This window comes from Meleagris gallopavo, chromosome 25 (assembly GCF_905368555.1).
Source record: "Meleagris gallopavo chromosome 25, MGAL_WU_HG_1.1, whole genome shotgun sequence".
NCBI classification, from domain to species: Eukaryota; Metazoa; Chordata; class Aves; order Galliformes; family Phasianidae; genus Meleagris; species Meleagris gallopavo.
The window spans coordinates 1965875-2219595 of record NC_139428.1 but is presented as its reverse complement, the minus strand read 5'-3'; the positions used below and the strand labels follow the sequence as shown (position 1 = coordinate 2219595).

Here is a 253721-nt window from a genome sequence, read left to right as displayed (position 1 = left end):
GGACCCCCATGTGGGGCTGCATTGGGGTGGGTTGGGTGGCATACTGGGCCCCTTTGGGTCCAGCTCCAGCCCCCCTGTGGCACTGGGGAGCCCGAAAAGGGTGGAGGATGGGGAATGGGGGGGGGGGGGAGCAATAAAACAGCCCAGGGGATGCAGCTGGGAGGTGGGAAGGCTGCAGCAGGGTCAGGCTCAGGGTGGGCATCTTGGAGGGGAAGCGGGACCCCGGGGGCTCCGGTTGGCCTTGGGGGCTGCCGTGAGAACAGTGGCCAGGGCTGGGGGGGGGACGGACCGTGCAGGAAGCGGCTGTGGGGGGGGGGCTGCTCCCGGCTCCCCCAGATGTGCCCGTGAGATAGGGAGGCAGGAAGCAGCTGTGGGGAATCCCGGTGCTGGGAACGGCTGCTGAGGCCCTGCAGGGCTGTGAGAACCCCCCCCAGAGAACCACCCTCCCCCCCCAGCCTGGTGTGATGCCGGGGGGGTTGGATGGATAAGGCTGTCTCATGCACCCCCCCCCCCCCTCCTCTTGCCCCAGGAGAGCCTGCACTCCTCTCCCTGCTCATAAAGGTGATGCATCTCTGTGTTCACTCTGAACCCTAATGATGGCTCGGTGCTGCGTGCTCCAGCTTGGACTTTCCTTGGGGAGGAGAGCCCCCATCTTGAGGCACCGTTGTCCCAAGGAAATGGGGGTGGAGGAGCTCCCCCAACCCCATCCCTGTGGTTTTCCCTCCTGGCTCGTGCCTCAGTTTCCCCCGAGCTGGGGAGAGATGGGGTGGATCCCTCCTGTGCTGCAGGAAAACTTCCACCCCTCCAAAATAATGGGGTGTTCCAGCATAGGAATAACACAGAGAGAGGAAACTGAGGCACAGCATGGAGAGGAAGAGGGTTTTGGTGCTGGAAGAGGTGGATTTGACCCCTATGTGTTCACAGTGCTGAGCTCAGGTCGCTGCTCTGGGCTGAGCCTCTCCCAGGTGAGGTCAGAAAGGTTCACTTTGGGATTTGGGGCTGCTCAGTGGGAAAGCACGTGGGTGCTGCATGGGATCCCAATGTCCTGGGGGAACCCAACTCCCAACCTGGGAACCCCCATGGCCTCCATAAGCAGCCCCCCCCCCCCCCCCCCCTCCAGCAGCACCACAGCTCACTATGGAGGAGGTCGGGGAAACGGGGGGGCCGGGCTCTGGCTGGCTGTGGGAGGGAATGCTCCAACACATGGGGTCAAGGTGGGGGCTGGGGGGTAATCCCTGCACAAATTGTGCTCCCAGCGATGGGGTCGGGGGACTCGCTGCTCATTTTAGGGTGCTGGGGAGCCCAGCCCCAATGGGAACACTCAGGAATTGGGGCATTTGGAACCCAGTGCCCCAGGGAGGAGCGCGGTTACCAAACCTCACTGGCGTGGCACTGGGTTGGGTCCAGCCCTCGGGACAAGGTGGGTCGGAGATTACGGATGTTAAGAAGTAAAAATCCCTTTTTCCCCTTTAGCATCCATCTGCATTTCTCCTCCGACTTTCTTCTGGTTGCAGCAATCCGGGGTGAGGGACGCGAGCTCAGATTTGCTCAAAGCATCCCCAAAATTCAATGGATGGATGGACAGACGGATGGATGGGTGGAGGGATAGGGGGATGGAGGGGGGATGGATGGTTGGAGGGAGGGAGTGAGGGAGGGGTGAGTGGACGGATGAATGGATGGAGGGGTAGATGGATGGACAGATGGAAGGATGGACAGATGGATGGAGAGATGGAGAGATGGAGAGATGGATGGGTGGGTGGGTGGGTGGATGGATGGATGGATGGATGGATGGATGGATGGATGGATGGATGGATGGATGGATTGATTGAAGGAGGGAGGGAGGGAAGAAGGAAGGGAGGGAGGGAGGGAGGGAGGGAGGGAGGGACAGACTGAGGGATGGCTGGTTGGAGGGAGGGAGTGAGGGAGGGTTAGGTGGATGGATGGATGGATGGATGGACGGATGGATGGATGGATGGATGGATGGATGGAGCAATGGATGGAGCAATGGATGGATGGACGGACGGACAGCTGGATGGGTGGATGTTGTTACTTTGGGTGCTGCTGATTGTGTCCCCTCCAGCTCCTACTCATGAATTTAGGGCTGGTTAAAAAGGCCCTCCAAAGATCACAGGGAGATGGGATTTACGCCCCGTCCTCGTCCTGAAAGTGAATCCAGATGACCACTGGGGAAGAGCTGCTCTTCCCTTTGTAGCTCACTTGGGTTTTTGCCACGTCTCTGTCCCTCCCCTCTCCCATCCAAATCACTTCCCTGGATGGATGCAGCACTTCCAGGCAGTTCTGCCCTCCAGAACTCCAGAAATTCCCCCAAAAGAGCCAGCGTTGCCCTCAGGTTTGGGAACACAAGGGTTCCCCCCCCACACCCCTCCCACACCCCCACCCCATATCCCTCCATTTCCACCCCGCTCTGCATCCTCTGCCTCCTGCCACCTGCGTGGGCTTCTGTAGGGAGAAATCACCTCCATCAGTGTCCTAAAGAACAGCAGCAGGAGGGGATGGCTGGGCTGTGGGGAGGGGGTTGTGGGCGTCCCCCATGAAACTCCCACAGCACCCTACAGCTGCGGGGCCCAAACTGTATGGGATTAACGAGATGTCCTGTGCTGGGAATGGGAACGAGGGGGAAAGGTGCTGTAGGGGGGGGGGAGAAGGGGGGGATACATGGGTGCCCCCCAGCTCTGCATTGGGCCCACGCTGGGGGGGGGGAGTTTGAACCCCTCTCCCTCCCACGCTCTGCGCTTCCAACTCTATTTTTTCCCCCCTTTTGGTTTTTTTTTCTTTTAATAAAACACACAGTGTGGGCCCTTTTCAACATGAAATCATTGCACTCTGGAGCATTCCCTCTCCCTTCCCCCCCCCCTTACACACACACACACACACACACACACACACACTTTTCCCTCCTCCGAGCCAAGAATTCCTCCTCCCATCCAAAGGAGGGCAGGGCTGGGGGTCAGAGAGGGGGAGGACACATCGATAACCCCCCCCCACCACCACCAAAAAAAAAAAAAAAAAAAAAAAATCCATCCCCCCCCCCCCCCCTCCTTCCAGACCTCCCCCGCTATTTGGGGGGCCCATCGGACGACGGAAACGTCCCCGCGCTGCCGGCTGGGCTCGCACGCTCCGTGGCCATGGCGCGGGGAGGTTGCCTTGGCCACGCATCCCTGTGTGAATGCATGACGTGCACAGGGCTGGCGCCAGGCTGTCTGGGGCCGGGAGTTAGATCAACACAGCTGGAGGGCCCGAGCCACAGCTGGGCAAAGGCAGCGGGTCCCGCCGCCCCGTTCGGGCCTGTGGGAACGGCCGCCAACAAAACCCCCTGCAAACAAAAGCACCCCCCCCCCCGCCCCCCCCCCTCATCCTCTGGTTCTGCACTTTCAGCCTGGTGGGAAATAGGGGTGTCACCCCCCCCCCCCACTATCCCCCATCATCATCATCATCATCACACCATGTCTATGGGAACAGAGTGGGGACCCCACATTTGCGCCCCCCCCCCCTCATCCCCCATCATCATCATCACGCCCCGGGGATGGGAGCAGAACCCCACAACTACCCCCGCCCCCCCCCCACCCCCCCCATCATCGTCATCATCATCATCATCACACCATGTCTATGGGAACAGAGTGGGGACCCCACATTTGCGCCCCCCCCCCCCCTCATCCCCCATCATCATCATCACGCCCCGGGGATGGGAGCAGAACCCCACAACTACCCCCTCCCCATCTCCCCCCCCCCATCATCATCATCATCATCATCACACCCTGGGGATGGAAATAGAGTGGGGACCCCACATTTGCGCCCCTCCCCATCCCCCATCATCATCATCACACCCCAGGGATGGGAATAGAACCCCACATCTGTCCCCCCTCCCCCCTGGGGATGGGGGGATCCCCATCATCATCATCATCATCATCATCAACGCACCCTGCCTATGGGAACACAGTGGGGACCCCATATTTTCCACCCCCCCCCCATCATCATCATCACACCCCAGCTACGGGAACACAGTGGGGACCCCACATCTGCCCCCAACCTCCCCCCCCCTCATCCCCCCACCCCCGGAAAATGGTTTGGGGTATCTCTGCTATTTGATTCTGTTCTGTTTTATTCTGCTTTGATTTTGTTGTTTCGATGGGGTGGTTCCTACGTGACCCCCCCCCCCACCTTCACCCCAAGCACATTCAATAGGGGTTTAGGGAGCTGGGGGGGCTGCTTGCCCCTATGCTGCACACTGAGGTGATTTCCCAGGGAATTTGTAACGAGGGTGAGATGGGGAAGAAGAAAAATAGAAAAATGTGTCGTCCCCCCCCCTCTCTCCATTCCCCCCCCCCAGCACTGCTCTGAGGGGTTGGAAGGAGGGAAACAAAACCCTGCACTGCTGTCCTGGGACAGGGGCAGCTCCGGAACAAATCCCTGTTGCCTGGGGGGGGGTTGGGGGAGGCAATGATTTGCTCCAGGTGCTGCTGCCCCCCCCCTCCCTCCCCCCCCACCGCATTATCTGGTCCCAGCTCCCTTCTCAAGCAACCAAAGCCTACCAAAGTTCCCCCAAACGCCCCATGGATGCATAGGGGGGGGCACTGCCCATTGCTTTCAATGTGTGTGTGTGGGGGGGGGGAAATCACCCCTCACATCCATTCACAATGCGGCTCTCACGGGAGCTTTGCCCCCCCTTCCCCAAGTGCCACCCACTGTGGGCACACACGTGGGGTCCGCCCCCCCCCCATGGCCATACACCTTCGGATTTCAAGGTTCGGGGGGGTCCTCCTGCTGAAATCAGCCCCGCGCCCATAAATCTCACCCCCCCGTCCGTCCCCCCCCCCCGAAATCCCTCCCGCCCGCTCGCAGGAGCGCCGTCGCTGACCTAAATCTGGTTTCTCCATCGTAACCTCAGCTTTACCGCAATTAATTTTTTTCTTCTGGTCACAAGATAATTCCTGACGCCAGAAAGTCTGGAGGTCATATGAGAAGCGAATTGAGGAACAGGGCGGCACTAATTTCCTACGAGATCGCCCGGCAGAAAGTTGATGGGGGGGGGGGGGAAACGCATCGCCCTCCCCAAAAGCGGGGGGCAAACCGTTCCGAGATGGGGGGCACAGCCTGGGGGGGGAAGGGGGTCTAATGGAGGGGGGAGAGGGGCCTGCAGTGGTGGGGTGGGGGCAGTGGGGTGACGCTGTGATGGGGGGGGTTTGGGGTGATGCTGTGGGGTGGGATGGGATCAGCGCGGCTGTGTCCCCTTGTCCCCATGGGGCCACCAAGGGTCATCGGGGGGGGGGGAAGAGGGGGGAGCGGAGTTCCTTTTGCTTCATTTACATGAATGGGTGGGGTTTGGTGTTTTATTTGCATAAAAGGGGGAGTGGTTGGGGTTATTTGCATACAATGGGGGCGTGGTTAACGGGCTGCCCATATAGACGGCAGCGGCGGGCCGTCCCATCCCCAGTGCGCCAGCGAGGTTCGGGTGCTCGGAGCAGGAGGGGTGGGAGGAACCGGGAACGAAAGAACCGGGAGCGAGGATCCGAGGGGTGAAGAAATTCTCGGTGGTCCCACGCTCAGCCTCATCAGACTCGACATCCCCCCACCCCGACCACCCCCCACCATGAAAGCCATCAGCCCGGTGCGGTCGGTCAGGAGCTGTTACGAGGCCGTTTGCTGCCTCTCGGAGCAAAGTTTGGCCATCGCTCGCAGCAGCAACAACAAGAGCCCGGCGTTGGAGGAACCCATGAATCTGCTGTACGATATGAACGACTGCTACTCCAAATTGAGGGAGTTGGTGCCGGGCATCCCGCAGGGCACCAAGCTGAGCCAGGTGGAAATCCTCCAGCACGTCATCGATTATATCTTCGACCTGCAGATCGTGCTGGAGGAGGGGGCCAAGGGGCGAGACCACTCCTCGGAGGCCACCCTGCTGTCCCTGAAGGTATGGGGGTGTTTTTTCTTATTGGGGAGTGGGTTGAGGGGGGGCTCGGATAGGAAGGGGCTGTCTGGGTGCTGCCACAGCCCTGACCCTGTGCCCGCTTTCTGCAGGCAGCCGAGCTGGCCTCCGAGCTGTGCTCCAAAGACGAGAGAAGTTTGTGTCACTAACGCCTCCTCCATCAGGTGAGTGCCACCCCATCCTGGGAACCCCAAAACCCTCAGCACGACACCGCCGTACCCCAAAACTACCCGCACACCTCTTCCCCCTTTGGTACCCCTGTACCCCAAACCCTTCCCGTACCGCTTCTCCCTCCTCTCCCCCCATCCTTTGGCACCGCCGTACCCCAAACCCGCACCTCTTTCCCCCTCCCCCCCCCCTCCTCAATTGCCGAATTCTCTCTATAATCGCTCTTTTCTTCTTTCCCAGTGCCAATTAACAAACACGCACCGACCGTCGGTTCCCGATTCGTTATCAGCCGGAGGTAACGAGCCGCTTCCTGCACGGCGCCGGGCGGCTGCGGCCCCCCCTCCCCCCCCCGGCCCCCCGCTTCGTGCTGTGCTATGGGGCTGCGGACCCCCCCGTGCTGTGCTATGGGGCTGCACCCACTTCCCTTCACCTCGGGGGTGCCGATACCCGACAATATCCAGAAATCGGGAGAGATGCGGCTGCTGAACCCCAACCGGAGCGACTTTTTGGAGCGGCGCTCCCCAGATCCCGGCTTTCTTTTAGGACTTTTTTTTTTTTTTTCCCTTTTTCTTTAGGACTTTTATTATTATTTTTTTTTTTTTCCAACCCGCTGATAAAAACGAGACACTTTCTTCGATAGACTGGTGAAGATGCTGTTGTCTGTATATTTTTGGATTATAGTGAGCGAGTCCTTTGTAAAAGTGTTTAATAGGGGAGGGGGTGGGGGTGGGGTGAGGATGAATGGGGAGGGGGGGGGGGGGGTTGAGGGCGGTGTTTGTGGGGAGGGGTCCTCAGATGCGAACCAAACTCTGGGGCCACGGCCTCGTGTATTGTGGAGCTCTATACTAGAGTATAACGTTTGTACCTTTTGTGCAGGAAGGTGAATTTCTGCGGACATGCCTTGTACTTGCTTTATAAACTTTTTATAAAAGTTACCGTTTTTATGTAATAAACCTTGTCTCAGTGCCTGTGCTTTTACCCCCCCCCCCCCCTCCTTGGCCAAACCCCGCTGCCACAGGATCGTAACTTCTAGGGTTACGTTAGGAATCTCATTAATTGTTTAATAGCTTTGAAATGTCAGCTCAGGTATGGGAGGAATTAACCCCCGGCTGCTGTCTCCCAGCAGAGGTGTCTGCCAGCTATTTTGGGTGCTGCTCTCCTTATCTGATATGGAAGCTGTGGAGGTTTCCCCCCCAGCATTGCTGAGCAGTGGGGGGGGTTCTGGGTCTTTTGCCTCAACTCGGAGCAGTGCTGCTGCATCTCCCTGCTGAGCAATTCTGGGGTGGGGGGGCTATGTGACATTAACCCCCAAAGGAAGGGATGCTCATGGGATGCAGCTGCTTCTGATTAGAGCTGCTCAGAGCTGTGCCATTCATTGGGGGGGGGAAGGGGGGAAGCTGGAGATGCCCCACATCTGTCCTGGTCCCTCAGGAGGTGATGGGGGATGCTTGGAGCTGAAATGCCTCCACTCCCTGGATTAATTCCCTCCAGCCTTCTCTCCCCCCCCCCTGAAGCAGATGTGACCCAAGCCTGGGGCTGGCTCAGCTGTGGGGCGGCTGCAGCACAGCTGGGCTCAATCCTAAATCCTGCTCTCTGGGGAGGGCTCGGGCTCTGCTGCCCAAATATCCCCCCACCCCCCTCTGTCATCCTCTGCTCCTGGGAACAGTGCTGGCATTCTCTTGGTGGCACCTGGGTGTCCTCGTGGCTGGTGGCCTCCAGGTGAGCTGGAGTGAGGAAGAGGAGGAGGAAGGCGCAGGGGTTGGGGGAGGCACAGAGCTCTTCCCACGAGCTTTAATGTCCCCCAGCAGCATCTTGCCGGCGGCAGCTATGGGTGGGGTGATGCAGGGTGACACGGGGTGACAGAGCTGCGGGTGTCCCACTGAAAACCGCTGCTGGGAACTGGGCTGGCCTCGTGCTGACGGCTAAATATAGGCTCCAACCATCCCTGCTCACTTTGGGCTGGGAGGAAAAGCCGAGTGGGGGTGAGGGGGGAATGTCCCTGTGTTTCCCCCCCTCCCCTCCCTCATCTCTTGGCACTGGGGCTGGAAAGGTTGGGCTGGGTGGGAGAAGGACGCTGGAAACGGGATGTGGATGAGTGTCACACACACAGCTCCTGAGAGGTATTGGTGTCCCCAGAGCTCTGGGTGCACTGGAGTGTTGGGAGGGGGTTGGGGACACCCCTATGCTACTGTAGCTGGAGGCACAGCGGGCCCTCATTTCTGATCGTGCAGCTGGAAAACGGCAATGAGCAATTAGCAATGAGTGCGGAGGGAGAGAAACACCCCCCCCCTCCGTCCAGTTCTGAGCCCTGGACACAGAGGGACGGCGGTGAAGGAGAGGGGCCGGATCGCAGCCCCCCCCCCACCAAGTAGAGGGGACAGACGCTGTGCCGGGTCCCCAGCCACACACCGGGCTTTCCATGGAAAAGCATCATGATTTTTATTTTTTTTCAATTTTTAAAAATAAAATGCTAAAAATAGCCCTTCGCCCCCACCCCCCCATCCCCAACTCCCCCCTTTCCCCTAACCGGGGGGCTGGGACGGACCGGAGGAGCGCATTTCTGGCCAACCCCATCAACTCGCGGGTGCTGCGATGCGCTCCGCTTTCATCTCGGGGATGGGAACGGAGCAAGAAAATATATGAAAAAAAGGGGGGGATGGGGGTGGGGTGGGGGTGAGGGGGGGCTTCTGGGAACGCGGCCCCGAGCGGTGCCGTGGCCGGGCCGGCTCCTGGCAGCCTGCAGTCTGATGCAATCGGCGGCGTGACGGGGCCGCTCCGGCGGTTCCCCACCTGTATTTGCCATTGTGTGCCCGGAGCTGTTTGCAGGTGTTTGCTGGCGCCGCGCTGTCTGAGCCGCACTTCCCTCCTCCTCCTCCCTCTGCCGGCCCGGCCAAGGCCTCCCGGCCCGCAGCCAGCCAGCCCAGCAGGGCTGGGAAGCGGCACACGCGTGGCCTCGTGAACGGCTGCACGGCTGGGGGTGCAACGCGCGTGGGTTTGCACGAGGGGGTTGGGGTTGCGGGGGTGCTGCGTGTGTGCGTGTGTGTGTGTGTGTGCCTTTAATGCAGTCGTGTTTTGATATGTGCACTTTTTTTCCCGTGCAAATGCATGCTGCAGCAGGGCGGCAGCCACCAGCGTGCTCTGCTGGCACACACGTGTGCGTGCACATACGTGCACAAATGCACTGCAGCTGCAGGACAGCACGTGTATGTGCACACCCCATGAATAGGGGCACAAACACCACACGCGTGTGCACACCCCCCTAATAGGGGCTCACACACCCCACAAGTGTGCGTCCCTCCACGTGCACCCCTCCCCACGCATGCAGCCCTATGCATTCATGCACATATGCATACATACGTGTGCACACACACACACGTGTGCAGACACACATGCATCCAGCAGGGGCAGCTACACTCCCATAAGCATTTGTGGCCACTGCTCCAGCTCTGCCCCAAAGCTGCCCCTTCCCCTCAGCCCCTTCACCCCAAGATCAAATGGACCCCACGTGCAGCCTCAACATTTGCAGAGGTAACAGGGAAGCAAAGGTTGGAACAGAGAAAGGAAGGTTCGTTACTGCTAATTAATGGGGTTAATTGCACATGGAGCTTTGTGGTGGGCTCAAGCCTCCTCGGTCACACAGGGTAACCCAAACTGCCCCCCCTCCATGATCATCTCGGGGGTGGGAACCCTGCGGGGCCCTGTTGGACATGGGGATGGGGAGCACTCAGGATGGGGGGATGTGGGGCATGTAGGCCCTGTGGTGGGGCTGGGGGTGGCCACAAAGGGCTTTGTGTCCCTGAGCTCCCCCGTGCCTCAGTTTCCCCATCTGCAGCTTCAGGAAGCAGACTGGGACAGGGGAGGGATGCTGCTGGGATAGCTGGGAATGCTCCTGGTGACACTGGAGCAGCACGGCTCTAGGAGTGCTGGCACGTCCCCTGTCCTTTTCCACCAGCGTCCCTCTGGCTCCACACTGGAGCCTGACCAGTTTGGGACTCCACATTAACCCCTTCACCTCCGTGATGCCGCTCTGCCTCTTCCAACTCTCACCCCTCCTCCTGTCCCTGCTGCAGCCACCACTCATGGGATTGAGTGTGGGGCCACATCTGCAGCCCATTGGATGTGGGGACACTCCCAGGCTTCCTGCTGTGTCCCCCCTCCAGGACCCCTGGGACAACTGGGAATACATCTCCAAGATAAGCCTGGACTGTTTCCTTAACCACCCCAGCATCAAGTTCACCATGTCTGTGCTCATCACCATCCACATGGGAATGATCCTGATCAATACCTCGAAGCCCATGGAGGTGGTGACCCCCACCACTCTTTCCCTCACCTTCACTTTTTCCCCATCTCTTTTGGGGCTGTAAAACCCCACGGCTCCATTTGCAGGAGTAGCATTGCCCCAGTGAGCACCACATTCCCATCTGAGCAAGGAGGCTGTGCATATCAGCTGCTGGAGAACCCACCAGGTGTTCTGGCTTGCACTCTTGGGGACCCTGTTGGTGCCCTGGGGTGGTGGCCACGTGTCCCTCGGTCCTACCCTGTGCTCCACTGGCACAGAGGTTTCTGGTTGTACTGGAAGGTGAGGGCTGTGATGAGCCAGGCAGGAAGGAGGCCTTCAGCATCTCTCCATTCCCGTGTCCCTCCATCCTTCCATGTTTGCCCTCCCTGTCCCTGCCCTCTCCGACTGCCTGCTTGTGTCTCTGCATTTACAAGTCCCTGAGTCCCTTAGTCCCCCCATCCCTCTATGTGTCCCTCCATCCCTGTGTCCCTTTTCCTCCCATCCCTGTGTCACCACATCTTTGTGTCCCTCGGTCCTTCCATCTCTCCTTCCTTCCATCCCTCTATTATTGTGCCTCTGTGTCCCTGCATCCCTGAATCCCTCTGTCCTTCCATCCCTGTGCCCCTGCATCCCTATGTCTCTCCATCCCTCTGTCCTTCCATCTCCATGTCCTGAATCTTTATGTCCCTTTGTCCTTCCATCTCTCTGTCCTTCCATCTCTCTATCATTGCATCCCTGCATCCCTTTGTCCCCAGGTCCCTCTGTCCTTCCATCTCTATGTCCCTCCATCCCTCCATCCTTCTGTCCCTCCATCCCCGCATCTGTGTGTCCCTCCATCCCTCTGTCCTTCCATCTCTCTGTCCTTCCATCCTTCTGTTCTTGTGTCTCTCCATCCCTGTGTCCCTTCATCCCTCTGTACTTCCATCTCTATGTCCTTCTGTCCCTCTCTTCTTCTGTCCCTCCATCCATGCGTCCTTCTGTCCCTCTGTCCCTCCGTCCTTCCTTCGCTGTCTCCCTCCATCCCTCCGTCCTTCTGTCCTTCCGTGTCTGTGTCCCTGTATGTCTCCATCCTTCCGTCCCTCTCTCTGTCCATCCCTATGTCCTTCTGTCCATCCGTCCCTTCCCGCTCCCCCGCCGTTCCGAAGCGGTTCTCAGCCCTCTGCTGCCGTCTCCAGGGCAGAGAGGGAAGAGCCGCTCTCAGACACGGTTTAGATTTTGGATGGTGCTGCGTGTGGATCCAGGAGCTGCACCGAGCGATCCCTGTGGCTCCCACTCGGGATATTCTGTGGTTCCTTGGTGAGCCTCACCTGGGGTGGCACTCAGCCCCCTCCTCACCCCACAGCACTGCTGGAACATCTTCCACTTCTTCCTGCTGGCCTTCCTTGTGCTGATCCTTCTCTGCGTCATCTTTATGGCAGGGATGGGATCGACATTTATCACCTTGCTGTTGTCCATGATGATGCATTTCCTAAACGAACAACTGAAGGTGAGATGGAGCAGGAACCAAGGCTGGAGGGGTTCCTTTGTTGAGTACAGGGGTGGGGGCACAGCCTGCCAGCTCCAGTCCTTTCCACACCCCCCATCCCCATCCCAAGGGCTGACATCTCCCCAAACGGCCCCGATTTGGCTGAAGTTGGCAGCGGTTGCCATCTCCCCATGGTGGGACGGTGGAGGTCTGGCTGAGCTGAGCTGCCAAGCCGTGCCGTGCTGCTGGCAGAGGGACGTGGTGTCCTGCAGCGCTGGCAGCTTGGTGGCTTTGTGTGCTGTCCCAAAGTCCCAGGGCTGCTGTAAACAAATGTCTGCTCCAGGTTGGAGGATCAGGACAAGATGTTGGGTGTCTCCCTAAGCTTGGTCCCCTGTCTGTAGCAGGGGCTGTGGTGCTGGTAGGTGCTGGTGTCCGTGTGTTGGGTTTATTTGCAAGAAAGATCTTCAGTGGACGTGAATGATACCAGCCAAAGGCTGGGCTTCCCCAGCATGAGTGGGGTGCAGCAATGAAAAGGATGAGGAGGGAAAGGAGGAGGAAAAAGAGAAGGAGGAGGAAGAAGAGGATGATGAAGAGAATGTTTTTCATGGAAGGAATCTAGCTGTTGAGTAGCCTCAGGATTAAACCGTGGGTCAATTTTGGGTAAAACTACTGAGATTTGGGATCGTGGGGTCAGATCTGATGCTGAGTCCCCCCCTCAGGCTCCTGTTCGGCACAGAGCATCGGCTCCCCCCAATCCCTGCGCTGCGTTTGGGGCGGGGGGGGGTGCGCAGCCCCTGGGTAGGAACTCACCGGAGTTCGGGGTGGGGAGCGAGCCTTAAAACAAAGAAAAAAAAGATAATTCAGTCGCGGTTCCGATCCGATCCCTTTCGCGGACCCCGAGCAGGCGGTGCTAATGAAGCCCCGCCCCCTGATTTGCATACGACGTGTCCCTGCCCCTCCCTCTCTGCGCGGCCCCTTTAAGGCACCTCCGCGTCGGGCGCCGCGGGCTGCCGGGAGGCGGGGCTCCGGCAGCGGCAGCCAATCGGCGCGCGGCATTTTCCGCGGGAAATCCGAATTTCGCGGCACGGCGTTTGGCGCTTAAAGGGAGGAAGGAAAAAAAAAAAAAAAAAAAAAAGCGAAGGAAAAGGACAAGGAAGGAGGGGACCGGGAAGGGGGGGGGGGGCCGAACCGCGCCTCCCCCGGGCCGCTCCCGTTGCTCTGGGCCCTACCGGCCTCATCCGGGCCGAGCGCGGGCGATTTTGGGGCAGAACGCGCCTTTTCCGTCCGGTTCTGCCGCCGGCCCCCCCGCCCCGCCTCTCTCCCTTTTGACTTTCCGGGCTGCTCTTTCTCCGCGCCCAGCTGCCCCCCCAGCCCCAAAATGCAGCCGAGGAGGTTGTGACCCCCACCCCCCAGCAGTGCTTTGTCGTCCGTCCCCCCCCCACCCCGGGGGCCGGGCTCTCGGCACGCACCTCGGCCATGCTGCGGCTGCCCCGGGGGCTGTCACCCGCGGCGGGGGGGGGCACGGCCGTCCTGCCCCCCGCTCTCCACCACCGCCCTCCGAAGAAAACGGCGATGGGATCGGCGGAGCCGGGGGGGGCTGCGGTTTTGGGCAGCCCCCAGGTGCCCAACGCTTGCTGCAGCCGCCCGTACCCCCCCCGGCCCTACGCCACCCCTCAGGGACCCCCCCAGCTCAGGACGCTCCGATCGGCCTCTGCAGGACGGCTGCCGGTAAGGTGCCCCCCCCCCCCAGCCTCCATGCCCTCATTCCCTCTTTCAGCTTTAGAGGGGTATTGGGAAGGGTCTATGGGGCTGTGCATGCAGGGGAGTATGGGGGGGAGAGCGGGCCGTGCAGCCCCCCCAGATGGGGTGTGCTTTGGGTTGTGAACCCCCCGGGGGTCCCCTCGCAGTGCTGGGTGGGGGTGGGCGCGGCTGGAAATCAGAAGTGGCCGCGAAATGGTGCGGGTGTTGCTCAACTTCCCCCCCCCCCCCCCCTCCCCTCCGCCTCGTCCCGGCTTCCTCTTTGCGCCTTTATCTGTCCTTTTCTCTCTCTTGCTGTGCCCCCAAACCCCTCCGAGCCCCCCACGTGCTAAGGGATATCAGGATATCACCCCCTTGGGTGCACCCTCCCCCCCCCCACCCCCAATGAGATGAGGGACCGTGAATGCTGGGAGGGGGGAGCTGAGCTGGCTGGAGGCATAGGGGCTTTCTGGGGCGGGGGATGCTGGTGACAGCTGTGTCACCACGTCCCCGAGCTCCGGGCTGTGCTGTCAGCCCTGTGCCCCATATCGGGGTGGGTTCTCTCGGGGGCCCCGCTGGCAGCTGGGGTTGGCATTTAATCCCGTCGGTCCCCGGGCGTTCGTCCAGCCTTCTCTGTGCGCCTCTGTTCTCCTGGAGCCGTCCCAGGCCCCGCTGCTGCCGTCGGGTTTGCAGGGCTTGGGGTCGGTATTCATCCCCCTCCTGCGGCCGCTGCTGCTCGGTGCCAGCTGGGGACGAAGGGAGGGGGGGTTTCTTCCCGCTGTGCTGTGCGTGGCCCCATCCCGGGGGGGGGCTGTGGGGCCACACGTCCCCTCCCCTCCCAGCACTTGGTTGCCTTTGTTTGCAAACAGCATGGGATGTTGAGAGACACACGGTGCTCCCCCCTCCCCAAAAACACCCCCAAGCGCAATGCACCCATTTCCGTGTGCTGCTGCAGAGCTTGGTTTGGGTCATGTCCTACCAGCCACACCATGTCCCATAGGCAGGAGATGCTCAGGGTGCTCCTGTCCCCTGCATGGGGGTTTGGGTGACATTTGGGGACCCTGATGCAGTGGCTGGTGGCTGTGGTGACACGGCTCCTGGGTGCAACCTTTGTGTGCAGAGCTGGGGCAATTGGATAAGGAGCTTTTTCACCCTATTCCCCAGTGGGGCCGTTGCAGCCTCTCCCACCTCCTTATGGGGTTGGTTCCACGTCCATGGGGACACTTGGGCTGGTTGGGGTAGGAGCCCACCCTGGGCTGTCCCACCCCCATGTCCTTCTAGGGGAGACCAGGGCAGTGTCTCATGATGTCTGATTTGGAGACCCTGGGGTGGGTAAACGCATCTCCCCCCATGAACGCATTTATTCCAGAGCCATTCAAGCTGTTGCCAATCCCATCTGCAGTATTTGCCATATGGGATCACTATAGGGTCTCTATAGGAGAGAGTGGCTCTCCTCTGCGGGGGGGTCCTGGCCTCCCCTCCCCCTCTGTGCTGGGAAAAGGGGGTTCAGAGTCCATTGAAGTTTCGGTGCCGCCCGTGCAAAGAGCAAATAGGGGTGGGGGGGAAGGCAGCCCTGGGGCCCTTTCCTCGCTGGGGGGGTGGGGAGTGCCCGGCTTTGTGCTGGGAGCAGCTGGGGGACCCAGCCCCACTGAGAGATCCTGGGAATGGCTTTTCCCACTGGGGTCTTTGTGGTTTGTGGGGCTTTCAGAAGGGACCCCAAATACGCCTGTAGCTGGGGTGTGTGTGACTCCAGTGTCACCCCAGCACTGCATTCCTGGCATGTGCAGAAAGGCTGCGACCCAGCACGGTGCCAGGACCCCGGGGTACAGCCCCCAAACCCCCACCAGCATCACGTTCCCACGCCCCCGGGAGCATCAGGGGTCGGTGGGGCTGGGCTGGGCGGGGGGGAGGTACCGGGTTGGCGGTGCCGGGCAGGGCCCGGGCAAGCCCGGGGAAGGCAGGAGGTGTTGGAACGCAGCACGGGCAGGAGGAGCACCCACAGCCCCCGGGGGGGTTGCTGTGATGTTGGGCTGGGCGCTGGGTGCAGCTCTGGCAGGAGGAGCTGGCGGGGGGCCCGACCCCCTCCCCGACATCTCGCCCCCACGTCAGGCTCCGGATGGAGAACCTTTTCCCACCCCTAGCATCGGGGTGTAGGATATAACCCCCCCCCTCCCCTCCCCAGGTAGCAGTGGGTGATGTGGGGGGCCGTTCTGCCTCAGAGGGGGGTGGGTGCAGGGTTTTGTTGGCTGCTTCGCTTCATCCTGTCCCCCTCGCTCCCCTCCCCACTGTGCCCAGCTCAGCTGTCGTGTGCTTAATCCTGCCCGGCCAGGAGGGAGCAGCTGGGATGCAGGAGGGACCCCCTTGTCCATTGTCCTTCATGGTCGTGTCCCTTGTAGACAAGAGGAGCAGCGAGTCCCCATTGCCCCCCACCCCATAGCCCCCCAGGTTGTCCCTCTTTGTTTGAGAGGGAATGGAGAGCCCTGGGTGGCTTTGTGCCTCAGTTTCCCCATTACTTAGGGAGATGGTGACACTGACACACGGATGGCCCCATCTGGGACTGTACGGAGAAGGGTGGCCCAGGATATACCCCTCCCCCCCCCCCCCCAAATCTCTGGCAGATGCTTGAGGTCTGATATGGGGCAGGTGTTTCCCATGCACCCAGCTTTAACCGTTGGGGGGCAGAGCTTTGGTGGGGTGCTGGGGAAAACCTGCTGGGGGGAAGGACGGAGGGAAAGAGGGAGGGAGGGAGGGAGTGCATTCCCACAGGAGCTCGGGATCAACCTGGCTCCCTGGGGGGGCTGAAAAACAGCCCCCGGCGTTCTCCCACCAGCCCCCTCGGGTGGGCAAGGTGCCGAGCAGCCCAACCCCTCCCTGCAATGCTGGGTGAGCTCTGAGCAGGAGCTGTGCCGAGCTGCTGCGGGACCCCACTGCCATGAGGGACGTGCTGGGGGGGGCCCTGTGGGACAGGGAACAGGTATTGATTGGGGGGGTGTGACAGGGTGAGGGGGTGGTGCCGGGGGGCTGCTTTGTGCTGTTGGGATAAATGACTCCCCTCCCCCCAACAAATGGTCTCCCTTGTGTTTAGGAATTGGGGGGGGGCACCATTGTGCGGTGGGGGGTGATTTGCTGACACCCCCAGCTGCTCTCTGCATCTTTCTGCTGTGCCCCCTTCCCCCAGTTCTGGGGGTCTCTCATCCACAAATGATGCTGGGGGTGGTATTTCAAGGAGCTGCTTGGTGAGGTGTCCCCTCTCCAATGACCTCCATGGTGGGGTGAGGGAAGGGGATGAACAACCCCGGGGACCCAGTGGGGCTATGAGGAGGGAGAGGGGGGCAGGGATCCGGCCTTGCTGTCCCATCTTGGGAATCCCCCATTCCCACAGCTCAGCCCCACAGAGCTGCCCCAGCAGCTGGAGGTGAGGGGAAATCCCTTCTGCTTCCCCATGTGGGCTCTGGGGCTGGAACAGTGGGCAGGAAGCAGTTGTGGGGCTGGGATCTCCCCATTTCCCCTTCAGTCTACCCCATCACAAGCACGGTGGTGTCACTGTGGGAACCCTTCCCAATAAAACCCCAAAAGTGGTTTTGCAGGCGAGTGAGCATCTCTCAGCCCGTGGTCTGGGACCACGCAGTGCCCCTTTTGGGGGAGGGGGGGATGGCTGGGGCTTGTCCCCACATGGGGTATTCTCTTTTTCTCCAGGCCAAGCGCAAACTGGACCTGGAGGGTCCTGAGCTCCACACACCGAAGGGGAAGGGCAGGACTCTGGTACAGATCCCCAGCCCCAGGAGTAAGTTTGGGGCTTTGGAGGGCAATAGGAGGGGTGTGGGGTGGGGGGGGCAAAGCTCGTTATCCAGAGCTGCACTGTGTCCCTCCAGCACTGCCTGAGGTGACCCCCAGGAGCAGCGCTCATTGCAGCTCTGTGTGCTGTTTCAATTCACTGCATGGGCGCAGAGCTCCCGGGCAGGCAGGGTATGTCTGGGGTATTTCTCCACCAGCTGAGGGATTACGCTGGGTTTAATGGGCCCAGCATCCCACGTTAAGGAGGCATTTTGGTGGTGGGGGGGGTCCTCTCCTTGCAGCCCCCAAGTCCCCGGGTGAGAAGACACGCTATGACACCTCGCTGGGGCTGCTCACCAAGAAGTTCACCCTCCTGCTGAGCGAGTCGCCCGATGGGGTGCTGGACCTCAACCGCGCCGCTGAGCTCCTGGAGGTGCAGAAACGCCGCATCTACGACATCACCAACGTCCTGGAGGGCATCCAGCTCATCCGCAAGAAGTCCAAGAACCACATCCAGTGGATGTAGGCAGCGTCGGGGAGCAGGGGGAAGGGATGATGGGGTGATGGAGGGGGTGCGGGGTGCTCAGGGGACCCTCTCTGCTTGCAGGGGGACGGGGATCTTTGAGGATGCGGCGGTGGCAGCCAGGCAGCAGGTGCTGCTTGGGGAGCTGGCTGAACTGGGCAGAGCAGAGAGGGCTCTGGACCAGGTCCTGCAGGAGTGCAGCCTGCATCTGCGGCAGCTGACGGATGATGGAGCCAACCAGAGATATCCTTTTGCTGTGGGAGATGGGGCTGGAGGGCTTGGGTACCTCCTCTGAGTTCCTCTCCATCCCTTTGGCTTCCCTGGGTGGGGGTCTGTGTGTCACTGAGGTTGATGTTTGGGTGGGGAGTTCACAGAGTCACAGAATGGCCAGGGTTGGAAGGGACCTCAAGGATCACGAATCTCCAACCCACTGCCACATGCAGGAACACCAACCTCCACATTTAATCCCAGCCCAGGCTGCCCAGGGCCCCATCCAATTGAGCTGTCCTGCTCGTGGCCTTGCTTTTTCCTATGCCTCGTCCCACGCTGGCGTACGTCACCTACCAGGACCTCCGTGCCATCAGCAGCTTCCAGGAGCAGACAGTGATTGCTGTGAAAGCCCCCCCGGAGACGCAGCTGGAAGTGCCTGACCTCAGCGAGGTGTGCATGGGGTCAGGAAATGGGGTTGGTGCTGGGATGCTGCCATTCTGTCCCAACCCTGGGTCCCATGGGTGCTGCCGTATCGCCCTGAGCAGTGTTGGGGTTTCTCCGTGGGTTTTGGGGTTGGGTGGTGCTGCGTGGGGCCAGGGGATGGACTTGGTGATCCATGTGAGTCCTTTCCAAGTGGGGACGTTCTGTGGTACTGTGATAGTTTAGGGATGTGGGGTGGGCTCTGGGCACCCGCTGAGCCCCCGCTCTGCCCACCCAGGACAACCTGCAGCTGCACCTGAAAAGCACCAATGGTCCCATTGAGGTCTACCTGTGCCCAGAGGAGATCCCGGAGGACAGCCCTACCAAGGACCATGATGTCCCCTCCAGTCCTGTGCTGCGGGACAGCAGCACCCACCCCTCCCTTCAGAACAGCCCAGAGCCCCCCGTATCCCTACAGCCGCCCAACAGCCACCGTGCCCCATCCTTATCCCCATCCCCTCCCCTCTCCAGCCCTGCAGAGCCCCACTCTCTGCTGGAGGTGGGCACAGGGCTGCTGGACTCCCCCCATCACCTCTTGCAGCAGACAGAGGACCAGCTGCCCTGCGCCCCTTCCTACCTGGACTCGGTGCCCTTCATCCCCTTCTCACCCCCCCTGGAGCAGGATGAATACCTCTGGGGACTGGAGGGTGGCGAGGGGATCAGTGACCTCTTTGAGGCATATGACCTGAGTGAGCTGCTGAAGGACTGAGTCTCCTCCGTTCCCCACTGCTCCATCCCTGTCCCCACAGCTGGGGAAGGGGGCACAGTGCCCTGGATGGCTTTGCTGGGGGGAATTGGGGGTCTCCACCCCGACTGCTCCATGGGCTGCTGGCAGACCTTTGGGTGCTTGGGTACCCCAGGCCTTTGGGTATGGGGTTGGGGGCACCCGCCTAGCAGTAATGGGGCCCCTGCCAGAAGGAGCTGTGTTGGGGAGTGGGGAGGGGGTCACGTTTTGGGGGCACTCCAGTTGCTCCCCAGTTAGAGTGGTGCTTTGGGGTGGTGGATGCTTGTTTGGAACCCTGCGGGGCACCTCCAACTGTGTGGGTTGGAGCTGATGGTCAAGAGGCACTGAGCAGGCACTCCCTCTGCTATCACTGAAATATCAATAAGGAATAATGAGCCGAGATGAAGGCAGCTTTTCTTCAAGAGGAGGATGCTCAACTTGGGGATGGGGGCACTTCGCCTGCAGCCTCTTAAAACAGAGCCATGGGCAAATAGGGCGTCCATGTGCCGTGATGGTGCTTGGGGGGATGGACACTGGGGCTTAATGGGGCAGAGAGGTGGCAGTTGGTACCTGTGGGGGGGATCGGGAGCAGTGTGGGACAGATCAGCTTTTCCCAAACTGCATCACTTTCCCCTCCTCACTGCGGAGGCTTTAGCATTGCAGAGGTTTTCCCCTGGATGGCATCGGGCTGGGAATGGCCATGCGGGTTTTCTCCATCCTGGTGATGTGGGGTCAGGGTGGCCCCACCAGCACAAAGGAGACATCCCAGGGAAGTCCTCCCCATGGAAAAACGTGTGTTAATTATTGCACTGTATTTATACAGGACCCACCTCTGACACAGCGCTGTTGGGGGTTCAGGATTCAGTTTTTGAGTGTATTTAAGTTGTCCTTTTTGGGTTTGCTCTGCTGCAGTTTGGTTGGGATGCGGTGTGGGTGAGAAATGTGTGGCATGTGGTGTTCTCTGCCTGGGAGGGGATGAAAGATGAAATAAAACTTATGAGTTGTCAGCAAAATACCGGTTGTTCATGGTGTGTTGTGGATGTTCGATGTCTGCTGGTACCCAGTGATGTTGGGTGGTACCCAGTGATGCCTGTTGATGTCTGGTTGGTAACCTTTTATGTCCAGTGGTACCCAGTGATGTCCAAAAATACTCTGTCTGCTAGCACCCTGTGGTACCCTATGATGTTGAGTGGTACCCAGTGATGTCCAGTGATACTCAATGTCTGATGATACCCAGAGATGTCTGGTGATGTCCAGTGGTACCCAGTGATGTCTGATGGTACCCTGTGGTGTCCAGTGATACTCAACATCTGGTGATGCCCAAAGATGTTGAGTGGTATCCCGTAATGCCCAGTGATACTCAGTGTCTGATGATACCCGGTGATGTTGGGTGGTACCCAGAGATGTCTGGTGATGTCCAGTGGTATCCAATGGTACCCAGTGATGTCCGGTGATATTCAACATCTGCTGATGCCCAATGATGTCGAGTGGTACCCAGTGGTGCTCAGTGTCTGATGATACCCAGCGATGCCCAGTGATGTCGGGTGGTACCCAGTGATGTCCAGTAATACTCAGTGTCTGGTGACATGCACTGACGTCCAGTGATGATATCCAGTGGCACCCAGTGACGCCCGCTGCTATCTGGAGCCACAGCACGCACTGGGGTTGCATTGCTCATCCAGAGGAGGAAGACAAAGAAGAGGAGGTGAGCCGGCTGAGTGGCACAGAGCGCTGTGCCCACGACCCCGTCCCCGTATCCCGTAGCTGCCGATGCTGGGCAGTCCCCGCACCGGCCGGGAGGTGGCGGGGCCACCCCAGGATAGGGACGCTGTGCTCGGGGTCCGGCCTCCCTCCACGCCCTGAAGATGCCCTGTTTGGTGGGGGGGATTCCCAGCCAGGACCCACCAGCAGCTCCCACATTTCTTCCAACGCGGCAGCCCCGCTGGACCCAAAACCTTTTAACCCTGTGCCTGCCAGATCCTTACCGAGGGAAACGTTATCCAGTGAGCTGCTGGGAGCAGTCCTGCCAGTGCCAAAATCTGCAGCAGAACCGGTCTGAATGTTTGTTTGCGGGACCGGATGTTTGCAGGACGCTGCAGGTGCAAGAAATAAAAGGAAGGGAGGGTTGTAGGCGGGTTTAGGGGCTGCATGGGTTTGGGGCACTGAATGGGGCCCAGGGTAACTTGGAGAGAAGGGATAAAGGCAGATGGAGGTTTGATGCCCTCCCCCCCCCAACCTGCCCTAGGGGAAGGGGCTCCACAGAGCAGCCTCATGTTCTCGAGCCCCCCCCGTTCCTGGAAACCCAAAGAGATTGGGGGCTTTTGCCCTCTGCGGTGTATTGCCAGGAGAAGTGAAACCCAACTCAGAAACAGAGCAGTGGAGGACTTGGGGAAAATACCCCTTAGTGTGTCCCCCGTGCCTCCTGCCTCCTTCTTCTCCTTTTCCTTATTTCCCAGCAGATTCTCCTTTCTGTTCCTCCCCACCCCCCCGCAGTAGTAATTCCCACTCTTCCTCAGCTCTCACTTCCCTGCGGGGATTTTTTTTTTGGAGCGAAGCCACAGGGGCAGCACTGTAAACACAGGGCAGGGTTCAGCCCTCGGGGGGGCGGTTGCACAACGTGCCCCCTGCTCCAAGTCCGAGCTGGGGAGGGCAGGATGGGGACAACGCCGTGCTCGGGGAGCGGGGCTGGGATTTAATATGGATTGAACCCCAAAGCGCTGGGGCTGATCTACGGGGGAAACTTTGCCCTCCAGGTGGGCAGTGACCGCTGCAGCCCCCACCGCGTCCCGAACCCACGCTGTCCACGAGTGGGGGGGGTGCCGTACCTCCCCCCTACCCCCCCCTTTCTCTTCCAGGATGAACTTTCCACACTTCGGCCCCCCGCTGTGTGCGGTGCAGAGCGCGGAACCCCCGATACTCTGAGTTACATCGGGGCCGGGACGGAGGGGAAAGGGAAGGGGGTGAGGAGGGGGGCGAACAGCGGAGCGCTTCGCCTTTAACCAACGCGGGGAGGGGGGGGGGGAACAGGCGGCACCGCCCCCACGATGGCGGCAGGGAAGGAACGAGCGAGCGGGCGGGCAGAGGGAGAACCTCCCCGGTGCAACCCGACCGGTGTGCGGGGCGTGGGGTGCTGAGCCGGGGTCCGGGACCCCCGGTCCCCACCCGTCCCCACCGGCACCGGGGCGCTCCGTAGGCTCCAGGCGCTTTCCCGGCTCAGCCCCCGCTGCTCTCCCGGTGCGCTCCCGTCTCAGCCCCGCAGCCAACACCTCCCCCCCCTCCCCCCCCCATCATCGCACCATGCCCGAGCAGCTCAGCGTGGCCGAGTTTTTGGCCGTGACCGGCGAGGATCTGAGCTCCCCTGCAGCCGCCGCCTTCGCATCCAAGCTGCAGAAATGCCGGGGTGCCGTGGGGGCTCTGGAGGAGGTGAGTGGGGTTGGGTTGGGGGGTGGGTTGGACTGCGCTCCTCTCTGAGTGCACTCTTTGATTCTTTATCCCGAGAGCTGCTGGATGCCGCTGTGGGAAAGCAGAACTGAAGGAATTTGGGGATGGGGGGCTTCTGTTTGTGTTGCTCCGAGCGCTCGGGGACCCCCACCCCCCCCTCAGAGCTGCTCTGGGACCCTTGAGCTGTTGGCATCCTTCAGCCCACTGGGTGATATCTTGAGGCCAAGGGCTGCGGTTTGGGGCCAAACCTCCCCGTTTTACAGCCCAACTGGTCCTCCAGCTCTGGGCGCTGCCCGGGGGCTGGCTCTGCCCCCAGCATCGTGGCTCAGGGCTGAGAGCTGCTACACCCCGATGGGCTGCAGGGCCTCACTGCTCTCAGAGCCAGGGGAGGTTTTTTAGGTCCCTCTCTCTCCCTCCCAAAAGCCCCATCAGTATTGGTGGAGCTCAGGCGGGGTGCATTCATCCCCCTCTCCCCACTCCTGCCTCCAACAGAGGCTGTTCCCAGCTGGTCCCGCATCCTCTGCCAACTTCTCTTAGCAAAGGAATGGCTTTGAAGGGCAGCCAGGGCTTACAGCCCCCTCCTCCCCCTGCAGCCCCCAGGCTGGGAACCCAGGGCTGGATGGTGGGATGGTGTGGGGCATCCCAAATTCTGCCAGCATGTGCTCTTGGCTGGCAAGGGGGAGGCAGCTTCGGGCAGGAGGAAGCAGCAGGAATTTCACTTGGCTGCTCAGCTTCCCCGGGGAGGCTGTGATTTAGGGGAAGGGGGTTTGTTTGGGGGACTGAGTGCTGGCACTGGTGACAGTGGCTCTGGGGTCTTTGGGGAGAGAGGCTGCAGGGAAGGATGTGTCCAGCTGAACTCTGATCCACCCCATCAGCACCTCATATTATTGCTGGTGCTTTGGGATGCAGGAGGGAGTGAGGATGCCCGCTATGGTGCTGCCAGGTCTGATCCCAAGATGTCCCATTGGAAGGGGACAGCGTGTCCCTCCAGCACCCCAATGCTCTGAGAGCAAGAGGTCTGAGGGGCTGCTGAGGTCCCCCCCTTCTGCTTGGTTGTCTGGAGCTGTGCTGTGCCTCAGTTTTTTTTCCCTCATGGGCTTACAGTGGGCTTTCCTGTCCCCTCCTGAGTGTCTCATGTGTGGTTTTGGGGTAACGGGGGCAGAAGCTGCATCCCATGGGGGATTGGACTTGGAGGGAAGAGTGGATGCAATGCATGGAGGTCTGGAGGCCAGGTCTCTGTAGGGTGGCTGTGACCATAGAGCTGGTGGCTGCATCCTGCAGTGCCCCACTCTGCCCCTCACAGCTGGGGGGGGGGGATGCACCCAGCCCCCAGCACTGCTCCTTCTCCGGGCGGCACGGAGAGGGGGGGGGACCAAAGAATGACCCCATTGAGCAGTGTGTGCAGGGTGAGGGTGGCTGCGCTGCAGGTGCGGGTCCGTCCCTCCCTCCATCCCCATAGGAAATCCCTTGTCACCAATGTGGCTCCATTCCCTTCCCCACACCGTCCCTGGTTCTTGCTCTGTGCCACCCTATGTGCCCCATGGCGGGGGGTTGCCCCCATCCCAAAGCACTGGAGAGGTTGTGCACCCCCAGATACGCAGTGCCTGTGTGCACCCCCAGCCTCCGGTGCTGCCTCAGTTTCTCCTCCCTGAGGCCGTGCTGGGATGCTGTGTGGTTGAGGGCAGAGCTGTGCCTGAGGACTCACAGGCATGACTGATGGTGTCACCCTCCCCAAACCAGGGGCTGCTCTGCACTATTCCATGGTACAATAATGAGGAGCACGGAGGCAGCACGGGGCTGCCAGCTTCCCCCCCATGGTGTCCCCATGAGAGCTCTGGGGGGCTTCTGCCTTTTGCTTCTCCCTGCAACCCCCTCCCCATCCTTGCAGCTTTCCCCTCAAGGAGGGGCCTCTGTGCTTCCCAGGAGTGGAGCCAGGCTGACCCCGCTGTCAGGAAACGGACCTTGACATCAGCCCCAAAACCTTCGCAGAGAGCAAGAAAGGGAGAGAGAGCTCTTTATTGCAATTCCTCCGCGGTTTCATCCCTCGCCCTTCTTGCTGTTCACGCCCTCCAAATATTTCCAGCCTGTTATCATGCCTCTGCTACCTGCAGCGCAGCCAAGCCACCCTTAACCCCTTCCTGCTGGCTGGAGCTGTTTGCACGGCTCTGCCTCCCTCTGAGCAGCGCTGTGGGGCTGGGGTTGGTGCTGGGTTTTTTTTTGTAACAAGGTATGGGGCTGGGGGAGGTGAGGGAGGGGATGCATCTGAAGCCTTGCACGAGGGGATGGCAGAAAGCTGCATCCCTGGCTGTGGGATCTGCGTTGCTTCTGTCCATCAGCAGGATGTGGGGCTGGGGTTTGGCTCTGCCCCGGGTCCCCGCATGGAGCTGGGGGCCTTGGTGTGCTCCTTACGCCGTGCCTTGTGCCATGGGTATGTGTGCTGGCGTGGCAGGGACAGCCTGATGCAGCCGTGCTCCGTGTGGGATACCTTCATTTTCCCCTTGATTGGAGTGAGCCCCTGTGGGAGCTATGGAGGTATTTTCACAGCTGCTGGGAGCTTGGATCCAAACAAATTGGAGTTGCAGCATCCTTAGCACCGATCCTGCCTTGCTGGGTGCCTCCTGTCCCTGTACTGCGCCCACCCCGCTTGGCAGCACCCCCAGACTGACAGGGTTTGGTACTTTGCTTTCTCAGAGCCTGGATGGGGACCAAGCCATACTGCAGAGGATCAGGAAATATGTGAAAGCCATCCACGTCTCCGGGCTCAGTAAGTGGTGCTTTGAGGGATGTTGGGCATCCCTGCTGTGGGACAATGCCATCCTCCAGCCATGCCACAGATGGTGGCCCTGGGGACGTGGGGACTTGTCCCATGCAGCCTGGCCTTGTGCTGGGTTGCCCTGTTTGTCTGAGAAGGGTTTAGCAAAGGAAATCTTGGGACAGTGGTTCAAGGGAGCACCGCTGCCATCCTCTGCTCCAAATCGCAGCTCTGCTGGAATGGATGGGGATGCGGTGATGGTGCTGGTGGCACCTCGCAGCGTGGTCCCCCTGGGGCCAACCCATGGCCATCCCAGCCTCACTGTGTCCCCTACCCCCAACCCTGGCGCAGCCCATGTGGAGAACGAGGAGCAGTACAGTGAAGCCCTGGAGAACTTTGGCAACAATCACCTCTCACAGAACAACCACGAGCTCTCCACTGGCTTCCTCAACCTGGCCGTCTTCACCCGTGAGGTCACCGCGCTCTTCAAGAACCTGGTGAGCACAAGAGGGGGAACCATCCATCCCACCATGGCCCTCCCCATCCCACCATGGTGAGGTGACCCCATCCATCCCACCGTGGCCCTCCCCATCCCACCATGGCCCTCCCCATCCCACCATGGTGAGGTGACCCCATCCATCCCACCATGGCCCTCCCCATCCCACCATGGCCCTCCCCATCCCATCCTACACTCAGGGTCACACTTACAGGACGCCCCATTCCCCCTTTGCTGCGTTTTCCATCTCTGTCTCAGGGCACCAATGCTGTGCTTTGCCATGCAGTTGGAACTGGGTTTTTTTGTGTTTTTTTTTTCCCCCTTTTCTTTCTGTTTTTATTTTTTTCACATCTCTGATCTCGCTTGCCAAGAAATAAATCAAAGCCACGCCGAGCCGCGCAGTGGGGCCGTGGGGAGCAGCAGAGGCAGCTGGAGGGGGCTGTGCTCTGCCTGGCGTCTCTTTGCTCCGAACCAACTTCTTATTTCCCTTTTCCCCAGCACTATGAGCTCAAGATCTGGGATCCTGTTTTTGTGCTGGGTGGGATCTGGAGGGAGCTGGCTCTGTGTGTACCCAGCACGCTTGGGGCACCCCATGCTGCTTTCCTGCTGCTCTCCTCTCCAACTGCTTTTCTGAACCCCCCCCCTAAAATGGGGTCTGTAGCCTTTGGCTCTGCTTAAGGAACAGACTTGTTGTTGCTGCCCTTCCCCCAGCAGGAATTTCAGATTTCGGCATCCCAGTTACCCCAGCATGGGCCTCTCTGCTCCTCTCCTTCTCCATCCCATCCCATCCCATCCAATCCATCCCAGCCGGAGCCCCGCGATCCATGGGCTCCATGGGGAACCCATTCAGGGAAGGAGCTGAACCGGTTCCCTGGCTGAGGGCAGTGCAGCATCACACCCCACGTGCTGCAGCCGTGGGAACAGCTGCCCTCAGCCCCAACCCCTCCTGGGGCTGCGGGGTCCATATCCCTGCACACCTGGAAGGTTGCACCCCATTTCCCATCCTTCAGGGACAGATCCTGCCCCCAGAGCTGGGCTTCTCTTGTGAGCAAAACCCCACTGGGAACCCTTTATAAGGGCAAGCAGGATTGTTTTGTGGCATTGGAGCTTCCTATCTGATGCCACCGCTGTGCAAAAGGACGTCAGCATTGCACTAAGCCCCGCTGGGTCACCCCGAGCTGCTCTAACAGCCCCCAATTGGTGCAGCCCCGTGAGCTCGAAGTCAGAGATGGGCACTGAGACAGCCCTGTCCCCCTGCCCAAAGAGGGGATACCTTGGGAAGCCATCAGGAGGGCTCTGGGACCAGTGGCACTGCGGGATGCGGGGGGACGGGGCGGTGATGGGGGGGAGCAGCTCTGGTTCTGGCAGCCGCAGCGCTGATGTGGTTTGTGGGAAGGGCTGCACGTCAGACATCTTGCAGCCAGCTCCAGCAAGCCCCAGCCTGCTCCGCCAGCAGCTCCCAGCCTGCTTAACCCTTCCTGGGGCAGCCGCTGAGCTGGGAGGGTCCCAGCTAGAAAGGACCCTGCAGTCTGGTGTGGGGACACTTTGGGGTAACCCTGTGCACGTCTCTCTCCTTTCCAGGTGCAGAACCTGAACAACATCGTCTCCTTCCCCCTGGACAGCCTGCTGAAGGGCCAGCTGAAGGACAGCCGCATGGTGGGTCCCCATTGCATCCTCCTTGGTGTGGGGAAGGCACAGGCTTTGGGGATCTTTTGGGAGACACAGTGATGCAAAGCAAAGTGTCCACACCTGGGGCACTGCTTGGGTGCCACCGGGTCACTGCCTGTCCCTTCGTCACCTCTAAGGGCTGCCGTCCCCTCTCTCCTTTTGCCACAGGACTCCAAGAAGCAGATTGAAAAGGCCTGGAAGGATTACGAGACCAAAGTGTAAGCGACCCACTTCCTCCAGCAAAATCCACCTAATCCCCCTCTGCACAAAGGTGTTCTGTCCCTTACGGGTTCTGCTCCAGCCTTGCCCAGCTGGAGAGGCTGGGGATGCTTTTGGTCTATCCCTGCCCCATCCCAACCCCTCTGCAGCTCTGGAGGGATCCCCGTGGTGCAGGGCCATCCCCAAGGTCCCCTCTGGTGCAGGGCTGCCCCCAGCCCAGCTTCGTGTCACCCTGCAGGGGGAAGATGGAGAAGGAGAAGGAACGTGCCCGCTTGGCGGGGGTCATCCAGGCTGAGCCGTCGGCAGCAGAGGTGGCAGAGGACACACAGAAGGAGCGGAGGCTCTTCCAGCTCCACATGTGTGAGGTGGGGGCTGCGCAGGGGGGGTCGGGGAGCGCTGTGGTCAGAGCGGTGTAGGGAAGCTGGAGTCGTTTCCTATCCCCACCATGGAAGCAGTCCCGTGTAGACACGGTGCAGGATGCTCATCTGTCCCCATCCATAATGTTTCCTTACAGGGTCCTGGCTCAGGGACCCTCCTGTCCCTTCCTTGGGGATGTGGGTCCAAATGTCACCGTTGAGTCAACCAGTAGCAAACTCCTGGTCACTGCCCCCACCTCCCCTGGGTCCCGCTCCCACCCCCTCCCATGCAAAGCCACAGGCTGGCGTTTGGGGCAAAAAGTGATCCTTATTGTTAAACCCCTCCAAAAGAAGCACTTTAACTTTGCTGTTTGCACCGTTTGCCCAAGCAGGGAGGCTCACGAGTGTCCCCAGGTACCCCAGGTAGCACAGACTCAGTGCCACCCACCCTTCCCAGCACTGTCCCCTCCCCTCAGGGAGCACAGGGCAGGGTACACGGGGAGGAGGCTGCACCCGCTCCAGGGTCGGGGCTGCTGCTGGGGCTGGGCCTGATGAGTCACTGCTTTGAATAGCACCACTGTGAAATAAATAACAGCACATGGAAACACGGCCCGGCTGGGGAGGGGCTGCTTGCAGAGAGAGTGGCTGCGTGGAAGTGGGGTGCAGCTCCACTGGGGGCTGGTGTGTGGGTGCTGTGCTTGTATGTGGGGTTTGCTGCAGCTGGGAGTGGGGTGCATCTCTCCACGCTGCAGCTGGGAGCATCCTCGTGTGGGTCTCAGCCTGCTGTCCCCATCAACTTGGGACATGGGGAGATCCCCACAAGGTCGCTGTCACCCATGTGCTTCCCCAGCCATGGGGAATTGTCACATGGGGTGTCCCCAAGGGGCTCCAAACCACTGCTGTTCCCCCGTGGAAACCCCCACAGCTGGTGCTGGCTGCCTTCTCCTCCGCTCACCTCTGAAATCACAGCACAGGGAGTGGGGGGAGTCCGGCCCCGCAGCTGTGTGGGGCTGCAGCCCAGCTCACAGCAGGAAAGCTCTGCTTTTGGGGCTCGTGTGCCCCATTGGCTCGGGGTCTTTCTGCCTGCAGGTGATGGCAGGGTTCGATGCACAAAAACATCACTTTTTTTTTTTTTTTTCTTTTCTTGTCTTTTTTTCCTCCTTGAACCAAGTTGTGTTTGGGTTATTTATTAACTCCAGGAGCAATAAGCAGTGAGAGCAGCGTGCTCAGCTGCAAGCATCGGGGCTCGCCTCACTCCTTCAGCTTCCCAGGGCTTGGAGGCTTTCCAAAGCCAGGTTTCTGGGGGTGGTCCCTGCCTGCAAACCCACCTCGGAGCTCTGCTCCTTGAAGCCCAGCCAGCAATCTAACCCTCCTGCCCGCAGGGTGAGGGCTGGTCCTCATCCCATTGCCTTCTGCCCCCCCAGTACCTGCTGAAAGCCAGCGAGAGCCAGATGAAGCAAGGGCCAGATTTCCTGCAGAGCCTCATCAAGTTTTTCCATGCTCAGCACAAGTAGGTGCTCATCCCTGGGAGCATTTGTGGGGCTCTGGGGATGGTCCTGTCCCCATTGTGGGGACTGAGCGACCCCACAGAGCTGTGGGGAGGATTCTGGGCAGTGTTCCTTGCTGTCTGGTTGGGATTGTTGGCTCGGGAAGCTGCAGATGTGCCTGTGAGGGCTGGGGGAAGGGGCTTGGCTGGGGATGTATCCGATGATTTGGTTTCTGGATGGGTTTCCAGGGATGAGTTCAGCTCCGCTGTTAGCTCAGAGCTCGCAGCATTTGGGGCACAGGAATGTCCTCTTTTTTTTCCTGGGGCTGGGGCTGTTGGTGCCATGTCGACTTCTCCAGGGGGGAAACTGAGGCAGAGAAGGAGCAGTGGCAGTGCCCTCAGCTGGGCTGCCAGGCCAAGGATCTGAACTCTAGCAGAGAGAGATCAGCTTGAGGCCAATGCTGTCCCAAACACTCCAGCTATTTGGGGTACCTGACCTCCACAGGCTGGATTTGGCCTTCAGCAGCATCTCTCCATCTCCCATTCGTAGAGGAGCTGCAAACAAGAGCAGCTTCCCCAGGCGGCTGCAGCCATCCCTGCCACGTCCTCACTAAATAACCTCTTTTTCTCCATTCTCCCCATTTGCATCTTAATTGCATGAAATAAATGCCCAGTTTCTTCCAAGACGGCTGGAAGGCTGCCCAGAACCTCTACCCCTTCATTGAGAAGCTGGCTGTGTCCCTCCACTCGGTGAGTCCCCCCACCTCCCATCCGTAGGGGACGTGTCCCTGAGCTGCCACCACCCCCCTCAGTGACAGCAGCCACCTCCCATTCCAGCTCCACCAAGCACAAGAGGAGGAGGTGAAGCAGCTGACGCAGACCCGTGATGCACTCCGCAGCATCCTGCAGCTGGAGAGCAAGGAGGTGAGAGCCAGCTGGTGGGGCCATGAGGGGCTGGGTGCTAAATGAGTGCCCTTATCTCGAGGACAGGGAAATGAGAGTTGGGGGACATCCTTGGAGGAGCGGAGCAGGAGGGAGACATCTGTGGGAGGAGAATATCCACAGGAGAATGTCATTAGGGAGGAGGATGTCCATGGGAACAGAGCAGAAGGGATGCTTGGAGGAGAGTATCTGTGGGAGGATATCCACAGGGAAGGATGACATCCTTAGGAAGATATCACTGGGGAGAGCATCCATGGGTGCAGAGCTGGAGGGATGCTTGGAGGAGGGTGTCCATGGGAAGACCTCCCCAGTGAGGTGGGCACCCAGGAGAGGAGAGCATCCATGGGAACAGAGCAAGAGGGATGCTTGGATGAGGACACTGATAGGGAAGAGGATGTCCTTGGGAGCAGAGCAGAAGGGATGCTTGGAGGAGGACGTACATGAGAAGGCATCCAAGGGAGGACATCCATGGTCCTCCTGAGTAGCAGGAAGTATGTGTGGAGAACATGGAAGGGCATCCATGGGGAGGAAGGCATCTATAGGAAGACATTGTTGGGAGTAGGCTATTCACGGGAGCAGTGCAGGAGGGATGCTTGGAGGGGATGGGGATCTCTGCCCACGTGAGCTGTGCCCTCCAGAATGAGATTCCCCAGGAGTTTGGCCACCTCTACCTCTCTCACAGTGCTTCTTAAATGAGTCTTTTTACCTTTTTTTTTTTTTTTTTTTCCTGATGAGCTCAGGAAAACCTGAGCAGGAAGAACTCTGGCAGTGGCTACAGCATCCACCAGCACCAAGGGAACAAGCAGTATGGGACAGAGAAGTCAGGATTCCTGTACAAGAAGAGTGATGGGTGAGGATGAGTGTTATTTACCCTGGCTGTTCTCATGGGAGGCCCCAGACCTAGAAGACCCCAAGGTGGACTCATTTGGATGAGGGTTTCAGTGTTTCCAGACCCTCGGGAGCAGTTGGTCCTGTCTGGTCTGAAGCTGTGTGCTCTGTAAGGTACAAGAGGCACATCCCCCGATCCAGAAAGCCATCAAACCTCTACTGGGGGGCTGCTGCAAGTGGTGTGGGGGCAGATGGATGTGGTTGGGGTTGCGTGATGAGTCCTCACTCCTCCTCCTCTGCCTCAGGATCCGCAAAGTGTGGCAGAAGAGGAAATGCGGCGTGAAGTACGGCTGTCTGACCATCTCCCACAGCACAGTGAGCATCCAGCCCCATGTAAACCATAGGGGAAATCTGGGGTGCTGTCAGCAGACACAGGCCCCGGGGTGATGCGTGGTGGTACACTGTGCATCCCAAGAGAGCCCAGTTTGCACCATCTTGTGCTGAGTACTGGTGGGAGTTGTGCAGCGTGGGGCTGGAGGATGCCCAAAAGCCACGCAGCACTCGCTGCCCTTTGGGAACGTGACTCCAGATCTAGGGCTCTTCTCCATTTAGTCCAAATGTCCCGTTTGCACCCCATGTGTCCCGGCAGCCAGTCGAGCCACCAGCCTGTGCTGCACGTTAGTGCAGGTTGGGGGAAGGAAGAATGGCGTTCTCCATGGGGGCAGCGAGGTGGGCGTTGAGGGTCCAGAGGGGCCCAAAGGATCTGGGGTGATTTTGGGAGCGTGCTGCCCTCTGGCGGTGGAGGCTGCGAACTGCAGCAGGGACGGGGATTCCGTGTCCCATTGACACGTTCCCATCGCCCGTCCTACGAAGGGAGAGGGACCGAGCCTCTGCTTGTCCCAAGAGGGACCACCGGGGATGGTTGCGTGTGATTGGTGACACACATCACGTCCCTCATCAGCTTCCTTCCCCCCCATCTTTAACCCGCTTCTGTCCTGGTGCCTGGCAGATAAACCGTCCCCCTGTAAAGCTGAACCTGCTCACCTGCCAGGTGCGGCCCCACGCCGAGGAGAAGAAGTGCTTCGACCTGGTGACACGTGAGTGCCACCACTCCATCCCTGTGTGTGCCCACTTGTGGGTCCCTGCAGCAAACCCGGGCCAGATGGTCCTGGGGACACAAGGGCACGTGAATGGTTGTGAACTGGAGACAGAGAGAGGTTGGGTGGCGGTGATGGGAGAGGGACATGCAGTGGTTTTTCTAAAGCAGCCCTTTGCAGTCCCTTCTTGCAATTTTGTCCTTTCCTAAATGCCCCGCGCCCCTCTTTCCCCATCCCTGCAGACAACAGGACGTACCACTTCCAAGCAGAGGATGAGCAGGAGTGCGTTGTGTAAGTACTGCAAGCATGCGAGAGCATTGCAGGGCTGCAGCCTTTGCTCCGAGCAGTGCCCTCCTGCATCCCTGCTCTGCTCCTCTTGCTCAGGTGGGTCTCAGTGCTGCAGAACAGCAAAGATGAAGCCTTGAGCAATGCTTTCAAGGGTGAACCAAACGGCGGGGCGGCCTCAGCAGGCAGTGGGGCAGATGGCAGCGTGCAGGAGCTGACCAAGCTGGTCATCAGCGAGGTGAAGAACATGCCAGGCAACAAGCAGTGCTGTGACTGCGGGGCGCCGGGTAGGTTGGGGCTCTGGGATGCAGGGAGGGGTTGGGGGTCGGGAGGTGATGCTGAGCACCCCCACCCCACAGACCCCACGTGGCTCTCCACCAACCTGGGCATCCTGACGTGCATTGAGTGCTCTGGCATCCACCGGGAGCTGGGTGTGCACTACTCCCGTATCCAGTCCCTCACCCTGGACGTCCTCAGCACCTCTGAGCTGCTGGTAAGGGGCTCCCTGCACTCGAGGGGGCCTTGCATCTGCTGGGTATCATCCTCTGCTTGGGGTCTGGGTGCAGATTTCGACCTTCCTCTTTCCTCTGCTCTGCACCTGCTGCTCACAGCTGCCCTCATTTTGCCCAGCTGTGACTTACAGTCCCCCATGTGGTGCTGCAGGGATGCAAGAACCCTGGGAAGTGATGAGGGGATGTTGGCAGCCCCCCCAGGACCCCCTCCCTCCTCTAACAGACCTCTCCTATGAGAGAGGCTCATCCCTGAGGTGGCAGATGGGAAGATCCTATGTGGATCTGGTGAACTCCCCTCTCCGGGATGAGGAAGGGGCATGGCAGGGGGGCAGGATTTGGGGGCATGGGGAGGTCCCTCCATGCGTTGTGCTCACTCCCTCTGCCCTATCACCCCAGCTGGCTGTCAGCATTGGGAACACACGCTTTAATGAAATCATGGAGGCCACGCTGCCCACACAGGACTGCCCCAAGCCCTCAGCTGGCAGCGATATGTGAGTCTGGGGGAGTGTAGGGTGGGTGGATGGGAAGCTTCCTGCCTTGCTCTCCCCCCCCCCCAATCCCTATGAGAAAGCTCAAGGATGGGTCACCCCGCTGTCCCCACTGCTCTTGGATCCTGCACCTTTTGCAGAGGTCTCTCCCCGCTGTGAAACTATGGGAGGAGGCAGGAAGGTGCGGGGGTCCCACGCTGATGCTCACCTCCCTGCAGGAGCGCACGCAAGGAGTTCATCGTGGCCAAATACATGGAGAGGCGCTTCGTGCAGCGGGGGGGGGCCAGCGAGCCCCACCGCCTCCGGGATGCCATCCACAACCGTGATCTCCTGGCCCTGCTGCAGGCCTTTGCTGAAGGACACGACCTGGCCAAGCCCTTGGCCAGCCCTGAGGGCCAGGTGAGCTGTGTGCATCCCAAATGGTCCCCCCAAACCCCATCTCTGGGGGTTCTGCGGGCTGTGAGCTTCCTTGGGTTTGTGGTTCTGCCCAACCTGCGGGCTGTGAGCATCCTTGGGGTCAGCCATTCCCTCCCTCCTCGCAGCAGGACACAGGTGAGCTGGCGCTGCATATGGCCGTGCGCTGCGCGGACCGATCGTCCCTCCCGCTGGTGGATTTCATCATCCAAAACGGGTACGTCCCGTTGTGTCCCACTGCCACCCTGGATGGCACTGGAGCATCCCCACGAGGTGCTGAGCTGCTCCTGGCTCCATGCAGGGGGATGCTGGACCGGGTGACGCAGGATGGGAACACGGCGCTGCATTACGGAGCTCTCTACAACCAACCCAACTGCATCAAGCTGCTGCTGAAGGGCAAAGCCGCCTTTGGGACGGGTATGGGGCTGGGATATGGGGGTTTAGGGGCTGGGGGCAGCGGGGTGCTCTCCAGGCTGCAGCCCCCATCCCCTTTGTGTAGTGAACGCAGCGGGTGAGACGGCGCTGGATGTGGCACGGAGGCTGAAGCACAGCGAGTGCGAGGAGCTGGTAGGGGGGCAGGGGATGGGCTGGTGCAGGGGTAGGGGCACCCTGGACCCCCCCACCTCCCACCCTGTGCTGAGACCCTGCTGTGGTGCAGCTGGAGCAGGCGCAGGCGGGGAAGCTCTCCCTGCAGGTCCACGTGGACTACGACTGGGAACCACCCCAGGAGTACACCTATGACAGCGAGGATGAGCTGGAGGAGAAGGTGGCAGTGATGGGGGGCAGGGAGGGGAGACCCTGTGGGCACAGCAGTGGGATGGAATGGGGGGCAGGAAGGGGTGTGGGTGGGGAGGAGCAGGAGGGTGTGGGGGTACAGAATTGGGATGAAACAGTACAGGTAGGTTGGGGAGGCTGTAGGGGTGCAATGGTACAGATGGAGTAGTGGGTTGTAGTGGTATAGAATGGGGGTGAAATAGTGCAATTGGGTTGGGTGGGGGGCTGTAGGGGTGCAGAATTGGGGTGCAGTGGTGCAGGTGGAATTGGGGGGCTGTAGGGTTTCAGAATTGGGGGGCTGTAGGGGTGCAGAATTGGGGTGTAGTGGTTCAGGTGGTTTGGGGGGCTGTAAGGGTACAGAATTGGGGTGCAGTGATGCAAGAAGCCCACCAGCATCTCTGGGTCTGGCCATAGGTGAGCCCCCTGCAGCGTTCATTCAAGGGCCCCTCACCACTGGCTGCCAGCCCCCCACCCGCCTGCCCCCCACCACCACGCTGGAGCTGCGCAGGGATGGACATCACCAACCAGACCTACGAGAGCATCCTGGTGGCTTCACGTCCCGCACCACGCCGGGCGCACAGCGAGGAGCTGCCCCCTCCCCTTCCCCTTAAAAACCCCACACGGGGCGGCCCCCGCTCTAAGCACAGCCCCACGGGTGAGTCTGAGCTGGGGGGGGGAACCGGTAGGTGCCGTGCCGCCAGCCTCGCTGCCCCCATCACGTCCCCGTTGTGTCCCCCCCACTCCAGAACGCCCCGAGCTCCCCCGGCAGACGTCAGAGCCGCACTTTGCTGGTTTGACGGAGACCCCCGCGCCGCGCAGCCTCTCCTCTTCCTCCTCCTCATCCTCCTGCAGCGCGGGGGCTCTGGAGGGCACAGCTGTGCCCCCCCCGGCTGCCAGCACCCGCAGCCCCCCCGAAGCGCGACGGGCGGCGTATTGGGAGACGCGCTCCGAGACGGAGAGCGGAGGCACGCGGAGGGGGACGGAGCTGAGCGGCCCCTCCCCCGGGCAGCCCCCGCCGGGTGCTGTGACCCCCGATGTCACTCCCGTCAAGTTTGGGTAGGGGGGCATTTATGGGGGATGTTGTGTTGGGGTGCAGTCGTTGGATGGGGTTCAGGATCCCACGTTGCGGTGTGGAACCCGAAATTGTGCATGGGGGGGAAAGAAAGAGTGAACACGGAACAAAGAGGTCACCATTCCACTGCCAGGGGTTGAGGACTTGGGAGGGGACAGGGGCAGCGTGGGGGATGGGGGAAGCGGGGGGGGGTTGTGTCCCTAGAGGTGACACAGGTCCTTAAGGGGGGCCAGATGGGAAGTTACCAAAATTTTGTACTATTCCTTTTTTGGGAATGGTTTGAGGGAGGTTGGGGGCTGCTGGTGGCTGTCAGTGTCTCCCCCCTCCCCTACAATAAAAGTCCTTCTCCATCACCACCTCAAATGACACCCTACTCCCTTGGGTCCCATCGTGGTGGGGGGCAGACAGGGGATGGGGGAGGGACTGATGCGGTCCCCAATGTCCCCTCAGCTCTGAGAGCACCCGCTCGTACCGGCGCATCAGCGGCGTGGTGGGCAAAGCCACCCCCCCCCAGAGCCCCGAGGACCCCACACCCAGCAAGGTGCCCCCCGTGCCCATGCCCCGACGCTTCGCTCCGGTAGGTGTCACAACTTGTGGGGGAGGGAAGGGGATCACAGGGGGTACAATATATGGGGGAGCATCCTTGCTGCTCTCTTTTGTGGATGGAGGGATTGGGGGGGATCGCATCTAATGTGGATGTGGGGTGGGGGTGCTGCTGCCCCCTCCCCCTCACTGACTCCATTCCTGGTGCAGGCCAAGGGGAGGCAGAAGCGAGTGAAGGCGGTGGTGGACTGCAAGGGGGACAAGGCACGGGAGCTGACCTTCTCCAAAGGGGAGGTGATCGTGGTGACACGGGAGGAGGATGAGCAGAGCTGGGTGAGCACTGCGTGCCACGGCCCCCCCGCTCCGCTGTCCTTGCATTCCCTTCCTTCTGGAGCATGCTGCTGGCTGATGCCCGGTCTAGGGGTGTCACCTGGACGATGGCTCTATCCGTGTGATGCACAACATGATCCCCTCTCCCCTGACACCCTTCTCTGCACCCCCAGGTTGGCTTCATTGAAGGTGACGGCTCCCGCACCGGTGTCTTCCCCGCCAGCTTCGTGCACCTCCTGCAGGACTGACTGCATCCCCATCGCCTCTCCGTCCCCACGGGGTTGGTGGCACACGGGGTGGCCTGCGGCCATCCTCAGTCCCCTCTCTGCTGCCGTCCTCTCCGCCTGGCAGCGGGTCCATGACATGGCACCGTGCTGCATGCTGCCCTCCGTGGGGACTTGGGGACCCCTGTGTTGGGAAGATCCCCCTTGGAGGGTGGTTTTGGAGAGCCCAGGGGCTGCCACCCCCCCTGTGGCTGTCGGGCAGAGAATGGACACGCTTGCTGCACTGGTGGCATAAGGTTTGTGGATTCAGCCCATCCCAGGGCTGCATGGATTTGGGGCTAGGGGCTGCCCTTCATCCTCCTTTCCCCGAGGGGGGAGATGGAATGCAGCCCCCAGTCCCCATCCTACTGGGGTCAGCTGCCGTGTGCCTCCTCTACCACAACTGTGAATTGGTTGCAATTGGTAGGAAACAAGATAAGGCTTTTCTCCATCGTTTTAGAGATTTGGGAGGGGGGAGGGGGTTGCAGCTACAGCCCGCCCCCACCCCCTGTCTGTGAGAACCCTCCAGGGCAGCAGGGCTGGGAAATGCCTTAACACCTCTCCAAAACCCCCACCAACCGTCCTTCAGGTGGGTGCTGGTCACCGCCTGGCCGTGGGGATCTCAAGGTTGGGGGGGAGTGAGGGGGGTGCTCCATGGGGGCCCTTCTGCAGCTGCTTTCTGGGACCAACATTCCCCCATCCCTGTGATTTATCCTCACCCACATCGTCGTGCGTCGGACGTTTCATCTCAAAGAAAGAAAACTTTGTGTTTGTTTGTTTGTTTTTCATGTTTTCTCTCTCATTTCTAATAAAACCATCATTTTTTAATAAGTGCCCTGTGTGCAGCCCCCTCCCCGCCCCATTGGGTGATGTCCTTCCATCCTGATGCTGGGGTCCCTATTGGGACAGGAGGGGTGGCAGCAGGGAGCTGGGGTGCACCAGCAGCACCAAGGGCTGGCTGTGTGTCTCCATTGCAGCAGCATCCTTCCCTCCCAGCTCCCTCATCTGCCTTTGCTCAGTGGATGGACTCCGGGCTGTGGAAACACCCAAAGCACCTCAGCACCAGCGATATGCTGGGGTATCCCTGCAGCTCAGCCCCAAACGTGGTTCCTTGGGGACGTCGGTGCCTCAAAACAGCGCTGCCACGGGGTGAAGTCCGGGCTCTCCCCACCGTGCAATGTTTGCAGCGAGTTGCATCAAGCCTGCGTGGCTCCGGGCAGCACAGAGGCCACGTCCCAGCACCCTCCCAGTGCCAACCCTGTGCTCCGGCACCTCCTGGAGCCCCCTGAACCTCCCGGCCCCAAAGGGCGCAGCCTCCCCATTGCATCGCCTCCCCCAGCACTGCAATCTTTGTCCTGCTCCTGCTCTGGGCTATATTTAGCCCTGCCCCGTGCTATTTCGCTTGCCTGGCAGGAGTTTATAACTGGTCGGGACAGCCACACCTCCTTTCTGCTTTCCTCCCTTGCTTTCCTTCCCTCTCTTTTCCCCTTTTCCTCTCCTTGCTCCGCTCCGTGCCGCTGCTCCATGCCCGCTGCGCCCACCTCGCACCCACACCGCGGCCACCAGCTGCGATTTGCTCCTGCAACCACCAAAGCCTGGAACTTTGCAAGCTGCCAGCATGGGGCCTGCTGAGGAGCTGGTCCGGATTGCCAAGAAATTGGATAAGATGGTGGCCAGGAAGAGCACGGTAAGGCAGGCAGGGCTGCGAGTGCAGTGTTTGCACAAGTGTGCAGTCGTCGTGCGTACTGCAACGATTTTTGCACAGGTGTGCAATATTTGCACCTTTGTGCCTGTTTGCACATGGGTGCAAGATTTGCTTGTCTTGCCTATTTGGACACGTGTGCGATCTTTGCAGGCTTGTGCGAGCTTGTTTGGAGGGTGCAGCAAGGCTTGGGATGAGGAAGGGAGGAAAAGCACAGGTTTCCCCAAGGTGGGGTGGGAGGAGGAGGAGGAGGAGGAGGAGGAGGAGGAGGAGGAGGGAGCTTTGCTCTGCCTGCACTGCTGTTGCTCACAGCACAGGGAGTGCTGAGCACCCTGGGGTGCTGCCCGGCCCCAGGACTGTGGATCTGGAGCCATGGGTGCACCCCATTGCTTGAGGTCATGGGGATGGGGTGTTGTGGGGGGGTCCTGGGTGAGGGCTGGTGGCTCTGAGCACCCCTTGGTGTGGGAGCAGCGTGGGTGACAGGTGTTTGGAGCCCAGCCACCAGCATCCAGTGTGGGTCAGGGCTGACACCACGAGCTCAGCAATGTGCCAAGGAAAACTGAAGGGGGGGTGGGAGCAGCACCCCCAGCACCCCAAGTGCAGCTGTGCCTTTTGTAACCACGCGAAGGGAGGGGGCTCCCCTGCAGCCCAGGGGGTTCGGTGCCATGACCCAGCCCTGCTCCCTGTGCACCAGGTGAGGACCCAGTGGTGATCCGGTTCCATGGGGGGGGGAGAGGAATGGAGGAGAGCCTAGCCCTCAAGGTTAATATTTGACTGTTCCAACCGGACTTTGCCCTGGCAAGGCACGGGCTGCCCTGTGGGGCTCATGGCAGTGCCATCCCCCCAAACCCTGTGCTTTTGGGGATGCTAAAAATGCAACAACTCAGACTCGTTGGCAGCCACGTGGGCAGTTTGCTCTTCCCTTTGCAATTACCCTTCTCTGCAGTTTCCCTTGCTGGGAATGACCCCATAGCTCACAGGTGACCCTGCCCAGCCTCAGGCTGTGGTTTCAGTCCCCCAGCCCTCCTGCTTTACCCCACTTTGGGGAGGGGACGGAGTTGGAGGACAGCGTGGAGATGTCCCCTGAGCCGGGAGCTCTGAGCAACACAACTCTGCCATGCTACCTGCACCCTCCATCTGTTCCTGCAGCTCTAAAAATACCGGGGAGGAAGATGACCCCATGCAGAGCCATGCTGGGATATATATAACCCCGCAGACACCGTGTGCCCGAGGGCCAGGCTGGGAACCTGGTGCCACGTGGCCCTTGGGGACGCACTGCTATCCCCAGCCTTTCCCATGGGTGCAGGTTTGGGTTTGATGGGGGCGTCACTGGTGGTGGACACGAATCCTAACCACTCCAGGGACCCCTCAGGTGTCTCCACTCGATCCTCTATGGGTCTTGTGTTCCTTCCCCTGCCATAGGAAGGGGCTCTGGACCTGCTCAAGTCTCTCACTGGTTACACCATGACCATCCAGCTGCTGCAGGTGAGAGGGGTCGAGGGATCCTGGAGGGATGGTGGTGCTCATCCCAGCCCTGCCACCTGGAGAAGGTGACCCTATAATGTCCATCCCCAGACCACGCGCATCGGGGTGGCCGTCAACTCGGTGCGGAAGCACTGCTCGGATGAAGAGGTGGTGGCCTCGGCCAAGATTCTCATCAAGAACTGGAAGAGACTGCTGGGTGAGAGGGGCAGAAAGCCTCCCACAAAATGCCTGTAGTGGGGTATTGGTGCCCCCAACCCCGCATCCCATGCTGGGATTCGGTTCGGTGTGTGCTGTGCCTGTGACCCCCACTCCATCCCCAGAGTCCTCTGCCCCCCCAAAAAAGGAGAAGGACACAGACGGGGGGAAGGAGAAGAAGGAGAAAGAGAAGAGGTTGGATGTCCCCAGTCCCAATGAAGGGGCGAACCCCCACCCAGCAAAGCACCCCAAGAACCCGACCGAGAAGCACAGAGAGAAGCACAAGGAGAGGTGTGGGATTCAGTGCATGCTGCACTGCCACAGAACCAGGATTTCCCTTTCCCTGTGCCAAAGCGGGGGCTGTTCTGGGGCTGTTTGCTGAGCCACCCCACTCTCTCTGTCTGCAGGAAGCCCAGCAAGTCCAGCTCCCACGCAGCCTCCACAAAGGGCCAACCCACTGACCCCAACCCAGAGAGGTACCTACCAACCTCCCCGTGACTGCAGGGCACTCTGAGGGGGCTGGGGAGAACTTTGCTGATGGGGCTGGGCAGGACCTGGTGACACGGGGGTGCTGGGAGCTGAGAGCATCTCCCAATTTCCTTTTGCGTTTTGCCTTGAAGGGAGCTCAGCGCCGGGCGGAGCCCCACTGCAGCCTCGAAGAAATCACCTCTGGATGGCAAGAAGGAGAGGTGGGGGCCCTGGGTTGGGCTGGGGGGGACTACAGACTCACCACTCGGTCCCTATTGCTGTGCACTGACACTGGGCTGCTCCTGCCAGGAGGGACTCTGCCGACTCGCGGTCCTCAGCCACATCTTCCTCTTCCTCCCCGCAGAAGAGACCCTCAGGAGAGAGGTACGGAGGGGGCACCCCCAGCTCTGCCTCTCCCAGAGATGGGCTCAGGGATGGGCGCGACGGTGGTGGTGGCTGCCGGTGCCAACCTCCCCATCCCTGGCACTGCTGGGGGTGCTCTGACCACGGGACAGGCTTTGCGTGCCCCATTGCTGGTGTTACCGCTGCCGTCCCCCCCATGTCACCCCCAGGAGACCCTCAGTGGGTGCCAACCCCTCACCAGCTCCCAACAGCTCCCGGCGCAGCTCCAGCGACAGCAACGGAGAGAGGTAGGACCCATCCGTCCCCCCATCAAGAGGCTGCCATTCCCCCAAGCTGTGCGGGATCCCAAAACCTCCCCATGTCTCCACAGAGCCAACAGCAGCAAGGGCAAAGCGGAGACACCACGGACCCCCAGCAGCCCCTCCTTCTCACCCAGCATCTGCCTCCTGCCCCCCTGTTACCTGACTGGGGACTCCGTGCGGGACAAATGCGTCGAGATGCTGACGGCCGCACTGCGCATGGATGGTGAGTGGGATGGGGTGGTGAGGGGTGTTTGGCCTCAAAGGGGAGGAAAAGGAGATGCGAGGGGTCTTGGGTGAGGAGTCTGGGTGTGGTCATTGGAAAGGGTTAAGTTTTTGGAAGGACAAGTTTGGGGACAGAGCCCCCAGTAAGTTTCCATTGTGTTTCCATTGACTTTCCCACTGGGTGTCCCATGGGGTACCTGTTGGGCGCCCTGTTGTGTGTCCCATTGGGTGTCCCATTGGGTGCATCCCTGGGTGCCCCATTGGGTGTCCCATTGGGTGCATCCCTGGGTGCCCCATTGGGTGCCTCATTGGGTTCTTCATTGCATTTCCCATTGTGTGCCCCACTGGGTGCCCCACTGAGTTTCCCATTGGGTTTCCCATTGGGTTTCCATTGGAGATTCCCCATTGGCTGCTTTGTTGGAGCTCTGTGGGTGCAGGGTGAGGCCCTTCTGCTTCCAACCCCATCGTCACCCCTCCTCCTCTCCCTGCAGATGACTACAAGGAGTTCGGTGTCAACTGTGAGAAGATGGCATCTGAGATAGAAGACCATATCCTTTGTGATCCCCGGGCTGCTGCTGCTGCGGGGTCCTGGGGTGGGGGACAGGGGCAATGTGGTGGAAACAAGGACAGGAATGGGGACAGGGACGAGGATAGGGGGTGAGGAGCGTCTGCCAAGGCCTGCCTGGCCCCACTGCCTGCAGAGGGAGCCCGGAACCCGTACTAAAAGCTGATGCTGAGCATCCCCAGCCTGCTCCATCCCATATGATCGCGCCCTGATGCTGCGCGTCCCCAGTCCCTCTGCTTGGAGACCTGTCTTTCTCCTTAGGGAATGAAATAAGCGCCCCTTCCCAAGCCCAAGGCACCATTACTGCTCTGGGTGCCGGGTTCTGGTTCAGTGCAGCGCAAGGCTGTTCCATTCTACTGGGACGGGGCCACCTCCCCATCACCGCCAACTTCATGCTTTGGGGTCTCCCCCTCGGCCACAATCAGCCCCAGAGACCATTCCTACTCCAGAAATTTGATTTCCTTGACTGGCCCCACATATCTTCCAGGAGTTGAAGAGCACGGACATGAAGTATCGCAACCGTGTGCGGAGCAGGATCAGCAACCTGAAGGACCCCAAGAACCCCAACCTGCGGAGGAACGTGCTGTGCGGGGCCATCGCGCCCGCCCTCATTGCCCGTATGACCGCCGAGGTGCACAGAGCTGTAGGGTTGAGGATGGGGTCCTCGATCCCCTCCCTGGGTGGCTCTGAGTCCTTTAGCAAGCACGGAGAATGGGGTCGGGTTGGATATTAGGAAAAACCCAATGGCAGCGCACTGGAATAGGATGCTCAGAGAGGTGGCGGGGTCACTCTGGAGGTGTTCAAGAACTGTGGGGATGTGGCAGTTGGGGGCACGGTCAGTGGGCACGGTGGTGGGCTTGGGTTGGGTTGGACTTGGTCATCTTGGAGGTCTGTTCCAACCTGAATGCTTCTACGAGTGGCCACGGTGGGGATGGACTGACGGTTGGACTTTATGACCTAAAAGGTCTTCTCCAACAGCGATGGCCCTCTGGCCAGCCCAAATCCTGCAGAGAAAGGAGGATGAAGGCCTACAGGGTTGGCACTCGTGGATGGTGACCAAACGGGTGCTGACCTGGTCCCCTTATGGCAGGAGATGGCCAGCGATGAGCTGAAGGAGCTGCGCAATGCCATGACCCAGGAGGCCATCCGTGAGCACCAGATGGCCAAAACGGGCGGCACCGTCACCGACCTCTTCCAGTGCGGCAAGTGCAAGAAGAAGAACTGCACCTACAACCAGGTGAGCCCCGGGGCTCTGCACACCCAGGGAAACCCAGAGATTTAGGGGAGTCATCAATGTCTGCTGACACGGCTGCCCACTCCCTCTCCAGGTGCAGACACGCAGTGCTGATGAGCCCATGACGACGTTCGTGCTGTGCAATGAATGTGGGAACCGCTGGAAGGTGCGTAGTGGGTGGGAGGGGGGGCTCAGCATTCCCCCAAAACCTCCCCTGTCTCGTTTTAGGATGCTGGTCCCCCTCGCTGCCCCCAAACCCCATTGTGGGCAGTGATGTGGTGCCACCACCGTGTGCACACAGTTGCTCCAGGACCCCAAAGTGGGGGTGGCAGGGCCCCCCCAGCACCTCCCAGCAGTGGGACTGGCTGCCCCCCAACCCTGGGCTCTGCTTCCTTTGCAGTTCTGCTGATGACGCCCAGTGGGGCTGGAGGGGATGCGACATGGATGGGACACGGTGACAGAACATTGGGGTGGAAATGAGAAGCAATGGGGTGGCCTCAGCCCCCCCCCCCCCCCACTCCCCATCCCATTGCACTGCGTTCCCTAGAGCCTCTCACTGGTTTGCTTGGGAAGAACCCAGTGAATTTGAGCCTTTTGTACTGGGAACCTGAATTGGTGTGGTTTGGTTTGGGGGCAGGAGGAATGCTGCCCTATGGATGTAGGGCTGGGAAAGGGCCCCAAGCCCTTCCTTCCCCTTGTCCTACGGAGTGCAATGGGAGGACGCGGAGGTTGGTGGCAGCGGTGTCTGGTGCCATGCTGCTGCATCCCTCTGCTCTGTGCCATATGGACTGCCCACCCTGCACCTTGGGAAAGAAAGGATGGGAGGAGAGAGTGGAAAGAAAGACTCCAGCTATGGCAATAAAAGCATGAGCTGTCTCTAGCACCGAGTGCTTTCTGAAGGGAAAATCAGTGCCCGTGCCTCAGTTTCCCCCAGGTTGTTCCTCTGCCATGGGGAGGAGGTGACGTGGGATTTAGCTCTGCATTGGGGTTGCACAGCCAGGGGTGGGGGGTCTCCATGGGCAGAGAGTTTGGGGGAGGGAAAGCACACCCCCAAAGGCTCAAGGATGTTTATGCCCAGATTTGGATGCTGTTACCCCATTCTCCTGCACCCTGGTGGTTCTGAGAGGGGCCATGAACCTTCACGCTCCTGGGAAAACACCTTGAGCTTTGGTACTTGTTAGCATACCAAGGTCATTAGCGAGCCAAGAAGGCAATTAGTTCCACTTGTGAAATATGGCTGCAATTAAGGAATACGGTGGATGAATAAAACATCGGTGCAACTACCAGCACTGCAGAAAGGTCCAATCAATAGCAGAGAAAGCACAGCCCCACATCGTTGTGCCGTGGGTAGCAAAGCCCCAGCACCCACCTGTGTCTGTCTGTCCCAAAGCAACGTGAGCGTATGTCCTGCCAGCACCGGGAGGTTGGGAACAGGTGATGGATTTATTGCTCTGCTCAGAATTCCTGTGCAGGGCTGTAAATAGCCACGGGCAGCTGCTGTGGGAGCCGATGGGTGCAGGGGTGTCATTGGGCAGGGGGCAGTGAGAGTCCCTCTGGCCACGTGCAGGGGTTGACATGGGCTCTGGGCAGCTCTAGGGGGTGGTCCCAGGGTTGAACCTCCAGCCCATCCCACGGGGAGGCTGTGCACGCCTGCGTGTGCTGGAAAACCCGGTGCCCAACTGCGGGTCTCCAAAGCAATGGCATTTGGGATCTGATGTTTGGGGTCTGTGTCACCCCCTGAGGCCATGCAGGTGACATTCCCAGGGCTGTGCCCACACAGCTGGCAGCCCCCTGACCTGCTCAGCATCCCCCAGCCTGCTCAGGAGGAGACTAAAATGCGTTGAGTCCCCCCTCAGGGCTGCACCTGCAACATCTCACTGCTATGTACATCGAGGCCCTGTGGCTCCCAAAAAGCACCTCTACAGCATCTTTCCCTCCTCTCTCCCTCCCTCCCTCCATCCACCCATCCCTCCTTCCATCCCTCCCTTGACCCATCCATCCCTCCCTCTATCCCTCCATCCCTCCACCCTACCCTTCACCTCACCTTCCATCCCTTCCTCCATCCATCTCCCCATCCATCCATCCATCCATCCATCCATCCATCCATCCATCCATCCATCCATCCATCCATCCATCCCTCTATTCATCTCTCCATCCCTCTACCCATCCCTCCACTTATCCACTCACCCATCCCTCCATCCACCCACCCATTGTCCTTCCATCCATCCATCCATCCATCCATCCATCCATCCATCCATCCATCCATCCATCCATCCTTCCACCCATCCATTCCTCCATCCATTCCCCCATCCATCCACTCATCCATCCTGGCATTGATGCTGCCCTTCTCTCCCACTCCTCCATCCCTTTTTTTTTTCTTTCTTTTTTTTTTCCCACAGTCTTGGGAAAAAAAAAAAAAAAAAAGCAAATAAATAAATAAATAAATAAATAAATAAATAAATAAAATCAGTGCTGGCAGTTCGTTGGTTTCCATGACAACCCCATTTCCTGGTCCTTTCCCCTGCGGTCCCCAAGGCTCTGCAGTGCTGGGTGCCCATCCGCAGGCTTGGAGCAAGGAGGGGAAATCCATTCTGTGGGATTCTTGGGAATGAGGTGAAGCAGTGGGGGCTGCGTTTTGTCTGGGTGTCCCTGCTCCCCCCAGGGATGTCCCTCACCCTCCTTTTGGCTTTTCATCCCTTTCTCTGGGTGGGTCGTGCTTTGATTTGCAGCTTGAGGTTGGGGACTCAGCACGGCCATAGGGCTGCATTAACGCACACTGCCACGCTGGGCACTGGTGGGGGTTTAGGAGGGAGCGAGGCCCTGGGGGTGGCACTGAGCGGGGGGGTCACATGCTATGCAGTGCAGGGACACAGCTGTTGTTTACCCACACCTCCATCAGCAGTTTTTTCTCCGCCCTTAAAGGCCGGGAGGCTCTGACTTTGGGGGATGCACGAGGCGAAGAGCAGACCCTAAAGCGCCCATCCCTGATCCCAATGCAGCGATGCCCCTCGTCCTCCCAAGGAGATGTCCTCCACCTGGAGCTCGTAGGCATCATTTCCACACAGCATCCCCTCTTGCACCCCCCCTCTTCACCCCCAGCACATCCCCATCCCTGTGCTGCACTGCCTGAGAATGGGATTCACACCTCTGGAGGGGACAACAGCGCTGTGCCCATCTTTGCAGCGTGTGATGTCCCCTTTTCTTTTCTCCTGTTTGAAAATCACGGGGGGAAAAAAATAATCAGTTTGTCACCTGCAACCTTTGTGAGGCGCCGGGGGGAGCGGGCTGAGCTGCAGGGATGCCATCCTGCAGTGTCACAACGTCACCCCCCACTCCTCCCTGGATGATAAAATGCATCTGCTGAGATGATAACCCCGACCCAAAGCTTTGCTTGGAAAGGTGAAACACATTGCATGGAAAATTACAGGATTTACAGGATTACAGAAGGTTTTCTTCCCCAAAAGTAGACCTGGTGCGTGGTGATTCCCCTGCTTTGCTGACTCCACACAGCCTTCCCAAAATCTCAGCTTTGCCTCTGCCCCTCAAATCCACAAGGCAGCCCCCTCCCCTCCCCCAGTTGGGTTAACCCCCATCCCTGTGCTTTGCATAGGGGTTAGGCGACCTAAATAATAATGGGGGAAAGATTGCAGCAGCGTTGGTTTCCCCACCTGACGCTGTGCTCCTCCCCACCAGGAGCTCTCAGGCACTCAGCAATTAAGAGCAGCAGATTGATCTGTAGTGATCTCATGAAGCACCAGGCAGCTTGAGGGAGCTGGGCTGTGTGTGCACTCATTTATTTATTGGGGTTTGCCCTGCTCTGGGCTGGGAGCTCACCCTGATGTCCAGTCCCCGCATCCTCTGCATCCCATCCATGCCATCCACACCAAGGGACAGGATTTGTGCTGCACAAGGGAAACGTTTGTGTGTTTTCCAGCCTGCCTGCATTGCCCCCAAAGCAGCATCTCAGGATGCCTGGCCACGCACAGCCAGCACAGCACGGCCCATGCTGACCCTACGGCTTTGTTTTCCTCCCTCTGCACCTCCACTCCATTCCCCCGAGCTCCGGATGAGCCCCAACACGGGGCTGCACCATCCAGCACCCACCCTGCCTTCCAAATCCAGCTCAGAATCAGCTCGTCCTGCAGCAAACCCATTACCCGCAGCAGCCGATTTGCTCCTGAGTCTGGCAGGGTCAGCAAACGCCAAGGATGCAAACGTTAATTAATTGCACTCTGCAAAGCAGCCTGGCCGTGCAGGGTGTGTAATTAGGGAGTTAACCGCCGCTGCTAGAGGGCTGTGGAGCTGAGCTCCTGCTTTGGGGGGGTGGGGTTGGTTTGGGGCTGCGGTCCCAATGTCACCTGCTGGGCCGGCACCACCTCGCTGCCCTCCACCTGGCAGCAGGACGTGGCATTTCCCGAGGGCAGAGAGCTGAGTGCGTGCGGAGCGGAACTGCTGGCGAAGGGCGATGCGGAGCCGCGGAGCCTCGGGGGGAATCGTGTGCTGATGCTCTTACAGCGCTGCTGCCGCCGCCGTGACTCATCCCGGCCCGCCGAGGATGCGCTTGGATACGGAGGAAAGGAGAAGGACGAGAAGAGAGAATAATTGCTCTGCTCAGAAGGCACCTCCGCTATGGAGAGGGAAAAACGTCCCCCCGCCGAATGCCCGTGGCTCCAGCCCCATGGCCACGTGCTGCCAGCCCTGGGCCACGTCCCCCCAGTGCCACCAGCCCTCCTCCAGGCACAGACACACCGCCCCAGAGCGGCATCCAGAGCCTGAGCCCTCTGTGTGAAGACTCTCTTCCCAGTGCCCAACCTGCAGTCTGCCCCGGTGCAAGTGGAGAATGTTCATCCAGGTGATGGGTTGGTAGAACTGTCCTGCATCCACGGGCACTGCTCTGCACTTACATCTATGGGTGCTGCTCCTGTATCAATGGGTTTCACCCCTACAGCTATGGATACAAATCCTACATCCATGGGTACCACCCCTACATCTATGGGTACCCACCTACATCCATGGGTACCCCCCCTACATCCATAGGTACCCCCCCTACATCTATGGGTACCCCCCCTACATCCATGGGTACCCCCCCTACATCTATGGCTACCCCCCCTATATCCATGGGTACCCCCCCTACATATATGGGTACCCCCCCTACGTCCATGGGTACCCCCCCTACATCTATGGGTACCCCCCCTACATCCATGGGTACACCCCCTACATATATGGCTACCCCCCTATATCCATGGGTACCCCCCCTACATCCTTAGGTATCACTCTTACATCTATAGATACCACTCTTGCATCCATGGGTACATCTATGGGAATCTTACATCTATGGGAATCACCCCTACATCTATGGGCATCACTCTTGCATCCACAGGTATCACTCCTGCATCCGTGGGTATCATTCCTACACCTATAGGTACCACTCCTACATCTATGGGTACAGCTCCTGTACCTACGGGTACCACTCCTGAATCTATGGGTGCTGCTCCTGCATCACTGGGTACCACTCCTGCATTGCATCCATTCATCTGCTCACACCTGAGCTTGGGCATTTTGCTGCACATTGGTCATGCAACCACAGAGCCATGGAATGGGTTGGGCTGGTAGGCACCCAGCTGCCTTTCTGCAGGAAGAAGGGCTAAAAAAAAATGATGAAAACTCTTGAATCAGCATCATTGCAGCTAAGCCTATGGGTTCCCATGGCTCACCCGTGTTGCTGGATGCACTGGAGCTTAAAGAAGGGCTTTGCACATCCGACCCAGCCTCCCCAAACTGCTGCTGCTGTTAAAGCCAGCCGGGACTGCGGGTGCTCCACATTTCTGCCCAAACACAAATCACAGCCAAACACTCCCATGCTCTGACTTCCCCTTCTCCCAAAGCCAACCCCATCGGTGCAGGGAGAACAGCTGCAGGCACATGAATAAGTAAAGGGGAGAGCCTGGAATGTGGGGTGGAAAATGGGATGGGAACAGAAGCGCAGCTCGACGGGAGAGCAGTGGGGATGGATCTGGGTTAGTGCTGACCTGAATTCCCCACATCAAAGCCCACATCCCTTCCTTCCCCGGGGGAGGTGGGTGCGTGGGCTGAGGCTGAGGGAACCGAGGAGCCACAGCTGAGCATCCTCGAGTCTGGGCATTGGGGTGGGGAGGCAAAAAGAAAAGCGAATGCTTTGTATGCCTTCCCCTGTGAGCAGGAGAGGGGTGAGCCGGGGGTCTGACAGGTCCCCCATGCTGGGGGGCAATGCACGGACATACAGGCTGTGTGCAGCCGTAGGGAGACAGACACACAACTGTGGTGATGTCCTTTGGAAGCTGTGCCTCTGCCCCCCCCTGGATGTCTCGCTGCCCGATGACTCACTCCGTGTGAATGCTGCAACGCATGGAAGCGGTGCAGGGGGAGAGCAGCTCCCCAAATCCGGGCAGCCTCTGCCAGTGTGCAATCAGAGCTCCATTGTCAGCCCGAGGGGGGGGGGAAAGAGGGTGTGAAAATACCAAAATAAGCGACAATCAGAGAAAAACAAATCTCCCATAGGGACTGATGGGTGCGCAGTGCTGGAGGTGCCCTGCGTCCTTCCCTGCTGCAGGGCCAGGCACGATGACGGGAGGGGTGGGGGGGTGTTGATACCCCCTCACCTTCATTTCAGGCTGATTCTTAGGTGTTTTTCACGGGGATGGGCTGTAGGGCAGAACCACTGATGCATTCTGCCTCGGGGCAGGCTGGCACTGTCACTAGGAGGTGAGAACACCTCGGTGACACCGCCGCCATCTGCAGCACCATCGCACCGGGCGGGGGTTCCCCATGCAACCCCCCGACCCACGCAGCACCGGAGGGGTAGCGATGCCCAAAGCCACCGAGCGAGGCAGGGAAGGAGCTCAGCTGCTTTGGTCTCCCCTGACGCCGGGCTTTGTTCTCTCCCAGCAGCTGCCCCGAGAGGTAGGAGAGCACTCAGAGCTGTTGACGTAGGAAAACAAACGGCGGAGCTCAGCCCGTGCTCCTCTTCAAGGCTGAGCGCCGGTGTGGGAAGGGCTCAGCGGCTGCGGAGCTCCTCAATCCCTTTCCCGCAAACCCCAAAGCATCCCGAGAGCTGCGGGGTGTGGGGTGACATGCTGTTCCTACCCCAGGTTCGACCCACAACCAGCAGAGCTCTGGGGGGAGCAAATATCCCCAAGAAAACGAGCTGCACCACAGCTGGGCGGTGCGGGGTGCCTCCATCCCGCTGACCTCTGGGGTTCCTCACACCCCACGAGAGGAGCAGAGGTCCCCCAGCACAACCCATTGGGTTCCCAGACCTGTTGGAGCACCGATCCCATTTGGAGCCCTGATCCCATTCAGAGCTCTGACACCATTTGGAGCCCTGATCCCATCTGCAGCCCCGTTCCCATTTGGAACCCCGATCCCTTTTGCAGCCCCAATCCCATTCAGATCTCCAACACCATTTGGAGCCTTGTTCCCATGTGCAGCCCCGATCCCATATGGGAGCCCCCAGCTTTCCTGTGGGGGCAGGGGCTGTTTGCCCTCCCCACCCCATTCCTTCTCCTCTCCTTCCTCCCCCCCTCACCCCTCCGCCTTCTTCCAAACAAAAGAAAGCCGGATCAGTATCGCAGTTTGCACCGAACCCGATGTCCCCCAGCCCTGAGACCCCCCGGGATGTTCGGAGCCCCTCAATGACTTCAGAGGAAGGCAGCAGGGAGTGGGATGGGGCAACAGGCAGCAGCTGTGGGGGCTCTGCAGGAAGAGGGGGAGACGCAGCAGGAGCCGGGGGAGGTCCGGGAGGGACGAGATGATGTAGGGACCGGGGTCGGAGGCAGCAGGGCCACGGTGTGGGGGCGCGGCAGGGATCGAGGTGGGGGCGGCAGGGACCGGGATGGAGCAGGGACCGGGGGGAGGGGTGGGCTGCGGCAGAGGGCAATAGATTCGTGCTGGGAGGGGTCTGGGATGCAGGTAGGGACCCGGGGAGGGTGCGGGAGGAGGTGGCAGAAGGCGGCAGGGCCGCCCCCGGCCCCACGTGGCTCGGGGCGCACGGCGGCCCTATAAGGAGACAGCGGGAGGCGGCGGCGCCGGTCGGGAGCGGGACTCGAACCCGCGGCGTTGGGACTGCGCGGTGCGGGCGCTGCGGGGCATGGAGCCGAACACGGAACTGCCCACGGAGCCGCTCGCGGTGTGGGATAACCGCACAGCATGGGATGTCCTGCCCGGAACCAGCGGCAATGAGACGGGACCGCCGAGGACCAAAAACGCCACGTCCATCCTGATCGCCATCGTCATCACCGCGCTGTACTCGGTGGTGTGCGTGGTGGGGCTGCTGGGCAACGTGTTGGTGATGTACGGCATCGTGCGGTGAGAGCGGGGCTGCGGGAGGGCGTGGGGGTACGAGCGTGTAAAAGGTGTAAGAGTGCACGGGCTGAGTGTGCGCTGAGTGCGAGAGCGGCAGGGCTGTGTGTTGTGCCTGAGCTGACCGCAGGAGTGCGGCTGGGTGCGCGCCGCCGGGTGCGGTGAGCACAGCGGGAGCGCCGAGCCGGGTGTGATGCGGCCACGTGTGAGCACACACGTGTGTGCAAGGCGCAGAGGTGAGAGGGGATGCGGAGATAGAGCAGCTGTGTGTGTGTGAAGCAGCACGGGGGTGCGGGAGATGGGAGCTGGGGGTCCCATTCCCCTCCCTCCTGCAGGCACAATGTAGGATCCACTTGCTGCCCTTCATGGCTGGGTGGGACCACAGAGAGCCATGCGTGTGTGTCCCCCCCCTCTCTCCCCCTTTTCATACAGAACGGGGACAACAGGAGCCCTGCCAGCAGCTGCGGGTTCTGTGGGATTCCCCGTTTTGTCCCATTTCCCCTCCAATCCCAGCACTTCCATCGCACGGGGTCAGCGGTGCGACCTTCCCACCTGGCTCCTGGGGCCCCGAAATTCAGTGGTGTGAGAAGGAGCGGCACGCAAACCAAATGCCAACGCTCAAAGGAGGGACAGCATCACCCGTGGAACAAAGGCGGCTCCTTCCTGCAGCCCTATGGCGGGCAGGGGGCACAGACACAGCACCAGCAGGAGTTTTTCACCCACCCAAAACAGCTGTACAGTTGACCCTGGAGAGAAAAAAGCAGAAATCAAGGAGAAGCACACAGTGAGGGATGCACATGGTCAGCCCCCTCCAGCTGCCTGGAGCAGGGACGGCATTTTGGGATAGAAAAAGCCTGAATATGCAAACAGCATCCTCGTCAGCAAACTCATACGGTCACCTAATTGCTGCCTGTGCTTAACGAACGCAGCCTGGTGCAGCAGCCAGAGCACATAGCCATGGCTTCAGGCCCCCCACTCCCTGACCCAGATGCTGTATCTCTGGGGGATGGGTGTGCATTGTCCTCTGAGCCCCTCTGATGGTTCTTGGAGGGCTTCTCTGGGATTTGTTGCATGAGGTGGGGGCTCAGCCTCGCAAAACTGAAGGTCTCAAAGCTTTTGGCATCTGTGTGCATTCAGCAGAATGCAGGCTAAAGACAGAGCAGTTTGTTATATGGGCGGGTTGCTCTGTGTTGGGTAGGATTTGTAGGGGGAAAGCTGCATGGGATGGGGCTGTCAGTGGGATTGCAAGCACAGTCTGGGTCCAGATCCCTCTGAAGGGAGATTTGTGACCGGAGTGCACCAGCAGGGCATGGGGACATGGGGACCCCATTCCCCAGTGTGCTGTGGGTGCCGGTGAATGAGCACACGCAGGACCCCGTGCGCAGCCCAACACCTCCATCCCTCCACCCTGGAGCCCATCCAAGCCAAAACCCAAAGCTCAGAGCAGCCCAAACGGGAGCCCACGTCCAGCACCCAGCCACCCCCCAACAAATCACATTGTCTGCAGTGTTTAAGCCCCCCCTGGAAGCACTGGTGGCACTGGCAGCCTGGAGGGGGGGCTCACCACACTGGACCCCCCCCCACTGGGCTGAATCCTTCCCCAAAACCCTCTGGAGGAGGGGGCACATCTGGCAGCAGCTGCAGAAGCGCTTACCCAGCACTGTGCTGCACAGCCCGAGTCACACGTTTGTCCCCTTTGTGCAAAAAGCAGAGATCAAAGAAGTGTGAATCTACCTGGAATGGCTATTTTTAACCTGGGTGAGCCAAAACAAAACCTGACAGCAAACAGAAATCCTCAGGTTTTTGTTTAACCCAGAAGGAAACGCTGCTGAAATGTGCATTCACCAAAGAGCAATGGCACGGGAAAGGAAATGTCTCAAGGAAATTTCAAATTCATGTTGTGCTTAAAGAGCAAATTCAAATTAGATGTTCTTCCCTCCCTGCCCTTCCCCAGGCAAGGGGCTGCAGCAGGAAGGTGCTCACTGCTGTGCAGAGCCCCATTTCTGCAGCTCCATCTCTGACAGCACAAACCTGGGGCTGCATCCTCCCCCCCCCCCCTCCACCATGGGGTCTCATGGTGGATGGTGGCAAAAGCAGAAGGAAACAGAGCCCCACCTTGCCCCAATTTGCTCCTTGCATGATGGAGTCTTTCTCTAAGCTGAGCCCCAACAGCCCAAGGATCATCTCCTCCCACGTCCCACAGCCAAATCCATCATCCACAGTGCAGCACCCTCCTCCAGTTCTCAGCCTGACCCCCCATGGATGCTGCAAGCAGCTTTATCCACGCACAGAGATGCTTTGCTAATCGATTAGGGGGCACCTCAATGAGCTGGGGGCTGCAGAGGATGCTCCGAGGTATGGGGGATGCCTGGGAAGGAGCGCATGGAGGGGATGGAGCTGCAAGCACAGTCCCGACCCCAGCACCCCACAAACAACCCGGTGGTCTCCCCGAGCACTGTGACCTTTGGGGACCTTCAGCTCTCAGCACCGGGTCCAGGCACTGCTCCTACCACGATGTGATGAGGTCCAGAGCTGGCGTGCCAGCAGCAGAGCCAATGTCCCCATGTCCCTGTGCCATGCATGGGGCCAGGCTTCCCCAAGGGCTCCCGTGGAGCAGCTCCGGCCGTGCTGATGGTGCTGCTCCCAGCTGGCCTCTTTCCGGGGTAATCGATCCAATTTCTGCAAGGAAACTCGACAGGGAAGCAGGCTGGATAATCACGATTTACTGGGTGGAAAATCAGATACAGGAGGTTTCAGGAGGTAAAGGACATTGTGCAACTGATTCGGGGAAATGGAGTAAATTGATTTAATTGGAAAAGAGACTTATTTGAAAAGCTCTTCGGAGTTGCTTTGATCTCCAAGTAGAGGCAGGCAGATGATTGAGCGTTTTTTCCCTGGCCAGGCGTGTGGGAGAGGCTCCTTTGGCTTTACCCAACGCAGCAGCAAGTCCCCAGCCCTTCCCCAGATGGACACATAGAATCCTTACAGGTGGAAAAGACCACTAAGATCATCCAGTCCAATCTCAACCCATCCTACCATGCCCACTCATAGAATCATGGAGTCATTCAGGTTGGAAAAGACCTCCAAAAAAGATCTCCACCTCCAACCCCAACCCAACCCCACCACCATCCACCTCAGTGCCCCTCGTTGCCTCAATTTGCTCAGCAATTCTCTCCACCCCACTCAAATTCAATAGGAAACCAAACCAGAAGGATTTCTGGTTCCCTGAGCACCCGCCATCCCCCACCTCTGCCCTCCCCTTCAGGTACACCAAGATGAAGACAGCCACCAACATCTACATCTTCAACCTGGCGCTGGCCGACGCGTTGGCCACCAGCACGCTGCCCTTCCAGAGCGCCAAGTACCTGATGGAGACCTGGCCTTTTGGGGAGCTGCTCTGCAAGCTCGTGCTCTCCATCGACTACTACAACATGTTCACCAGCATCTTCACCCTCACCATGATGAGTGTGGACCGTTACGTGGCTGTGTGTCACCCGGTCAAGGCGCTGGATTTCCGCACACCGGCCAAGGCCAAGGTCATCAACGTCTGCATCTGGGTGCTCTCCTCTGTCATTGGGGTGCCCATCATGGTCATGGCAGTCACCAAGTCAAAAGGCAAGTGGGCTTTTGAGGGAAGGTCCCATCTGTGCTTCCTGGGATGACCCTACTGAGCCACTCGGTCCGGTCCGTGTTTGTGCTCCGTGGTGGTCATCCCTCCATCATGACCGTGGTGGAAAACCAGCATGGTGCTGTTTTCCATTTTGGTTGCAGAGGTAGGAAACAGTCCCAGGTGTTCAATGCTGGGGTGCAGATCAGGTGCCAGTGCCCAGTGCTTGGGGTATAATGGGTATACTGGCTATATAGTGAAATCCCCTGTGAGTCTGCAGCTCCTGTTTGGTGGTTGCTGGGAGAAATCTGGGCATCCTGCGGAAGCAATCAGTTTCAATGGAAGGTGACACGGGGATGTGCCCACCGCAGGGGCTGGGATGCTGCAAAAGGCTCTGTAGGGAACGATCCCCACTTTGGTGGCACCTCCTGCATCCCACAGACACCCCACAAAGCTCCGGGGGAATCTGCAATGAGATGGCACGCGGGCATGCATCTCCTGGTGGTTTTAGCACGGATGGAGATGCTCTGCCATCATGGAGCAGAAGCATTCAGTTCCCAGCAGACACTCCATCTGCTCTCCCTTGTTTTAATCCCTCTTCCAGCAGATGGAACAGTGCTGTGCACGCTGCAGTTCCCCGACCCTCCCATCTACTGGGACACGGTGACCAAGATCTGCGTCTTCATCTTCGCCTTCATGGTGCCCATCCTGGTCATCACCATCTGCTATGGGCTGATGATCCTGCGCCTGAAGAGCGTCCGTCTGCTCTCAGGCTCCAAGGAGAAGGACCGCAACCTGCGGCGCATCACCCGCATGGTGCTGGTGGTGGTGGCAGCCTTCATCATCTGCTGGACTCCCATCCACATCTTCGTCATCGTCTGGACGCTGGTGGACATCGACAAGAAGAACCCCTACGTGGTGGCCAGCCTGCACTTCTGCATCGCTCTGGGTTACACCAACAGCAGCCTCAACCCCGTCCTCTATGCTTTCCTGGATGAAAACTTCAAGAGGTGTTTCCGTGAGTTCTGCCTGCCTTTCCGAGCTCGTGTGGAGCAGAACAGCTTCTCCAGAGCTCGGAACACCACGCGGGAGCGCGTCTCCACCTGCGTCCCATCGGACGGCCGCGGCCAGCCGGCATGACTAGGCGTGGGTGAGCAGCGGGGTGCTGGGGATGAGCCACGCTCAGAGGTCACCCAGGAGACCACCACAGAGCTTTAGCCCTGCTGGGACTGAATGCAGACAGACTGCAGAGAGTTTTCTTTTTGGTGGGGCTCATTGAGCCATAAGGGGACGCCCATCGCGCGCGTAGGGTTTGGGCTGTCTTTCTGCCTATGGAAAACCCACCGGTGAGCAGTGGTTTACTGGAGGCCTCCAAGCCTACTCTGGCCCCAAAGAGGACTTTCGAGTTGATACTCTTGCTGTGTTATTGGGATCTCACTGGCAACCCTGCCCACGGGTGCAAAGCTGGCAATGCTGGCGCAGCATCCCCAACCCGGCCCCACAGCCACGCTGCATTCCTGCATCCCACAGGGCAGCTCCCATCATCCGTCTGCTGCCAGAGACAGCCAGCCCGAGGAAGATCTCATTACAGAGCAATTGGTGGGGACTTGAGGAGTTTCTCGCAGCGCTAACACGATTAGGACGGCGCATCCATCCCTCGTCCTCTCCAGCACTGACAATTTATGCACTCGCAGCCACGCGAGGCAGAGCCCAGCCCAGGGTTGGGGTTTTGTGCTCAGCCCAGCCCAGGGTTGGGGTTTTGAGCTCAGCACCACATGGATGGAGCCCCGTTCTCCAGCAGCACCTCGATGGGAGCGCATCCTGCAGCAGCCATCAGCCCTGGGGCTCTGCACTGCATTACCGCAGCTAAACAGGGACAGATGCATCCCTGGTGCCGCTGACCTTCCGTCCCCTCCACCTCCTGCAGCAGCTCTGTGCCCATGAGGTCACACAGCCCACGGAGGATGGGGCTCAGAAGGAGCACTAATGGCTTTTATTGGACAAATTGATGGTGCTGGAGGAAGCAGGCGGGCGTGCGGGTGCACCTGGGGCGCGTGGGCTGGAAGGAGAGGCTGCCTCCTGGCTCTGCTTTTTTTCCAGTTGCATCAATTGAGCCTAATGAAGGTCATTACCTCTCCACAACAGCCTTACCTTGCCGCAGAGCTGCTGGGGATTGCAGCCTGCCCCTTTGCAAGGCAGAACTGACGAGGCAACAGAGACCAAATTCTTCTTCAAAGGGCCAAATGGAGCAAAATTTTGGATCTCAAATCAAGGACCACTGGGGCAACCTCGCAATTTGTCTGCAGTGCATCCTTCCCACCTGAGCGACGCCTCAGCACTGCAATGCTTCGTCTGCTTGTGCCTCCCTCTGGGCTGAGCGTCAGCCCCATGTGGGGTTTGGGGTGTCCTAAAGGGTCAGGATGTGCCTGTATGATTGGGCTGTCCCCGTAGGGTTGGGGCATCCTGCAGGGTTGGGATGTCCTTGTAGGGTTGGGTTGTCCAAGTAGGGTTGGGATGTCTCTGTAGGATTGGGCTGTCTCTGTAGGGTTAGAATGTCCCTGCAGGGTTGGGATGTCCTACAGGATTGGGATGTCCTGCAGGTTTGGGGTATCTCTGTAGAACTGGGATGTCCTGTGTGGTTGGGACACTTTGCAGGCTTGTGATGTCCTGCAGGGTTGGGGTGTCCATGTAGGAGTGGGGTATCTCTGCAGGGTTAGAATGTCCTTGTAGGATTGGGGTGTCCTGTGGGATTGTATTGTCCCTGTAGGGTTGAAGTATCCCTGTAGAATTGGGATGTCTTGTTGGATTGGGATGTCCTGGTGTGGATGGGGTGTCCCTGAAGGATTGGGATGTCCCATAGGGTTGGGATGTCTCTGTAGGTTTGGGATGTCCTGTGGAGCTGGAGTGACATTAGACTATGGTGTCCCTGCAGGGTTAGAATGTCCATATAGGATTGTTGTGCTCCTGTAGGGTTGGGGTCTCCCTGCGTGGTTGGGATGTCCCGTATGATTGGGGTGTCCCAGTGTTGTTGAGGTGCCCTGAGACTCTGGGTACTGCAGAACAAGGGACAGGGGGGGGAGGTGACCCCACCACCACAGCTCCATCCATGAGGCCACAGTGCTGAGGACCATTTCCCACCCCGCAGGGCCCCGCCGCTCTCTCAGCCTGCTGGAAAATGTGCTGCAGTGCTCTTAAAGTGGGTTAAAAGGCTCTTGGTCATTATTTTTTAAACTCACCCACGCTCCGGCAGAGCTGGAGCCCAAGGATGCAGGAGGAGAAAGAGAAAGCAGAGGAAAAACTTAACCCTGCTTCCACTCCAGTCAGGATGCTCACGGTGAGGGCACTCTGCACTTATACATACATATATATATGTACATGGCTCTATCTATAGGCAGACCCCACGTCCCCATCTCTGTCCCCTCTGCTGTGTCCCAGGGATGGCACTGCTGCCCCCAGCCCCCATCACTCGGTGACATTGCTGTACAGGAGCTGCACCTTCTGGGAAATAAAAGAGAGCCAAGAGCTTCCAGCGCTGCTTCCATTCCCCAGAGCTGAAAACGAGAGGGGATGCTTTGGGGGGGGGGTGGGGAGGGTCTGTGCCCCCCCAGGGCTGCCGTATGGGGGATCTGAGCGCACAGTGGCACCGATGGGTCCCTCTGTGCTCATTATTGCAGCGGCACAGCACCCAGCCCCGGCCCGAGTAATCTAAATGCAAATGAGGATTTAGCGCAGAAGCGAATGGAAACGGGCGTCGGAGCCCGCACTTAATGAGACGTTGGGGTTTTTTCAAGCCTTTATCGCTTTCTGTCACCTCAGTGGGCTCAGAGATGGGGAGCAGCAGAAGCCGGCGGTCCCGGAGCGCTATGGGGGGGGTCGGGGGGGTACGGAGGTGTTGATGGAGGAGCAGAAGGATGCAGCGATGCCGCAGCACTGAACGGTGCTTCCCCACGTGCAGTTCCAGAGAACAGCATCATCTGCAACCTGAGGAGACGTTTGCTATTAGAACGCTTCCTTTTTTTTTTTTTTTCTTTTTTTTTTTCGCTGTTTTGTTAATTAATCCATTAAATAATGAGCCCTCATGTAGCACACTCGATTCCAACGTGTGTGATTGATGACGCGGCCGCTGGGTTCTTTGTCTGCAGCAATGCCATAATTGCATTATTACGCACATGGCCATGACTTCGCCGTGTGGATGCAGAGCTCTCCCACCCCCCACAGCAGCCCAGGATGCATTCCGGCTCTCAGAGACACTCCTGGCTTCACTTAGAAACCCAAATCGTCGTGAATAATGACTGAGGCTTTCCATTTTGTCTCCCTTTCTTTTCCCAGCTGCAAACCCTGCACAGCCCCTGTGCACGATGGCACAACACAGCCCTGGTGCACGATGGCACAGCCGTGTGCTGGATGCGATGGCTGCATTCTCCCCACCGATGCCACGCAGAGGGCTCAGGGAGGTGATGCTGGCTGTCCACCCTCCTCCAATGCTAAAAACCCACGGTGCAATGGATGCACGTTTCTGCCTCTGCTTTTGGGTGCAAGGCCCAGCCGTGCACCAAACCCAGACCCCACGTCCACTATAGGGATGGGGAAAGGCTCGTCCCCCCTCTATCCTACCCCAGTGCCCAAATTCCTCCTCCTTCATCCCCCCACACAGCGAAGCCACGTTAATGAGACGTTTCCCTTTCCTCAGTTATGCTGTTTTCCTTCACCCTCCCCATCCTTGGAGGCACATCCTTCCCCAAATCCCGCACGGCATCCCACTGAAGCGTCACTCCTGCTCCCAAGACAACGCGAGTTGATTCATCGCTGCTGATAAATTTAAGCTCTTTTGTTTGTGCCATTGTTCTCCCCATCCGTGTTTTCCTCTCTTTCCCAATAAAGCCCCCTCACTCTGATGAGCTGCAGGCTCCTCGCTGGCTGGGGGACGTTCCCTGCCAGGAACAGGATGGGAAATGCTGGGGTTTGTTCCCAAGTGACTGCAGCAGCTCTGGACTTGGGGACCATGTAGGGCAGTGGCAGCAGCCCAGTGCTGCATGTGCTGCAACTTGGCCCCAAACAGGGGCTTGGGATCCAAGATGCCGAGCTCAAGCTCTCACCTTTCATCCTCCCTAAGAACATTTGCCAACTTGTCAAGAGGACAGCACTTCACAGAGGCATTATCCTCTTTGGGAGGCATTCACACCACCAAGGAATGCATCAGGAATCCAAACCCAGGCTTATTGGTGACTTAACCCAACCCAACCCAACCCCATCCCAATCCCCAAACCAAATCCCATCTGACCCCATTCCATCCCAACCCCAACCTCCTCCCATCCCAACTCAAATTCCATTCAACCGCATCCCAATCCCACACCCAACCCAAATCCCATCTGATCCCATCCCAATTCCAACCCCAACCCATCCAGACTCCATCCCATCCCCACCCTAAATCCCATCCAAACCCACCCCCATCTCACTCCTAACCCATCCCCACCCTAAATCGCATCCAAACTCAATCCTAACCCCAACCTCATCCCATCGAACGCAAATCCCATTCAACCCCATCCAAATCCCAACCCCACACCAATCCCAATCTCTCCCCTAAATCTCATTCCATCCCATCCCAATCCTAACTCAAATCCCATCCAATCCCATCTGATCCCATCCCAATTCCAACTCCAACCCCTCCAGACTCCATCCCATCCCCACCCTAACTCCCATCCAAACTCAATCCCAACCCCAACCTCATCCCATCAAACCCAAATCCCATTCAATCTCATTTCAATCCCAACCCCAAACCCATCTCAATCTCCAACCTAAATCCCATGCCATCCCATCCTAATCCCAACTCAAATCCCATCTGACCTAATTCCAACCCCAACCCCATCAGACTGGAGCTGCCTCCTTGCACCCCCTGCTTCCATGCACCCTCCTTCCCAGCACAGCCCCGGAGGATCCCCACGTCTCCCTTGATTACATCCCTCCACATCTCTGAGCTATTAATAGGGGCAGCGAGGTGACGCAGGCAGACGCACATGGGAAGGAGCCACCCCAGCCCTGTGTCACAGCAGCGTTAGCAGGCGCAGAGAAGGGCTGCAAAGCACAAAGGGGGAGGGGGGAGCTGCTATTTTTGCTGGAAGGGGTATAAAAATACCAGTGCTGTTCCCCCACCAGGTCGTGCTGGGTGATGGAGGAGCACTGAATGGAGGGCGATGGTCCCCAGGAGCAGCTTTAGGTTGGGGTGAGAGCTGCTGGCTCAGCCTGGGCTGATGGTGACTTGCAGGGAATGGGCTCCTTGCTGGGCAACGAGGGATGATGCGTGGGTCCAGACACAAACCTGCTCTGTGGTGGTGGGATAGGAGGAGCAGAGCTTCGTGTTCAGCCCCTAATTGCACCTCCGAGCTCACCCTTCCCAGCCCAAAACGTGCAGAGCAAAGGGCCACGGGCAGCGAGCCCCCACAGCATCCCACCAAACTCCCACCCCCAGCTGGAACCTCATTAAGGAACCCGCTCCCTAACTAATTAACACCAAACAGACACCAGAGGTGCAACCCATCAGCTTCGACACTCAACTCCAGCCTCTACCAGGATCCATCCTGCCCGAGCTCCCAATGGTGTCAGGGACAGCGCGGGGTGAGCAGGACCCCATGGGGACCCTCCCCTCCTCACTGCCACCCCCAGTGCTCCCCCCACTGCTGCCATCCTGCGGCAGAATCCCACAGCAGCACACATGAACTGCATACAGCACCGAAGAGGCACAGTGTGAGATGGCACTGCCACCCGCAGCACCCCGTCCTGCTCAACACAGGGAAATCCAGCACTTATCAAAACTCAATTTATTCCAAACGTTGAGAGAGAGAGATTTTTTTTTTTTTCCTCCCCTCCCTCTCTTCCTCAATCAACCAAAATACTTTACATTTTCTTTAAAAAAATTCAGCGTTAGCCACTGTACAGCTCCCAGGCTTCTGAGCAGCCCCAAGCACACACAGCTTCCCTCCCCCTATTGCTATAACTTAATGTATAAAATCCATCCTCGCAGTGCCTCCCTTCCCAGTGCAGGTACCTGGAAGGCAACACGGAAACAGAAGACGGGGCACCTGAGAAGGCTCTGGGAGCCCTCTGCCTTCCCCCACTGTGGTTTGGGAGACAGCAGAGCTGGGAAGCAGCTGCCCAATGTGGGGCTGGTGGCAGGAGGAGACGCCCGTGGGCCCCGCGATCCCACTGCGCCCCAACGGAGTGATCAGCTCCGTGCCTTGTCCTTGACCAGCAGGACCGTGTGTTGGCCTCCGCTGGACACAGCCAGGACCAGGCGGTTCTCCAGCTGTTTCCCTGTCATCTCCACGGGGCTCCAGACATCCTCCTCTTCGCCGGTTCCCAGCTGGTGGTTGGTGCCCATTCCCCAGGCGAATGCCCGTCCTGCAAAGGAGGCGATGTGAAAAACAGCATCTGGAGCTGGGCAAAGGGGATAAGCAAAGGGTTCCAGAGGGGCAGGCAGGGGGGGAGAGGAGGGAGGAGGCATTTGGGCCTCCCACAGAGCAGCGTTTCATTGCGTGGACTGCCTTAAAGCCAGCACTTTGCCCCCAAGGAGCAATGCAAACGCACCAACGCGCTGCCTGTTCTCATGCCACAGCAAATCCTTCCTGCAGCTGGGGATGCTGCACACAGCCCACAAAGAGCTCCCACAGCAGCACGTCCACAGCTCAGTTGTCTGACCAGCCCCACTGGGTCAGCACGCTCTGACAAACCCCGCTGTCATGTGCCCACAAACACACGTGAGCAGCTGCTGCCCCTGGGCTGGGTGCTACCCGGAGGTGCAGCAACGTGGGGAATGGGCTGAGTCCCAGCCTAGTGTGTGATGGAGCTCTGGGAAGGGATGGCTGGGCAGAGCCCAGGGAGGGGTGGATGAAGGGTGGGAAGGGTACAGGGCAGCTCCTGAGCCCCCCATGGCAGGGAGGCCCCAGCACTCACCATCACTGCTGACAGCATAGCCGACCGATGCGCCGCATGCGACAGAAGAGATGCTGGGGAGGTCTGGGATGACAGTGGGCGTGCTCTTCTCTTCTGCCCCTTCCCCGAGGCCCAGCCGGCCGTACTCAGCCCTGCCCAGGCTGTAAGCTTTACCTAGGGCACAACAGAGAGCAGGAGAGGTGAAGTGAGGAGGGCAGAGACCACAGGAAGCTGGAGCCAAACCCTTCCTGCCCCAGGTCTGACCCTGGAGGAGCTGGGAGCATCACTCCTCCCCACCACATCCCTCAGCAAACCCTCGATCTGACCCTGGGCTCCGCAGTGGGATACAGGACTCTAGGAGGGGGGTTTCTGTCACCATCCCTGCTCTGTTTCAAATTTGAGCCACCTTTTCAACAAGAATACACTTCTGCAAAAGCCAAACAGCCCCTCCAACAGCTCACTCACAGACACAACCACCACACTGCCTCAAACACGAAGGTCTCGGCACGTTTCAGCATTTCATTCTCACCCCAACATCTCCCCAAAAGGATCGGGATCCCCAGGAGCCCCGCTCTGCTTGGCAGCCCCTTCAAGCTGGTGCTCACCCTCTGAGTCCACGCAGACGGTGTGGTGCTGCCCACCAGAGAACCCGACCCAGGACTTGGTGGAGTTCTTGAAGGATGTCAGGTTCTGTGGGGAGAAGCAGGGCTCGGTGCCCTGGGTCCCTGCAGGGCGAGATGCACAAAGCCCAGCACATCAGGCACCAGCACTGAGCCATCCTCACAGGGCCGACCCCACCGATGCAGCTCAGCCCAACCCAGCCCTGCTCCCCCAGTCCCAGTTATCAAATTTCTCTTCACATCCACCAGCTGAAGGGGCTGGGAACTAAACCCAGAGCCCCAAGTGCGATTTCCAGCTCCCACGTGTCCTGCAGTGGGCACTGGGTGTGCACGGTGGGCTCAGGGCATTTTGGAGCCCCAGCAAAGGCAGGAGACCCGCAGGGATGCAAACAAATCTCACCCAGCTGGTGGTAGTTGGAGAGGCCGAACCCATAGATGTGTCCTTCCCGTGTGATGGCAAAGGTGAAGTAAGCCCCACAGAAGGCATCCTGGAAACGCATCTTGCCTTTGCCTCTGACAGGGACACGCTGGGGGACCAGCAGGCGCTCTGGGCACAAGAAACAAGGCATCATATGAGAGCTTATGATTTACACCCTTTTCCTCTCCTCTCAGTAGCAAATCACTGAATTTAAGCAAGCGATTTACAAACAAGCCCTCGAGTAGCCAAGGGAGAGACAGAGTGCCTCTGCTCCTCAGCGAAGCTCTGCACAGAGCCCAGGGACGCAGCCTGCTCGCCACAGCCCCCAGTGTTTCTGAGCACCAAAGCCACTCACGCAGCCCCTTCCGTCCTCCTCTGTTGGAAAAGAGTGCTGGCACCCTGCCCAGCTGGCCCTGCTCGCCACAGCCACACGTGAACAGGTCGCCATCCACCGTCAGCATCACCAAATGGTCGTTCCCTGCAAAGAGACACGGGAGGTGAGCGCAGCAGTCACCCTCCAGATCCCACCAGGGGGACATCCCACCCTGACGTCCCATCTGTCCAAGCTTTCCACGATTCTGTGGCCTTTGGCAGCTTCAGGATCGCTTGACACACCTAAGATCTCTTCTTGGCAGAGGTTCCCCATGGGAAAGTTTCACTGCACGGTTCAGAGGCACAGGAGCCCCCCAACCTCACCTGGATCCTGGACAAACTCCCTGGCTTGCTCTGCTTGGCTTCCCCAGATCTAAAGAGGGCGAGCGCCCTGACCCTGTGGAGTGACAGGGCACGAACTGCAAAGCATCTTCAATCAACTGTTAAGTTAAACTGTAGAATATCTCTTAACTAACTGTAAAACATGTTAATATTTGACCCAATCTGAATTTAAACCACCACCAGGGCTAGAAGACACAACGAAGCCCATCCTTGCACCCAGCTCAGTGCAGCTAAAAGAGAAAATAGGAAAGGAACTCCCTGGACCTTCACCCTTTGCCCAAGGCTGAACAGCCTGCCCTGTGAGCGCCCCTTGCTGACCTGAGACAATTTTAACAACGGGTACATTGAGCTGAAGCAGCGCAGGAACGGTGCTCTTCTTCATGGGCTCCAGCAGCCCGATCACCCCGTTGTTGTCCTGGATGGAGAGATGGGTGCACAGAAATGAGTCACCGCCGCCGCCCAGCAACCGCCAGCAGAGCTTCCAGTGATTTTCCAAATAGCCAACGTACCCGGAAAGAGCCCCAGATGAAAACCCTGCCGTCATCCGTCAGCGCGGCCGTGTGGCTGTCCCCTGCAGAGACCTGCACCACCTTCTCCTGCAGCTCCACAGGTCCTGGGGTGCACTCCGACCCTTCCTCCGAGGTGTCGCGTCCCAGGGCGCCTTCGTCATTGCAGCCAAAGGTGTAGATCTGTAAAGAGAGAGCTGGATGGGACACAGAAGCTCCACAGGAGCTCCACACCCCCAAAATTCCGAGGTCCACGGCACCATCCAGGAGCCGGGGGGAGGGAGACCGCAGCCCCAGCCCCAGCCCCAGCCACACACGTGCAGAAGCGCGATTCAAACCCTGCTCCAGGACACAGCCGAGCTCCCTACGCTTGCAGGGCAGCTCAGCCCCCCGCCCAGCTCCCCACCGGCCCCCAAAGCGACTCACTTTGCCCGTCTCGCTGAGGCACACGGTGTGCATCCCTCCCGCCTCCACCTGCACCATCAGCTCCGGCAGCTGCACCAGGGCCGGCTTCTTCCTCTCCATCACGTCCTGCCCCAGGCCCAGCTGCCCGACGTCCCCCTGGCCCAACACGAGCACCAGGCCGGGCTGCGTGCGGTGCGACGGGTGGCTGACTGAGGGCAGAAAGGACAGATGGAGCCGGAGGGGGAAGCACAGGGAATTAGGAACCTGCCCGGGGAGTTCTCTTACTTTTAAGTTTCTTCCTTTCAGGAGACTGCTCCAACACGGGGCTTTTCTTGGCAGCACGTTTTCCGGACATGTTGGTTGGGATCTGAGCAATGAAAGCTGCTCTGTTCAGGCCTTGCCCAGCCGGCAGAGCGCTGCAGTGCTGCGGTGCAGCTGTCGGTTGGCCTTCCTGGAGACAATCCCTGCGTGTCCCCTCTGCTGCAGTCCGGATCTCACTGAAGGCACTGCCTTAGGACTCAGACACCGATCCGTCCTCCCGCTTTGAGAAAACACAGATCACTTTTTCACATTTTATCCCATCGCACTCGTGCAGAAATGAACCCCCTGCGCTCTTCGCACCACGGGAAGCTGCAGAGCCAGGCTGTGCCCCAAGCTTTGGGACTTTGAGTGCCCTGCCCAGGCTGCGCCCCCAGCACACAGCATCCCGCCCGGCCCCACTGCACGGCTCGGGAGGTGAACGACCCCCGGGGGCCCCGCGTCCCGTTCCCACCAACCGCACCGCCCACATCACACGGGCTGGGGAAGGGGCTGGGGGGCTGCGCGGCGTTTTGCTGCCAACCGCGCCGTGCCCACAGCGCAGGAAGGGCGGAGGGCTCCGCTCCCAGCCCAGCAACACGCGCGGAGCCGCGGATTCGAACTTCCCGCTCGCCCTCCCCCCCCCCCAAACTCCACCACTTCCCCTCCCCACGTGGGGCAGCGCAGGCCCGGCCTTCCACGAGCACGAGCGGACGGACCGAGCGGCTCCGGGAGCGGCGCGGCCACGCGGACCCCTCCCCCACCCCCACCTATTCCAACCCCCTCCTCCAGCCCCGCTCCGCGCCCCCCCGCCCCATAGCCGCGCACCCACCTCCGCCGCTCCGCCGCCGCCGCTGCCGGCCCCGCGCTCCCCGCCCGGAGCATGCGCCGGGGCACGGCGGGCGTCACAGCGCCCCCTGGCGGCCGCGGAGGTCCGGGACCGCCTCCGCAGGGCACGGAGGCTCCGTCCCTCCCATCCCGGGGCGATCTTCGCAGGAGGAGCCTAAAAATCCCCCCAACACCCCGCGCTAAGACGGTGAATGTCCGTACGGTGCTTCTCCCGGCTCTCACCTGATCGCGCTTTTTCCCCCGGAACGATCCGGAGAACCGCAGCGCACCGCAGGGGTCGGCTCTCCATCCTCCCCCACCCAACCTCCTTCAGCAAGAAGCCCTTCAGTTCTTTCTCCCCACCTTCCCCCACTCCCCACGCTCAGCCGTTCTCCCCTCCAACCGATTTCCCTTTCCAGAAGCCCACCACGTCCCCCTTTCCCAGCACCACAGCCGGGCTGCTGCTCCCCGAACCACGTGGGGAGCGTTCCCATAAAGCAAAGCTACTTACAGTCCGGTTCCGAACGTTCAGAGGTCCAATAAAAGCAGCCAACAGGTATAAAAGCAGCCGTTAAGTCCTTCACTTAACAGAGGGAAACAACACCTAAGTACGCTTACCAGGAATTACAACTTTCATCCCTAAAATAGGGATAACGCTCCAACCCCCAACGACCCACTCAGCCCTAAACCAGCAAGCAGTTCTGGTTGCAAACGGCACAGAGCCGCTGCTTACTGGTACCAGAACTCACGGAGCATTAAAGACAGCAGAGCTGTGAGCTCCCTGCGCCAGCTCCAATTGTCTCCCAAAGGGGGGGGTGGGCAACCCAACCACACAGAGCCCTGAAATCTTAAGAGGTTTTGTTGGTTTCTTGAGCTTCAGAGGATGACCCAGCAGCTCGCAGTCACACCACAGAAAATAACCACACAGCAGCGTTTCAAAAGTCATTTATTTGTCAGGCACTGATGCAGATGTGTCTCAGAACACTCACAGAGGAAATTCGGACCTCCCCAAACGGACACGCAGCACCCGCTGTGCCCATCTCACACAGCACATTCCCACTGCAGCCCTCCTCCCCAGCACCGGTTCTTCCTCAGCAGCTGCCTCTGCTTCTCAGCCTCCTCGTTGGGTGGAGGAGCACACGGTGCTGCTCAAAGATCTGCTTCTCCCAGCCGGTATAACGAGGCACCCACCGAGCCCAGAGGCTCCTGTATGCTCTCCTCACACACAGCTCACTCACACGGGCTCAGTCCCCGCAAACCCCAGGTGCAGCAAGGGGCACCTCTGTATCAGCACTGCTTGGAGTGGGGGCAAGGAGCAGCGTGAAGCACGTGGTCTGATACCCCCCGACAGCCCCTTCCACACTGCTCCAAACTCCACAGGCCAGGTTGGATCGCACCCCTCAGTCACATTCACCTTTCTGCCACCACTCACACTGCTGTGCTCAGTACATACTCACCGTCACTGCAGACACAGCTGCTGACATTCAACTACAAACCTTCAGCGTCTGCAACAACAGAAACATCAAGAAAACTTAGTTACTCAAGTCACAAATGGATTTTACTACTTTTTTGCGTGGCAGGAAGGATACGATCCATTCTGCTATCTCATTAGAGATGTGCTCATCGGTCACAGCACAACCACGTGCTTTCAGTGCATGCCCACCATCCCCCTGCCTCTGCACAGCCCCAATATCCCAGCACTACGGTGCATCAGAGCGCTGCGGTGCTGACCCACAACCAGCTGTGTGTGACCTCAACAGGGGCTGCCCTTATTCCTATCAGCACAAGAAGAGCTCTGCAGACCCCAAACCCGCTCGGTAAGGATGTGTTTCCTGCATGGTTTATCTCCTCTGTCATTGCCCGAAGGCTCAGAGAAGCAGTAGGAATATGCAGGCTGCAGACACGAGGCCCGGCTTGTTCTCCAACGACGTGGAAGGGGAATATACGTCTCGGGCCCGAAGGCCTACGCTCCCGTGCGCCACACGGACAGAGCCGAGAGAGAGCTACTTCTCCGGGTGTCCTCGTTGGGTCATGGCCATGTGCCCCCCCTCCGGACAAACGGAGCGCAGCGATACTCACAGCGGCAGCGGGCGGGGTTGGGCCGCGGGGCAGCACGACAGGCCTGGGGGAGAGGAGAAACGCTTGTGAGGGCCGGCGGGGCCTGCAGCGTGGGCCCCAGCAATCCATATAGCCGCCACAACACACACAAGTAGAAGATAGATCAGAAAATGCAAACTACACAATGAAGGCCAAAGCAAGCCACGCCAGGAGAGGCCGCGCCGTGCCCTACTCCCTGCTCCCCCCTCCCCCTTACCTCCTCACGCCGCCGCTCACCACCAAAAGAGACCGATGGCTCCTCCGCTTCTTTATTTATAGAGCCAGATGAGGGGGCGGAGCCTGATCGCGCAGGCGCAATGAGCAGAAAGCAGCGGGCCGTGTGCAAAGCGGCACGGCGGAAGGGAGCGGGCACATTGCGCGTGCGCAGTGGGAAGGCGGGAACGGCGGACGCGCATACGCAGTAGGAAGGCGGGAACTGCGGGCTCTTCCGTGAGGGGCGGTAGCGTTCGTCAGGCAGACGCGCACACGTACAGAAAGGTCATCCGAAACGCAACCGCGGGAGCAGTTTAAAAAAAATAAAAACAATAATAAAAAAAAAATCCTAAAATACTTTTATTCAATAATTAAAATCTGTTGAGGAGACAGATATACAACGCAAATGATTGTAGGCTACAGCCGTGCTGTACGTGGGGAAGCTGTGAGGGCCCAGCAGGGGCTAAGCCAGGCCAGGACTTCCCCTCCCCACAGCCCTGCAGTGCTGTGATCCTCCCTTCATGCTCAGTGCCATCATGTTTGTGTTGTGCACAATAACAACTATTTTTAAGGTCACTTTTTAAACTTCCCGCCCGCACAGTGATATCATCAAGTTTCCAGTAGGTTTTGCTGTAAAAATGAGACAAGGCAAGTTCAACCCTGATTTGGGAGAGTAAAAAAGAAACATCTGAGAGGAAGCAGCAATAAAAAGCACTGACTGCTATCACAGCTTCCCCAAATTAAAGAGTTTGTAAAAGGCAACAGTCATTTCCTGGTTCTGTCATTTGTTAAATGAGCACAATTATCTCAATACGATCCATTAGTATCACAGCGAGTGTGAGAGAGTGGGGAGGGAATGTTTTATATCTTTGTGTTTTCATTTTGCTTGGGTTTTTTTTGTAGATTTTTTTGTGTTTTTTACAAAAAAAAAAAAAAAAAAAAAAAAAAGACGCAGCATATGTTAATATCTATACAATTCCCTTCCAGGACAACAAACCGTTGGTCAGTAGTGATTCAGGACATGAAAGATAACAACAGACGTAAGCAAAGCCAAAAAACAGCGAGTCTGATGTCAGTTGTCTGCACACAGCAAATACACACACGTGTCTCCTAGCACATCTCCATTCCTCAGCTCTCCAGCACCAGAGCTGGTTTTTCTCCTCTTGCTAAGGAGGAGGACGCAAAGGGGTCGCTCCTAAAAGGAGCACGTGCAGCTGAGAGCTGGGCCTGGCACCACAGGAAGGGAGCTGGGGAAGGAACTGTTTGCTCGTGTGTGCACGGTCTGGCAGGGATGCTGGAGCCAGAAGAGAGGCGTATTGCTGAGCTGCACGAGGTATAGTGTTCGCTTCCAGCCTGATGGCACTCGAGACGTGTCTGTTCCAGTGAAATGCTACATTCAGCCTGGATCCCCCTTCCCGGCTGAAAGCCCTTTTCTGGATTCGTTTTGAAGGCAAATCTTGGAAGAGTCGAGGTTCTGCCCTCGCTGTATTGCCCAGGAGAGGGATGCAGAGAACTTCCAGTCCTCTTGGGTCTCTTGTTCCCTCTTGGAAGATTATGGTCGGTGGTACCTAAAAGCCAAGTTAAAAAGCCAAGTGTCATCTTGGAACTTGGGTTAAGCACTTACTGAAGCATTACAGATCACTGATAAGAATAAACTGAATTATCTCTGAACTTTCAGCCCTCGGTGAAGCTGTTAACATCCAAAGTTTTCATCTCTGCCTTAGAAAGCTCTTGCGCTCTGCAAACACAGCTCAGCCACGGGGGGCCACGATACGCAGGTTACTTCTGTCTAGGGAATATTGTTTTTCCTAGAGAAGCAGGCAATATGGAGCCTAAAAGCAGAATCTCAGCATGCCACGATCCTTGAGGAGGTACAGTGCACCCTGCTAGGCTTGATACTATAGGCACCATAATGGTATGTGCTCACTCACCGTGTGAACTGCTTGCTCTCCTCATGGACTTCCATTTCACAGCTCTTAAACTCGTTTAGCTCCTTCCGGATGGCAGCCTGCATGAGAAGAGAGAGAGCTGTTATCTCCTGCTAGAGCATACCACCCTCTATCCCCATTTTAAGTGAGCTTTAGACATGGGAAGAAGGCACTGTGGCTCCAGCGTTCCTGCTGATATCATCTTTTGGTGGTAAAGTGAAGAGTAACAACAGATTTTAAATCTTAAGCCTGAATCCCTCAGCATCTTTAAGTAGAGGAAGAAGCTCAAATTGCAGCAGCCACCCCCACCTTTCGCAGTCACTTCACACCAGGCTGTTTAACCTGCCCCACCTCCTCCGCACCCAGGGCTGGGCAGCCCCCACAGGAGGCCAGGGAAGGTGACAACAGGTATCTCCCCTGCCAGCTTGCCTAAGCCTGCTTCAGCCTGTGAGGAACTGCACTCCTCCAACCAACATCTGTACCCTGCATCTTCTTATATCATCACTCAGAAGCCACTACAGGGCAGACATGCAGGCTCTGTGTCCCCTTGGAGGGGACAGGAAGCAGGGCTGAGTCCAGCACACAGGGCGAACGTGCACTGCTGGTAGTGGGTGGGGTGCCAGAGGTGGAAAGAACAGAGCAATTCACCTTGGCTCACCCTTTTGTCTGGGACATCCCATCTGACTCCCTGCCCCTCCCTGGGGCCGGGGCGCTCCCTGTTACCTTGTCAGCAGGTGTAAGCTTTGTCCACGGCTTATCTGCTCTCCGGTCGTAGTCTTGAGCATCTGTTACTTCCACATACTCGTTAAACCTCAGGATCTTCCTGGCCTGCAGCTCTGCCACTGTAGGCCTTTGGCTAAGCTGAACACGAGAATGAAAACAGTTTGTGCCTTGTCCTCAGAGCAGCTCAGGAGCAGTCACTCCATGCACAGCAAAGAGCAGTTCCCACTGGTCCTGAACCACAGATGGGAAGCTTTTCCCCAGCAATGAGTAACAGCAGCGTGTAACCTGGGCACCGTGGCCAAAGCAGCCGTTGCTCTGCACAACTTCTCTCGAGCTGTAGTTACTTTGGAAATGGATTTCCAGGAGCCTGATGTGAACATCGTAGCCACCGAATTATGGTTCTACAGGCAGGCCAGCATCCCTTTCAAGTGCCAGGTGCCAAATTTAGTTCCCATCTAGCTTGTTACACTTGATACCAGCTCAAATCTGTCAGTGCCAAACCTGCTTGTGGTGCCAAGAGCTCTGACAACCCACATTCCAAAGTCACCGCGGTCAGAGGGCGCTGGGGACAATTACACAACAGCCCCGTGACCTCACCCACAGCCAGGCACCTCCTGGCCACCACCAACCCCCACAGCTCTGCCAGATGGCCATCGCAGCACGACAGCCTGCAGTACCTTTCTGGTGAGCCTGCGTTTGATCTCTCGCTTCTCAGCCTGACGGTCAGCTTCATTTTTCGCTGCCAAGTGGAAAAAACAAACAAACAAACGTCTTTTTTTTTCCCGTAAGCATCACAAGCTTTGAAAGGTGCCTTCTGTCAATACCCTTCCTCACCAGCAGCCCACTGAATGACAGTGGTCTTGTGGGCCTTAACGCAGTGTGAATGAGTCATTCTCTCCAGCTTTCTGTGTATTTAAGATTAATGGCCATTCCCTCAAAACCACTTTGCGGATTACTCCTCCCCCAAGCTATTATAGTAATAGTTTTGAAGAGAAAAGCAGTGCAGATAAATATTTAAAACTTCCTGAACTAACGTTTCCCTTTCCCCAATATGTTTATTTAAAACTTTTGCAGAACAAGGTATGGCCAAAAGAAACAGCACTCACTGAACAATGAACTTTTTGGATCCTGCAGTACAATGCTGTAATGTCTGGGCCACAAAGAGAAGTCCAGTCCAAACAAAAACTTTGCTGTGCAACTTCAGAGCAGTCTTAACCAACTTTCCCTGAGCTATCAGGCAGGGGATGGGTGGCCTTTCCATAACGTGGTGCTTTGAACTGTACTGTGTGCTATCCCTGCTACGGCCTGATTTTCACCAGAGTCAGTAAAAACCAGCAGAACTGCTTTACTACAGTGATACAACCAAAGCACAGACCTCCATCGCTACGTTTCAAGCAGACTCCGCATACGCTTGGACTAAAATGTCAGATGAAAAACAAGGCAGCTTTTATTTTATTACTTAGAGCCGCTAGAGAAGCGCTACTCACGCTGAAGTATGTTCCTCTGCTCCAGTTCTTCTGCTGTGGGCCTCTGACTCAGTCGCCTAAAGAAAAGCACGGCAAGAGCATCGTGTGTTATCTGCTCATCCACCAGTAGGGCACAAAGACCACCAGCCACTGCTGTCCTGCTTTGGGTTCTCCTCCCCTCCACTCCATCAGCAGCTCACCCACAGGCCCAAGCCAGGAAGGCACTACAGAAGCTCATGGATAACTTCTCAGTGCTGTCAAGCAGACAGGCTGGAATATCAACAGCCTGAGCATCGGCACGCAGCCTGCAGCTTGCAGCTGTTCACAGCTTTATATGCCAACCGTATTTTACAGCAGCAATGCTTCTGTAGTCCTTGAGATTCTCCCCTCCCAACACATTTAACATCTGTAAACAGCACTGGTAAGAGACATTGCTCAACTGCTCTGCTCCAGGAGAGACTTCCAGCCTTGGTAACTGAGGGGAAAGCAACACTGAGCCTCCAGCCCTGACCCAGAAGCCCTGCCCAACCACCTGCCATGCTGCAGCAGAGGCTGCTTGGACAAGCAGCAGCTTGTGCCCAGGGTTCAGACACACCACCCTCCTCCGCTCCTTGTACCTGATCAGCGTCGTCCCGATCTGCTGCCGAATTTCATTCCACTCCTCTTTGCTTTTCCGAGGGAAGACAATCTTTTCTTCCTGCACTGTGGTGGTGTTCCCCAGCTTTATAGCCAGCGTGTCTTTCCTCTTCACTTTGTTAGCCAGCGTGCCTGCGGGGAGGGAGAGGGATGGGACGGGACTGAAGACCGCAGTGCCTGAGAGCAGCGAAATGAGCCACTGCCAGTTGTGCTTTCCCTAGGGCTTGCTTTCCCAGCTCACTACAGCTCCCAGCTTGCTGGGTCTGATCACTACAGCAGCAGCCAGCATCCCTGTGCGACGCCCCTCCAGCTGAAGGGGTGGGACAGCACAGGCCACCTGCAGCTGGAGGGGGGTCAGCAACCTGCAGCCGGAGGGGCAGCATCTTGTCAGATGAGCATACAGGTTTGGCTGCCGTAGCCTTTGAAAAGGTAGGGGAGAGGACACGTGGTGCATCATGAAACCAAGAGCCAGCTGCTTTGAAGCGCTGTGTGAACTGCTCTTTGATACCGAGCTCAATACAGCCGGGCACAAGCTCAGCAGAGAAAGAAAAGGACAGCTGCAATGTCAAAGCCTTACTGTTATGGCTTTCATCTTCTTCCTCATCCTCCTCCTCATCTTTGTACAGGATGGGCCCCTCCGAGTCAGAGTCACTCATCCCTTCCTCTCCCTCCTGCTCCTCCGGCAGGACCTGGGGCACCAGCATTGGGATGACGGTGATGGACGGCACGTCCCCGATATACACACGTGGGCCTGAATTCTGCTCCTCTTCCTGATCCTCCTCTTCCTCTTCCTCATCGTCTGGACTAACGAGAAGCACACCATTACATCTCTTTGCACACCCCACAGACGATGCCCTGTTGGCTCCACTCAGCCCACTGAAGGCGGGACGGTGAGGAGCCCAGGAACCCGAGCAGGAAGAGCAGCCCCAGCCTCGTGATCCCCCACCATCCCCAGAGCACAGAGTAAAGGCCAGAGACACTGCAGAAAAACAGCCCTCTCACTACCCAGCCTCGAGACTTTCGAGTTCAACTCTGTTATAACACAGGACAGTCCTTCTCCCACTTCTGCTTTGCAAAAGGAAAGACTAAGCAGGCCACGAATGGATGAAATCCAGGATCTTGTTTTGTCTTAGCGCAATTAAAGCCAGGCCAGATCCCTGGCACCAGCCCGCATTTGTACTCTGGAATACATTTCCCTTTGTGAGTGATGAAATTCCAGAATCAGGGTTAATTTCCTGAGAAGATGTGTCAGGTTCCTGAGAGGCTGAAACGGATTCAGCCAACAGGCAAAATGGCTGCAAACGAAGCACCCGGCCCAGCACACGGTCTCTCACCATCACAGCCCCAGCACTGTGCCTCGCTGTGAACCACCACCACCACGCACCAGAGCTACTCACACTTTCAGCATCTCGATGGTGACCGGCAGGGACCTCGTCCTGCCCATCGTGCCGTTGTCCTCCCCAAGGCCATCGTTCTCAAAGAGCAGAGAGTGAGCTCTGTGCGAGCCCTCGGCGGGGGGGGTGACGGGCAGGGGACTGGCCAAGGCCTGCTGGATCCGGATGTGCAGAGGGATTTGGGGCAGACGGGGCAGCCCGGGAGGTTCACCAAAGCCTTGCTCTGCCGTCCGCTTCGACACCTCCAGGGACCTGAAGTCTTTGGGAGGAGGGGGGGTCTCCTTGGGCAGGTCCAGGGAGCGCGGGGCATCCAAGACAGGGGTGGAGTTGGGCAGGGGCATGCGTGGAGGCTCCGGAGGGATGTGTGTGGGCAGCGGTGGGGATGGTGAGGGCGGTGGGTAGGTGGGTGCCATGTGCAGTGGGAGCAGTGCGGGACGGCTCGCTGTCCAGTCACCTGGGGGCTTGGAGGGGAGGGCTGCCTCCGGTGGGTTGGTAGGCAGGAGGCCTCTCTTCGGTGGGAGAGGAGGGGAAGGCTTGGACAAGCCTGTGCCACTGTTTATTGCTTGAGAAAGTTCCGCTGAAAACAAAAAAAAAACAACACAAAGGGCGTTTGCCAGATTCCCTTTGCTAGCGTGGAACAAGCACGGGAAAGTATTCAGGTGCCAGAAACAAGCAGATTGCAAGCCTCTAGTTTGTTCTTCCTCCAGCAAAGGTGAGACTTGGGAGAGCAGCCAAAACCAAGCAGGCTGGGAGAGGTCTGGGCATCCTGCTGCTTCGGGGAGAAGAGCAGCAGCCCTCCAGTGACAGCAGATGGAGCTCGACCTGATCCAGCTCTGCCTCAGCCAAGGTACACAGAGCACTTTGTGGCTGTATTCACAGTTCTGTTTGCAAAGGGATCAGAGACAACCATGGCAACCCGGACTCCAGCTGTGTTAACAACTCCCTCGCACACTCAACAGCTTTGGGGAAATGTCACCCGAAGGCGAAAGTCAGCAGAAGTGCAGGCAGCAAGATGCTCTCCACATTTCCCCTCACCTGCAGGCCCAGCCCACGGACGCCGTGCCACCTGCAGGCGATGGTGACAGAGTGGCGGCCCTAAGCGGGGCCTGGAGGAACCTGCAGCCCCCGGCACCACGAGAGGGTGCTGTGAGCCGGGAGAGCTGCGCTGAGATAAAGGCTGCATAGCTGCAGAGAGGTGAGCACATTTTTGGGATGTTTTGCATTTTTAGACTTCCCTTTTGTAGATTAAGAGTCAGATTGTGCAAAACACCGAATGCCCTCAGCTCCCGTCAGCCTCAACCCAGAGAGTTTCAGCATCCCCTCAGCAGCGCTCCAAGCCTGGTGGGACCAGGCTCGAGTCACTCTTAGGATAAGGGCAGACAGGTTTTGAAAGAGATCGGCTGGCTGGCAGAAGGAAGAGGGGATGGAGAAGGGTCAGGTGCCACTCAAAGCATCCCCTCCATGAGAGGGGGATACCTCTGTACCGACCGGCACAGCTGCTGCCCAGCCCTGAGCCTTGCTTTCAGCTCCTGCGTGCCTGGAGTCAGAGCCTGCATCAGAGACCAGCAGAGAGCTCACAAAGCCAATTCCACTGCTGCTGTTTATCCACAGCAACAAAACAAGGCCTGCACGGCAGTGACAGCACGCACGCTGCAGTTACAGCCCATCATGCAGGGAACGCACAGCCCTGCAGAGAGAAGCAAAACCTCCCTGCATCTCCATTTGAACCCAAGTAACGCTGCAGGTCCGGCTGCTCCCCTCCGCATCCCTGCAGCCCGTGTGTGGGAGAGGGCTGGGGCTGAGCACACGTTTGACAGACTGCTGTCTTCAGCCACGTTTTTTGTACCCAATTACCTCCTGCAATTAGCACCGGGGCTTTTCAAATACCACCTCTGATGTGTGCAAACAGCTTAAAGAAAACAAGAAAGTATTTCATCAAGCGCTCAGGCATGGTCAGACTAATCAAGCTGGTCTGGCATACAGGAGTGTTTAATGCCATACCAAGGTTGCTTGCAAAACCTGCTAGAGCAAGAAGCTCCAAACAGAACGGAGGGATGCAGCCCAAGCTCCAAGCAGTGGCTCGGGCTGCTTCACACAATGTAGGCTCCCAGCACTGCCTCCCCCAACCACACCTGGGCAACGCCTCCAGTTTCTGTGATAACAATGCAGATGTGTCTCACTGATTGGCTCAGGAACCTCCCTCCTGACCTGCACTAACTGACCCAACCCAAAGGTCAGCAGGGCTGTGACACACAGCAGCTTATCACACGGATTGAAGTTGTCTCATTTCTCCCAGCAGTGCTGCACCTTTAAGGCCTATAAAAATCCTGAACAGAGCAGGACCTCGCTCTGCTTTAAGAAGCTCTCCCCAAATCACCTCCTTGGAAAGCTGAAGAATTAAATACCTCAAAGTGTGAAGATTCAGCTTGAATTACACAAGAGCATTCACCCGTGGGACGGGTCGTAGGACTCATAACATGGCAATACCCCATCACAGAGCTCAGAGAGGTGCCTGACTACAACCAGTAAGTTTGAACCACCCCTGCCAGCACCTGGCACACCAGCCATAGCACACATTGCTCAGCATGATGTGGATTTTTGCTCAATTGATGCTAAAAGCATTGATTCTCACTGACTACAGCTCTGCACAGCAAAAATCTCACACGCCATCTACCACTCCCAGCTGTTCACAGATGAATCCCAGCTCTGAGTGAAGCATCAGCATTTAAAGACAGTCTTAAAACGCCCTCTCCTTGCACCACTCCAAAGCAGGCAGGGATTCCCTCCTGCAGGTAATGCTGGAGGAGTGCATGTTTGACGCACTGGATGGCTTATGGCAGGTGATGACACTGTTCCAGCACACGTGTGCCTGGGCTAAAACCTTTCAAACCTTTGGGGAACAACTGCCCGACGTTCATGATAAATCCAACCATAAGAAAGGAAGAGATTCTCAAAGGGAGGGCTTGAGAACGCCCACTGCAGCAGCTTTGGAGGCACTTACCTATCACGGAGCTGTTCCTGTTGGTGGGTTTGGGTGGGGGGACAGGAGGCTGTTTGGCAGGGGCTGTGCTGGTTGTACTCGTAGGAGCAGTAGTGTTGGCACTGGTGAGAACAGGGGGCAGAGTCCTGGGGGCTGGGGAGGGGGCAGCTGTGGAAACGACTGTCTTTGCCACAGCGGGGGCTGCGGAGGAGGGGTCAGTTTTTGCAGTGCTGCCGGCGGGTGGGGGATCCTTTCCCTGCGGCTCATTTGCCTCCTGGGAAGTGGAGGGAGGTCTTTTGGGAGGAAGCAGAGGCTGGCGGGGCTGTGGCTCCTGAGGCGGCTCTGATTCGGAACCAGGGTGGCTGCTGGATGAACCTGCAAAGAGATACAGTGTAAGAGACCAAAGGCAGCGAGGAGGCGAGAAGAATCAGATGAGAATTCAAAGCCAGCACTATAAGAATCCCATTTTGCACGCAGCTGGTTTCTTACCGTGTCTTTTCTTCGGTTCCTCGACCAGAACAGACTTCCTAAGGCTGGAGGACCTCGTGGCCTCCTCTTCCTGGCTGTGCAGGTTACCGACCCCAGGACCACCAATGGGCACCGTGTGGCCATTCTTCAGTGCAGACGGATTCACCTTGTCTGGCTCTTCACCATCTGCAAGGGGTGGGAGGAGAGAAGCAAACAGAAAACATTCAGAAAGCGCAAGACAGAGGAGACACAGCTGAGGTGAGCTGTTACCGATCTGCACCCATTTCTCCCTGGTTTCAGGAACAGATCTTCGGTCTGCCTTCTGCAGAGGAGAGCACAGCAACACCAACTGGAGCTTGGGCTGAGAGCTCTTTGTTTCACTAGCAGCAAGCAGAACAGTACAGTACTGTACCCCATCAAGCAGGGCTTTCCTCAGCAGCTCCTTAATCTCCCACCTTATTTAGAAAGAATGCTACCACACTTAAAAACCAGTGGACTAGGAAGCTGCAATCACAGTTAACCTCCAGCAGCTTCCCCACCAACTCACCTCAGGAGTAATCACACATTCTGTGCTGCAGTACAAAATCCAGCACTAGCCAAGTCACACACATTGCACATGAAACAACAGATGCTGACAGTGCCTTAATGTGTGTTGAAGCACCTCCATTTTCCTTACGATTCCAGCCCTGAATTTGGCACAAAGATCACGTTTTGCTCTATGCAAAACATCCCACATCCATTCTCATGGGGCAGTGCCTGTTCTGACTGTTGGATGCCTGCTGTACTGAGGAAATGCTGGTGGTGGGGGGACGATTGGATGGGATGATCTTGGAGGTCCTTTCTGACCTTGGTGCTTCTATGATTCTATGACTACTTTCCTTCTCAAGAAAACTTGAGTAAAAACGAGTTTGATTAAAAACCTTGGCATTTTCAGCCTGCCATCTCTCAGACAATTACAGCTCAGCATTAAGTGCCCGCCAGGTGTCAGACCTATGTGCTATTCCACCTTCGGACTGATTCCCCAGGCCTCCTTCCCCACACCAAGGTGTTATGCAGGAGTTGAACACAAAGCACCAAGCTGAAAGCTCTCCAGGTTTTCTTTTCTGCAACAAAACAGCGTTGGTTCCTGCAAGGAGATGCAGAGCAGCTCTGCCATGAAATGCAGGAAGCGCAGACGGCGGCAAGAAGGAGTTTCCTCCCCAGCCAGGGCTGAAACTCAAGAGATGAGCTGCAGCTTTTTATAGCAATAATTGCCTCTGGCAAGCTGAAGCTTTCAGCAGGGGAGGCAGACCAGCAGGATCTTGCTTCCCCTTAGTCATTCACACCTGGCATGCCCTTCTCAAGCAGAGCAGGGTGTTCCTGCTGCCCTCCTCACACCATTTCACCCCGCACTCCACTTCCAGGGCCACCACCAGGCTCAGGAGCAGCAGCACAGGTCTCCTCCCTAAAGGTTTCCGGATTTTTTGTCACTACCAACTTGCCTAAGAAAATTAACCGACCTCATAAGAGCGGGTTTTGAAACTGCAAATAGAATAACCTACCTCCATCCTCTTATGACTGCGCCGGTGTCTAAAAATCATGGAAGTGAGGGATTAAGATAATGCGCTTTCTAACCCAACCCTCCTGACAATATCGACTGCTCCCTCATACCTTGGGTTTATGCTTTATTCAGACTATAATCATCTTCTGTTTCTTAAGCCCGATCAGATGACTGAAAGCAGAAAGGAACCCCCCCTCGCAGCCACGCTTCTGTTACACCCTCACGGTTTGGAAGACCTCTTTTCTGCCACCACTGGTTGGAAGTTTGCTGCACAAAGCCTTTGATCTCTCTTCCAGTTTCACCCCATGACCTCACATGCTTTTGCACCACGGTGAATCCTTCCTGCAGCCCATCACTTACACCCTCGGGTTGCTGTAGGTGGCTTTTATTAGAGGGCAGCTGCAAGCAACCCTGTTAGTTTTAACTCCAGCATTCAGTAGCTCGGACTGAAAACCACTTTTTCACTTCCACTTTTGTATCTTCCTTAGAAGAACCCTAACATTTGCATTAGGTTAACTCTGCAGCATGGCTTTCGAGGTAGTTGTACAGTGCTCTGCTCCACAGGCCACCCAAAGCAGTGCCCAACAGCTCCCAGCACAGCCAGGTGAGCAAATCTGCTTGAAAAGGTATCCTGACAGCGTGGCCCCAACTCAGCCATCGAGGATGGCAGAAAGCAGGGAAGGTTTCTCTGAAGGCAGGGAAAGCTTAGCTGTGATCAGCTGTAACACCATACCACGAAGGTTCCCATCTTCAGCCCCTGGAGGAAACTCCCCTACCCAGGCAGCCCGAAGACATCAGTCGGTTTCTTTTTCCAAACCTGGAGCCTTCAAACCTGAACTCTGAGGTTTGCCTCTCCTGCAATGGATGGAGTGCAGCTTGGAGCACGGTCAGAGCAAACCAGAGAGGGTGAGCCCGTGGTGATGGGGGGCTGGGCAGGATGGGACAGGGCGGAGCAGGACAGGCACGAGAGGGACAGGATGGGGTGACACAAGGGAGGCCCTGCCCTCCCCACTGGCAGCAGGACAGGTGCTGCACTCCTTGGGCACATCCTCCTAACTGAGCACACTGCCTTCCTTACCAGGACAGTCAGATGAGAGAGCGTACTGAAAAGGGTAAGACAGACAGACAGGAACCATACCAGCAAAGAGCCCTTAAATTCATCTCCCGGAAGGGCTGAAGGGTGCCAGAGGAAGGTGAGCTACGCAGAACACAGACAGGTGAGGATAAGTTCGTTTGCAGACTCACCCTGCTCAGGGTCTTCCAATAGAACCCCTCTTTTTACCAGCTCCTCTCTTGGCTTTCGCATTGAAATCTTTCGTTCTAAAACTGGTATTAAATTGAAAAAAAAAAAAAAAAAAAGCACTCAGAAAACAGGGCAGGAGAGAAGTTCAAGAAGATACTTTTTTTTTTTTAAAGGATAGGTCCTGCAGAGGAAATAAAAGGGCTTCAGATTTCATTGTATGGTACAGATTAATGGGAGGGCGGAGGGACTGCGCTCAGGCCTGAGCAATCCCTCCCTCCCCACAGCAGCCTGGGGAGGTTCCTTCCAGGAAGGAATTTGTTTGTCTGAAACTACAGCTCCATGGCAAGGTGTTCTGGAGAGATTGCAGGTGCCGGCCCACCACCGATTCCTGCTCTGCTTCTCACACGTGCCAGCCCTCAGGCCTCCTCACTAGCTGCAGGTCTCCCAGGTGGAAAAAGGCACCCTCCCACCCCACCCCCCCCCACTTTACCTTCTGAAGTCTCTTTAAATTTATCACTGCTTTTCTTTTTCCTCCACTTCCAAGGTTTGAAGATCTTGCCGAAGCCCGAGAACTTGCTTTTCCTCTTGGTAGGAGGTGTGGTGTCACCCGATTCCAGCACGTCGACCCCCATACCCGCATCACTCGGGGGGTGATCCACCTCTTCAGCTGCAGGGAGAGGAGCACAGCAGTTACCCCAGTGCTGCACACAGCTGCTGCCAGCTCCCAGCCCTTGTGCACGGGGAAACGGCGCCGCACGCTCATGCAAAGAAGGTAGCGAGGTTCCATGCCTTCACATAACCATCAGCAACTGGCGTTAGCTCGGGGAGACAAGGGGGGTTTCCCAAGTTAACAGCACAAGGGTGACTGACAGGCAGCTTCCTACGGAACCAAGGACCCGTGTCAGTCAGCAGTGTGACAGCTTCGCCCACCAGCACGCATTGCTTTGCTGCAGTTGCAAACCTGGCGCGAGACTCACTGAACAACACGAGCACGGCTACCTCGAAGCCCATCTCCATCTGCACACATGGAAGCTAGCAGCCCCATTGCACCAGCTGCTGGTGTTGGACTGAGCCTCGCTGCTTTTTCTTCTAGAAACACAGCCAGCATCGCTGGCCAAAAGCAACAGCTCCACAGGAAAGCAGCACAATGCAGCCTGCGCTCCACCTACGGCGCTCGAGGTCTCTGGAGAGCACCACGAGAAGGACACACAGGCAGGAAGGGATGCACACAAAGGAAAAGCCCAACTCACTGCAGCAGAAAGCTCCTAAAGAAACAACCTGCAAAGCAGAACCAGAGCACAACACCCTGCACCGGTGGCTGTCCACGGGGGGTTTGATGCACCGTGAGGGATTGCTTGCCATCAGCAGAACCCAGGGCTGCCTGCAGCAGACATCACAGTGCACACAAGCAAAGCGAAGCCAGCTGGTGGCCTCGGTTTGCAGAGTGAGAAGCTCACAGCTTCAGCCCTGCGGAAGCACCACGCTCCATCCAGGAGCGCTCGTGGCGTGCAGAACAGACTGGGACTGACTGCACTTGTGCATCTCGTTTCGGAGCCTTCCAGCCAAATGCTCTGCAGTTTGCAAGCCTTCTGGGATCACAAAAGCCCTTTCAGTCGGTCTCAGGCAAAGCCTGCACGGAGTGCTGCAGAAAAGACAACACCCCCTGGGCCACACGGTGAGGTCAGCCAAGAATCCCTTCTCCCAGGGCTAAGAAAGGAATTCTAGGGGAAAGCCATGCTGCATGCAGAACAAAGAGCTAGAAACGTATTGTTATATCACGTAAATATCCACCATGGAGATAAGCTCCAACGTTAAAAGGCAGCTCCCTGTCAGCACAGGGAAGAGCAGGCCAAGGACAGGAAAGAAACCAGGAAAGCCCCAGTGCTGACGATTGCTGGAGCCCTACGTGCAGCTCTGCCCAGTGTGGGATTTTGGGCCCTGGAGCAGACCCTGTGCACACCATGCTCTGAGCACAGCTGATATGAAGATGGGGAACAGAGGAGCAGCACAAGGAAAACCAGAGGGAATTTCAACGCTGGGATCCAGATCCTGCGTGAGTAGCACAGTACTGAACCAAACGATGGAGCAGAAGAGGAAATCCAGCCCAGGATGCAGGTTGGCAAGGAAAGGATCCACTGCTGTGCAGACTGGAGGGGAAAAACGACCTTCGGAGCCAACTGCGGCCATTTCAGACTTTACCCACAGCACTCAGTGCTGCCCAGGTTCCTCTTCTCCAGCTCCACATTTCTCACAGCTGAGGGCACCTGAGGGAGAACTTTTCCTTTTCTCTCTCTCGTTTTTTCTCCCCTTTTATTATGTTGTTTTATTTTTTCCCAACCAACCCCTAACAGAGCTCACCCAGAGGCGGTAAAAAACCAACGCCAGCCAACTTTGTCTCAAAGAAAGGTGACCAGTGTGATGCCTGAGCTGAGCCTTAAGAGAGAACTGAGATGGAAAGCAGCATGCACGATGTCAGCTCCAATCCAGGATGTTCTGCAGCTCTACCCTGCGATTTTTCTGCTGGGACAGAGGGTGGGAAGGAGGAAGGACACAAAAAACACACCCAAGAGGAACCGTCCAGATGCTCAGAGGCCCAACTACCACCCAAGAGGTTGCTGAGCCTACAGCCTGCACCCCAAACCTCCCCAAAGTGCAGAAGACACAAATTCCTGCACCAGGAGCAGCTGAACAGAGGGGAAAAGCCCCCGAGTGAGATTAATCCCAAGGGGAGGAACCTGCTGCTGAATGCCATCTCAGGGTGGAGCTTCGTGCCAGGCGTGCAGGTGAATCCAACAGCCAGGTTTTGCTGTGATGTTCAGCACTGATATCCAACACAGCAGCTCTGCCTGCCTGCCATGCTGCCCCACCAGCTTGTGGGACTGCACTCAGAACCAGCTCTCAAACAACACGAAAACAGTGGGTTTTGGTGCTTTGTGCTCAGCTCTGTGCCCAACAGCAGCGGTGCAGGAGGAGCAGAGGGGCAGACACTGTGCCAGCATAAGATCACAACCATCGTTTTCAGCATCCCTTTCACCCTGGGCAGAACGAAGCCCAGCACAGTGTGACCACTTTACGGCACCTCCAACCCCTGGGGTGACATTGATGTCCCCAAAACCGCCCCTTTAATTCTATATGGATGCATTCTGCCCCGTGCCAGGGCCAGGCTGCTTCCAGGAGGACCCACAACCCACCGTCCCTTCCACTCTTCCTTCTACCATCCCTTAATTACCACGCGGACAGGGGTGTTTAAAATAGTCTGTTATGATGCAATTATGAATTAACATTCGCTGCTAATTAGGCAGATCAGCTGCTGTAGGTGTGCTTTTAGCGACCTGCGTTTTAAATACCCTCATTGTTCAGTGATTGCTCATGATAGTCCTCACACTGCCCTGGAAAAGGACTTTTGTGCCAACTATGGCCCATTTCCAGCTCAAATTTCCACCAAGGGATGCGGTGGGCCTGGCTCTGCTCAGCACCCAGGCTGAAGGAACCTGCCCCACTGCTGTCCCAGGCTGGTAAACCTGTTTTAAATTTCTTACAAAGGTTAAATGAGGTCTTGGAGGCCTGGGTGAAGCTGGCAGTCCTCATTAGAAGGTCAAGAGCTTTCCAGTAAGCGGGTCTCAGTGTGTCCCCGTGCTGCAGAACAACCCGGTTGAGCCTTACTGCAAAAGCTACAGGGAAATGTCCACTGCAGGAACACAGCCCTGGAGCTGGGGGAGCCCCCAGGTGCCCCCCTCCTGAAAAGGAAAACCTTGGAGCAAAGCCTGCTGCAGTGGTGCATCAGGAGGAGAGGAGGGAGCGAGAGGAGGGGACTGTTCACTGCTTTCAGCCATTGGTGGTGCTGTGTGGGGCAGGCATTGGGCTTGGGGGGCAACGGGGGTCCCTTCCAAGCTGGGGAAGCCTGCAGCTCCATGCCTGCCCCAGCCCATGCCTCACAGAGCAGCAGCTGAAGGAGGCTGTGCCCTGGGGGCCGTGTCCTACCTCCCTATCCGAAAACAACCTGCCCGTATCTTCTCCCAGCAAAATGAACAGGTGAATGGGAGCTGTCCAAGCAGCAGATCTGTGTTAACCAAAACGCTGAGACTGAAGCAAGATGAGGATCCATCACAGAATTGGCACTGCTGCAGCTTTCTGCCTCCCCCTGCATCCCCGGGCTCTGCCAACAAGGAGGGATGCAGCTCCCCTCGGGCACGGAGGGGTCCGAGAGCCACCAGGTGCCAACCCCCCCCTCTGCAAACTGCCACACGTTTGTGCTCCACTCCTGCAATTAAAATGCCATCAGAGAAAAGCTCTCCTCCTGCTGCACCCCGAGTTAGGTGTGAGCTCTTGTGCAAGGCCGCTCTGCTGCAATGTTTTTCCTGTGTCAGCGGGAGCAGCTGGAGCCTCGCAGGTGGGCTGCAACACGTCATGGTCAGCAAGGGGCTGCGTGCCATCCATTCCCAAAGCTGCCATCAGGCTTGGGGCTGCGTCACTACTGAGGAGAGTGAAGCATTTCCTCCTGCCATGGCACAGTCAGCTCTCACTGGGTCAGAGTGGCAGAGCCGTGGGGCAGTTGGAAACACCGTGTTGTTCACGGCAAGCAGCGATGGGGCCAGCCTTTAGGAAATGTAACCTCTGTATGATGGTTCGATGGCCTCGCCGCCATCCCAGGCAGGTGGAGCTGCTGTGAGCAGGCAGAGCTGACCCTCAGCTTTCAAACCAAGCTCCAGAAGACTCTTTGGTACAGCGCAGAGCCCAGCACAAGGCATGGCACCAAGCACAGGCTGCCCCTCTGGGAAGGGCTGCAGCTCGCAAGGAAGGTACCTGCAGCCCTGGTGGAGAGCATAAGAACGGTTACAATTAGAACCAAGCTGTGCTGAAGGGCGGTCAGCACGGAGTGGGTCCTGGGGAGCTTTCAAACTGCTTTAATTTGGGCCACACACCACCACAAGCAGCACAGCCAGGGAGGGGTTGGTGTTGTTTTCGGCTGGCACACCACGCCACGAGCTGAAAATCACTTCAAGACCCGAACAAAGCACAGCTGAAGGATGGGAAGAAACCAAAGCATCCCTAAACAGATGCTGACAATTCATCCTGACAATTCATCCCACGTTCCCAAATGACCCAGGGGGAAGCTGCTCATTTCACGAACAAAGTGACGCAATCCTCCTTCAAGGAGGAAGGGTCGGCAAGGCTTGGGACAGAGCTGCAGGATGAAGCGGGTAGGAGGAGGCTGAGAACACGCTGCTTTCCTTCCCCAAACCTCCGCAGAGCCCTGAGCTGCTCTGCCCCCATCATCTCAGCACGCGTTTCTGATGGAAATTCTGCTAAGGCTGAAGTATAAAGAAGCTCTTTGGGTAAATGCTGCTAGCTTCCGAGAGCAGCCTGAAAAGCTTTGTGTCCACTGCCTGAATGGCCCGGGGAAGAGGAGAACCCAGACCTTAAACCACTACAAGTGCACTCACAGAGCAGCTTCAGGCAGCCCATGAGCAGCAGCAGAACCCCCAGCCCGCAGTCCTACACCAGGAGAGCCCCTTCCCCTGAGAATCACCAACATCTGGTGCTCGGGGTGGGAGAAAGAGCAGACGGGGCTCCTGACGGCCCCCAGACCCGAGGGGATGCTGTTTTTGATGCTCCTGACCACACGGAGGAGGCTGAAGTCCTATTTCTCCCTTCCACTCTCCCTCAGCACCACTTATTTTTAGCAGCTCTTGAACACGACCAGCCGGAGCGACCGGGGGTGGCAAAAGAAAAGCCACCAGTTTCATCTGTGCCCTAACAACACTTGGGAGGTTCAAAGTTCCAAAAGTGAAAAAGAAAAAAAAAAAAAAGTAGTCCCTTATGGAGGGGGATTGGGGTCAGTTGTTTCAGTACAAATATCAGCAAATTCCACGTTAGGGATCAGAGAGAGCAAGAGCTCAGTGCGAGGTGACGGCATCGTCCTCATTTCCGTGCATCACAGCCCTGGAAATAGCAGTGCTGCATCCAGCTTTGGTCAGCAACCCCTGTCCTCCAGATCTCGTCCCCTAAAACTCAGACTCTGAGATGCAGAAAGCAGCAGGCGGGCGGCTCTCGAGGCCTTTCTCCCCCCAGCACTGTTCCAGCTGCCCCCCAAGGGCTGGGAGAACCTGCACACCGAAGGAAGCAGCCCTTGGAAGCCGCTGGGGCCGATTCCCAGCGCGGCGCTGGGGGAGTTTCACTGCAGCACCAGCGCTGGGCGAACCCTGAGCCACGCAGGTAAGGGATGAGCTATCCCAAAAACGCAGCCTGAGCCCAGCGCCGGGGCAGAGAACGGAAGGAAGCGGAGCTGCTGCCGTGGGCTCTTCCCAGCTCCGCATCCCCCCAGCTCCCACCACCCGACCCACCTGCAGCCTGCGCGCCCCACGTCTCCGCCGTTCCCTCGCCCTCCATTACTCACCCGCGGCAGCTGGATGGACCGGTCTGGAGAAGCGCGGCTGCCCCATGAGATCCCTTCCCAAGCCGCTCTCCGGGAGGCGGCGGGAGGAGAAAGGAAGGAATCCAAACCCTGGGAGAGCACCGGGGTCCTCCAAATGGGTCGCTCCACACCCGAGGGGTCCGGCACGGCGCGAGCGGAGCAGCCGGAGGAGAAGCAGCCGCAGGGCAGCCCGTGGGCCACGCGGGTCCCGCTCCCCGTTCCCCAGGCACTTGATTCTCATAAATAGGCGCCCATGCCAGCTCCCCTGGCGCAGGAATGCCTGTCATTCCAGAGCTGTGCTGGCTGGGGCTGAAGCTTAGGAAGGGGAGGAGACAGCCACGCTCCAGCCACTTAGCTGCACAACCCAAAGCATCAACACCCCTCGCTCCTTCCTCACCGGGAGCGAGGAGAGCTGGGGCTTCACTACAGCACAAACCCGAACCCAAACTGCACCATCCTGAGCGAGAAAGCTTGGCGCTCTGAGCGACGGAGAGGTTGCACTGCTCTGAGATTAAAGGGGATCTCAAAAAGAGCGCCGGAGCTGACGCGCATCGAGGCAGACGTGCAATAAAACGCAGCTTAGTGTCAATTCTCTGCCTGCTAAAGTTACCGGGAGGAAGGCAGGAGCAGGGAGGGCACCTTCTCGTTTCAATCTCACAAAGGAGAACTGCTCTTTAAAAAGGAAAATAGGAGAGTTTCTTTTTAATTCGTGTCCCGTCCCGACAGCTCCAGCTGCAAGCATCCCCCGACCCTTCGCATCGCAGCAGAGTTCAAGCATATCCACTTGGATTCCTTTTGGTTTTCCATCAGAGTTTGTTAGGGTCCCGGTGACCTACAGCTGGCAGCAAGCAGAGGAACCCAAAGGAGCACCTGACCCACGTGCGGGGTGGGAGCCGGCCCCAAAAGGAAGAAGGAAGGGGACAGCTGTGACATCTGAGATCCCCACCTGAGTGACAAACACACCTGGGAAACACCGGCGCCTTCAGCCCCCCTGCTGCCACGCCACGTGCCAGCACACAGCCTGCTACCTGCCTGCTGAAGCACAGCTGCAGCCACACGGGAGGAAGCAGGAGTGCCCACATCTCTGCCAGCTGCAGGTGGAGGAGCGACGGATCAGCGCACAGAGGTGGGCGGATCAGCAAATTCCACCGCCTCCATCAGCTTCCCAGCACGGCTGCTCTTCTCACCCACCCACCTCCGGCCCCATCCCTGTGCTCAGATAGCAGCCCGTGTTCCTGCCCTGGCCCGGCAGCCCGATGAGGACAGACGGACTCGCATGCTCTCTCCGCCTCATTTCAAGGCTCTCTGCTTTGACACAAAGGAAAAAAGCCATTTTAAGGCCATTTAAATCCACAGCCAGCTGGTGAAGGCCCATAAAGCTCAGAGATCAGAGGCTGGATGCCTTCTCCAAACTGTGCATCAGCTGCACACCCTGGGAGATGGGAAGAACCTCCCTGCTGCAGAGCAGTGCACTCGCTCTGCAGCTGCCCAACTTCCAGAGAGCCTCAGTGCAGTTTATGCTGCATTTGTAGTGACCAAAGAGTGCACAAAGCTGACACACGACAGCCTGCTGAAGCACAGCAGCATATCAACACCCAACCCTTTCTTCCACATCAGTAAAACGCCATTAGGTTTCAATGGAAGGTTTCCATTTGCAGCCCAGAAGCTGGAACAACCACAGAGATTCAGTGCTTCAGTGACTCTCAGGGCTGTGAGCGCACAAAAGCAGGCAGCAAACCACTGCCACGTCCCTGCAGCACTGATGAGGTCTCATGAACCATCAATGAGACTTGACCAGTGCTGCTCACTGATGCTTGCAGAGCCGTGCTGCTCAAGGAGCAAAGATCTGCAGATGCGCAGCTTTGGTTTGGGCTTCAGACACTCAAAGAATAGCAGCTGCAACTCTTCTTTCGAGGGGAGGAACACCAGGAGGAGGACAGCAGAGCACGGAAGAGCAGAAATTTGACCCAAAAGCAATATCAGCTTTTAATGCGGACACCTGCCTCAGCACAGCATGGGAGCAGCCCACAGCTCCCCATAGGGCATGGGACAAATCTGTGGCTGCCCACAGACAGAACCACGCCGGGGCTGCACAGCTCAGCCCCCAGCCAAGCACATCCAGGTGAAAGAAGAGCCACGCTTGGAGCAAGGACGTGTCACATAGGTGCTCCCCTCTCAAGTTCCCTTTCCTCTCCACCCAGGGCAGCATCCCATTAAGACCCGGCCCCGCAGACTCCCGGTCTGTCCGTACACACTGCAGGAGGAACTCTTCCTGATTGTTTCACTTTAAAAATCGAATGAAACCCGTAATGAGCACAAGTATTATTAGCTGCTCTAATAGAGACACTGTTGTTCACATTTCAGTTCGCACCGACGTGAAACACCGCATTCATCTCCAGTGACTCAGGCACTGACATCCCATGATTCAGCCACGGGCACATTAAGGACTTTTGCATTACCCAACCCTGCAGATGGAGCCGGTGGTGTGAGCCCAGCAATACTGGGCGTTTTCCTTCCCAGCCCATCAGCAGTCACTGCAGGAAGCCCAAAAATGCTCCCGCTTGAAATACCAATGGGAATTCCCAATGCCCACGGGAGCATCTCACCGAGGCTGAAGGGAGGAGAAGAGGGGATGGCAACTCTGGATGTCCTCCATCGCAATCTGCTCAGCAGCCAAGCTCAGCGGGTTGGCAGAATGAGGAATGAGTGTGAAAACAAGACGTGGCTGCCCACGGAGGTGACCATTTCTGGACTGTGCTCAGAAGGAGATGTGGAGGAGTTACACATTACGGCCCGATGGTTGGGGCTCAAAGGTCACAAGCCAACAACGTGACGCTCTTCCTTTCCCCTCATGTGGTATTAAAGCCATCCTGGTGTGGAAACGGAAGCACGTTTATTTATAAGCCAGCTGGCACTGCATTGTTCAGGTCCTGCATGCTCTGATGAAAGCTGCTGCGTTGGGTGAGACAGAGCAGTGAGGTAAGTGCTCCCAAGCCATGTGATTTCCTCCGTGCTTCCTGAGACTTTTCCAAATGGGAAACTCCCATGTCGCAGAGCATTCCCATCCCCTCGTCCCCACCAGTGGGTCGGTGAGGTGGTGATGGGGCCCTTTGCTCCCTGCTAGGGATGTCAGCATCCCACAGCCAACGTGGTTCTGTGCAGCCCAGGAGCTGAGCTGGACTGAGTGTGGCCATCCCATGCTGGAGAAGGAGAAGCCCAGCTGGAATCCTCACGGTGCAGAGGGACAAAAGGAGCCTCACCTGTCCCAGGGAGCAGGGAAATGCTCTGTAACAGCTCTGGGACAAGGATGTGAGGTCGAGGCACCCCCTAGCCTTGTTTCCCAATGGAAGACGTGGGACTTGCAATGGGAGCGCTGAAAAAACATACCTTCAGTGCCTCCTCACCATTGGCCCTAATTACTTACCACATATGCTAAATATTTTCCTGTTCACTGATGAGGGAATGCTAAGGAATGTAATCCTGAAAATTAAAGATTCGGTCCCATCTCAGCTAACTTGAGGGCTGCGGTGATTCACAGCCAGGCTGTCCTTCAGCAAGGGAACCTCCAAAGCCAACAAATGACTTTTTGGAGCACCTTGAAGCAGCACGAACAGGAGCACCGGTCAGAAGCCAAAAGAAGCACAGATACAGGATGCATTCCAGCAAAGCATCAGGCATCAGCAAAGCAACAGCATATTCCCAACAGTGAAGCACTCGGAGGCGAGATGCCCATCTGTCACTTGCAGCCATACTATTAGGAAAACGTTAAGCAAAGACATGGGGAACATTACATTAATTATTCTGTTGCTTAGGGAAGAAACAGCATTTAGCTTAACTCCTATTTTACCCATTAAAACCCTCAGACAACAAAAAAACGAAGAGAAGAACCTACCAACCATCAGCACCCAAGGCTCCCTATTGCACAGCACTGGAAGCAAAGACAGACAGAACGCCACAGCTCCAGCACAGACACAGCACATCCCTCTCCTTTCAGAGCTTATACGGGGTCTGCTCTGGTTCAACACCTCTCCCACTGACCCGGATGAGTGCACACACTCAGCTGGTTGCCCTGCTGGGCAAACCCAACGCAGTCAGCATGCCTTGCTCCAACACCTCGTGGCTTTACACTGGTGTTATGGCAAGCGACCGAGCCCTCTGGCAAAGGGTCTCCTGTAAGGCAGTGGGACGGACGGGCTCTGCAAAGCACTGCAGGCTGCAAATGAACAGCAGGAGGGAGCTCTGCCCACGTTCACCACAAGAGTCGCCATCCCGAGGCTCTTCTCCTACTCCCAGTCCTTGCAGATGTGCCGGTGAGCAGGGCAGGAGGATCAGCAGCAGCCTCATTTCCTCCTTTTAAGGTCTGGCAGAAGCCCCAGAAAGCACACACACCCCTCATCCCCAAAAACCCAAACTGCAGCACGGCGTTTCAGCACATCCTCCGCCTCTTGGGGCTCGCCGCAGGCACCAAGGAGCCCAATTACCCTTCAACACCTCCAAGCCACGCTCTGAAGTCACATTTTTTCCCAATTACCAGCAGGCAGCACCGGTGCCAGGGCATCCCACCGCCCCTCGCTTGGCTCTGCCCAGGGAGGCTCACAAAAGCCCCATGGTTCTGCTGCTGGGGAACACCCAACTCCCACCGCACCTGCTCTGCCCTCATTATCGACCAGGCCAGAAACTCCTCATTAAAATGCAAGGCGAGTTTGGCACACAATCTCAGCTTCTGATCATCTCGAGCAGATTCGTTTGGAAGAGAAAACCAAGTTTCCTGCCACGGCGCAGGAACTGGAGGGCACAGCAGACAGATTTGGCTTCGGTCCCTTCGAGCCAACGAGAAAAATACTATTTTTTTTTTTTTTTTTTGCACCCATGCAACTCGGATCTCACATACAGTTGGCATTTCTTTCTAACTGCTGCTTTAGATGCACACAGCAGGCACAGAAGCTCCTTCCAAGCACGCCGTGCCTTGTAACGACAGGCCTGACCTCCGACTTGCACAAATCTGCCTTCTGAAACAATGCGGATAAATATTTGCCCCATACAAGAAGACAGCTCTGAGAGGAACCATTCCAGTTTATCAACTTTGTGATTCACGTTGATACAAGCTTTGTTCTCTATTTAAGCACCGAGAGAACGATAGGGAGCTCAGTCCCATGGGGCTCCCAGGGACTGCTCTGAGCAGTGGCACATCACAGCAGCCACAGAACACAGAATGGCCAGGGTTGGAAGGGGCCTCAAGGATCACAAAGCTCCAACCCCCTGCCTCGTGCAGGGCCACCAACCTCCACCTTTAACACCAGCCCAGGCTGCCCAGGGCCCCATCCAACCTGGCCTTGAACACCTCCAGGGATGGACGGGGCATCCACAGCCTCTCTGGGCAGCTGTTCCAGCACCTCACCACTCTCTCTGTAAAGAACTTCCCCCTGACATCCAACCTCAATCTCCCCTCCCTCCACTTCAAACCATTTCCCCTTGTCCTGCTGTTATCTCCCCTTTCCAAGAGTTGATTCCCCTCCTGTCTGTAGGCTCCCTTTAGGTACTGAAGGCTGCACTGAGGTCACCCCGCATCCTTCTTTTCTCCATGCTGAACAAGCCCAGCTCCCTCAGCCCGTCCTCACAGAGGAGGTGCTCCAGCCCCCTGCTCATCTTCGTGCCTCCTCTGGACCCTCTCCAACAGTCCCACTCCCAAAGGAGCACACAGCCCATGGAGCACGCTGCCCAGCTCCGGTCCCCAACCCTGCACTGGCCATGCGTCATCTTTGACTCACAGTGCTGCACAGACAATGCCATGGCAATTGTTTACAGTGTCAAGGACATTTCATATAATTAAAGGAAACGGCCCAGGATTAGATAATACCAACAGTCTGGGAGGCACAGCTCGTCATCACCTTGCAGCAAGCTCTCTCCCTGAGGTTGCTGCCGCAGTGCAAGTAGGACCCTCACATCTCCCACACCGATTCCTCTACCCTGATGCTGCTTTTGGGTGCCAACACAGCATCACGATCCCAAAACAGCACCTAAAAATCCCAAACTGAGACCACCAAACAGCACTCCTGCACTGCTGGTGGGACATATGGATAAATGCAAACGGGGCTGTTTGTCACAACCCGCTGGGACCAACTTCGGTACAGCCAGCTCCAACTGCAGCCTGAGCCACGAGCTCTGCAAATATTTGCTCACCTTCTCAACTCGTGCAGCCTAAGAACGACAGAGTGCTGCTATTCCAGGTATGTGAGCTAGCAAGCTCACAGCCAAGCCAGGCAGGCTCGCTCGTTATGGCCTTCCTCTCCTCGCTGCCGGATCACTTTGGTTCTTGTGCTCTCCTGCACTGCTGACACAGCAGTGGATCACACAGATGGCTTAGGGACCCCCGGGACGATCCTGAAGACCCATCAGCAATTGATGCTCAGAACATCCCCACCTCCTGCAGCCCTTCCCCACAGCTCCGTCCTCACAGCATCCTCGTGGCTCCTCAGGACCCTGCAGCGCCTCCTTCCCTCTCACGCTGCGACCCGGTGCTTTGGGGACACGGTGCCAGGAAGACATGACAAAAGGATGCCTCGTTTCACCCTCGTCCTTCAGGTCCCTGCCTTAGAGATGGGCTCCAGGGATCTCTGCTGCGGAGGAGGGAATGGCTTCTCGAGATGAGAGGACGCTCAGCGTCAAAGCTGCTTTTTCCTCCAAAAGAAATACCGCAGTGCCCCCCGGCCCCCCCAGCAAAGCACCCACGGGAAGGCTGCTCAGTGCTGATCAATGCCTCACCCCGAGCAGACAGGGAATGTCAGGGGTGCCCCTCGCTGCAATAATCCCATTACAGAGCAATCCGAGCAGGCAGTTTCCTCCCTATTTGCAAGATAACGGGATTAGCTTCGTGTTCAACATCATTTCAGCCTAATAATTGCAGCATCACTCCTTAGGCCCCGCCGCCATCGACTCAACAGGGGATTCTCCCCCCCCACCCCAAACAGCCACAGCTTTGAAAGCCCTTCATTAGCATCGGCATCTTAAGTTAATTACTTGGAGAGATTTTCCATCCCTCCCCGAAGTGAAACGCAACTTAACCCCTGCAACACACAGCGCTCAGACAGAGCAGGCCGCTGTGCTCCTCCTCACAAGAAGAGGCACGCTGCATCCCCTAAAGCCTCCCCTTATTATTCCCGACCCCCCCAGCTCCTCGCAGCCCCATTTCCCCCATTATTTCCCCTATTAATTCCCCAAATATCTCCCGGAGCTCCGCCGGCCGCCCCCACCTCGTCCGACTCACGATCGCCCCCTGGCGGCCGCGCCGCAGCACTGCAGCGCTCAGCCGGGAGGAACGGCGCTGTGCCATCCGCAGGAGGGAGCTGGGGCACCCATCGTTTGGAAGGCACAGGAGAATGAAACCTTCCATAACCCAGCTGCCAAGTCCTTTAGAAAGCCAGCAAGGACGGAGGGCTGCTTTTCCCAAGCTCTCCTCACACCCATTAACCTGTGGTTATCATCTGCCCGTCACGGCTGGCTCAGCCCCACACCAGCACGAAGCCACTCCAGGACGTGGGTTCCACGCTGTGTTTGAGGAGAGAAAAACCACCTCCAGAAAACAGAGCCGGGCTCCTTCCCAACACTGTGCCAAGAGCAGCTCTGTTCAGTTCAGTTAACCCCACCTGCGAGTGCAGCAGCATCAGTGGCAGCATCCCACCCCAAGCGCTGGGTTTGCCATTCATCCACAGGCACTGCTGCTGTGTGACCCAAAAAATGCTAACAACAACGGCTCCACCTAAAACAAGCATTCATACCTCTGCTCCCAGACTGGCTTCTCTCCCGGCCCCAATGAGATCCCCAATGAAATCAGGTGGCAAATGACAAAAGACAGCACTGCAGAGGGCAGTGTGAGCGTCAGGTCTGAGCTGAGGCCCTCCAGCAGTGCCCTACTTACCCAGCCACGTCCCAGAGTCAGCCCGGATTGATTACACGTCCTATAGAGCCTTATCTCTCAATACAAGGAAACTGCTCAACTCAATCTGAGCACTGCAGCAGGTGCAACACCTCTCACTCAGCGCCAGCCTCCGCCCCACCTGGCTCCTGGCAGCCCATCACACCAGGTATCCCATTCCCACACACCCACAGCAGAGCCACCAGAGCACAACGAGCTCTGCTCTCCTCCAGGCATAGAAAGCTGCACAAACTGAGCACCCACAGCAGCCCAGAACGGGGTGCTGCAGTGCCAAGGTCACCTGCAGAGGCAGAGCAGTGCAGGCATCCCATTAACCACCCCATGCACCCTGGGAACTGCAAGCTGAAGAACAAAAGAACATCAGGATTGTGTCCTAAAGGGTTTTGCTAACCTGCCAAATGCACTCACCTACTTACAGTAATGCTTTCAGGCAGGTTAGCCAGTGTTCTGTGCTGCACCTCGTTTAAAAGTCAAATGGTCCCAAATGAGATCAGCACAACCCCGCAGTAAATGTGTCTCAGGCACAGCTGGCCTCTCGCAGCGCAGCACACTTCAGCCACAATTAAACGTTTAATCTCAGGCACTTTGGCCACTTTGGCTCTTCTACTGTATTGCACAATACAAAAAAAGAAGACAGCCATACTGCTGTATACATAATATATTGCATCTCATGAGGGAACTGTGGCTCGTGCCTTCCTGGAGGACAAACCTTCCCTGCAGGGCATCACCCAAAGGAGCAGCGTGGCTGTGCTTTGAATCAGAGCTGATCTGCAAATCCACCTGCTCATGCAATGATCATGCACTCATTTCCCAAACTCTGGAGCATCTGTTCAGCCGCACGTCCTGCTGGGAGCGAGGAGCAACGCTGGTGGCACAGCAGCACTCCCATCCCCAGCCCCTTCCTCTCCTCAGACTCCATTTGGAGTCCCAGTGTCCAAAAGCAGCAGATCCATATCACGCTGGTTTCCTTACGAGGCACGCAGCCCAGCAGCCAGCACAGATGATGAAACAAACCGCTGCTTTGTCCACACAGAGCTTAAGAACTCAAGGAGTATTTCCTTTTTTTTTTAGTTGGAAAAGAACTGGCAAAAAAAGCAACACAGCAGGAGATGAAGGGGATGAAAGTCGGTCTCGAATAAAGAAATAACTACAGAATATTCTTCAAGCATCCATAAACTCCAAGTGTTATTCCAGATCAGCGTGTGCAAGAGGCTGCTCACGTTCCCCAGTTCACTCAGCAGTTGCCTTCAGTTGCCCAAAGGGTCACCCCAGTGCCACCAGCAGAACTGCAAGTAGAGCACTGAAGGTTGAAGGAGAGCAAAGCCTTCCTTGGAGGAAAGCTCAGAGCCTGCTGGACCAGCAAGCTGCTTGTTCTGGGGCTCTTGGCCTGTGTCCTCATTAGGTCACAGCACCGCCACTGCATCACTTCCATGACAGAAAGGGCTGAAATACAGTTTGTGCCACCTTGAGAGGGGAGCAGCCCCTGGGACAGGGCAGCAAACGCAGTGCAAACACCCCGAAAACAGAAGGTGATGCTGCACCTCCCTGCAGCAACAGGAGGATCTGAACGGGGGGAGATGCTGCAGTGCCATTTCCCTTCAGCAGGTAGCTGTGGGATGGAGGGACCCTGGGATGGAGGGAAGCTCAGCCCTGCACCACGTGTGTATTTAGAACCCATGTGTTGCTCTCACCACCTCCATCCTCACGCTGACGGCTCAGCTCAGGCAGCGCTCGGCTTCACACAGACCCCAAAAGCTCACAGTGCCATCACACAGCACAGCCTGCCGTTAAATAACCCGACTTTGCTCAGTCCATCCATCCCAGAGAACAGCAGCCATCCCATGCGTGGCTGCAACACACGCACGTCCGGATCAGCACAGACCAGCTGTAACCACTACAGACACTCGGGGCCACAGCCCAAGAAGTTCCTGCATGCTCTTCTCCGCACTTGGGAAAATAACCCAGGGTAGACTCGAGAGCAAATTTTAAGCTGCATACCTGCTCTAAAATGTGCTTTGAAGCCTCCCTGCAGCCGCGTGGAGACCGTGCTTCCACCAGCCCTGGGGGGCGAGCACGAATTAAAGTCTGAAGACAACAGCACGCTTCATTTTTAATTAGCTGGGGCATCCAGCCAAGAGGAGCTCCCCCACCCACTGTGGCCAGCGAAGCCTGACAGCTAAAAAGGATTTCTGCTCGGCTGTGCAGTCCCAGTGGCCATTCGAAGCACACCAGCTCTGAACACGCGCCAATGCGGTTAAAACAAAAGCCAGCCATGCAGCATTGGGAGGGCAGTTAATATACAACCAGGTTAAGGACAGCATCAAAAAGCACCAGGCTCTGCAGGAGCAAAGGGCACGGGCTTCAGCTCCTGCACGCAGCTCTGCCTTACCTCATCTCCAGCCCCAGTGCCCGGAGCAACCCCGGAGTCCTGAGCTTAGCAGCACCTGCAGAATGAGCGTCCTTAAAAGCAAAGTAATTAAAAAAAAATAGCAGTAAGAGACCCATTTGTTTACTCTGCTTTGAGTACGGGGCTCTCAGCTCCCAGCATTAAGGACACAAAGCTTCACGGTCAGCTCTGGGGGGCTCTGAGCGTGCAAAGATCGAGCCCAGGTTCTCCATCCTGAAGGGGAAGCAGCTCTACTTCAGCTGACGAGACGTGAGCACAACGTAAGGCCTTTCACATCCCAGGCCCCAGCACCGCTCCCATCGGCAGACAGAGCTCCTGGCAGCCCGACAGGCTCCACCGCAAGGAGCAGGGAGGGACGTGAAGCTTTGTGACACGAACGCAGCCAGCCACGGGCAGCCCCAGCAGAGCCCACAGTGCTGCTCAAAGCCACGCCGTGAAGGCTGGAGGGATGGAACAACTCGTCCTGCTGCTGCCTGCACCCCAGGGCCGAGCAGGGAGCTGCCATCTGCACGGCCACTGCGCCCACCTCCCCAGGAAGGCTTCGCCTGGGATCACTTTGCCAGAAGCAAACTGCAGGGGAAACACCGCCGCCAATTAAACGGGCACCAACAATTAGAGGGCACAGCAGCAGCGCTTGCCACCAGGACTATAAGCCTGATGTGACTTCAGGAACGTGCGCTCGGCTCCCTCCAAGCAGGCCACCGGGTTCCAGCCAAGCAGCTCTGCACGAAGGCAGGACCTGGCACCCCGAGCACACCATGCTGCTGTCACACACGCTGCTCCTTGAGCTTAAAGGATGGCATCACCTGATTGCACAGGAAGAGTCTGGAAATCACATCTGTGGTCACGGAGCTGCACAAGGTAGGAGTCGTCGGCTGCCACAGCGTGGTCCGAAGATGCTCGTGGGCATGGGCTGCCCGCCATGCAGCCCCATCTCAGTGGCAATGAAAAAAAGGCTGATGGAAGGCACTGTTTTTTCCACGACCCTTTTTGGCACGTGGTTGGAACACTCGATCATAACACTGAGTCAAAAAACTGCTAGTTCTAGAGGAAACCAAATTCTTGCATTGGTTAAAGCTGAAAGGAAGGAGCTTGCTCACCTCAAGGCAAGTGGTAGGCAGTGCCTAAAGCAAGAGCTTTAAAGCCAAATTTCAATTTAAAACTTCCCATCTTCTGGAAGACAGAGCAGCCCAGGGAAATTAATACAGCAAAATCAGGAGCTACCGGGAGCTGATTCCTCCTTCTTTTCACTGCCTTGCTCCAATCACACACCAGCTCAATGCCTGGCCTCCTCCCTAGTAAGAAAAGGGATGTTGCTTGTTTCCAAGAGCTTGGGATCTTCAAGAGCCCAATTCCAGCTTGCAGGGAAGGGAGATTTCAGAAGAGATCCATCGGCTCCTGCCCACACCATTTGCGCAGCAGAGCTGCAGCTGATGCAAACCATCTCATTTGCTAATCATCTGCCTCAAATTAAAGACGTGAGGCTCAAAATAACGAGGTTCACTGCAGTGCTTATCCAAGGAAGAAGGAACAGGTTCACAGCCTGTGCTACAGCATCCCACTACTCACCAGTGCTCTCCTCCATTCCTCCCGACCACCGATGCTCTGAGCAATTCCTACGAAAACAGGAAACAAAAGTGACACACAGATTAGAATTCCAAGCGTGACCAAAGCCCACCGTTTAATTTCACTTCTTCACAGCACAGCACAGCCGTCGTGCAGAGAACACAGAGCACAAATCCTCCCCAAAACGCCCAGACAGGAGAGTGGCACCGTCCCCCTGCCGCAGAGATGCACGCGGTGCTTGGGGAGGAAAAGTGGGACAAAGCAGAGGTGCAGCACTCACAAAGCTTTGGTCCTCCACGTCTGCACCTCCAGCAGGACAGCAGCTGGAAATGGAACAGCACGTGCGTATGGAGCAATGAGGGCAGCACGTGCACAGCTCTCACACACGGCAGCTGAAGGTGCCGGGGAAAAAGGACCACAAGGAGGAAGTGGGATCTCAGTAGGAAGCCCAGCTGCTGTCTGGGGAGAGTTCTGCAATGAGGTGTGAGAGGAACTGAGTTTGGGGAAATGGGGACAGGCCTGGATTCCAACAGAAACACACTCAGCTGTTTGGAAATGCTCTGCATGGATCAGCCAGGAACAATGCAGGCTGCTCCCGCTGCAGCCAGAACACTGCTGCAGGACCCCCAGATAGGGAGAACTCCCAGATGAAGACATCAGTGCTCACAGCATGGCTGGGAACCACAGCTTGTGAACAGCTTAGCAAGGGGAAGCGTGATCTGTGAGGACTGTGCACAGCAAATCACCACCCAGAGCATCCCTGGAGCTCATTTCAGAGGCAGCTTATCCTGAAGTCACCTGAGAAACACCCCGAGAACCCCCCCACTTTAATCCATGGACACTGCTGAAACACACACGTGTTCCAGGGCTGTGATTTCAGCACATGCATTCAATAAAACCCGCTCTAAATGCTTCCATGAGCAAGGACACCACGTGCAGGAGCCACGAGTGCTCCTTGCTGAGGGGTCCTATCTCACCTCAGCACCTGCACACAAACCCCCCTTAGCAGCAGCCCCACAGCACGTCTGCACATCTTTTGGGAAAGGGAAGCAGAAGAGAAGCAAAATCAGACACCTCAAAACCTACTTCATCCTTAGCAGAGATGACAGCAGCCCTGCTGCTCCTCAAAGCCACCGGGGAGTTTGGCTTAATTTGCCTTTCAAGGGCATTCCTGCACAGTGCCGAGCTCTGCACGTTACCAGGGCTGTGCCTGTGCCTGGAATACTGATGCAGGCAGCACGCTCAGGGCCAGACAGCAGCTTTGTGCACCAAGACGTATCACCAGGGGACAGCACGGCTGCAAGCACCTCCACCCCAACCAGAAGGGACCCTTCCAGCTCAAGGCTGAACCCCAGCACCCAGTTATTAACCTGGGCAGAGCAGAGGGAGCGACATCAGCTCTGCTGGTGCTCCCACCAGGATGCCAAAGCAGGCACACGTCCCTGCCTCACTGGGAAAGTTCTCAGCAAGCAATGGGTGATGCAGTGCACGCTGTGCTGCAGTGCCAGCTGGGAGCTGCTGATTTGGCAGCCGCTCTGCAACGGACGATGGATAACGTGCCCTGCAGGATGGGAACTCACTGCCACCCCCACTGTCAGGTGCTCCATCCTCCCTGCAGGCCCGAGAAAACCCAGATGTCGCTCCTTTTAGCACAGCACACACTGCAGGTCCATCGCACAGCCTCGTACGGCCATTCGGATGTGAGATCCCTCCGCACCATGTGCCAGCACTGCCCTGGGATGCTCACACCCCTCTGCTGTGCCACCACCCATCCTTGCTGCTGCCATCACAGCCTTGGCCCACCGAGTTCAAACGTTGCTTTTTTTGCATTTTTTTTTTCAGCTTTCTGTACCAGTCTAAGAATACATCTTTTTCCACTGACCCCGCTCTGATCTCGTGGTGAGGTGACGGCTTTTTTCCAGCTCTGCAGCAGAAACGAGGCACTGCCACGCTGAGTTCTCTGCACTATTCTTGCAGCTCAGAGCCTGCAGCAGCCAGAGACAACGCAGCACAGCCCCGCACACCTGCCTGGTGCAGCCCTGCAGCAGCACAGGATGGGCTGCAGCCTTCCTCCTCGCTCCTGCAGCAGTCAGGATGAGCCAGGTGCACAGCAAGCGGCTGCAAGAGGCACAGTGCGGGCTGGGGAGGACAGGACCTGGTCTCGGTGCTGTTTTCCCCCAGCCCCAGGCTTTGCTGTACCACCTTCATTGCTTTTTCACGTCCCCATTTGCAGCAGCCCACGCCTGGGGCACTCGGATGCTCCATAGGCCATCAGTGCAGCTCATTAGCTGCGCCACTCTGCCCTCACGCAGGTTCTGATCTCAGAATCACAGAATCACAGAATCACAGAATTGTAGGGGTTGGAAGGGACCTCTAGAGATCATCGAGACCAACCCCCCTGCCAAAGCAGGTTCCCTACACCAGGTCGCACAGGTAGGCGTCCAGGCGAGACTTGAATATCTCCAGAGAAGGAGACTCCACAACCCCCCTGGGCAGCCTGTTCCAGTGCTCCGTCACCCTCACCGTGAAGAAGTTCTTAGGCACATTCGTGCGAAACTTCCTGTGCTGCAGCTGATGTCCGTTTCCCCTCGTCCTGTCTCCACGTGCCACTGAAAAGAGACTGGCCTCACCACTATGGCCGCCACACCTCAGATATTTATAAACCTGGATCAGGTCCCCTCTCAGTCTTCTTTTCTCAAGGCTAAACAGACCCAGTTCACTTAGCCTTTCTTCATAGGGGAGATGCTCCAGGCCCTTCACCAACTTTGTGGCCCTCCGCTGGACTCTTTCCAAGAGATCCCTGTCTTTTTTGTACCGGGGAGCCCAGAACTGGACACAGTACTCCAGATGAGGTCTTACCAGGGCAGAGTAGAGGGGGAGGATCACCTCCCTCGACCTGCTGGACACGCTCTTCTTAATGCACCCCAGAATGCCATTGGCCTTTTTGGCCACGAGGGCACACTGCTGGCTCATGGCCAACCTGTCGTCCACCAGGACGCCCAGGTCCCTCTCTGCAGAGCTCCTCTCCAGCAGCTCATCCCCCAGCCTGTATTGGTGCATGCAATTATTCCTCCCTAAGTGTAAGACCCTACACTTGCTTGTGTTGAACCTCATCCGGTTTCTTACTGCCCAGCTCTCCAGCCTGTCCAGGTCTCGCTGAATGGCAGCACAGCCTTCAGGCGTGTCAGCCAATCCTCCCAACTTCGTATCATCAGCAAACTTGCTGAGGGTGGCCACTATCCCCTCATCAAGGTCATTGATGAAGATGTTGAACAAGACCGGACCCAGCACAGACCCCTGGGGGACACCACTGGTTACAGGTCTCCAGCCAGACTCTGCACCACCAACGACGACCCTCTGCGCTCTGCCAGTCAGCCAGTTCTCAACCCACCTCACTGTCCACCCGTCTATCCCACACTTCCTCAGCTTTGTTATAAGGATGTCGTGGGAGACAGTATCAAACGCCTTTCTAAAATCAAGGTAGATTACATCTACCGCTCTTCCCCCATCCACCCAGCATGTGACAGCATCATAGAAGGCCACCAAGTTGGTCGAGCACGACCTCCCCTTGGTGAACCCATGCTGACTACTCCTGATAACCTCCTTTTCTCCCAGTTGTCTGGAGATGGTATCCAGCACAAGCTGTTCCATCACCTTTCCAGGGACGGAGGTGAGGCTGACAGGCCTATAATTACCCGGATCTTCCTTCTTGCCCTTTTTGAAGACCGGAGTGACATTGGCTATCCTCCAGTCTTCAGGGACCTCCCCTGTTGTCCAGGACCTCTCAAAAATGATGGAGAGCGGTTCGGCAATGACCTCCGCCATCTCAGGCTGCTCACTTCTGCTCCAACACCAAACAGCATCTTTCAAAAGACCGAGGGATGCTTCCAAGTCCAGCCAGAAGCAAAGCAGTGCAAGGCTCGTTTTTATTCTCGGTTGACGTGCAGCTGTGACAGCCCCAGGTGGGAGTGGGGCATCACCACCTGCACCCCCAGCTGCCCTCTGCCAGCCCAGCTCCTGTCCCCGTTCCCAACACGTGCCTGACAGCATGGCAAGGCTCTCCTGTAGCGACCCAAAAGTGTGCTTTCCTCCCTGCTTTAGGGGAAAAGCACACAGGGGAGAGCCAGGATGTCCTTAAAATGGCCCCAAACTACACCTGCTGTGTCCCCATAGCAGAGCAGAGCATTGACCCACACCCAGCAGCCCAAGGAACAGAGTCCAGCTCTGATGCACACCATAAGCACCCACAAAATGAAAGGAAACAACTCGAGGCACAGAGCAGCTCCTGAGGGCAGCTCAGAGCTCAGAACTCAGATAAGAGTTTAAACCCCACGAGAGAAAGCCCTCAGGGCTGCAGTTTGCTTTGCTCACATCCTTCACTTATCACCGTTCCATCATCATTTGCTGCACTGGGGTGGAACTGCCTCCACCCAGGACACGGTTTGCAGCTCTGAAGGGCTTTGTGGAAGAAAGGCCAAACACAGAAACAGAGCTGCAAACGACAACTGCGCCTGCAACTTGCACAGCCAACGACCAGCTGGGAGAAATCCTCACAGAGCAGCTAAGGAAGCCAGCAGATCCTCGTTGCAGATACAGCATTTGATAACGGGCTCCCTGGGAAAGCAGCGGATCCCTTCCTGTGCTGTGGCAGCTGCCTGTGGGTGGCACAGTGATCCAACACTGCCAGCGTGGAGTTGGGGAACCTTTTAGGTTAGAGGAAGACATACCTGAGTAATTGCAATGGACTGAATGAGACAACTTGCTTGCAGAGATGAAGCAAAGCAAAAGATGAAAACAACGCCAGGGATTAGAGCTGATAGAATTAAAACGAGGTTCTGGTCATCCACAGAATGAGAACACAGCACTTTATCAACACGCACACATCACCAAGGTGTGTGTTAATGAATTGAGGTAGCCAAGAGTGCGATTCCACGCTGTTACCCCAACAAACCAACCTGCCCACCCCCCTGTGAGCCCAGCAGGCAGCACAGCACCAACACAACCCGTAACGTTTCTGGATGAGGAGCTCCCCTTGTAGAAAAAAAACCCAACCCTTTGCTGTTTCCACTGCAGCACACGAAGCACTGATGCTGTGCACACCTCGGACCCAACCTGCACTGCTGGACCTCCAGTGGGGCTTCAGCACAAGCAGATGGCACTGCGAGCTCTGACTTTCTGCTCAGCTCTCCCCTGTTCCACTGCTGTGTCCTTGGACAGGAGAGCAGGTTTGCTGACCTCCCCCTCCCTCCCCAGCACATCAAAGCTGGCGTTCTGCTTGGCACAGGCAGCCCTCGATAGGTGCCAGCACCCCTTACAGATGAACCCAACCCCCTCCCCCATGGCGCTGATCCCAGCCAGCAGCGCGCTGAGAGGCTCCTGGATGTGGCAGCCAACTCCAGCAGGACCCCAACCCACAGCAAGAACCAGAAACAAAGGGAAAGAAAGCACTGCACTTTTTCGGAGTCCAGAGGCAGCTCTGCATCCAGCCCAGGAGGCAGAACCCCGGAGCTCCACTAGCACAGGGCTATTTGCTGGGAGCTGTGGTTCTCCATCCCCTGGGAGGAGGCAGAGCTCAGGGCTGCAGCACTTCCATGGCTCCATCTGCATGTCTGCAACCAAAGGGAACAAAGCAACCAGTTCTTCACCTGGCTCCCTGTCACAAAGGCTCCCTGCAGGCTGGGCTAGCTCTGGGCACGGCTTATCTTACTGCAGAAAGAGCAGCAGGGGGCTTTTATCACTTAACTTAACAAGGTCTGCGTCCCTCGTGCACGCACAGCAAAGAGCTGCGACAGGAATCAAAGCACCCCACTTCTCTGCTGCCTTGCAATAACATCACACTCATAAATTTGGGACAGCGTGACTTCGTGCTGCACCCACCTGGGTGAGCCAAAGCAAGGAGCAGCTTCCCATAAGAAATAAGAGGCGAAGAAGAGCCCCATAGCAACGCAAGGGACAGCACACAGCCCAAAGCCAGACCCAAGGAACCCCAGAGCCTTGCTCAGAAGGAAGCAGAGCCACGGGATCCCTGAGCCCTTCCACAGCCAGCCCAGGGCAGCAGCAGCAGGTTTCAATCCAGTCCAGTTCCTCAATCTGTTGGCCACGTGGCCATGAACAAACACTTGCTCAGCGTATGAGAAGGGAGTGAAGGCACCCAGGGCTCCTCCAGCACACGCAGTGCTTGGAGGTGTTGCACAGAGCCCTGCACTGCAGGGAGCACCGTCTGCAGCCACTCTGGGTTACCAGACCAGGAGGGCTGTGCTCCCCACCCCACAGCCTCACCTCTGTCTGAGCTGCTCCAAGATCCCCCAGCATCCAAGATTTGGGCGAGACAGGGCTTCCTTCCTCACGTCTATAGGATGATTTCAGGTCTCTGCTTCCAAACTGTTATTTAAACCCCTCCAATGTGCTCAGGAGCAAAACCTGCAGCGTCAACAAACGCCAGCCCAGCTCTGTGCACCCCCCCGCAGCCTGGCATTCCAGTTCTACCAGTTCCCTCTGCCCCTCGTTGCTCCCATTCCCTGAGAACCAACAGCTCTGTGAGCCGTGCCACGGCAAACCAGCTGCTCCCTGCACAATTAAAAGCATTTCCAAACTGCAGCTCCCATCAGTGGCACAGACAGATGGGCAGGCAGAGCAGCTCTGCTCCCAGCACTGCTTTTGTGCTGCAGGGCTGGGGATGCAGAGCAGAGCAGAGCAGAGCACAGCCTGCCTGCACAACAGCTGTGCTGCCACGGGCCCGCAGCACCAACTGCAGCCACCAGAACTGCTCCAGCCCACTCGCAGACCAACCAACCTCACGGCCTGCTAAAGCACAGGCACTGACTTCTGAGGACAGCCCCTCTCCCCTGGGCAGAGCACGTCCTGCCATCTCCTGGAGGCGCTCCCTGCCCTGCACAGAGCAGCAGTGAATCTCAAAATGCAGCGGTGCACCAACGCTGCTGCAGCTGCTGTGCTGTTTGCCTTGCTTGCACACCCTCCTCCTGCTCCACGCTGCACTGCAGGAAGGAAACAACCCTTTTACAAAGGAAGCAATAGCCTGGAGAGTGGGCAATAAAACACTCAAGGCCACTTTGCGGGACCTGCAGCCCCTGTGGTCTGTGGGCACCTGGGGAGGTCTGGCTCTCAGCACTGTGCAAGCAGTGCCTGATTGCCCACCTTCCAAACAGACACCGTCTGCTGGTGCTGCCAAGGCAGAAAACCAACGCAGGAGGTGATCCCTGCCATGCTTTGCACTGAGTGCAACGAGCACCAGGAGCCACGAATCCCCCCAGCTCTGCCTGGCCACCCCTTGTTCCTCCTGCCCATCCAAACGAGCACGTCTCGCCCCACTGAACAGCCCCTCTGGTTGCCCAGGCTCACAGAACCTACAAAACCACCCCGTAAAACCCACCTGATCTGCCCCAAAAGGCAGAAGGGCACTGAAGGAAGCTACCTGCCAAGCAGCTGCAAACACTCCACCCCAAAAGGCTGCTTTGCACGCAGCCAAACAGCAATTGCAATGCATCACAGCCCTTTGGTTGGCTCTTTCCAGCAGGTAATTTATTTCTGAAGGCAGAGCTTGTAAGGGACACCAAACTGAGGACCTGCACTGTGACAGTGCTGCAGAAACAGAGCTTTAGGAGAGCTCACACCACCTCCAAAGCAACTGCAGGGCTGTTTGCTCAGCAGGGCAGCCACCCCGAGGTGCTAGCATTGCTCTCCAGCGAGTGGCCGAGTGGTGCTCTGAGGTCAGGCGCAGGCTGTGCTCTGACAGGGTGTGAGAGCAAGAAGACAGAAGGCTGGAAAGGCACGGAGCTGCTGTGCTGCCTCCGTCACTCAAATCAACCCCCTCGCTGCTGGCACTGAGATGAGAGGTCCTGATGGTTGCTGCAAAAGTCACCTTGGGAGCACCAAAGAGGAGGGGTTGCAGCAGCTTTGCTGTGGCCAACGGAAGGGGCTGCGTGAAGGCAAAGCCCAGCAGGGCGAGCTGGAAGGACACAGCACCATCCGTCCACGTGTGAACACACAGCTCTGCTGTCCTACCTGGCAATGGGAAGGCAGGGAGCTCACGCCCACGTGAGGAATCCTGCTCCTTCGATAAGCAGGGCAGTAAAACGAGCAAACAGCCCTCACGCTCGTGCTGAGCTGCCACAAACGCGGCAGCCCCACTGCCAGCAGCTCCCTGCAGGAATACCTGCTGCGCACAGCTCTGATCCACGTAACCACACGCATCGGCTGCTGGAGGTGCTGCACTCCCTCCTCCTGCTTTCCTCACCCCGTGCACTCACATCACTCCCTCCCCACCTCACAGGCAGGCAGCCACGCACAGTTTGCCAATCCAGGCACCTCTCTCCACCATCAGAAGAGAAAACAGCCCAATATTTACAAGACAAGCGAAACAGAACAAGAACAGCAGCCAAAACCATTGCTGGTGATGCTGGGTGTCAGCTCGGTTAGCAGCTGTGAGTTTCCCCGGGTCGCCCCTCTACCAGCCATCCTCACTGCATGCTGAGCAGGTAACCAAAAATCAGATGGCCTCGAGCCACGGATAACTGCAGAACTGCTGGAAAACAGCACAAGCCCAGACAGCCTGACAGCACTCGTCTGACAGCCCCACCCCGAAGGTGGAGATTGCTCTGAGGTGGTGCAGCTGAGCTGAGAAATGGCCTTTAAAGAAGCCTGCAATCTCATCAGTGCCTTTTGGGGTTGGTTTCGGCTTTTTCTTGGTTGATAATTAGGGGGCTGCATGTTGAAAATGGGTTTGGAATACAGGGTTAAATCAATCAGTAAGCCTGCGACCTCGCTCAGCCTGGAGCGGGATGCTCTCAGTGCCAAATAGATGAAGCCCACAGATGTGCCACTTCTCTCCTGCCTCTAATCAGAGATCTAAGGGACGACGACTCAGCTTCTCATTAGTCCTCTTCTGGCATCATGCAAGCACCATCCAGGGGAACAAACCCTGGTGGAACAACAGGCCAGCAGGAAATGACACCGTGCAACAGATGGACTGCACTTAACATCCCAGCAGCCACAGAGCAACCTCATAATGCACTCAGCCCAGCCCTCCTTTCACTGATGACTATTTTCCATAGGTCCCCGCAGCACAAAGGCAGCTGGAATCTCACAGCTCTGTCACTTTGCCATCAGCAGCGCTGCACCAGAGTGGCTGTGGTGCATCAGCTCGTGGTCTGAACTTCACTGTGCAGCCGCTCCTGGCTGCTCTGCCATCAGCACACTGCAAGCACAGAAGCACTGAGTTAGTTTGCTTTCTCTCCTCCTCCAATGGGTTGGGAAAAGCAGACCTATCTCCAGGACCCCCGTTTGGACTGCCCTCCATTTTCCTACCTCTGCCACAGCTGCTTCACCTTTCACACAACCAATCCAGAATCACAGAACGGCCAGGGTTGGAAGGGGCCTCAAGGATCACGAAGCTCCAACCCCCTGCCACTCGCAGGGCCACCAACCTCCACATTTCACAGCAGCCCAGGCTGCCCAGGGCCCCATCCAACCTGGCCTTGAACACCTCCAGGGATGGACGGGGATCCACAGCCTCTCTGGGCAGCTGTTCCAGCACCTCACCACTCTCTGTAAAGAACTTCCCACTGACATCCAACCTCAATCTCCCCTCCCTCCACTTCAAACCATTTCCCCTTGTCCTGCTGTTATCTCCCCTTTCCAAGAGCTGATTCCCCTCCTGTCTGTAGGCTCCCTTTAGGTACTGAAGGCTGCACTGAGGTCACCCCCAGCCTTCTTTTCTCCATGCTGAACAAGCCCAGCTCCCTCAGCCTGCCCTCATAGAGGAGGTGCTCCAGCCCTCCAATCATCCACTCACAACAAGTCTCTCTCTGGGGGTCATCAGCCCTCCCACCCCTTCCCAATGAATAAATGCAATCAGGGAGGTGAGGCTGCAGTTGGGGGGCTGATAATTGGGGCAGCAGCAGAGCAGCACTCTCACATTTTTAATGCCCTCCTGCATCCCTGCATGGCCACGACCACCCCGATGGGTGCCAGCGTGTGACAGCAGCACCAGCACAGCTCCCACCACTCTTTGCTTCCAGTCCCAGCAGCAGATTCGGGTTTTGTTGACCACCACCTAGCAGAGCCATCTCACTACCCACCAAACACAGCAGAATCCAATGGAAACAGGCGCTGTGGGGGCAGGTACAGCCCTGCCCGGGCAGAAGATGCTCCGTGGCAGTGCAGGAGGGCAGCTCAGCACCCAGCAGAGCCGCAGGGATGCAGTGACAGCAGAGCCCCGGTGCGGGGCACCCCGCACACCTCAATTCCGGGCAGCTCGGTGCAGCCACGTCCAGCACTGAAGGAAAGGACCGCTTTCATCCCCTGCATTACAAGAGGGGACGGCCGAGCGTTACATTAAACCAGCGCACCGCCAAAATCCCATCACAACCGCCCTGTTCCCCCTCTTTGCTTCCCCACTCGTTGAAAAAGAAACCCGAGCTCCGCAACAGCGCAGCGTTGGGTCTCACCGACAACGCGAGGCAATTCAGAGTCGCTCACAGGGCGCATCCGGGCAGCGCACAGCAACACGGAGCGGCCCGGGGAGCGCGGCCCCGCACAAAGGCCGAACGGACGGGAGGAGCCGGCGGACAAAGCGAACCGAGAGGCGAACGCGGGGGATGGGAGACGGAGCGGAGCGGCCCCGAGGGCGGCGGGGCCCGAGTACGGAGCTCGGACCCACCCTGCGCCCGGCTGCCCCGCAACCCCGCACGGCCCCGCTCCTCGCCCGGCTCACGGCGCAGACAGCGAGCCCCGCACCGCCCGCCCTCACCTGCTGCCCGCCGCCGGCTGAGCTCCGCCGCTCCCCAGGGCCGGCCTGACGGAAACCGGGCGGTGCGCGGGGCATGCCGGGAGCTGTAGTCCGCCAGGCGTGCAGACCACGCCCCCGCCACCGGGAGGGTCAGATCACGCCCCTTCCTTGTTAGACCACGCCCCTTCCGGGGTATATCACCAGTCTGAGTTAAAACACGCCCTCACCTATGCTAGGTCACGCCCCCGGTGTTGACACCACGCCCCTGGTTAAGCCACGCCCTCACCTACGCGAGGCCACGCCCCCATCTAAAGACCACGCCCCAATTGTGCTAGGCCACGCCCCCCGCGGTTCGGTTCCGCCTTCGAGCCGACTTTAAGCCACACCCCCTTGTTAGGCCACGCCCCCCGCGTGGGGTGAGGTTTGGGGGAAGGGAATGAAAATTGGGGTGGGGGGGAGGTTGGGTTTGAAGTGGGGCCTATGGAGGGGTTATGGGGTTTGGGTTAAGGGGAGCTGGGGGTTCGGGTGGGGGTGAGTGAGGCTGTGCATGCTTGGGGGGCTGTGGGGTTTGGAGGGGTTTGGGTCAGGGGGTTTGGGGTGGGAGGTATGGAAGGGGGGTATGGGGTTTGGGGGTTCTGGAGGGATTAGGGGGATAGAGCGGGGATAAGGGGAGCTGTGGGTGCTTGGGGGATTGGGTCAGGGGGTTTGGGAGATGTGGAAGGGGATATGGGGTGTGGGGAGATTCATGGTGGGTGAGGGGTCTGTGAGGTTTGGGGGGATGGGTTAAGGGCTTCTGGGTTTTGAAGGTGGGTAAGGCGGGCTGTGAGTCTGCGGGGACGATGAGAGGGGCTATGGGAGCGGGTCAGGGGGTTGGGGGGCTGAGAGTTTTGGGGGCTGGGATTTGGGGTTCAGTCGGGGTGCTGGGGGACTGCGGGGTTTGGGGGGTGGGGATGCTGTGTGCTTGGGGGGGTTGGGGCGGGGGGGGGCGGGGTGCCGTGCCCCATTCGGATCCTCCATCTGCTGCTGCTGCCCCCCCCACCTCCCAACTCCTCCGTGCAAAATTTCCCTCGTGTTGCATTCCTTTCCATTGCAGCCTGGTTAATCACTGCCCTCCATCTCCCCAGTGAAGCTCTGGGAGGGGCTTCCGTGGGTTTGCGATGGAGACGTGGGGCAGCTTTGCGGCAGGGCTGGTTGCAGCACTGGGGTTGCAGCACTGGGGTTGCAGCAGGGCAGTTCGCAGCAGACAGGTTGCAGCATTCAGGATGCAACACTCAGGTTGCAGCAGGGCGGGATGCAGCTCTGCTGTCCGCCTCCAGCGAGTGTCGCTGCCGGCCCAGCAAAGCCCCGATCCTCCGGGAGCAGCGCTGCCCCACGGCAGCTCAGCGAACCCCCCCTCACCCCCCCCTCCCCATCACCCCCTGATGCTGGGGGCTTTGGGTGCATGCAGCGTGCAAAGCTCTCCCTCTGTCCACTGATAGAGCTGATTTTGACCCGTAGGGTGGTGACACCACTCTCCCCCCAGCCCCCCCTTTCCACCCCCTGCTGCCCATGGGTGCCCCCCCCCCCCCGTCCCCCCCCCCCCCCCCCCGTCCCCTAAGCTGCTCCCTGCTGGGGGCAAAGCTGCTGCTCTGGGCAAAATGCAACAGCAGCACTCGGTGTGCTGTGAACGCAATGCCACACGTGCAGCCCACTGCCCACATCCCCCGTGGGTGCACCCAGTGCTGTTCCCATCATTGCATTGCAGTTTTGCAGAGCATCGTTGCCCATTATTTTCCCATTGCATCGCTGCGTCGGAAGCTCCTTGAATGCACTTTGTGTTAATTGGAGGGCAGTTTTTGCTCGGCCTCTGCTTTTTGCTGCAGGAATAGGGAAACGGGGAGGGGGGTAGGAAGGGGTGGGTGCACCACTGTGTGCATCTCTGTGTGCTCTGACCTCGGGCTGAGGCACAGGAATTGCAGCAAAGCCTTTGGGGGTTGCAATAATGTGGTGCTTGGGAGAGAGAGGGGGCAAATTCAGAGGCCAAACCTCAGCATTGCAGGAATGAAAGGGACGTGGATGTGCAATAGGGGGAGAGGAGCAGCAGCGAGGTGGGGTGCAGAGCTGGGACCGCACTGCGTAGGAGCTCTGTGCTGGGAGCTGCAGGGAGCAATGCGAGATGTTCCCCTCCTGGCAGTAGGGATCTGCAGAGCTCTGATGGGAGAAAAGGGGAGCTCTGGGGTTGGACACAACCAGAGGGAGGTGGGGACACCAGGGTTCAGCTGCAGCCCCATCAGCGATGACAAACCTGGGGGTCCTGGCTCCCCCCAGCTCAGTGCCACCCCATGGGGTTCCATAGAGAAACGCAGCCCTGAAGCAGCTGTCGGTGTTTGCAGGGCTGGAAAAGCACCAGGAACTATTTGGGGGCTGTGAGTCAGTGCAGAACAGCGTGGCCCCATACACGAGTCCAGCCCTGTGCCCCCCCCACTGCCCTCTGCAACCCCCATTCCTGCAATCCCAATCCCCCAGGACCTCCACCCCTTTGGGATCCCCATTACTCCAGCAGGGTACCCCAGCAGCACGCAGCCCTCCCACCTCCCAGGGCTTCCCCTGCACTGCAGGAGGGGTGCAGCTGCTCAATGCCCCCCCCAGGCACTTATCTGCAGCTCCCAGGGGCTGCTGTGTGCTGATAAGCACTGGGTGCTGCTGCACGCTGACCCCCACCCCGTATCACAGGATGGGGGTGGTGGTGAGGGAATGAAGCTGAACTCGGGGGGCAGTTGGGCAAAAGAACAACCACCACCCAGTAATAATTAAAAAAAAAAAAAAGAATTTATTTTCTTTTTCAGACGAGATCCGTAGTGAAGTCCCAGTGTTGGTTCCGGGCCCACATAGGAGCACATACACAACAACCAGAAATAAGTTAAAGTGGAGCTGTGGTGCAGCAGAGACAAACCCAGGGTGGTGCTGCAGCATGGGGGGGGGGCTCCCCACGCTCCCCCAGCGACCCGCACTGAGGGGAAAGGCACGTGGGGGGGGGGTGGGCATGGGTACCCCATATCCCAGCCCAGCAGTGCTCCAAGGGAACCCCCCCACCCCCGGGGCAGTGTGCTGTGCAATAAAGTGCAGCAGGGGATGGGGGGGGTTTTGGGGGGGTTGTGCTGCAGGAGGAGGGCAGCTGAGCCCCCTTCCTAACAGTCCCCCCCCCCCACATTGAGGCGCTTTGGAGTGATGGGCAGGGAAAGGAGAAGTGCTGCCCTTCTCTTGGCACTGAGCCCCACCGCCCCAAAGGGATCTGGGGCCAGGGGGAGAGGGGGCAGCAACCCCCCCTTGTCTTCAATACAGGCAGGAGAGCAGAGCTGAGGGAGCACCGCTGCAGCAGAGCTAAGAGCACCATGCATGGCACGGGGGGAGTTTCGCACTGGGGGTGGGGGGGAGGGGGCATCCAATGGGCCCCAACTGCTATGGGGCACTTAGGGGGAGGTGGGCAGTGGGGGTATGGAGGTGCAGAAGGAGGGAGTGAAGCCTCACCCCAGCAGCAGGCAGGGAGAGATGGCACAGGATGTGTGGATGCAACACAGACATCCCCCCCCCCCCCAGTTCCCCATTGCAGTGGGGCAGAGCAGACAGGGGGTGCAGGGTGGGGGGGAAAAAAGGCACTGCAGGTACTGCAGCCCCCACCCTAATCCCTGCCCAGGGCCCAGGTTCAAGGCACTTCCAGTCCCCAATTGCAGGGGGCTCAGGCTGAGCCCTGGGGTGAGGGGGGGGACACCAACACGACACCTCTGTGCCTTCAGCCCCCTCCAGTCCATGTGCAGCAGGACAGACCTGGGGTCAGGATGGGGGGCACAGCAGCATCATTGCTAACGTCACCCCAGGGAAAGGGGGCTCAGCTCCACGGGGCTCCCCCCAAACAAGGCACACAGCAGCCCCACTTCCACCCACCCCACAAGGAAATGGAAGGGGGGGGGGGGGCACTCAGAGCCCCCCCCATCCCAGCAGAAGGGGCACAAATACCCCATTTCCCCCCATATCTCTACATCCATAATGCAGGAGGCAACATCCCAGCACAGTCCTCACAACATCAGCTCCCCCCAGGTCCCAGCCCCCCGCCCCCAGCAGGAGGAGGAGGACTGGGGGGGGGAGTGGGGGGGTCTGTCAGGTCATGTAGCGTGTGACAGCACGCAGGGCGTACAGCAGGGCAGCCTGCAGCCGGGCCTCCAGCAACAGCAGGTTGATGTGGACCTATAGCAGGACAGCGGGGTCAGCACATGGGGGGGCTCAGCCCCAGAACCCCAAAGGAGGGGGAAACGAAGGGGGGGGGGGGGGGGGAAAAAGGGGTGCAGCACCTTTTCTGAGTGCTTGAAGTGCCTCCAGAACTGTGCATACATCCTCTTGGTGGTCTTTTCTGGGTAGCAAGCCACTGTTTTGATGTACACCTTCAGGCTGCGCTCCAGCAGCTGGTTCACCTCTCCATAATCGTAGTCATCATAGCTGGGGGGGGGAGGGTGATGGAGAAGGGAGGGGGACGTCAGCCCTGTGCCACAACCCATCAGGGCACCCATTTCCAGACCCACAACCCCCCCTCAGCTGAACCCAGGGGCTGCTGCAGGGTTTGGGGAGCAGACGAAGGACCCACCGGATGCCGAAGACGCAGTGCACGTAATTCCAGATGGCGCGGCGCAGCATGGAGGTGTCGACACCGCAGTGCATGGCGATGGTGTTGTAGGTCAGGTTGTAAACAACCTGGAACTTCTCATCCAGCAGCTGCCCCACGTCGGGGTACAGCCGGTTGATGAGGGAGAAGCCGTGGTCCTCCCAGGTGTAGTCCTGAAGGGAGAGAGCACAGGGAAGGCGGTCACCCCTCCACCCCCCCCAGCTACCAACGCTGCTGCTTTGGCTCCAGCCCGGTCCCAGCCCTCAGCCCCCGTGTCGATGCGATGCCCCGTATTTGGGGTGAGGGGGACCCACCTGAGCACGGAAGGTGGGGGGTGCCTGCTCGCCGCGCCGCGTGAAGTCCTTATAGCCAAACTCGGGGTCCTCCACGAAGCACAGCATGCCGGATTGCAGGGCGTGCTCCGTGACATCTGCAAGGTGCAGCTGTGAGCACCGGGATGGGGCCGTCCTGCAGCCCAGCAATGGGGCCGGCATCCCCTGCAGGGACCCCTTCCTACCCGATGGGGCCACCAGCAAACTCTCCGTCTTCTCCATCTCAAAGCGCGTGGCCATCTCCTCCTGCGTGACGCCCTCCTCCTCCCTCTGGCTGTCCCGCAGCAGCTGCATCCTCTCCATCAGTGCCTCCACCTCACGCACGGCATCCCTGCCCTGGGGAAAGAAGAGGGGCAGGCTCGGTGCCACCGGGGGGCTGCAAACACTGTGCCCCCTCTCCCCCCAAAAAAACCTTCATACAAGGGGCCGGCCCACGCCCCATCCCTGGGGGCTTATGGGGGGAGACCCCAGCAGGGTGGCACCACCCCCAAATCGTGGGAATTCCCCCCCCCAGTCTTACCCCTGAGCACCCCGTGCTGTCCTCAGCTGTGGGGCTGCTGTCGCTGTGAGGTGAGGGGGGTCTGCAGCCGTGCCCCCCATCCTGCCCTGCCTCGGGGTTGATGCCGCAGCCGAACACGAAGGAGGCAAGAGAGTGGTAATGGGTGAGCAGCACCAGCGCCTGCACCAGCTCTGCCAGCGACCAGCTGTGCTCCCCTGTCTTCAGCAGCGCCTGCGGGGGGAGGTGGGGGAGGCAATCGGGGTCAGGCCGCGTGCCCCCACATCCCATGGTGGAGGTGGGATGGAATTTGGGACGTGCCCCCTACATACACCGCGTGCTCCCAGCCACCACCCCTCCCTCACCCACCCACCCACCCGACTTACGGCCCTGAAAGGGTTAAACCCAAGGAGTAACGTGGCTCCCAGGACCACCAACCCCCCCTTCCCCCCCACGACTGCATTCTGGGGTCTCCCACCTCTATGTGCTCCTTGGTGATGAGCCAGGGGCGGTGTGCCAGCAGCTTGTTGATCTCGTTCAGGTTCCTGAGCTTCTGGGGGGCACAGTGCAGCCCCTGCAGCCACGCCGGGTTGCCCCCCGCCTGCAGGAACTCCCCCATGTGCAGCCCCACCAGGTAGGTGCACTGGTGCCGGGCTGCTGCCTGCAGGGACAGCCGGATGGTCAGCCCCAACCCCAGTGTGAGCCTTTGGAGAAGCCACACAGGGACCCACCACCACCCAGAGGGGTTTCCTTGGGGACAAAGCTCAGACACGGGGCGAGGGGGAGGGGAGCTCAGCCCTCTGGCTGTAAAAGGTGCTGGAAATCCCAAAAGCGACCCCAAAGTGGCTTTTGAGGGATGGCATCGCCCACAGCTGGGGGTCCCACGCTCACCATGATGGCAATGTAGTGACGTTTGTGGTAGGGGAGGGGTCCGTCCATGCGCAGCAGGAGGTACTGAGTCTTCCAGAAGCTGCTCAGGTACTGGGGGTGCAGCCCCATCACCATCGTGATGTTGTCCACGCGGCCGGCAGAGACGAAGGCTTCGATCAGCAGCTGCCGCCGACTGCTCTCAATGCCCTCCTGCAGGATCTGTGTCCCCCAGACCCCATTTAGGGCTGCTTCCCCCAAAGAACGCTCCCCCCTCCCCCCAGTCCCTACATAGGGCCACTCACCCCAAAGGATGGTCCCCCTATCCTCCATTTACGGACACTCGCCCCAAAAGATGCCCCCCAGCCCCCACTTAGAGACACTCACCCCAAAGGATGCCCCCACAGACCCCATTTAAGGCTGTTTCCCCCCAAAGGATGCCCTCCCCAGCCCCTATATAGGGCCACTCACCCCAAAAGATGCCCCCCTCTGCCCTCATTTAGAGACACCCCAGAAGATGCCCCCCTCTGCCCTCATTTAGAGACACCCCAGAAGATGCCCCCCTCTGCCCTCATTTAGAGACACCCCAAAAGATGCCCCCCAGCCCCCATTTAAAACCCCTCACCCCAAAAGATGCCCCCCAGCCCCCATTTAGGGCCCCTCACCCCAAAAGATGTCCCCCCCCAGCTCCCATATAGGGCTGCTCACCCCAAAGGCTGCGCCCAGCCGCCCGCCTGCTGCCCTGAAAGGACACCTCCGGCCATTCCCACCACCTGACCCCCCACCCCCATGGGGTGAGCTGGGTTCGGGGGACCCCATAGCAGCCCCACACAGCCCGCTCAGCACCGGGTTGTTTATGCAGTGGGGAGGAGCCGACGCTCAGCCCCCCCCCCCCGGCACGGTGACGAAAGCACAGCCCTATCTCTGCCCAAGGAGGAACCATCTGTGTGTCGGCACCCGGCGCTGCGATAGGGCCGTGGGGATCCCCAGCTTCGGGGTGGGAGGAGGGCACAGCCCCAGTACCACACAGGGGAGCAGCATTCGGGCAAGCAGCGACCCTCCATCCCAGCATCCCACCCCTCTCCAAGCCGGGTACCCCCATAAGAGCCCCCACCCCAATAGGGCTGTGTCCCCTTCACCCATATGGGATGCACCCTCCGTTGGCAGCGATGCCCTTTCCCCTCTTACCTCCTCTGCAGGAATGAAGGCGCTGGGCCCCCTCCCCAGCTGCGGGGGCACCGGGATCCCTCTGTCCTACAGGGAGGAAAGCGCAGCGGTGTCAGCCAGCCCTGGCAGTGCTGGGATGGGGGGTGACGTGAGGCCGTCACCGGATGGGTGACTCAGGGTCGGATCCCCCCCAGCCACGGCCATCACCGACGGGTGTTGCATCAGGCTGATGAAATCACAGCCGGGTGTTGCTGGGAGGTGTGACAGCAGGACGGGGCCAGGAAGAGCAGCAGCCTGCACAGCCATGCGTGCACCATCGGTGCCTCAATGGGGAAAAGCAAAATTCAGAGCCCGGGGGGGGGGCTGTGGGGGTGCTGGCTGTATCACGTCACCCCACATCCATGCCCACCTGCACTTTGGGACCGGGAGCCCCACACCCTCCCGCGGGTTCACAGTGCTGAAACATAGGGATGCAGCAGAGCCCCAACCGCCCCCACGCAGCCCCACGCTGCTGGGCTGCCCCCACAGCCCCCCATCCCATTTTTGCACCGGTGGAAGATGCGCACAGCACTGCTGCTGCATTAGGGGAGCACCCCCAGCAATCCCCCAAAGCACGCCCTCATTTCCCCCATCCCCTCTGTCATGGGATGTGGGACAGCAGTGGGACACCAGGACCAGCAACAGGGTCAGGCTGTGCTCCACCACCTGTGCAGGGACTCCAGCAACCAGAGGATGGAGTGGGATTCCTCACACAGCGGATATCCACACCTTGTGGGGCCAGGGAGGGTCAGAGATCCCAAATCCCCTGCCCTGAATGGGATCCCTGCAGCACCGATCAGAGCGAGCGCCTCTCCCAGCAGCGCCCACCCCAAAAGCACAGCTGTGCTCCTTCAACCCATTGGCACAAAGCTCTGCCCCACACCTGCACCCCACACACGTGCACCCCACACCTCCCCAGCAGCAACACATTCACCTGCAGGAGCTGGGACATGGCACAGCAGGACAGAGGGCTCTCCAGCACTGCCAGCACCTGCACACAGCGCTGCTCTGCCAGCTGTCCTCATAGCACTGCGGGGAGGCGGGGGGCACAGCGCCCGTCCCAAATGGGATGATGGGATGGGACTGGGGGGGGGGGGGGGTGACACGAGGCGGCCAGGTGGCAGCTGTCAGTGCAGCCATGTGCTCCCAGCGTGATGGGCAGCACAGCCCCACGGGCACCCAGAGCCCCACAGGCACCCTGCGGGCACCCACAGCCCCACGGCCCTGAGCGCATGGGGCACTCCTGCCCTGAGTCAGGGCGGAAGCAACAGGGGGTGACAGAAGGGTGACAGCAAGGTGACAGCAGGGCCAGGCTCGTGCCATTAGCACTGAGCACTGCTCTGACTCACAGCAGCCAAACCGGAGGTGAAGGAGCAGCTCAGCCGGCTGGCGAGCAACGGAGAAACCCCATAAAGCAAAGCTGCAGCCCCCAAAAGCAGCCGGGACTCAGCTCTCCCTGCTGCGACAGCTCAGGGTGACCTTTGGAGGTGCATTTTAATCATTGCTGTAATGTTTTGCTGCGTGAAGCAATCCTGAGCTTAACCCCTGCTGTGCTGCTGTGGGCAGCACCGCCTTCTGCAGGTGGGGAAACTGAGGCACGGTGGTGATGTGCTGAGCTGCTGCAGCCCCAAAGTGCGCAGCCAGGCTGCGGGGGGGGATGGGGAGGGGGGGGGGGGGGCAGGGGAGGCTCAGCCCCAAATGGAGCACCAGGGGAAGGATGGAATGCCCACAGAGCAGTGCCAAGCAGTGCCCCGTGCTGCTGCCAGGGCTCGGTCAGGTGTTGGAAAATCGCTCCTGATAAGGAGAGGTTAAACAAACACCCTGCAGAGACCCTCTGAAAACCATCCCACATCTCTGGGTTGGGGGCTCAGCGCAGCCCCACTGATTGCTGCCCCTGCCTACAGAAGAGGCAAATCCCAAATCTGGGGGAGATGCGGCAGGAGGGCTCTGCAAGCTGCGCGGACACCCCAGGGCTCCCAGTGCAAACAGCCCTGAGTTCTGGGACCTTCCCCAGCCCTTCGAGCGGCCCCAAGCCTCACATGGGACTGGGGGGCCGCTGCCCTACACCTGTATGGCGACCCAGATCTGCTGGGATGGGGATTGAGAGCTGTGGGACGCAGCTCAGGGTCGCACCGCCCTCCTGCCCCATGCAGCCCCAGCACCCACACGCTGCCCGGCACTGGGGCGATGCAAAGAGACGCACGGGGGGGTGGGAACCGAAACCCCAAACCTCCGCACGGCCCCGCGGGTCGGGCAGTGGGGCAGCGGTTCTCCTTTCTTACCTCCTCGCCCCGCAGAGCCCCGCATCCCAAACGCTCCTCCAGCCCCGGAGGGCAGCACTGCGAACCGGCCACCAGCATGACACCGCGACGGGGACACCGTGAGGGCGGCTACGGAGCGCTCATAGCCACAACACCGCGTTCCGGGGCCGCTTTCGGGACCGCGGCGCTTTTTGGGGCCGCGGCGCTTCTTAGGGCCGTGGGACCCGGAGCGCTCTTTCATAGAGGGTGTGAATGGGCGCCGGTCACGCCCCCTCCCCTCGTCTCCACCAATGGCGTTGCGGGGGCGTGACCGACGCCCGCCCGCCCGCCAATCAGCGATAGGCGCGCGGGGCATGCTGGGAGCTGTAGTTTGTTTTGCTCCTCTGGCAGCCCCTTCCCCTCCCAACCCCCACCCGACGAGGAGGGCGCGGAACCACCTGGGATGCGGCGAGGAGCTGCGGGATGAGCCGAAATAATAGCGAGCTAATTAAATAAGAAGAACAAAAGAATACAGCATAATAAAAACAATGGGAACGACAGCCCCCCGGCAGCCCCAGACAGAAACAATCTGATAACAATCTGGTGCTCCTTGACAGCTCGCACACGGCAAAGTCCAGCAAACAGCTCTGGCTGCACAAACAACTCCGGCTTTGCCTGGTAACAGCCTCCTCCTCCCGCTCCTCCGGGCGCTGCCAATTAGCGGCAGGCAGCCCGGCTCGTTGGCGCCCTGCCGGCTTCGGGAGGGGTGAAATGCAGAGCAGGCGGCTGCTCCAGCGCCCCTTTCCTTTCACGGTGCTTTGGGGTCTGCCAGCAGCCCCGCCGTTTCGGGTGTGGGGTTTGGAGGTGGGAATCTCGGCGTCTGTCAGCCCCGGTGGCGAGGGGGGGAATCTGGGGATCAGATCCTGACCTGGTTCAGCTCCGCTGGGAGCAGCGGCGACTGCTTGGGATGCGATGTAATTAACGGGCTGAGCAATTAGAGGGCTCTGTGGGGCTGGATGCAGCCCGGGGAACTCCCAGGCTCTGCCCCAATGATGAACACCTGGAGCCGTGGGTGTCCAAAGTCTCCCTTCTTCCCCCAAACTGCTGGGATCCCAACCCTCCCCACGCTGCAGATCCTCCATTCCCAGCCCTAAGTCTGCAGGATGGAAGCAAGGAAGGAACACAGAGAGAGAGGCTGCAGCCCTGGGTGACCCCACACTAGAAGCATTTGGGTTTGCCCCATTTTGGGGGGGGGGGGGGCTGCCTCTCCTTCTCCCCTTCCCCAAAGTCCTGGACACGAACTGGAGCACGCTGGGGCCGTGGGCACACACCAGACAGGGGCCGGCTGTGCTGCCAAGCATTAAACCCAAAAATATCCCCTCTGAGGGCCGCGAGGGCTGCACCAGGAGGACGTGCCCCGCTGTGTGCCGTGCACTCACTCAGCAACAAGGAGCAGCACACCATTCCCCATCTGCTCCCCAGCTCCGGGTCAGGCGACCCCGGCCTTCCCTGCAGCCTCAGCATTTTTCCTGTTCTGTTTGTGCTGCTCCTTCCCACGCAGCAGCCGGTGTGGGCCGGCAGCGGCTTCACACCCTCGAGAGCAGCCTGGCAGAGCGAGCTGCCCTGCGGGCACCTCCGGCCCTGGGGGCTTCTCTGGCCCCATCCCACAGGGTCCTGCTCCTCCCCCAGGACCAGACTGGCAGCATCCCGAGGGAAAGCATCCAGGGGTCCCTCACTGCCCACCCCGTGAGCTGCTGTGGAAAACCCAGGCAGGGTTTTGCCCCGTTTTGAGCCTGCTAGGAAATAAAACGGAGTGGCATGGCATTAGTCTGCCTGGCTGGTCCTGCTGCATTCGCTGTGCGGCGGCAGCTCGGCTCCTTCTGGTGCTCAGCGGAAGCAGGGCGGCAATGAGAAGCAATGTTTTCTCGAGGGGAAACCCAGCATGGGACTGAGCACCCTGCTTCCAGAAACACCCATCACGGCTGGCTAATTACACAGGGCCTGAGAATGCCCTAGTTAACGAGATGCTGACTGTACAAGTCTGTTGATTTAGTTTAACAGCGCGCTGTAAGAAAGCTAAACAGGAAGGCGAGCCCGATTGCCTCAGATAAAGTCAGCCGAGAGCAAACAGAGGTGGTGTGGGGTGAGCTGCTGCCCCCTGAGACCCCAAGGACGGGGAGGGCAGAAGTGGGGCTGCCCAGGGAGCAGGGAAGTGCTGTGCAGGAGCACCCAGAGGGGACCTCACCCAAAAGGCAGCGCTCAGCTCTGCAGCGGCACGAGGATTCACACGGCAGCCTTTGGACTCGTGCACCTCCTGAGGCTTCCTTGGGAAGAAGGCAAAGGGCAGCAGAACGAGAGGCAGAGCAAGGCTGGCGCTCGCCTCCCTGGATCAGGAACAACACAACTTTCGGATGCTTTAAGGCTGTGAAGAGTCGAGTTGTGTGTTTTAAGACACAAACTTGCTGCCCCCGGGGCATGCCACAGAGCCAACGCTCCCAGAAAGCCCCAGCAATTAGGCAAGGAGTGGAAGGGAGCGTGTGTGGGGCTAATTACTGGCTGGGGAAGGCAGTTTACTTCTGCTGAGGGTTCACTCCTGCTGCAGGTACGTGTTGTCAGGCTGCAAAACTGTTTATTCATTCCTGTATACAAGTTGCAGATCTTTGCCAAGGGGCTTGCAAGGTTGGAAAGCAGTTTGCTGCAAGTAATTACTTGAAAAACAAACACACAGCACTAATCCTCTTGGTTAGATCTCCAGAAACGCTTTGCAAGAGGTTTTTATCGTGCCCTGAAGTCCCACCTCCAGCTGCACAGGTCAGCAGTGCTGAAACTGCAGCCCTTGGGCTTTGAGGTCTCTGGGACAGGAGACGGGGAGCAGCCAGGGCAGCTCAATGCCTGCCCACCTGAAACCGGGCTGAAACGGAGCAGCACTGCTCCAGGAAGTCTCATTTTTGCCCCCGATTTCGGCCGGCAGGGATCAGTATGCAAAACCCTTTTCAAGCGCATTCAACCGCTGTCAAAACCCTCTTTTCCTGAGGCTTTGGAATAGAAATGGAGCTATCACAGCCCCAAATAATAAAGATACGTACACAGATGCCCTTCTGCAAGCATTCAGAGTGCTTCAGAAGGAGCGGATGAGGAGGAAACGTGCGCTGGCAGATAAAGGCAGCAGCCACTCGTTGCTCAGCCGGGCACTGCTGGGCATTGCACACATTGCCCCTTTGAAACCTTCTGCTGAGGAGCAGAGCTGGGGGCACGGAGGCTGCAAGTGCCGAGCCTTGGGTAAATCCAGCTCTTATCTGCCTCCCTGCCTGCTATAAACAGGGCTAAGCAGGCAGGCTCAAGGATACGGCCGGGTTTGCGCTGCGCTCAGCAGAGATAAGGTGAAGCCCTACTGGCACACTTCTGCAGCGCTGCCTGGTATGGAAACAAGCCCAGATTGCTCTGCGAGCTCCCGTCCTGCTAACCTGGGGAGAAAACCCCGAGGAAGTGGGAAAACGGCCACGGAAACGGCTCAAGCCTTCCCCACAGAGAGGGGAAGAGAGCTCTATCCAACCCTGCCACGCGCCTCCTTACACCCCGAGGGGCTGGGGGGGGTGGGGGCACCTCCAGGTGGGGATCGCCTTTGCTATTGCATTTCTGCTGCTATTGGGCACTGCTGAAGAGAAACGGACCTGTTTTCCTCTCAGAACAGTCCCACCTGTGGCTGAGAGAAGGGCAAGACCTCAGGAACAGCGCTCACACATGGAATCATAGAACGGCCTGGGTTGCAAAGGAGCACAGCGCTCATCACTTCCAACCCCCTGCTGTGTGCAGGTCGCCAACCAGCAGCCCAGGCTGCCCAGAGCCACATCCAGCCTGGCCCTGAATGCCTGCAGGGATGGGGATCCACAGCCTCCTTGGGCAATATCACATCTGTGCCTTAAAAGAACCACAAACCCTTCTCCTCTCGGTTTCCTACGGAGAAGACATTGTGTCTGTGCTCTGTCTCTGCTGGTGTGGTTGGGGAATAAAGCGGAGATGTGGTCTGATAGCAGCAGGTCGGTCCTGGGAAGCGGGACGTAACCAAGTAACGCGGATCCTAGCAACAGCCCTGATTGGGATTTAAAGATAGAAACAAAAGTAGGAGAGGAGCAAACAATGGAGAGCAGCATCTCCTTCCCAGGCACCCAAAGCCTCAAGGCGTGGGGCTGAACCTCAACCTGCAGGGGATGGAGCAGCGCCCGGCCTCCGTGCTTTGCTTTAAGGCAAAGAGAAAGCAGCAGACACACAGCTGAGCATTTTGGAAAACGCTTTAACATTTGTCAGAGTTTGGTACAAATCAAAGCATCCCTTTTTAAAATCTCCGTTATTACAAACATACAAAGAAAACGATGTTGTTACTACAAATCAGCCGCTACTCAACTTTGTTGTGTTTTTGTTTTTGTCGCCATTAAAAAACAAAACAACAGAAAACCTCAATAGTGTAGGCAGGGCCCCCCCCCCCTCCCCCCGTGGGTCTGTTTGGGGAGGGAAGCAGAAAAAAAGCAGAGCCCCCCGTTTAAAAAAAAAAAATCCCACCCATGCACCTCATTTTCTAAAAACGTGTGAAGTATAAAATTAGGTGAGGATTTTCCAGCTGTTGCACTCTGGCAAAGCATAACAACCTTTTTTTTTTTTTTTTTTCCTTCTTCTTCTTCCCTTTCCCTCACATCAGAAATCTCTTGGAAAAGAAAGAACAAAAAACAAAAGATATGGCAGTGTTGGCAGTGTCTGATGCTGCAGCCTGTGCTCCTTCCATGCCGGAAGCCAACATCATCAAAAAGTGCCTTTAAGTAAAGTCATCTTTAGTAACAACAAAAAGCAGAAAAAAAAACACACACAAAAAAAAAACCCCAACAAAAAACCAACAACCCTATCACAAAGTCTAGATAAAAGCTGAATAAAAAGCCCAGCAGAGCAAGCAGCCCTGCCTCAGAGGGCAGCTTCTCCTTTTCACTACCTACCCTCAGTGCTGCTCCACACTGAGGGGTCACCCCCTCCTCCTCCGCCCCGAGGGGCTCCGAGCCCTGAGCTGTTTCTTCACGCCCTGCACGGGGCTGGGATGCCACGGAGCAAACTGCTGGTTCCTCCCATTGCCAAGTGCTTCTGTGCCCCCCCGAGGCACCTGGGGAGCGCCCACCCCCCCCCCGGGCTCAGCAGAAGGGGCTGTGGGCTCCGCTCGTCCCGTTTCTGAGAAGCACAGAGCTTTCGTAGCCCTTTTATTCTGCTGGCTTTGGGTTGGCAGTGAGAAACGTCCCCGGAGAGCCCCGAGAAATGCTTCCTGGCTTGGGATGCTGCCTCAGTAAGCACTTTCCTAGAGCCAAGCTGGCCCCTGCTTCTGCATCTGGAAGGGAGCAGAGGGGCAGAGGAAAGGGAGGGGGTGAACTCAGTGCAGGGTCCGAGGGAGTGCAGGAAACGGCCAAGCCTTGAACTGTCCTCGTGTAAAGAGATGGAGTAAATGCTCGATCACATCAGGCCCCAGAGGCCACGAAGTGAGCGGGGCACTGGGGGATGAAGTGGGTCTGGGGAGGTACTGTTACCCTCTGGCTCATAACCCAAAAGCCACCGTAACCAAAACCAAAACCAAGCAGTCAAGTTTGTCAAGCTGACGTCGGAAAAATAAAAGAGGGGGGAAAAAAAAAAAAAAGAAAACCATAAAAGAAAAAACACAAAATCAACCCCCCCACAAAACCCAACCCTCCAAGATAAATACACAGCCCCCATCTTGGAAGCGTTCTCAAAAGGATGGACGAACCGTTCTCAGCAGTGGCACAACCTTCCATAACAGCTGTTGGGCTGGTGATGCATCGGCTTCCTTTCCAAGAGGGAACAGTTCAGAGAAATCAAGCTCCCACCACACAGCTCCTGTCTCATCTGCAGAACAACTGGCCATGGCTATTGCCTCACAGCAGCAGGTCTGAAACCAGCAAGCAGTCTGTAATGCAGCAGGTTCCTGTTTGCTAATACAAAGAGTTGGCAGTGGTAGTAACTGGTCAGTCCTTCCAGTCAGCAGTACTTCGGGGGGATTTGGGGTGCTGGGACCTCTCCCCATGGATCGCCATGATACAGAACAGAATTCAGAGACCAGACACACTCAAGCATGCTGTCGAAAGGCAACACACCCCAGGCGTTTCCATCGAGTCCACAGCAGTGGGATAGTGACAACACTGAGGTTTTGGCTTCCAGCGATCAGGCAGGCCTCCTAGACTCCTTGGCTAATGCTGGGGAAAGCTCCCACACTGGGGGTTTGGTTTTAAGGGGAGGTTATTGCTCCCGACTTCTCAGGTTTTTTGCCCTTGGATAGGGCAGCTGCTTGCTTCAGGAGTTCTCTGTTCTTGGCCTGAAAACACAGTGAAAATGGGTGTTTAATTGAAGGGATCACCATCAGTTCTCGGGGTCCACGCAATGCCTGGACAGAACTGCTGGCAGAGGAGGAAGGAGCGAGGTGTTGCTGTGTGGCACCGCAGCACACGTCAAGAAGCTCACTGCACCACTTAGAAAGGGCTCTTCCCCCCCCCTCGCATCCCCCCGCTGTAACTGAGACCTGGGCTGGACTTAACAGCTTCCACAGAGAAATGTGCCAAACGCACAGAGCCAGCCAAGGACACTCAGCAAGGTCAGCAGGGCTGGCTTTCCTTCCTTCCCTTCCCTTTCCATCAGCCACTGCGCTTTGGCAGCACAAGAAGTGGTGGAGAAAAGTTCCTAGTGACTCAAGCTCCCGTCTCGACTCTTGTTTCAGCAAGTCAAAGGCAAATGTCTCCTATCTCACACACTCACCCACATCCAGAGGGCAAGGAGGAAGAGCTCGCTCTGTTCTCCAGCTCTATTTCACCCTCAGATGCTGCCAGTGTTTTACCAGGATTCAGCACTGCGCTGACTGCATCCCCCCAAGAACCTTCTGAACACGTCAGAGGACCAAAACACGACCCTGCCTCATTTGAAACAAATTAAAAATGGCGACAACTTACAAGCAAGGCTCTTCAGCCTCTCTGACCAAACTTCTGGGCTCGCTCACCTGCAGCCCCTACAGTAATTTATGCTATTTCAGCAGGATAGGGGGAGAACCCATGCAAAACCAGATACAGCCCTTCTGCACTGGTTTGCAGTGAATGATTGGACACGTAAACGTTATTAGAGCAATTAAACCCTCAGCTCTGGTGCTGCACGTGGTAGAGCAGCTTCTTTGCCTCCTACATACTGGAAGAACACAGTCCCCCTGCTCCCCCCCCCTCCCATGAAAAATAAACCAGGACAAAATAAACCAGGAGCACATTCAAAAAGTGAACGATACGAACACTTTGAGGCACCTACAGCACACCAAGATGATTCGAACTTTTATTTTGGAATCAGTGAGGAAAGTTTCCAGAGCCTCAGTCAATAGCAGCTGAAGTAGAACATTCAGGCAGCAGAAAGGAGGAGGTCGGGGCAGTCCCACCGAGCTAAGGACAGGACAGCACCACGGGGACACACACCCAGCAGAGCAGGGTGGCAAAGCCACTTGTGAATCTGATGCTTCCTCTTTCTGTTCAGAACTGAGCAAGTTTAAAGCTGCTGGAAGGTGTCTGACAGCTTTCATGACAGATGTGCTCTTATAACTGCAGCAATCAGGATATATTCCTCCCACACAGAGTGACCAGGCTGCCCTGTCTTGGGAAACCGCTGCAAGGATGGAGGTCATCTCCCAGTTGGGGAGGCAATCAGAAGGTGGGGGTTTGTGCTAGTGGAAAAGTGTCTGTTCAGAACAGCAAGTCGCCCTTTGCAGGCCACCCAAAGATCTGAGATAGGAGCAGCTCTAGGCTGAAGCAGGCAGTGCGGGATCACGGAAGCAGAACACAGAGCCAAGGCTTTGGCTGCCATCAGTCCCTGAATCACAGCCCTGGGTAGCACACCAGCACACCCAGCCCCTGCACACCATGCAGACATCCCAGCTTTCACACAGGCTTACACTGCTCCACAGTGTGCACTGTGATGGACACCTGCTTTCTGACAAAAACTGTAGCCTCCAAAACCCGTCATCTTCTCTAATCGTTAACCTGGGTGTGTGCTGATGGAGGAGGGGCAGCAGGAGCATAAGTCTTTTGTCTCATCCCCTCCCACCTCTCATTGCTAGGGCTTTAGATCATTACAAACCCCGGGGTAATTAAAGGGGTGCAAAGTTCACTTCTAAGTCTGACTTCTTCCCCATAACCAGCTCCCCTTTGACCCCATCTCTTCAGTGCCTCGCAGTGTATTCATGCTGATAGTCTGTCTAGTGTTTCCATGGCCGTGACAAGAATCCTGCTCTCCCTGTTCCCTCCAGCTCAGGGACTTCTTTATTTGGACTACAGATACAGCACAGAAGAAACCGCCAGTTGTTTCTCGATCTTTGTTCCCTTTGGTTACTGGTCACATAAATCACACTGAGAGCTACGTGGTATGGGGAGCTGACAAAGGTTCTACAGTCTGGAGGAACAGGTTTAAACCTGATTTTGGCAATAAGTCAAAGGAGTTTGACAGTTCCCATCTAGCCCGTAGGGGACACAACGCAGCGGCTTTACAATGCAGTGAGGCTGAGCCCAAGTAGGGAGCAAGAAGGATGTAACAGGGGGTACAAAGCACTGCAGCCTGGTGCAGAGCTGGGGGATGGCTTGCCAGGCAGAGCAGAGGCTGGAGGACAGGGCTGAGGAGCATTAGCAGAGCTGTGCATGCAAAGGTTCATGGCTTGTTCCCATAGGAGTGTCCTCAGTCACTCCTGGGTGCAGCACAGCTCAGCAAATTAAAACAAAAATGCTGTCACCTGTAACTGCTCCATGACCTCCTTGTGAGTCTTCTCCATTTGGTTCATCTTTGCTCTCATCTGTGACTCCTGGTACTGCAAGTCAGCCTTCAGCTCCGTGATCTGCAGACACGCCAACAAAGAGTGCATGAGATGGAAGAAGCTGCTCCCACCCCAGTGCACTCTGCCACAGAAAAGTGCCTCTACAGAAGCTGCCCGAGACCAGATGAGTTTGGAAACACACTGATGTAAGTAGGGGGAGAGCAACAGGACCAACACTGCATCACAGAGCTGCACAGAGCAGCAGAAGCACCCTGGGTGCTGCTCTTGTTCTGCACAGAGCTGTAGGTTTTCTCTGGGACTTGCCTGCACATGGAAGGATGAGAGAGTGGTTGGAAAATGGCCCTTTATGAAATGAGTTTCCCCCAGGTGGGTCCTGAAAGCCTCTTCAGCTTTGGAAAGGGGGCAGCCTGGAAGCAGCCAGAAAGCCTTCTGCTGACTATGGTATGAAAAGCTAGACTTGGTTTGAGCGTGATCTGTGTGAACATGCCAGCTGTCAGCATGCTGGGGGTGGGGGAAGCGAGCCAAGGGCTGTACCTTCTTCTCCTTCTCCAAAATCATCTGATCTTTCTGGTGCAGCATCTTCTTTAAAGTAGCCACCTCCTCCTTCAGCTGGGCAATGATAACGAAGTGGTCAGTGCCAGGAGAGTCCAGGGCGAGGTCCGGGGAAAAACTGCAGCAGAGAACAGGAATGGCTCTCAGCACAACCCCTTCTCTTCACTGAGGCAGAGGAATTCCCACACAGATGGCACTCAAAGAAGAAAGAGAATTGCTCCACGACACGCACTGTGCCCTGCAGCATGGTCTGGATGTTACCTGCACCCCTGCCCTGAATGCCACAGGGCATTTGGGAAGCACATACAAAAATGGGCAACAGTGTGATAAACTGAGCTGTATTCTTGCACAATCACACGGGGCTGCTACGGGTGCACACCAGTTGGCATCTGCAGCAATCAAATGGTAATGATCTATTTTCAAACCAAAGAGCTGAGGACAGCAATCAGAGAGCTCATGAAACTTTACGTAACCACTCAGGAACTCTCTTCGCTCACAGGCAGTCCTCGGATGTCCAGCAAAACTTTTCACTCAATGTAAACAAACATGTTGGCAAGGAGGGAACGAGAAAGAGAAACAAACAACCTCCAAGTTAAACAAACAAAGCCAAAGCAGACACCTAGATTAAAGTCAGTGCTGTCCTCAGCAGGGGAAAGGGGAAAAAGACACACTGGACTTTTGTATTTTGATTCCTCCGTGACACAGCAATGTAGGAAGAAGCTTTGTTACCACTGCAGAGCAGAAAGGACTCTCTCCAGGAAGACAGAAATAGCTGAGGACCTGCTCAGAAACAGCCTGGGCTAAACTTCAGCAACAGCTGAAAAGCCATCTGGATGTAAATCACCCTGCAAAGGTAATCCACGCATCTCCCTGTCAGACACCCAGCAATCAGGGCAGCCATCCACAGCGTCGCACTACAGCTGCATTTCAGATCGTAAGATACGATAAGCTGCAGCCACAGGCCCAGAGAGCTCACCTGATCTTTGGCTGCCTTTTGTTCCCCACCGCTGTAATGGTAAGCTTGATTTTTATCTGGTGGTGCTAAAAGGGCAGCAGGCTCCCAGCCCCACACACTTGAAATTGCTGTGTATAAAAATGTAACAGTAATAAAAGCGACAACAAAGTTCCACCTAAAAGGTGACTTAAAGTCTGCCCGTTATCAGACAGCACCACTGCTGTAAACAGCCCGGATACCTGAATGCTGACACTTTCTGAAAAGCTCCAGAGCCGTTCACCACTCGTCCTGAAGCTCACGTTCAGCACTAAAACTGGGAGCTGCAGCACCTGGAGGAAGGCACTGCAGGTCTGAAGGCAAACACAGCTCCCCAGCGCTGCCTCTCAAGCACCTCCATGCTCCCAGTCCCCAGCTATACAGCAGGATGGAGCACTGGCTTCTTGCACAGAGTCTGGAAAGAATCCATTTTCTAATTAAAAGCACAGCCTACGCTGATTGGATTGGAAAGCAAGAACGTAGCAGAAAACCCCCCCACCACTGTGCTGGGGGTTTACAGAGGGGAACTAAGCACAGGCTGCAGCTTCACCCACCTGACAGCCACAGCTCAGCCCTGCAGCACTGAGAGAAAGCTTGGCAAAGGGAAAGCCAGAGCTGGGGAGAGCTGTCTGCAGGGGACAGCTTGCTTTGCACAGCTGCAGCATGCTGACAGCAGTCTGCTCCAGGAGGATGCTGCAGGTCTCTGGGTTTGTTATTGGCTCGTCACACTGCAGCTCTTGAGTGCAGATGTCCAAACGTGCACCTCTGTTCTGAAACCACACCTGAGTGCAGCTCCCTGAAAGCAGAGCTCTGCGATATGATGTGGGTACTCCAGTGCCTTTCTAACAGCTTTCATGTCCCTCTCAGTGCAAAGGGAGAAGAAAAAGGAGGGGGAAAAAAAAAAAAAAAAAGCAGCCTGCACAGAGGCTGCCCTCAACCCTTCCTCACTGAATTCTTCTGGCCCAAAACAAACTCTGGCTTGCACCAATCCCTTGCCCAGGCAAGCTTCCCTGCTGCCATGCCCTGGGGTGATGCAGAGTGCTGGGAGATGCTCACGTTTCCCTGAGCAGCTCAGGCAGGAACAGTTCATTCCCGGGCAGCTTCTACTGCAGGAGCCACGGAGTGAGAGTGGCCCTGCCACCCAGTGGAGAGAAGGGACAGGAAGGCCACCAGCCTCCTGCACAGCGGGAGGAAAAATGCCAAAGGCACATCTCTCCCCTCTTTTAACTACCAGATTAAAAATTAAGATCAACTAACAGACCCCAAACACTCTATAGCTAGACTCCATCACCGGGGTTGCAGCTCTTTGGGGGAGGTCAGAGGGATGTGTGCTCTCCACGTGTGAGCAGCCTAAAATTCATGCCTCTAATTAAAGCAAATTGATGAGCTCCCATTGCTTTCGTTGGAGATGGAGTTAAAAATGGAGCCCTTCCAACGGCACCTGCCTCTTTCCATTGAGTGGAACAGAATGCAAACTGGCTGCCTTACACTCAACACCTGTTAAATGAATGAAATTAGGCAAAATAAATGCCAAGCTTAAAGGTTCTGCTATTCAAGGGGCACAATGCAAGCTGACCAAAGCAGCATCCAAATATCACCTGCGACAAAAATACACTCAGCTCTCAAAAGTCCATTCAGGAACCAGCATGAGGGGCTGAGGTGAAGCCAGGGTGACTGTGCAGTGAGGTTTGTAAGGCAGGAGCTGCTGGGAGCTGCACCCAGAGCTGCTGCTGGGGAAATATTGCTCTGTGTGAGGCAGGGCTGCTGCTGACTCCTCTCAGAACCCACCCAGAATCGCACAAAGCCGCTCATTAAACGACTGCTGGAAAATGCTCAGCCCCCTGAATGCAGGCACTGAGAGCATGCTCTGCTCAGCAACATGAGAGCACAAATACACAGAGCTCGGAGGCAGTTCAGTAGGACACAGAACAGAAATAACCATTGCATCCGTGAAGGAGCAACAATTTTGGGTAAGCTGGACCTTGCTGAGGGCATTACCATAGGAAAGAGCCCAGGCATGCCCAAATTTTGCCTGGCTGAAGGCTGCACAAGTTTGGCTGGAGCCAGAAGCTGAGACACACTGTAAGAAAGGTGCAGCGACCTCAGCAGGGAGAGGGGCTGTTAACAAAACCAGCCTGCAGCTCCAGGAGGGCTGTGGGGTGGAAACCCTCACAGAAAATGGTGCAGGGATGGGGGCTGCTGGGGGCTTCGTCCTCTGCAGCTCCACAAACACAGCGAAGCACCATTATTATTCCACTCCAGAAATCCAGCCACGGGTCTATTTAAGGCAGCTGCAGCATTTTCCACAGCACGTTGCTGGAGCTCTTTAGGAGCTGCTAAAATTAGACACAGTTTGTTACTGGGATTCATCAAAAAAAAGTTTGTGGCAAGGAACACAGCCTTGGCAGAAGCCACGCTGACAGCATCTGACACAAACAAATAGAAATAAAGGCATTTGATTCTTCTAATGCACGCTCCTGATTGCAAACAAATGACTGAGCAACTGATGACAGAGCACAGGACTTTTTGCTCCCTGGATATTTTCGAGCCAGAGGTGGATTTGTCTCATCCCAGGCTTTAGCAAGCCTGTGAAATCACCTGGTCCTGTCCTACAGCCCGGACTGCAGCCTCAGGAGGGAAGCAAGGGATAACGGGGCTCCAGAGAGAAAGCAGTAATGATGGGCTACACCTTGCTGCACAGATCTGGCTCCAGTCCCTCCTCCAGCTCCACCAGCATTAAAAGCAGTCAGATGAATTCTCTGAACACTTCACGCTCAACTGGAGCTCCTAAGTCACAGTTAAGTCTGATTTGTTTCCAACTTTTAACTGGAAATTCTGTTCAGGTGATAAAGCGGTCTCGCAGACTGTGGGAATCGCTGCCTTATAAAATTATTCTATTCCACACAGCAGCATTTTGTGTATTAACAAACACGGGCTAGGTATCAACAGTGTCTACAGGAGAGATGTAACGTGTGACTGCGAAGAAAAGACCTCCAGTTACCAGTGGTTTAACAGACCCCTGGGCACTGAGAAGCCTGCACCACGCTCCCATCTCACTGCTGTTTGGAAGCAGATCCATCGAGAGGGACGGGTTCCATGTGTGAGACAGTTCCCAGGGAGGGAGGGCAAGAGGGGGAGAAAACAACAGGTGATCTCACTTCAGGATGTCAGTGCCTTGAGAAACAGGACAATGGTGGGCACCGAGACTCTGTTGGGAAGCAGCCCACTGCGCCAACGTGGACGGGGCACTCTGGATAGGGGGGCAAAGCATCTCGGGAGAGGAAGGAACGCTGAGAATCAGAGAGGAAAGGGAGGAATGAAAATATGCATGTACAAGACCATAAAAAAAAATAAAAAATAAAATCCATCTCAATTTCCTGGTTTTGCTAGTGCCTCCCATTCTGCTGCACGTGCAGACAGCAAAGACAGCATAAACTGGGACAGCAGAATGGGACTGACTGCTTTCAAGCAAAGCCTGATTGCTTGTCCCACCCCCAGAAGGCAGGAGGGGAAGCAGGAGGTGGGCTTTGATCCTCTCCTCTGAGGCCATCTCCTGCAGGTTGGTCTGAGAGCCCAGAAAGCACAAAAACCACACAACTCAACTGCACAGTGCAGCCAACAGCCAGCCTTCCCCTGCAGCTGCACGGGGAGGATACAGCTGATCGGGTTGCAGTTTTTGTAACTGCTGGGGAGCTCAGCCAACAAGCAGCTTCTGTTCTAACAGGTACAGGCACTGGGTATTATTTTCCTTTCCAAAGCTAAGTGCTCACTAACGCTGGCCTGTCGGATTCTGGAAGCTGCTAAAGCAGCCCCTCGAGGTCCCAGAGCCCAACATCCCTGCTCTAAGCATCAGGTTTCCCACTGTTCACACAGAACTCTTATATAAAACTCAACAAGCAAGACCACCCGCCCACCCCTAATTTCCCCAGACAACAGGCTCACCTGTCACCATTGGCAGATATGGCATCAAACTTGGCTTTCTTCTTTGGGATTTCATTCTGAATAGAAGAGGTGGATAAGGTTTTCTGGCTAGAAAACAAGGAAATTGTATGTTAATGCCTGAAGTCAGAGACAGAGGAGCAAAAACATATTCCCACCCACTTTCAGCCTATTAAAACAAGATTTCTTTGTGCAAGAAAGAACAATAAAAAATTCACTCCTTGAAGAGCAGCTGGAGACTAAAAATAAACAGAAAGCAAGGTGTCAGTCCAATCACTAGGTAGGTGAGGAACTCATGATTAAAATCCACATTTCAATCATCAGATTTTACAAACCCAACTTAGCTTTAACTGCACACAAGTCCAGTAGGTTGAATCACTAAGAACTGTCAGATCACAAGTCTGCACCACAACAAGTGCTGCAAAGGAGCGAGGCCTGACTCAGCCACGTCCACAACAGCCAACTGCCAAACTGCTGCTGATGGCCAAGGTGCTGCTCCACGTTACTTGGAGGTGTGTGGAGCAGCCTGGCGTTCTCTTTGCTCACCCCAGAGGAAAGCCCTGCACTCCAGAACAGATGTGCAGGCTACCTGTTGTAATGGCTGCTGCTGCTCAGCCTGCTGTACTGTTCCTTCTCTTGCAGGCTGGCTCGGGAGGAGCTGCTCAGGTGCTTGCACTGCTCTTTGGTCTTCTGTAGGACCCGTTTGTAGGACAGTGTGCATAACCAGCAGAGCAGCTTTCCATCCACCTGGAGGGCATGAAAGAGAGACATTTTTGTCTTGCTTCCTGCCCACAAACAAAGCAGAGAAGACAAGAAGCACCTTCAGGCTTTAAGACGACATACAAATGAGCAGCAATTCAAAAAGGATCCCTTGAGTGCTTAGAAAACCACTTGGCATGGCTGGTGCAACGCGCTCATTAACAGCAGCTAACTCATCCTAACTTCAGTCTCTTTCAAGCTTTGCTTACAGACTGTCTTTTAACACTCAGGACATCATCAAGACAGGCCAATTCCACTGGGATTTCTGTCAAAGGAAAGCCAAGGAATGGCAGATGACAGGGCAGTCACTGGAGAGCACAAGAGCCGCAGTTTCTGCTCAAGGAGGATCAGCAGGAGGACAGGATTCCAAACAAACAATAGATCTTTTTAGCCTGCAGAAAGCAGGCTTTAGAAGTACACAAGTAAGAAGCTCTTATGTTATTTAAATAAAGGATGTGCAGGAGCTAAGGGACAGCTGTGGAGGAACACATTTCCAGCACCTCAGGCTACAGCACCAGTACTGCTCCCATCCCTCCCCCCTGCAGGCTCCTCAGAGGCCCCACCTCCTTTGCTCCCTCACCTACCCTCATGCCAAATTCAAGAGATCTTTCTCAGAAGATCTGGCAAAGGAGCAAAGGGGCACAAAGGCTAAACAGCTCCAAAATACGGCTCCCAAAGCAAAATTCAACTCTAAAAGATATTTTACAGTCAAGAGGCATCCCCTTCAGAAACACTAGAGATCTGTGAAAGGAAGGTAGAGCCACTGTGATCAGCCCCTTTACCTTTTCAGCCTCCTTTAACAGAGACACTGACCTTCTTTCTGTCATCCTTCCTATCAAAGGCACACTGCTGCTTGCACTGCTCACAGGAGTGTGGAGGTCCATACTTCTTTTCTGAGTTTGTGCACCGCTGACACTTGTTGCCAATAAACGCCGCGATGATGTTGCAGTACTGGCAAGGTTTTGGCTTAAAGAAACAAGAAAGATTAATATAGCAGTGCCTTCTAATGACATTATTGCATTGCTTTGCCCCTTTCCCCCCAGCACTCCTAAACATCTATTTCCCTATACTGTAACACTGCTCCAGGAGACGTAACTACGTTTGGACCCCTGGTCTGTAGCCAGTTATTTAGGCACAAAACCCACACCCTTGATCAAGTGTTAGGAAATCTTCAGAAATATTTATCACTAAAACAGAAACAATCCAGATCTCTGCTTCAGATTTCACACAAGCAGGAAAACAGATTTATCACTGCTTCCAGTAAGCAACCTCAGTTTGTACGACCATGTTCTTGCTTCAATTGGATACGGAATGGTTCATTTCCTGACTAAAATCACGTGGAGCTGCTCTTTTTCATACTAAAAGAAAAGGTAAAAGCCTCATGCTTGAGAGACCTGCATATTATTGATCAACCACGCTATTACAACAGAGCCAGCCCATAAACTGCTCTGGGACTCAGCAGGATAAAGGCAAGAAAGATGAAAGGAGAAAGAGGCTGAGAACGAGCCCCACTCACTTACTGTGCCATAGAGCTTCACGTTCTGAGCACACTTCTTGCATATTGTGTTGGTTTTGCTGTGAAGAAGGACAGACCGTGTCATTAACACCTCCCCAGAGAAAACTACACCTCTGTGGTCAGGATCCCAGGCTCCCCCAGGCTCTGTCTCTTAGTGGCAAGACTGCATTCATCTTCACTATGGACCCTGATATCAAAGTGCATTTCCTATTCCCATCTGGTTGAGGATAACTTGGCAAAAAGTGGTATTACTAGGAGGTATCTTTTAATTAAGGCATCCCCAAACGACACCAGTTTTTTGTCCTGACAAATGCAGGCGTCTGATCACTGGCTAATTGGCAGCAGGCATGATTCAGCACTGCTGACAGCCTCACTTCTGGAGGAGGTCTGTGCTCGATTACAAGGTTAAGGCAGGTCAGGCACAGAGGTATATTTGTGCAACAAACACAGGAAAGAACACCCCCACGCAATGTCTGCACAAGTTATGCTCATCAGCTCCTGGGTTCACCTATCCTTCCTCTGTAATCTACACAACTTGCAAAAGGTGGAAACACAGCTACAGGAAGCATATCAAACGATTTTTAGATACCAGAATCAGGTAGGAGAAAACTCATGGGAAGATTCCCCCAGATCCTTTACTGGAAGATGCTGGGGGGTGCTGACCAAACCAAAAAACAAGCAATAGGTGCAAATCTAAGCGCACTGCACAGGCACACTGACTCGCCCAGCAGACGTTTAAGGCCAAAGGTCTCCCACAACAACAACCAGGCTCAGCCATCAAAGGTGTGGAAACATTACGGCTCACCAGGTGCATCCGTCCTAAGGAAAACATCAGCCTGCCCAGCATATCAGTCATTTACCTTTCCTGCTGGAATTCAGTCCTGCAGTAAGTGCATTTAACAATGGGATGTGCAATCCGGCACTCCTGCAACAATACAGCATGCTGTGAGGTGCAGTGCTTCTCCCACACATCATTTCCCCAGACCCCAGGCCTCCTGCTGACCTCCGCTCCCACCACACACACTCACACTCATCAAACTCCAAACGTTTCCTCCCTGTACAGTCACGGCTGCTCTTAGAAGGGCTGAGAGCAGAGGAAGGGTGACAGGAAAAGCATGTGTCACAGGTGACCCAGAAGTAAACCGTGATTTGTAACAAGGGCTATTTGTGCCCAACGCCCACAGACGAGGCTCATGGCTGGCCTCACCTCCGGTGCAAACACGCGGTCCTATCACAGTTATTCACCTCCCTGCTCTCCAAAGCTTCCTGTGCCCACAGTGTCTCCAGCTCAGCTCTCTTCTCTCCCCAGCACACTCAGGAGGTTTCTCTCCACCTGCCTGAATTGCCCTATTCCCGTCACCCACCCCAGGGTGCTCCATTTCATGTTCTCCCCCTTCTCCGTCTCATCCCTGATCTCGTTCTTCCCCACTCAGGTTGCCTCCCAAGATTCATCTCCCCCCTTCAAGATACCGTAAAAGCTGCCCCTAAATGTCCCCAGATTCCCCTCAAACACCTTGGGACCCCTCAGCCGCCCCACGCCTCTAGTCTTGCTATGAGCCACCCTCTCAAGCAGCCCTTCTGATGTCCCCAGGCCTTCTGACCCAAGTGTCCACTCAGTACCCCCAAGGCCACTTGTCTCAAACCTGCCTCCAGATGCCACCAAGGAGCCCCCAGTGACCCACAGCTCCCAGCCCCCCACACCCCCCCCAAATAAGCCCCAAACATCCTCCCAACAGCTTTGTGACTCCCTCCCAAATGCCCCCACACCCCTAAACGGCCTTCAGTGCTTTTCAGTTTCCCCAAAGAACAGCCCCTCATAATCCCCCAACACCACACTCCCAAGTCCCCAGGCTCTCCCAGCTGCCCCCTCACCCCCTATGTTTCCCCAAATGCCCCACAGCCCCCACCCACCCACCACCTTCCATTCACCCCAAGCCCCCCCACTACACTTCTCCTTGACAAGTCCCAAAAAGCCCCCAGTCCAAGACTTCAGCCACCCTAGAAGCCCCCAGAGCCTCCCCCCAAGCAGCCCTCTAAGTGTCCCCAAACCCCCAAATCCCCTCCCAGATGCCCTCACTCAAATACAGCATCCCTGCTGCCCCACCTCCCCCTCACTTTCCCTCAAGACCCCCCAGCTTACCTCAAGAACCACCCCCCAAAGGCCTCCCACCTTAACACCAAGAACCACTCCCACTTTTCCCTCAGGATCCCCCCCTTACCTCTGCACACCCCACTTTTCCTCAGAGGCACCTCCGTTACCCCCAAGACCCCTCAGTTTTCCTCAGCACCTCCTCTCTGCTTCAGTACCCTCCTACTTCACCTCAAGATCCCCCACTTCACCTCAGGATGCCCCATTTCACCTCAGAACCCTCCTAGTTTTACACCTGAACCACCTCCACTTTACCTCAAATCTCTCCACCCCAATTTACCTCATGAACCCCTCTTCAACTCAGGGACCCCCCTCCTCTCCCTCAGAGGTGCCTCTCTATCCTCAGAACCCCTCCACCTTCACCTCAGGACTCCCAATTCATCTCAAGGCCCCCCACCCTCACCTCAGGACCCCCATCTTACCTCAGGACCCCCAACCCCCACCTCAGGACCCCCAGTTTACTCAGGACATCCCCATTTCCCTCTGAGACCCCCCTCCACCAAAAAAATCACACCGACTTTACCTCAGGACCCCCCTTTTCCTTCAGTACCCCCGACTCCACCTCAGAAGCCTCCCCACGTTCTTACCTCACAGCCTTTACACCCAGACCCCCGCCCCCTTCACCTCAGTCCTCCCACCCCCAATTTACCTCAGGATCCCCTTTTACCTCAAACTCCCCCCCCACCCCCCCAAACACGCCTGTCCCTCAGAGGCCCCCCAGCCTTTAACTCCGTGACCCTCCGCTCTCCCCTCAGCCCCAGCCGCTCCCCCCGCTGCCGGCTGTCCCCCGGACCTTGCAGAGCTGCTGGCCCTGGCTCAGCGCCTCGAAGGGGAAGCGCTGGTGGCACTTGGTGCAGGCGTACAGCGCCGCCATCCCGCCGCCGCGCTGACAGGCGCAGCCCAAACCGCCGCGGCCACCCGCCCTCTGGCTCCGCCCCCCCATCGGCCGTCCCGCCTCTCTCATTGGCTGCTTTCCGCATCGCTCACGGCGATCAGGTTTTTCATTGGTTCGCGAAGACGTCGCTCTAGAAATGGGGTGGAGCAGAACCGCCGCCTCCTCCCCTCCGCCCTTTCCCCTCCGCGGGCGTTGGGGAAAGGGAGAGGAACGCTGACGTCACGCGGGGCGCGTTACTGTGATGTAACCGCCGCGGGGGCGCGCGCGGGGCGACGGGGAGGTCGCGCGAGAGCGCGACGGGCGGGGGCGACCCAGAAGGCATTGCGCGGGATTGGGGTGGGGGAGGGGAACCGGAAGCGGAAGTGGGGCAGGATGGGGCTGAGGGCAGAGGGTGGGCAGGGCCTGCAGGAGTGCGGGCAGGGACTGAGCTGGGCCGGGCTGGGGCTGAGTGCAGGGGCTGAGCCAGGCCGGACCTGGCCAGGGGCCAGTATGTGCAAAAGGTGGAGGAGGGTGAGGGCAGGAAACAGGGTCTGGTTCTCAGCCTGGGTCTGGGTCTGCCCAGAGACGAGGGCAGGGCCAAGACTGGACCAAGGGCTGAAGGATGGGGAAAGGCATCACCGAGGCTCAGTGAGAGCCATAGCTGTCCTGTGTGAGGGTGGGAGGGGAGGGCTCAGGGCATGGGGTGCTGAGAGAGAGTGAGGGCTAGAGGAAGAGAAGCAGGAGGCTGCAGGGTTGCTCAGCCCAAAAGTAGAGCCAGGAGGTGGCTGATGGATGCTGTAGTGCAGCCGCAGCTGTGCTTAAAGGGTTGGATGTATGAATTGGAGGAAAAGGAAGGGAGAGTGAGGCAGGGGGTGGCATCTGCAGCAAAAGGAGAACTTCCTCGCGGGGTTGTTTCCCTTTTTGCACCAACTGCAGAAGTCGGTGGTTGCTGTGAGGGCAGTTGCACGTCTTCAAGCCCCAGGCGCAGCCGAGGCAAGCTGTGATCTGCAGGGGTGGATCTCACGTTTGGGGCAGGATAGGCAATGCAAATTGCAGCTTGCTGTGTTTACACCCCGGGTTGGGTGCTGCGGTCTGCAGCTTGCGCCGTTGGGAAAATTGCCTCTGTTTTGCTATGGGTGTGAGGTGAGGGCAAACCATCTGCTGTGCAAACAGTGGGGAATTGCTCTGTGTTTTAAATGGAGTCTTTGTCATTTTTACAGTGTGACATTCACAGGTGCTGCGAACGTACAGCCCTGCTGCCTGCCCAAACAAATGAGGGAATTAAAGCACTTTGGAGTTAAAAGTTCACTCTGTAAATCCAAGACAAAGCAAACGCATAAAGCAGCAACTACTGGTGGTTGTGTTCATAAAGGCACAGCAGCGTGTGATCCGTTTGCTGCGTGTCTGTTTTGTCTGACATTCCTGAGTTCTCAAACCCCTCTCACTGTTGGGCCATCAGGGATACCTTGAAATCTTTGGGAAACTTTATTTCTCCACCTTTTTGGTTTTTTGTACAGTGGATCACGGAGCATTCCCAGGCGTGGTTTGTGCAAGTGGTGAAGCTGAAACAGGAGATGCTCACCGCAGTGCTCAGCCTTTCCCGAGAAGGACCGGGGAGTGTCTTGGGTTTTTAGTAAGGCTGCGTGGGTGTGCATATTAAACTGAAATTCTGCTGTGCTTGGCTACCTCGGGGACTAGTTATAATCACCGGGCAAATATGCTGTGTGTAGGAGAAATACTTAATTTCATGAAATTTGTTGCACTGTGCTGCGTGCTGGATGGTGATTGGGAAGTAGCGGTGGGTGAGAGCAGAAGGCAGAGCTTGGCAGAGGCGGTGGGTAGCGTTAAACAAAACCCTCCTCGTTGCCCAGGGGGCTGGGATGCTCTGAGAACGGTTTCTTAGGGAAATGGGGTGGAGGTGGAGGACTTTCGGAAGGGTTTGACAGCACACCTGGAAGACGTAAACGCCGCGAGCGGTTCGTTACAAGGAATGAAACCTCCAAAAAGTCTGGAGGGAGAGAGGTGGGTTGCAAATCTCTCGAGCTGAGCAAGAGGAGCGGTTCATTTTAGAACAACAAACCTGCCAGAGCAGTCACAGTCGCCAAGGGAAGGACGTTTGGCTAAGGAAGAGCGTTTGTAAAGCTGCTACTGAGGGAAGTGTAAGAAGAAACGTTTAAAAAGCCACTGCCTCAGTGATTTTCCAGGATAGCCTCGTTAGCAACAGCGCAGCTTTGAGCAAACTGTCTTGCAGAGGTCTTGCAATCACTTGGGTCTTTCTGGACATGATCGCTTGTGCCCCCAAATGCTGTGGTTTCTGTGGCAAAAAAGCAAGCTTTTCTGCCCCGAATCGTACTCTTTGTCATCATAAAGCCAAAGGGCTGTGCAACACTGCTGTCCGCAGAGTGACCCGAGGAGCCCTGACCCCAACTGGGAGTTCATGAGAGCCCCGCTCGGATGGAGCATCTGGGAACCAAGGAATTGCCAAACCCGCTTTGATCCAGCTGCTGTTCTCCGGCTCTGTCTGTGGTTCTCTAAATCACTCACAGATAATATTTTCAGATGCTGGCTCTCTCCGTGTCCCCCTGCTTTCTGAATAATTACCTTGTTTTGTGCGAGCCACCAGAGGTTTTCACAGATAATTCATCCGGCGCTGAAAGGCAGCCAGCTTTGGGGCTGGAGAGTGTTTTGTGGCCACCTGGCATTGCTGCACAGAGGTCTGTGCCGGAGCACAGCTGTCTCTGGAGGGAAATGCAGCATCCAGCACAGCCCAGGGCAGGGCGAGAAGCAAACCCAGCTGAAATCCCCACCACCCTCCCTCAGGGGATCGTTTACCTTGGCAAAGGCAGCCCGCCCCGAGTTTCTGGACGTGTGGACAGATTGATCCTGCAGATCTGGATGCTCTCACCCGCAGAATGCACATTTTGCTGGAACAAAACAGCCTCGGAGTGTGGGAGGGGTGTTGTTTGAGGGCTGTGCTGTTTCATCTCTCTCCATGTCTCAGCCAGCACAGGGCTCAGAGCGCGTGGGTCAGAGCCCAGCATGGAGCCAGGATCGTCCCCCCCAGGTTTGTGTCCTTGTCGTGGGGACACTGTGGTGGCACACGGCCTGGGGTCACGGAGGGGCAGGCAGGAGGCTGCCAGCCCTACTGGAAGTGTACCACAAAGTCCTGCTCTGCCTCTTCTGGCTTGGCAGAGTGGAAACAGTCCTTGCCGAGATGAGAGGAGAAGCTCAGAGCCCTCTGCTCCCCAGCCATGCATGCTCACGTGGCCAGGCATGTGAGGACCCACCGTGCCAAAGGACAGCCTGCCACCCCCAGATCTCACCTTTTGCTTCTGCAGCAGTGTGGTTACAGGCACCAGGTAATGATGTGGGGCTGGATGGGGAAGGGAGGGAGGGGGTGAAATCACGTTTCACACACAGGGCAGCACTCGCTGCCTTCATAGCACACCAAGTTCAGCTCTGTTTCACCATCCAGTACCAAATCCAGGGCATTTCCCCCAGAACTACTCTGGGATGGCAGTTCTGCAGCAGCAGACCTCTTCTCAGACACCTCCATCCCTAAATCCTTTTCCAAAGAAAACAAACCGACCTTAATTTAAAGTCCCATCCCTGCTCAACAACCCCCACTTGGAGCCTCTGCTTTCCCCAGTGCCACAAATGCAAAATTTTCAGCTCCTGATAAATGCTTCTGGGGGTGCACAGCCTGCAGCTCCCAGAGCCTCCTGCGTGTTCAGCAGCAAATTCACAGCATCACCCATCCAAAGGGAGCCTGAAAGTCACGGTTCCCTGAAAGTCAAAGCGTGTTTTATTGACTGCAGCCGAGAGAATCAAAGATCTGGAGACCCAGACTCCCACGGAATAAACCACATTATTCCTGCACGGTGATCGTTTCTCTCCCAGACGTGAATTCGACTCAGCACCCCTGCTGGGAATGATTAAAGACCACTTCAGAAATCAGTGCAGCAAATTGTAAAATAAGCAGGTGAACAAGGGAAGGAAAACAAGAAAATATTATGACCTGCCACCCTCAATCGGGAGCAATCAGGGAAGGACGAGGCTCCGTGGTGAGGGAGCACAGCAGCTCCCTGGGCCATTTGCTGGGCACAGAAAGGATGCAGCTGTTGGGCAGGGCTGCTCTCTGCCACCACAGCCCATTTGGGGGAAGATGCAGCCCTTGCACAAGCAGTTACAAGGGGATGCCATCGGGTGTAGGGGATGGGCATTGAAGGTGGGTCGAGGGTGACAGAGCACAGCCAGCAGGATGGACGGATCGCTTCTCTATAGATGTTTATTGCTGTGTTGATAAAATACCTCAACAGAGCATCGTCTGCCTTCCTCCACCCCACAGCCACCTCGCAGAGCCCTGTGTCCCTCTGCTGTCCCCTCGCCTGCATAGAGGGACACAGTGGGGACAGTGCCTGCATGAGGCTGTCCCGTCATCCCATCAAGCCAGGATGGGGAAGGAAGCAGCAGTGGCCACGCCGCAGTTGTTGTCCTTCATGGCCATGAGGATGTAGCCATCGTTGCCCCAGAAGGTGGACCAGGAGTTCTTGATGAGCCAGTAACTCTTGCCATGCAGGACGCCATAGCCCACAGCCAGCACTGCGTGGTCCAGCTCTGACGTCTCATTCCCTGGGAGGAAAACAGAAAAAAAGACATCCCCATGCCCATCTCCACCCATCCCATTGCCACCTATCCACTGACCCCCATCGTCCCCATCTCCATCCATCCTCATTTCCATCATCTCCACTGGGTTCCGCCCCCCCCTCACCACAGTGGGGCTCCTCGTAGACCCCGTTGGCGTAGAAGGTGAAGGACTTGTGTGAGGCATCAATGTTGACAGCTACGGGGCCGTGCTTGAACAGTGCAGCTTTCAGAGCTTCAGCATTGCCCGGCTCCACAGTGACGTAGCCGGTGAGCGGGGCCACCAGCTCCGACTGGTTGTAGTGGCAGTAGCCATTCTGGGAGGGGGACACTGGGGTGACATCATGGTCCAGGGTGGGGATCCAACACACCCTAGCAAAGAATAACCAAACCAAAGGGAGCAGCCATCCACCAACAAAGAGATGACAGCAGATTTGGAGGAGTCTCTCTCTGTACCCCATATCCTGGATGGGAGGATGGGGTGTGCGCACCCCCAGCACCCTCACCTGTCCCAGGTAAGGCCCGTAGGACTCGGTGCTGGCGATGCCGCCGTGCTTCTTGATCCACTCGTAGGCTCTCCACTCCTCACCCCCATCACACGCATAGTTCCCAAAGCCCCAGGAGCAGTCGATGAGGACTTGCTGGGACAGCGGGGTCAGCACGCCGGTCTGCGGGGGGACACGCTGTAGGGACAGGGACAGGAACCCTCTGGCCACCCCAAAGCGTTGGATCCCCGCTCCCACCTTGAGGAAGAGGGCCCCCTCCATGGCCCCCGTGGTGGCGAAGCTCCAGCAGGACCCACAGACAGCCTGGTCCTTCACGGGGGTCACCGCGCCTGGGGACAGCGGGACAACCGATGGGGTGTGAAGGGAAACTGAGGCAGGAGGTGAGGGCTCTCCATGCTCCCAGCCAAGCCGGCTCCCTCCTCACCGTACAGCCTCCAGTCCAGGCTCTCGGGCAGGATGAGACCGGTGTAGAGCTGCATGGAGAAGCTCTGCCCATGGTTGGGGTCCCCGCTCCGGCGCCGTCCCCGCATGGCGGCCATCTCCTGGGGCGTGCGGTCAGCCAGGTGGTTCAGCGCCAGCGAGTAGGAGAGCGCGGCACGGTTCTTGGAGTGCACAAACCTGGGGGTGGGGAGAGATGCTGTGGGGTCAGGGGAACCCCTGTGAGCCTCCAGCTCTCCACCCGCCGCCCCATATGCACCGCATGTTGTGGATGAAGGTTCTCTTGCGGTGCTCGTGCTCCTCCTCACTGCTGTAGCGTTTCCCAAACCTCTCCTTATAGCGGTGGAAGAGGCGGTGGTGGACGCGCTCCATGTCCGGGGCAGTCCCCACAAACTCCTGCATGGGGTTGGCCACGATGCGGTGCTCGGGGCCGGCTGTGGGCCACTGCTCACACTGCACACCTATGGGGCACAGAGCGGGGCTGCGGCCTCGGGGCATAGACAGCAGCTCCTGACCCCGCAGCAGGGTGTATGGCACCTGCAGACCATGGGGTGCCCGCCCTATAGATATCTGTATGCAGGGTGTGCACCCAGTGCCTGCCCTCTATAGGGGTCTGCATGGGGGATCTGCATCTGCAGCCAGAGCTGGAGCATCCCTGCACTGCACCAAAACAGGGTTCCCCAACACTGGGATCACTACAGTTATCATTTTCACCTATTTTCCCACCTCCCTTTCTCCTAAACCTATTGACCCAAATTAGAGGGTGCATGCAACTTCATTAAAGCAAGTTAAAGAGGAGGACACAGGGCTGCGTTTCGTGCAGGCACATCCCCAGGAGGGCTGTGGGGTGGCAGCAGCTGCTCACCGTGTGGGAGCTGGAAGATGCTGGGGTCGAAGCGGTGCCCGAAGGCGCTGTACTCGATCTCGTATTTGTCGTAGTGGGAGCCCAGCAGGCTGTTGTAGCCCCGCACCTCATAATGCAGGGGCACGGGGCCGTGCATCGAGCTGCCCACCCGCAGCGTGTAGACGTTCTTCTTATGGCCCCAGTAGGAGACGTTCTGCCATACGGTGCAGTGCTGCCCGTGGAACTGCTCCTCCCGCACCCGCTGGGCACGAGATGTCAGCAACACCTCACTGCCACCGCGTCCCCCCTGTGCACTGTGCCCCTCAGAATGCCAGGCCTGGACCTGGCCTCGCATTTGCCCCATTCCCAACCACTTCTGCCCTCTCACGGGAGCTCTGGTGGCACCCACCGTGCCCATCGCTGTCCCATCCCGTCCCCTGTCTCACCCCCAGTCACCATGCCCAGGGCTCACCCTGAAGTGCTCCAGGCTGGGGAAGACACTCTGTGGGATGATGAGATCCCCATCCGTGCCGTTGATGCGGAAACATTTGCGGACGTTCAGCTCCGTCTCCGTGGTCTCTGGGGTCACTTTGAAGCTGGCACCAAAAGGCCCCATGGAGCCGAACTGGAAGGTGACCACTTGCCCTGGGGATGGGACAGCACTGGGTTCCAGCCACGGCGCTGGCACTGGGGTGGCTCCGTGGGGAGGCCACGAGTTCTCTGCACCCACCGCCGTAATACTCGATGCGGCTCTTCTCCCCTGTGAGGTTGTACCAGGCTTCAAAGGGCTCCCTGATCTCGGCATAGGGCAGGCTGATGGTTCCTGTGGGCGCCCCATGGTGTCACCCCACTGATCCCACCCACAGCAGCCACTCAGCAGCACCCAGAGGTGCCGGACCCCCCAGCAGTACCTTCAACATGGTAGACATCTCCAAACGTGGGTCTCTCTGGAGGAGCTTCGCTCTCTGCTCCTGGAAAGGAAAAAGGGAAGCAATAATTTTTAAAGCCCTTTAAAATGCTGCTTGTCCACCTCTCCAAGGGCAGGGCTGGCAGCTGAGCTGGTCCCTGGCTCAATGCCTGCATAAAACCCCAGAAAGAAGGGACAGAGCAGGGGAGGTGCAGAGGAGGGCTCCCACTCTGCCCATCCAGGACAGAGGCAGAGGATTCTGAAGCTGGGGGTCTACAGGGAAGGGGTCCCCACTCCTCCCTGGCATGGGGACAAGGCAGAGCTCAGCACCACCCGAGGGACATCTCCCCACAAAGAGAGCACAGCCATCACCCCTTCCCCCCTCACACTGAGCACTCACCCAGCAGCACTGCAGCCCTAAGCACCACCAACAACCACCCCCAGTCCTCCATCCTGCACCCACCCACCCCCCACCCACTGCCCTGCTTAAATAGGACCACTGGGTGGGCAGGGAGCTGGCTGCAGCCAAAAGGCACAGCCCTCCCAGAACCAGGATGGGACCATGGGGTGGGGGGTGTGGCTTTGGGTTGCCCCACCATGAGCACCCATGGGTTGGGGGGGTTGGGGGAACCTCTGTGCTCCCTCCCAAGGCTCTGCTGCCTGCAGCTTGCAGCACCACTTACAGCAGTGCAGGAGCTGCAGGTGAACCTCATCAGCTGCCCCAGGAGAGCAAGAAAGCAAAGTCCCCTTGGGTTCTCCCACCCTCCTGGCAGAATGTCCCCACTGGAGCCATGGGGACTTTGCATTCCTGCATCCCTTTGGATGAGCCAGCAGCACAAACCCAGGGGCTGCAGTTATGGAGTTAACTGGAAAAAAATATAAATAAATAAAAAGGAGGAAAATGTAGATCACATCTCAGGAGCTACATGGAAAAGAAGGACCCAGCAAGGAGAGCAGCACCGTCCCTGCAGTGGTGGCCTTCACCCCTCCTGCCTGCAGCACATCCAGCTGGAGCCCTGCCCAAGGTGACAGCGAACCCCAAACAAGGCAGATAGGAGCTGGGTGCTGGAGGGCTGCTGGGGACGTGTGTGGGTGGTGCCCTCCGTGCTGCAGCATTCCCCAAATGCCCCAGTCCTATAAGAGCAAAGGCTCTCCCTTTGCACACCGATGAGCAATGGTCTGAGGGTATAGCAGAGACCCCCACAGAGGGGAGCAGCCCCCCAGGGTGTGGAAAACACAGTGCTGCCCCGAGTGCCACCTTCTCGCTCTGGCCCCAGCACAGCCCACGAATTGGGGCAGAGGGTGGCTGCTCCCCCCGTGATCAAGAATGTCTCTGCTCAGCAGAAATCCTGGAGTTGTTTGTGCTCCACCTCAAGATAGGGCTGCAGGAGCTTCCCTACGGGCAGCTGAGATGCTGCAAATGCCACTGTCCCCTCCCCAGGAGAGCCCTGCGGTCCCACAGGGCTGGAACAAGAACTGTGCTGAGCCAGGCAGCCACCAACTGAATCCCTCCCATAGAAACCAAATTGTGTTTTTCCAGGGTCTTTATTGGCAAGCCTATGGCTGCTTTTCCAGCACCCCACTGTCCTGTCCCACCACGTCCCCATCATCCTCCTCCACCATGAGGTCCCACTAAAGGTTCCGATGCAGGGATGTGTGCTGGGAACACCACCAAGGGCTCTGCCCTCAGAGAGGTGTTTTATGCCAGGATGGGGTAGGTGGCCTCGGTGGCCACGCCGCAGTTGTTGTCCTTCATGGCCATGAGGATGTAGCCATCGTTGCCCCAGTAAGTGGACCAGGAGTTCTTGATGAGCCAGTAGGTCTCTCCCTGCAGGACGCCATAGCCCACAGCCAGCACTGCGTGGTCCAGCTGTCCTGACTTGTTTGCTGCAGGGACAACAAGGGAAATGGTCTTTTGGGGAGAGATGCTTATCATCTGTGTGATCTATGATCACAGAATTTCTCCTAATATCCAACCTGACCTTCCCATATGGGGTCGCTCACCTCCTCCAGCCCTGCCAAAGCCACTCAACAGCAAGGTGAGAGATCTGGGAGTCTTGGCATCACCCCCAGAACCCCAATCCCTGCATGCCACCCCACTCACCACACTTGGGCTCATAGTAGATCCCATTGGAATAGAAGGAAAAGGTCTTGTGCGAGGCATCGATGCTGACAGCCACGGGGCCGTGCTTGTAGATGGCAGTTTTGACAGCTGTGATGTTGCCCGAGGTGACGTTGACGTAGCCCGTGATCTTGGCCAGCATCTCAGACTGGTTGTAGTGGCACAAGCCGTTCTGCATCACCAGTAGGGGCTGCATCAGTGGGGGCACCCACGTCCCCTCGCTGCGCCCCTGGCTGCCCCTTGCTCTGACACAGGGGCTGATGTGGGGTTGGGGCTGTGCCAGCATCCCCCCTCCAGCCCCTCCTGCCCAGTGTCCCAGACACTGCACCCAACCCCCTCGTTCTGCCCTGTCCCCAGGCAGCCCTGCTCCATCCCTGCACCGCAAGGATGCAACACTCCCATGGGCGGAGGAGCATCGTCCCTGTTTTGCAAGAAGAGAAACTGAGGCAGTGATGAAACCTGGCTGAGCCGCAGGGCTTGGCTTCAGCCTGCGTGGAACCATGGTGACTCTCGTACCCTAGGGTAGTTTCCCCATCACCAGAGCCTGTGAGCATCTGATGGGGAGCCCAAGCAGGGCTCAGGGGGCACATCCCAACAGCAGGGGACCCAACTGGGACATGGGGCCACCCTCACCTGCCCCTTGTAGGTGCCGTAGGACTCGGTGCTGGCGATGCCGCCGTGCTTCTTGATCCACTCGTAGGCTCTCCACTCCTCACCCCCATCACACGCGTAGTTCCCAAAGCCCCAGGAGCAGTCGATGAGGACTTGCTGGGACAGCGGGGTCAGCACACCGGTCTGCGGGGGGACACGCTGTAGGGACAGGGACAGGAACCCTCTGGCCACCCCAAAGTGTTAGGTCCCCGCTCCCACCTTGAGGAAGAGGGCCCCCTCCATGGCCCCCGTGGTGGCGAAGCTCCAGCAGGACCCGCAGACAGCCTGGTCCTTCACGGGGGTCACCGCGCCTGGGGACAGCGGGACAACCGATGGGGTGTGAAGGGAAACTGAGGCAGGAGGTGAGGGCTCTCCATGCTCCCAGCCAAGCCGGGTCCCTCCTCACCGTACAGCCTCCAGTCCAGGCTCTCGGGCAGGATGATTCCAGCATAGTGCTCAGCAGGGAAGGGCAGCCCATGGTTGGGGTCCCCGCTCCGGCGCCGTCCCCGCATGGCGGCCATCTCCTGGGGCGTGCGGTCAGCCAGGTGGTTCAGCGCCAGCGAGTAGGAGAGCGCGGCACGGTTCTTGGAGTGCACAAACCTGGGGGTGGGGGCGGCACCTCTCAGCCCACCGTGTCCCCAGAAGAGTGGGGGTCTCCCCCGTGGGTCCCCCCTGTGCCCGTACCTCATGTTGTGCACGAAGATGCGCTGCCGGTGCTCCAGCTCCCGTGCTGAGCCGTAGTGCCGCCCGAAGCGCCGGCGGTAGTGGTGGAACACCTCATGTGCCCACGGTCGGTGCCGCCCCACCAGATCCTCCATGGGGTTTGCCAGCACACGGTGCTCCGCCACGCTGCCCGGCAGCAGCCCGCATTTCTTCGTCTCTGGGGTGCAGTGAGGGGAACGCCGTCAGCCCAAGTTCTCCCCAGCGCTGAGGTGGGGTCCCAGCCCCACTCACCGTTCACTGGGATGTCAAAGACGGACGGAGGGAAGCTGTTGTCAAATTCTGTGTAGGAGATCTCATACTTGTCGTAGTGGGAGCCCAGCAGGCTGTTGTAGCCCCGCATCTCGTAGTGCACCGGGGCCACCCCACAGCTGGAGTTGGTGACCCACAGTGTGTAGACGTTCTTCTTCTGCTCCCAGCGGGTGACGTTCTGCCACACGGCGCAGTACTGGCCCTGGTAATACTCCTCCCGCAGGAACTGGGGGGATGAGGATGGGTGTTTGGGGTGCCAACCCTGTGTGGACCCCAAACTCATGACTCCCTGGGCACCCAACATCACTTCGGGTAGCCATCATCGCTTTGGGCACCCATCATTGTTTTGGGCACCCAACATTGCCTTGAACACCCAACCCATGCCAGACTCCTGGGACAGATCCAGCCGTGTCTCTCACGTTCCCCACACAGGATGCTGTTGATGCTGCCCCAGAGCCTGCGGACATCAGGAGCAGAGCCGCCATGCAACGACTTGCCCAGGCCATCCCAACATGCCGGCATTTGCGTGGGCTGTGGCACGTCCCAGCATTTCTCAGGATTGGGAAAGGAGTCAGGCGTCCGGCCCCGATGCGGGTGGGGAAATGACCCTCCCTGAGCCTGTGGGTGCAGGATGTGCCGCAGCCTGCCCTGCACCCTGCAGGGATTGGTGCGTTGTGCAGCACCCATCCCAAGGGATGCTCCAGGCAGCGCTCGGCTCCAGGCTCCGGCACCTCCCAGCCCTCACCTTGAAGCCATCCAAGCTGGGGAAGACGCTCTGAGCCTTGACCACGTCCTCCTTGGATCCGGGCAGCTGGAAGCATTTCCGAACGTTCACCTCCTTCTCGGTGGTCTCAGGGGTGATCTTGTAGCGCATCCCATAGGGCTTCACCCCAGCCAGCTGGTATGTGATCACCTGCCCTGCACCGGGCAGGGGAAACTGAGGCACGGCGATCCCACCTCAGCTGTCTGCTCAGGGACAGACACAGCATGGCACGGACGGGTGCACCCAGAGCACTTACCCCCATAATACTGGATCCGGCTCTTGTTCCCCGTCAGGTTGTACCAGGCTTCAAAGGGCTCCTCGATTTCAGCATAGGGCAGACTGATAACCCCTGCAGGACATCCAGCTCAGCCCCAGCACCCGGCATCCCTCCCCAAGCCCTGACTGCACCGCATGCACTAGAGGACGCAGAGGATGCAGTCCTGCAGCCAAACCCAGCTGCAGATCCCTGCAGTCCCCCCACCAACGCACGCAGTGAACCACCCCCATTTTGGCACTGGGACGGCTCAGATCTGAGCACCCTCCTCTCCCCCCACAGAGCAGGGTGCTGTGGGTCCTGGTGTGGGGCCGTTACCTCGCACGTGGTAGACGGAACCAAAGTGTGGGTGCGGATGGGAGAGCGCATCGTCGTGCCCTGCAAGGCAGAGCGGTGGGGTGAGCGCAGTCTGTGGGGCTGCTGGAGCCGTGCTTGGGGCTTAGGACTTGTGCAACCCCACACCAACATGCCCCACTGCCTTCCCCTTCACAACACCTTCTCCAGGATCTGTTAAGGCTCTGCTGCTGCTGCACCCAAACTCTGGGGCTCCCCACTGTGCCCTGGGCAGGCGGTGCCGGGGATGTGGGGAGCAGCAGTGGAGCCAGCAGCCCTATGAGCTGTTCCAAGCACAGTCCCTCTCAGAGGGGCACAGACCCTTCCACTCTCCCCTCTCCCCTCCTTTTGCTTCCGGCAGCAACCTGCCTGCCTCACTGCAAAACAGGGAACCATCCAGAGTTACAGCAGCCTGCCTCAATGCAGCCCTATTTTCACACTTCCTCCTTACCAAAGCACTTCGCCACCCTGCAGCTCTTCTCCCTTAAGGGCTTCACATTTAGGAAACCCCACAATGCATGCGGGAAACCCCTTTCTCCCCTCCAAGCAATGAGGAGATGCCACCCCCAGCTCCCACCCATGGGTGTCCCCAAAGGGCACCGACTCACCCTGCACGGAGCTGCCGAGGGCAGCAGCCAGGAGCCAGCCCAGCACACCCATCATCACAGCTCCTCACTGGGACGAGCTCGGCTTTAAGCCCAAACCTGGGCCCTCCCCAGGGGAGGGAAAGAACTGAAATCATGTGGTGCATGGGACCGGCTGGCAGCGTGGTGCTGCGTGTTGGGAGAGCTGCAGGGTGCTGGCTGGGGATGGGTGGCACGGCCAAAACAAGCTGGGGGACCAGAGAGCACTGGGACCCCTCTTATGGGGTGGCTTGCAGGGGTGGGGGCTGTGGGGCAGAGGGAAATGCTGGCATCCTGGACCCCACAGTTTGGGAATTGGGCTGGAGGGGGGAAAACTGAGGCACCATTCTGCAGGTGGAGTGGGAGATGCTCTTCCAGCAGCATGCAGAAGCCCCTCATCTCCCTGTGTGCCTTCCTGCCCCCAAGGGCTCAGAGGTCCCCATGTGCTGCTGGGAACTCCCAGAGCTGCCCCGTCCCCCTGTGCTGGCTGCATTTATCCTGCACCAGAGCACCGGAGCTCCTTCATGGGCACAGTGTTAAGGAGAGCACCTGGGGCTGCAATGTGTGTCCGGGTGCAGCCTGGAAGCTCATGGTGCTGCAGGGGACCATTGTGAGCAGTCACCGTCCTGTGGTGTCTCGTCCCCACTGGGGGCTGAGTCCCTCAGGACAGCAGTGATGCGGCCACATCCCCATCCCGGTGGGGGCCCATGACCCAGTGTGAGAACAGGAAGAGCTTTGGGGCTGGACTTGGTGTCACACAAGAAAGCAGCCATCCTGCGAAGGCCACCGTGAGCTGCACTGGCAGAGGTGGGGGTGGGAAGGAGGGAGACGAGGGGGAGGAAGGCTCTGGAGGGACAGCAAAGGATCTCCATCTTCCAAAGCAGCCCAGCTAGGATGCAGCAGCTCTGGGCTGAAGCTCCATCCCCTCCCCATGCACCATCACCCCTTGGAAGCACGGCCCCATGGCAGGAAACTGCGGCAGGGGTAAAAATACCGGCAGCCCCTCATCCTGTCCCTGGGGTCAGAGCTGCACTCCAACCACAGAGGCTATTTATTTCTAGCTGGGGAGGTTTTGCTTTTGGCAAGCGGCCTTCCTCCAGGTCAGCTGTGCACCCCACCGGGCCCCCACTGCTCCAGGGCTCAGATTGCCAAAACTCAGAGCTGCCTCCGTAAGGAGGGTCCCAAACTCAGAACCCTCATGGGGAGCCTGGACCGGGTGAGGGGTGAGAGCAGGGTGAGGGGTCTGGGAGGGGTGTGAGGATCTGGATAGGATGTGGGGGTCTGGGCAGGGCGTGGGGTCCCGGCAGGGTGTGGAGGTCTCAGCCCAGGTTTGCATGGTTGGTGCCAAATGTTGAGTTCCTCCCACTGGCACCTTCATCCCACAGATAAGGATCGGTGTTGGGTGCACCACCTACAGGGGGCTTTTAACCCCAGCCCGTGGTCCCGGTGTCCCCACGCTGTCCCAGAGGGTCGCGGCCCCCGATCCTATGCACGCCTCCTTTGGGATGGGAGCGGGAGGGCGACCATCCCACCCGAACCCCTATAAGCATTAAACAGACCCCGAATAACACGGGACAACCCGGTGCCACCACCCCGCGTCCCCCCGGACCGGCGCTGCGCTGTTATAACGAAGCATCATCTCGGGGAAGGGGGGGGGGGCGAGGGGAGGGGAGGGGAGAGGAGGGGAGGGGAAGCTCCGTGCGGCGGATAGAGCCGCTCAGAGGCACCGGGGGAACCGCACGCACCGCTCCGCCTCTCCCCGCACTGTGCCCCGCAGCGCTGTGCCCGGCCCCGGTGGAGGGGGGGTCGGGGTGCAGCCCCGGGGGCTCCATGCGAAGAGGACTGAAGGTAAGAAGGGAGCGCGGGGTGAGGGGAGGGCAGGTGGGGGGGCACGGCCGCCTCTTGTGTTATGGGAATGGGGGGGGGGGGGGGTCTGAATCCTCTCGCTCTGTGTTTAAGGGGGAGGCTGTGAGCTGCCCCCCACCCAGCCGGTGAGGTTGGGGGCTTTCTTGTCATTGCGGGTGTGTGTGTGTGTGTGTCGGAGGGGGGGTCAGTGCTCCCGCAGTCCTGCGGTGAGGATGGAGGTGTGTGTGTTTGGGGGGGGGGGCAGGAGACCCCCGACTTCTGCTGTCTGCGGGGGGGGGCGGTCAGCCCCAGCTCACCCATCCGCAATGATCGGCCGCGGGACAACCGTGTACTGGAGGGGGCGTCGGGAGCCCCCCCCCAATTTGAGGGCACCTGCTCCCCCTGCCCGGTCCCGCAGTGCTGAGCCCCCCCCCCCAATAGCTGGGCTGGGAGCAGGGGCTGCACGCAGCCCACACACGTGGGGTGCCCCCCCCTCCCCCCCGCGCCCCCCATCCCGCGGTGTGTCCTGGGCAGGAACTGGCCGCTTCCTGCCCGCACAATTCCCTCCCCGCCCTGCTCCTCCCGGGACATTGTATTTGCAGCCCTGGCAGGGCCTTTCCCCCCCCCGCAGCCCCCTCGGATCCGGGAATTGCTCTTCTTCCAGCGGAAATCCTGCCCTCATTGCCAGCGGTGGGGCTGGGAGGTGGGGGCACAGCTGTGAGACGGGCATCACCTCTGGGGAGGGGGGCGAGGGGCAGCCCCAGCTATGGGGCAGGGCAGGTGGGTCTGCTGGGGCCGAAGGCTTTGGGGTGATTCGTCTCATCGCCTTCTGCCGCAGGGTATTTGTGGGGGGGCAATGCAATGCCCCACTGCTACCTGGGGAGCACACTGGGTGAATGGGGGCCAAGAGCCTCCACAGCCCTCACAAAGGGACGGGCAGGGGAAGGGACTTCTTGGCTGGAAAGCATTGCATCCAACCATGTCCCCGTTGTGCCCCACCATGTCCCCATTTGGGCGTCACCACGTCCCCACTGAGGTACCATCACGTCCCCATTGAGGTACCACCACGTCCCCATTGAGGTACCACCACGTCCCCATTGCCACCACCCTGCTGGGATGGCTGCTCTTGGGCGATGCTCTCCTGCTGTTGCATCCTGGCTGCATCCCACCCCACCATCTCTGCTGCTGTCCCCACATCCTCTCGTCCCCTCCCCTCCTTCACATCCACCTGCCCCACAGTGCTGGTCCCACAGCTGGGATTGGGGCCGGGAGCTGTGAATCCGGCCCTGTGGGTGCTGTGTGTGCTGCAGTGTTGGTTCCTCTTCTCCAGGCTGGGCTGCATCACGGTGCCCAGCACCTCTGGGGTTGTAGGGCCACGCAGGAGGACGTGAGAGTGTGGGGTATGGAGGTAGCATGCAGCTTGGGGTGTTGCCTCTCAGCCCTGCTGGGATCCCTGCTCTATTTCTCAGCCCAAAGCCTGGGTCCGTGCCGGCCAGGAGGTTCCTTTAGAGGCTGCAGCTCCTTTCCCTTCCTCCCCTCCTCCTCCTTGTTGCTGCACTCGCTGGCCGCTTCCTCCTGCCCTGGTGGAGGTGCTTGTGGGGCTGACGTGGTTCCTCCTGCTGCTGCCCACACGTTCCCAGGAGCTGAGGCCACCACGCTGTGCACCTTTGGCCCCATTCCCTCTCCCGGTGCAGCCCGTGGTCATGGCTGAACCCCGCATGTTGTTCACCGTGGTGTCCCCAAGGCCCGTGGGATGACCTGCAGGGTGACCCCACTGTGGGTCCCCCCTGTTCAGGATGTGCCACGATCCCACAGTTCTGTGATCAAACCGTGGGGCCGAGGCTGGCACTGCACCCCACGTGTGCCCCCGCTGCTGGTGGTCGTGTGGCTGAGCAGCTTTGGGACCGCAGCCATCCAACACCAGAACCTCCCCGTGCCATCAGGCTCTGGAAATCGGAGCAGATGGATGGGAAGTGGTGACGATGCTGGACCCGTGGTGCTGGGGGTGATGGAGGGCACGGCGCTGGCAGCACGATGGCACTGGGGCAGGTGGGGCCGCCAGGAAGGGCTCAGTGGCCATCTGCTGTAGGGCCAGGTGCCAACACGTGGCTGTGGGGCACGAGGATGAGCGCATCCCCTCCCCAAGGCTGGTAGCAGGGAGCTGTTTGGGGGGCTGAGCTTTGGGGTGGGTGCGATGCTGCGGGGCAGCCCTGTGAGTGCGGGGATTTTTGGGGGTTGGTGCTTTCCTGGAAGTTTGTCCTTTGCCTCCGCTGACCCTGGAATCTGTCAGTTCAGTGCAGACTTCGAGTGAAATGGGAAGCTGCTGTGAAGGGGAGGGTGCTTCCCATGGTAGGGGTTTGTCAATCGAAACGCTGACCCCGTGTCTGCAGAGGAAGCCCCAAAGAGCAGCCAAGCACTTTGGGTTTGGCAACGCTGCCCCGTCAGCAGCAGCCCCCGTTGGTTTAGGAAGCGGATGAGGAGAGCCAGCTCTGCTTCTGCTTGGTGTTCTGAAACCCTCTGCCAAGAGGGGGAAGGGAGAATCAGATACTGTGATGGGGGAACCCCCCTCCCCACCACCACCGCTCCAGGCTCTCCCACCCCTGCAGCAGGACCGCAGCCCCCCTCCCACCACGGCACTGCCTCGCTGCGGGCTGTGAGCCCCCTACTCCAACCCCGTGCACCCGGAGGAGGTGGTGCCAGTGCTGGGGACACAGCTGTCCCCACCAGCAGCCCTCCTCCTCCTCGCTGACGCTGCACGGCTCGGGATGGAGAAGCACGGCCACAACCACAGGCAGTGAGCAGAGCCTTTCCTCCCGCAGCCACCCGACCCATGGCAGCTCTGGGGACAGAGCTGGGGGCTCTGTGTCACCCTGCCCTGCTCCCTCCGGCCCCTCCGCTCGGACGGAGGTGGTCGGTTCATTGGGGACACGACGGGATGTGGTTTCAGCACACACAGAAGTGCTTCAGCTCCTGCAGGGCTGTTGCAGAGACCTTGCAGCCTTTGCAGGAGGATTGCATCCTGTGCAGGGCTCCTGGAGACGCAGCAGAGCCCTCGTGGGGATATTGCAGCCTACGTGAGGTTTTTTAGTTTGTGTCGGGTTCTGTTAACCTACGCAGGGATGTTTCAGGCCATGGAGGAGTGTTGCAGCTCATGGAGGGGTATGGAAGTCTGTGCAGAGTGTTGCAGCCCATGCGGTGTTGTTGCAGCCCATGCAATGGTGCAGCACAGATATTGCAGCCAGTGTGGGGGTATTTCAGCCCATGCAGGGTTGGGTTAGGCTGTGCAGGAGCACTGCAGCCCCGTGTAGGGGTATTGCAGCCCCCCACACAGGGGCATTGCAGGGCTCTGCCCCCCACCTGATGCTTCTCCCAATGCCTGCAGGTGCCTCTCATCCCCGAGCTGACATGGAGCAGCTGAAGTGACCCGAGGAGCTGTCACAGTGAGTGGAGACATCGTGGGTGGCAGCACCAGTGGGTGCTGGGGGGGACACAAAGCCCCCCACCAGGGCTGGGCAGGGGCTGGGGGACTTGGAGGGGGGCACAGCGCTGTGTCCATCTGTCCCACAGGCCGTGCCAGGATGGGCTGTGTGCACTGCAAGGAGAAGATGTCCGGCAAGGGGCAGGGGGGCAGCAGCACGGTGACCCCTGCACACCCCCCCTCCCAGTACGACCCCGACCCCACGCAGCTCAGCGGTGCCTTCACCCACATCCCTGACTTCAACAACTTCCACGCTGCAGCCGTGCCTTCCCCTGCACCCTTCTCAGGGCCGAGCTTCTACCCCTGCAACACGCTGCAGGCACACAGCAGCATCACAGGTCAGTGGGGTGTGTATGGCGGGGGGTGGGTGGGCTGCACCCATGGGTGCCGGGTGGGGTGGGCTCAGCCGTGTCCCCCCTTCCCCAAACTGTGTCCCACAGGTGGGGGTGTGACGCTTTTCATTGCCCTGTATGACTACGAGGCCAGGACGGAGGATGATCTGAGCTTCCAGAAAGGGGAGAAATTCCACATCATCAACAACACGTGAGCTCCCAACGCATGTCACGAGCTGGCCGGTCTCAGCAGAGCAGGGTTGGGAGGGAGGATGGTGCTGTTTGTGGGGAAGGGATGTGCAGGGCAGGCAGGTCTGTCTGTCCACCCCTCTTCCTCACTGTCTGTCCCTCTGTCCCAGCGAGGGTGACTGGTGGGAGGCACGGTCGCTGAGCTCAGGTGCCACGGGTTACATCCCCAGCAACTACGTGGCCCCCGTGGACTCCATCCAGGCAGAGGAGTGAGTATTTGGGGCGGGGGGCTGGGCACCCCTGGCAGCGCTGCAGTGATGGCAACGTGGGGCTGCGGTGCTGGTAAGGGGACCCGAAGCACCCGTGGGTGACAGCAGCCCCTGACAGGTGGTACTTTGGAAAGATCGGGCGCAAGGATGCAGAGCGGCAGCTGCTGTGCCACGGCAACTGCAGGGGCACCTTCCTCATCCGTGAGAGTGAGACAACAAAAGGTATGGGGACAGCAATGGGGCCAGGCCTGCGTCCCCCCCTGCCCCACTCCTGACTTCTGCCCTGTGTAGGTGCCTACTCCCTCTCCATCCGGGACTGGGATGAGGCCAAGGGCGACCACGTGAAGCACTATAAGATCCGTAAGCTGGACAGCGGGGGGTACTACATCACCACACGGGCACAGTTTGACACCATCCAGCAGCTGGTGCAGCACTACATAGGTATATGTAGGTGGGGAGGGGTGGGGGGGACAGAAGGGGCGATGGGACCCCCAGCTGGTTGGCTAACTGGGTGTAACTGGAGAAGGAGGGGGACCCCCAGGTGCGCCCAATCCTCTGTTGGGAAGGAGCACCCAACCTCTCCGGTAAGTGGCCCCCAGGTCTGGGTGGGTGTCGGCGGGGTTGGTAGGGATGCAGGGCTGGCCCTGCTGGGGGGAGCATCCCGTGCACGTCACAGGGGTGAGTGCAGCTCTATGGGGGTGGGTGGTGATGGCACGGACCCCCCCCCCCCTTGCTGATGCCTGCCCCCTCGGTGCGCAGAGCGGGCGGCCGGGCTGTGCTGCCGCCTGGCCGTGCCGTGCCCCAAAGGGACCCCAAAGCTGGCCGACCTGTCGGTCAAAACCAAAGACGTGTGGGAGATCCCCCGCGAGTCCCTGCAGCTGCTCCAGAAGCTGGGCAACGGGCAGTTCGGGGAAGTGTGGATGGGTAGGGCCCGCGTCCCCCCCGCTCGGTGTGCATGCTGCCTTCATCCCATGGCATCCCCTCCCTCCCCCTTCCCCCCTTCCCTGCGCCCCTGCAGAGTGCAATGATGGGTTGTGCCATCTGCTAATCCGAGCGTGCCCCGCTATGAAGCCTCAGACCCTGGGATTAGCTAAGGACGCCTGGGAGATAGAGCGGGAGTCCATCAGCCTGGACAAGAAGCTCGGCATGGGATGTTTTGGAGACGTGTGGATGGGTAAGGGGGGGCTGGGGGCAGGCAGAGCCCGGTGCCACGGCAGGTGCCCACCATAGGGGAGACCCCTGCATCACTGCGGTGTGGATGGATGGGGAATGGGGTAAGGCTGCTGTTAGCTGAGCCCATGGGGTGCCTTGTGCGGAAGTGAGGAAGACTCCTTGCCCTGGGTTGGGTATGATGATATCACAGACCTTTCTTGCCCTGCCCTGATGCCCTCAAGTCATCCCTCCATCCATCCGTGCATCCATGCACCCATCCCTCCATCCATTCATGCACCCATCCATCCATCCATGCAACCATGCATGCCCCCGTGCACTGCTGCACCTTTGCACCCCTCCATCCTGGCCCCATCAGGGCCGGCTGTCCCGGGGCTCCAGGTGACCCCGTGTCCCCAACTCAGGGACGTGGAACGGCACCACCAAGGTGGCAGTGAAGACACTGAAGCCAGGCACCATGTCCCCCGAGGCCTTCCTGGAGGAGGCTCAGATCATGAAGAGGCTGCGGCACGACAAGCTGGTGCAGCTCTACGCCGTGGTGTCAGAGGAACCCATCTACATCGTCACCGAGTTCATGAGCCAAGGTGAGGGACGACAGCACCTGCAGAGCTGCTCTCCCATGGGCATCACCCAGCATGGCTGAGGTGCGCAGGGACCTGGTCCCTATAGGGGTGGGCATCCCTGGAGGGGCACAGCACTCCCAGTGCCACCCTCTGCCCACAGGCAGCTTGCTGGACTTCCTAAAGGATGGGGACGGTCGCTACTTGAAGCTGCCCCAGCTGGTGGACATGGCTGCGCAGGTACTGGGGGGGCTGGCGTGGGGTGGGGTGACCCACAGGGACTGCACCCGGTGCAGGGGGGGTCCTCAAGGTTTCCCCACCTGCAGATCGCCGCGGGCATGGCTTACATTGAGCGGATGAACTACATCCACCGGGACCTGCGTGCTGCCAACATCCTGGTGGGCGACAACCTGGTGTGCAAGATTGCTGACTTCGGCCTCGCCCGCCTCATCGAGGACAACGAGTACACGGCACGCCAAGGTGAGCCCCACGGCTGGGCTGATGGTGTGGGGCTGGCCGTCCTGTCCCCGCTGTGCTGTGTCCTACCCCGCATCTGCAGCTGGTCACACCCGGTGCTGGGAGCCTTGGTTGATGGGATCCATGGATGATGGGTAGTCCAAGTGATGGGTACCCAAAGCTATGGGTACCCCAGGTGATGGGTAGTCTAAGTGATGGGTGCTCCAGTTTATAGGTACACCAAGTGACTGGAATCCTGGTTTACAGACACCCTGGGTTATGGATATCCCAAGTGTTGGGTTGCCCGAGCGATGGGTACCCTGGGTTATAGGCACCCCAATTTATGGGTACCCTAAGTTAGGAGTATCTGATTTTATGGGGACCTCAAGTGATTGATATCCTGGGTTACAGGTTATGGATATCCCAAGTAATGGGTTGTCCAAGTGTTGGGTTGCCCAAGTTTTGGGTACTCTGGGTTATAGGTACTCCAGTTTGTGGGTACCCCAAGTGATGGGTATCTTAAGTGATGGGTACCCCAGGTTATGGGTACCGTAGGTTATGGGAACTATGGCTGATGGGGACCCCAAATGAAGAGTACCCAAAGTGGTGGGTATCCCTCAAGTGATTGACACCCTGCGTTACAGGTACCCTGGATTATGGATATCTCAAGTGATGGGTTGCCCAAGTGTTGGGTACCCTGGGTTATGGAGGACCTTAAATTGTGGGTACCCCAAGTGATTGGTGCCCTGTGTTATGGGTGCCCCAGGTTATGGGGACCCCAAGTGATGGGTTGCCCAAGTGATGGATACCCCAGGTTATGGGTGCCCTATATGAAGGATATACCCTGGGTTATGGGAACTATGGATGATGGGTGCCCCAGGTTATGGGTACCCTGGGATGTGTGAACTCTGGATGATGCACACCCTGAGTGATGGGTTACCTGGGTGCTGGGTATCAAGATCCTCTCAGTGCACAGCTCCCCATATGTTGGATATCCCAGCGCTGGTGCTCCAGGTGTGGGGTACCCCAGGTGCAGGTGCCTCGGGGTGCCCAGCCAGGACTCACCCACTTCCCATCACCCCTGCAGGTGCCAAATTCCCCATTAAGTGGACAGCCCCAGAGGCAGCCCTCTTTGGCAAGTTCACCATCAAGTCAGACGTCTGGTCCTTCGGCATCCTGCTGACGGAGCTGGTGACCAAAGGCCGGGTGCCCTACCCAGGTACAGCCCCATCCACACCCCCACGAGCCTCAAATTCCCCACTGCTGCTCACTGATGGCAATGGGGTGTCCCGTGTCTCCTAGGGATGAACAACAGGGAGGTGCTGGAGCAGGTGGAGCGGGGGTACCGCATGCAGTGCCCGGTTGGCTGCCCCCCATCCCTGCACGATGTGATGATGCAGTGCTGGAAGAGAGAGCCTGAGGAGCGTCCCACCTTTGAGTACCTTCAGTCCTTCCTCGAGGACTACTTCACAGCCACTGAGCCCCAGTACCAGCCTGGGGACAACCAGTGACCCCATGCTGGGAGAGCTGGGGGGGACAATCCTCCCCTTTCTGCAGGGGGTTTGTTGCTCTCATCACCTTCAGCCCCTGTGAGTGCCTTTGAGGCTGTGCAGGGGGTGTCCCTGGGGGGCTTTGCACAAGGATTTTGGACTCAGGGGGCTGCGCCGTGCCCAGCTGTGCTCCCCCTCCCCCAGCACCTCTCTCATTGCCTTCACAGCCAGCTTTGAACCTGAGAAGTGCTTTGGATGGGGGAGGAATGTGCCCCCCCCCCTCCCCCTCACCTCCAGCACACAGGTGTCCTAAGGGTACCCCCTCCCCATCTCATCACCCAGCTCAGCTCTGTGCAGCTTTGAGGTTCAGACCCCAAATCCTGGGGAAGGTCATCTCACCCCCTCCTAATATTGTCTTTAATTTATAACTCCCCGCCCCAGCAGCCATCTTCCCCTCAGAGACCCCTGTATTGGGGGGAGAGGGAGGGGGGGGTGCTCCTTACCTCACCCGCTGCTTTTTTCTCTTCTCCTTAAAGCAGAACCAAAATCCTGAAAGCCATAAACTGCTGCTGCACTGAAGGAGGGACATGAGGGGGGCTGGGGGGACCCAGGGCAGGTCTGTCTCAGGGGCTGTTTCTTGTGGCCCCAATGCCTTATTTGGGAACAGGGAGGAGGGGAGCGTGGGGCAGGTTCACCCCCATAGTGCCTACAGGGGTTCATCTCAAACCCCCCAAATCCCTGCAGCGAGCATTAATTGGGGAGGGGGGGGGAGCAGTGGGGGAACACGGGGCACAAAGTGAATGTGATGGCACTGGGGAGCTTGGGGGGCCCTCCTCATGGCCAGGAGCCCCCTACAATGGGGGGTAGAGCTGTGCACTCAGGCTGTGCCCCCCCCCCCAGGAGTGCTGGGGGAAGGGGATGGGAAGGTTTTGTTGTTAATTTTTTTTTTTTAAAATTCAATTTGTAAATAGAGAGAAATAAAAACCTTTCTAACAAGCGTGGGGAGGGGGGCTGGGTCCTTCTGGCCCTACCTGGGGGGGACCCCTGTGTGAGGGCAGAGTGGGGGTCCTGTGTGCGAGTCTGGGGAGGAAGGGGTTAATTTCCCCTGCAGCTCAGCCCCCCCACAGGGCCCAGCTGTGGCTGCTAATGAATTCCCCAGCACTGATGGGTCTGGACTTGGCCCCACATGGGGGGCTCAAGGCTGGGGGGTGGGGACGTGCTGCCACCTCCGCGCTCCTCTCATCTCCTGGGTCACCACGTTACACCCACGGGGATGTCTGCACCCTGCGGGCATCGCAGTCCTCCATCACCCCCCCCCGCTGCCTGCTTTGCCCCCCAGCTCTCACTGCCTGCACTGTGCACGTGTGATGCCATGCATGCATGCACGCTGCCTGGCCCTGGGCTGGGTGTGCAGAGCACAGCGTGCACATGTGTGTGTGCAAGGTGCAATCCTGCCTTACCTCTGTGCACACGCCTGCATGTGTCTGCATGTTTGCACACCCTGCTACTTGCTGCGTGCATGCACACACACCCATCATCCCAAAATTGCTTGCTGGGAGCAAATGGCACACCCAAAGGATGTGTCCCTCATCCCCATAGCGACAGCTGGGTTGTGTTTTTCTAATCCTGTTGCAGGCCCTGCTTGCAAGGCGGGCTGGTGCACCCCTAAATGAAGCAAGGCGCTGGGCAGAGCCCATCTGCAGCTCAGCCCTAGCAGAAGCAGCCTCACTTGGCAGTGAAGGGGTTAAAGGGCGCGGTGTGGCCCAGCGTGGCTGCAGGCTGTGGGGAGGGCATCGATTTGATGTTAATGCCATGCTCCATCGACCGGTGAGCAGTGGGTGGAGGGACAGCCACCAGCCCCGGGGTGGGGAGGGCAGAGCACAGCATCCAGATGGGGGCTATGAGGTGGCCCCTCCCCGCCGCCCAGACCCTGCGGCATCTCCTGGAGGGGAAGGAAAAGAGCTCAGCGTCGCCTCCTGTCCCCACATCCCATGGAAGCGTGGCACCGTGTCTCCCCGGCGTTCCCCAGGACCCCCATCTCCCCTATACCTCCTGGATGTGCCGCCCCGCTCTGTGTTGGGGGGGGGGGGTGTTGAGTTGGACCAAGGCTGCCCACGCCGTGCCAAGCGGTGGGCGCAGGTGTGAGATGGCTGCAGATGGCCAACACCGCAGCCCTGGCACGACGGAGCTGCCACCAAACCCCACCGTGGGGACCCTCACCCAAAGCTGCCGCCACCGAGAGCCGCTGGGAAGGACCATCCCCACCCAGCCCAGCGCTGGGGGTGGGGGGCGGCTTCGTCCCCTTAAAGCTGAGCTCCCCGGGGATGGCAGCACGCAGTGCTCCCAGGTCATGGAGCTGATCCGCGTCCCTGCGGAGGCGATGACCAGACAACAGTGGAGAGTGGCCAAGAACGCAACGCGAGGCTTGGCCGGGTGCAGCAGCGCTGCTCCAGCACTATGGGAGCCGTGCCCGTAGGGGAAACCGAGGCACGGAGGGACCCATCTGCAGTCGCCCCACGGCTCAGCAGCAGGCGCTGGGAGGGGACGTGTTTTTCCATGGATGGAGCGGAGGAACAGCCACGCACCGGCCTGTGACCGCAGCTGGGGAGCACGCCAGGCTGTGCACAGCTGCTCGCCTCCTGCCTGCGTTAATGACGTGGCCTCCCTGTCCCCACCTCTCCCCGCAGCTTCGGCTCTCCAGCCTCACGGCCCCGGTTGATGGGGAGGGATTGGGGCTGTGAGGTGGGGTTCGGGGAGCGAAGCAAAGCACGGGGATGTTTGGGGCTCTGGGGTGTCGGGGGGGGAGCGGCGCTCAGCTGGTGACGCTCAGCAATGTTGGCAGCTGAGCCAAACCCGGGGTGGTTTCGCTGCCTGGGGAACGCCCTGCTCTGCCATTTCGGGGGTGGTTGAGTCTCTTCCGCTGTGGTGATGGGGGCAAAATCAGGACGGCCTCGCAGCCGGAAGCCCCCAGCCTCAACTGGAGCTGCAGAACCCGCAGCGCTCTCCGAAGGCGGCTCCCACATCCCTGCAAGCCCCTCTCGCCGTCCCCTCTCGCGCCCACCTCGCCGTCCCCAAACCTCCCCCGACCCCCAGGGTCCCTCCTCCTGGCTTCGGGGGTCCCGAGCGCTGCCACCGGCCACAAACTGCGGGAGGACAAACACTGCACGGGGATAAGGGGTCACCCACCGCACCGGTGCTCTATGGGCTGGGGAGGGGGCTCGGAAACCGGGACAGCCGCCCACCGCCACGCCACGAGGACACCCCCACGGCGCGGGGACGCGGGGACAGCGGTGGCCCCGCGCGGCGCAGCAGCCGCTAGATGGTAGCGTAAGTCCAAGGCACCGCTGCTGACACAGCACTGTCTGCGGGAGGGACAACGCGTCCGGGTGACCCGGGTGGCCCTGGGGAGCCGCCTCCCTCCCCCACTCCGCAGCCACGAGGGGCCACGCGCGACGCTGAGACACGAGCGGTGTGGGCGCTGCTCTCCTTCCCGACGACCCCCAGCACGGCCCACATCCGCGGCTCCGGAGCCCACTCCAACCCCCGCCCCCTCCCCTCACCCCCCCCGCCCAGCATCCTCCCTCCTCCCAGCCCAACCCCAACCGCAGACCCCCGGGTGACCCACTCGGATGGACACGGGAGTGCTGCCCCCCCCCCCCCCCCCCCGCGGATCCGGGCAGAGCCCACCCGTGGGGACCCCCCTCCTTCCCCCCCTCCACTCCCAGCCCAGTGAGGGCTCCATGCCAGACTGATATCTATATATATTTTATGATAACTATAGAGATGCACTTCAAATCTGACAAAGGACTTTGACAGTTTTAAGCATCTCTTTGATTAATACATGACCTTTTAATGCTTCGGATTAAATTAATAAATCTTTTACATTCCAACCCATCCTTGCTTGCAACGTTTTCCATGCGACCTTCTGTGCAAAGCTGCCGACCTGACCCCCCGTCCCAACGCACGTGCAGGGCAGCTGCAGCAGCACATGGGGCAGGTACAGCAACAAATATAGGGGCAGATACAGCAATATACATGGGGCAGGTACAGCAATATATATGGGGCAGGTACAGCAATACATATAGGGGCAGGTGCAGCGATAGACGGCCTTGCAATGTTCACACGGCGCAAAACCCGGCGAGGTGAGGACGGAGGGATCCTCCTCGTGTCGGAATCATCCCTAAAAATAGCAAGAAAATTCAAAGCTGACATTCAGGGCGAGGGGATGAGGAAGCCTGCAAAGTTGCTCACTCAGCCACCAGCGATTGCAGCGATCCTGTCTGCGTGTGCAGATTCCTCTGCTGACCGGGCTGGAGCGCAGGGCTGCTCCTCTCCGCGTGGTTTCCAGGAGGTGGGAACGATGCATGCGGGTCCCTGTCCTCTCTCTGTCCCTCATCCCTGTGACTCCCATCCCGTTGGGGTGCAGGGATGGAGCTGATGGATTTGGGGGTGTGAGAATTCCATGCTGGAGGGTTTGACCCCAGCAGTTGACCCCCTTCCCCTGTCCAGATTTGGGGTCACTGCACGGCACACCCTGACCCTGAAGGCAGAGGGCTGCTGTGCCGTTGGGTGCTGTGTCTCTCCCTGCACCCATGTGTTATTCCGGCAGTGACTCACGTGTTATTAGCAGCCAGGCAATATTCCCAATTCCCTGGAGTTAACCCTTTGCTTGTCACTCACACAAACAGTGTCACAACAAACAGCAGCAGCGTTATCTGCTTTAATGAGATTGGATCTACCAGGCTCTGGGAACGTCAGTGCTGGAGGGGAAGCAATGGGGGGTTTTTTTGGGGATGGAAATCAGGGGGGTGGGGGCTGGGGGACAGCCCACTGCTCTGCCACTGCCATCCTGGGGGCTTTGGGCAATGCTCAGCCCACCAGTGCCAAGGATGAGGGGATCCTCGTGCATGGAGGATTAGGAGAAATTTTTTCCCAGAGTGGTGGTGTGTTGGTACGGCAGAGCTGGTACAGCTGCCCGGGGAGTGTGGGGGGCCACTGCCCCGGGGGTGTTCCAGAACCGTGGATGTGGCACTTAGGACAGTGGGCAGTACTGGTGGGGACGGGTTTGGGTTGGACCTGGTGGTCTTGGAGGTCTTTTCCAACCTCAACGATTCTGTGGTTCCAGGAGTTACAAAACAGCGGGGAAGTTTCCTGCACCGCCAGACCCTTGGGACGGCATCTAAGTTAAAATAACAATAACGATAATGATGATGATGATGATTAGGAGATTTAAAAATTAGGGAGAAAAAAAAAAAAAAAAAAGGAAAAGGGTGCACGCATGGGGCAGATGTGCGCTCCGCGTTGTGCGGGTGCAACCCAGGAGAGGGCAGCAATGCCCCATACATCCCGCTGGGGAGGGGGGGGAGGGGGGGAATCCCGGGGGTGCAAAGCACCCGAAGGGGGGGATCACCCACCCACCCACCACCCCACCGCTTAGAACCCCCCTCCCAAAATCGAGCGCAAAAACCGCGCACCCATTTGCGCCCTTCCCCGCCTCCTCTGCGCGCTTCGCAGCAACGGGGAGGAGAAAAGCGAGGCGGGGGGAGGAAAGGAAGGAGGGAAGGAGCTGAAGGGGGGGGAGAGGAAGGACTACAAGGCCCGGCATGCCCCGGCGGTGCTGCGCGGCTCCCCGGGGTGCCGGATGCTGGCCGTGCCGCTGACAGCGGAGCGGAGCGCGGTCCCCGCCGCGCACGGAGAGGGCAGGGCGCGCCGAGCCGCCGGCTGCGCTCCCCCCGCTCCCAGCCCCCACAAAGCCGGGAGCGGCAGAAGGCAAGAGCGAGGGAGGAGGAGGAGGAGGTGGAGGAGGAGGAGGAGGAGGAGGAGGAAGGGGGGAGGCAGCGGCAAGCAGGGCTCTGCTGCGCTGTGTCTTTCTTTGCTTTCCGCAGGCGGCTGAGCGGCGGAGGCGCAGAGGGGAGGTCGGTTCCCCTCCGCCTCGCGCTCCGCTGCCTTTTGTGTGTGTGCGAGGCGAAGGGGGGGGGCGGGGGGGGTTTGGGGGGAGAGAGGAGAAAAGGAGGAGAAAAAAAAAAAAGCGGAAAAAAAAAAAAAAAGCGAAAAAGCCGAGCGGCAGCGGGGAGAGAAAAGCCAGGAAAAATCACATAGAGAGGGGTGGAGGGGGGGGGAGAGGAGAGGGAAGGAGGAAAGCAGAGAGGAGAGAGCAGGCAGGGGACGGAGGAGGGGGCGGGCTGGCAGGAGAGGAGTTGCCTTGGGGAGAATGTGAGCAGGAGGCGCTGGAAATGCTCTCGTTGAAGGTGGCGAGCGGTGCCGAGAGCTCCGGGAGTCCCGCGGGCGGTCAGGACGCAGCCCCGGCGGACGGCGCGGGGCTCGGGGCGCTGCAGCCGACGGGTGAGTGCCCCTTTGTGCGGGGCTGGGGCGGGGGTCGGGGCGGGAGGGGGCGGGAGGGAGGGGGTGTGGGTGTGTGCGTGTGTCTGTGTGTGCGGGGGGGGGGACACCCCGCTTTGGGTCGAGGGGAGGGGGGTTGGAGGGGGGCACCCCGTCTCCCCCCCAAGCGTCGTCCCCTCCGTCGAAGTTGCGCGGCGAGTTGGTGCCACAGCGCGGAGTTTAATGGCACTTGGGGAGGGGAGGGGGGGCCCCGCGAGCCCCCCGCCGTGCGCCGTGCCATTGCCATGAGTTCAGCCTTACCCCCCCCTCCGCCGCCTCCCCCCCCGGGCTGCGAGCGCTGAGTGACAGCTGTCAGAGCCGGCTCCGTCCGCTAGAAGGCGGAACGGAACATGTCAACAAAATTTGGGGTTATCCTCGCAGCTCGGGGGGGCGTGCGGAGCTCCCCCCCCTCCCGACCGCCCCGAGCCCCGCGGCTGAACCGCCCCCGGTTGCAGCAGCACGGGAAGCTGCGGGATGGCACCGGGGCGGGGGGGAGGGCGACGACGACGGGGACGAGGGGAGGGGGTCCCCGTCCCCGCTGCCAACTCGCGTGGTGCGCGATGCCTTCGCTTTGCACTCGTGCCGCCCCAAAATGTTGTCGGGCATCGGATGCTCGGAGCCTCCCCGCCGCCTTCGAGCTCTGAGCCCCTCGGCGCGTTGCGTTGGGGACGGCAGGACCTCGGGGGGACCCGGCGTTGCGGCCGCCCCACGGGGTCACCGCGCTGCCGACCCCCCCAAAGCCCCCCCGCGAGGGAGGTGGGGGGGGCAGGTGGAGGCACCCCCGGGTCCCCGCTTGTTTACTCGCCGTGGGAGGAACTGGCCCCGGCCGCGACCAGGTGGCCTTGTGCATAAAGCCACTTGGCCGGTTGCTGTGAGAACAGCAACCAAAAGCCACAGGCTGAGCTCATTGTGTGCTGGTGCGAGCCCCGGCGCGCTGTGGAGTCACTCCAGATTTATCCTGGCGTGACAGAGAGCAGAAGCGAGCCCCGAGGGCGCGGGCATGCATCCTGCCCAGCTGGGGGGGGGGGTTACGGGGTGCGCGGCCGAAGCGGGGCCCCGCGGCCCTTCGTCCCCCCCCCTTACCCCCCCACCCCCCAGGTGTCCCCTTACACTGCCGCTCTCAGGAATTTGCAGGGGAGGGTGGTGCTGGTGGTGCTGGTGGTGGTGGTGGGGAGGGGAGGAAGGGGAGGTTGGGGGGGGGGGGCTGGAGAAGGGATGGCGCGACGCCAAATTCCGCTCTGCCATGTCTCTGTAACCTGAATAGGGCCAACTCCATCCCCGGTGTGAGTCCCCCCGTGGCTCCGCCGCCGCGCTCCGATGCAGTTGGGTTGGAGGTGGCATGCCGTCACCCCCCGGGCTCTGCCCGCTGTCACCACCCCCTCCTCCCCTTTCCCCCGGGTCTTCGTCCCAAAGCCGTGCCGGGGGGAGAGGCTGTGGGCTGGCACGGCGTTGGGGACGGGGGAGCCAAGGACGTGCTGGGAGCGGGCGGCCGGAGGAGGAGAAGAGATGGAAGCCCGTGGAAGGTTATAGGGAGCCTGGGGGGGCTGTGCTGCCCTGCCCTCCTTAGAGCAGGCTGCAGGGACCCGGGGCGGGCTATTTCTGCTGAGATCCCGAGGAAAGCTCTGGGAGAATTGTGGGCTTCTATAAATAGTGTGTGTCAGCCGAGTGGAAACAGGGCCTTGAAATGCTCCTGCTATTCTCCCGAGTGCTTGGAACCAGCTCTTGGTAAACAGGGCAGCGCTGGGGAGGGCTGTTTCCTACTTCCGGGCTCGCAACGGGAGCGTTTTGGGGGGAGCAGGAGGAACCGGGGGGGTTTTGGCACGGCAATGGAGCTTAGCTCCCCGTGGGGCCGGCCGGCTGCTGCAGGGCCATGGTGAGGCTGTCTGGATGCGAGGCGGCCCCTGGTTGCATTGAGACCCCCCCGTCCCCTCCCCAGCATCGGGGCTGCGGTGTGTTGCACAGTGCTGGGGGCTGCAGGTGCTGTCGGGGTGGACTCGGCTCTTTGGGGGATGCTCTGCAGAACACCCCTGAAAGGTCAGGGTGGCTCTGCGGGCTCTGTCCCTTGGGGTGCAGCCCCCGTGTGAGAACAGGGTGCTGTGCATCGTGGTGCGCTCTGCGTTTGGCCTTTCCTTGTCGAGGTTGGTGTTAGTGCTGCTGCACCTGGGGTCAGGGGGATGCTGCCCTGCACCATGCCTTCTGTGTCATGTGGGATGCAGGGCAGGCATTGCACCCCTGTTGTACTCCTCTACTGGGGACCCCATCCCTCGGGGGCCTTTGCATGCAGAATGAACCTGGGGACATTAGCTCAGCTGCAGGGCTGCATCCCAAATGTTCCCCCATAGCAGTTGAAGCCCTTATGTGCATGGCAACTTACTTGTGTGCAGGGCTCTGCTCCTGCTGCTCATCCCGAGGCATTGCACGAGGACCCCGCTGTGCTCGTGCATCACACCTGGTGCACAGCCACGCACGCCAGCGTTGCCCCCACTCTGCAAAAGGTTCACCCTTTGAAAAATACCATAGCAGGGAAACAACCAGGATGCTGTTGGGTGCCAGCAGTGAGTTTCTGATGCTATGCACAGCGGTGCTGGGGGGCAGCTCAGCATCACAGAGCAGTGCAGCTGGACCTCACCGCCTGGTTTTGGGGCTGCATGGCCAGGGCGAGGGCTGGAGGTGCCGATGAGCAAAGCAAGCAGCGCCGCGTGGGTGGGAAGGGGCGAGCTGAGCTGAGTCCGTTTTGCTCTCTGCTTTGCTTCTTTTTTTTTTTTCTTTTTTTTTTTTTCCCTTTTTTATTTTTTTTTATTTCCCTCTCTGTGGGTTGAGCGTTGGGGCGACAGACAGGGAAAGTCTGAGCAATGGTCTCTGCGCTGGTGCTGTCTTCAATCACCGCGTCCCAGAATCCCTCGCTCTGGGCCTTCTAGGCACAAGGGCTTACAGCGAAAATCGGCAGCTGCAGCTGCGAGTGAAAGCACAAGAGCCCGGCTGGGTCTTTGGCATCGGCAGGAGAGCAAAAAGCTGGGGGAGGCGGGGAAGGAGCGGGGGGAGAGCAATGTGCCCTGTGGTTTTTTTCCAGCTCTGCCACCGAGGGGTTGTGTTTCAGAGCGACGGTTCCCGGGCACGGGAGGGGGGTGCGCGGCGATGCCTCCGGGGAGCTCATTAAATCTGCTGCCCCCCCCTGCATTGTGCCTCACCGGCCGAGGATGTGGCAGGGAGAGACGTGCCGGGCGGAACAGCACTGTGAACCCGCTGCCCGGTGGGGACAGTTACTGGCCCAGGCAGGAACGCTGCCCTGGGGGCTCACCTGTTGGAGCACGTAGGGCGGGTGTGTGCCAGCAGGGCCGTGACAAAGGCAGCCGTGTGCCGAGGATTCCCTTTGCAGTGGGGTGAAGCCTACGGGGACACCGGAGTGACTTGAGGGCTTGAGGGGAGCCATGTGGCAGCAGTAGGGGTTGGCGTATGGGGCTGGAGTGTGGATCACAGGGAGCGAGGTGTATGACAGCGGGAACACAGCGCTGTGGTGGAGAGCACGGGGACCCCCGCTCCCACCTGAAGCCACCCCGCGCAGGCGTGAGGGCTGCGGCAGCCTCGCGAGGCAGGAAGCCGAAATGTGGTATTGATCCTCGCAGAGGGAGAGCTGAGTGGTTCTGGCATCCGCCAGCCCCAACCTCTGCCCTTCCCGCGGCTCAACGAGCTCCAGGCCGGCAGCAGCATCCCTTCCCTGCGCCGCCACCCCCGGGGCCCCGAGCCCTGCGCACGCTCCTCGCCTCCTGCTGACTTCAGCGCATCGGCTTGGGCTCGGCGCCTGTAAATTCCTCGCAAAACCTGGGCCTAAAATATCTGGAGGAGGAGGACGGAGCGCCTTGGGCGAGGGAGATGAGATCTTCAGCTGCGGGAGAGAGGGAGGCAGCTCCGGGCTCCTCCAGCTGCCGGCCCCCGGGAATTCGCCGGGAATAAATCTCACCCGGCCAACTCGGTGGTTGGAGTTGGGATGAGGAGCCGGGGGCACCCGGGGCGGTGGCATGGGAGTGAGCTGAGGAAGGACAATAATGAAATAATAAATGTCGAGAGGGAGGTGCCAGGCGGGAGCCGTGTGAGAACCAGTTTGCGAGGTCCAGATTGGCAGCAGATCCTGAACCAGGAGGAGCCGAGCATCCATACGGCCCCTGCCGAGATCAGACGAGACGACAGCGGCTTGGTTTGGGGGAAGAAATTGGAGGCGGGGGAAGCTTTTTTGCTGAAATGAAATTTGAACCCCGAAGTGGGAGGGAAGTGGAGGTGGGGGGCACGGCTCTCTCCACATGGTTATTACTGCTGTTTTCCACCCAGCTGAAAGGAGAATGTAGCTTAATATGGACCCGCGGGGAGAAGAAGTGATTGGGAGCAGGGATTTGTCAGGAGGGAGCTGGGAAGCAGAGAGCAGAGTGTAGAGGTGAGAGCGGCCGGCGGTGTGCCCCGAGGTGATGGCTGCTGCCTGGCCATGGGTGTGGGGCTGACACAGGATACCATTGTTGGCAGGGTCCAGCTGTGGCCTCCCCCAGAGCTGTTGTCCTCAGCGCAAAGCTTGGGGAGTTGGTGGGGAGGGAAGGGGGTACTTGTGGGGTAGTTGTCGTGGTGGTGTCAGGGCCTGGTCAGTGCCTGGTTGGGGTGTTTGGGGCCTGTTTGGGGCCTGGTTGAGGCCTTCAAGGCCTGGTTGAGGTTGGTCAAAGCCTAGTCAAGGCCTGTCAGGGCCTGGTTGTGGCATTTGGGGCCTGGTTGGGGCCTTCAGGGCCTGGTTGAGGTGTGGTCACGGTCTGGTCAAGGCCTGGTTAGAACCTGGTTGAGGCCTAGTTGAGATGTGCTCAAGGCTTGGTCGAGGCCTGGTTAAGGCCTAGTTGAGGTCTAGTTGAGGCCTGCTCGAGGCCTGGTCAAGGCCTAGTTGAGGCCTAGTTGAGGTGTGGTCAAGGCCTGGTTGAGGCCTAGTTGAGGTGTGGTCAAGGCCTGGTTGAGGCCTAGTTGAGGCCTAGTTGAGGCATGCTCAAGGCCTGGTCAAGGCCTGGCCAGGGCAGTGGGTGAGTGCTGGGGGTAATAGCAAGTGAACCTGGATGAGGAAAGGGATGAGTGAAAGGGATGGCAGCAGGGTGAGTTGACTTCTTTGTGTAGCCCCTCTTTCCCCTTAGTTTCCCCAGCACGCTGCTATCCCCATGTTGCCTCAGCCAGCCCTGCCATTGCTGCCCTTATTGCACTGCACTCGTTGCGCACAGCTGCTGGCTGCTGGCATCAGCCCCTGTGTTGCTGCAGCTGCTGGCTGTACCCCAGGCCATGGTGGTGCTTGGGGATGCCTCAGGGTGCTGCAAGCACTGGGACTGGAAGATGAGGAGGAGGAGGAAAATGAGGAGGTGTGTGGTGGGGTCTGTGGCCATGATGGGGCAGTCCTTGGGGTTGTCTGAGTTCTTACTAGCCACCTGGTGAGGAGCAACCCAGGCCATGTGGTTCCCCTGGGCCCAGCTGGGAAGGAGAAAACACCCCTCAGCCCTGCAGCTCTGGCATTTGCTCCCCATCCCCCATGTTCCCACCTCAACTCCTCTCTGATGCTTAAAACGCAGAGATGCCCTAAAGGCAGCAGAAGCACCTTAGCAAGTGCACACTAAATATTTGAACACGCATGGGTGGGTTTGGGTTTGCTGCTGCTCTTGCCCTTCCCTGGCTGTGACCCTGTTGCTGAGTGGTGTGTGCTCCTCTAGAGCCTATAGATTTGGGGTACCCAAATGTCTCCTGTTTCAAGGCAGGATGTGATATTTGCTTGGCAGTTCTTGCTCTGAATTATTACATCTGCTCCAACAGAACCAGCATGGTAGTGCTGTGCCATCATGATTGCCATTGCATCCACTGTGAGCCATGCTGATGCCACCCACCTCCCCAGTATCACAGCCAGACCCCCGTCCTTCATCCCCACACCCTCCTCTTCCTCCCTGCAGCAGCAAAGCACCCTGCAGCCGGGCCCAGAGCCCATCGGGAAGGGGGAAAGCTGTGCTCCCCTCCCCTCCCCGGCATTCCTCGGGAGTGAAACACAAGAGCTGGCAGGGCACTCGCGCTTTCTCTGGCCTCCGCTCCTCCAATTCCTGAACAAAGCCTCCTGCCTCTCCCGGGAGCTTGAAACAGGAGAGGTGGTTGCTGCTGGACAGGAAAGGCGAGCTGTCCCCTTCTGTGCTGTGTCAGGAGGCAGGAGGTGGGATGTGGGTGGGTGGTGGTGGGCACGATCCTCACAGTCCCTGTGCCACCCTGCAGCATCACCCCAATGCTCCACCAAGCAGCAAAACCCCACTGTTTCAGAGGCCTCCTCCAAAACGCACCACTGTGGGTGATGGTTGGCGGTCTGGCCCGAAGGATTGGCCAAAGTGTTTCCCATTCCCTCCATCCCACTGCAGGATGCACATCATATTGCTATGGAAACTGTGTCCTGGAGGGGTCCAGTTCAGACCTAGAAGGAACCATTTAGCCCCACGGAAGACCGATTTATCCCCACTCCGGTCCCAGCTTGGTTCAGGCTCCCAGTTACTGTGCTGATAATATGGGTTGGAGCATCCATGCCAGCTTCACTCCCATGAGCCAGGATGATGGCTCCTGCAGTTGGGTCCCCATCACCTTCCCAAAAATCTGACCCCTTCCTGCAGAACAAAGCTCTCCCTCCCCACCGCCCCCGGTGAAACAGGCCCCTGTCGGAGCGCAGTCCCCGACAGCGAAGGTTATTTTAATGGATGCATTACTTTAAACGAACCCTCCACCATCTGTTCCACCCCCTAATTACGCATGCAAAAAAAGCCCATCTCACAGCCAGCGCAGGAGAAAGTAAAGATATAAGTGATTTAAATGCATGTATCCCCAGCTCCGCTAGCAGCTGGGATGGGCTGCGCTCCCCTCCTTCCTCCTGGCTGCCAGGCAAATGGTGCAAGTTGCAGGGAAGGAGGCAGAGGGATGGGTCTCCTGGGTTTGGTGGCGGTCGCTGCAGATGAGGAGGAGGAGGAGGAAGGGGAGGAGGATGGCGGCTCTGATGCTGGCAGAGGCAGGGGTGGGAGTTTGGCAGCAGACTCCCCCCACCAACCCCTACAGGTTGTCTGAACTCCTGTGGTGGTGGAGGCCGAGCCTTCAAAGCTTGGGGACACATGGCTGTCACGGAGCATGGTGGGGAACTGGCGGGACACTGCAGCCTGGTTGTGTTCAGTGTGAGTGCAGGGTCCTGCAGCGTATGGTTGGGCAGTGCATAGACCCCATGTGTGATGTTGAGGTCCTTGTCCCATGAGAGCCTCAGCTGGGACACAAGGTTGACAGTGGGATAGCTCCAGTGTGACAGTGGGGCCAAATCCCAGCTCCGTGCCATATGATGGGGCTCATCCTCACAGCCCCTGGGTTCTGCCTGTGCACGGAGGGGATGCTGAGGAGCATCAGGGATGCAGCAGGGTGGCTGGGGTGTGCTCAGCACCTCCATGGTGTGTTTTCCCACCATAGCTGCATTGCATGAGCTGTCCCAACATCCGTGGCCCTGGATTGCCCCCAGGCGATGCTCAGATCCTGCATTCCGTTCCTCAGAGCTGCAGGGGAGCAGAGGGTCAGTGAATAGGGGTGATCAAGAAGCCTCCTCCACCAAGGCAGAACCACAAATATTTGAAAAAAAAACAACAACATTTCGGTCAGCCTCCTGGTGATGGGGTCCAGGCAGTGTGTCAGAGGTGACAGCACATAAGGGCCACGTGCAGACCCCATGGCTATGCCGAGTGTGACTCAGTTTCCCTCATTCCCAATACAAACCCTCTCTGGTGATGGGTGGCCGGTGTGGCTTTGGGTGGCCCTGAGGGGCGTCCTTGGGGACAGGGACACAGCCACAGAGCAGTGCCACCACATCCTGGGTGCCGTCTCCCCTCTCCCTCCATCTCCCTCGCTCTGTGTCTGACTGCAGCAGATGCGCCAGCTCTGCAGGAAGAGGGAATTAAGTTGGGCTGGAGGAATTTTAAAGATTGCTGCAGGCCTGAGGGTCTTAGATACCCCTGTGGAGATGGGCAGTCATGCAGAATTAATCCTATCGGCAGCCTGGCTCGCCTTCAGCCGGTGCAGATCTCCAGGAGAGCGCGAGGGAGCGCGGGGGGCGATGCTGGGGGCAGCTGGGCGAGCACCGGCGCCTCTCGGCGTCGATGGGAAATTAATAATGAAAAATTAAAGCCCGAACTCAGCCTTCCCGCAGCCCAGAGGTGGGACTGGAAGGGGGGAGGAGGAGGCAGGCGAAATCTGCTAGGCTTACTGAAAACCTGGTTGCCGTAGCAGACAGAGCTCAATGGCACGAGCAGGAGGCTGGGGTCACGTCCTGCTCTGGGGGGGCTGCGTGGGGCTACACAGGGCTGGCTGGGCACGGGGTGGGGGCACCCCTTGGCTGGACCCAGAGCTGCGTGCAGTGGGTTCACCCAACAGCTCGGGGTGCTGCAGTACTAATGTGGGGGATGTGGGGACGCGCTGGATGTCCCCACGTGCCGCAGCAGCCACGTGCTGTGCACGAAGGTGGCATCTGGTCACCCTGTGGCTCTGCCAGCCCCACAGGCACTGTCATCCCCATTGTCCCTGCTGGTCACCGGGGCCGCAGTGCCACCAGGCCGCCATGCTCGATGGCTCCGTGACGCCAGGCAGGGTGGCAGCTGCTGCTGAGCCCTCTGCTCCTGTGTTTTATAAATAATGCACCGCAGAGGCGTGTTGGCAGCGCTGCACACACGCCTGCAGCCGAGCAGCCCGCAGCGCCGGGCATTTTGGGTGCTGTCACCACGGCTGGGTGACACCAGGCCACTGCACCCAGCAGAGAGAAGGTGACCCCCAACGTCCCCTCACCCCCTCGCCCCCCCCCCCAGCCCCACGTAGCACGGTGGGGTGGTGGCTGTGATGGGGTCCGTGGTGACCCCACGTGCCATCCCTGCGCCTCGTGGCGGTGGCGCCGATGGCGGCGCGCAGCTTGCATGGTTGCCATGGTGATGTGCTGGCGCTAACGAAGCCGAGTAAACATTAACGAGGGAGCCCCGTGCAGGTCGGGGCTGGGGGCTGCGGGAGCAGGGTGGGGGCTCGGTGCCATCCCAGTGCTGTGTCCCTTGGTCCCTGAGCTGCCTTCCCCCTGCGCTGCATGGTGCTGTGCTTTAAGGTCCCCAGGGGTGGGACGTCTGTGTTCTGTTCCAGTCTGGGGACACCCGCTGGATGGACCAGACCCCAGGATCCCATACAAGGGACGGACATCACCGTGCTATCGTCAGTGTCTCTGCAGCACAGCACCCATGGGTGCGGGGTGACACTTTGGCAGCCGCGTGTCCCCAGGAGCCGCCCGGTGCTGGCAGTGAGCTCAGGGCGTTCCTCGGCAGCTGCCACCGCTGCAGTTGTCACTGTGACTCAACTCCCGCCTCCCTCCCTTTCTCCTCGACCACGGGGAACCCACACTGCAGCTCAAATAGGGGACAGCCCCCACGTCGTGGCCCCGTGATGCCGCAGCCGAGGGCCCTGTGCCGGTGCTGCAGCTCATTAGAAGGAGGTGCAGGTGCCCCGGGTACCTTGGTCCTCCCAGAGGGCTCTTAATGAGCGGCCGCTAACGAGCGCCTGTGCTCCCCGCTCTCCTCCTCAGCCGTGGGAAGAGGCTGATTGGTGAGCAGGCACTGGGGAGCTGTGCGCAGGCTCTTTTTGGGGCTCTGTGGGGCTGAACGACCCAACCCGCTGCTCCTTCCCTATGCACATCAGCACTGTGCGTGAGGGCCCCCTGGTCCCCATCCCCTCTGCTGGGTTTGAGCACGGTTCTGTCGGTCTTTTACCCTGGCAGGTGTTGCACCCCTTCCAAGTGCCACCCTCCTGCCTAGGGATGGGGCTGCTGCCATCTCCCAAGTGTGCCAGTGTGGCAGTTCCACATCTCTCCTTGCTCAACGGGGCTGTTGCATTGTGAGAACTAGTACCTGTGCCTCAGTTTCCCTCCCCAGACCCTGGGGGCAGGCGCTGGGGCTGGATGCGGACGTGGGGAGATCAGGAGCCCTGTTTTTACGTATTGCGTGAACCTCCATGAGCCTGCCTGCTTGTGGAGGCCTGGAGGGTCGGGGAGCTGTGCCTCTCCTGCTGACACCCCAAAAATTCCCCACCGGTGTTGGCATTGGTGCAGTGATGGGGGCAGATCAGCGAGTGCCGCAGGGGGCTGCATGGCTGGGGGGGGCCCTGAGGCTGTAAGAGAGCATCTCTTCCCCCCACTCCTCCCCCCCCCAGCTGCTCTAATCTCCTGCCAAACCTGCTCTTCCTGCAGGGCCGTTAGTGGGGCTGCGGGTCCCAGCTGCTTTGGGGGCTGTGGGGAGTTCAGCCCATCCCATCCAGGCCCATCGCCCCACTGGGGCTGGGTCCCCCACCTCCCCGCCGAAGGGAGCCCTAATCCTGCATGACACGGCACCCGGCCCCGCAGTGGCTAATTGCAGCATCCCCAGCTGAGGATTATGGTTTAAAGCGGGGAAGGAGCAGCGGGAGCAGATGAGCTCCTGAGCAACAAAGCTCCCGTTTTCCTGCAAGCCACTTTTATTAGGGGCGTAATTAAAAGCCGACAGGAGGGAAAAATTATGGGGAGGGCCAGGGCAATGGAAGAGGCCACCCAATCCCCCTATACCCCGGGGGCTGCCTGCCCATAGGATCCTGAAGTGCTCTGGAGAGGTGGGATTGCAGTGCCCGGTGCTGCCCCACTCACATCCCAGAGGCCAGGCCAGGACCGGGCGCCCGTCCCGCTCCCACCGCAGCGTTCCTCCCCGCCTCACCGTGCTGGCAGGGCAGGAGGCAGCGAGGTGCCGGGCTGGTGGAGGAAACCCAAACTCAACTCCCTATGAAAGGGGCTTTGTGTGCCCAGGAAGGAGCAGCCCTCCTCCTCCTCCTCTTCCTCCTTCTCCTCCTCTCCACGTTGCAGGAGCGTGGGTGAACCTTCGGCACTGCTGAGTTGGGATTTCGGAGGGGGTGGTGGGAGCTGCCCCTGCGCTGCCCGCTGCTGGCACCCCCACCCCATGGGCAGGGGACACCCTGGGTGCTGCAGGGAAACTGAGGCACCGAGCAGCCAAGCTGTCCTGCGGCCTCCTACTCTGCTCAGCTTCCCAAAAGGGCTTTTATCCATTGCTAGTAAGTGTGGCAACAAGAGGGGGAAAATGCAGTGCGTGACTCAGCCCCCAGGGCTGTGCGGCCGTGCCAAGCCATCATGGCACCCGTGTCCCAGCTGGTGCCGTCCCAGTGGGGTCCCTGTGGCTGGGGCTGGCTGCTCTGATGCTATCAAAGATGAGAGACACAGGGACATTGTCCCACATCCTCGCCCTGCCACCAGCCTTGCCCTCACCCGTGCACCACCACCTGCCTCAGTTTCCCTTCCCATTTACGCATGCTGCAGGTCCAGCCCAGCAGACCCACGTTGCCAACCCCAGCGGTGCCCAGGGAGGGGACACAGCACAGCGCTGGGTGCTTTATGTGCCCCACAGGAACTCCCACACACCTGTAGTTCCCAGCAGGGCAGTGGGGTCCCCCAGTGAGTGCCTGGCCCTGGCTCCCGCGCCCTGGCTCCGGCAGGGGGCTTGTTCTCTGCCTGGACAGGAAGACGAATGAATTCCATTATGGGATCGCGATTTTATTCCACGTGTCAGGGAGCCTGAGATTAACTTGCTCACCAGGCTGTGACAAACCCAGACATCCGCGTGCACGCGCTCGGGCGCTGGGGCTCTGCATGCTCGCGGGCACAGAGCTGTCTGAGACCCCACCACACCTCCTGCAAACCCACAGGGCAGCAGGGCTGTGCCCATCCTCCCTCCCTCTTGGCACCTGGGGTGAGTCTGTTTGTCCTAGAGATCCTTTGGCCACCCAGGGATCCAGGTCTGGAGCCAGGTGGGGAGCACAGCATCCTACCTGCACACGTCTCTATGCCAGGATGCCTGTGTGCCTCCAGAAATCAGGTGGGGAGCAGGCGGGAGAGAGGAAAGGGGAGCTCAAGTGGTTTGTGGGGCAGAGTGAGGCCTCTTGCCAGAGCTGGGGATGTGCCAACCTCATTTCAATCCAGTCAGCCCTGGGAGAGCAGGCTGGGGCCATGTGCATGGGGCTGTGCCGTGCCATGCGGCACCACGCCACGCACCACTGCGCTGTGCCATAGTGCCTTGTGCTGTGCCATGCACCGCGCCATGCTGTGCCATGCCATGCAGAACCATGCCGTGCAATCCCGTGCCGTGCCACCCCGCGCCGTGCCACCCCGTGCCATTCCGCACCGTGCCACGCTTTGCCGTGTGGTGCCATGCAGCGCCGTGCCATGCTGTGCCACGAGGTGCGGTGCCGTGCCGTGCTGCTCCATGGCACTCCGTGCCGTGCCGTGCCGTGCCGCGGGGCCGGCTGCTCTCCCCTCACTGCCCCCCCTGCGCGGGCGCAGGCAGCTGGCTCTGTTTGCTGGAGGCTCTGCACATTCCAGTTCTTGGGTCACTCGCCTTCGAAACCTCTCCGGGGACGGAGGCAGTTGGGAGCTGTAACAAACAACCGAAGGGCTCCGATGACGCCCGCGCCCAGCACTGAGTGCCAGCATCGAGGGGATCCAGGGGGGGCAGCCCCCCTCTCCTCTCACCCAACAGAACAGAGCAGACTGGGGAGGTCCTGCCACAGTCCTGCGGGGCTGGGGCTCGTGGTCAGGGAAGGGGCAGCTCCTTGCAGGACGTGGTGACTTCTGGGGGAGCAGCGCGGTGCGCGGTAGCGCTGTCACACTTCCCAGCACGCGGGGCACCGGAGCCCAGCCTGCGTTTGTGCAGGGAGGGGTGATGGAGCCCAGCAGGCCCAACAACAGCGGGGCCACCGAAGGTTGGGGCTGGTTAATGTGTCTTGGAATGTGTGCCGGAGCCGTCCCGGGGAGATCAAGGGTCCGTGCGGGGCTGCGGGAGCGCGCGGCTCTCGGGGGCTGCGGGACCGCGCGTCGGGAAGGCTGGGCGGCGCGGGAAGGTCAGGCTTGGCCAGATGCAGCCACTCCACCCTCCTCCAGTGCTTTGCACATTAATGCAAATGCACTGGCCTGAGTGGTTCATTAGCAGCATGTGGAATGGAATAATGCATCCGCATCCCATTAGCCTAATGAAAAAAAGGGAGCCGGCACCTGGAACAAAGCTGCCGACTCTTGGCGAGTGCTCTGGCTCGGCCATGCTGGGCCGTGGGGCCCCCCCTTTCTTCCCCTTCCCTTCCTTCCCTTCCCTTTCCCTCCGCCGCCCCGGCCGCTGCCTCCGAGCATCCTCCCACCCGAGGGGTACGGGGTGTCCCCACGACGGTGCTCGCAGCCCCCAGCTGGAGACCCCCGGGGGGCACCGCCAGTACTGGGGGGGGTTGGCGGTCCCCAGTGCCGCAGCGGCGCTGCCCGGGTGTCGGTGCCGGGCGGAGCGATGTCCCCGCGTCTCTGGGGCTGGGAGCGCGGAGCCTGAAGGATTAGAGGAAACATTGCCAAACAAACCAGGCTGTGCCGGAACCAATTAGCCTCCAGCAGGCAGAGTTTCAGATGCTGTTATTTCTGCCTCTTCTCTTTCTCTGCCTCCTTCTGTCTCCCTCTCTCCCCCTTTTCCCCCTCCCCGGCCCTCCCCAGCCCCTCCTGCCCGCCCCCAACATCTCTGCCGTCTCCATTCCTCTCCGTGTCGGAGCTTGTTTTGGGCACTGGCTTTGGAGTGAGTCATGCCGCGCGTAGGGGATTTTAAAAGCTTTCTGCTGTCGCTGGGAGCCGGTTTGGGCTGCTCTGACACTGGGGGTGGAGCACGGCGCGGTGCAGACAGCCCTCGTCTGGGGAGCCCAAAAATCCCCCCGAAACGCCGGGGTCCCGCGGCCCCACGTCGGGGCCAACGTCGGCCACCCCAGCCAGCGGCTGAGTCACAGCCGAAAACTTTCGGAACCGTTGGAGCTTCCTCTGCGAGGCCCCTGGGCGAGGAAGTGGGCTGCCGGGGCGTCGAAGCTGCGGGGCTGGGCGCGCAGGCGCGGAAAGTGGGAGCCGGGGCTGAAAGCGTGGGAGATTTCGGAGATTTTGGAGATTTCCGAGGTTTCGGAGATTTGGGGAGATATTGGAGATAGGTCGGAGATGGTGGAGATTTCCACCCTCCGCCAGCCCCGGGGTGGGGACCCCACGGCGTGACCCTCCCGCCGGTCTGCAGCTGGCTCCCTTCCTCCTCCTCCTCCTCCTCCTCCTCTTCGCCTTGAGCTGTGCTGCTGAGGGACTGCAGCTCCCGTGGATCAGGAGGAGATTTAGGTCAAGCGCTCGACTGAGTCGAAACAGCCATCTGTGTGCGGAGGAAGCGGCCACCCAGAGCCCCGGAGCGGCTGCCCCACCGGCGTCCCGTGCCCTCCCGGCCGGCACGCAGAGCCACCTTTGTCTGCGGCGAGCAAATAAACGGGGGAAAAAATAGTCGCCCCCTCCCCCCCCCCGCACACACCCTTCCTTCGCCCTCTGCTTCCATCGTCCTCCACCTCTGCCCGTTGGCATCGCTGGCAAGCGAAGGGGAAACCTGCCAGGGCGCGGGGCCGAGGTCGCGGTGACCCGCTGCGGGACGCGGTGCGGGTGCGAGGCCGGAGCCGATCCCAGTGCCGTGTGCGGGTGGGAGCGGCGGTGCTGGCGGCGCGCCCGGCTCTGGGGCTCGTGGGTTCCTGCAGGAACAGGGTGGAGCGGGAGGAGCTGGAGGAGCTGGTGTCATCCCGGCCGCGGCGCTGGAGAGGGCGGGGGTGCAGAGCCGCCCCCTGCGTGCCTCAGTTTCCCCCACGGGGGGGAGCGGCTGTGGGACGCGTGCGGTTTGCAGGCAGTGCTCCCAACCCCCCCGGGCTGGGGGCGGCTCCGAGCTCTCCTGCTCCCCACCTGCACGCTTCTTCTCGCTTTCTCTGTTTCCTTCCGGAGCTTTTTTGCTCACCGGTGTTTCCCGGCGCACACACCCAGCGTGCGGAGAGAGGAAACGGCACCAGGGAGGCCGGGGGGGCTCCCAGCCCTGCGCGGTGCAGCTGTGGGGGATGGGGGGGGGGGTCCCGGCCCCTCGCACCCCTCCATCAGGAGCTTTGCCCAGCCCCGCCGCCCATTCATCCAGCCGCGGTCATGGGGATAAGCGCGGGGTGAGCAGCGGGGTTTTTGGAGGTGGTGATTTTGGGTGCGAGCCGGAGCGCGTTGTGCCGTGCAGCGCACAGCAGGAGGAGCGGAGCCGCGAGCTCAGCCTCTCCTCCTCCCTCCGCTCCCTCCTCTCCCTTCGCTCTCGCACCGCAGCCACGTGCAGCCACCAGCAGGGCCACGCGGCGGCACCGGGCGGTGTGGAGACAGGGCGCGTGGGCACGGGGTGGGCTCCGATCGGGGGTCCCGTCCTCGTTTCCCCACGGCCCCGCGCCCCCCGGGGGTGTCGGAGGGGGGCTGGTGGATGCCGGGAGCTCGGCGGTTCTTTATGGTCTCAGAGGGCTCCATTAATTCTTTAAATATCCAGCCTTTCCAGGTGGGTTTTGTTGAAAATTAATTTCCGGAGCTATTTTAATTTTGCTGTATTTAATTTGCTGTTTATTTTAATTAATTAACGTCGGGAAAATCTCTTCTCCCGAAGCATTCTGCAGCCGGCTGGGGTGGAGGTGAGAGCAGGGGGTGCCGGGGGAGCACCCACCCCACCCCCACGGTGCCCACCTGTCCCTGCAGCACCCACGAGGCCGCCAGCACGGCACTGCATGCCAGGAGGGGACGGGCAGCGCCAGGCTGTGTGGTGTGGCTGAGCACTGTGGGTATGGATACGGAGAGGTGGTGAGTTGGGACCCTGCCCAGCTCCATCCCTGGCCCTGGGGGCTTGCTGCTGGCTCCCCCGGGATGGTTGGGATGGTTGGGATGGTTGCTGCATCTCTTGCCTGGGAGGTGGGTTGGGTGCAGCTTGCTGCTGCCTTTCTCCCTTCCCTTCTCCCTGCCCACCCTGGGGATGCGGTGTTGGGGCACCCATTGTGTGGCACCGTGGCCGTGCTGTGCCAAACAGCACCGTGATGCTTCCAGAGCCTTGGGATGGAGGGCAGGGCTCGGCCTCACGCTGAGCATCCCCACAGCCGGCGATCCCTGCTGGGAAAAGCAGTGCTGGGGCGGCTGAACCCCGTGCCAAGGCCGGGAGGGGGGGGTGGGAAGGGGGGAAGGGACCGAGCCGCCTTCCTCCAGATCAAGGCCTCTGGTCTCTTGCATGTCTAGACACTGCCACACACACCTAATGTGGTTCTTGGCAGCGGCCGCGCTGCTCTCCCGAGGTTAATTGCTGCGCACAGCAGTGCAGCAGATCGCCGGGCTGCGCTCTGCCCCGGGGACACCCATGGGCTGCAGGGCCTCGTGCCCACCCCCAACTCCCCCGGCGGTGCCCAGGAGATGGGAGGGGTGCATGCAGCCTCACACAGCGGGGCGGTTGGGATGCAGGGGTGAGGAGGAGCGGGGCGTGCCGGATGGCTTTGGGATGGGGCTGGGAGAACGTGCACAGAGCAGAGAAGAGTTAACAGCCCCGGGAGATGCCGCACGGCCTCTCCCTGCTCACAGCCTCGTGGTCTTGGCAAGGCGGCCGGGCTAGATAAGGGGAAGCGCGACGGGGGGAGCCGGACAAAGGCAGAGCCTTATTCAGTCTGCGTGGCCGGATCCAGGCTCCGGAACGGGAGCTGCAGAGCAGGGCCTGGGGTGGGGAGGGCCATTCATCCTGCAGCTGAGCATCTGCTGCGAGCACTGGGTGCGCTGGGGGGGTGCTGGCACCCCAAGATGTGATGCACAAGCCCTGCACGGGAGCTCAGGATGGATGGAAACCGGGCAGAACCGCTGTCCGTCTGGGTGTGCTGTATGCAAAGCAGCTCCTTCCCAGCTCTGTGGCACCGGTTTTGACGTCTGGCAGTGCAAAAGTGGGGATGGGAAGTGGTGGTGTCACCCAAAGGCACGCGGAGGGGGAAGCAATGTTGGTGGGTGGGGAGGTCCCCGTGACACTTCTTCCCCCCTGGCACCGCTTCCCCCGCAGTGCCCAGCCCTGGGACCTGCCCTGCATGGCATCCCCGGGGAACCAGGCGAAGGTTTCGTTCCGAGCTGTGTTTTGGTTTGGGGTTTCGTCATGTTTTCATGGCAGGGAATTTCCGTTCCTAACCAAAGATGAGGGGAAAAAAAAAAAAAAAAAAAAAAAGAAAGAAAGAAAGAAAGAAGAAGAAGAAAAAAAACCTGCCTTGAATTTTGGCCAAAGAAATGGGATGTTTCCATTCTTGTTTTGGCTTTTGGCAGCTCCAAACTGCAGCCAATGGAAGAAACTGTCTTTGTGGAAATGCTGCTGGCCTCCTTTGCGCGCGCCATGGCCGTGGCACAGCCCTTTCCTGCCCCTGTGGCCAAGCAGTGTGGGGTGCCGGGGGGGTTGGGTGCACCGGGGGGGTTTGCAGAGGGAGAAACTCGCAGGGAGCGTGAGAAGGAGTGCAAGCCTCCCCGAGCAGCGCAGGGAACCGTTCTGTTTGGGTCCAGCTCTCTCCTCCCCACGGCTCTGCTGAATCCGCCTCGCGTTGCTCTCTGCCTGTTCTGCAAAGGACATTGCCATGAGAACGGGATCTTTGTTTGGTGGGGAGCATCGACATGAAGCAGGCGAGCGGCTGCAAGGACACCGGTGGCACGGAGCGCGCGGTTCCCACTTGTCCTTGCAGTGGGTTGCTCTCTCCTCCCCAGCTGGCGACGGAGCCACGTTTTGCTGTGCATGGCCGTGCACCGCTGTGCATCACCTCCCCTCCCAGCTCAGCCGTTCCCGTGCCACCCTGCACCGTGCTCCGGCTTTCGGGGTCCCTCTTGGGTGGGATTTGCAGAAGCAGCAGCCTCTGCAGTGCTTAAATGAGGTTGCTTTTTTCCCCTCCCAATCCGTGCTAGGAAGAATTACAGTAGCCCAGGCATCTGTTCTGGCAGAGCCCAGCTAAAGAGCTTGTCCTGGGCTTGGCAACCCAGGCAGCGCAGCCGGCAGCTCGTCCAAGGGCAGCCTTGGCGGATGCAGAGCAGTGGGTTGACATTGCAGGAGGAAGAGGAGCCCTGCAGTGCCGGCCCCGTGCCCCTCTGCTCCTGCCATAGTGGTACTGGGTGGGTGATGGGCTGCGAGGAGCTGCCCACACCCCACAGGCACTGTGTTGTGGTGTGAGGGGCTCAGAGGATGCGGCTGTCCGTGGGGAGGGGTAATGGGGGGTGAGGGTGGCTGCTTGGCTGTCGGGCTGCCAGCTGACCCCGCGGGGGTGGGCATGGATGGTGGGGGCTGGAACTGCTTCCCTTGCTCGGAGGGCAGGGTTTGGCCCACTTGTGTGCATGCTAAGGGCACGGAGGATGGCTTGTGCTCTGCTCTGTGCGTGCCTCAGGCAGAGGGAGAGCCAGGAGCCGTGGGGCTGGGGGACAGGAGCGGGTCCCAGTGAGCTCTGGGGGACCCACGGGGCTCCTCAGCGCTGTGGTGACACCCAAACCTGCATCACCTTTTGGTGCCGTTCTTCACTGCAGTTCTGTTTCATGTTATGGACACGGTGACAGCATGGGGCTGAACCCCCGGCACCGCACACCCCTGCCCCGCCGTGCCCCCCCCTCCGTGCCCAGGCCTGCGAGCACAACTGCGGCGCGGGTAATTAGCAGTAAATCTCCGTCTCTGCTAATCAGCCGAAGGGAGCTGGGCTTGGCGGCGGCTCTCCTGCAGCACAGGGGAGGGTCGGGGTCGGAGCAGCCTTCGCAGAGCTGCGGTGTTTGCAGGCGGTGCGCAGCGCTGCGCCGTGTCACCGTGTCACCGCGTTGGCTGCAGCATCCTCGGCCCCGGAGCGGCTCCGGCAGGGCAGAGCAGAGCCGGGCGCGGAGCTGGAGCGTGGCAACCGCAGATGGGATCGTTAGCGGTGCTAAAATCACCCGGCCCCTATTAAAAACCCGGCGCAGCACCGCGAGCGGCTGCACCGATTCCCTCCGCGATGTTCCCTGCCCTTCATCCCAGCCGGACAGGGCGGAGAGCCCGTCATAACCCCGTGTCTTCCGACCCGTTTTCCCCCTCCCCCCCTCATGGCACGGATTCTGCCCGCCGTGCACCGACCTGTGGGGTTCCCCCCCCCCCCCCCCACGGCACAGGGCGCACCCCAGCCCGGCCCCCGCGCCGCAATCCCTGCGATTTCCTATTTCTCTCTCCTGTTTGCTTTCTGAACTGCAGTAACCACAAGAGGGAAGTTGCAGAGCGGTGCACCGGGAAGGGGAGCGGAGAGGAGCCGCACCGCATCGCCACCGGGGGCTGCGGGCACCCCGTTCCCACGCCCGAGCCCCCCGCAGCCCCTTCCCCGCACCCCTGCGCTCAGTGTGGCCGTGAGTGGGGGGCCGGGTCGAAGCCACCGGAGGGGCTCGGGCCCCCCAGCGCCGATCGATCGCTTTTCTCTCTCCCTTTCTCTCTCTTTCTCTCTCTCTCTCTCTCTTTTTTTTTTTTTTTTTTCTGTTTGTTTGCAGCCGCTTGAGGGCTCTTGTGATGAATCCAGCCTGGACAGATTTCAAGAGCAGCTGAAACGCAGCCCGTTGTGGGGGTGGGAGTGGGAGGTTAGCAGGGCCCGGTCAGCACCAGAATGCAAAATGGTGCAGCGCACCGCGGGGACCGCAGAGGGGACAGCACCGCGTCCCCAAAGCTGTTGGCACGGTGCGATGCAGCGGGGCCGCGGCGCGGGGTTGGGCTCGGCTCTAAGCATCCCATAATATGACGGCCGCCCGATGGCCTCGGCGAGGTCACACCTGCGCGGGGCTCCAGGTGCCGTCCGTCGGGAAGAGGGCGGCCTTCGAGCGCCGTGAAATGGCGGATCTGTAATAAAATGAGGCAGGGGCGGAGGGAACCCTTCCAAAAAGCAGCGGGAGCCGCAGAAAGGGGGAAAGGAGCGCGAGCGTCGCCCCCAGCCCCGACAGCACCCACCCTGCTACCAGCGACGGCACCCAACGGGGGTCCCACGGCCGTGCCCAGGGGAGCGAGAGGCCAAAAAGCAGAGCCTGGGCTGTGGCGGTGCTGATCGGCATCAGTGCTGCCACGGTGCTGGGTGCTGTGCTGCGATCTGTGCAGCTGCGGGGCCGGGAGGCAGCAGGGCGCCTGCGCGCGTGCACGGGTGTGCGTACGAGTGTGTTGCGCACGCAGGAGGAATAATTAGTTCCTACTCCGGCACTTCTCACTCAAAGTGCTTTTTAAAAGCCTCCATTCATTAGGCTGCACGGCTCCCCTGGGGTGCCGTGTCCTGGTTCTCTCCCCGCTCCGGCTCCCCGCCACCTTCCCCGGTGCCAAAATGGGGGTCCTGAGGCGGGGAGCTCCGGCGGCGCTGGGAAAGCCCACGTGGGGCTGCGGGGCCGATGGCTGCACGTGGGTGTCCGTGGGGTGGGATCGCTCCCAGCACCACCGCGTCGCTGTGAAGTTCTCCATAGGGCCGAGCTGAGAGACGGGGAGGAGAGCGAGGAGGGGAGGCGGCTCAGCGGGGTCACCGCCACCTCCCTGTGCCACTGACCGCAGCAGCACGCGGCGAGGCCACCAGGCTGAGCGTGGCACTGCGAGTCCCCAACACCCGCCGTGATTTGGGCTCCCGAGGTGGGAGCATGGGGGACGTCAGAGCGTGCCGTGACCCCGAAGCACCGTGTGCGTGTGTGCCCACCGGCTGGGGGGTGGCAGGCGCTGGCAGAGGGCCCCCATGCAAACCCTAACCTTATTTTCCCAGGTCCGACGCCAGTTTCCATGGAAACAGCCGGGAGCAGAAACGGGAACCAGAATCCAGAAATGCGAAGCCTCGAGCTCCCCGCTCGCCTTCCTGGATTCCTGCTCCCAGCAGCCCTGGCATGTGGGATTGGAGACGTGGGGGTGGCCCGGGGGTTAAGGGAGGGGCTCAGGGTTCAGGGTGCTGCTGTGGGGCGCAGTGTGGGGCAGAGTGCCGGCGATGTGCGCGGTGCCCGGGCGGTGATGCGCAGCACGGCGTGCAGGCAGGCTGGGCCGACAGCTGTGCACATCTGCACGTCGGGACGTTGCACGCTGCTGCACCCACGTGTGCACCGTGTGGCTGCAGAGCTCGGCGGTGCTGCATTGCTGTTCTGTGCTGCTGGCACACGGGGGGACCCCGAGACCGCAGACACTGAGTGTCCCCTCGAGCTGCGGGCCAGGCGGTGCGCACAGCTCCGGGGTGCGGCGTGGGGTGCTGCAGGCACAGCCAGCACTCTGCTCGTGGGGGGGCTCCGAGCCCCCAGCAAGCTCCGGGGGGGTGCATCCCCCTCACACCATGCTGTGCTGCGTGCCTGGGGAGCACCGAGCTGCCCGGGGCTGATGGCACCTTGTGGGCATCGCTGCGTCCCCAGGTCCCAAAGGGCGGCTGAGCTCTGCCCTGCTGCCTGTAGGGTGGGACGGTGACACTGCACAGCAGCATCCCCCCACCCGGCCCCGACACCATTGTGTGTGCACGCCGTAATGCATCATTTACAGACGGACAGGTATTAAGATACATTATGGATAACTCACAGAGAGAGACGCTATTAATAATACAGACACATACAGAGGGAAGAAAGTGCACACTTGATTTCCATGCTGCTACCAGGAGTTGTGAGGCTGCTCTGGCTGCCTCTTCCCACACGTGACTGCAACACAGTGGGTAGCTGACAGCCCAGAGAGCCTGGCTCGGGGCCAGGAAAAAGCAGAAAACACAATGTCTGTGCATATCCTCTCTCTTAAAATAACACTCCAACACCGTCTGAGACGAATTAAAATAAGATCAGGAGCGGTCTCGCGGAGAGAGGGAGACAGAGGGAAAGGCAGGAGGGGAACGGCCAGGGCTGGGCTGCTCAGCGCCGTCACCGCCAGCGAGGGGAGGGAGGAGGGGGCTCACTTCGCAGGAGTTGAAAATAAAAAGGGAGAGAAGGAGCGGCGAGCAGAGAGCAAATCCCCGGCGGCTGCGGGGAGGGGAGAGATTCCTGTGCCGTCGTGTGCGCGGGATGTCCAGCACATGTCTGTCCTTTGGAGGGGAGCCTTGGCAGGGCGGGGGATGCAGCCTGCATGATGGAGAGCATCAGGAATTTCCTGCAGCTGAGGAACACACCAACGAGCAGAGTGCAAGGGAGAGCGGAGGGGAGCGGGGTGCCGGGGGGAGCGGGGTGGGCAGCGGGCAGGGGGCTGCGGGCGCAGGGCTGGGGGGGGGGATGGTGCTGGATGGGGGGGTTTCCATCTGCGTTGGATTGGGTTGGGGTTTTTCTTCTTTTCCGTTGGCTGTTGGGAAGCTGATGGTGCCCTGCGGAGCAGCCCCGCCGCCCTGCCCTCCCCTCCCAGCGCGGCTTCGGGATATTTTGGGGCTTTTACGTCTTTCCTCCCTTCTTTTCCCTCCGGTTCTCTGGCGCGGCGCCGGGGGTCGACAACGTTGGGGCGTGAGGACGGGGCTGCATCCCACACCCTATATGCCACATCCCGCATCCCCTATCTCGCACCCCATACCCCACATCCTTCATCCCACGGGGTCAGATCTGGGGGTCGGGGCGCACTCGGGGAGAGCAGAAGCGACCGTCACACGTGCAAGCAGTTTGCAAAGGAGCCCTTCGTCGCTCTCCCTCCTCTTCCTCTCGGGTCGGGTTCACCCCGTCCCGGTGAGGCACTGCGGCCAGGTGCAGGCTGACCTCTCCCTCCCGCAGCCCCCCCGCAGCCATCCAGCCCGGCTCGCACTCCCTGGGGACGCTGTGGGGCCGGAGGGGAGGAGAGATCAGAGGGGGCATCGAGCACTGCCGGAGCCAGGTAGCCAGAAGGTCGCACTGAAAATCTGGAAGTGGAGTTCGTAGCTCGGCAGAGCGGTGCGGAGCTGCCTTGCTTTAGGGCAGAGAGGAGGAGGAGGAGGAGGAGGAGGAGGAGGAGGGGGAGGAAGGTGCAGCGCGGGGCAGAGCGGTGTCCCCGCTGTGGGTGCGCGGCTCTGGGCGTTCCTGTGCCCCATAGCGGTGCTGTTTCTTGCTGCGCCCTGCAGAGCGTTCCTAACGAAGCGGACGGGGGGCTCTGGGGGGGGGAGGGGGGATGCGAAGCGCCGAGCATCGCCGGGTTCCTCCCGTCTGCATCCACTCCGTGCCACGCGGCCCCCCCGGCCCGGGGTGAGCCGTGACCCCACACCTGACGGGGCTGCGGGGCCTGGGGCTGCGCTGAGCTCATTAGCGGGCTCCAACCTCCCCGGCGCAGGGGTCAGGGAGCACAGCCCGGGGCAGGGGGGCACGGGGGGCTCGGGGCCGCGGGCGCTTTGTGTGGGCCGCTCCGGGGGCCCCCCCGGCCCTCCTGGCCCGGCACGGATGAGCTCTCCCGGCCCTTTGCGTGACGGGAATCCGTCCCGGCCCCACTGCCGGCCCTTTGATCTCCAGCACCGGGGCCATGGGTTGCGTGGAGCGGCCCCGGTGCCCCACCGTGGGACTCGGTGTCACCTTACCCGGGTGCGAACCGCGCGCTCGCCCCAAGCGTGGAGTATCTCATTAGCCATCTGCTAATTGTCCCCTCTGCAAAGTCACTCCGCGGGGGGAAGAAGAGGGGGAGGGGGCGTCCGTTCTGCCCGCGGTCCCCGCGCCCCCTCCCCGCTGCCCGCTCTCCCTGTGCCGCTTTGCAGGGCGGGCTGCGGCGAGCCCGAGCCTGGCATCTGCCGAATGTCACCTTACCCAGGCAGCCCGTGCTTCCCTGTCTCCATACCAACCGTTCTGCTCCAGCCACCTGCGGGGGGGGGGAGGAAGGGGGGTTGGGAGGATGGCAGGGAGCGCCTTTGGGGCGGAGGCGAGCTCTGTGCGCGCTCACAGCCTCTCCACAACTCTTCCCCCCTCCCCAGCGGTGCCGTATCCCGAGCTATAAATCCGCTCCGTGCTCCTTGACCCGACCCGAGGCACGTGGGATGTGCGTGGGACACGGGCTCGACCCCAACGCGCATTCCTGCTCTGCGTGCCTCAGTTTCCCCGCTCCCCCAACCCCGTCCCGCCGGCCCCCCGCACCCCGCTGAGCCCCAGCGCAGCTGCAGCGTTGGGAGCTTTGCAGAGCTCTCTTTCCCCCCCCCCCGACCCGCACGGCCGGGGCCCCTTCCAGCAGCTCTGCACATTTTCCCGGACTGTCCCTTCTTCCCTGCGAGCAGATGTTCGCAGCTTCTTCCCCCCCCCTCCCACCCTCCTCCGACCCTCCACCCCCCTCCGCACGGCTGCAGCCATAGGGACGTCGCCGGCCGCATCCCGCAGCCGAGCGCCGGCGCTGCGGGGTCGGGGACGGCAAACGGTGCGGCGCTCAGCCCCGATACGCGGCGTGGCCCCGGGCCGCACAGCGCGGGGAGCGGCGGAACGGAGCGGGATTCCAACGTGTGTGTGCGGGGCGCTGCCTCGGGGCCGGGCTGAGGCATTGGGATCGTGTGGATTGGGGTCCCGAGGATGTGGGATGCTGGAGCTTTTGGGATCCTGAGGTTGTGGGATGCTGAAGCTTTTGGGGATCCTGGAGTATTTGGGATGCTGGAGCTTTTGGGATCCAAGGATTGGGATGCTACAGCTTTTGGGATCCTCAGGTTGTGGGATGCTGGAGTATTTGGGATCCTGGATCATTTGGGATCCTGAGGCTGTGGGATGCTGGAGCACTTGGGGGCCCCAAGGATTTGGGATGCTGGAGGATTTTGGGGTCCTGAGGATTTGAAACCCAGGAGGATTTGAGATGCTGGGACATTTGAGGACTTTGGAGTATTTGGGATTCTGGAATGTTTGACGACCCTGAGGATTTGGGATCCTGGAGGACTTGGGATTCTGAAACATTTGGGAGCCCTGAGGGTTAGGGATCCTGTAGCATTTGGGATGCTGGAACATTTGGGATCCTAGAACATTTGGGATCCTGGAGCATTTGGGATCTTGGAGTATTTGGGATCCTGGATCATTTGGGATCCTGAGGCTGTGGGATGCTGGAGCACTTGGGGGCCCCAAGGATTTGGGATGCTGGAGGATTTTGGGGTCCTGAGGATTTGAAACCCAGGAGGACTTGAGATGCTGGAATATTTGAGGGTTTTGGAGCATTTGGGATTCTGGAATGTTTGGGGACCCTGAGGATTTGGGATTCTGAAACGTTTGGGAGCCCTGAGGGTTAGGGATCCTGGAGCATTTGGGATGCTGGAACATTTGGGGTGCTGGAGCATTTCAGGGGCTGCTGGAGCCTTCAGGGGGCTGCTGGAACATTCAGGGAGATACTGGAGCATTTGGGATGCTGCACGGTTTGGGGTGGCGTTGCACTGTTTGGGGACGCCGCGCTGTGTGGGTGATGCTGGGACACTGAGGGGACGCTGAAGCATTTGGGATGCTGCAGAATTTGGGGATGCTGAAGTTTTTGGGGGGCTGCTGTGCTATTTGGGGGCTGCTGGAGCACGCGGGTGGTGCTGCAGCATTTGGGGATGCGCGGTGCTGCTCTGCGCTCCGTGCCAAGGGTGGCTGGAGGGGATGGGGGGGTGCACAGCCCTCGTGTGTGCACACGTGTGTGCAAGGCTCCAGCTGAGCCATGTGGCCGTGCAGTGGGACGGATGGACGGACAGATGGACGGATGGACGCGTCCCTCCTGGCCTGGAATTTCCCCCCAGCGCCCGAAGGAGGGACAGGAGCGAATTGACCTTCTCACCCCTTTTCCTATGGGGGGGGGTGGGATTAGGGGCTGCTTCCTGCTCCGTCTCTCTCAGCACGGGTTCCATCCTGCTCTCAGAGGGGGGGGGGACCATCTTAGGGGCTCTGCTCCAGCCCCATCTCCTCGTGCCCCCCCTTTCCTCATCCCCTCTCCCCATCTCAGCCTCCGGGCGCAGCGCCGCGCGGGGAGGAAGGTGGAAAATCGCTGGGAGGAAGGAGCCGAAGGCGGGAGTGATAAATATTGAAAGGGTGGGATTTCGATGTAGGCTGCAACAGCTGTGCTGGTTACAGTGTCACACTATCTCTCCACAGGTTTACTGACCCATTTCCATTCACACTGCTGCCAGTATCTTAGCAACTGCAACAGTCCCCCAAGAACAGGCGTATTGCCTGCTATTAGCGACTGCTGCAACTGTGTCAAGGTTAGCTCTCTGCTCCAGCCCTGCAGGGTCTGCAGGCTGCCCACCGCCCCACCGGGCTGTGCTGGGACCCCCCCTCCCTGCAGGCACCCACCCGCTGGGCACCCCGCACAGCACAGCCCCCAGTGGGGTGGGGTTGGGGGTCCCGTGGGTGGGCGCTGGGATGAAACCCACGGGGAAACTGAGGCGCAGATGAGAATCTCCATCCCTCCATCAGGGCGTGTGGGTGCAGAGCCAGCCTGCTCCTTCTTGGCACCCCCAGGTCCCGCAGCTTGCTGTGCCCCTCCTGCCCACCGCACAGCGAGGGAAACTGAGGCAGAACCCCCCCAGAACCCAGCTCTGCGTGCTGGAACACGTGGGGTGCAGCCGGACCCCCCCCCCCCTCCCACCCCCCCGGCAGTGCTGCAGACAGCAGGCTCCACGCGAGCGCAGCCGCGGGGACGGCGGAGAGGGAAGCCACAAAAATGATTTAAGGGGCTGGCGGGATTGATTTATTAAGAACAATTAAAAGCGCTAAATACGCTTAGCTCAGCCAGACGCCGAGCAGAGAGCCTGGGGGGGGCGGGGGGAGGGGGGGGGGGGAAGAGACCTGTCTGATGTATCCGGAGGGTGAGGCTGGCAGCGGGGGGGGGACCGGGTGGCACCGGTAGGATGGAGCAGACGGGGAGGGAGCAGAGTGCTGGGGGCTGGGGGTGTCCTGGGGCTCAGCATCCCCCTGCTGGGGGTGCCCACAGGGATGGGTTTGCAGCCAGAGCTGCATTTGCACCCAGGGATGGGTTTGCACCCAGGGATTTGGCGCCCATCGATGAGTTTGCACCCAAGGATGGGTTTGCTTTCAGGGATTTTGCACCCAGTGCTGGGTTTACATCCAAAGATGGGTTCACGCCCAGGACTGGATTTGCACCTGAAGATATGTTTGCGTGTGGTGGGATGTGAGGAGGCAGGAGATCCCCAAGCAATGCTGAAAATGAGGCAGTGCTTCCAGTCGCTGCTGGCTGCGGGATGCCCAGTATGCCCAGTGAGCTGCACTGGAGAGGCCTCCCTGTCTGCAGCGCTGACCTGGCATGCAGGGATGGAGCAGGGAGCATTGCAGCAATGCAAATGTATGTCCCAAGGCTCAGGACACCCCAACCTGTGGTACGAGGGGATGGGAGAGTCCCCAGCGCTGCAGGGACCTGCCCAGGGCACCCATCCCTGAAGCCGTGTGCGGTGGGAACGCAGCTTTGTCCCCGTTCTGTGTCCCCCCACCTATGGATGCTTACCGAGGTGTGCATCCCTGCCATGGCCCGGCCCTGGGGACAGCAGGGTGGGGTGGCATTGTGGGGGTAGCATTTTTTTGGGGGGGTGACATTGGTGTTTTCCCATCCCAGCAGCGAGGCGCTTGGCTCACCCAAGGCATCCCCCCATAGAGCCTCAGCCCTTGGCTGGAGGGGTGGGACACAGCCCCGTCCCACCTGCTGCTCACCACCGCTCTCCTCCTCAGCCCTGCACTGCTGCACATCCAGAGCCCACGTGCCCAAACCACAGACACCCCCTGGGGGGGGGGGGAGGACGGGGTGCCAACAGCCACCCCACGAGCCGCTTGGAGAGCTGCCACCGAACCCCACATCCCCAGTCAACCCCCACATCCCCAACCTCACTCAGGTGACAGCCGCTCCCTCCGGCATCGCTCCGGCTGCCCAAGGGTTAACGAGACTTTGCTGCTCCTGCAGACAATTAGTGACATCTCTGCTGACAGCAGCACACTCAGCTGCCCGCCGCCTCCCCCCGGCCTTGCCCGCGCCCCCCGCACCCCGGCATCGCCCGGCCTTCGCCCCGCGCCCCGCCGGCTGTTTCGGCTGCGGCACAACCGCAATCCGGCGCAGCAGCAGCTCCCCTCGCTGCCCTCTGACCCGCTGTTGCTGTGGAAACTGCATCCGACATAGGATTATGGTGCCTCAATTTGCAGGCTCCAAAGTCTTCCTCCCCCCCCGCCCCGAAAGCCAGACTGTGGCGAGGGGGGGGGATTGGATTTATACCCCCCTCTCCGATCCCCCCCTCACCAGACACGCACACACACTCCAAAAAAGGAGGCATTCGGGGTTGGGAGCTCAGGGCTGGGTGATGGAGGAGAGTGGCATGCGGTGATGGTGCCAGAGGTGCTGTGGCATCACCGTGAGGCTGTTGGTTCCCTCCTCTGGTACCCATGAGCATCACTTCCCCACATCCCCCATCCCCACATCCCCCAGCCCTTCGACCCCAATCCCTGCATCCTCCATGCCTGCATCCCTTCACCCCGCATCCACATAGCCCCTATCCCCGTGTCCCCCACCCCCACATCCCCCATCCCTTAATTCCCCGTTCCTGCACCCCCTATCCCCACATCCCCCATCCCCACATTCCCCATCTCTTCATCCTCCATCCCTCTGTCCCTCATCCCCTCATCCTCCATCCCTGCACCTCCCATCCCTTCATCCCCCAACCCTTAGTTTCACATCCCTGCATCCCCCATTCCTATGTCCCCTATCCCCACATCCCCCATCCCTGCATTCCCCATCCCTATGTTCCCCATCCCAGTATCTCTCATCCCCGCATCCCACATCCCCGCATCCCTCCATCCCCCATCCTTCCATCCACCATCCCCACACCTCCCATCCCTGCATCCCAGGGGTTTGGGGTACCAGGAGATGAGCCACACAGCCCCTCTGCCAGCTTCTCTCAAAACACCCCGAGGAAGGAGATTGGCCCCAAGGGCCCGGCCCCAACCGTGTGTCCCCGACACCTTTGGGGTGGCACCCAGCAGAGTTGGGCTCCCAGCACCCCACTGCGCCCCATTGGCACGGCAAGGATGGATGGGTGCTCGTCCCCCCGGGTTTGGGGGAAGGGGTGCGTGGGGGAGAGCACAGCCCGTTTTGGGAGCTCTGTGGGCTGCGTTTGTGTCTCAGCATCTCTCCCTGCCACCCGGGGAGGTAGGAGCTGAATTAATCGCGATCAATTAGTGCTGCTTGCAGTCACCGGTCCCTCCCTGCGCCAGCTTTGTGCCGGCACGGGGGGCCGGAGGGGGGGGGAGGGGACCCTCCACGCCCAGTGTTCGCCCCGTGGTTGGGGACAGGGGACACGTGGGGACAGCAGCACAGCCAGCCGTGGGGACGCTTTGGAACGCGGCCACGGGTGCTGTTGGAGGGGGCGGCGACGTGTGGGGACGCGTGGGTCCCTCACAGCCCCACAGCTGCCAGCCCCATAGCGGGGCGGCGGGGGTCCGGATCCTGCAGTATACTGCAGCAAACGCCCTGCAATCTGCATCCGAATGAGTCCCACCTTCCTTCCCCCGCAACGTGCTGCCCTGGGCTACAGCTAATCTATTGTGCGCTGGGCTGCAGCCAGCACAAGCTGCAATACAGTAAATCCTTCTGCAGTATCCTGCAAGGGGACCGAGCCCAGCCGCAGCCGCTGCTCCTCCCAGACAAAGCCGGGGGCCCACGCGGGGCCGGGGCGCAGCGCTGTGCCCTCACCGGGGATGGGGACGTGGGGTGGCATCGGGTGCCATCATGCTGGTGAGAACTCGGCCACCTCCGCCGGGGTGGGAAGTTCCCCGGGGACTTTTCGAGGGACTTTTGGCCCTGCGGGATGTCCCCGCATCGCCGCAGTCCCCCCGTGGTGTAATGCAGGGCTCGGCGTTCCCGCTCTGTGCCTCAGTTTCCCCACCAGGATGGGCTCCCCGTGCTGCTCGCCCTCCTCCTGCCCCGCGCCCATGGTTTTGGGGTGGGTTTTGCCGTCGGTGCCCGTCGTGCTGTTGTTGTTACTGGGACGGTGTGGGGCTCCGCGGCTGTGCCGGACCCGTCTTTGGAGAGCGAGGCATCCTTCAAAGGGAAGGCGCTCCGTCACCGCCCCACAGCAGCTGCGTTCTCCTCAATTAGAAGAGGTAATGAAGCAATTTATGGGCATCTACAAAGTGATGTGTGAGTGACAGGCTGTGTACGATCCGCGCCGGGGCTCTGCCGGCAAGTTGCGTTCTTCCAATTTTAATGGAATGCTCCCAGTGAGGGGAGGGGGGGGCACACGTGGATGGAGGTGTGTGAGGTGTGATGCTCAGAGCCCCCCGGGATGAGGAGCAGAGTGCTGGATTCCCATCCTTGGGAGGCTCAGCACCATGGCACGACCCTAACCTTGACCCTGACCCGGTGCCACCCCTCTGTCTCAGTCCCTGGGTGGGGTGGTGCTGGAACACGGGGCCCTGCACAGGCACTCTGTGCACTGGGGGTTCCTTATGCACCCAGGCACAGCTCGGGGGCATCACTCCACTCCCTGCCTCAGTTTCCCCCCACACACAAACCCCCCAGCCCTGCTCCCAGCCCTCCGCCTGCAGTGCTGATGCCCTGATTTTACAGGGAGAGCCACCTTGGTGCTGAGAGGGCTCGAAAAGTGATCACCATCATCATCATCATCAAAGGGTTAATTGCATTTTAGGGTCACCTGCTGCGCTCAGAGCCCGGCCCACAGGCTGAGCCTTGGGGGGGGGGAGGGTCCCCACGCATTGGGTGCTGCCTGGGCGCCCAGCAGGGTGCAGGTGCTGTGCCCTGAGTGGGCTCAATGCCACGCGTGCAGGGAGGGAGGGTGCACCTCTGTTTGTGTGCATACCTGTGTGCACCCGCGTGTGCACGTCTGTGTACCCGTGTGCACCTGTGTGCCTGGCTGTGCACCTGTCCTTGTGCCACACGCAACCCCGCTGCCTCCCCGTGCTCCCACTTCCAGCTCGGCCCCACCCTGCCCCACATCTCCCAGGAAACGGGACCCACCGCCGGGAGCTTCCGCTCCTCTGTGCCTCCAAAAGGAGAAAAAAAAAAAGAAAAAAGAAAAACCTGCAGAGAAAAAAATAAAAAGAAGAAACACCCACCCCGCCACCAGCGCGGCCGTAAATCCTGCCCGGCCCTCTGCCTTTCTTGTCTAGCCAGTTTCTAAAATTGGCCGAGGGAGGCAACTGGCGGCTCCCCCCCCCCCCGTTACGGACCCCCTGCCCCACCGGGACCGCACACACCTGGCTGCTCCCCGTGGGGCCGCGGGGGGGCGGCGGGGTGACCCCGCACACCTGGCTCCCCGCCTCCCCCCGCGGAGCCGAGCGCTCGGGGGTCCGCAGCGCCACGGGGCGTGCGGGTGGGTGCGGGTGTCCCGCCGCCCTCCGGTACCGCCCGGTGCCCCCGGCCCCTCGCGGCCCCCCTCGTGCTGCGGGCAGCCCCCAGGCCCGGTGCTGGGGGACGTCGGCCGTGCCGCCCGAGCCCTCGGCACGGGCACGCGTCCATCTGGCGCCTTCCAAACGTTGCCGGCCTCGCAGCATCCCGGCCCCGCTCGGCGTTAACCCGCAACGCTCCGCGGCCCCGCGGCTGCGTGGGGGAGATGGGGAGGGGGGGGGTGAGAGGGAGAAGGGGGAGTTTTGTCCCCAAAGCCCCCGCTGAGGCTGCGGGGGTTCCGCGAAGGTGGCGCGGTGTGATTTGACCCGGCGTGGCCGGGCGCAGGGCAGGGACCGTGAGTCATGCCGGGCTATAAGCGGGAGCGGGGGGGGGGGCGCGGGCGACACGCGGGGCGGGGGGCACGCGGAGCTGCGTGGCACCGGGGATGGCGCCGCGTGGGGTCACGACTGCGGAACCCCGGCTGCAGCACCCGGCACCCGAAGGCCGGGGGTTGGGGTGTCCCCATCACCCCCCCATTGGGCAGGGGGCCGAGGGAGGGGGGCCGGGCCGGCTGCTGCCTCCCGCGCCGGCTCAGCGGGGCGGGGGAACAAAGCTGGCACCGAGGGAAGCGGCTAAATTTAGCCCGTTTCCCTGCGAGCGCTGAACCGCGGCGCTCGGCTCCAGCCGGCCGAGGTGCCACCGTCGCTGCCGTCCATCTGTCGAGAGCCACACGTCCCCAGACCCCCCCAACATCACCCCTCGGAACCCATCCCCCGCCCCGGCACGGCCCCCCCCCCGGCTGGGGAGGGGAGTGGGACCCCTATGGGGTGGGGGTGGGGGGCAGAAGGATGGGGTGTGAGGAGCGCTGCGCCAGGGCTGGGGGATGCCGTCGGGGTTTGGCCGTCGGGGAGGGGTCCTGGGACTCCGGGGGGAGGGGGGGGCAGGGGATGCGTGCAGTGCGGTGTCAAACCTGTAGGGCACGGGGAGAGGGTTTGTTATGGAGGAAGGGTCGTCGTAGGGAGGTGGGTGGGGATGGGGTCTGTGCTGCAGGAGACCCCCGTGCCAAGGCCAGGAGAAGGGCTGTGTCCCTACAGCTGTGTCCCCACGGCTGCGTCCCCCCAGTCCTGTGTCACCCCAGCAGTGTGGGCTGTGCCATCTGTGCCCGCGGGCTCCCCGCCTCCCCTCCAGCCCCACGATCTCGGAGATGTTTTGGCACAGGGATTTTCCCACCGTGCCTTGCAGCAGTGGGGTGTGGTTGGGGGCTGCCAGCAGCCGCAGGTACCCAGCACTTATGTCCTGTGGGTCCCAGAGCCCCCCCCAATTTCTCGAGCCCCCGGGATGCCTCATGCAGGGCTTCCCCCTGCCCCGTCCCGTAGCTCCATGCTGCCTGTCCCCCCCAGTAGCCAAACCCTTTGTGGTGGTTTCCTCTCCCTCTCACAGCATCACCGGCCCCGTGATGGGGGGAGCATTTCCTGCCAGCCCCCTGCCTTGGGGGTGCCCCAAAACCCCTCTGCTCTGCTGCCCTAGAGAAATGGGGACGGGCAGTGGAGCAGCTCCCTGGACCCGTTACCTAAGATGAAATGCAGGCACCATCTGCTCTGTCTCCTAATTACCAATGGAGGGGGTGAGGCCGAGGGGGGGGGGGAGTGGGAATGAACGGCATTGCACGTCCATAGGAGCACCAACCCCCCAGCACCCCCAGTCCAAACCCATCACTGGTGGCACTGGGGATGCTCTATGGGGTTATGAGGTGTGGGAGCCGTGCGCTTTGGGGAAGGGGCTGTGATGGCAATGGGGTTGGAGTGGGGTGAAGTGGGGTCTGCCCGACCCCCCCGTGGTGTGGGATGGGGGGGGGGGGCTGGCCGGGGAACACGGAAACCCTCAGCAAGCGCCTGCCAGGAAGCTGTCACTGGAGGGGATTTTCCATTGGTGTCAGCAGGAGCGGGATGGGCTGGGGGGGGATTTGCAGGGCGGGGGGGTGTGAGAGAGCAGTGTGAGTGTGAGAGCGTGCGAGGGATGGGGGCAAAGGAGGGGGCACCCACATGGTGTGTGTGCAAGGGGGGAGAGCCCCCTCTGTGTGTGTGTGTGTGTGTGTGTGCAAGGGAGAGGCAGCGCCCCAGGGCTGTGCAGGGTGTGCGTGTGTGCAAGAGTGTGAGTGCAATGGGGGGCACATCCCCAGATCCCCCCCACGTCTGCGTGTGTGCAAAGCCCCCATCACGTCGTGCGTGGGGCAGACGTGACCCCCAGCGCACAAAGCGCGTCCCCGTGTCCCTCTGGGATGGGGGGGGGGTGGATTTGGGGCCAGCGCTGCCCACCCCGCTGGGAGATGTGGGGCCGCCGCGTCCCCATCTGTGTGGCGGTCCCCTCCTGTTTCCTGGTGGCATCTCCGGCCCCACCCCGGCATCTGGGTGGCCTCAGAGCCGGGCAGCAGCCCACGTCCGCGTCCTGCGGGGCCGCAGCGCTGCCAACAGAGCCCTTCTGGGAGGGTCCGGGCGCCGGCAGCCCCCGGCGGGGGGCGGGGAGGGTGGGGGGGCGGGGAGGGCCGGAGGGACGCGGTCCCCCCCGGTGCCACCTCTCCCACCCCACGGCCGTGCCACCCTGCCTGCAGCCTGCGCCGAGCCCGAAACCGTTAAACTAATTAAAGCTTTGCAGCAGCGGGATTAAGGCCGGGCAGGGGAGGTGGCAGCCCAGGTAGTCGATTAGTTCACCAGGCGCGGATATTGGATTTCTGCGCGGCGAGTCAGCAGTCTTCGGGGGCTGTTATCTTTGCGAGGCTCCAGGGGTCAGGAGGTGGATGCAGGGGTGGCTGTGAGTCCCCCCCCCCCTTGCTCTCTATCCCCCCCCTCCCCTTCGCCCGCCGCAGCGCCGCTCCCATCCATCTCTCTCCCTCCATCCCTCCTCTCTTGTGTGGTCTCGGATGGTGTTTTGTAACCAGCAAAAGGAAAAAAAAAAAAAAAAAAAGGGGAAAAAAAAAAAAAAAAAAAGAAGGAAAGCGGCCCTACCCCTGGCTAGCAACCCAGGAATGGCGAAGTCCAGAGCGCCTAATGCGAAACATGTGGCAGCTGCCTGGGGCTGAGCAGAGGAGGTGAAAGTGAGCGCGGCGGCGCGGCGAGCATCCCGACCGGTGCTGCTGGGGGCTGCTGGGCGCTGCCCGGCCCCACGGCTCGGGGTGGGGGGCTGCAGGTGGGTTTGTGGGGCGGGCACTGCGTGGGGGGCAGCGCCTCGTCGCCGGCCGCGTGGCCCGGGGCAGGAGGGCAGCGCCGGGCGGTGCGGGGCTGATGGCGTGCGCGTCCTCGTGTGCCAGGGCGTGCCGGAGCGGGGAGGGCCGCGCGCCCCATAGGTCTGGGTTCCCTGCGGAGCCCTCGTCGGCACCCGGGGCGCAGAGCGGGGGATGCGGGGCGGGGACCCGGGATGGGGACGTGGGACGGGGTCGCGGGACGCGGCTGTGCCCCGTTCTCCCCGCGGAGCCGTGCGCGGCGTGTGCGGCGAGGACCGGCTCCCAGCGGCTGTTCTGGAAAACCTCCTGTTTGCTTCCTTCCTGCCTGACTCCCCTCCAACAGCTCTCAGCTCCGGGCACATTAGCAGATTCATCAGAGACTCGACCGGTCTTTCTAGCACATATTTTCCTGCTCCACATTGCCCTCGGTGTAACTCTACACCCGGCAGCAACAGGGGCGCGTTTCTGCGGGGCTGCGCCCGGTGCCAGCGCCGCTGCGCCCGCGGGAGAGCGGGGAGACGGGAGGGGGCTGAGGACGGCCTGACAGGTTTGAATTCTCCTTCCCTGCCTTGTTGATAAGTTGTCACGCTAATCCAGACACCGGGAACAGCCTGGATCACGGCGAGCCGGGTGTGTGTGTGTGTGTGTGTGTGTGCGCGCTGGGGGAGGGAGGGAACAGGCAGAGCTTCACGCAAGGCTGTGGCACATGGCACCGTGCCGCGGGCTGCGCCTGCACCCCTTGTGCCAACGGGCACGGGGTCCCCGGCCACCGGCGTCATGGGAGCTGCAGGAACAGCACGGATCCGTGCAAATCCACGCACACACACACACACACACGGAGGTGTCCCACCCCGCATGGACAGACCCATAGTGCCCTGTGCGGAGCTCCCCGGGCGCTGCGGGGCTGATGGGCTGACACGTGGGGGTCTCTGTGCTTGCTCGGCAGATGGGAGCTCGGTCGCCTGCCAGCCCGGCGCACTGGAGAACGGTGCCAGCCCGCCTGCAGAGTGGTTCCCACGTGCCCAGGGCCCCCGCCAGCCCAGCAGCGACGGCGACGGCCCCGAACGCGGCTTCCGAGTGAATCTGCACTGCAAACACCCGCGGCCCAGGTAGCCCGGGGGGGTCCTCGGCCCTGGGTGGGCAGCAGAGGGGTTGGAGGGGCAGCGAACCGCACCGCTTTGCTTCGCTTCAGTGGGAGGGGGACGGCAAAGTGTCGCCCGGTGGATCCCTCAGCTTGCGGGGTGTGGGGTGGTGGGAGGGGGGCGGGGGGGTGCTGGGTGCCCCTTCCAACTGTTGGGTGCCGCAGAGCCGTGTGTTCTCGTGTGGAGCTCAGAGGTGTCCCCGCGGTGCCACCCACTCACAGCAAAGGGAAACTGAGGTGGGGGTGGCGGGGGGACACTGTGGCTGCTGTCACCTCGTGTGCTGCCCCACTGCAGCTGGCTTAGGGTAGCAGCTGTGCGTGGGGTGGCCCCGGGGGGGATGGGAAGGAAGCGGGGAGGGGTATGGAGTGGGGGGCCGGGGGGGCAGCACGCAGTGGCGATGGGCCGGGGTTGCCAAGGAGCTGAGCTCACTCTTTCCAGCCTCGACTTTCCGTGATCTGTGTTTGCAGGCGGGGGGGAGGCGGGGGATGGGGTGACAGCCCCCAGCTTTGGTGCCTCACCGCCCCTCGGGCCGTCCTTTCTGCACCAGCACACGTCCCCGCGTTCCCTCTGCTGGCATGCCACGAGGGGAAGCCCCCCAGCCCCCGCATGGCACCCCCTGGGCACCCCATCCCTCGTACCGGCGATGCACCAACAGCTTCCTGCCTCCCATCTGCCCTCGAACAAAGAACTTTCCTCCTGCCCACCCCGACCCCATCTCGGCCCCGTGCCGTGCTGTGCCGAGCAGTGCTGAGCCGTGCCGTGCTACGCAGTGCCGGGCCGTGCTATGCAATGCCGTGCCGTGCCGTGCCGGGCTATGCAGTGCCGTGCCGTGCTGTGCCGTGCCGTGCTATGCAATGCCGTGCCGTGCCGAGTTATGCAGTGCCATGCAGTGCCATGCCGTGCTATGCCGTGCCGTGCCGTGCCGAGCTGTGCCGTGCCGTGCCGTGCCGGGCCACGCTGAGCCGTGCCGTGCCGTGCCGTGCCGGGCAGCTCTGCGGGCGGGCAGCGCGGCTCGCCGGGGACACCTAGCGGCAATGCGGCCGCAGGGCCCCCGCCCGCCCCGTTCCCGTAACCCGGCACCCCGGGGCACGCCGCAGAGCCCGGGCTGCGCGTGTGGGGTGGGGCTGGGGAGGTTAAACCGAGCGTCCTCGGCCCCGCACTCCGTTCCGGCTCCGCGGAGGGGCCGGTCAACCTATCCCCTCTGTCCCCAGATCGCAGGCGGCCCCCCCCGTCCCTGCCCTGCGCCAGGGTGATGGGCACCGGCTGTGCCGGCTCGGGAGCACCCCGGGGAGGAACGGCCCCTGGTACGGCCCTCGCAGGGACTGGCGCTGGCACGGGGGGGCACCGGGGTCCCCCTCACTGGGGGCTAACCCTCTGCACCCCTTCCTTTGCAGAGAGCTCAAGTGCAATAGCAGAAGCAGCAGCAAAGCCGAGGGTAAGGCGTGGCCGTGGTGGGCAGGGGGGGTCTGCGCCCCGAGAGGGGGCGGGGGGGGCGCGGGTGGTGCCGCGGGATCCTCACCGTCCCTCTCTGCCCCCCCAGGTCCCCGCCTCACCTTCCCCGACCCCCATGTCAGCACCTGCTCAGCCCAGCGGCACGCGGGGGAGGAGGAGGTCAGGATGCGCGTGAAGCCCCCGGGCCCAGTGGTAACGACCAGCGTTGTGCGAGGCTCGCCCGACTACGTCCGAGAGCCCAAATTCTACCCTCCGGGGCACCCGGCGCAGCAGCCCCCCGCTTGCCCGGCGGAGAAAGCCTTATCCTGCAGTGTGCTCAGCTTCCCTGAGGGCTCGTGCCCGGCGCTCGGCCGGGAGCACCAGGCGGGTTCGCTGCTGCACGGCGACCCGGCCGACCGGTGCCAGGGCGTGCACGGCGGCACCAAGGAGGCCGAGGAGCTGCTGGGCTGCGCCGGCGAACCCCGGATCCTGGGGGGCAGCGCGGAGGAAGCAGCCGCCCGCGATCGGGCGCCCGACACCTTCCCCAACGCGACGCTGGCCTCGGGCCGCTGCAACGTCGACAGCATCGTCGCGCTGCTCCGGAGCAAGTGCGGCAACGGGCACATCAACCTCCACCCCGTGGTGCAGCTCATCGACATCATGAAGGACCTCAACCGCCTCTCCGAGGACCTCAAGAGCAGCGGGGTGCATCTGGACTGCGGCAGCCTGCGCGGCAGCGGCGGCGGTGGCGGCGGCCACGAGGACGGCCGGCTGCTGCCCGCCGACCGCGACCTGCAGTACAGTTTCTTCTCCTCGCCCTCCTTGGCCAACAGCATCCGCAGCCCTGAGGAGCGTGGGGTGCTCTGCAAAGCCGAGCCGCCGCGGCACCCCAGGCCCCCAGCCCGTGACGGGGAGGGTGAGGGCGGTGGGGGGAGCGCCCCGCAGCCCCCAGCCTCCGGCAAAGCGCCCGCCGAGGAAGCGGGGTGCTCACAGCCCGACGCCGGTGACTACTCCGAGCTGGCCGAGGCGGACATCCTCAACGAGCTGGCCTCGCTGGCGTGCCCAGGGACGCAGCTGCTGGAGTCGCAGCCGATGGAGTCGCAGCCCCAGTTGCTCCCGGCTCAAGAACTGGACTCCCAGTCCCGGCTGCTGGATTCCCAGTCCCTGGAGTCGCAGCCCCAGCTGCTCGATGCGCAGAGCTTGGAGCCGCTGCCGGAGTCGCTGGAACTGCAGAACCTGGAGCCGCTGGGGCTGCAGTCGCTGGAGCCGCTCTCTGAATCCTTGGAGCTGCAGTCTCTGGAGCCGCTTTCCGAATCGCTGGAGCTGCAGTCGCTGGAGCCGCTGGCTGAGCCGCTGGGGCTGCAGACGCTGGAGCCACTGCCAGGAGCTCTGGAGCCGCAGCTCCTGGAGGCACGAGCCCCGCTGCTGCCCTCCGAGCCATCCCTGCTGCAGCCGCAGCCGCTGGGCCCCGTGCCGGAGCTGCTGGAAGCACAGCCGGGCGCTGGGGATCCCCTACGGCCCCACAGCCTGCAGCCCCGCCTGGGGGGCTGCCCGCTGAGCGGCGTGGTGAAACGCGGCCCCTGTGGGGGTCGGGGGGCCGGGAGGTGCGGAGAAGACCACCGCAAGTACGCGCTGCGCCGGACTGACAAACCAAAGATGCTGTGCCGCCGGAGGAGGGCAGGGCGAGGGCGGAGGGCTGATGTTGTCCCCGAGAGCCGCGTCCTGCCCCTCGCCCTGCCTGCTGAGCTGCCCCCCGGGCCTGAGGAGCCCAGCACCCCGCTGCTGGCCCCCCCGCCACCCTCCGAAGCGCTGGAGCCCGATGAGGTGCCCAAGACCCCCGCGGCAGCGGGGAAGAAGAGCAAGTGTCGGGGGGTGCGGAAGATGGTGGTGAAGATGGCCAAGATCCCGGTGTCGCTGGGGAGGAGGAACAAAACCACCTACAAGGTGTCGTCGCTCAGCAGCAACCTGAACCTGGAGGGCAAGGAGCTGGCGGCCAGCAGCTCCATGGAGCCCACGCCGCTGCTGAAGATGAAGAACAACGGGCGCAACGTGGTGGTGGTCTTTCCCCCCGGCGAGATGCCCATCATCCTGAAGCGCAAGCGGGGCCGGCCTCCCAAGAACCTGCTGCTGGGCCAGGCCAAGCCCAAGGAGCCGGTCCCGGAGGTGAAGAAGAGGAGGAGGAGGAAGCAGAAGCTGGCCTCGCCGCAGCCCTCCTACATCGCCGACACCAACGACAGCAAGGCCGACTACTCAGACGTGTTGGCCAAGCTGGCGTTCCTCAACCGGCAGAGCCAGTGCTCGGGGCGCTGCTCCCCGCCGCGCTGCTGGACGCCCAGCGAGCCCGAGTCCATCCACCAGGCGCCCGACACGCAGAGCATCTCCCACTTCCTGCACCGCGTGCAGGGCTTCCGGCGGCGCGGCGGCAAGGCGGGCGGCTTCGGCGGACGCGGAGGAGCCCATGCGGCCCGCGCCTCCCGCTGCTCCTTCAGCGATTTCTTCGAGGGCATCGGCAAGAAGAAGAAGGCGCCCGCCGCCCTGCACGCCGACCCCGTGCATCCGCGCAAGAGGGGCCGGCCGGAGCCCGACCCCGTGGGCAAACCCAAGCGCAAGCGGCGGACCCGCAAGAACGGGGTGCTGTTCCCCGAGCAGAACCCTGGGCAGAGCTTCAGCGACAGTGCCTCCGAGTGGGCCGGGGAGAAGGGCAGCCCCTGGGCCCCGCACCACGGCCACGCCGCCGGCCAGCCCGGCCGCAACTGCGGCTACCAGGGGGCCGAGGCCCGGCCTTTCCACGCCGCCGCGCTGGAGTCGGGCTCCTCGGGCCGCGCCGGCTTCTACGCGGGCAGCGCCGGCTCCTCGCAGGCCGAGGTGGGCCAGGAGCGGCACAGCCTCTTCACGGGGTACTTCCGCTCCTTGCTGGACTCGGACGATTCTTCCGACCTGCTGGACTTCGCCCTCTCGGCCTCACGCTCTGAGTCCCGCAAGTCGGCTGCCTATGCAGCCCCTCCTGGCGCCATGGCGGCCCAGCGGGGTGGGTTGGCCGCCTACCCGGCGCGGGGCGGCAAGGTGCCGGCGGCTGCGGGCCCCGGCGCCGAGGCCTTCCACGCCGCCATGCAGGCCCGGCAGGCTTTTCCTCCCGGCCGCCCCGCCGCCGGTTACGGCGTCAGCCAGGCGGGCTCCTCGGAGTGCCGCGGCGCCGAGGCCTTCCCCAAACTGGTGCCGCCTTCCGCCGTCTCCCGCTCGCCCACCACGCACCCGGCGGGCACGGCCGGCTACCCGCAGTACGGCGGCTACGGCGCGGGGCAGACCGTGACCCCCGCCGGCGTCTTCCCCCCAGGGAAGCAGTACCCCCCGGCGCAGGACTGCCCCACCAGCAAGGACTGCAGCTTCGCCTACGGCAGCGGCAGCAGCCTGCCCTCGTCCCCCAGCAGCGCGCACAGCGCCGGCTACGCGCAGCAGAGCGCCGGGCCCAGCCTGCCGCTGGGCAAAGCCTCCTTCTTCAACAGCGCCGAGGGCGGGCAGTTCTCCAGCGCCTCGCACACCCCGCTGCGCTGCGACAGCCGCGCCAGCACCGTCTCTCCCGGCGGCTACATGGTGCCCAAAGGGTCGGCCTCCTTCCAGCCCTCTCCCGAGAACTGCCGGCCGTTCCCCAGCGCGTCGCAGTGGGCGTTCCGGCAGGGCTACGGCGGGCTGGAGTGGAGCTCGGAGGCGTTCAGCCAGCTCTACAACCCGGGCTTCGAGTGCCACCTCAACGAGCCCAACGTCATCCTGGACATCTCCAACTACACCCCGCAGAAGGCCAAGCAGCAGACGGTGTCAGAGACCTTCTCCGAGTCGTCCTCCGACAGCACGCAGTTCAACCAGCCGGCCGGATACCGGCGCGCCAACAGCGAGGCCTCGTCCAGCGAGGGCCAGTCCAGCCTGTCCAGCCTGGAGAAGCTGATGATGGACTGGAACGAGGCGTCCTCGGCGCCCGGCTACAACTGGAACCAGAGCGTTCTCTTCCAGAGCAACTCCAAGCCTGGCCGGGGCCGGCGGAAGAAGGTGGACATGTTTGACGCGTCACACCTCAGCTTCTCCTCCTCGTCCTCCTCCTCCTCCGTCTACCCCTCCAAGCGCAGCACGGGGCCTCGGCAGCCGCGGGGCTCACGCGGGGCGTGCGCCTCCAAGAAGGAGCGGGGCACGGGCAAGGCCAAGTTCCCCAGCAAGGCGCAGGCGGTGAACCCGCTCTTCCACGAGAGCACGGACCTGGGCTTGGACTACTACAGCGGGGACAGCAGCATGTCCCCGCTGCCCTCCCAGTCGCGGGGCTTCGGGGTGGGCGAGCGGGACCCCTGTGACTACGCCGGGCCTTACTCCATGAACCCCTCGACGCCGTCGGACGGGACGTTCGTGCAGGGCTTTCAGAGCGACTCGCCCGGCCTGGGGCAGCCGGAGCTGGAGGGCAAGCACTTCCCCGCGCTGCCCCACCAGCTGGCAGCCCCCGGGCAGCAGGCTGTCTTCGAGGCCGGCCTCCAGAAAGCCTTCTCGCCCAACTGCTCGCCCACCCTGGCCTTCAAGGAGGAGCTGCGGGCGGGCGAGCTGCGCAAACTGCCCGCCTGCGACTCGCTCAAGCACAGCATGCAGGGGGGGGCTCTCCCGCACGGCCCCCACGTGGCGTGCCGCGACCTCGCCATGCCGCAGCCGCACTACGAGTCCCCCAGCTGCAAAAACCCCCCGTATTGGTACTCGCCCACCGCCAGCACCCGCAGCCCCTCCTCGTACGACGGCAAGGCGGGCGCCGGCATGCTGGTGGACTTTATGGGCAGGACGGACCCCTCGTGTCTCAACCCCCATTTGAGCAGCCCCGGCGGCCCCCACCCCTCCAAGGGCGAGAAGGAGCCCTTGGAGATGTCCCGCGCCCACCACCGCGGCCCCTACGCCTGTCCCCTGATCAATGACTTGAACATCTCCCCCGTCCCGAGGGACTCCATGCTGCAGCTGCAGGACAACTACAGGTACCCCACGTTTGCACCCCAGGGGCACCCCGTCATGGCCCCCGCCCAGAAGAGCGGGTTCTTGGGGCCGATGGTGGAGCAGCACCCCGAGGACACGTTTACGGTCACCTCATTGTAGTGCCACTGACGTGCCAAGCGGACAGCGAGGTTTTGTTACAGGGTAGGTGAGGTGTGATGCTGGGGGCGGGGTGGGGGCATAGGGGGGCCCTTCTCACCCCTCTCCTCCCCCCTCTCCTCCCCCCCTCCCCCGTGTTGTGTTTCTCTTGCAGAGGTAATTTAGCCAGCACTTTTTTTCTGGAACACTTTTCAAGTTCTGTATTTAACTGGGATTGGAACCGTTTGTTTGTTTTCTATGAAAAAAAAAAAAAAAAGAAAGAAAAAAAAAGATAAAAAAAGGCAAAGAAAAAAAAAGGCAAAAAAAATTATAAAATATGCGAAACAAAAGGAAAAAAAAAAATAATGGAAGAAGAGAAAAGGAAGAAAGAGACAAACCCTGTTTTTCCCCCCACGCCCCTTCGTACTACGACCGCTCCGTCTCACCCCAACCCGGCGCTGCTTTCCGGACTGCCCTGCAGAAGGACAATCGGACGGACGGACGGGGGGGCAGCGGCCCGGACCCCCCTCCCTGGTGCCGTGGGGACCCTCGGCCGCCCTTGGGGGGGGGGATCTGGTTTGTTTTTTTCTTTTCCCTCCCATTTGCTCACTTGCTGGGGGTGTTTTGTCGTGCCGGACGGTGCTGAGCGCGGAGAGCTGAGCGCCAGGAGACTTGGGCAGCTTCGCCGTGGGACCCCGAGATGCAGCTGTCGCCCAGTAAGTGCCATATGGGGGGGGGATCGGGGTCCCTGTGCTCGTGGGTGCCACATCTGGGGGGTGTGGGTGCTGGATGGAGGTGAGCGGGGCCCCAGAGCCCTAGGTAGGTGGGCACCAGAGCCCTGGGTATGTGGGTGTTGGGTGGAAGTGAGCAGGACCCCAGACCCCCAGGACGTGGGTATTGGATGGGGGATGTGCTGGACACCAGAGCCCTGGGTATGTGGTATGGGATGGAGGTGAACAGGACCCCAGACCCCCAGGTAGATGGGCACCAGACCCCCGGGTATGTGCATGATGATGGGGGGGGAGGGTGTGCAGGACCCCAGACCCTCAGTTATGTGGGTGTTGGATGGGGGATGTGCAGGACCCCAGACCCCTGGGTAGATGGGCACCAGACCCCTGGGTATGTGGGTGCTGGGCGAGTATTATGAGGACCCCAGGCCCTCAGATGTGTGGGTGCCAGGATGAGGTAAGCAGGACCCCAGACCCCCAGGTAGATGAGCAGCAGACCCCTGGATATGTGGGTAGGATATTAGGATAGGGATTAAGAGGACCCCAGAGCCCCAGGTATGTGGGTGCCAGGCTGAGATGAACAGGATGCCAGACCCCCTGGTCGATGGGCATCAGAGCCCTGGGTATGTGGGTGTTGGATGGAGGTGAGCAGGACCCAGCCCCCTGGGTAGATGGGCACCAGACCCCCGGGTACATGCATGATGATGGGGGGGTGCAGGACCCCAGACCCCCAGGTATGTGGGTGTTGGATGGGAGATGTGCAGGACTTCAGACCCCTGGGTAATGGGCACCAGACCCCCGGCTATGTGGATGGTGGGTAGAGGTGAGCAGGACCCCAGACCCTCAGTAGATGGGCACCAGGCCCCTGGGTAATGGGTGTTGGATGGAGGTGAGCAGGACCCCAGATCCCTGGGTATGGGAGTGTGACAGATTCCTGGGTATGTGAGTAGGTGGGGTGAGCAGCCCCCTGAGCACTTTGGGTGAGAGGAGAGAACAGGACCCCAGACCCCTGGGCACGTGGGTGTCAGACCCCTGGGTATATGGGCTCCAGACCGGGGTGATGGGGACCCCAGATCCCTGGGCACATGGGTACCAGAGCCCTGGGTACGTGGCTGTCGGATGGAGGCGAGCAGGACCCCAGACCCCTGGCCATATGGGTGCTGAATGGGCATGAAAAGGACCCCAGACCCCCAGATACACGCGTGCCAAACCCTTGGGTAGGTGGGTGCCAAACTGCTTGTGGGTGAACCCCACACCCCAGGCATGCGGGTGCTGGGTGGGGGGTGGTGTTCAGGACCCCCGTTACATGGGTGCCACCCATTGGGGACACCCACCCACCCCCTCCTTTCCCCACAGCCCCCCCAGCAGCGCACCCCGTGCCCTCCGCCGGCCCCAAGAGCAGAGAGGAGAGGAGAGAGGAGGGGGCTCCGCTTCTCCCCGCCGCCTCCCCCCCCCCACACACCCACCCCCCCCCACCGCCAGAAGCAGAGGGGACTCTTCGGATTTCGAAATGATTCTTATTTTTTATTTTTATTTTTAATTTTTATTAAGTTTCGTTTTCTGCACAAAAGAAAAAACCAGCAATTGTAAATACTTTTGAGGTAAAAAAAAAAAAAAAAAAGAAAAGAAAAGAAAAAAAGGAGAAAAAAAAATTAAAAAAAAAAAAAGATAAAAAAGCAAAAAGGCAAAAAAATTCATCCCCCGACCCCCGACCCCCCCCCAAAAAAAAAGAATAAAATTAAAAAGGGGGGAAATGTGGAGAGAGCATCAGATGGTGGCGAAAACCTGAAGCAAAAAGGGGACAATGCGGAGAGAAGAGCAGAATCCCATCGGTGTGCACTGAGAAAACTTATTTACAGATCGACCGAGGAAAAAAAAGAGGAAAAAAAAACACACACACAAAAAAAAAAAAGAGAAAAAAAAAAGGAAAAAAAAAAAAAGTGACAATAACCTATTTATTGTATATAATGTTTTATTATAAATCGTGTCTTGTATATTGCATCCCCGCGCATCCACTGTGCTTTTGTGGCGTGCGGCTTTCTGGGGGGGTGGGGGGCAGGTCGGGGGGGGGCTCAGCCCCATTGTTGCCTATGGGGGGGGGGGGGGCGGTGAGTGGGGTCCTGGGGGGGCACCTGGAGCATCTCCATCCCCCCAGGGAGCACCGTGCCCCCCCAGCACCCATGGGTGCCCGCCTACCCCCTCTCCAACTTGTAGGGATGGGGCTCAGCCCTGCAGCACCCTTTGGGGGGGGCTCACAGCTGCTGCAGAGAGGTGTTGTGTGGTGCTGGGGGGGGGTTTGTGGGGGGGGGGGATGAGGTTGCTATGGAGAACAGCACACAGTGCATGCTGATGGACAAGGGGTGCGGGGGGAGCGCAGCCAGCACCGTGGGGGTGTCTGCGTGGTGCCATGTGAGCCCCTCCCCCAAAATAAAGGTGTATGGGGTTGGAAGGGTGCCCCATAGCTCAGCTCACGTCCCCTTGTAGGGTTGGGATGCTGGGAGTGAGGAGGGTGGGGTGCAGCCCCCTCCCCCCCCCCCCATCAGGTGCAAGAGGTTGGGGTTTGGAGGAGGCATTGCTGTGGGGCAGGGAACAAAGTGGGGGGGTGGGAGGGCTGCTCTGCAGTGCCTGCAGCACCCAGAGTGTCCCCCAGGGTCCTTGGGATAAAGCGGGGGGGGGCTGTGGGTGGCGGGGATGGGAGAGCACTGCTGGCATCTGGGGGGGCTGCAGCATCACCACCTGCATCCCTGGGGCTGTCCACTCCATCCCCAGGGACCACCTCCATCCCATAGACCTCCACCCCATCCCCAGGGACCACCTCCATCCCATAGACCTCCATCCCATCCCCAGGGACCACCTCCATCCCACAGACCTCCATCCCATCCCCAGGGACCACCTCCATCCCACAGACCTCCATCCCATCCCCAGGGACCACCTCCATCCCACAGACCTCCATCCCATCCCCAGGGACCACCTCCATCCCACAGACCTCCATCCCATCCCCAGGGACCACCTCCATCCCATAGACCTCCACCCCATCCCCAGGGACCACCTCCATCCCATAGACCTCCATCCCATCCCCAGGGACCACCTCCATCCCATAGACCTCCACCCCATCCCCAAGGATCATCCCCATCCCACTGACATCCACCAGAGATGATCTCCATCCCATGGACTCGCAGGTTGAGCTGCGGGGACCCATTGGGTAGCAGTGCCCACCCCAGTGCCACCCAAACTCTAGGATCTGCACTGTGCAGGAGGGCACCGTCCCTCCACTTTGCTCCAGTGCCATTTTGGGGGCACGGTGCCACCTCTCCCCTTCAAATTAATGGCACTGCGGTGAAGAAAATTGAAGCCATTATTCTTCCCTCCCGTCCTCCATACCCACGAAGCTCACCCACTTGACATGCTAATCACAGCTAACGAGGAAGGGAGGCCATTCCCCACGTCAGCCTGGCGCAGCTGGCATCTCCCCACCGAAGCCCCCCCAGCTCTCAGCAATGCCACCTTCATCCCTGACCCCACTGCGACACGGGGGGGGTGGGCAGGGGCTGCTGGAGGTGTCCCCACTGCAGGGAGGGCCTCAGCTGCAGTGCTGCTTTCCCAGAGGAAGGACCAAGCCCTGGGAAGCTATTTCCCCCTCCCCCGTGCCCCCCCCCCCGTGCTCCTTCCGCTCCTCCTGCAGTGACTCGGGCTCTGGGTGTGATGGTGAGTGCGGTGCTGGAGGACCCCCGCCCCATTTTGGGGTCCTGCTGATGCAGCTGTGCCCATCAGCCCCATATCCACGTGCTGGACTCAGCCCAGCCGGGCAGAAAGCTCTGGAGCCCATTAACATTCCCCTGAGCCATCTCGTCCCCTCTCTGCCCTGCCTCTGTTTTAATCAAGCCCAGCCTGGCGCCGTGCAAATAACCGGGGCGGTCGGCACCCTGCGAACCCACAGCGCTGCTGGCGCCGGGCACTGCTGCCCTGCTGTGTGCCCGCATCCCTCAGTCCGTGCCCACCTCCCTGCTGTGCGCCCATGTCCCCCCAGTCCGTCCCCATGCTGCTCACACACCCCAGTGCATCCCAATGTGTCCCAGCACAACAGTGCATCTCCAGGTCCCCAGTGTGTCTCCATGCCCCCGGTGTGTCCCCACGTCCCCAGTACAGATCCCCATGTCCCCAACATGTCCCCACGTCCCCAGTACACCCCCATGTCCCCATCATGTCCCCACGTCCCCAGTACACCCCCATGTCCCCATCATGTCCCCATGTTCCCAGTACACCCCCATGTCCCCATCATGTCCCCACGTCCCCAGTACACCCCCCATGTCCCCATCATGTCCCCACGTCCCCAGTACACCCCCATGTCCCCATCATGTCCCCACGTCCCCAGTACACCCCCCATGTCCCCAGTGCCCCTCTGTGTCCCCATTATATCCCCACGACCCCAATGTGTCACCAAGTCCCCAGTACTTCCCCCATATCCCCAGTGCGTCCCCAAGTCCCCCACGTGTCCCCGTGTCCCCAGTGTGTCCCCACGTTTCCAGAGCACCCCCATGTTCCCAGTGTGTCACCACATCCCCAGTGCACCCCCACGTCCCCAGTACACCCCCATGTCCCCATCATGTCCCCGTGCCCCCAGTGCACCCATGCCCCCAAGTCCCCAGTACATCCCCATATCCTCAATGTGTCACCACGTCCCCAAGCCCCCCTCATGTCCCCAGTGCCCCCCATGTCCCCAGTACATCCCCTTGTCCCCACTGCATCCCCATGTCCTCACAAGTGCCCCCAAGTCCCCCGTGTGCCCCATGCCCCCCGTGTCTCCAACGTGCCCCCATGCCCCCACCGCAGCCCCCTGTGCCCCTCACATCCCCACGCCCCGTTGTGCCCCCCATCCCTGCACATGGCAGCACTGTGGCCGCCCATCCCGGGGGGCGGTGGGGGGGCTGTGTGGCCGTGGGAGGGGAGGACAGAGCCTCACACAGATCTTCACTCTCTGGTAATTTTCACAGCCGTGCTGGAGCCGGAGGAGCTGAGATCAGCAGAGCGGGGGCCGGGAGAGCAGGGGAGGGAAGCGAAGGCTCTTGCCAGGCTGGCAGTAATGTTTGCTGGGTGATGGAGCCGGGGGGGCTGCGTGCCAACCCTAAGCACAGCCCCCAGTAGGGCAGTGGGGTTCGGAAGCTGGAGGTTTGGGTTCCCCCGGACACCCAGGGATTGGGAGGGGATGGGGAACCCCACATCAGTGTGTCCACACCCCGCTCAGTGGGGTGGGAGGCGGTGCTCCTTTTGGGGGTGCGACAGGGGGTCCTGACCCCATGGGGTGGGGGCACTCGGAGCACATCCCCAACACTGTGGGGAGCAGAGGGGTGCCCAGCCCCTGGGGGGGGCTTCTCTGCAGGGGAAGCAGGAGGCATTGGGGGGGTTATAGGGTCATGGAGGCGGTGGGGCGGGGAGGGCAGCTGGGTCCTACAAGGGCAGAGCTGTCGGGGTTATGGTGGCCCTGCCCTGTAGGAAGCAGCCAGGAGCGAGGTCAGGCGTGCCCACCTGGGGCTGGCAATGGGTTGGGGTCCGTGTGGGGTTTGGGATGGGAGCCGTACGGGGTTCGGTGCCAACCCCACCGCTTGTTTTTCCAAGGGCCCGGACTGCTGTGAGTTATCAGCGGTGGCAGAAGCGCGGCGCTTCCTGTCTCGGTGTGCACGCCGGCTCCTCGGGGAGGGATTAAGGGGATTATATTATTATTTGTTATCACTGAGGGGGGAGAAGGGAAAAAAAAAAAAAAAAAAAAAAAAGGAAGAAACCTCCATTGCTGGGAACTGTGCCTAATCAGAGCAGAGATTAGCTCCTGCCCTGCGCCTTGCGCCTCGCCCACGGACTGCAGGCAGTGGGACCACTGTGACCTGACCTGGGATGGGGATCTGGGGGCTGCCCCGTGGCTCTCATGTCCGTCCCACTGGGGTAACGTGGGGCCAGAGGTGAGCGATGCCCCACTGCCAGCTCAGCCCTGAATGACTGAGTCAGAGGGAGCAGCTGGGGGAGGGTGGGTGCGCCCATGGATGTGCCATGGATGTGTCATGGATGTGTCATGGATGTGTCATGGATGTGTCATGGATGTGCCATGGATGTGTCATGGATGTGTCATGGATGTGTCATGGATGTGCCATGGATGTGTCATGGATGTGTCATGGATGTGTCATGGATGTGTCATGGATGTGCCATGGATGTGTCATGGATGTGTCATGGATGTGCATGGATGTGCCATGGATGTGCCATGTGTCATGATGTGTCATGGGTGTGCCATGGATGTGTCATGGATGTGTCATGGATGTGTCATGGATGCACCCATGGATGTGCCATGGATGTACCAGGGTTGTGCCATGGATGTGCCATGGATACACGATGGATGTGCCATGGATGTGTCATGGATGCACCCATGGATGTGCCATGGATTTGCCATGGATGTGTCGTGGATGCACCCATGGATGTGCCATGGATGTGCCAGGGATGTGCCATGGATACACGATGGATGTGCCCACGGATGTGCCAGGGATGTGCCATGGTTGCACCCATGGATGCACAGTGGATGCACAATGGATTTGCCATGGATGCACCCATGGATGTTCCCACAGATGTGCCAGTGGGTGCAGCACAGACATCACCATCCCGCAGTCCTCTCACTGTGTCCTGGTCCATCCTCATCCTCACAGGGATGAAGGCTGAGCTGAATCACGCTGCACTGGGCCACAAGAGAACCTGTGGGGCCAGCGAGGGCTCTGCCACCCTGCCCAGGGAGAGGAGGATGTTCTGGCTGAGCCAGGGGCACACAGCCAGCAGAGCACAGCATGTCTCATCCCATTGTCTCTGTGCACTGCTCCCTGCCCTTGGGGTTGCCAGCATCCTTCTGAGGAGCAGAAAAGCCCACCGGCCTCAGGGCACAGGGCTGGGCACCCCAGGTACCAGCATAGCACGAGCGCTCTGTGCAGAGATCTCTGGAGATGGGGTTGGCTTTTTCATCCCTTCCACAGCTCTTCCTGCCGGGCAGGAGCTCCCCAAGGCCAGCCTTGCTCATTACATTGCAGCTCACCTACTCCTTCCCACTGCAAACAAGCACACGTCTCAATTTATTTATTGTTTCCCTCTTTCCAACCCCCCCCCTCTCCCACTTCTGAGCAACTGGAGGCTGATCCGAGTTCAGACGTGGGGTGTGGGCGTGGGGCAGCCCCAGCTCCAACCTCACCTGGGCTGCGATGGGGCTGGAACCACTGAGAGCACACAAAGCCCAGCGTTGGAGCTGCCTCTGCGCACCCTTTCACTGATGGACCGCGCTATTTTCTTTAGTCTTTTATTTACACTTTATTGCTCTTGTTTTTGCACCGGCAAGCGCTGCTGGAGTGCACAGAAATCCTTCAGATCTCGGCTGGCAGCAGAGCTCTGCCTAATCATAGTCATTATCTGGAAGCAGGTAATGGGCATCTTTCCCATGTTAATTTGAAAACAGAACCGGAGAGAGCAGGACGGCGGCGACAGAGCGGGATCTGAGCTTTGGGGTGGGGGCACGGGGGGAACCCCATGCGTGGCTGCTGCCCGGGGCTCTGTGCTCCATACACCCACCAGGAAGGGCTGCACTGCAGCCCAGCAGTGCTGCTGCAGCCCTAGCATCCCCAGCTCTGGAGGATGCCGCTCGCCCTCCTCCTCCTGCCTACCCTCAGAACTTGCCCTCGGCTCGGCCCAGCAAGGCTCAGCCCTTCGTTAGCAAGGCCTCGTCCCTTTCATCCCCGGCTGCAGGAGGGGATGGGATGCAGGGTGGCGGGAGGATGGCTCCCATGGGCGATGCTCCCCCTCGCCGGGGCCGGGAGGGGAAGGCTGGGTGGCGTTGGAGTTTCGTTTGCTGAGATACCATTAACGAGTGAGCAAAGGTTGCGGAGTCTCCATGGAGACAAGACAGCAAGCGAGACGAGCGGGTGTGCAGCCGAGGTTAGAGCTGATTAGTAAATGTCAGCAGCACAGCCACTGCCCACTGCTGAGCTGCCCAGCAGCACCCTGTGTGTCCTGTGTGTCCCATGCACCATGGGCACAACGTACATCCCACGTGCTGCATTGCATCCTATGCACCATGGACACCCTGTGCACCCCATGTGCTGCACTGCATCCCCTGCACCATGGACACCCTGTGCATCCCATGTGCTGCATTGCATCCCATGCACCATGGGCACCCTGTGCATCCCATGTGCTGCATTGCATCCCATGCACCATGGGCACCCTGTGCACCCCATGTGCTGCATTGCATCCCATGCACCATGGGCACCCTGTGCATCCCATGTGCTGCATTGCATCCCATGCACCATGGGCACCCTGTGCATCCCATGTGCTGCATTGCATCCCCTGCACCATGGACACCCTGTGCACCCCATGTGCTGCATTGCATCCCATGCACCATGGGCACCCTGTGCATCCCATGTGCTGCATTGCATCCCCTGCACCATGGGCACCCTGTGCATCCCATGTGCTGCATTGCATCCCATGCACCATGGGCACCCTGTGCATCCCATGTGCTGCATTGCATCCCATGCACCATGGGCACCCTGTGCACCCCATGTGCTGCATTGCATCCCATGCACCATGGGCACCCTGTGCACCCCATGTGCTGCATTGCATCCCATGCACCATGAACACCCTGTGCGCCCCATGTGCTGCATTGCATCCCATGCACCATGGGCACCCTGTGCACCCCATGTGCTGCATTGCATCCCATGCACCATGGGCACCCTGTGCACCCCATGTGCTGCATTGCATCCCCTGCACCATGGACACCCTGTGCGCCCCATGTGCTGCATTGCATCCCATGCACCATGGACACCCTGTGCGCCCCATGTGCTGCATTGCATCCCCTGCACCATGAACACCCTGTGCGCCCCATGTGCTGCATTGCATCCCATGCACCATGAACACCCTGTGCGCCCCATGTGCTGCATTGCATCCCCTGCACCATGGACACCCTGTGCACCCCATGTGCTGCATTGCATCCCCTGCACCATGGACACCCTGTGCACCCCATGTGCTGCATTGCATCCCCTGCACCATGAACACCCTGTGCGCCCCATGTGCTGCATTGCATCCCCTGCACCATGGGCACCCTGTGCATCCCATGTGCTGCATTGCATCCCACGCACCATGGACACCCTGTGCATCCCATGTGCTGCATTGCATCCCCTGCACCATGGGCACACCGTGCATTCCACGTGCTGCATTGCATCCCATGCACCATGGGCACCTCATGCATTGCATGTGCTCCGTGCACCCTCAATGCATTCTGTGCATTTCATGCATCCCATGTGCATCAAGAACCCTCAGTGCTGCTTGCACCCCATGCACCCTGCAAGCCCGAGGCACCCTGGGCACTTCATGCACTTCATGTGCACCCCACATCCTCTGTGCACCCCAGCTTCCCTCTGCAGCCCAGATTGATGCTGGTAGGGCTGCGACTCACGAGAAGCAGAGAAGCAGGACAAGCCCAGAGCGTGTCATTGTGTGTCTGTTTCCAGAGCATCTCTGCAGCTCTGGTGCTGCCAGCCCTGGCTCCCTTCCTGCAGGGATGCAGCTGGAGCCACTCTGCCTTCATGCTGCGTTCTACTCAGCCATTTTGTGTGCAAGGACAGCACAGGGGCAGCCAGCTGGGGACAGGCACCCAATGCTCCCCCCCCTTCCCCAGCATCCCTGAGTGAGGACGTGGCCACGGCCCCATGCGAGGCTGGGCAGCACAGCACAAGATAAGCTGGGAGCTCATCTCTTCAGCCAAGGATTTCTGCTCATCCCTGTCTGTGGGGTGAGGAAAGATGAGGCTGGATCTGCTGGATACCGTCTGATTTTAATGAGGAGCAAAGCCCAGGCTGAGGAAAGCAGGGGTGGGACGGAGCCAGAGGGGCAGCAATGTGGAGAAGGGCCCTTTTAGGTGAGTGGGGGTTTGGACATTGCTGGAGCCCACCCAGAAGAGAGGCAGGAGCAGCCTGGCTGCCTGTCCCTGGCCCCCAGAGCATCATTTCTTTCCAGAAAACAGCACCTGGCAGGCGAGAGCATCCCTCTTGCAGAGAAACAAGTGTCAGGGGGTACAGCGGGGGGGCTGGATCCTGCAATTTAGCAGGTATTATTCGGCAGCTATAAACAGAGCCTCTCACACAGGCGGGGAGAGATAAAGGTTGCAGCGCAGATACAGATTAGGTGGTTCCCTTGAGGCTGTGACACCTTGAGATAGAAGCAGATCTTCTTCAAGGCAACGGCTGGCTGGCAGCCTGGAAAACCTGGAGCCCACAGCCTCCAGCTGCGCCTTGAGGCCCCGTCCTCGTTCCCACCCCCGTCCTTGCACCCATGGATGTTGCTGGTGGATGGGGGCTGCAGCTGAGCATCCCATCCCAGGGCGCCGTGCATGTGAGAGGTGCAAAACAGGTGAGAATCAGCCACTTCCAACACGTCCACGTGCCCATCTCGACCAGGAGGTGTGAAAGGAGGCAGCGGTGGAGGTGAGACCCTGAAGTCCAGCACTGCAATACCTGGGTTGGCTGGATTTGGGAGCAATCCATTTTAAAGCCCCCAGCAGAGCCGCCTGCACCTCACACCATTCATTTTGCCTCCAGCTTCTCCAGGCAGAAATGAACCCAGCGTTCCTGTTTGTAATCAGGCAGGGGAAGAAAGATTTAATGCTCCAGGTGCACAGACAGAAGCGCTGCGGCAGCGGTGCACCGCGCTGTTAATTTTTGATCAAGTATTTGCTCCTGCAGTTTGGGACAATGGAAATCTTTGTTCTCTCTCTTCCTTTCCCCCCCGAGGGTGTCTCCTCCAGGAGGAGGATTACTGCTCTATAGCAACCCGTGCTGTGTGCAGACCGAAGGGGGGGTCCCCAGCATTGCCACCACCCTGCTGAGGACCAGCAGGATGGTGAGCAAGGCTCAAGGGTACCTCTGAGCCCAGCACCCCCAGTACCAAGCGCCCTACTGCCCAGCATCCCCATGCCCGGTGGTATCTCCATGCTGAGTAGCTCCAGTAACCCCAAATTAGGTTCCCCAGGGCCCAGTGCCAGGCACCCCAGGCCCTGCACTCCTAGTGCTGGGTATCCCTGGGCCCTGTACCCCCATGCTGGGTACTCCCAAGCCTGGCACTTCCATACAGGGTACCCCCAGGGCTCAGCATGTCAAGTGCTGGGTACCCCCAGGACCCAATACCCCTAAAGCTGGATGGCCCTGGGCCTGATACCCCCTGTGCTGAGTACTCCTAAGTCTGGTATCCTCAATGCCACGTATTTTCAGGCCCAGTACCCCCATACCAGGTACCCCCATATTGGGTACCCCAGCTCCTAGCAACCCCATCCCTCGTACCCCCAGCTCCCAGTACCCCCATTCCCTATACCTCCAGGTCCCAATACCCCCACACTGGGTACCCCCAGCTCCCATACCCCCCAGCCTGATCCCAGGGCCCGCATGGTGCACGGGACCCTCTGGGCTGGTCCCTAGCTCCAAGACCCACCAGCCCAGGCCAGCCCTCCTAGCCCTGCCCACCCCCGCCCGCCTTGTCCCTGCCCCGACCCCCGCCCTGGTGTGACACCCCCACTCCCCCAGGTGGAACTTTCCTCCCCGGCCGTCAGACCATAGAGGCGAAAGGCAACACCCAAGTGCTTCTCTCGGAGGTGAGGGGGGGGGAGGGTGGAAAAGAGACGCTTTTCCTCAAAAGTCGCACGGAGTTTTGCCGTGATCTTGCCATACAGAACGCAGAGACATGTTTTGAAAGTGCTGTAACTGTTCGTGGTGTCGCGACTTTTCCTTCTGTCGCGGGGACGCGTTCCAAAGCCGCCCGGACCCCCCCATCCCGTCCTCCCCGTGGTACGTTCCGCCCTGTTTACTCTTTTTGCGCGGCACCTTGGGTGGGGTTCTTCTCCTGCTCCAGTTTCGTACGTAAGTGGCGCAGGGCGGCTTTGATAGACAGCCGATCTCGGCCAATAGCGTGACCGTATCGCTGGGCGGTGATCCAATGGCGCCGCGGGCCGGCGGCCGGGAGGAGGCGGGGCCAGGCCCGGTCAGGGCAGGGAGGGGGAGCTGTGGAATGGCGGACGGCCGGGCTGGCCCGCCCTGGTGGTAACGAGCCCGGGGGGCCTGAGAGAGCAGCACCGGAGCGGGGTGAGTGCGAGAGGGCTGAGTGGCGGCTCCCCGGCCCTCTCCGGTCGTCCCGTCCCGCAGGAGAGCGGCGGAGGCGTTGGGGTGGGCCGCTGAGCCCTTGCTAAATAGTGAGCTCTTGGGTTGAGGCGGTCAGCGTTTCCTGCCACATAGTGAGCTCCGGGCCTCGCCGCCCCCGGGGGCTGAACGGCTCCGAACCGGGGGCGGCGGGGGGCTGCGCTGGGCCGGGGGAGGGCGGGCCGGGGCTGCGCGTGGGGCTGCCCTTAGGCCTCGCTGTGAGCCCGTGCTGGGGCTGGGACCGAGGGCTGGGGGGTCGGGGGGGGCCGGGCCGGTGGTGCTGGGCAGCGCAGGGCTGTGCTGCACGGCTTCACGGCAGCGCGGGGGAAGGGCGCCGTGAGCAGCGTGCCGGGCTTTTCCCCGTGTCACAGCAACGCCCGGTGCCCAGCTGGGTGCTGCTGCGCGGTGCTGTGCTGTCACCCCGTGTGCCTCCTTCCTTAACGCCTCCTGGAGGTGTGGGAGCCCCATAAGCACACGGTGACCCTCCTCCTCCCCCCCCCATGTCCCACAGCTCGCAGTTGGAAATGCCCCCTCCTCTCAGCCTCTGCCTCTGAACAAGCTTTGAAAGCTCTAATGCGATCTGGTGGGGAAGTTTGGTCAGAGGCTCTGACTGACCTGGCAGTGACCTCAGCCCGTGCTCCTTTCAGAGGTGGAATAAGTTGCTGGTGAATGTCCTCAGGGTTGTGCCTCGCTGGTAGTTAGGCTCGTGTTGGGGCTGCTCCTTTGGGACACAAATAGCAGACGCCCTTTGGTGAAAGGTAAGGGATGGCAGCTCTTCCCTCTTGGCTATTATTTGACCCCAGAGAGCTTCTTCTGCTTATCCCTGCTGTAAGCTTCACGTTTGGCACTGCTGTTCTGCTTTTGTTAGCAGCAGCAGCGGGATTGCATGCTTTCCCATTGATCAGACTGCTGGTGGGGCCATGCAGTGGGTTAAGAGAACTGCTTCTGAACACCAAGTTGGCCTTCAGGAGCTTCATTTGTCCGGTGACATCAAGCCATCAGCGCTGCAGATGTTAGTGGACGTGAAATAAGCTCAGTGGTAATAAAGTTGTATTAAATCCACCTGCTTCACACAGGGCTGTGGTTTACCAGGCCCTCACACTCGTGTGTCCTCCCGTGGGACTTGTGAGAAGGGAAAAGTTGGGAGCAAAGGACAGAACGAGCCAACAGTGTGTGTGTGTGTGTGAGTTCCCTTGTGGCAAAGCTGATGCACAGCATTACTTTGTGGGAAGTACTGAAGGTCACATGAGGAGGGGGACTGGTTGTGCTTTCCATCGATGTGAGACGCCTGCAGAATGGGTTGCTGTGAAGTGCTGCAGAAGTTGTGAGCGTTGCACAGCGGCGTTTCTCGCTCTGGTTTGCCTCGCGTTGACCTCGAGTGGGATTTTGTCATCGAAACTGAGAGAGTTTCATCCAAAACTTAGTTAAAAGCAAACCAAAGCTAACATCTACCCACTGAAAACACAGCAGTGCGCTGATAAGAGTGGCTTTGACAGTCGGCTTGCAGTCACAGCCAGGGACAGGCTTGATCCCACAGCTGGGTGCAGTAAGCAGAATGCTTTTGTTTTCTTTCCTTTGCCACTGTGAGGACTGAGCTCCCAGAGTTTGGATGTGAGAGTGTTGCCCATGCTTTAGAGGCCACCTAACCCTGGTGTTTGGTGGATCATCCCTGGGCGGGTTGGTGGCTGCAGGATCAAACGCAGCACTTCTGCCTTCCAACCCTTCACCTTGCATTGGTGGTGGGAGCTTTAGGTTGGATCTGAGGAGGAAGTTTTGGACACAGAGGTGGTGAGGCACTGGAACAGGTTGCCCAAGGAGGCTGTGGATCCCCATCCCTGCAGGCATTCAAGGCCAGGCTGGATGTGGCTCTGGGCTGCTGGTTGGTGACCTGCACACAGCAGGGGGTTGGAAGTGATGAGCGCTGTGCTCCTTTGCAACCCAGGCCGTTCTGTGGTTCTGGAGCCTGGCTGTGTGCAGATGAGAGCAGGTTTCCCTTGCTGTACATAATGTGAATTGTAAGGGAAGAGCCTTCCGATTGCAAACTGAGTGCCAGCTTTTCCTCCAAACCGCACGTTTGCACTGCTTTTAAACCTAAATGTGGGGGGTTTTTTTTGTTTGTTTTCTTGCTTTGCAGCAAGTTCAAAATCCCCCAAATCCCACCCTTTCCAAGCTCTGTGCTGCTGCTCAGGCTTTCCCAAGCTGCTGCAGGGCGATGCTGGCAAGGTCCTGCTTCATTTCACTGTTCTCAACCTCTGCTCCCAGCCCTGTGAAACCAAAGGGGCAGCAGAATGCTGGCCAGTGGGCTCACCCGTGCTTCTTGCTGTAGCTCTGTGTTCTTCTGGAGCAGCACAGAAGGCCGTTTCCTTCGTGAATAACAGCGTGCTGAGCAGAACGGTGCGTTTTGGAGTGGTGGTTCAGAAGGTGTTTGCAGGCAGTGGTGATTCATGATGAATAATAGAAGCCCTGTGATAACTGCCAGCCCAGTTTCTCAGCATACTTGGGATGTATCTCATTCTTCTGGGCTGGTCTAGGAAAAGCTGATTTCATTCACAAAGCTTAGATAATCGCAGAGCGTGGGCGGAGGGGTTAAAACTGCACTGATTGCCTCATGTGCTCACGGTTACGTGGGTAAATTCAGCTTTTTTGTTTGCTTGTTTGTTTTAAATGATGATGGGTGAACAAAGGTGAAGGCGGACGCTCCCACCCAATGAGGTTTTTGGATGGACTGTAATAAGGAAGGTTCCAACAAGTGCAAGACGCTGCTTTGATCCTTCTGGATTGCTGCTCTTTGGAGGCTTTTCAGGCTCATTGTCAGTGTAGGGTTTCTGTTTTGGCAGTGGGTTTGGTGGTGCTTAGCCCTGGGTGATGCAGCTGTATCCAACCCCTCTGGATGGGGTGCTGCATCCAGCAGCATTCCTCTGGGAGCCTTAGGAAGGAGCTGTGTGTCTGTACCAGCTGCACGAGGGTAAATATTTGTCAGATCAGGCCCTTGGTTACGGCAGATTAACGTTTATTTAAATATTTGGGGTATTTATAAACGCCGTGGAGGTGGCTTCTGGGTAATAAGCAAATGACTGCTCAGAGCAGAACCACCCTGGTGGCATTCACTTCCTTTGTGTTTCTGCAACCCTGTGCAATCAGGACGCCCTGCGTTTCCTCTGTGAGGAGGGGAGGCTTCGCTGCAAAGGGCACAACGTGAACAGGAGCTTCTGCACGGGGTTGGAACGAGGTCCTGGTTCAGGCATGGTTTGCTTTTCTGGCTGAAGGGCAGCAGGATTTTCTCCTCCCAGCAGACCCTTCCCAGACCTCAAGCTCAGTGTTCCAGTGAGGCGGTGCAGAGCATTTGCCGCGTGCTGAGCCCTGGACCCGCGTGTGGGAGAAGTGTGGGGCTTTATGGGGTGCTGTGGTTAAGTTCTTCATAGAGAGAGTGGGGAGGTGCTGGAACAGCTGCCCAGAGAGGCTGTGGATCCCCGTCCATCCCTGGAGGTGTTCAAGGCCAGGTTGGATGGGGCCCTGGGCAGCCTGGGCTGGTGTTAAAGGTGGAGGTTGGTGGCCCTGCGTGTGGCAGGGGGTTGGAGCTTCGTGATCCTTGAGGTCCCTTCCAACCCTGGCCATTCTGTGGTTCTGTGCTCCTGGAGAGTAGGATGGCAGCTGCCTGCGAGGTGGCAGAGCTTGGCACCTGTTCTTAAGGCTTAGTTTCTGCATGGCAGGCTGCTGCTGCTCCATCACTGCGGCTCTGAGATGCCTGCTGGCTTGGAGGTTTCGGTTCTGCATGGTAAGGTGTGCTGCAGGGGGTGGGAGGGACAGCACACACAGATTTCTGTGCTAAAAACGATTCCTTCTTACTCCACCAAACCCGAACCGTGGGCTGATCACTTTGGTTTCTGCTGGGAAGTCCTCAGTAAGCGCTGAGCTCTTCTCCTGCGTTGTCTGCTGCAGTCGGAGGACCTTCCCGATGGAAGGCACTCATTTCACCCGCACGGTGATGCATTCATTTGGCCAGTTTCCATAGGAAGCAAAGGCCCTCTTCTCGTGGATCTGAACGGTAGCATTCCTCCCAGATGGAGGAGGTCGGGGGGGAGGAGGGCAGCTCTGCACCCACCTTGCGGTTTGGCTGTGCTCTGCTCCGTGTCCCCCAGTGCTGGGGTGGCTCTCAGTGTCAGGTCTGTGTCCTGTTTGCTTGCTGATATTTCCTGTGATGTTCCGGAGCAACGTTGCCAGCTCCCATTCCTCCTCATCAAACTGGGCTAATGACTCTGACCTTTTGTTTGTAAAGCAGAAGGAAAAGGCTCAACAAAATACTGGAGCTTATTTACTATCATTACCTCAATGATGAGCAACGCCACTTTGCGGTGCTTCAAAGAGGCTTCGCTTATAAGATGCTGGAAATCCCGAGAGAGAGAGAGAGAGAGAGAAAACGTTTCAGATGGAGGAGGAGGAGGGGGAAGATTCCTCCCAGCCCAGTGCTGTTAGCATACATGAGGTAATGCCTCCAGCCCTCGCCCTTCCATCTGGCTCCACGCAAGAGCTGCTCACAGCCTTTGCTTCCCTGTGCAGCAGCCGGGCTGGCTGGTATCACTGCATGGGAGTGAGCTCTGCCTGAATCTGCTCTCGCTCTGCACAGTTTTGCAGAGCACTTTGTTGACCTCTTGTATTACGGCTAATAAGATTGAATGTGGTTTTAATTTCTCGTTTCCTCTTTCACTGGATGCCCTTTCCTTCTTTCTGAGAGCCTCGCTTCAACTCCGCACGGCGAAAGTCTTTTTCTGCTGCTCAAAGAATGAATGATGCTTTGCTTTCAGGCGGCTCCGTGCTGGAGGGCTTGAAGTGGCATTCAGAGAAGGCTATCAGCCACAATATCTGATGTATTGGCGTGGCCGTGCTTCATGCATGGAGTGCAAAAAATAGGATTTAATTGAGAGGGAGGGGGAACGGCAGCTCTGGCTGAATGGATGGGTGAAAGTTCCCCGACCACCCCTTAGCCCAGCACGGCGTGCTGAGTGCCTGCCAGAGCAGGAGGAGTTCCCTTTCAGACACCCTGCTTTTGTGCACCGTAAGAGACAGCTCATGTGTAGTGTTTGGCCTTGCAGCTGCAAAAAAAAAAACAACAACCCAACCAACCAACCAGGCACAAAAAGAAAGAAGGGTGCACACACCCAGATCCTGCTCTTTGAATGGCAACAGCTGCTGAGCCAATGGTGTGCTGGAGGAAGGCATGTGGCTCTGAATGCTGCTTGTGTCAAACCTTCACCTTCAGTAGCGGCCACTTCCCTTTCCAGGTGGAGCTGGAGGCACGCAGCACGCCTGGGACGGCCCTTGGGCTGCTATTGAGGACGAACGTTGTATCGGGGTTACTTGTAGGGTCTGCTTCCAGTGGGAGGTTTCCATAAAGCAACTTATCACAGCTTTGTTAGAAAGACTCGCATCTTTAGCATCCCTCGTGATGCTGAAGATGAGATGCAGCCTCGTCTCTCCCCGCAAAGATGAGCTGAATAAAGTGATGGCTTCGAAGCCTCTGCTGTGGTTTGGGGCTGAGGCAGAGCCCGGGGTTGCGCAGGTTACGTGAGGTGAGGTCACTGCTGGGCCCAGAGCACGGCGTGGAAGCGGTGTTGGTTACAGGGCTGTTGTTCAGGCTGTCCCATGGGGTTACACAGGTGCCCATCACCACATCCACTGTGCCCGGCTGGGCAGATCCATCCCTGCCTGCTGGAGCCGTGTTGGAATGGGGAAGCAGAACCCCAGGATTGGGGTTTGGGGTCCGTGGGCTCATCTCCCCATCACGGATGCGTGCGTTGCCCTCCATCCATCTCCTTTCTCCATCTCTCAATTCCTTACACCCAAAAAAACCCCACGAGGGCTCCGAATGCAGCCTCGCGCACAGCACTCCTGCCTCCTGCAGTCGAAAAACCTCACGTGTTGTTGTGACTTTATTAAGGTGCCCTTTGCAAACCGTTTCAGTTCAGATGCTCCAGGCCGTCCTGTTGTTTTAGTTTGGTTTTTTGTGACAGAAATCCCAGCACACACGCAGCACTCCTGCAGAACATCGGGGCCTCTCTCTTTATTTTTGCTGGTGTCAAAGGTTAACTTAAAATATTAATGCTGCAAAGATTCGTTTAAGATATTCAAAAACGTTCAGGCAAGAATGCATGTACATATTGTAATTACTTCCTTTTTCTTACAATTAAAGTAATTGGATTATATTTAATGAGCTATTTACATTTAATAATTAAGAAAAGACTTATCTTTGCAGTATTCCCCAAGTGCAGCAGAAGGGTGGGGGCACTCGGAGCTGTGATATAATTATCCAGGCGTGAGTGGAAACTGAAAGAGCAGTTGAGCTGTATAGAAAACACTTGGAACCGGGTTGTTCCTCCACTCCTCCATTAATCCAAAGAGTTGAGCGCGTGTTAAAGGAGTGGGGGCTGAGATGGGCTTTGTCTGCTGAGAAGGAAGGCTGAAATGCATTTGGAGTTTGCAGGTGTCACCACGGCGTGGCTGCCTCCGTGCTCCTGGGGTAAGTGAGAACCTCAGGGGGCTCCTCTGGCCCCGAGCACACCAAAGCCACCTGTTGATTGAGGCTGTATTGCCGCTGACTTCGTGTCCTTGCCAAAATCACTGCTAGGTTTAATGGGGAGTGCTCTGCTCCTTTTGCTGTTTCCTAGGAGGCAACAAAGCCGGAGCAGCGCGGGCTGGAGGAGCCCCGCGTCCCTCCTGACGTGTGTCCTCACAGCAAAGACCTTGAAACCTTTCTGTTTCTGAGCTTTAATTCCCGTTTAATCAATAGTTCCGTATTCTGAGAATGAAACCTCCGACAGCTCTCTTTAATTGAGCTGAACTGCCTTTCTCTTGGCACACCTCTCCTGGAGCTCCATTTCCACGCGTTCGTTCTGCCCGCACCCCACAGGAGCACTGGGTGACCCTCTTTGTTTAAAATGTTGGTCAGCTAAATGAATGAAAGCATCCACGAGGGCAACAGCTTGGTTTCAGGAGTGAAAAATGTCGAGGTCAGCCAGCTGGCTCTGCTTGCAGCCAGGCAGAGGCCTGGGAGGGGGGGGTGGGGGTGGCTGCGTGTTCCCCAGGAGCAGCAGCACCCAGCGAGCCCCTTTCCAACAAAGCAGCTGTTTGCTGCCCCGTGGCATGCTGTACAATGCCGTTACTCTGTGAGAGCAGAGCTGCTGCTTCCCAATGGCAGAACACAGCCCTGGAAGAGTGCAGTGCTGCTCCTGCCCCGTGCCACTGCCTGGATGGCTCTTTGGTAACAGTGCTGCGCTGCGCCCCGGGGTTGTTGAGGTGGTGGTTGCAGCGGGTTGGTAACACGTGGAGGTGCTTTGGGGGTTCTGCTGCAGGGAGAAGCCGTGCTTTGGGTAGGTCCTGCTTTGGGAAAGCTGTGCGTGTGTGAGGAAGCAGCCTGCAATGGTAGGAGATGGTGGGGATTTACTGTGCATCTCCCCTGCGGCTCATGGGGAGAATAGAGCACTGTGAAAGGAAGCAGCCCTGCAGCTGCCCTTCACTGCTGACTGCTGCTCAGCTGCTGGCAGGCTGGGCCCTTAATGACAGATGAGCCCGTGACGCGTTTTTGGGAATGAATCCTTGTTACAGCTGGCAGGATGGAGTTTGTGGCATCGCATGGCAGTTTGCTCTATAATTTTGCTCCCTATTGCTCGGATGCAGCACTGATTGCTGGGTCTCTCTCTGAGTGTGGAAGCGTAGCGTTTCTGATTGCTGCATCCCACTTCTCCGTGGCTGCGCTGTGAGCCTGGATATCGCCCTGAGCGCTCAGCAGAGCCTTCTGCTGATTTTTTTTTTCTCCTTTTTCCCCCCCGGTTCTCCATGTGTGTGTGGCTGCTGCTTCCCTTTCTGCTCGCCTTTTGGGGTTACGTAAAAGCCAGTCTCTTTCTGGCCATTACAGCTGCATGGGGGAGTAGTTACTGCCGAGAGAAGCTTGAAATTTGAGGCAGAGTTGTCACAGACATTAGAAAGAACAGTCAGTCTGCGTTGGCAAGCTCCTGAGTTAAGTCTCATTTCATACTGATGGGAATTTCAGATCTGATTATCTCCTTCCTCCCTCATTCCCAAGCCTGCTGCTGCAGCTCGTCCCCCCATGGGCGCTCCGGAAGGCTCTCTCCAAGGCTCTTGCTATGCTTGCCCTCGCTGCCTGCTCGTGTCCAGGCTGTGGCTGTTGTGAGCCCTGCTGTGTGCACGGTGACTGCTCACCCCCACGGAGCCAAAAAATCGAGCTCTGTGTTCCTCCCCTTCCCTAAAAATGGGTTCTGTCCTCCCTAGGTGCTTTGTGCTGCACCAGACACTGTGACAGATGATATCACTGCCGGGGTCCAGATTTATTTGCAGATGGTCCCTGATCTGAGAGGTGGTGTGTCACATCGAGCAGGGAATTACCCAGGTGACTCCCACTAATGCTATGCTGGCCGGTCAGAGAAGAACCTTGCCAGGTCTCTGTGTCGAGCTGGGCTGTTATTTACAGCTCTTTGTGTGCACTGCACACGCATCTCACCTTGCAGCCCTGCCTGCCTTCCCCGCACTGCTGTGCTGCCTGTGCTAGATGCAGAAAGCAGCTCCTCTCTTGCTGTGCAGTGCTGTTTTCTGCTCGTCTCCAAACTGCTTGTTAAGGACTATTTGCTTTGAGTTGCTGTTTTCAGTTGACAGAACTCGCGTTGGAAAGCAAATGCTCAATCCTGAAACATCCCTGCATTGCTCCCCAATACTTGTAATCAAAGTCCGTCTCCTTTATTGTCTGTAACAATGGTCCAATTTTACTGTGCCAGCCCTCCTTATTAAAAATAGTCAATAAGACGTGGCTTTGTGTGAGGGCTTTATAGAGCGGCGGCTCGTGTGTGAAGCAAACCAATTGTGCTTGATTCTAATCCAGAACCAGGATTCCTGTGTGATCCGCTACAGCAGAGCTCCTGGGGAGAGCAGTCAATGAGAAACCCTCCAGCAGCGTCCTTGTCTTAAACGTACCTCGTGCTTCCCTCAAAGTGCTGGGTTAGGAGAAGCAAAAACTGCACGCTGTGGTCTTGTTTTCCCTTTCCCGGCCCGTGCTTTGCCACATTTGTTCCCAGCACCCCGAGAGCGTTTGCAGGAATGACTGCCGCAGTCAGAATGCGCTTAGAATTTGGTGTGTGAGGTGTTAAAATGTGGTGAGCGAGGCGTTGCTGCTTGCTGTGCCGGGTACAGGGACTCGGATGGGCAGCACCGTGCACAAAGCCTGCTTTCCTGCACCGCTGCGAGGAGTCTGAGGCTTCGTGCATGCAGCACAGGTGCTGAGGGAAGGATGGTGAGGTGCCAGTGGTGGCTGGAGGATTGCTAGGAATGTAGGAGTGGGGATCTTGCCGTGCTCAGCAAACTTTCCGGGCTGGCTTAGGGCTGTGAGCAGCCCGGCGCTCAGCAGTGTGTGTGTAAGCGCTTTGGGAGAGAGGGGAAAGGATGAGGAATGCTGGCAGAGCCCTGCTGGACGTGGGGGGAGGCCGAGGGGAAAGCTGGGCTCTGGGTGCCTCGGCTTTTAGTCACTGCTGTCATAACAAGGCTTGGAGCCTTCTGTGATTCAGGTCGCGGCTGGGAGACTGGAGAAGAAACGCTTGCCCGGAGCAGGTAGGGATGTTTTGCTTCAAGAGAGGGAGAGAAAAACATTGGTTCTCTTGAGGCAAACCCTTCCTTCTTGTTCCCGAGGAGGTGTGCAGCACGGCAGGTAGCAGGACGGGCGTTCTGAGCATCTCTGTGCGCCACGACGTTGGTGGGTTTGGCACAGGAGCAGCGATTCCCTTCCACTCTCCAGCCAGCAAAGAGCGCTCCGCTTCCTCGCTCGCAGCTCGAGCTGCTTTCAGTTTCATGCCTTGCTTTTTTTCCTCTGTATTCATTACAAATCTGTTGCAGACAGTCAAGTTTCATAGAGGCTCTTTGCTTTTCCCATACTCTGTGTCCTCCCTGCTTGCAGCAGGGTTGGGGAGGTGCTCTGTGCCCCTGCAGCGCACGCGCCCCAAAGTGCCGTTACAGCCAGTCAGATCTTCAGCACTGATGAGCAAGTGGAAATGCTTCTCTTTGCCCAAAAGATAAGGGTTGTTGTGGTTTTTTTTTTTATTTTATTTTTGGCCTCACAATTCATTTAACTTGCTTCTGAATGGCAGGATTTAGTTATAATATATGGTCTGCAGTGGTTACGTGACAGCGACTAATGCCTGCTGACCACTCTGGCTAGCTGGGGTGGAAAACTGCTGTGCTGTCATGCCCTGACTACGGAAAGGAAAGCAGCTCTGGATGGCCCTTGCTGGTAGCGTGCTGTCAATCAGTTTCTTAATGACTCTCTTAAAGAATAAAAGCAAGAACCTCCTGGAAAGCTTTTTTTCTGTCTGTCCCTTCCTTGTTTCGCTTGCTGTGTCCCTCCCCTGCCCCCAGCTGCACACCTCGTGCTGTCTCCAGCGTTTTGCTTCCTCCTTCTCCCTCTGCTCTCAGACGTTTTCCCTTCTCCACGCTTTATTTCCTGCCCCTCCCGGCTGCCGCTTTCAAAACACACCACTTATTTTCCAATCCAGACGATTAATCTTTGTCCCACCTACTCATGAGGCATGAAGGTTTTACAGGAGCCCATTAGCTGTTATCTCTATACCTTCCCACCAAAGGCTGATGGGGAAAAAGGAGGTCCACCAGGGAAGCTCCTTCTTGTGGGGGCACTGCTCTTATTGCTGGTTTTCTCTCTCCATGCTGTGAAAACAGCTGAAATCTCAAAGCTGAGGGGAGATGGAGCGTTGCTTTCAGTGCCTCATCCCAGCGCTGCTGCAGGAGCACAGGGCGGTCTGCCTGCTGCCATCCCATCCTTCCTGCCTTGCTCATTCATCTCCAGTGCTCTGCAGGGTTAATGCCTTCACGTCTCACTGCTGCTTGCCAGCTCCTGGCTGGGGTTGGGGGCAGCAGGGCCGGCCCCGTTGCCTTGGGAAGAAGCAGCAGTGCTGTGCTGTCGGAGCCGTCGCAAGGGCCAAACTCTTGATTCTGCAGTGGAGTGTGGCAGGCTGTGCTGGGAGGGTGGGGGTGGCTGCCAGGATGAGCTAGGCTATAAAGGGAGTGTTTTTCTTAGCCCTTATCGCTGCTGGATGTCTTGCACTGGTGCAGATTCGTGCTGTAGTTGTGCAGTGCAGTTGTAAAGAGGCGATTTGCACCGCTACTCTTTGCTTTAGTTGCAGAACAGGCTTTGAGGCTGAGCACTGTGGGGGTAGGGAAAGAACAGACAAGGTGTGGGTATGGGGGTACTTGGGGCTGGTGTTTCTGCATGGGTGTTTGGGGGCGTTACTCCATTTTTCTGCCCTCTTCTCTATATGCATGCAGAGAGGAGCGCTTCTCTCTGACCCAGCGCACCTATCATCTTTTGTGGCTGGTTTTTTGGGGGTTTATTTTATTTCCCTTTATTCCATATGCACGCTTGCATCTCTCCCCCTTACAGCCCAGGCTCGGTGTCTGTCCCAGCTCTGCAGATCCCACCGAGCCCTGGGGAGCACGAGGGAGAAGCTCGATGCAGGCAGCCTGCAAATGCTGCCTTGTTTATGAGAGCTGCAGACTGCAGTCTGGGGGGAGCTGGGAAAGTTTGTCTGGCTTAAAGCGCTAAAGCTGGCAAAAGATTGCAGGGCTTGGGCTGTAATCAATAAAACACGGGGAGTTTGGAAGCGAAGGTCAGAGTCCTTCCTTGGTTCACCCTGTTCTTTAAATATCTCAGCAGTTACAGTGGCTGCTGCAGCGCTTGGACACGGCGAGGAGCAGCACAGACCTCAGTCCTTGGAGAAGCACAGCTTTTATTTACCTGGAGGCAAACCCTGCTCCCTTCTGCTCCGAGGTTTATGGTTTTGGGGCCCTGTCCCTGGTGCAGGGCTGTGCACACGCAGTCCCTAGCTCAAAATGGCATCCTCCATCTGCTTGTCCAGGAGATAGCCCTGCGCTGCAGCACTCCAGCTCCTCTGCCTTAATGGGTCACATTTAGCAATTCAAAATCTGGCTTGTGAGGTAATTAGGAGGGATAATGCCCACTTCTTCCTCTTAACACCCTGATAGAAAAGCATCCAGGAAGGACTCCTGGACCTCAAAGATAAGCTGCCAGCTGCCACAGAGACTATCAAAGGGTGGCTCAAAGTCAAGAGCAAACAGCTGATTTTTTATGGTTCTTGGTTTTTTGCTGTTGGTGACAGGAAGCCATGTTCCCCAAGCTGTTAGCTTCCTGTTTTATTTTTACACCCAGCCCGAGCAGATCAGCATGCCTATCACATGGGAGCTGGCTGCTTCTCTCGGGCTGCTCCTCAGCTGACCTAGAAAAGTGATTCTTTCCCCTTCTAAATTAATCACGAAGTTGGGCTGTATTTGCTTTTACTGAGTTTTGAAGATTTCAGGCCTGTGGCACCGCCTGCTCCGAGCTCTGCTTAGCAAGGCATCCCTCCATCTCGGGGGCAGGCATTGCGAGAGGGATGTTTGTTGCTTGGACACTTCAGCAAGCTGCCAGAGAGAGTTTTGTCCCTTGGACGGGCTGACCTGCGCCTGAAAGCTCTTTGTCCCGCTTGGGGCTCCCTTACCATTAAACAGCCCCAGCACAAAAAACAATGGCCCAGTGTAAACCTCAGCCCCGGGGGATTTCCTGAGGGCCGCTGGGTGCAGCCTGCAGGATGGAGAACAGTCAGCAGAAAGTTTCCTGGTCAGCTGCGGGCGCTTCCTGTTGTTCACAGAGCCGCGCTGTGCCGCTGCGGGAGGAGCCGCGCTTTGTTCCCCCCCATCTCCTGCCCTCGTCCTCTGGTCGAAGCAAAGCCATCGGTCTCCGGTTTAACAAATTCCCGAAGAAGGGTCTTGAGGCTCGCTGAGATGCCGTGTGTGAGCGGGGAAGGAAGGAGGCTGCGGATGGGTAGGAAGGGAGCGGCGGCGGCGATGCCGGCAGCACCTCGCGTGTGGGCGAAGCTGTGTAGTTTTCCATCCCTGCCTCCATACCTGAGCCGGTGGGACTTTGCTGTCACTGCGAGTCACAGAACAGCGGGATCTTTATTTCTGAAGAGCCAGTATTATAAGGTTGGGGAAAGGAGGGAGGAAAGGAGGCTTATAAATAAAGCCATTTGAGAGCAGGAAAAACGAACACCATGGCTCTGGTGTGCCTGGAATTTGCGGTTGAGTAATCCTTTCCTGTTTCTTTTTTGGGTTGTTTTTCATCTTTCAGAACAGTGCCTGAAGCAGGTCCACCATGCCGTTAGTAACGAGGAACATTGAGCCAAGGCACCTGTGCCGTCAGACGTTGCCTAGCGTTCGAAGCGAGCTGGAATGCATGACCAACATCACCCTGGCAAATGTCATTCGACAGCTGGGCAGCCTGAGTGAGTACCATGGCGAGCCTGCGCGTTGCCCTCAGGAGTCGCTAGTGCTCTTTATTTAGCTCCCTTTCTACTCTTGTGTTCCTATTTCTCCCCCATCTGCCTTCCCCGGGTAATGCTAAAATGTTTTCCTAAAGAAATCCGATGCTAATTTCGTATCCCTGGTCCCACTGCCTTCCCCATCTAGAAGAAACTGGGGAGGGGGTGTGCGCATGTGTGTGCGTGCGTGTGTGCAAGGCTGCGGCGAAGCTGCAGATGGAAGGATGGAGCACAACTCAGGCTTGTAAAATGGGAGGCTCTCAGAGCAGCCAGGATCTTGTGTCAGAGAATGTGCCTCTAATTGCGTGCGCTACTAAATGGAGCTTGACTGTGCCGAAGCTATGGCGTGTAAGTAGTCTTCTTTTTAATGAAAGATAATTAAAGTGCCCGTGCAGAAGCAGCCTGTTTGCCTCTGCTGCTTGCTACCTCGGAAGACCCAAAGTCCCCAAGCATTGCCTTTGGGGCACTGGGGGCTCAGGGCTGCTCGCTCAGACGGCAGCACCAAGCTCAGCTCTCCGGTGGGCTGCCCCATAGCCTTGGAAAGGCTGCGGGGAAAACGTGGGCCTGCACGCCAAGGGAGGAGAGAAGAGTTAATTGTGGTCTCTGTGGGATGGCTCCATGCTCTCTTGAAATGCTCTGGCTCCTGATTAGCCACCTTTACCCTTGAAGCAAGTCTTTGAGAATCAAACTAATATATTGTTGAGCTTATCGGTGGTGTCTGCTAGCGCTTCTGCTTGCTCTGCAAAGTAAGCTCCTTGCCTAATGTGGCAGGAACCTCAGCTACAGTCTTTTTCCAGCAGTGAAAACCGTGGCTGCCACTGAAATCGGGGCCTGTGATGGCTGCCAGTCGGTGCCATGTTCTGTGTCGAGCTGTGGAAATGTCACTGCACTGACAGGACCTGTCTGTCCGCTCACCCTGTTGGTAGTTTGGTGGGTCTGGTAGCCAAGATGGTTGTGGAGTGCGAGGAAAATCCATCTCGTGCATGTGAAATGAGGAGGAAGGAGGCAGTAAAGCTGTGCAGATCTCAGCTGCAGAGAAAGCTAATCCCAGTCCAAAGGCATGCGGCGGGTTAGTGTGACAGAGCCCCGGTGAGATCCTGCAGATTTAGGCCGTCTTTGCACAGCTCAGATATTCAAAGCTTCTCTGTCTCTGCCTCAGCGGAGGCAGCAAAGCACTGGGAGCCAAACTGCAGCTGGGTTCCTTTCCTGGAAGGTGCCCTGGGATGTCTGCGTGGTGCAGGAGGGAGGTGTGTGCAGCCGGGTACCTGGAGGAGAGGTGGCTCCAGCTGGCACCGTGTGCCTCCTGCACGAGGGGGAGCAGCGCGTGCAGGTCGGGGATGATGAGCACCATCCCTTATCCGCATCCCTGGGGTCGGCAGTGTTTTAAATGGAGCTATTTAGACTCACTGCTGCAGAGCACTCACACCCAGGTGACCAAACTCCTGCCCCCCTCCTTCACCTCTCTTACTTTGGAGGAAAAAATCCACTCCTACTTCGTACGCTGAGCGTTGCAGGAATGCGAGGCAGGTTCAGTAGGCTGTGACAGCTCTGTCAAGTGAATAATCAGCCATGCCTAGTGCACCACAGTCACTTTACAAAGATGCAAACATAAATCTTGTCAAACTTTCATATTCCAGTGAGTTTACCCTTCGTTACTATCACAGCTGGTAGCTCTCTGTGTAAGCTGGCTGTGCAGTGTTATAGAATCCACGAGCTAAAGATGGAGAGACCTATTGAATCACACTGTCTGTCTTCCTGCCAGTGCACGACAAAGGGAATTCTGACTGTGAGTTGCACTTCTGCGACAGTCAAAGTAACTAAACCAAAAATTAATCTCTGCCTTACCCCATATGAAGCTGCACGTGGACGCCAAAGCGTATGCAAGATCCTGAACGTTAACTCAGGACTGCTGCACTCACACAGGTGAGGGAACACAGACCATCCCTGCTCCTTACAGAGTTAAGGACACCACGTGCGATGCTCTTTGTGTCATTGTGTGCTTGAAACATGCCATCAGCACTGCAAACCAAAGGCTTGGTACCTTCCCTTCTACTTGTTGGAGTTCCTTGTGAAATTCGGAAACGATTCCCAGTTCTCCTGAACGCAGAACCAAATTACGACTTTATGAGCTATTGCTGGGAGGGGCAGCAAATGATCACGGAGAGAAGTGCTCGCTTCCTTTGATCAAACAGGAGAGCTGGTGCTGATGGGGAGCACAGAGTGCCTCGTGGAACCTGGCTGCAGTGAGAGCTATCCGGCCTTGGGTCTGCAGGGCTACAGTCCTCCCCAGGAGACTGGGGAGAGCTGGCTTTGTTAGCAGAGCATATGTGGAGTCAGCGGTGTCCAGGAGAGCCGAGGGAGGAGGTCAGCTGAAGTTCACACCCAGCATTTACCTTCTGCAGGCACTTGAAGCTGGCACTGCCACCAGAAAGGGTGGAGGAGGTTGATTTTTAACCTGCCTTGTTCTCCGTGCTTGGCGGTGTAAGGAGAAGTGCGTGGCGTTGCGAACAAGTCACTGATAACAGGGGGAGGAATGAGCAACCTCTGCTATGGGTGTCAGCTCAGCCTGCTGGAAGGCTTTGCACATTTTGCACAGGCATTGCTGGCTGCCATCGCTGTGCTTCAGAGGAAGGGATCTTTCCTGTGCGACTCGTCGCAGGCAGCCACGTTTTCCAGCATTGCTGGTAAAGTCAGGCTTCTCGCTGCTCGTCCTTTCCTGAACGTCGGAGAGGATCTCTGGCAGAAGCAGATTCCAGAACAAACTGCTGACCATACGACGATGCGCTTACGGAACCAGACGGCTGGTTGGGAGCAGCCTCGTGCTCAGCAGCCGTGGCTGGAAATGTTTCCCATCAGTGGAAACTCAGTGGGCTGCCGTCAGTGCCAAGTCTGTTCCCATCAGTGCTGTCCTCTGCGTGGTTATTTGGGGTTCCCACCTTCAGGTTACGCTGGAGAGCGGAGCTTTAAGGACAGTGCTCTCTTCAGCTTCTTCTTCTTTCAGTTCACCCGTCTCTGTCCACCTGTGGTCATCTCTCCTTCTATATGCAGATTTTAAACTCTGAAGGACAGGGCAGATCTTTCTGTTAGGCTTGTAAGTGGTGCAGCAAGCTTCTGATCCAAGCCCCAAGGCGCTCTCACCATCCAAACGATGGATGATGTTTGTCATCACAGCCCACTGGGCAACCCAAGCTGTTCCAGAGAGAATATTCCTGTTGGAGAAGTTCCCTTTTGGTTTTGATTTAGAATAAATGTGAATGCATCAATTTTTCAGACACTGCCACCTGAAGGAACAAAAGGGTCAGTGCTTTTGTCTGTGGTTATAGCTCAGGCTTTAGGATCAAGGACCGGGTCTGCTCTCTGGTTCCAGAGCTCTTTGAGCTTGTAAACATGTGCCAGTTACCCTGGAGGCAGGCCTGCTGGAGACCAGGAGCCTTTGAGCTTCTCCAGAGCAATAAAAGTCTGTGTTGTCTTGTCTAATAAACAGAACAGCAGTGAATCTTAAAGGACCTACAGAGCCGTCCGGATTCAGACCGCTGTTACGTTGTCAGCCCTCTTTCTCATTACTTTAATACTGACTTGAAAGTATGTCTCAGTTGTTTCTTCGTGGCCTAAAGATCCCTCAGAAATGTCGGGTTTTGGTGGAAGGGAGCGTTGTCCTCCTGGATGTTGCACCCAAGCCTGGCAGACCTGAGAAGAAGCCCGGTTCGTTCCTTCTTTCTTTCTTCAAGAAAACCGAGTGGGAGATGGCATGTTTGCATGTGGTTTGATGTGGCTCATGAGGGTAACGTGGTCGCTTTAATATTGCAGGTAAATTTGCAGAAGACATATTTGGAGAGTTGTTTACTCAAGCCAACACTTTTGCCTCCCGGATGAGCGTTCTTGTCGAGAGAGTTGACCGCTTGCAAGTCAAAGTCACTCAGCTGGATCCCAAAGAGGAGGAAGGTAATGGAGTGCAGCACAGTCCCTGCAGACAAAGCGTGGTGAAGGTTCTCTGTGGCTGATGGGTGGCCCTACGATGAGCCTGGTGCTGTGATTGGTGTTAGAAGGTCTTCCCTTGAACTAAGAGGGACTGTTTCACCCCTCCCAAAAAAGCCCGCTGCATCCATCTGGCCGAGGAGAGACTTGCTTGTTAGCAGACCTCCGTGTGGAAGCTCATCCTTCAGCGGTTGGGTAGCCGTGGATTTCCCAAGTCTTGGTTGCAGGGGTTTGAAAGCACCCCGGCAGCTCTCAAGCCGTGTCTGTACAGCAGCAGATCTTGTCACAGCACGGTCTGAGACTTGCTGGGCTTCCCAGGAGATCTGTGGGAAAAGGAACCTGACTTGAGGGGTGCTAAGCACGCCAAGAACTGCAGCTGAAATCAGATGTTTGCTGCTTGGTCCTCAGTGCCGTTGGCCTGGGTCAAGCTGCTCTTCACTTGCTCTTTTCTCTTTCTTACAGTCTCCCTGCAGGGCATTAACACCAGGAAGGCCTTCAAAAGCTCCACTACTCAGGACCAGAAACTCTTCGACAGAGATTCTCTGCCGGTGCCTGTGCTTGAAACCTATGGGACCTGCAATACTCCTCCACCTCTCAACATTCTTTCCCCTTATAGGTAACACCACAACGCCTCCATAGGCGTTTGTTCCCTGACAGAGGAAGCTTCTTCCTCCCAACCAGCTGAGGTCATTTCCCATCCCCTGCTGTATTGAAGTAGCCATCTCTCATTGGAAATAGGTTTGGAGATCCACCGGGAAATCTCCATCCTTTGGATTACACGAAACTTTGCTTTTGAGGCTGTACAAATGAGCATAGCTAGAAAATTATACGTTTGGTTACCTGCTGTCACTTTTGTGACTGCCTTGGGGCAAGGCTTGGCTTGCACTGCATAAACATGCTAGGTGTTGTGCAGATGATGCATTTTCCTTGTGCTTCACTGTAGCCCCGTGGCTTCTTTCCAGAAAGCCGCAGTGCAAACTGCAGAGCATCCATCTGTGTGTGGCTCTCACCCAGGTGGGTGCAGCAGGCTCCTGTAGGTCTGGAGATGCTTCCCATGGCCTCCCATGCCTGGCCTGAGACATCTGATGTGACCTAGGTGGGCTTTGTGAGCCCTTCTCCCGAGCGGTCCTGCTGTGCCGCTTCATCTTGTCCGTAGTAGAAGCAAGGGGGTCGGAATACAGAGACTTAGCCCACATCCATAAATATCTTTTGAACAGGTAAAAAGTAATTACAGATAGCTGGAGGCAGCTGTCTTCTGCCAGACGCGGCTGCACTGCAAAGTAGGAGAGTGAGTGTGCTCACACACACGAGTTTCAAGGACGCTGCCGGTCTGATTTAGGGTTCCCGGGCTGGAGGAGATTTTTTCACACCAAAAACACAACACAAACAAGTGGGAGTTGGAGTGAGAGACCTGCTGCTCTCCTGGTGGTTGCTCAGAGCAGCCGAGTCCTTCAGGTGCTGAAATCCAGAGTTTGTGTGAGAGTGGAAGAGATGGCAAGTGGGAGTGCTGGGACAAGCGGTGGCTGCTGTGGGTCTGCTGCCTATTTTTAAATGGAGGACAGAGGCGAGAGCAGAGCGTTTGACCTTCTCATTGCAGGCTTTTAATCTGTTGTCTGGGCTGGTGGCTTTTATTTTCTTTGGGCTGCAAACAATTGCATGACTTGGCCTCTTTATGTGTGTGTTTTCTCCTCCCTATTCCAGGGATGATGGCAAGGAGGCACTTAAATTCTACACGGATCCTTCCTATTTCTTTGACCTTTGGAAAGAGAAAATGCTTCAGGACACCAAGGATATTATGAAAGAGAAGCGGAAGCACAGGGTGAGGAAATGGGGGATCTCTGCCATTTCAGCAGCACGTCGGGGTGGGAGAGGAGGTGGAAAGCGTTAATGAACTGTGGGCTCCAAAGTTGCTATCCAAAATTGAGGTTTACTCTCTTAAGCTCTTTGGGGATCAATTCAGAGAAGTTTTGATCTGCTTTACTTTCATCTCTGTTAATTAAAAAGAAGACAACAAGGATACCCTTAATCTGTTTTTCCAAATGCCATCTTCTTTGTGTTGTTAGAAGGGTTTAATTTGTTGTCTTCAAACAGCACCGATGCAGTCAGCAGAGCAGGGCTGTGTCAGCCTTCTCTGTGCTTGTGGTGTTGCACGGGGGTCTGCTCAGTGTTGAAGCAGTGCAAATCCCACTGCCCAGCACCACGCTTTGCCAAGTGCTGCAATAAATTCTATTGTGGAAGAGTCAAAAAAAAAAAAAGGAAAGAGAGAAAACCTTCAGAAGTGCCAGAAGAGGCCCTGGTGTTAAATGGCAAAGCCGTGTGAGCTGAAAGCACCAGGTGAAGCTCCTGGTTTGGTTACTGGGGGGATTTGAACCAATGCTGAAAGTGACACCGTAAAAGCTTCGGTTTGAGCATACTTCATTTAGCTTTTTGGCAACCAGAGTCCCAAATATCAAACCAGATGCTGCTCTTTCCATATCAGAGTAACAAAGGAAGGAGCTAGGACGTGTCAGAACACAGAAAATGAGGCTGCACACCCAAAGCATTAACACCAGCAAGGCGATGGGGGAGTTTGGCAGCCTTGACACACAGGCCAAAAGCAGAATTGATGAGGGGAAATGGAGCTCTGACTGCCCCCGAGGTGGTCGTGCCAGGCTGTAGCCCTGACGTCATGCTGAGGAAGCTGGGTGGTGTCTTTTGCTGCTCTCTCTGCTCCATCTTCTTTGTCTGGGAGGACGTTGGAGCTTTCAGCAATCAGGAAAATGAATGACAAATCTTGGCCCTCTCAGAGAATGTGTTTTCGTGAAACTGCTGCAGGTCTCTCCTATCCCTTCCTGCTCCCAGTGTGTTTAAAGCAAAATAAGGCTTTTGTTTGATTCCTCCTCCCTTTCCTTTCCTTTCCTTTCCTCCTGCAGAAAGAGAAAAAGGAGAATCCGAACCGAGGAAATGTGAACCCACGGAAAATCAAAACCCGGAAAGAAGAGTGGGAGAAACTGAAAATGGGACAAGAATTTGTTGAGATAAAGGACAAACACGGTCCTGCTGGGTAAGCAAGTCCAGGGCTCTGCTCTGCTCCCCAGCAAGGGGTAGCAGGCAGGTGGTGTTGATTGTAATGCAGTTCACCCTGCTCTGCAGCTTCTCCAGATCTGCTGCACGGCGCGGATCGATACTGCCACTAATCAGATTCTCCAAAGTAAATCCATCTGCGGATTTAGAATTTGCTAAATAAATCAGGGCTACACGGCTTGAACAAGGTGGCAGGAGCAGCCCCAGCAGCACGGCTGCTCCCGTCTGCCTGCCTCGTGGGCACGGAGCACAGACAGCTTTGGCTCCATAGCCCTGGCAGTGCCCTTCCCATCACCCCGAGCTCTGGGGCTGGTGCTGATGAGCAGGGTGGCATCTCAGCGGTGTTGTGTGATGGCTTTGTTAGATCTCACAAACGGCTCTTCACGCCCTCAAGTTGGAGCGGGGGCAGTTCCCATCCAAGTGTTCCAAGCTACAGATCTCTCTTTAGTGCTTTTGGCTTGGGAATTCATTTAACTTTTGACACCAGCGAGGCTGGAAGCAGACTGAATTCCCCACAATGCACCTCTCTCTTGCTTGCTCCTCGCAGCTTCCTTTCATACAAGAAAAATCTCTCTTTAAATCACACTCTCCAGCTAAAAATAAAACTTGCTCTTAGTTTAATAGGAGGACAGGTTTGGTTTCTAGCAGAGGAATCGAGCAGCACAACAGCACCGTTTCCCTGCTCCTCTGTTTTCTGGCATCAGTGCATGCATTTGAATGCTCCTGAGGAGCAGCTGCAGCACCTCGCCCCACGGTGAGATGAGCCCCGAGACCTGAGCAGCTGCAGTGCCTTGCTTAGCAGTGCTTCAGCTTGGGATGCTTGCTTTTCATGGCATGTCGTATCTTTTTAGTAGCTCTTTTTTTTTGTCACTGATGATACCCAGTGTAACTCAGAGTCTTTCAGGGCCAGCTTGGTCAAAATGCACTCTGTTTTTTTTTTTCTATCATCAAATACTTCAAAAATATTTTTGGTTTTCTTATTGTTGGCTAAAATAGGTAATCGTGTTCTGATACATGGTAGCAGTGGCCAAGCAGGAGGGTATCCAGCAGAAGGATTACAGAGTAAACCGTATGTGATTCTTCCTATAGGATGCTTTGAGAAATAGAGACTTCTTGTTTTTAACTGTTGCTTTAAGGTTTTGCTTCGTGTGTCCCGTTGTGGTGGTTGATAAGGTCCCACCTCAAGGCAGGTCCAGCTGTGCTGGGAAAAGCCTTCCTGCTAGGAAACCTAATTTCTGAGCCTTGCAGGTTGATCCATCTACTTGGTTAATATTACTGGTGCAACTGCCGCACAGCTGTGATGCTGTAACCCTTCTGAGAGGCAGTGCTCTTGTGAGCGAGGGGGAAAATGAGTTTGAGACGCTACTTTGAACTCTTTAAACACAGTGCTTGCCTTCCCCTCTCAGGTACCCCTCTAACATGGTGTATCAGAACGGCAGCATTGGCTCAAATGAAAGCATGGACGTGAACTGCTACCCGCCACCGCCGCAGACTGACTCTATTGTGCCTCCACCTCCTTCGTTCCCAGATGACAGCCTGCCTCCACCCCCGGTGGAATTTAGGTAAGCCTACGGGATCCCTTCTGTCACCAGGGAGTAGTAGGTGGTGTAAAAGGATGACAGGAGACGTGAGATGGCACAGCAGAACTTCCTGACGGGCGCTGTATGGGAAGCAGCAGCGTCCTCCTGTCTGGAGGGAGGGAGGTGCAGCAGCAGAGCAGGGCAGAGCTGCAGTCAGCACAGCCACTCTCGGTGCTTCTCAGCCACTGTTGTTGTTCGTGTGCAGGAGGGGAGAATGGATTTGGAGGAGGACTCGAGCAGAGCTGTTCTGCTTTCTAAAAGAGTAGGGTCACATTTAACGGTCTGGCTCCACGGCATGGGTTGGATCGGTCCCTCTTTTGCAGTACAGTTCTTCCAATATACGTAGGTTTACATTCCTGAGAGAGCTTTGCACTTGCAGAGTGCAAAGAGCACTTTCTTTCACTCGTGGTTTTCTTTGCTATCGCCATTTGCCCTGTGATTTCTGACAAATGCATGATGTGGGCGCTGAAGATGTAGATGTAATAAAATTTGAAGGACTGGAACACACCAGCTGGCTCCTTCTCAGCGGAAGTTCAGTGTAGCTGCTTTGTATCAGATGAAATGGTGACTTCCAGTCACCTCCAGAGATGAGAACTATGGTCCGGCAGTGGCTTGAGACACAGATTGAAATGAGGGAGCAGCTTTTTGTTTTTTTCTTAAAGGCAGTAACAGTGTGTCTGATCGACAGGGCTGCGTTAGCTTGTCTCCATCTTATCCAGAGGCAGCAGTGCTGCAGAAAAGGCTCTTCTGATGTGTCAGAGAGACCAAGCACTCCACTCTGCAGCATGTTCCTCTAGGGCAGAGCAGAAATGAGCTTTCAGATGAAGCTTAAGCTGCCTTATGCAGTTCCTTAGATCTCTGCCCAGCCACAGAGATCTTCTCCTCTCTGGTTTTGTTTTGGTGGTTTGTTTTTAAAGAATCCTGGGAGTGAGGTTTGATCTCCAGTGGTCTGTCACGGATCAGCGTTTGTGCGCTGCCAAGAACGGTGACATTTTTGTGGCAAACATACCAAACCTCTTTTGCCTTACAGTGCAAGATGTCGTCAGCTTAGGGCTTCCTTTACACGCACGTAGGATGCTGCGGTCTCTTCTGGGTAGCGTCGTTCTCTGCTGTAGCACAGCTCCCATAAATGGGAACTCGGTGTTCTCCCTGAGAGCACGCTGGGTGCTCATCCCTTCCTTCCCCACGGTGAGCTGTGAGCCGCGGTCGCTGCGCTGCAGCTCTGAGCCGCGGAATCCAGCGAAGAGATCTGTTCCTAGCAGGTGCTGAGAGCATATGTTCTCCTGGCATACCCGCCAGCCCCTGTGCCATTTATCACAGTAGATGTCCCTGCTTGGCGTGTCACAAGCCTGACCTCAGCATGGAGGGATAGCAGCTAGCAGTGCTGCAGGAGCTCCTAAGCCAAGAGGCTTCTCTGGGCTCAGATGTGACGCCTGGCCTCTGGCAGGGAGGTGAGATGGCTCGTGTTCTTGTCAGCCTGGGAGATGGGACAGATGATCGCGTCGCTGCCAGTCCCCAGAAGCTCTCCTTTGTTCTGGTGGTGGTGGTGGCCAAAAGAAACCCTGCAAGAAAACTAAAACCCGAGGAGAGAGGTCTCATGAAACACCAGCTGAAGCTGGAAGTTAGATTTTTCTCTGGACCGCAACAAAAACACATGATTCTCATTAAGATGGAGTCTGTACGGTCTGACCTCAAAGCTAACAGCCTTATTTGTCTCTCCTTCTTTTGCAACAGCTATCCTGTAGACAACCAAAGAGGTTCTGGTTCTGGAGGGACCAAAAGATCCAGCCTGGTTAGCCCGAGCCACCCACCTCCAGCTCCTCCGATCGGATCCCCCGCCGGGGCCAGGCCGGGCTTTGCTCCCCCTCCAGCACCGCCTCCACCACCACCAATGATGGGCAGCACCCCTCCACCACCACCCCCGTCCCCAGGGACCCCACCACCACCCTCTCCCCCCTCTTTCCCCCCTCACCCCGAGTTTGCTGCCCCGCCACCACCGCCGCCCCCTCCGGCGGCCGAATACAGCAGCGTGCAGCCCCCTCCTCTGCCCCAGCCGGGCGGTGGGAGCGCGCCGCCTCCCCCTCCCCCCCCGCCGCCTCCTGGCCCCCCACCTCTGTCTTCCAGTGGCCTCGATGGGCCCCCAGCACCGCCTCCACCCTCAGACACCTCCGCCTCCAAGCCCAAGTCGTCCTTGCCCGCGGTTAGCGATGCCAGGAGCGATTTGCTTTCAGCCATTCGTCAAGGTAAGATTGCGTTTCAGCCCCAGCTTTCTCCATAGCCTGTGGAATACCCACGGCGTGCGGGAGCTGCCTCACGAGCGGGGCTGTGGCTGCCCCGCTGTTGGAGGCTTTTTGCTGCGGGCTCTCCTTGTCTGCCCGACCAGATGATGGCCTCGATGGCTGTGTGCCTCTGCCTGCTCCTTGGAGACGGCGGTGCCAGATCTGCCGTGGTCCAAGTTTGCAAAGTGGGCTGAATGACAGTGGTGTAACCCTTCAGAGGAGCACAGAATCGATTCAATTCCCATTCCACCTGCCCACCCAGCCTGTCTTGGCTGTCATTCACCATCACCGTTATTCCATAGCGTGTCCAATACTTGCTGGCAGAGCACGGGCTGTCTTGCTCAGAGGATTTCATCAAAGGGATGGCTGCCTTGGGGATTTCAGCGTGACCAAAGCCTCTGAACGATCCCCTCCGTTGCCTCCTTCCTAACAGGCTTCCAGCTCCGCAAGGTGGAGGAGCAGCGGGAGCAGGAGAAGAGGGACGTTGTGGGCAACGACGTGGCAACCATCCTGTCGCGCCGCATCGCCGTGGAGTACAGCGACTCTGAGGATGACTCTTCAGAGTTCGATGAGGACGAGTGGTCGGATTAACCACGGCCCCATCCCCTCTGCTCCCTTCCCTCCTGGGTTAACGGCTTCTTAAAGAACCAGGTGGCCAAACCTTCCACCGTTTCCTTTTCGCCTGTAACCAAAGATGTGCCAAGGGTTTTCAGACAACCACCAGCATATCTCCCCTCTTCCTCCCCCCCGGGCTTTGGCAGGACTTTGTGCTCTGCCTTTCCAATAGGTCTCCTCGCAGGCAGTGAGGATGGAGGCGTTGGGATTTGGCTGGAGGGAGTGGAACGGTTGCTTATTTAAGAGAACTAAACCTCCAGATTCTCGATGCCACCAGGCAGAGCCCACAAAACCCCTCCGTCCTGAGGGATTTTTAAAGCAAAGATGGATGATCCTGTTGTGGCCGCGTGGCCTTTCAGATGAAGGACATTTTCAGCTAGTTTCCTCATTGCAACAGCAGGCAGTTGATCTAGTGGCTCTTCCTTTCCAGTGAATACTGGTAGTGCTGCAAGAAAACGGGCTTTAAATGTCTGTTTTCTGCTGCATCCCACTGTCACATAATCAGTTTTCGGCAGTAGTGCACAATTCTTTCCCCTCTGACCCTCCTCGGTATTTCCAGACTTACCCCCGCTGCGGGGGCACTCCTGGCTGTAGGGTGCAGAGTGCATCGGGTGCAATGTGAGGAGAGGTGTGTTCTTCTTTAAAGCTGCCTTTACCTTCCTCAAAAACCTGCAGGACTGCTTTGCCACGAGGGAGCCTTGCACGAAGCTGCAGCAGGATGGCTGCTTGGCTTCCTGCTGCAGGGAGAGCAGAGCTGATGGCTCCGCTTCGTGCTGGGAGCGTGCTTAAAAAACAAAGCAAAACCCAGAAGTGCCTACGGCAGGGAAGCAGTGGGGAGGGCTGCTCTGAGCACCAGCCCCCATTTGACCAGTTGGAACAGCTGCTTCTCTACTGCAGTGACCGCATTTTTGCAGAGAGCGTTGCTGCAGGAATCGCTGGTGTTACTTTTGCTTCCTCCTCCCTTTCACTTCAGGATTAGGGGGGTCGTGTGCCTAAAACCACCTCGTGTGTGTGAGCTGAGTTGCCCGTTGGTTCCGTCAGACCTAACCCATCTTGTTCCCCGTGTTTTGTTACTATAATTGATTAGTTAATTTTTAAGAACATTTCTTCTCCCAGCTAACCCTGCGGATTCCTAGGCTGCTCACTACAGGCAGGGGAAGAAAATGGAGAACTTGAACTAGCTGACCTAGGTGTTACTGCTGTTTTATATTACATAGAATATATGCATATCTTGGAAATCTACAAGCAGAGATCCCTGTGCTACAGATGTGCTTTTTGTATTTTAATTTGAGCACAACTGTCTCAGAAGGCGATTCCAAAGCCTTGTGGCTCAGGCTGTTTTGCCTGGGACCGTTAAGACCAAATCTCCAACCTCTTTGCCTTTCTGATTGTAAAGTGTTCTGCCAGCCTGTGCCTGTTGTTCCCCCTCCAGCTTGCCTTGTTTGTGGTGTTGCTGATAGCTGGGATGCCAGGCCCCTCCGGGGGCTGCTGGGTTGCTGAAAACCTTTCTTAGGGGTTTGATTGATGATTTCAGTTTGTGCCATCGAGTTCTTCCTGATTTCTCGCGTGCGTCGGTGCATTTTTAAGGTGTGCCAGAGCAGACGAGGGCCTGGAGGAGGGGCTTTGCTGGGGTGCGGGTCAGGCTGAGATCCGGCCCAGCCCTGAGCACAATCGGGGGAGATTCACCAGGTTCTCCACCGTCGCATTTCTCTGTGATGTCTGTGAGTCGGCGGTGCGGAGCAGGACGCAGAGGAGATAGCGAGGCATCCCAGCAGGCTGGGAACATCTGAGCAGCGCTCATTGCAGGTTCTGGAGAGGGAAAGAAACCCCTCGAGTGCCAGCGAGCCGTGGTGCAGCGGAGGGACTTGGAAATGCAAAGTGATCGGTGCTGCACGCTGGGTGAGGGGGGCTGGAGGAGAATCGCTGCCTCTGTTTTTCTGCTCCTTCTGTAAGCATCCTCCTCTGGCTTCTCTTGGAGACGGGTTCCTGGGGAAAACAGACCTGTGAGCTAAGCCAGGCTGACAGCATTATCACACAGGGAAGCGCGGAGCTCACAAATGCCAAACCTGGGTTAATTTTAAATTGCCTTAAGTAGATTTGGCCCCCTGTTGGGAAAGGGGAGCGAGTATTTCTGTCGTGTGAAATCCAGAGAAATGCCACGCTCCTTGCAGCCCAGCGTGTGGGGCAGGGCTGCGCCTCGGGGCGCTGGGGATGCGGTCACCCCACGCCTGTGGCTCAGGGATGCTGGGTGGGTGAGAGGTGCAGCTGCAGGTGGAGCTCAGTGCTGCTGTGCCTCCCCTGCTCCGCAGCCCTTCTGGCAGCAGGAGGGATGCTGCTCTGCCTGCGCGAGCCTGCTTTTACCCACGGCTGCTTCCAGATCCGGGCTGAGAGGCAGAACTGCAGGATCCCGAGCGGAGGGATTGCAGATATGACAAAACAAGGGGTGTGAGGTGCCCGTCTGTGAGCTGTGCTGCAGAATTGCAGAGCGCCGGGCCTCGTATTTCTGAACCCGGCAGGGGAGGAGGAGAGGTGCCAAAAACAACCTTTGCAAAGCAGAGCAGCTGTGCAGAGCTGCAGGGCCCAGGCCCCGTGCTTTCCTCCTGCCATCTTTTGCTTCTTGTCGTGGCAGCACCGCGCCGGGCTGGGTGGAGCAGAGAGCCTGGAGCGTTCTGCACGGCCAGAAGCAGAGCCGGCAGCCCTGAGCTCCCCTCTCTGCCTGTCCCCGTGGGTCTCTGCACGGAGCTGGGGCAGCCGCTGCCCTCCTGCCCCGCTCAGACGTTTCTCCTGCTGCCTTTGCCCGCAGTGCTTGGCTGCTGCTGCTGGCAGCCGCTCCCCCAGCGCCCCTCCTTGGCGCACAGGGGTGCTGTGTCCCCAGTCCCTGGCCTCAGCCTGGAGCCTCGTCTGCAGCCGGTGACCTTCACCGCTTTTTCCTCTCCTTATCAGACCCGGATGGAGGGAAGGGGCTCTGTGAGGTCCCACGTGGCCGTGGAGCCGCACGGTGTCATTTCAGGGAAGGGATATTTGTGTCCGTGAGCTCATGAGCGCTGCTGTGCTCTTGGAGCCTCTCGCAGGGCAGGTGCTGCTGCCCCATCTCAGCTCTCCGTGCTGCTGCATTTCGGGGCTGCTCATTCCCCTCCTTTTTTATTTCTTTAAACAAAGCCTTGAAGTGGGGAAGCGGATTCGCTGGGTTTTATTACTGTATTAACATTCGTTTAAATCCATTTCAGAAACTAACTCCTTTCTCTTCCTGCTTAGAATGTCTTAGGCAAGCTGTAACCCTTCCAAAGTGCCTTATTTTTCCTATATGACATAAATATATTTATAAGAACTGTGCTGTGTGTGTGGCCGGGGCGCACTGCAGAGCGGCGTTGGAGCGATGCTCTCAGGGTGCCAAGGGGGGGGAATTGGGTTCCTCACTTCAGACCAAAGGAGTTTCAGCACTGAAACTCTGCTTAAAGAATTAAAAGAAAGAGAGAACCACCACCTGAGGAGCAGAGTGCTGCCTCCTTGGGGTCGGTTGTTCCCCTCTCAGAGCAAATGCTGATGGTGTAAAACCAGGCTTTCCTGCTGCCACTTTCAACCCCTTGGATGAAGATCCCAATTGCAATTTTTATTTTATTTTTTGTAATGTAGACGTGAAGAAAGAAAAAAAAAAAAAAAAAAAAACAAGAAAAAACCACAAAGCCAACAAATCACGACGGTCCTTATTTTTAAAACCTCAAACTCGATAAAAAAACCTTTCTATCCATTGGTGCCTTCGTGTGTTCTTGTGGGGAGCCGTGATGCTCCTGGTGCAGGGCAGTGCGTGCTGAGAGCTGCCATTCCTGCTGCCATTCCTGCTGCCATTCCTGCTGCCATTCCTGCTGCCCAGGAGGGCCACGTGGGAGCCCTGCACTGCATGGCTGGGCTGGCCTTTGAGGATGCTTGCTGTTGGAGCCCGTGGGGGGAGCTCAGCGTGGCAGAACCCCCATCCAGAAGCCGTGCCGCAGTGAGGAGCCCAGCCTCGCTCTGTGCACCGCGAGCTGTGCTCTGCC

The 253721-nt window shown here is 58.8% G+C and overlaps 14 protein-coding genes, 3 long non-coding RNA genes and 1 other non-coding gene across 43 annotated transcripts; 8 read left to right on the top strand and 10 right to left on the bottom strand.

The window, feature by feature from the left end:
* The first annotated feature begins 5421 nt into the window (after window positions 1–5421).
* Window positions 5422–7065, top strand: ID3 (inhibitor of DNA binding 3). Its single transcript, XM_085208782.1, has 3 exons — window positions 5422–5929; window positions 6037–6108; window positions 6353–7065. The coding sequence occupies exons 1-2, from the start codon at window positions 5609–5611 to the stop codon at window positions 6091–6093; spliced, it is 378 nt and encodes a 125-aa protein (XP_085064908.1). The 5' UTR covers window positions 5422–5608; the 3' UTR covers window positions 6094–6108; window positions 6353–7065.
* Window positions 7066–13157: 6092 nt separating this feature from the next.
* Window positions 13158–20317, top strand: E2F2 (E2F transcription factor 2). The gene is made up of 6 exons (XM_085208633.1): window positions 13158–13584; window positions 17290–17377; window positions 17670–17889; window positions 17975–18133; window positions 18436–18550; window positions 18819–20317. The coding sequence occupies exons 1-6, from the start codon at window positions 13333–13335 to the stop codon at window positions 19287–19289; spliced, it is 1305 nt and encodes a 434-aa protein (XP_085064759.1). The 5' UTR covers window positions 13158–13332; the 3' UTR covers window positions 19290–20317.
* A 1623-nt stretch (window positions 20318–21940) lies between these two features.
* On the top strand, window positions 21941–38101 carry ASAP3 (ArfGAP with SH3 domain, ankyrin repeat and PH domain 3). Of its 2 annotated transcripts, XM_085208631.1 has the most exons (27): window positions 21941–22057; window positions 22160–22727; window positions 25437–25509; window positions 25849–25994; window positions 27575–27649; window positions 27830–27879; window positions 28119–28245; window positions 29661–29746; window positions 30397–30472; window positions 30560–30646; window positions 31405–31514; window positions 31798–31867; window positions 32502–32589; window positions 32832–32880; window positions 32974–33161; window positions 33234–33367; window positions 33783–33877; window positions 34093–34273; window positions 34420–34505; window positions 34590–34705; window positions 34788–34855; window positions 34947–35054; window positions 35477–35717; window positions 35809–36118; window positions 36585–36711; window positions 36888–37010; window positions 37181–38101. In XM_085208631.1, the coding sequence occupies exons 2-27, from the start codon at window positions 22602–22604 to the stop codon at window positions 37253–37255; spliced, it is 3015 nt and encodes a 1004-aa protein (XP_085064757.1). In that variant the 5' UTR covers window positions 21941–22057; window positions 22160–22601; the 3' UTR covers window positions 37256–38101. The 2 variants fall into 2 exon arrangements, with proteins under 2 accessions (XP_085064757.1, XP_010721754.3); XM_010723452.4 differs by lacking the exon at window positions 21941–22057 and having other exon boundaries at window positions 22207–22727; window positions 34417–34505.
* Window positions 38102–38687: 586 nt separating this feature from the next.
* TCEA3 (transcription elongation factor A3) lies at window positions 38688–44335 on the top strand. 2 transcript variants are annotated; one of them, XM_085208632.1, is made up of 14 exons: window positions 38688–38957; window positions 40395–40457; window positions 40548–40653; window positions 40778–40943; window positions 41060–41128; window positions 41273–41341; window positions 41430–41504; window positions 41636–41770; window positions 41854–42008; window positions 42499–42560; window positions 43054–43203; window positions 43663–43809; window positions 43901–43972; window positions 44207–44335. In XM_085208632.1, the coding sequence occupies exons 1-14, from the start codon at window positions 38889–38891 to the stop codon at window positions 44213–44215; spliced, it is 1347 nt and encodes a 448-aa protein (XP_085064758.1). In that variant the 5' UTR covers window positions 38688–38888; the 3' UTR covers window positions 44216–44335. The 2 variants fall into 2 exon arrangements, with proteins under 2 accessions (XP_085064758.1, XP_019478394.2); XM_019622849.3 differs by having other exon boundaries at window positions 38691–38957; window positions 41693–41770.
* A 7461-nt stretch (window positions 44336–51796) lies between these two features.
* Window positions 51797–60606, top strand: OPRD1 (opioid receptor delta 1). Its single transcript, XM_085208779.1, has 3 exons — window positions 51797–52149; window positions 55409–55758; window positions 56358–60606. Exons 1-3 carry the CDS (start codon window positions 51932–51934, stop codon window positions 56888–56890), a joined length of 1101 nt encoding a protein of 366 aa, XP_085064905.1. The 5' UTR covers window positions 51797–51931; the 3' UTR covers window positions 56891–60606.
* A 1944-nt stretch (window positions 60607–62550) lies between these two features.
* On the bottom strand, window positions 62551–69839 carry RCC1 (regulator of chromosome condensation 1). The gene is made up of 14 exons (XM_085208541.1): window positions 69779–69839; window positions 69544–69586; window positions 68922–68969; window positions 67976–68047; window positions 67469–67639; window positions 66625–66880; window positions 66361–66548; window positions 65938–66117; window positions 65747–65843; window positions 65070–65192; window positions 64697–64843; window positions 64282–64401; window positions 63698–63850; window positions 62551–63145 (listed from the first exon to the last, which is right to left on the bottom strand). The coding sequence occupies exons 6-14, from the start codon at window positions 66692–66694 to the stop codon at window positions 62970–62972; spliced, it is 1254 nt and encodes a 417-aa protein (XP_085064667.1). The 5' UTR covers window positions 66695–66880; window positions 67469–67639; window positions 67976–68047; window positions 68922–68969; window positions 69544–69586; window positions 69779–69839; the 3' UTR covers window positions 62551–62969.
* LOC116217437 (small nucleolar RNA SNORA73 family) lies at window positions 69288–69492 on the bottom strand. The gene has a single exon (XR_004161983.1). It is a non-coding gene; the product is annotated as a small nucleolar RNA SNORA73 family (small nucleolar RNA).
* A 271-nt stretch (window positions 69840–70110) lies between the features above and the next one.
* Window positions 70111–111381, bottom strand: PHACTR4 (phosphatase and actin regulator 4). Of its 6 annotated transcripts, none has more exons than XM_085208539.1 (15): window positions 111242–111350; window positions 100477–100523; window positions 98890–98960; window positions 82643–82819; window positions 82155–82235; window positions 79391–79555; window positions 78923–79276; window positions 75925–76498; window positions 75105–75331; window positions 74509–74659; window positions 73913–73968; window positions 73103–73164; window positions 72426–72563; window positions 71706–71782; window positions 70111–71342 (listed from the first exon to the last, which is right to left on the bottom strand). In XM_085208539.1, the coding sequence occupies exons 4-15, from the start codon at window positions 82782–82784 to the stop codon at window positions 71327–71329; spliced, it is 2043 nt and encodes a 680-aa protein (XP_085064665.1). In that variant the 5' UTR covers window positions 82785–82819; window positions 98890–98960; window positions 100477–100523; window positions 111242–111350; the 3' UTR covers window positions 70111–71326. The 6 variants fall into 6 exon arrangements, with proteins under 6 accessions (XP_085064665.1, XP_085064666.1, XP_085064663.1 ...); XM_085208540.1 differs by having other exon boundaries at window positions 98890–98944; window positions 111242–111259; XM_085208537.1 differs by lacking the exon at window positions 98890–98960 and having other exon boundaries at window positions 111242–111381.
* A 2628-nt stretch (window positions 111382–114009) lies between these two features.
* Window positions 114010–121385, bottom strand: SESN2 (sestrin 2). 4 transcript variants are annotated; one of them, XM_085208568.1, is made up of 11 exons: window positions 121037–121385; window positions 118923–119038; window positions 118737–118802; window positions 117573–117770; window positions 117160–117342; window positions 116706–116915; window positions 116371–116521; window positions 116168–116283; window positions 115836–116026; window positions 115546–115690; window positions 114010–115441 (listed from the first exon to the last, which is right to left on the bottom strand). In XM_085208568.1, the coding sequence occupies exons 1-11, from the start codon at window positions 121368–121370 to the stop codon at window positions 115355–115357; spliced, it is 1797 nt and encodes a 598-aa protein (XP_085064694.1). In that variant the 5' UTR covers window positions 121371–121385; the 3' UTR covers window positions 114010–115354. The 4 variants fall into 4 exon arrangements, with proteins under 4 accessions (XP_085064694.1, XP_085064695.1, XP_085064698.1 ...); XM_085208569.1 differs by lacking the exon at window positions 118923–119038 and having other exon boundaries at window positions 121037–121261; XM_085208572.1 differs by lacking the exons at window positions 118923–119038; window positions 121037–121385 and adding an exon at window positions 119689–119734.
* Window positions 121386–125265: 3880 nt separating this feature from the next.
* Window positions 125266–140793, bottom strand: FAM76A (family with sequence similarity 76 member A). 6 transcript variants are annotated; one of them, XM_085208578.1, is made up of 10 exons: window positions 140530–140688; window positions 138448–138512; window positions 137592–137646; window positions 136885–137037; window positions 135902–136059; window positions 135316–135402; window positions 134532–134663; window positions 130365–130500; window positions 129789–129890; window positions 125266–127352 (listed from the first exon to the last, which is right to left on the bottom strand). In XM_085208578.1, exons 1-10 carry the CDS (start codon window positions 140677–140679, stop codon window positions 127266–127268), a joined length of 1125 nt encoding a protein of 374 aa, XP_085064704.1. In that variant the 5' UTR covers window positions 140680–140688; the 3' UTR covers window positions 125266–127265. The 6 variants fall into 6 exon arrangements, with proteins under 6 accessions (XP_085064704.1, XP_085064706.1, XP_085064700.1 ...); XM_085208574.1 differs by lacking the exon at window positions 125266–127352 and adding an exon at window positions 128271–128729 and having other exon boundaries at window positions 140530–140793; XM_085208576.1 differs by lacking the exons at window positions 125266–127352; window positions 140530–140688 and adding exons at window positions 128271–128729; window positions 138616–139272.
* Window positions 140794–144880: 4087 nt separating this feature from the next.
* LOC100547653 (digestive cysteine proteinase 1-like) lies at window positions 144881–148457 on the bottom strand. The gene is made up of 11 exons (XM_019622787.3): window positions 148350–148457; window positions 147954–148013; window positions 147773–147865; window positions 147515–147687; window positions 147064–147304; window positions 146458–146659; window positions 146185–146378; window positions 145998–146089; window positions 145761–145922; window positions 145382–145571; window positions 144881–145242 (listed from the first exon to the last, which is right to left on the bottom strand). The coding sequence occupies exons 1-11, from the start codon at window positions 148399–148401 to the stop codon at window positions 145055–145057; spliced, it is 1647 nt and encodes a 548-aa protein (XP_019478332.1). The 5' UTR covers window positions 148402–148457; the 3' UTR covers window positions 144881–145054.
* A 1018-nt stretch (window positions 148458–149475) lies between these two features.
* LOC100547499 (digestive cysteine proteinase 1-like) lies at window positions 149476–153790 on the bottom strand. Of its 2 annotated transcripts, none has more exons than XM_085208573.1 (11): window positions 153673–153790; window positions 153050–153109; window positions 152714–152806; window positions 152440–152612; window positions 151677–151956; window positions 151407–151602; window positions 151129–151322; window positions 150942–151033; window positions 150705–150866; window positions 150054–150243; window positions 149476–149836 (listed from the first exon to the last, which is right to left on the bottom strand). In XM_085208573.1, exons 1-11 carry the CDS (start codon window positions 153725–153727, stop codon window positions 149649–149651), a joined length of 1683 nt encoding a protein of 560 aa, XP_085064699.1. In that variant the 5' UTR covers window positions 153728–153790; the 3' UTR covers window positions 149476–149648. The 2 variants fall into 2 exon arrangements, with proteins under 2 accessions (XP_085064699.1, XP_010721607.1); XM_010723305.4 differs by having other exon boundaries at window positions 151677–151920.
* Window positions 153791–155366: 1576 nt separating this feature from the next.
* Window positions 155367–164473, top strand: FGR (FGR proto-oncogene, Src family tyrosine kinase). 2 transcript variants are annotated; one of them, XM_085208715.1, is made up of 13 exons: window positions 155367–155535; window positions 158915–158972; window positions 159100–159348; window positions 159451–159553; window positions 159702–159800; window positions 159919–160022; window positions 160092–160241; window positions 160819–160974; window positions 161375–161554; window positions 161694–161770; window positions 161857–162010; window positions 163074–163205; window positions 163289–164473. In XM_085208715.1, the coding sequence occupies exons 3-13, from the start codon at window positions 159111–159113 to the stop codon at window positions 163495–163497; spliced, it is 1602 nt and encodes a 533-aa protein (XP_085064841.1). In that variant the 5' UTR covers window positions 155367–155535; window positions 158915–158972; window positions 159100–159110; the 3' UTR covers window positions 163498–164473. The 2 variants fall into 2 exon arrangements, with proteins under 2 accessions (XP_085064841.1, XP_085064840.1); XM_085208714.1 differs by lacking the exon at window positions 160819–160974 and adding an exon at window positions 160560–160724 and having other exon boundaries at window positions 155368–155535.
* A 2700-nt stretch (window positions 164474–167173) lies between these two features.
* On the bottom strand, window positions 167174–169819 carry LOC146542797 (uncharacterized). The gene is made up of 3 exons (XR_014879575.1): window positions 169678–169819; window positions 167728–168655; window positions 167174–167656 (listed from the first exon to the last, which is right to left on the bottom strand). It is a non-coding gene; the product is annotated as an uncharacterized LOC146542797 (long non-coding RNA).
* On the top strand, window positions 169045–214603 carry AHDC1 (AT-hook DNA binding motif containing 1). 7 transcript variants are annotated; one of them, XM_085208509.1, is made up of 7 exons: window positions 169045–169245; window positions 169725–169818; window positions 205160–205322; window positions 206750–206790; window positions 206896–211940; window positions 212050–212590; window positions 213959–214603. In XM_085208509.1, exon 5 carries the CDS (start codon window positions 206973–206975, stop codon window positions 211896–211898), a length of 4926 nt encoding a protein of 1641 aa, XP_085064635.1. In that variant the 5' UTR covers window positions 169045–169245; window positions 169725–169818; window positions 205160–205322; window positions 206750–206790; window positions 206896–206972; the 3' UTR covers window positions 211899–211940; window positions 212050–212590; window positions 213959–214603. The 7 variants fall into 7 exon arrangements, with proteins under 7 accessions (XP_085064635.1, XP_085064640.1, XP_085064634.1 ...); XM_085208514.1 differs by lacking the exon at window positions 169045–169245 and adding an exon at window positions 169278–169391; XM_085208508.1 differs by lacking the exon at window positions 169045–169245 and having other exon boundaries at window positions 169686–169818.
* On the bottom strand, window positions 181454–183449 carry LOC146542796 (uncharacterized). Its single transcript, XR_014879578.1, has 2 exons — window positions 182450–183449; window positions 181454–182351 (listed from the first exon to the last, which is right to left on the bottom strand). It is a non-coding gene; the product is annotated as an uncharacterized LOC146542796 (long non-coding RNA).
* LOC146542795 (uncharacterized) lies at window positions 191351–193964 on the bottom strand. 2 transcript variants are annotated; one of them, XR_014879576.1, is made up of 2 exons: window positions 193243–193964; window positions 191351–191876 (listed from the first exon to the last, which is right to left on the bottom strand). It is a non-coding gene; the product is annotated as an uncharacterized LOC146542795 (long non-coding RNA). The 2 variants fall into 2 exon arrangements; XR_014879577.1 differs by having other exon boundaries at window positions 191351–191842.
* A 9978-nt stretch (window positions 214604–224581) lies between the features above and the next one.
* Window positions 224582–253435, top strand: WASF2 (WASP family member 2). 2 transcript variants are annotated; one of them, XM_085208634.1, is made up of 9 exons: window positions 224582–224739; window positions 237986–238139; window positions 241983–242117; window positions 242613–242766; window positions 243852–243969; window positions 245063–245193; window positions 246620–246775; window positions 248528–249036; window positions 249506–253435. In XM_085208634.1, the coding sequence occupies exons 2-9, from the start codon at window positions 238010–238012 to the stop codon at window positions 249661–249663; spliced, it is 1491 nt and encodes a 496-aa protein (XP_085064760.1). In that variant the 5' UTR covers window positions 224582–224739; window positions 237986–238009; the 3' UTR covers window positions 249664–253435. The 2 variants fall into 2 exon arrangements, with proteins under 2 accessions (XP_085064760.1, XP_085064761.1); XM_085208635.1 differs by having other exon boundaries at window positions 224611–224739; window positions 237991–238139.
* Window positions 253436–253721: the final 286 nt, after the last annotated feature.

Coding starts and splice junctions, on each gene's coding strand:
- LOC100547499 (XM_085208573.1), bottom strand. CDS start 153,727: ATGATGGGTGTGCTGGGCTGGCTCCTGGCTGCTGCCCTCGGCAGCTCC. Junction 153,110..153,672: donor CCTCGGCAGCTCCGTGCAGG/GTGAGTCGGTGC, acceptor TCTGCCTTGCAG/GGCACGACGATGCGCTCTCC. Junction 152,613..152,713: donor CCGGATCCAGTATTATGGGG/GTAAGTGCTCTG, acceptor TGCCCGGTGCAG/GGCAGGTGATCACATACCAG.
- FAM76A (XM_085208574.1), bottom strand. CDS start 140,700: ATGAGAGAGGCGGGACGGCCGATGGGGGGGCGGAGCCAGAGGGCGGGT. Junction 137,038..137,591: donor ACGTGAAGCTCTATGGCACA/GTAAGTGAGTGG, acceptor TGTTTCTTTAAG/CCAAAACCTTGCCAGTACTG. Junction 134,664..135,315: donor ATATCTGCCAATGGTGACAG/GTGAGCCTGTTG, acceptor TCTGATTCTCAG/CGTTCCTTCCTCTCCCGAGA.
- FGR (XM_085208714.1), top strand. CDS start 159,111: ATGGGCTGTGTGCACTGCAAGGAGAAGATGTCCGGCAAGGGGCAGGGG. Junction 159,349..159,450: donor GGCACACAGCAGCATCACAG/GTCAGTGGGGTG, acceptor TGTGTCCCACAG/GTGGGGGTGTGACGCTTTTC. Junction 159,801..159,918: donor GACTCCATCCAGGCAGAGGA/GTGAGTATTTGG, acceptor AGCCCCTGACAG/GTGGTACTTTGGAAAGATCG.
- ID3 (XM_085208782.1), top strand. CDS start 5,609: ATGAAAGCCATCAGCCCGGTGCGGTCGGTCAGGAGCTGTTACGAGGCC. Junction 5,930..6,036: donor CCACCCTGCTGTCCCTGAAG/GTATGGGGGTGT, acceptor CGCTTTCTGCAG/GCAGCCGAGCTGGCCTCCGA.
- OPRD1 (XM_085208779.1), top strand. CDS start 51,932: ATGGAGCCGAACACGGAACTGCCCACGGAGCCGCTCGCGGTGTGGGAT. Junction 52,150..55,408: donor GTGATGTACGGCATCGTGCG/GTGAGAGCGGGG, acceptor CCTCCCCTTCAG/GTACACCAAGATGAAGACAG. Junction 55,759..56,357: donor GGCAGTCACCAAGTCAAAAG/GCAAGTGGGCTT, acceptor CTCTTCCAGCAG/ATGGAACAGTGCTGTGCACG.
- E2F2 (XM_085208633.1), top strand. CDS start 13,333: ATGCTGCGGCTGCCCCGGGGGCTGTCACCCGCGGCGGGGGGGGGCACG. Junction 17,378..17,669: donor ACAGATCCCCAGCCCCAGGA/GTAAGTTTGGGG, acceptor CTCTCCTTGCAG/CCCCCAAGTCCCCGGGTGAG. Junction 18,551..18,818: donor AAGTGCCTGACCTCAGCGAG/GTGTGCATGGGG, acceptor CTGCCCACCCAG/GACAACCTGCAGCTGCACCT.
- PHACTR4 (XM_085208536.1), bottom strand. CDS start 88,808: ATGAGAATCAAGTGCCTGGGGAACGGGGAGCGGGACCCGCGTGGCCCA. Junction 82,236..82,642: donor ATTTAAAGAGACTTCAGAAG/GTAAAGTGGGGG, acceptor ATTTAATACCAG/TTTTAGAACGAAAGATTTCA. Junction 72,564..73,102: donor AACGCAGGCTCACCAGAAAG/GTACTGCAGGCT, acceptor TCTCGTGTTCAG/CTTAGCCAAAGGCCTACAGT.
- ASAP3 (XM_010723452.4), top strand. CDS start 22,602: ATGCCCGAGCAGCTCAGCGTGGCCGAGTTTTTGGCCGTGACCGGCGAG. Junction 22,728..25,436: donor CCGTGGGGGCTCTGGAGGAG/GTGAGTGGGGTT, acceptor TTGCTTTCTCAG/AGCCTGGATGGGGACCAAGC. Junction 28,246..29,660: donor TCCAGCTCCACATGTGTGAG/GTGGGGGCTGCG, acceptor CTGCCCCCCCAG/TACCTGCTGAAAGCCAGCGA.
- LOC100547653 (XM_019622787.3), bottom strand. CDS start 148,401: ATGGAGGACTGGGGGTGGTTGTTGGTGGTGCTTAGGGCTGCAGTGCTG. Junction 147,866..147,953: donor AGATGTCTACCATGTTGAAG/GTACTGCTGGGG, acceptor GGGCGCCCACAG/GAACCATCAGCCTGCCCTAT. Junction 145,572..145,760: donor ACGGGCCTTACCTGGGACAG/GTGAGGGTGCTG, acceptor TCCCCCTCCCAG/AATGGCTACTGCCACTACAA.
- RCC1 (XM_085208541.1), bottom strand. CDS start 66,694: ATGTCCGGAAAACGTGCTGCCAAGAAAAGCCCCGTGTTGGAGCAGTCT. Junction 64,402..64,696: donor CTCCAACTACCACCAGCTGG/GTGAGATTTGTT, acceptor CTCGCCCTGCAG/GGACCCAGGGCACCGAGCCC. Junction 63,851..64,281: donor CGTCTGCGTGGACTCAGAGG/GTGAGCACCAGC, acceptor GTTGTGCCCTAG/GTAAAGCTTACAGCCTGGGC.
- AHDC1 (XM_085208507.1), top strand. CDS start 204,388: ATGCGGGGCGGGGACCCGGGATGGGGACGTGGGACGGGGTCGCGGGAC. Junction 204,761..205,159: donor GGCTGAGGACGGCCTGACAG/GTTTGAATTCTC, acceptor CTTGCTCGGCAG/ATGGGAGCTCGGTCGCCTGC. Junction 206,791..206,895: donor AAGCAGCAGCAAAGCCGAGG/GTAAGGCGTGGC, acceptor CTGCCCCCCCAG/GTCCCCGCCTCACCTTCCCC.
- SESN2 (XM_085208568.1), bottom strand. CDS start 121,370: ATGCCCCGCGCGCCTATCGCTGATTGGCGGGCGGGCGGGCGTCGGTCA. Junction 116,916..117,159: donor TCACCAAGGAGCACATAGAG/GTGGGAGACCCC, acceptor CTCCCCCCGCAG/GCGCTGCTGAAGACAGGGGA. Junction 116,284..116,370: donor TTTGCTGGTGGCCCCATCGG/GTAGGAAGGGGT, acceptor TGCACCTTGCAG/ATGTCACGGAGCACGCCCTG.
- TCEA3 (XM_085208632.1), top strand. CDS start 38,889: ATGGGGCCTGCTGAGGAGCTGGTCCGGATTGCCAAGAAATTGGATAAG. Junction 40,654..40,777: donor GAACTGGAAGAGACTGCTGG/GTGAGAGGGGCA, acceptor CTCCATCCCCAG/AGTCCTCTGCCCCCCCAAAA. Junction 41,771..41,853: donor AGCGACAGCAACGGAGAGAG/GTAGGACCCATC, acceptor ATGTCTCCACAG/AGCCAACAGCAGCAAGGGCA.
- WASF2 (XM_085208634.1), top strand. CDS start 238,010: ATGCCGTTAGTAACGAGGAACATTGAGCCAAGGCACCTGTGCCGTCAG. Junction 242,118..242,612: donor GGATCCCAAAGAGGAGGAAG/GTAATGGAGTGC, acceptor TCTTTCTTACAG/TCTCCCTGCAGGGCATTAAC. Junction 246,776..248,527: donor CCACCCCCGGTGGAATTTAG/GTAAGCCTACGG, acceptor CTTTTGCAACAG/CTATCCTGTAGACAACCAAA.